Source organism: Carassius gibelio, chromosome A22, assembly GCF_023724105.1.
Source record: "Carassius gibelio isolate Cgi1373 ecotype wild population from Czech Republic chromosome A22, carGib1.2-hapl.c, whole genome shotgun sequence".
In the NCBI taxonomy this organism is placed as follows: Eukaryota; Metazoa; Chordata; class Actinopteri; order Cypriniformes; family Cyprinidae; genus Carassius; species Carassius gibelio.
In genome coordinates, this window is record NC_068392.1 from 10,379,692 (window position 1) to 10,660,453 (window position 280,762).

Here is a 280,762-nt window from a genome sequence, read left to right on the forward strand (position 1 = left end):
ACTTGCCATCATCTGAGAAAAGGACTTTGGACCAATGGCAACAGTCCATTTGTTCTCCTTAGCCCAGGTAAGATGTCATCAACTGGATCTCTATGCCAAAGAAAAATAAGGACATCAAAACCAAGGTAAAATGCAGTATTGCAGGAAGGAAACCACCAAATGTGCAGCAAGTGCTATGTTTATGAAAGTGGATGTCACCATCATTAATGTAAGTGAGTGAAGTTTGATTGAAGTGACCGATGGTGATTCATGGTGACCCATACTCAGAATTTGCGCACTGTACATGCACTCCCCCCACCTACCATTCCTGCCAGCTTGAGACTCGAACTCACAACCCTTGGATTGCAAGTCCAACTCTCTAACCATTAGGTCACGGCTTCCCACAAGAACATATTGTTCTTACTTCCCAAGTAAGAAGTACTGATGTGTGCAGGTTGCAGGGGGGGATTTTGTCAGGTGGAAAGAATGTTCTGGACAGATCAAAACATTTCATTCATAGCCTGTAACTTTTAGAACTTTTGTCAGGTAGATTCTGGAGGACCCTTGGTGTGCAATAATGTCGGTGTCATTTTAATTCAACAAGCTAAACAACTGTAACTTACCTAAACGACCAAATGTCTACACCAAGATTTCCACATTTCTAAGTTGGTTTAAAGCTATTCTTGAAGATGTGAAGCAAGAACTTGATTAATAAACATTTTATCTAAACTATGTAGTCTGTTGATCATATGTGTGGTTTCATTATGAATTTATTGAAAAGTTTAAGAAAGATGGTTTTGTTCCTTCTCTGCAGCCTTGGTTTCCTGTGGGGGCTGAGCTCATCACACGTGGTCAGAGACCTTGTGAGAAACGATCTGGTTTGCAGAGAAATTTTAAATAAAATTTTGATGCATATGCAAGGTTATGAGATTCATCACAGCCTCTCTTCATATGCCATTGGTCAGGCAGCTCTGCCCAAACTCACACCATTGGTTGAACCACTGTTGCTCTGCCCAGTTGGTCAGGGTTTTCAAAGCAAGTGAGCAATGTTTTAAAAAACAAAACAAAAGTGTGTGTACCTTCCAGGTAAATCCACCTAAAAGTGTACCATTTATAGAATTGAATGGAAAATTCACTAAATAAATGTAATTTACTGACCCTTGTGACTTTTTCTTTCTGTGGAAATTGTCTATACAATGGACAATGGGGGCAGTCATGGCCCAATGGTTAGAGAGCCGGATTTGTAACCCAAAGGTAAAAAAAATAACCCTTTTTTGTTACATAAAATAAAAAAGTTATACAGGTTTGGAACAACTTGAGGGATAGTAAAAGATGACCTTTATCATTTTAGGGTAAATGACTAGGAAACCACATTTTAATATAATAACGTTCACATTTTACATTTAATGAGCAGAAGAAACATCCAGAAAATGTTGTGGTTTTCTCTGAAGGGAGGCCTGCTCTTTTACTTTGAGTAGTTTAAAAGTCAGTGACACATTTTCAATGTTCCAGTAACACAATGACACACTTCACGATTCTGCTCACCACAGATGTGACCTCACTGCTCATCACAGGTAGCTTCTTTCATTAGCAATCCTTAATCCTTAATGCAATGAATTTGGAGGATTTCTGATATCTCCTCAATATGTTCTTACAGCTGTACATTTGACAAGGTAAGTTGTTATAAATAAAAAAGTAGCCATAGCCATCTTGTAGCCATATTCATCACTGAATGAAATATACAGGAGGACAAGCTAAATGGGCATTACCGCCGCGGCAGTGACAATGATGGTTTTTAAACGAAGATGAAAGGACAAGTAAAACATCAAACATCAATAGCATTATATTATAACATGTTAACATCCTTAAAAACCATTTTAAAATTTAGACCTTTACACAAAGTCTTACTCCATGCTATTGTCATTAAACAGTCATTACTAGGTGTATGTATATATATATATATATATATATATATATATATATAAACAACCCAGAAATTTTTTTTTACGTTCTAATCCGTGTGTGTGTGTGTGTGTGTGTGTGTGTGTGTGTGTGTTCCTATATATACATGAGCAGCGGTCTACTGTGGCATATTCTTACTCATTATAATATTTTTCCATCGATACTGAAACACATGTGAACCACAAAGCCTATTTTACCTAATAAATAATAGTGTAGCTGCTAATACGCAACATCACGAATATGGAAACGTTTGGATGTGTCCAGAATAAGAGAGGTAAACCCAAAAGGTAAGCTAAGTGGATATACTGTATATCAATTTATTTTATTTACTTATTTATTTCGTATTTATCCAATTTTTTTCATTGCATATGAAAATTTAAGAATAAAATAATCCTCCTACGGTGACGATCGTGCACCAGGAAAACACGAGGAGAGGGAGAGATCCAATAGCAGGTACGTTTATTTGACAAAAAGGGTAATCCAACATAAACAGTCCAAGGAGACAAACAAAACAAAAGAGGGAACCGGATGGAACGGAACGGGAACTCGGAGGACGAGAAGGCAAGGGTAAGTCTCGAGAGATGAGAACATTAGTAACACGAAGGGTAAGGACTCCATACAAACAACAGGGAAAGACAGGTATTTATAAGGAGACTAATGACAATAGATTGCCTGCACCTGGTGCAATTAATTGGAGTGCAATTACTGTGAAGACAGGAGCAGACTAGAGGAATTATAGTGCCTATGGTGAAGTGCCTAAGGAGAAGTGAGCTCACTAGTGGACACCCAGGAAAACAGAGACTGACAGCGTGGCATTACCCCCTCCTCCACGGAGCAGCTGCCAGATGCTCCACCTGAAACCAAGGGAAAACCAACAGATAAAGACACTAGGAGGGAGGTGGAGTGGCGGAGGACTAGGGGGAGGGACGGAGGGCCAGAAAACATGATACACAGAGACAGGAGAACCAGGTAGAATGGGGAAACAGAGACAAAACAACCAGGTAAAATGGGGAGCTTAGAGAAAATATAAGCACAGGCTCAGGCACAGGCTTGACATTTATCCTGCTTGAATTTGTTCTAAGAAATGCACATAACTTCCTAAATACCAAACTTTCATCTGTGGATATTAAATATACTTATGCTCTGATGCGCTTGTTTGATAACTTGTGTATAAAGCGCCACTCAGCGGTCAAAGGCTGCAAATGCACTTTATACGTTACGTGGTACGTGCGGCGGTAAAAAGGGCCTTTTGAATGTCTACCTGTTGTATAAGCTCTTGTTCCACCGGAGGAAAAAAAAAGTCTGACTGGAATGAGTAAATAATGATTGATGATTGAACAATTCAGGGAAATTAGTTCGACTCCCCTAAAAATCTAAAAAGATATGATGTGATTCACAAATTTATACTAAAACATAAAAAATGCGGCAATGACATAATGCTTCTAAAGGTAAAGAAACACCTGTTTAGTTGTGGAAAAAAAGCATCACAACACTTCCACCAGTGCTGGATGATATAAACTGAATGTAGGAGTGTGTTTGGTAATAAATGTACAAAAGAGACACGGGCAGGTTGTCACAATTTCTTAAGTGCATAAACTATAAGAGGTTTTATGACAATTGAGAAATATAGTGTGTGACAACTAGCTCCAGTCTCATCTTCATATAAACATAGTTTTGTTTATTTTTATTAGGGATGTTCCATTGTTCTATTAAACCTCATATTTACATATATTCTTGCAGGGTGATTCTGGAGGTCCGCTGGTGTGCGATTCAATAGCGTTGGGCATCATCTGCTTCAGCACAAAGTGGTGTAAATATCATGATGTACCAAATATAAGAGTTTTGTGTTCACAGCACTTGCAAATTATGCTTAAACATATTAAACATTAAACAATACGCACCAAATAAAATGGTTTTGCTGAAGACTTGTGTCTGTATTTTCACAATGACCATTTCTGGATGCATGCAGATTGTTGTTTTTGAGAAAAATTACCTCAAAATGTCCATGATTTTGTGTAAATTATGAGTTACAATAATAATGCATTAATACAAGGACACAATACAATATCAGTCCCTGGCTCGGTTGGAAGAGGTGAGCAAGAGCGGGGTTCAGTTATATATAGATCAGTGAGTGTGAGCGCTAACCGCTCCAGAGTGCAGATCCTAAACGTCCTATACGAGCTTATTGCATTCTTTTCTGTTAAAAATAACAGTGGACAGTGGTTTATGAATGCTGATGCCTAAATAATTTGTCTGTTTGTGTATTCAGAGCCAGTGAGCAACGGACTTTCATAATAATAATAATAATAACAATACACTGTGTTAAAATAATTATACGCATTAATTAATGCTTTAACGTGATAATAATGCATATATTTACATATACATCTATACACTTAACAAAATCGTAAAGGCAACACTTTTTTTATTCCCAATTTTTCATGTGCTCAACACAAAGATCTAAGACTTTTTGACCATATTAGCCCTGTTCTGTCCACAGTGCACTGGCTCCCTATTAAACATTGGATAAATTTTAAAATCTTGCTTATTACTTATAAAGCCAACCCTCTATGGACACCTTGGCAATTGAATCACCATTGGCTAGTAAATATTTTAGTTAGTTCGCCAGACTAATTTTTTAAATTCTCTTTTAACATCAGTCAGTCAAGCTTCATAATAATCAAGTATTATTTAACATAACTTAAGTTATTAGAAGTAAATTTGATAAGCATGTGTGAAGGCATATTAGTCATTTTAACTGAACATTTTAACTTGAGAAGTGGTTGTTTTTTCTGTGATTCAATGTTTCTGACAAAAAAAAAACTGAAAAAACTAACAAAAATTCTAATAATAATAACTATAAAACACACTAAGGATTACTAAGGATTAATGAGCTGCTGGATACATGAATATTAATCAGGTTTTGTGCGTACGCTTGAACTGATTTGCTGAAATCAACACACTGGCTGTTCTTAAAAGCCGAAGACTTCCATAGGAACGATGTTATTTTGACAGGAAAATACAACAAAGAATATTGTTTAAATGTAGCACGTCAATTCTCTCTCTCTCTCTCTCTGTGTGTGTGTGAGAAAGCAACGGCGATTTGTGCGCCTTCACACTAGAGTTTACGGTACATCAAATACAGGTGCGCTGCGCATCCACTGCATGAACTGAGAAATATCACAGATTGCTTGAGAGAGAATGAACTCTGAAGCGTTCAGTCAGAGAGTGTTTGTGAGTGAAAATATAGTGAAAATATATCTGTGCAAAAACTTACACTTAGCCTCCAATTAACACACTGGCGAGTAAAATCTACATCATTAGAAGAAGGACATCTACGTTAATATTAGTCTGTTTTACTCTCATTCCTTGCAGTCACCTGGATCCAGTATGTATCCAGACCAGATGGTGGATCAGCACCTAGAAAGGACCTCTACATCCCCGAAAGACGGCGGAGACCAGGACAACTAGAGCCCCAGATACAGATCCCCTGTAAAGACCTTGTCTCAGAGGACCACCAGGACAAGACCACAGGAAACAGATGATTCTTCTGCACAATCTGACTTTGCTGCAGCCTGGAATTGAACTGCTGGTTTCGTCTGGTCAGAAGAGAACTGGCCCCCCAACTGAGCTTGGTTTTTCCCACTCCCATTTTTTTCTCCATTCTGTCACCGATGGAGTTTTGGTTCCTTGCCGCTGTCACCTCTGGCTTGCTAAGTTGGGGTCACTTTACAGCAATATCATTGACTTGATTGCAAATGACTGCACAGATACTATTTAAACTGAATTCAATTATGGACTGCCTTTAACTGTCATTTTGCATTATTGACACACTGTTTTTTCTAATTAATGTTGTTCAGTTGCTTTGACGCAATCCTATGTTTGAAATTTGTTAAAACGCTATAAAAATAAAGGTGACTTGCCTTGACTTTTTCTATGTACATAAAAGACCTATTGCTCTCAAATATTGTTCACAAATCTGTCTAAATCTTTGTTAGTGAGCACTTCTTCTTGGCCGAGATAATTCTTCCACCTCACAGGTGTGACATATCAAGATGCTGATTACTATAAATATTGCTCTGGTGGACACTGGACATTCCTGCAGTCAGCATGCAAATTGCATTTCACAATTAAAAACACAGGATTTGACATCCTATTCATAAAAAGTGGCACATTTGTTTGTGGTACATGTTCTGTGCCGTATAAAATCTAACAAATTCACAGCCTATCCATTTATCTATGTATACTGAAAATAAGCCATGACATTGCTGCCAAAGAAATTAAACTGAACCTGAAAGATATCAGTTTTACCAATATATGCTGGAGAAGATCTTGTATTGAAAGAATATAGTGCTCCTGTAGCTCAACTGGTAGAGCACTGCGCTAGCAAGCAAGCAAGCGCAAGGTTGGGGGTTCGATTCCCCGGGAACACGATATGTAAAAATTCATAGCCTGAATGCACTGTAAGTCGCTTTGGATAAAAGCGTCTGCTAAATGCATAAAATTAAAGAAAGCAAAACATATTTGGAGTAAAGTAGCAAGTTCTGCATCTTGCGTCATCACTGAATGTCAGGATGTGTCTTGTGGTAGAGAGCTGTATAAATGACTGGTGGTCGTAACAGCAGCGCATTATGAAGATGAGTGCGGCGTATGGCCTGTTGCTCTCAGTTGCACTGACGAGCTTTATACTGACTGGTTAGTAAAATCATGCTTAACTAATTATAAAATGATAACTGAATTGATTTCTTGTTATCTCAAACATGCATCTTTATTTGCTTAGGCACATTTGGAGCTGATATCATCAATGGCAAAAAAGCCAAGAAGAACTCCATGCTGTACATGGCATCAGTGCAGATTAATGGAAAACACACATGTGGAGGATTCCTGATCAACCCCAGCTATGTGCTCACAGCCGCATACTGCGATGAAAGGTAAAGCCAACTCTTAACCTGGAATATGTTTGGTGTTCAACTAAATGGTTTACTAATATGCAATTATGTTCATAATATGAATAAAGTGGTAACATGACTGTGATCCTGGGCACCCACAACATCAGTCCACAAGGAGCAAATCTGAAAAGATATCCAGTGCAAAATAGACATAAGCACCCATCCTACAAAACTGCCAAAACTGGGAATGACATCATGCTTCTGAAGGTACAATGTTCATCCATAAATTTAGATATATTATAAAATATAACAATCTTATTATTACATATAAATGTGAGTAAATACTAACATTTTATTTTAAAATTTAATAATACATAGTTACATTTTAATTATAAATTAAGTAATTAGATTAAACAAACCATTAATGGTAAACACAAAAACAACACTTTTCATTTGTGAAATTTTAGTTGTCCAAGAAGCTGAAAACCGGCAAAGGTGTGAAAACCATCAAAATACCGAGCAAAGACAAACCCCTGAAGCCAAAGACCAAGTGCCAGGTTGCAGGATGGGGTCAAACTGAAAAGGAAAATGTGGTGAATGATCTGCTGGTGACAGATGTGTCACCTATCAACTCCTCCACCTGCCAGACAATGTGGAAAAAAGAGAACGTGGATCTTCCCCAAAACATCCTGTGTGCTGGGGGTTACAAGACCAAAAGTGGTGGTTGTCATGTACGTCTAAAGCAATATTTTAGAGAAAGTTCCTATTCTGTGAGTCTATATTGTTCTGAACTCAATAAAAATTGTGCCTGGAATCAATCTCAAATTGTTTGTCATTACAGGGTGATATGGGTGGACCGTTGGTGTGCAGTGGGACAGCAGTGGGAATTTTCTCTTTCGACAAAGGACGCTGTGACTACCCAAATGTTCCCAATGTTTACACTGAAATTTCTAAATTCAGACACTGGATCAAGGAGGTGATTAAAGGAGGTGCTTGATGCTATGAAAATGCATTGTTTTGTTGTGCAGTATGTCAAGCTCAGCTTTTAAGATGTCTTGTAAATGCTAGCTTTCAAACCTTTCAATAAAATGGAGAAAAGAAACACAAAAAACAATAAGCAATGGCATTTTTTTCTTTCTAAAGCGCCACTTCAGAGAGAGCGAAACCTGTTAGGGGGCAGTTTAATTCTCAACCAGTGCTAAAGTTCACCACCGCATCCTAAGTTGCACAATAAAATTATAAAAATCCAGAGCAAACACAAACCCCTGAAGACAAAAATCAAGTGCCAGTTTGCAGGATGGGGTCAAACTGAACACCACATCCTAAGTTACACAACAAAAATATAATAGCACTGCGTGAAAAAAAAAAAAAAATGAGAAGACACTTACAGGCTTTAACATTTTTTTACGTGAGAGCGAGAAGAAATACATTTCTTCAGAAAGAGCATCTGCCATCACATTAGTTACTCTACAATAAAAGTTCTCATTGTGGGTGACGATTTCATTGTGTCTCATTGTGGGTGAAGATCTCAATCGATCTTTAAGACGTCTACAACCTACTTTTCAGATGAATCATAGAGATTGTGACCTTTTATGTCCTATAAAGGTGTCCTGTTTATTTTTGAGTGTAAATATATCTGTGCAGCTTTCAAAGACACTTTTTAAGACCGCACAATCAAGAATCATAGATAAATAAGAAACTAAAGAGTTTCTTCTTTCTGTGCGCGAGCTCCGAGCAGAACTGGGACTTGCAAAGTACATTTTGGACTTCAGGTGCATCCGTAAATGGTCAAACACACAATAAAATATTTTAAAATATGTATTTTTGTCATCACAAGTCAGTTATGTCTTTGTGAATGTAAACTGTTGGGAGAAAATAAGAGAGGTGTCAGTATATTAGACAGGTGCATTAGCTCTTAAAGTGACAGTACCCTGCTGTTGTCTATATCATTAATGTTAATCAGACAACAAAAGAAAAGTGAAAATTGCTAATGCTCTTGACTGTATAACTTTTTGAGCTTTAATAGAAATCAGTGTATATCTCATTAATACAGTTTTTTTATTTTTTATTACTTTATTACATTGTGGAATTTCTTGCCTGAATACCATTGTTAGATATACTTATTAGAAAAATTGAAAGCAATATTTATATTTGTATCTCTTCTATTGATTTGTTCTATTGCTTGTCATTTGTGTCTTTGTTTTAAATATTTACTTGCCCTCTTGTAAGCTTGAGAAACTTTTTACTTGTAGCAGTTATGCTAGTGGGGCATACTAGATTTAGCTGCTCGGTAACTTGCAAAACGTTCTGCAAAACCAACAGGAAATGCACAAAACAAAATATGTTTCCAAGCACATACATGTTCTTTAATTAACATGTTCTGGTAAGATGACACGTGGCCACTGCAAAACTTTCAAAATGAGTCAAGGCATGCAGAAAAGTGTTTGGGGTCTATCTTGACATGAAAACAGCACTGCTCTGTGGTAAAGCTGAAAAGTGTTACTAAGTAATGCTTTCATGTGGTTAGACTGACTCCAAGCATTATCTAGTCTTAACAAGCTTTAAACAAATAGTAGTTGTTAGCAAACACATTCACGAAGAAGAACTTCATCAAATATTTGACATGATTTATTTTACATTATACAGAGCTACATGGGACTCTAAACTATACAAAACTCAGTTGCAGTCCTTTTGTGTCTATATAAAAAGGGTGAATTTTGGATGGATCGAGGGGAAGATCAATGACAAAACAGAACATTTCCAGAAAGAGATTTATCAGATAAATAACAATATACATATAGAACACACTTCTGTTATGATCTTCAAAATATTTTTGATTCATCTCAATGCTTTACAACTGTATTTTTCTGTTACCAAAAAAAAAAAAAAAATTGGTTTGCACCATCACTATCCTCATAATAATTCAATTTTTTGTTCCACAATGGAATTTAGTCTATGATATAAATGCAAGGGAAAAGTTTCTCCAAGTGTGTTAGTATTATCATCCACTGAAATATTTCGAGAGCATCTTGTACTAACTTTAAAGTTCTAAATGCTCATTTTGTGAGGTCTTTAACATATTGGAGGCCTTGTTTGGTGTAGTCACTAACTGTAGACGGGGCGATCGATAGGGCATGGATAGACTTCTGGACCCCTGAGTGAAACAAAAAAAAAAAAACGGAGCGATCACAAAACTACATTATATTCATACGATATATATATTTTATTCACATCATCAAACAGATAATATACAAGCATTTTCACCAAATATACTTTACCTGAGTTCCATGCATCCAGTGGTGAAAACTCAATTTTGGGTGTGGCAGGAAGCTAAAATATAGTACCAAACCACAACAAAAACACTTTATGATAAACTGACTTGAAACAACACAGGAAAATACTACACGGACACCACCATAAGAAGTATTCTGGTCAGCATTACACATCAGTCACAAAATTACACATTCAAAAGTTTGTGGTCGGTACGATTTTTATTACGCTTTTAAAGTCTATTTCGGTCACCAAGGCCGCATTTACAAAATACGGTAAGAATTATTGTGGATGTGTTTATAATTTAACTATATAATTATAATTTAACTGTTTTCCTATCTGTTTGTATTATAAAATGTCATTTATTCCTGTGATGCTAATATGCTGATTTGGTGCTCAAGAAACATTTCTGCTGCTACATTTTATTTATGTATTTTTTGTATGTTTTTTACACTGTCATATATTTTTCATGATTCCTTGATAAAAAGTTCAAAAGAATTTTGAAAAAGAAATCTTTTTTTATCATTTTAAATGATTTTCCTCTCAATTTTGATCAATTTAACACATCCTTGCTGAATAAAAGTATCAATTTATAATTTAATTGTAACTTTTGAATTGTAATGTACTCATTTCTCACAGCTTTTTAAATAAATGTAATGTATGGTTTGGTTGATGACTTAAGTGATGTCATCTATCTTTTTTTAAATAGCAGTCACAGGTTCTACTTTTGGTTATATTAATACTCCCAGTTTTAGGACTTTTCATACCTCAAAGCCAAAGTACTTCACCCACTCCTCCACAGCAGGTGGGATGGCAGCTTTAGCTCGACCCAGTGTGACAGATCCCTCTTTGCCATCTCCAAGAAGACCTGAATCATACGCGACATATATAGCGCCACCTGCGATGGTCACTTTTGTTGCAAGCCTGAAACACACATCAACACAAATACAGCCATTCAAAGTCAAAAGACCACATTGAGATAAACAGCAGTTATTTACAAAATACTTGGCTTATAATGACAAACGATTATCATTTTAATTAAACTTAGATTCGAAACACAAAGCCAATATTTCATATTTACGTTACACAGCTAGCAAATTAAGTTAGCTCCTCTTAATCTAGCATGAAGATAGCAATTCAAAAACATGATAATTTAATTTATAACTAATATAAAAATTATGAAGCTGCACAAATATGTCATTCAGCATAACTCCCAAGTCCAAACAGACAACTGTAAGCTAACTGCTAATTAGCTCCAACGCAAAAACATTTTACGTACTTCACTACAGGCAAAATCTTGGCAGCCATGGTCCTAAAAGCAATAGTATGCTATTAAGCACAAAACTGTGAAATAAAACCCTACTTTACAATAGGTTTTTGCCCTAACTTGACAGCGAACTTCACTGACAAGGGCATTAGCGCCTGCAGGACGAGCTGAAAGCAATAAAGCTCGTTTTGAATGCGGTAAGTTAATAGTTTCAGAATCCGCACTTTCGACAAATAAACGTCGGAAATATAAGGTTTTTTTATATGTGTTATATGTAGTTTAAAAATTCAGAATAATTAAAAGTAAACGATTGCAAGTGTTACTTTAATAGAAAGTTGGTATTATTTATTCGATGAATGTGCCGCCATAATTACTCATTGCTGTCAGTCGTTTGTGGTTTGTTTCAGTATCATCAAAGTCCATCTAAGTATTCTATAATCTTTGGTATTATTAATTGTATTCATCAATAAAAATACTAAATTTAATGTAACGTAATACTGAGTAAACAGGATATCTTTTTAACTAAAATAACAAGTCACTCACCCATTTGATCGTTTAAATTAATCTAATAACCATGACTTATTTATTTATTTATTTATTTTTCTAGCCATCATGTCATTGTGTGACACACATACACACACACGACAGAAAAATCCCAACCTTATTAAAACATAATTTGAAATAAAACAAAAACGACTGCTAATACCCAGGACAGAGCGTATTTATTGCTCCACATAAATCGGATTGTACTTTGATATGGCTCCGCCTTTTTCACACACATGATTCGGTTCTGCTGGTTCTGTAGTTGATCAGTTCAACTTCGTATTTCTGTAAGCTGTGCTTCTTCGTCTTCAACAGATTTCCTCAAATGAATCTTTTTGGCAAGTTCTTGTTGCTGTGCAGCATAAGCGTCGCTTTTATCGCGGTTCGATGGAGCGCTCCGTCATTTAATGAAGGTGAGTAAGACCTCCTTTCTGTTTATCCACGTGTGCTGTAATGAAAATCTATATTAATATTATCTATAATACCACATAAAGACACGTGCAATTCCGATGATTAGTCAAACCAGGATTTAGGGGAAGACTAAAATAAAATAAAATTATATATATATATATATATATATATATATATATATATATATGTATATATATATATATACACACACACACATACATATATATATATATATATATATATATATATGTATGTGTGTGTGTGTGTGTGTGTGTGTGTGTATGTGTGTGTCTTCAAATGCATAATACTACTTAAAATAGTTTTTGAAGTAAACTTTAAATTCTACGCTTATACATTTCATCACTTTAATAGGATCAATATATATATATATATATATATATATATATATATATATATATATATATATATATATATATAAAAAAAAAACACACAAACTGACCTCCATGAATTGGTCCATTCATAAGTCTTAAAATAGAGTTGATTTTTGCACTTCATCTCTCATTAAGGTCATTGGAAATTGATTTTCTGCATTTGGCAATGTGATCGAAAATCCTTGATGTCTAACATGAACTTGCAAGTTGCAAGATGATTATCACCACATATTTGTTCATGTACAGTATGTATAAATACTGAATATTGTTGCCAAAACCCCCACCAAGAATCAGTCAAGGTTTTAATTTATCACGCCACAATGGCATTTATGCAATTAAGTAAGTCTGACAAGCAAAAAGAGCATCTCTGCCCTGCAGTAGTTGTACTACAAACCTTGTTTTAACCTCAAATAATTACTGTCACCGCAGAGCCTTTGGTGGTGTACAGAGATACAGTTTAATATGACTTTCTACCCACAATGGGTGTGACTAATGGGAGAAGGCCATACATAAAATGTTTTTACAAACTGGTAACACTAGAAAGCTTAAAATACAGGATTTGTCATATGACCTTTATGAACATTAAAAACACCATTATAGCATTGTGAGACACTTTTATGCAATAACTAGGCTAGACTCCATTGCAGCTTTCAATGGCCAAGGATTGCCCAAGAGGCTACCTGAACCTTTTGTTCAGCATCATGTTAAGTGGCATGAAAATGTTAGTCGGTGTCCCTACAATGAACTTCACATACTTTTGAAAATCCAGCTTTAGTTGATCCTACTCATTGTTACAGTTGTAAACAGAATGGCTTTCTTCCTCCACAAGGAGGTTTGTAGTCACAACGACTTTGTTTCCAGGCCATTAAAGACACACACATCTCTTGGAAATCCTGTAGAATTCAACCAATAAGATGACTTTCGATTTTTGGGCATGATACTGCATTCTAAAAATGTGGTGCTCAACTTGAGACCTTTTTTCCCCCCGTTCTGGGTGAATGGCCTCATAGTCAACATCATACTATGAATTGTGTCTTTTTTTTAGAGTCCTTGAAAGGTGCCAGGGTGCTGGTGACCGGTGCCAGTACTGGCATAGGTGAGCAGTTGGCGTATCACTATGCCCGTTTAGGAGCCCAACTGGTTATCACAGCGAGGAGAGGAAATGTCCTAGAACAGGTTAGTTGGGTTTCTCTTCTTTCGTTCATCATTTACATGATCCGAGGATATATGAGTGCTTCACATGAGTCATCTCAATTCAGGTTGTGAGCAAGTGCTTGGAAATGGGGGCTCAAAGGACATTGTTCGTCCCTGCGGACATGGCAAGACCGTCCGATGCTGACCATGTGGTGCAGTACGCCATCGAACAGCTTGGGGGTCTGGATTACCTGGTTCTGAACCACATCGGGCCCAGTCCATACGGAATGTGGGATGGAAATGTGGAGCACACACGATGGCTGCTAGAGGTACCGAATCACAATGAAAACCATTTGTATTGACAATAGGATATTTGATCCAAAATCAACATTCTGTCGTCCTTTCAAAACTGTTATCTTTTAATTCAGTGAAAGTGAATACCACTTGTAGCCTATTTCCAAAAATGACACATCGAGATTTGACACATTTATTCAAATTTTTGGGTGAACTGTACCTGCTGGTTTTGATGCCATATGGTGTAAAACCAACAAATATATATATATATATATATATATATATATATATATATATATATATATATATATATATATATATATATATATATATATATATATATATATATATTATAACTGATGAGTCACTCATTCGTTTCTCCTATAGGTGAATTTTCTCAGTTATGCAGAGATGACGCAAAAAGCTTTGCCAGCCCTTGAAAAGAGTAAAGGGTCAATAGTTGTTGTTTCCTCCCTGCTGGGTGATTAAAATCTGACTCCTTCCACACAATTGTCACTGGTTTAACAAGCAAACAGATGCTGGAATAACACTTAACTGTTTTCCACAGGAAAAATATGTGGGCCTTTTGCTTTGCCGTATGCCGCAACTAAGTTTGCACTGAACGGTTTCTTTGGAGGCCTCCAGCATGAGCTAGCAATGCAAAAAAGCAATGTGTCCATAACCATCTGCACACTGGGCCTGATCGACACAGATAGCACCATGGAGAAAATCAAGTAAGAGCAAGCTAACATCAAGATCTTTGGTTGTTTATGCTGTAGAATGCCCTACAAATCAATTAAAAGTGGACTCGGTTTCTGCTAATGAAATGCTTTGACAGAAAGAAATGAACAGCAGGTCTGAGATCTATAGAGGAGGGGTCATTTAATGGGATTTAATAAAAAAATGTTATTTTATGAGTGACACAGTTGAAAAGGAATACAACGAGATAATGAAGCGACAGAAATTAATGAATAAACTTCATGCCTCCAGGCCTAAAGATGTCAGTAAGTGCATACATACCTACAAACAAACATGTGAAATGTGAACAAAAACAGACTGCATTATCAAATTTAGCAGTGTTTAAAACTGTAAAGTTTAAGTTTTTGTCTAGTGGAACTAGCTCAGCGCTAGTCTCTAAAGAGCATAATGTCAGACAAAGTCTAATTTGTGGTCATAAACAGCACTTATGCAACTCAAACATTCCATGTCACTCATGACCTCTCAAGTTGCAGATAAAAGGCTGTTTCTTCATATCTCTGATGTGCTTAATGCAGAGATTACATCAACATAACCGCCTACCCTGCACACGAAGCCGCCTGGCACATTATCAAAGCTGGAGCGTCTCGCCAGTCTGAGGCCTTTTACCCCTGGTACACATTCTACGCCTGTCTCTTCAGGGATTGGTTCCCATACTTCAGGGATCAAGCGATTCAAAACTCCTACACATATGATCCTCAAGTTAATAAGGATCTAGTTACTGGTAGCTGAAAGTTTCATGGATCTATGTGTTGAGCAGAGCATTAGCGGTTAAAGCATGTGCTCTGACACACCAAACCCTGGTGCTCGGGGTGAGAGTTCTCACCAAAAATAAAGCTTTATAATGAAACAGGTTAACATTCAACCTGCTGAGAAACATTTTATGGAGCACTTTATCAATACCATTTGCTGTTTAAAGAGTTTAAACACTTTGTATTTTATATCTGTTCACAAACAACAAGCACGTTTTTTGGCAGAAACGGTTTGCAAAGGGTGTTAAAACCATGGTTCATGTTATTATTCAGTATGTGAAACAGCAGATGTCTGTGTAGACTAAACTACCTCTGTAAAGCACTGTGAACTTACCTCATGTTTTCTTATCAGTGACTAGCGCTAACGATATTTCTACACGACCTGTTGTCAGACTCACTCAACAATAAAGATGTTCAGATAAAAGCTTGTCTCTTGAGTTTTATTGATGATAAAATCTAACATTTACAGCGTACAGCGTTAGATAATGTGAGGTTTCAAGACATTTTAATGATTTCAGACAGAGTTCTGTTTAGCATAAGTGTCTGAGTTGTAGCACTAAAGGAATTCTGCAAATCATGTACCTGAAGAACACAAAATCTGTGCTGATTAACAAACTACTATCACACTTCTTAGTGTATTATCACAATCCGTAAGTTAAGTTTAACCTCTAAAGAATATGACTATTTGCACCAAACTGAATACATTTGGATGTTGTAACACAACATGTCCGACAGAGGGCAGCAGTCTCTTGATAGTAGCGACAACAAACCCTTTCACCGTCTCAAAAGTTTGACCAGTAGGTGGTTTTGATAATATGACCGCCAAGATTAAGAATTTTCTCATCTGAGTGAGTCCTTCATTAGAGAGATAGTACTCCACATTAATTCCCTGCAATTATCATGGGTGGGTCATGACATACCAAATTCACTGAAGAGCTACATGAACTGAAATCACGCCAGGCTGTATCAATTCCCATGTACTTGACTGGATTTAAGAGGAGAAATCCAAGCCAGAACCTCCTCCTAATTAACATGGACTGCCTTACGCATTACACATACACTATCTCTTTTTACTCACACTTTCCCCTTCTCTCAGACACACACCCACACATACCCGCATACACTCTCGTGATGGGGCCTCCACGGGGAAGGAACGGGCCCGTCTGGCTGGGATAGCAGCCAGGAACACCTGCAACAGATTAGAGCTCCTAATGCCGAGCAATAAATCCCCCACACTCTCCAGCATCACCATGAACATGAACTGAACTATCTATCTATCTATCTATCTATCTATCTATCCAGCAATGACTGATTTGAGGAATAATTGTTCTTATGAGTCAGATCTTGTAATGAATCACTCGATCCAGGTCATGAAAACAATCTGAACAGTATAATGATTCATTCACAAATCATATTAAACCATTCTTGATTCAACACACCATCTAACTAGGCATCGATTTAGTTAGATTTGTTAGACAAAAACATTTCCATGTTATCCAAAAGTCTTCAAAATAAAATCGTAAGAAAAAACTTTGAAAGGGTGATACGTGCCCTTTTTTTCCAGACACATCCTGGCAAGGATTTCTATATTGACTAAAATACCCAGGTTTTGGCTTAGTTTGCACTGCACAGACCGATCAGTGTTATGACATCAAAGTACCATGATCACACCTTCTCACGTGCCACGATTGGCCGATCATGTACAATGGCTGCACGTTATTGGTCAAACTGCTTTTCGATCAGTATTCGAACATTAAGTATGAAAACTAGAAAAATAACCAGTGGGTCTGGACCCAGATTTCCTGTTCACTGCATGTGAGAAAGCACTAGTCAAGCGATTATATGCTGGAGGGTGTGTGTGCAGTTAGATGAAAAGGGTGTGTTAGCCCACCCTCTAGCCTCCTAACCTCCCTCTCTCCATGCTTTTCAAAAAGCACACAATGGTTGACACCTGTGTCCTTTCAGAGCGGCCACTGTTATTGTTTGCCCACACAGAGGGGAGGAAGAGGCCACAAGAGCTGTGAAGCGGACCAATGTCGCAGCCCTTTACCTCCCTCCTACTAATTAGGACAATTCACCCAGACCCACCCACACACACACACGGAGCAGTGGGCAGCCATTTATGCTGCGGCGCCCGGGGAGCAGTTGGGGATTCGGTGCCTTGCTCAAAGACACCTCAGTCAATGCATTGAAGGTGGAGAGAGAGTGCTGTACATTCCTTCGCCCCACCTACAATTCCCGCCAGCCTGAGACTCGAACTCATAACCCTTGGATTGCAAGTCCAACACTCTAACCGTTAAGCCACGACTTCCCCATCCACCCTATACAACAAAATTATTGTTGTAATGAGTCTTTACAAAGAATCATTTGAACCAGTTCACAAAAACATTCCGAATGAGGCATTAATTGTCTATTCATCCATCCATCTATTTACCTATCTATCTATGTGGACATAATATTTGGGTTTATTTGTTTTGTTTAGGTTTCCTGCTTGGTACATGAATCATTTGTTTGGCTGTCTGTTGGCTTGTATTTGTGGTGATGTATTGATTAAATAATTAGGGGGCATCTGCCTTGAGTCTGAATATGTTTGTGGGCATTATTTCGGCATGTTTTCTCCCTGTTTCTGAGCTTAATGAAGACCCATGAACAAAGACAAATCTTTTTGTACCCTAGCACCTTCTCTTTCCCCCCTGTTTTGGAGGTAAATGGGTGGCAGGGTGGGGGTTAGATGAATTCTTCTTTCTCTCCCCGTCTCTTTTTCTCTATAAAGGAGAAAGACCAATTAACAAAGGATAAGAAGTGAACCGTAAATACCCTCAACAAGGCCCAGCAAGAACAAGAACTGGCTTTCTCTCTTTATCTCTCTCTCTTTTCCCCCATCTCCTATCCCCTCCACCTTTCACAAAGGGAAGGCTCGGAGCTTACAAAGTGCCAATTAACACTGAATGTTTGGCCCTTGCGCTTCCCTTTCAAAGCCGCTGACAGCGATGGTGTCTGGGTTAATACCGAAGGCCTGCAAAGAATTATAATTCTCCTCCTTTGCCCCCCCAACCTGCCCTCTCCTCCCATCCTCAATCCTTTTATTTTGTTTCCAGTGGGGTGGTTTTACAGTTCAATGCACGTTCAAAAGGTGATATAAGATGACTTTTCAAAGAATTTTGTTTGGAGCAGAAGAGAGGGGAAGAGTAGGGGTTGACATTGCAGTGGGGTGATTGGTTAAATGATGCCATTCAAAATGTTTTCCAGTAAATGTTTTGCAGTAAATTACCATTAAGAGATCATGTGTAATCTGGACATTAAAAAAATAGAGGTAAATTTGTTGTAACATGACAAATGTTCCAGTGCACTGGTAGGATTTTGCGATGGAGAAAGGCCTTAAATTGGCCGACTACCTGATCAGCGCCCTGACTACAGAGCTAGGGAGCTGATTGAAACACACCCGAGATTACCGGTATGAGCACATGAGCTCAGAATGCTCTGACGTAAGACATTTAACATTTAACCATACCATTTAACAGACGTTTTACCATAACATTCTGATGCAGACGACGCATTTACATAGAGGTGTGCAGTTCGGTTTGAAGTCGTCTATGGCCCTGTCCAAAATGGTACACTTCATGTGCACTTTTCGGCCTTGAGGACTTACAATGGTGCACTTGTCTGTGAGTTGTGTTTTACTGGTAAAAAGATGGAACAACTTATATATATATATATATATATATATATATATATATATATATATATATATATATATATATATATATATATATATATCTTTTTACCAATGTATATATATATTCAGTAGCACATATCTAATGCAGGCTTCCATGGGCGTGACCCTGGTTTGGGTCATTTTGGTCTGGGTCGTATAGCAGTGGCAAGGCTGTTTCTCTTCTTTACCTGGTCTCATAAATCAACAGGCTAAATAAAAGAGAGGGCAAATGAGGTTAAACCCTGCCCACGTCTCCAGTCTGGACATCCTTCACAGTCAATGGGGGATCAGTTGATCATCAATGAAGATCACAGTATAAAAGGAAAGTGTGACCTTAGATCAACCTAGTCTAGTCTTGGTTCTAAACGCATTACGTTTTTGACACTGACAGTGAACTGCAGAGTCTGTAATTGTGGTGATCATGACCAAAATGAAAAGGCAATTGCTTTAGGTTATACTTTATCGGGTGAATACTTATAATGTAGAACACCTAAAATGATTTTTCAGAGAAACTCATACTTTTAAAATATTAAACTTGAAAGCTTGTGCTCAGTGAATAAATGTAAATATCTCATTATATACTCTATATTTTTAAAAGTATTCTTAACATATGACAAGGGCGACTAGGTCTTCAGTGCTGGCTTCAAAGAGACAAAATGTGCATTTTTCCCTCCTCTTGCATCTGTTTTTGTCCCAGGGTGGAATTTCCCAAGTGTGTGTTGTGTGAAGCGCTGTGTCTGCTTGTCTGGGGCCTAGCTGACCTCTTCAGGAAGGTGACGAGAAGACAGAAAGAGGCTGAGAGAAAGACAAAGCTACAGCCAGAGAAAGAGGTTGGCCGACAAGTGTAGTTTGATGTAGTGAATCATGAGACAGTATAAAAGGGTGATGTGAAGGTCAGGCAGGGAAGAAAGCTCATGAAGATTGTGAAGAATAGGTCGCTAATTTATTTACTCAATACATAACTAATCTATCAAAGTATTCTCATAGTTCTACATAGCTTTATCTTCACATATGATTTAGAGGCAGACAAAGAGATGGTCGGTTGAAGACAGCGTGTCAGATCACACAGCGCGAGAGGGGACCAATGGAAATGATTAATGGAAATATTCAACATCTGGGAGCGATTCCCCCCAGAAGACGAATTTCAAAGTCTATGCAAACGACAGCGTAAAAAGCAATTGCACAGGATCTATCAATTCGGTATCTTATTCACATCTTGTTCCATGACTTCTGACCGCATGTATTCATACATTTATGCATGAAAGCACTGTGACCCACACACACACTCAAACCTTTCACGGGCAACCTGTTGTTTTCCTAAAGATGAGCCTGAAATTGTTTAGACTGCAGTGGATCCACTGCCATTGGATTTGGACTTGTACAAAAGGCAGCTGTGAACTGATTTATGATGATGTGCGAGATAATTATGCGAACATTTTGGGAGTAAAACCTTAGACGAAAAACAGCAGAACATATGTAAGTTAAGCTCGAACATGTCGTTGATTACAACCTAAAAATAATCGAGGGAGAAAGGCATTGCAAAATTTTAGGCACATGACTTAAACATAATATTTTACCATGGAATAATCTCATAAATAAGCTTACTGACCTTATAAGTTCATGTTTCCATAAATATCCACTTTTTATCAAACATTTTAAGATTGCCTCCTACTGATGAGCATAACAAAACTTTAAAAAGCACTTCCATGCAGAGTCCACTTCTTATAGGGAAAGTGAACCAAAAATTGAAGATATTTCGAAAAACAACAAAAACTAATTTACACAACAATGATGTACTAAAAAGAGAAAGGATTTTCCATTGCGTTTTTGAAAAGTTTTGCTTACAGATGACAATGTTTCAAATGTTACGTGAAAATGTATAAAACGTAGTATTATGCATGACAGGACAGAAGTTAGCGATGTTACCTTATAAGGAAACACTACGCGAATACAAAACGTTATACACACAAATATTAGCAAATTTGCATTTTTTTTAGTCAACACAGAGATGATAACAGTATCGTTTTCAAAACCTTGCACTCTGAAATTTGTTCTCAAAAGTTTGCGCATTCTGGCCCCCAAAAGGTATAAAACCTTTTTTTTCATTTTTAGTTAAAAATGGTGTTGTGTAAATGCATCAATGTTGTTTGGTTACCAGTGTCCTTCAAAATATGGTAGAAAGAAAATCCTACGAGTTTGGAACGACATGTATGTTGTTTTCATTATAATTAGCATATTTGCTAATATATAACAATAGGAATTTCCAAAAATGGATTCTTCACGAAGAAAATTTAATGAGCATTTTAGAATTTCCAGTTCCATTGTCTAGCAAATAATTGGTCCTTTTTTATTTTTATTTATTTTTTTGAATGGGTTTGTAGTTAAATGTTCACACAAGCTCAAGATATTTTCATGTTTAATTCTATAACACAAAATACATCAGTAATACCCCCTTTTGAGTCAGAAGGGTTTCCTTTAATATGTGGAATCTGAAGTACTGCAAATAACTATTACAAAACAAAAACAATCTGATCACCAACTTCTTTACCAATGATATGACATATATACACTCCATCTCTGCTGTGGCTTTGATGGCGGCACAGTAGCAGGGTAATCTCTCTACACAGTAGCTACTGTTCCGCTCCATCCACCCCCTCTCAATGCCCCAATCTCCCCCACCTCTGGTCTCCCCTTCACAGCTTGCTGTGACCCATCTTGCACCTCCCGGAGTCCACAACAGACGCTTGGTGTGTGAAGAGGGTCAGGAGTTCAGTGCACGACTCCGTCTATCCCCCCTCTCTGTACAGTGAGCCCTCACAAGGTTTATAATTATCTGCTGCTGGCATCCAGGGCAGGTTCAAGCACAGTGCAGTGCTGGAGAGAGAAAGAGAAAGATGTGTCTTATTAAACAGTCACGGATTAGATGCAACTAATTGACAAGGCCTTGATTTTACTTTTTTTTCCCCCAGCTTTATCTTCCTTCCTTTCCAACAGACATAAACACACCTCCGTCTGTTCAGTGTGTCCTTGTTATTCATCCTCTCTTCCCAGAATATGACCATTCACATAGAGTTGCTGAACGCTCTATTTATACATTAATTAAGGTGTATCTTAAATGTTGGTTGTCAACTGGCTTGTCAAATTTAAATGTCCACCTGTAACCATCATCTAAATGAAGACTTCAGATGAAAAACCTCCAAGACCGTCTAAGACTTTTTCTTTTAAATGAGGATTTTTAGCAGGTTCCTAGGTTTAGGTTCAGTAATTTCACTTTCAAAGAAAAGAAAAGGTTATAAAACCTTTTAAGGTTAGAAAAATCTTAGATTGGCTTAAAGGGTTTTGCATCAGAAGTTTATATATATATATATATATATATATATATATATATATATATATATATATATATATATATATATATATATATATATATATGTAGCAAACATGATGATATTTGAGATTCTAAATTTAATGTAAATATTTTCATAAATTTATCTGAAGTATAAAAATGCATAACTTATTATTATTATTTTATTATTATTATTATTAGCATTATTATTTTATTTCAACATTCATTTTGTGATCACATTTATATATGGATATTTAACAAATAACATTTAAACATTTTATTTTCAATTAGTTTTTAAGGAGCAAACAATGACATTTTAAAGTTATCTGTTATCATTTAAAAATTAAACAAAACAATACAAAAATAATCATTTGAAATATTTAGGTAATTGAGGGTGCAAAAATTATGATATTTGAAATTCTACATTTAATGTCAATATTTTCATAAAGCTTTCTGAAAAAAATATGATGGATTTTTGTAATGTTGTATGTCGAAATTATTGGTCATATTACAGTGAATTATTATACATATTGTAGAGAAATATGCCAAATCAGTTGAGAAACAATTTCTTCTACATACAGCATCAGGAGAAATTTAACAATTAATTTTGCTATTTGTCAAAAAAAAAAAAAAAAGTCAAAATTAGTTAAATAATCATTTATGTTTTGTTGCAATGCATTTGACTTCCTGACATTTCAGTTGAACTTCCCATGGGGCGTGGCCAATTTGTTTTAAATTACAACATCTCTGGGTAAAATCTGGGCATTATTGAGATTATTGACATCGACATTAGAGAGAAGTTAAGAAAAGTGGAGTGGTTGCTGTTCTGAAATGTATAAAAAGTGTAAAGTAGTAGTGGCTTACAACTTCAAAGACAGAAATATAAGAAGTGAAAAAAAAAAACTAAATCCATAAGGCATTCTCAAACTTATTACGTGAACCATTTTTATCCTGCCATCTACCTAACTGAATCAGGAAATGAAAGAATGCCATGGTTCAATTCTAATCCATAGGCAACGTGTCATTAGTGTCTCGCAAGCCTGAAAAAGAGTGTGCACACGCTGCAAAAAACGAGAGCGGTAAGTGTAAAAATACAAGAGAGAGAAGTGTAACAGCAGTACAGCAGATGTGGCTGGAGTGCAGCCAAATTCATCCTCTCTGTAGTCCATAACCCTCATCTCAGGAGAACGCTGTGGAGACAATAAGAGCCAACCAAAGGATCAGAGAGAAAGCCCAAATCTTTCATCTCCTTCCATACTTGTTCCGTCACCCGAGCGTGTCCTGATGAACTCGTTGTTTATAAAACTCGCATATATTTCTTAGAGCAACCTTATTCACAGACAAAACTGTCGCTGTTGAGTCACTGACTTTCGGCATGACCTAGTTTTCCTGTGAGCAGTCGGTTCGGGCTGATTGCTAAATCAATAAATCAACCAAAGAATGAGTTTCCACATTTAACGCTTTCAGATGAACGGCAAGGAGATGACAAAATCATCTTTCTCAGGCGAGTGTTTGGTCTTTGGAGAGCGGCCGTGAACATCCATCTGCAGATGGCCAACACATTGCATTCCAGACAGGCCCTTGTGTCTGGACTGGACCAGGAATGGCGCATATCCGGCTTCATGGCTCTCTGGGGCCACATGGAGCGGTATCTCCCTCTTAAGCAACACTCGCAAGATCTTGTGTGTGTCACAGCGCAGTTTTTCCATCACTCTAGAACAGGGCCGTGAACATCAGGTCGCACCTTCTTGGTGCATGTGAGCACGTGCTTCATCATGTTGCCTAAAAAAACAACAGTCACATAGTCATAAAATATTGTAACATGAAAACGCCACTCAGCAAAATTCTGGTTTGGCATGTACTTGTTAAAAATGCGGTGATGGCTAGCAGACGACCTCTATGAGTAAGGCTCAGCTGTGCAACCAAGAGATCATAGTATATGTTTTGGCTAGTTAGACCTTGTCTAACCAAAATATGACCTTTCAAAAGTTGTCAGGAAGAGCTCCATCAGCCAAACCAATCCTTCAATGCTCCTCCTTGGTATAATTTTAATGAACAGATTGCACCAAAAGAATGGAGGCATATTGGATTTGAAGACATCTTGGATTTTTGCCATGTATATGCTGAGAACTTTCACAGCATTCCAGCCAGTTTACACGAAAAGACACTGGGAACTTGAGATTTGCCAGTCAGAGTCACAATTTGCTCGATTCGTTCCAGATTATATTCCTGTTGACACATCTCGGTCCAAATGCTCTGCCGATGAGACCATTTGAAGAAAAAGAGATCATTATTACATGCGCCATATTCTTTCGTTGAGATGGAGATGGTTCCAAGTAGCATCTGCACGGCTTAAACGGACCAGATGTGTCTCTGGCTCCACGGCCAAGTCTTTAAGCAGAAGGGAACCATGCCTGCTGCCTCCCTGGGGTGCGTGGAATAAAAGCACAACTGTTAACAGGTAGCCCCGTCCATGCCTGACGCCCCTTATAGACTGCACATGTGAACAGACGGAATTGTTGAGGTCTGCCGAAATAAACAAAGAAGCAGATGAGAAGAATCGTCAGCTTCCTGACAAAAAGATTCACTCAATCCTTCTACTCCAGACGTAGACTCCGCCAGCCCCCTCAACTTCGACGAGTTATTTTCATAACCTCTTTTTAATGCAAATAAAACTCCCGGGGAAAAGGATCTGGGCCAAATTTGTCTTTTACACCAAGAGAGATCGCCGGAGGGGGATCACAGGGATTGGAATGTTTGACTCCCATCCTCCCAAAGATCAAGGGGGGTCTTAAGCTACTCAACCAGAACTGTAAGGATTATTGGCTTTTTACGAGGAGGCCGCTTGTGTTATCTGAAAGACTGAGCTCGTTAGCTTCCCTTTCTGCTCTCAAGTCCAAAAAGTCACACTTTCCAAGCATTCTGAGAGAACTTGGGTCACTTATGTGATGTTTTATGATTTATAAAAAATGCATTTAAAAAGCATTCATACAAACGATGACTTGAATGCACTTCTTCTATAATAAACATTCTTTTAAAATTGGCATGACATTCAAATCCACTCTTCACCCATCTATTTTGTAAATGCAGGTTATCCATCTTATTGTGAACGATTCATCCATGTATATGTTTTGCTTCAGCAAACAGCTCCCCCCTTTTCGCCCATTTTCGATTATCATGACGTGCGCTGCCAAGATGGCGATGGCCCCCTCCGCCCACTTTGAGCTTCAAAACCGCTCTTCAGAAACCTATGTGTGACGTGACGGACATTATGTCTATGTTTTTATACGTGTATGACCCTCATGATTGTGTGTCAGTCTTAAAATATTAGATAGTTTGACCTTTTTATGACGAACCAAAGTTAGCTGTAAAATGTCAAGTGGTACATCCCCTCCAAAAAACAATACTAATTACGATTTATGCTAATTAATTCATGACATTAAATAATGTTTATATTTAAATACATACATATTTTTTAAATATTAAAATGTAAATGCATGTTTACTTGATGGTTACACCACATGACATTTTTAGAACTACTTTAAAACTATTCTTAGAATAAAGGTTTTTCAAAACCACAACTTGTCGCGATTTTTAAACTAGGTTTTCCTTAATTTTCGTTATCACAGACACTCTTTTACATCACTGACCTGCTAAACAAAAATTAACATTAAATACAGACCATTGTAACAAACATTACATACTCCATCATGACACTTTAATCCTTTGGTGGAGAACTAGCACTTACAAATACAGCAGCGCAAAGAGATAATTAGCAATTTAGTTCAAACGCATACCAGTTTGAGAACAAAAAGTGTCATGAAATCCAAGAGGTGAGAGGAAGCTCAGTTTAGCGTTGAAAGAACACAAGTCATCATTCAACTGCCCGTGTTTTCAAAGAAAAGGCATTTGAAAAACATGCTAGAAGCTAGTGAAAGACATGTCATACCGTTACAACACCAAACAGTGCTTAGGCTCCCCACCTTGGCTGCTGGCAGTCGGCCTTTTATCGACTATACACACCTGATGATGCGGAACATGTATTTTATAACTCAAAAGGAGATGACACAGCAGCTTAAAAACAAAAAGCGCAAAAACAACTGTATAGAAAGTGAACAGGCATGTAATGAATGTCTTTCACCTCTGATGGCCAGTCATGCATTTCTGTTTAAAAAAGCCAGGGCAGTGAGAGGCCAGTTTATATGTGTTGTTCTTTCTTTCCTTCCTTCTTTGTTTTGGTTTCCTCCTCCCAAGCTGCAAGTCTTTAGTCAAAGTCTTGCTTTGACAGGTGAAGATCAACCATCACTATTGGCAACCATGTGGGACTGAAGGGAAAAGGTCGGAGTGGGGTCACCGGAGGCTCAGTCATTCTATACCTATTCAATAATAGTACCCACCCCCACCAGGTCAAAGGTCCCACACAACATACCTTACCCAAAGTTCTCCAATTAGCCCTGGATCACAATGTTAGAGGGGATTGGAGAAATGCATGCTGGTCTTTTTTTGTTATTCATCCATCATTACTGAGAGAGAGATAAAGCTTATTGAGCTGATGTTTAAAATCCATTTAAGTGCTTAAGAAGTTATTTGTGATAATCCAGAAGATACAAAATGGAAAATACAGTAGATTGAAATGGATTCTGACACTATTCTAATAATATCAACAAATGGAAACTTTGAAAAGAAAAAACAACAAATCTGAGGCAATTTCCAGAGGAATTACAATGAGGCCCATTTCACCTGTCAAAGATGAAAAATTTCATTGGAAAAAGTAAAGTATACTTAACAAGGCTGTACTAAACACTGGCAATTTAGCAGCAATTAACATTTAATGCCTAGCACATGGGTTTTAGCAACTTTTTTTTTTTTTCAATTTACTCCTTTTCACAATGTACGCTTCACTACAGTCTGAATGAATTTTTAGTAACTGCATTTTGGATTCTATAAACTCTGGTGGAGACTTATTAAACGTGTATTATGTAAAGAATCACATACAAACCTGCCTAATCATTCAGTGCTTCTTTAAGAGTGATTGGTTGATTAATCAATATCGCAATCCCTAACTTAACTCACAAGATATAATATAATACAATAAAACATTAGAACACATTAAAATTGAACTGAATTTGGAAATCAACACCAACTATGATTTCAAGTATAAAGTCTTTACATTGTGAGAATTCATTCTACTTCAATATCGCAATTTTGACATTATTCTCGTAATAATATAACTTAATCTTTAAAATTCTACAATTTTATTCTCAAAAAAGGGTCTATTATGAGATTGTTTTAACGTTATGACTTTTAGTTGGCCCTAAAACATGGCCTTTATAAATTAGAGATTGTGTTTATGTCAAAAACTAGATTCAAGACATGGCAGCAGACAACTTGCATTCAAGTAAACCTGAATTCGACCAACGCAACAAACTTTCCATCAAGGCACAATATGGGAAAGGCGTTACAGAAAAGGGGGGCTTCACAACCCAAGAAATCCCACCATCTTTGCTTTCTTTATGCCAAACTCTTCACCTCCCCCAATCGTAGTGTTTTTCAAAAAGTGCCCTGGAATTCCACTTGAGGGACAGACACAGATAATTGGTCGCGATTTTTTATTGGCAGGATACAAAGGGACTCCTATCCTCCCCAACGCAGTTGTCCCATTCACACCCTGCAACCGACCTCTCATGCATCTTCTCCCCCACAGGGTCTACACAAACTAGGCCTCGAACACGACCCCTTTCATTGGCATAATGAAGGCCTCGGATGCATCCTGACCCTAACCCTCAGACCCTTCCTCTACCACCCCACAGATCTATCAACTCGAGCGAAATGCCCCAAGCTACTATTTGTCCAGCCTTTGATATTGTGAGAGCCATCAATTAGAGATCCCATGGTGCGCTTTGGAGATGCACCTGTTGGATGAGTTGCAATTCGATCTATGACTGTTGGTGACGAGGGTCGTGTTGACCTGATTATATTTGCAGTTGTAGCATGACTTCTTTGATGGAAAGAGACCTCCTGCGATTTTTGTAACCTTTGGAATGCTGCTGTCTGTTTTTCTCGAAGAACTCTGATCTAGATACTTGACATCAATTTTGAGGTCATCTAGAACACACCAAGAGCTGAGTGGCCATCTGTTGGATTAGTTGATTGATAGGACAAAGAAGACATCAAGAATCTGGTCATTTTTGTTTATCATATCTTGTTTATCGCAATTAATTCATACTGTAGGTACTGTTCTAACATGAGCTGTAATATATGACATTGCAATGCTTTTCCAGATTTTTTTTCTTAAGAATTTGAAAGAAAATATTAAATTACACAGTTACATGGTTTTGAGAGTTTAAAGTAGGAAAAAGGTCCAGTCACCTGTGAAATGTGCGCAAGGAATCTGCGCAATCAAGAATTTTGGTTAAGAGTGATACATTTCCTCACACAGATTTCACATCAAATGTGAAACACAGACCAAATGAATGCTGGTTGGTTTAAAAGTCACTTCTGTATGAGTGATGTTTCAAGAAATAGACCTTTTTGCCTGCAAAGTTGCGTTTAAAATTTGTTAAGGTGAACAGAATTTTTTCGAACATTTATCTTAACGTATTTACAATAGTACTTACGAATGTACTATTTACTAAACTTTTTAGTTACCATTGACACTACAAAAGCATACACTTCTTGTTATTTATATTAGAATCATTTAAGAAAATAGCGGACAACAACAAGAGTTGCTTTTAGGGTAGGGTTTAAGTAAATTCAATTGTAGTAACCCCTTTTATTTTTATGTAAGAGCAAAGACGGCCATTTGTAACTTTATGTGCAAGTCTTCCTGTGTCATCCAGTTGTTTTACTTGTACAAAAACAGTCTGTTATGCTGCTATATATTGCAAATTGGTATTTGCTATCATATTCTTTTAAATTATTATTTTATTTATAAACACACTGGTTTGTAGTGCAAATAGTTTTACCGCTTTTTTTCCGTATTGCGGCCAATAAATCAGAAATCTCACACATTTAGGGGGTGTTTAAACAGAAAACCTTTTATATGTTTTGGCCATTTTGACTAACAGTATTTTGGGGGCCTGAACGTGCAATTAAAAAAAGAAAGGTTTCAAAATTCAAGTTTTTGAAAGTCTTTATCGTCTCTGAGCAAACTACAAAACTGTGAATTTGTGAAAATGGAGACGTCATGCGCATGCGTAACCTGTTCAATCTATAGTGATGTGCACAGGCGCATAGTGTTTTGTTTTATTTACAAAGTGGCATCGCCAACTACTGGCCTGGCATGAATAATACAGCAATTTCAGTTGTTTTCACAGATCTGCATGAACGGGAATCGTTTTAACAAAGCTGTTGTCTGTACGCAAAACTTTTCAAAAACGTAAAGGATAAACTTTTCAGTTGTTTAGTACATCGCTGTTGTGTAAACATACCCTTAAAGAAAACAGATTACTTTGGGAATGGAAAATAAAATGAATAGAGAACAGGATTTCAATTCTTCACCCATTTGTTCACTATCAGAGGTTGACTGATGCAGTGCCTTATTCAAAATCCTATAACTGAAGTATGATTTGTATCACTAGGAAGTACAATCTAATCGACAGGCGATCTGATGGGACCACAAAAGATTCTAGTACAGCTAGAGCAATTTGAAATCACTGAATGCATGATGTGTTTATATGAAAATAAGAGCAGAAGCTCAAAAATCATACTGTGAGGAAGTAGTTGGGGTCAGTGGGGACACTCTGCCTCTGGAAACAGTTGAAAAGGGGGTAACACGTTTTCAGAAAGACTGTTTCCTGTGCTTTCTCTTGGCTCTACCTTAATGGATCACATGTGTTGAAATAATGTATTGCACATTAACAAAGCGTCGCAAAACTACACAGGGACTACAAATGGCAGAAAAGATCCCTCTTTGCGAAAGTCATGAAGACAATGGGTGGAATTTTCGGGGGAAATGTAAGATGGAAAGTGATTGTTATACCAGTCACAGAGAGTCTGGCTGTGTGCTGTGAAGTTAGATCTCTTTTGCAGCCTGACTTGGCCGTCTCAAGAGACTTTCGAGAGGCCAGAGGTCAACCACCCCTTTCCCGACGTGCCATATGTTAAAGGAATTTGCCAGTGCATTGTGGGAGTTAGACCCCCACAACTTTAAAATTACTAACACATACAGCCCCATGCCTTCCCAGCCAATCTCTCTTTTCTGCCAAAAATAAAAAATCCCTTCTTTATAGTCGTCCAGAGCTCAGCTGCTCTGAACAGCTTAATTATTACTGGCGGTGAATACTAATACCAGTACTAATATTAGTATCCATATTAATATAAGAGTGTTTCATTTATAATAGATACAATTTAGATAAAAGTGATTTATAAAATAAAATGAGAGGTTTAAAAATCAAAATTTATATATATATATATATATATATATATATATATATATATATATATATATATATATATATATATATATATATATATAATAAATACTAATATTAATAAACTAATATAATGAATAAACATAATATATTTTATACATATTTAAAATATATATTTGATACATATTTTATACAATATATAAATTATATTTAAATAATTCATGATGTTCAATATATTTACATATTTTATCTTAGGCCATTTCTAGGTACATATGTGCATGGCATATTCCCATAAATATGAATAGAATGTTTCCATTATTCAGAGACATGCAGAAAGTAAAGGAAAGTAAAGTGAAGGAATCCAGTGAAGTTAGATCCAGTAAAAGAGTAGAGAAGACTTCAGCCATAGTGGGTCTTTTGTTTCCTTGACTGTTCCCTCCCCCTTCCTGTTTTTCAGAGAAACTCTCTGACAAGCCTAATTAACTGTTATTAGTAATCATACCCTCTCGTTATAGGTGGCGGCTGTCGGTTACGCTAGTCAGCGTGAGAGGCGGAGGCCGGGAAGCTAATACAGACGAGGTGGTTGTGCTGCTAATAAGATAAATCACAGAGAAATTACATGGTAATATGTTGTTACTCAAGATAAGGCTAGTTTAGCAGTAAATTAGATAAACTGGAAAACAACATATAGGCTGCTCCCCTCAAAACATCTTTTTACAAATGGCCGTAAAATATTTTGAAATGACGTAAACCGGCTAAGATGATATATGTCTGTCAGCCAGCATGTGGAAACAAACCTTTGGAGGTTATAGACCAACCAATTCACGTTAAGATTCGGGACGTCTATTGACAAGGACATGCCAGGCCATAATTTAAAATCATTTGCCATTGCGACAGTGACGACAGCCTTGAAAACAGTCTAAGATGGGCGAAGTGGTGAATGGGATAAGTGGGCAATTAGACGGGCCTTGAAGCAACAGTGGCTAGCGGGAATCTCATGCCACAGATGGTACAAGTCATCTGCTCTCGGTCCTCATGGACACAGTGGTATGCAAACTCAAACAAATGAAGGTATGTTCTTCACATTCTGCCCAGTGTTTACCCGCACGGACGCATGACCACACACATCTTATGAAGTCATGCTTGGCCAACACCTACAGACACAAGTTCTTTTGTCTGTGAAACACAAAGCCTGTCTATGCATGTCCAGGATCAACAGTGCAAGGATGGCCAAAACAAAGTCGCTCAGTCAGAAGTGAGCTATGGACTCAAAGTACACCGAAAACATTCCTTATGGTATAAACATGAACAACTTTGTGGAAAAAGGTTGTAGGACTTATTATCACACTTACTCAATCCCTGGTACAACCTACTGCATTTACAGTGCAATAAATCCAGTGAAAGCACATATTATACAGAATATGAGGTGTAGCGCGGGGTATTTGCATGATCAGAAATTGCATTTAGTATGCATATTCAAACTGCATTTATAGCACATGACCACACAGCAAACAGTTACCCAGGACACAAAAATGAAACCTTGTTACTTTGAACTTGGAACTGCTTTGCCAAAAGATTTGATATTTTTTTTCAAATTACACATTTTTAACATTGATAACACCAATGACTTTAAAAAAGTTAATAATAATAATCTGTTAATAATTTATCAGTAATTTATTGTGGTTTTCTTTTTAACATACTAAAGTTTTTACAATAATAATAATAATAAAAATAAAAAGAATTAAATAACATAATTCATTTAAAAAATACAACAAATCATGAAACGAAATAAAAACACAATACAATGTTACGATTTCATTATTTATTTTTTTCACATACGTAAAGGCTTTATGATTATGATTCACCAGAAAAAAAGAAAAAACTATGAAACAACAAACAGGACAAAGTATTGCCTCTTTTTGCTCATTCACCTGACAATGTGGGAATTATAGACCAAAGTTACATTTCTTGAAAATAATTTTGTGGACTGATTATGTAAGCAGTGGAATATAGTGAGCGTGTGTGGCAAAAATCCTTTAAAGGCCAAAAATTTGAGGCTGGATTTACGACGTGCCAGCAGAGGGATTAACTCGCTGTCGCACATGTTTATTTATTCAAATGTTTGTTTTGGTTCAAGGCTTTTTTTTTTTCTTTTTTTTTTGCGCGAATGTGCCGTGTGATGGATTTAAAGCGTGTGAAGACTGTGCAGATTTCAACATCTTCACTCCACCGGGACACAGACCGAGGGAAAAGATGATGAATATTTCAGATTATGCAGGCTCAATGATTCACTTCATGGCCTTGTCTTGTCACTGAATGAGCAACTGGGCAGCAGATTGGCTCTCCGGGGGGTGCCGGAGTGTTTCAAATTATTGCATGGGCGTGGATTTTATTTGTCTATCAGGTGGTATTGGGGGTGAACCCTTAAATCTGACAAATTGCTGAAAATTGCAGACATGCACTCATTCCTGTTTGGACGCTCTTGGCACCATCTGGTTGTGATCTTGGCACAAAGGCTCTTCTGCAGAAGCCCCCATAAGCCCCACCTTCCTCCACAGCTCATTGCCATACTTTCCCCCCCACCCTTGAGAGAAGAAAGAAGATGCTCTCCGTTTTCTCACCATTTTGAGATGGGGGTTTCGTGCCCTCTCCGATGTGATGTTTGCAGATGTTCCACAGTGAGCATTCCTCTTCGTTCCTCTCAGCTTATGAGCAGTGGGTTTTAATTGAGAACTCGGGAGATGAATGAAGCACTGTGACACCGCGGCACATTTCAAAGGGTCTCCGAATCTGGCGGCTGTAAACAGAGCAGATAAAAAGATAAATTGTATTGTGCTGGGCCCATGCACAAATGATTAGTTGCCTACTTCAAAAGCGCCAAGTTGGGGGGCTCCAAATGCTTTGCATGGCCCATTGGGTATTAGGCTTTACCGAATGTGCTAGTTTACTTAATTTCCTGTGCTCCTACAGCTCGTATACTGTAGCTTTTAAGAGTGAACTACCCTTATGCATAGATAATGATTTTTTAAGTGCAGTTGGAATCAAACAAAGAGGCTTGAAAGCAGTTTCGTATGTTTTTTCTTAAGCCTCCATGGAGGCGGTTTAAGTTTAATAGACTGTTCTTTCTAGTAACTGAAAAAAAAACACCTAGCCACAGCAATTTATATGTGGTTCTTTATAGTACTTGTATTTTGGGGGGGACAAAACATGGAGTTTGACAAGATTCCAAGCAAATACACAATATTAAATGAGATGTGCAGGTCACTTCCAGCTCCACATTGTTCGCTAAATCTTTCGAACATAGCTGCTGAGTTCCTGAGCTCTCAAATTCCTTCTTTCTCGGTTTCCTGCCCTGGAACCAGCTGACCCCCTAACAGACCCCACCAACAACCCCCTCCCGAATGAGCCCGTTTGAAAAATGATGATGTCACCACTGCTCAGTTTTCCTTAATTCTTGCACTTCCATTGTTTTTAAATATTAACAGGTGCTTGCAGGGTCCTTTTTTCCCAGCCGCCTCGGATCCTATCACATCTGCTTCAGTTTGGACTGTCCCTTTGTGTATTTGTTAACATGCATTTGTGTTTCTTCTACCCACAGATTGAGACATAATTAGACATTAATGCCTTTGGCCCTTGCTTTGTTTCCTGAGCATTTAGACCAGTGTTTTTTTGCATTGGGGTAGGGGGGTTGGCTGGGTTCCTTTTAGACTCAAGCAGATCAGCCTATTAAATATTGAGTTTTCCCTTAAACGTTGCAATTTAATGTAGTTTCTGGATGGATGGATGATAAGTACGTAAATATAGATGGATGGATAACACAAAAAGAGTATGTTTTTGATTACTTTCCATTGAATGTTGTAAAATGCAACTGATAAACTTTGGAAACCATGTTGGGGGGGACTTGAATCACCCTGCTTTAACTTAAGAGCGCAGAATTCAACAAGTGTTGAAAAGACATGAAGCTCAAAACTGCTGGACGGGTCCCAATGGGGTTTAACAAGCCAGAGGAAACAAATAAGGCATTATCTAGAATTGTCATGAACGCTTTGTTTTGCAGCTGTGGCCTAGCATTACACAAAGCAGAAAGAACAAGATACAAATTTCCAGTCACATCGTAGGAGGGAGCACATAGCTCTAACAATAGCAATTCTGTTCTCTGAAAAAGCCACGCCCACTCCAACCCTGTCCCTCAAGGTCCACCCTACACCTGCTGCTTGCAGTGAGGGCAAAGAACAGCTGGGGGCACGTTGGGTGTGCATGCGTGCGAATGCATATGTTTGTGCTGAAGTATGTGCATGTGTTACGCTTTACGTGTACGTTTTTCTGTTATTGCATGTAGACATGCCCATGTGGAGATCGGCATGAAGCGCTTTCTGTCGCCACAGAGGCTTTGGCCGGATGGATTCTTCTCATACAGAGAGATATGGAAAAAATGTGTTGCGAGTGAGAGATTACATGGCTCCTAGAAGCTTCTCCGTCCAACAGCATCTCAAATCCAATGGTGCCATGATGCTGCTGTTTAGGCCCCTTTAGTCTGTAGAAGTGTGATGCATTGGCGCTATAACATGCATCAAATTTGGTCATTGGATTCATCAATGGATAAGACCGCTCGAGGCTGTTTTTGTGCACAGGAACATGTGCATGATACCAAGGATTACTTGTTGAAACAGCAATGGATCAACTCGAAGACAACACTGGTTTGATTTGTAATCACTGCCGTCTGAATGAAAGGCCTGAGCAGCTGTCTGTTAGAACAGCTGCTTGTGCAAAACATTTTTTTTTACAAAAATGAAAAAGTTAAATCCTTGGTAAAAGTTGGACAAAGTTAAAAACAGTGACGCAGTTTGACTTGTATGGTGTTAACCTACACGTTTATAGAAGCACATTGCATATAGTGGATATTCGAAAGCCATTAATAAGAACTTTGATTAAACTGATCAAATCTAATGTAATTTATAATATATATATATATATATATATATATATATATATATATATATATATAATTAAATAATATATAATATAAATAATATAATATAAAAAAATAACTGTATTTGATTGCAGATCCCATTTGGGTGGTATTTTTCATCTAATGAAAATCATTTTAAGTTGTGACTAAAATGTCCAAATAGTTTTTGGACCCGCTATACATTTGCTGTAAGCCTCTTGCCTTACTACAGACCGCACTTGTGTGAATGACCATTGTAGAATATGGGATACTGGCCAAAGACGACATATGTTGTCAAATCCATTGAATGCGTATAATTGTGTATGTGTGTGTGTGTGCGTGCTAGTGTGTTCTGGATTTTCTTGTCTTTTTTCCTACCCGCCCTTCTCTGATATGTAGGAATTAGCGATCATTGCTTAACTATAAACCAACCCTAATCAAAGTGCCGAATCCTTAAAAAGACAGCTGTTGTCATGTGCTTTAATTCACAGCTATCTCCCTTTGTCAAGCAAAGCTGGACACAGTTGTCTGGTAGAGACAGCTAGGGAACAGGGGTTAACAGACTTCTCTCAGTGAAATGGTCTTTTACACATCCATGCCACATGCCCATCAGTCACAAAAATCAGAGGTAAGTTCCATTTCATCTTTCTGCCATTCGCTTTGGGCCAAGCAATGCCATTACTCATGTCATTTGATACTTACTGACCCTTAAAGTGAACTCTCGGTTGTTAAAACTAAAAGTACTACAGTAAAGCCGGTTTGCCTGGTGCTGCTTTGTGGTTTTAAGCCTCAAATGTCTCTATTATGCATTTTTAAGTTTAGACAACAAACAGTTTGAATGTAATGTTAATTTTGATTGCTTGTAGAGGAGTTTATGCAGTTTTAAGAGTTTATGCAGTTAGAGTTTGGAGTTAATGTGGTTTCCTGCGATCTTACAGTCATAACCTTACTGATTTATGATCAGTAATGTGAAATTACAAGCGGATATTAAAAAATGTACTATAATAATGAATATTACTATAATTAAAGATTTAAAGTAAAAAAAAAAAAAAATGTACAAATCTTCAATAAACATTTAGAGTTATATCATGTTATAGTAATATGTTTACCCCCAAATTACAATTCTGTTTTTATCTTACATGGTCGCTCTTTTCAATATAATGAAATGAGGACTAAAGCTGTTAGGCTTCAAAACATCAAAAAGCATCATCAATGTATCACACGTAGTCTGCATGATGTGTGTGATATATTAACGCTTTTCTGAAGTCATATGATAACTCGTAAAACATATTGAATTTTTTACTAAAACTTGTATATGTTCATAAGAGCAGCTATGTCAGATTTGTGAACTAGATGTTCTCTTGTGTTCAAATTTTTCAATGAATCAGTTTTTTATGACTGATTCAATTCTTGAATTGACCTAACTGAATTGCTATTTGGTTGCAATGGTTAACAGCTCAATGGAGGAGACAATTATCGGTAAATAACTACTTAAACTGATTCTTACTGTCCACAGAACCACAGAAAACTTGGAATATAGAGTTGTACCACTTTTTAAAGTTTGAAAAAAAGTTGTTAGCAATGTTATTTTTAGGGTGAACTACAAAAATACATTTTGCAGCATCAAAGGCTACAAGTCTACAGTTATATGTCACAGAAGGGAAGTTTGTCCATTTTCAAACATTGTGAATGGAGGACACAGCTGGCATCCAAATGAGATGATGCTGATCAGGGTGTAAAACTGCATTTCAGGCTATTGAAAAATCATCGGTAGAGGCCAAAATTCTCAAAAGATTATTAGTCAGCTCAGGGCGATAGGCTTTGTTGCACTCTACTGAATGTATTGTTTTCCTGATGGCTTGAGCTCGGACTGGCTGGACTTGGAGGTCTGGGAGCGGTTGTCACGTTTGATTCCACAGATGTATTTGCTCGTAGAATGCTCCCACAGCTGAGAGGTTTGAAACGAGAGCCTGAGCAGGTGTTGTTGTGTGAGCGAGAGAGAGAGCGGGAGAACTTTGGGAGTTTTCATTGCTTCTCTCTCGCATTCTTCCCTTCTCACATCAGTTATTGTGCGGTGTATACTTCTGCAAAAATGTTTGAAAAGACAATATGCATCTCCTTTTTTTTTTAGTCATTTTCGCAATTCCAAATGAATCAAATAGGTGGACATTTTTAGAATGGTTACTACTTTTAGCGGTTATTTCAGTCATACGACTTGACCATGGTAACGTTATACAGTATATTATGAGACTACACTCTATGTTTACATGCACCCAAATAATCTGTTAGCAGCTGGATTGATAATCCTTCATGTAAACACCTGAATCCAAGTTAAATTTCAATAGGATAGACCTGAAGTAATCCAATCGTAGTCAAAAACTAAGCATGTAGTTTGAACACCTTAAACTATTTTCTCAATATTATGTAGTTTGAACACCTTAAACTATTTTCTCAATATCATTCAAAAATACTTTGCACAAAACATGCAGCTCATTTGACATAGTTGTCAGCTTTGACAGTCAGTGGGTTCTGATGACATTTTGGACCTTTCTGACTGTCATTGTACGGACAAAAATGGTTCTGCAAAATATTTTCTTTAAATCAAGAGACCTTACATTATATACGATTAAATACTGTTTGAAAATAGGACACATATCAGACCACACCTTCTAGTAAGTTGCTTGAACTTACTCCAAAACGTGTTTGAGTTAGATAAAACATCTTGATCGGAGTCACTTTGAAATGTTTTACGCTGTGTATGTTCCTGTTAATCGGAAACCTTAAGTTCAACAACAAAGTCTCTTGGATTCACCTTTTGTCAGGTATGGATGGCAGCAGCTCGACGTTGATCTCACGGATTGCTTTTGCTTAAGCTTAGCCTTTCTTAGTGAGGAGATCTAAGGCTTCTCCTCATTATGCCTTTGTTTACTTCCACTATCTTTCTTCACCAAACTGAGAAGACCCCATGACCCTGAATCTAAGGTTACTTGTGTGTTTATCTTTTTTAAAAGGACTGAGCTTGACACTATGTCAACGGCATCTCTTGAGTAGAAGGAAATAGATCTAAGGAGCAGTGAGGAAAAAAGCATTTTGTGTTTGCAAACCAATTACCTGAAGGAAGCAGACAATGCTAGTATCTAAAATTAGGCGTAAATGCTTAATATCTTCAGTCGATCAAATCTATTAAGTCCAACAATGTCAGTTCACAGAGTCTCTTTCCAAATGCAACTACTCTTTCCAATGCAATTTAACATTCCTCATGTGCAATCATTACAAATGAATACCTAACAACTCTCAAGATAGAAAGCAATCCACTTAGATCGTCTCTTTTTGTACCCTGAGTTCAGTTGGGCATCAATCAAGGTAGTTAAGTGGAATCCTTGAGCAGAGATGGTATCAGTGGCAGTCTCTTACAAGCACACACTTCTGTCCCTGTTATCTATGGTGATTGCTCTGAGTCTCTGTCACCAGGGAAGTAAATCTCTCATCTCTGACTCAAATGCACTACTAAGAAAAGTTTCGTTTTAGCTCGGTAGTGTGGGGGTAAACACATTTTAAGCCCTCATTTCTCACAGTTAAATTTAAGGACACCTTACTTAAATGCTGTGGATGGCTAGACTAGGGCTTGTAAAGAAGCAAAATCAGTGATATTTGTATACTATTATATTATTTATTAATATTTAGAAATAGTTTTTATTTTTACATTTTTTTTTTAAGTTTTAGTTTGTTTTTATTTTTATGTAGTTAAATTTTTTTTGTCTAGTTTTAGTTATTTTAGAACTTATAAAATAAGTTTAAGTTATATAAAGTTATATTAAGTTATAATAAATAATAATTATATTATTATTATATTAAGTGATATTATAAGTTTCTAAACTTTAGAACTTATTGCATATATATATATATATATATATATATATATATATATATATATATATATATATATATATATATATATATATATATACACACACATACAAAAACAGCACTGACTGAGAACCACTGGGCAAGACCTGTCAGAGGCCCAATATTCCAGTGCCCTCCATACCGAAATGTGATGGGCCTAATAACAAAAACAAGCAGCACGGTGTGGAGCTGCTCCCACAGAGTAAGCACCTTAATGAGGACCATATGGAGCTGCCCAGACATACAGTCAGTGGAAACCCAATTCCTCTTCCTTTTTTTTTTCTTCCCTCTCTTACTCTCCTTTAGTCACTTCCCTGCTTCTCTGTCTCTCACTCTTGCGTCCACCTTTGAATTTATAGCATGAATAAAACTTCAGGCGATTGTTTTCCTAAAGCTGAAGTGTGTGTCGTTTTTTTTCGCTGGTAACTTAATATGCAGAGACAACTGAAAGTTTCTAAGTTCATTCCCCCCCGAGGAGTGAAAACATTCTGTGGGATTACAAAAACATTGTTTGAGCATTCCGACCGGCCTGACAACAGCAACAGCAGCTCAACAAATGGCATGAGACTGAGGTGTCGTCAGATGAGAGGAGTCTTCAGGAAACCTGTTTGAAAACAATCATTATTCAAATATTCATTTCGTTTTTTTTTTTTCTTTCTTTACTTTTCTGGACTTTTAGCAAATGACTAAAACTTTTAGCAAATCTATTCTCTTCACTTCATCGCTGTCAAAAAAAAAAATGTAGGCTAGTCTCTTTATTTCTTGTTCCTCAAATGGCGACTCTGTCCCCTCTCACTGGCCTGGCATTCAGTCCTGCCATGAAGCGGATGGCTAATTTTACCAGACTGACCTCATTCCACTATTGTATAAGAACAAGCGAGTCAGTGTCGGGAGAAATGTACTGGCTTATCCCTTCGTTTCCGTTCTTTCTCTTCTCTCTTTTTATGAACCTGATTCTTCTCTGTAATTGACTCGCTCCCTTCTTGTTTCGACCAGAGTTATATGTATATTCACCGGGTCATGCAATGTAATATGCTCACAAATGTGGGGGAAATAAAGAACCCTTTCTGCGCCCATCAGCCTTGTCAAGTCGTCTCCTGCAGGAGGTGCTTGTAAGGGGCTCACTGACCCATCCACCTGAGTGAATGAAGTGTTTGCTCCAGTGGCCAGATTCTGAATGATGCCTCTGTGGTATCAGTACCACTATGGGGGCAGCCGGCTTTCCAATAGTATTTAGGTAATTACTATTACCATTGACTACATTAGTGCACATATTATTGTGCAGGAGAATGAAAAGTAGTTTTAAGTCAAGTGATCAACCAATGTGTGATGATACAAGGACACAATATGATCATATATCTATATATTAATAGTAATTATATAATATCTATGTTTTTTGTTATATATTGTATTATATACCAATGTGTGTGAGTGTGTGTGTGTGTATTATGTATTGAAATTAATGCATACATTTTGTGTTTACCCCAAGGATACAGTCTCCATGGATCCACAAAATAATTTTGATCGGTAAGCATTATCTTGTTCTTTTCCGCCAAAAAGATGCAATTTATGACAGTTTGTTCCCATGTTTGTTTTGGCACGTTCAATTTAGCACTTCATGTCGCTGTCAAAAATGCAAAAGTAGTTGGAATTTACGCAGAAAACTACTAAAAACGACTAAAGACTAATCAAATATGAACAAAACAACATTCATGCAACCTAAAAATGTCCCTTCATAGACAGAATCGTTTATTATTTATGTGCAATAATTTTGCTCTGTACAACTAAAGAAGTGACTGATCACTTGCCGTTATTCATGGGAAGGGCTGGCGAATAGAAGCTCCTCCCATGCAAAGCTTTTCAGCACTTTTGGTTTGAATGACAGTGGCTGGGGAAGGGAATGAAAAAGTTGTGTGATTTCTCTCAGCACCAACAGCGATGAGCAGCAGTTGGAGAACTGCAATCGAACTGAATGGATTGGCATGGGGAGAAGCGACACTCTCAACCTGGCTAAGCGGCAGCTTTGGAACTGGATCTGTCTTTTAGTGGTTTCTACGTGCCTTTTACTCCGACCAGGTAAATCGTTTTGCTCGTATTCATCGCTCGTATTTGCATGCACCCATCCCGGAGAGAGAGAGAGAGCTGCCTGGAAAACATTTACGTTAACGTTACCCTGTCGTTTGGAGAGAAGTTTTCAATCAAAATCTCTAAAAAGTGTTTTAAAACATTAAACGTACTACTTAAAGCAATTGCCAATCGCTCACATTAATGTGCTGTCAATTTAATAGGCATTTAGTTCTTCTGTAGGCCAGAGTTGTGCAGCTAGCTCGCTAGCAAATTAGCACCGTGTTTGCGAAAAGATTTAAACCCAGTAACGTTACGTTATATTCCTTTTAAAGGATTGTAGTGGTAACCATGTATTATACTTACATTCTGAAATGATGTTTGAAGTTAATACTCAATGTTTGCTGTTATTGCTTAGTTTAGTAAGGTATTTTATTAGTTTGGCAAAACTTTCTCTAACCTGACTAACGTTAGCTGTTCACTTCGAAAGCCCCTGACTGTTGAAGAAGAAAGTGGGACTTTAAATGTAACTCATCATTTGTGTTAACTAAATATAAATAAATAAACTTTTTTTTAGTTAAAATGCGTAAAGTCTTTGCTGCGTGTTCTGAATATGATTGAAAATGTTTTTTTGTGTTTTTTCAACAGATTGATAATTTTTATGTCATTATCCTATATCAGTGTGCATAGTGAATATTTTAATTTTGAAATTAATATTTAAACGTATTCATATATAAGTAAACTCCTAAACAAGTATCGTTAAAATCCATTTGAAACTCCTCTCGTTATTTGAACAGTTAAGGTATTGTTTATAATTCCGTATGATAACCCACAAATTCACTAAATACCCATACTTTGTGAGGAAAGCGACATCAAATACTCCAGCTGATCTGAACTATTAACGTTTTCATAACATGTCACTAATTGCATATTGGCAGGCCATTCTTTTACCATGTTTTTACCATGTGCAATGCATGTGTCCCACAAATATGTCTGTTAGGCTCTGTCTTATCACAGATGTCACATTCTGAGTTGTCATATAGAACGGTTTATGAAAAATAGTATGTTATTCTAAAAAAGTACATATTAATCCCATATTATTATTATTATCATCAACTAAGTATTAAATAACTTAATTTACCTTTGTACGCCGCTGCTTCCATGCTATTGTGCAATATTTTGAGTCATTACTCGTACAATACTCATGGAAATGCATTGGTCAGAATTTGTGGAAACCCTGTAAAATACAATTGCCATGTCCTGGCAACTGAGTTTTTTTTTTATATCTTGTGCTTGCCAAATTCAGTCACATTTGTTATTGTTGGGCCTGTGTTCAAAACAGTTAAAAGCCATCATATCCAATATCTCCTGTGTGAACTTTAATTTTGAACATCTCCATCACCAACTAACCAATAAATGTTGATTCCCTCACAGTTTTAAATGCATCTCAATAATGCCTGATTCTTCTTGATTCTAAACAGTGTGCTGCCAGAAATGTCGAATTCAGCGCTGTAATGCGGAGTACGTGGCCTCGTTCTCACCCTCCGGTGGCTTGCAAGAGGAGGTGCTTCCAGAAGTAGACTACTGCATCGCTCTGAGGGCCTACTCGTTGTGTACGCGCCGCACAGCTCATGGATGTAGAGGGGATTTGGTGTACCACTCCGCTGTATTCCGTATTAAAGAGCTCTTTGCACAACACAACTGCTCCAGTGATGGCCCAACATCATCGGCCAAAGCACCCAGCACTTCCAAGCCGCCAGTAGTGGACGTCTGCAACTATGAAAGCACGGTGCTCGCATTGGGCCCGGCGGCCCAACAGAAAAAGTACGGACATTGTGGATTATTCGGTGATCCTCACTTACGGACCTTTCGGGATGAGTTCCAGACATGTAGGGTTGAAGGGGCCTGGCCACTCATCCACAACCGATACATTTCAGTTCAAGTCACAAATGTACCAGTGGTCGAAGGATCCAGTGCTACAGCAACCAACAAGGTTAGTTGTACAAATTGCATATGTGTTAACTTAGTGTGATCTGTTCCAAACTGTACTGGTCCCTAGTAAAGCAGAGTAACCACTGTTTTGAAAAAAACTGTTTGGCAAAGTATATGGATTTCTATTATATAATATTAAAATAAACTACCACATAAATTTAACTGAAACTAAGGATTTGGGGGGGAAATGGACCATGTTTTATGTTCTCGCAAGAAACCAATCAAAACAAGGTCTTGAGAGACAGCAGTCAGCCCAAACACTGATGTCATTAGTGGTGACATATTTTTTCTGTTCTATTAAGGGATGTGGATATAAACTTTTGAGCCGTGGTAACAATGCAGGACCAAAAGACTATAATAGATTAATCCAGCTGTTTCACAAAGAGTGGGGGAGACACAAAAAGAAGGAATGGAAAATAAATTATTCAAACTATAGTTACGAACTGGTTGATTTCTGGAAGGTTACCGGACATGAAGTATGACTGAAACATGGAATAACAATGTCTGTGGAATTTTTTCAAAGGAGGGAAAGTAATATAATACCTGAGGACATAAAACTCAAGTATCAATGAGAATACTTGTTTAAAGATTTCTCATTAATTTCTCATTTTGTCCAAGAAGAGCTCGTGATAATGTTTCTAAATTCACACAAAACATTGCATCAGTGCTACATATTTAGCTTTAAATGTAGTGGATGTGCTTGGATTAATCATTAAGAATATGAGCTCATTTTACTGAAAGTTGATGGTTAACAGCTGCATGGTTTGATCAGAGTTTGATAAAAATGTGCCATTGGATGTTCCATTGATTAGTCATCGAGTTTGGTTTAGATTAGATATTAGTAGCTCCCAAGTGGTCCATTCTGGTTTTTCTCTGGTCCTCTTCTGCCATCATGTGGTGACAACTGTTTTTTTTCTTTTTTCTCAGGCTCGATGTTAGGGTTCCTCGAATCTTGTCCTGGAGGGCCAATGTGCTGCAGAGTTTAGCTCCAACCTGTGATTTTCTAATGATCCTGAAGACATTGATTAGCATGCTCAGGTGTGTTTGATTAGGGTTAGAGCTAAACTCTGCAGGAAAATGGATCTCGTGGGCCAGATTTGAGGATACCTGCCCTAGGTGTTTGGCCCTAGCATGCTCTCTTCCAGTGTTATTTTAGTATTAGTTTGTTTTTAATCATACTTTTAATTTGTTGTTATTTTTTGTCAATTGTCTTTTTTTGTTGTCGTTTTCCCTGTAGTTATTGTATTGATTCAAATTAAACTTATTTCAGTCATTTGCCAAAAATGTATTTAATCTTTTTTAATATATATATATTATATTATATGTTTTCAGTTATTTTCTTATCCACATTACATAATTTTCCTCATCATATTTAGTTAATATATTTGGCCTTTAAGAAAGAATTAATAAGAAATAATAATTAAAACTGAAATAATAATAATTAACAAATAATTTGTCTGTCCACCACTGATGGGTAAAAAGGTGCACGCTGTGAGACAACCACATCCAATCAGAACATTTTTGATGTTTAAAATGGTAATATTGCAAAATGTAATAATGTGGTGGAGGATTTTGTACCAGTGAGAATCTTGTTGATTTGGTTCAATGTTATTAATGTTGACCGGAAAAAATAAATAAAATAAAAATATTCGATAACTGAAATAAAATGTAAATAGTATGTACAAAACTAAAACAAAAATTTAATTTGTGCCTTGCCAGCTAACTGAAATACGTTTCAGTACTAAAACTGAAATGAAAATAAAGCAAAATAGAAATATTGCAAAGAAAACCCATGACAAAAGCACATAACAAAATGACTAAAACCTAACCTAAAATTCAAATAAAAGCAAAAAATATACATTAAATTAAAAAATTAAATTTAAGCATTTAGCAGACGCTTTTTATCCAAAGCATTCAGCCTAACATTTTTGACCTAACATATGATCCCTGGGAATCAAACCCACAACCTTCTGCGCTGCTAATGCAATGCTCTACCACTGAGCCACAGGAACACTATAAATATATAAAAACAGAAAATAAATATTATTACAGTATCTAAATGATACTAAAACACCACTGACCTGTTGGTTAAGACACGTTCCGACTTATAGTTTTTGAAGCAAAAATCAGGCTGCACAAAAACACAATGTTGAAACGATCCTCTAGTCAATTGAAAGCAATTTCACTTATTATTGATTTTCAGTGTGAGCTATTACTCACCGTTTCCCGTTTGATCTTCCCTGTAGATAACCGTCATCTTCAAGTCCTACCATGACTGCACCGAGCAGAAGGTGTACCAGGCCACCACCGAGGACCTGCCGTCGGCATTCCAGGACGGCACACGAAGCGGTGGGAAAGGAGAGAGCCTGTGGATCGTGGAGGGTAGTGGAGGTCTAGGTATACGGCAAGTGAAGATCCACGCTCGCTACCTAGGCACGTCCATCATCGTGCGACAAGTGGGTCGCTACCTTACGTTTGCCATCCGCATGCCTGAGGACTTAGCAGAGGAGAACGGGGGCCTGCAGCTGTGTCTGCACGGCTGCCCGAGCAGTGAGGTCATCAAAGCCCACGTGCTCAACCGGCAGCAGACCCTGCGTCCGCCTCGACTCGTGGCCGGCTGGTACGGGGAGAACGACGGCGGCGGCGGTGGCGAGCTGCAGCAAGGCCTCTCGTCACACGTGGACATGCTGGAACATGCGACCACAAAGTGTCGAGAGATGCTCCAGGTGGAGGACGTTTATTTCCAGTCGTGCGTGTTCGATCTCCTCACGACGGGAGATCCGGAGTTCTCCATGGCTGCGTATGGAGCCCTGGAGGACCTTAAGGCGCTACCGCCAAGCACTCTGAAACAAAGCTCACCCAGGACTCCACACACTTATAGCAGAGGAACAGTAGTTACACCGTCTGTTTTCACAGCTCTGGTTCTTATGCTGCTTTTGAACTGAAGGAGCTGGTCTAGACGCCAGCTTGAGAATGGATCCCCACCAGCCAGACTGTTCTTCAAGCATGAAACCCTCCTGGAAAAACAATCAAACTGACTTCAAACCGTCTGCAAGTGAGAGACGGATCCAAACGGACTCATTTCCATTGAAACCTGCAGTGTTTTACACTCCAGGCTCTCCGAACGTGAAATCGACAATCGCTCGAATCTGGAAACGATGAAGGCAGCTAATCGGCAGAGCTTCAAGGGTGTCACCGATTAAAGAATGGAGACTGTTGATACAGACGTGACATTATTGGATGAAATTAGCGTAAAAAGAAACATAGAATGTCCTCACTATTTCCTGAATCCCACAAGTTCAAACTTTCTACTCCCATGTCAGAAGATATGTTATCTACACAGGATCCAACAACTACATGAAATGCTACCTATCCATATTCATTTGATTCTGGGCCCATACATCCACACACTAAGCTGCTTATTAAGGAAAAAAGAAAACAAATTCTTTATATAATAATATATTGAAAGAGTGTATATATGTGTGTGTGTGTTTTATATGTGTACATTAATTTGTGTATAGATGTTTTAAATGTGATGTTTTGAAGCCGTTTCATCTAGTTTGATATCTTTTTTTAGTTTGTATATAACTAATATTTGCTGTATTGCGTAATCTGTTGTTTTCCATATTAAAAAAAAAGTTGACTATCTCAAGTAATTTTTTTTCCTGACTTCTAAAGCTTTGTCTCTCCATCGAGGGTGCTATAGAGTTGCAGGTTTGAGTAATTCGACATTTGTCTTTTGTCTCTATTTCATTATACCAGGTGATTTGCAGGAACGTAGTGGAGTAATACCAGACTGTGTTTTTAGCTGCAGTTATGTAAGTGTAGTACAGTCTACATACCTGACAAGGTGATTAGTGCCTTGCTTATTACACCGCTACTTACCAAATAAACAAATAACTTGGCATTATTTATTCATAAATTTCCTTACGTGAGAAGAAAATGGCAGCAGACTAATGCGAGAGACTACCCTATTTGCACACATACATCAAGAAGACATCTATTTGACGTCTGCATTTACACCTGCAAGAGATATTTTTTAGTGTTTGCTCATCATCAAATAGACTTTTAGAAAATCTAAATCTTAAAGACGTCTATTAGATGTTTGTACACAGCAGATGCTTTCGAGATGAAGCGATCTTTAGACATCTTGCAGATGTACCTGTTCTATTTAGAAACATTTTAGGAAATAAGTTGCTTATGAAGGTTATAATACAGACTGAATGCTTCAATTGACCAATCAGAATCAAGTAATAAATTGACTGACACATTGCCAACCAATCAGAAGGCACGATTTCAACAGTTGAGCAGTAAAAGCATAAATAGTACAAAAGTCAACCTCCAGTATAAAGTTTTTGGCCATTTTTAGGTGATAGACTGAATATTGTTTTTATTTATTTTTTTGTACACACAAAAAACCGAGTTCTGACCGCTTAGCCATGAAAGCAGTTGACGTTTGCCCTTCACTTTCTCCAGCAGTGTTGTTTGTACGTCCTCGGGTGGCAACTGCTCTGATATGACGGGTGTCGCGTGACAGAGATTAAAATGTCGCCAGTTTTACCACATTCATCATGCTAAACTGAGCATTTTCCAACACTGCCCTTCTCTTGCACTTTGCAGCTCTCGGCACTCCGTCACTCTCAAGTTTACACTGTGTCCGATGTGAAGGGAAGAAAAAAGGCAAGTTCATCATGCTAAGAGCTGTCAGAAATCATCTTGTACATATAGCGCAGGCCTGTAGTTAACCTGCTGACAGATATATGCTTCCGTTACTCCAGTACAGCGCCTGGTTTTATAGCACTTTTTTATGCGTTTTGTCTCGCTACCGTCTTTCCGCGTTCCAGACGTTTGGAGCTATTATGCTCTTGGCCAACTCTGTTCTAGATATGTAGCCTATATAATGAGGTATATAAACAAATTTGTAAAAAAGGACAATCCGCTTTGTTCCTTGTTCACTTTGATCTAATAAACAAGGACAATTATTAGGGTTATGAATTGAAATAAGCCTCTAGACTGATTAATATTCACAGTGGAAATCTTAATTTGACATTAATAGGATATTTGGGAAGATAAATAGACAGCGTTGGACATCTCCAGGCGTTGATTGATAAATTGATAGATGGATGGCTCTATTTAAACAAATGCCTTTTTAATTAATTAATCAATTAGAAACCATATCCACAAGCAGTTATAGTTTTACTGGATACATTAAAGCTGTTAATTGATTTTTATTTGGCATACCTTGCATAAAATGCCAAGATTAAATGACGTATATTGCTAAGGGAGGTGCCTGAGGTGTTAAAAGACTTTGCAAACAGCAAATAAGAATTTGACCGACCCGCTCGATTCAGCCAATCAGAAAATTCGGCTTGGGTTTGGGGCGGGGCTTCATTTATGTATTGTTTGGGAAACCATTTAAATAATTTTCAGTGCCTTTCAAGTCAACACAGAATAAAACTGACCATGTTAATAACTTTTTTTCTCGTTGAAATTGTAGCTTCATCTGGAAATATCTTTTTACTCAAATAAAATTTGCTACATAGGCCTATGCAGTTCCATATTGATTTATTCCTTTTTTTTCTTTATTGCATTAGCAAGTTCTTAACTATTTTACTCTGTAGACAAAATCTAGCATTCGCACAGGTCATGTGTACACTCTCAGATCTACAAACCTGCATCTTTCATACGCAATGCGCTGCATTTAGGTTCCGCATTGTATATTCGTTAATAAGTCTTGCGCTATAGAACTTTTTAACGAATGGCCCCTCTACACCTCCAAGCCTGGAAATTAGGCATCTGTATCATAAATCTTGGAAAGTTATGATAATTTGCAATTCACTCCCTAATCAAATGCAATATTACCCTAATTTATTATCTTCCTGCGTGTGAGGCGCTCAGAGGCCGTGGAGATAAGAGTCTATCAGGAGGAGGATTGATTTTCATTAACAGATTGTAATAAAGATGAACTGCTCGGCCCGCACACTGACCAAGAGCCACACTTTATTATAATTGGGCCAATTTATTTCATGAGCCACTGCCTCCACTTTTTTCGGCTCTCCCCTTTCTTTTCTCCCTCGGTACAGGACACAAACAGGCTGGATATTGTGAACTGGTATTTGTTATCATATTATTTTAATCAATTATCATAATCATAAAACACTGGTTGGATGTGCTAATAGTTTTACTATTTACTGCAGTTAGATTTTCGATGCGTCACTTATAGCAACTAGACGTTTTGCACATTTAAAGAAAATAGATTATTTCCATGTTTCAAAATAAGGTGGGTAAAACCCAAAGAATTCCACTGAAGGACTCAAATTGGGGAATCCTTTTTTACATATGAGAACCATTCAGGACTAGCCGATTGTTTAGATAAATCCAACATATTCAGCATCAATTTCAGTGTCATGTTAAAAAAAGAGCACTTTGTACTTACCTTTTCACAGCACCACAGGTTTCATGCTCACTACAGTTAGTTAAGAACCAAAGACAAACGGACTTCATATTTAAATGTAAAATTTTATTGTAAAATTGAAAAAAAGAGAGAGAAAGAGAGAAGCCCATTAAGCGTTTCTTTTCGATGCATACATTTCTCTAAACATAACCAATAAATAGGCGATTCATCAACAGATTTTTGTCAGGAATAAATAAATAAATAAATAAACATGTTCATAAATTAACGGGCAAATCATTAGATGAGTAGGCATAACCGTAAAACAATGTAAGCAGCAAGTATTTGAAAAATGTCAACAGGATGCTTGGTTTCTCAGGCATTTATCTTAGACATATCTTCTCTGTCTCAAAAAAGAAAGAAAGAAAGAAAGAAAGAAAGAAAGAAAATTAATTAACAGGAACACTGTCCATTTCAGTTGTTCATGCCAGACCAATCGCATCGCAGAGATAGATGTTGCACCTCTTGTCTTCTTTTCTCAGAAAATATCAAACGAAAAAAAAAAAAAAACAAGAAAACCAAAAAACAACTGTAAACAGCATTGTCTCATCCAGGCTTTAAGAACAGTGCAGGGAGTGCCTGGCTCTCCCACTGCACATTTCACACAGCAAAATCAATACTCTTGATATATATTTCCTTACGCTTTGTGCTGAGAAAACCAAAACTTAAACATGATCTTTATAAAGCAAAAAAAAAAAAAAACCCACCCCACCCTGAAACCCACCCGCCCACCGACTACTTTCCCCATAGAATCTGAGAAATGTGCTGCTGTTCCCTAATATACAGATTTCATATCTATAATAAGCTACTTTCCTTAGCATACAAACCATAGTTAAAGAATCATATTGTTAATATGAGTAGTACCTTTATAACACTTTAACCCCCCCGAAAGTTTCCCACCTTTTCCCCCCTTGAGCATGCTCACAGATCAAAGTTCGGCATGAAGATCTTGAGGAACGAAACGTGAACGTGGTGTGAATGAGAAGAAAGCAAGTATGAAATGCTGGTGGTCTGGTTTCTTTAGAAATACCTGTTGTGCAAAACACTCCTCCCCACCCCGCCATTTCTGATGCAAATGCAATTTGTATTAACGCCGTCGATTCATCTTTCAACACAACACGTTTCATTTTATATGCTTTTCCAATCATTTTTTTTTTCTTCTCAAGCTGTAATGATATCATCCTTCAAACTTATTAAACTTCAGGCACTAGTTGCCATTTTTAATTTGTATTACACTTGCTTTTACATGTAGGCCCAATTTAATTTGATTTGAATAATTCACATCTGGCATGGAGAGATTCTGTGAGGAAGGCCTCCTGCAACATGAGGTTATTAGAGCGCCGATGCCCGAGGGCTTGCGTGTCTGTATATCACCACGTTCTGATATGTCACCACAGGACAGGAGAGAGAAGATGAAATGGAGAGAGTTCCCGCAGAAAAAGGCCATTAGAACCTGTGAATCGAATGCGATCCGTTTCAGCACGACCTGAGGCTTATAAAACAGCTGTTATATACGTGTGACGTTTATGTTTTTCGTCGAAACTTATTTCTGACGTCTGCAAGATTAAACATCCACAGTGGAAATCAAATGAGGTCAAAACATGTGCTTTTCTTTCCTATCTAGTGTAGATTCTAGAGCTCTGTTTTTTTTTTACTATTTCTGTTTATTTGTGCACTCTGGAGGACCTGAACTTCTTGTACTTAGATGTGTAGTTTTGGTATTTCTATGAAGGCGGTGTGGAATTGGCATGTTGGTAAATGGCAAAAGGAGTGTAACGGAAATGTAGATAGAACGTAAAGTTACAAGCTCAATTGGTAGAGCATTGCGATATCAAGCGCAAGGTTAGGGGTTCGATTCCCCGGTAAAAATTGATAGCCTGAATGCACTGTAAGTCGCTTTGGATAAAAGCGTCTGCTAAATGCATAAATGTAATTTAATTTAATTTAACGTAAAAACGTTTGAAAAACTTTCACCGCAAACAACCTGTTTCAAGAATACTGTCCGTTTAACAGTTAAAGACCCTGCGGAATCATTTGATGAGTTTTGTGTTGATGCATTTCCTCTTGAAACAGGAATCTGGTGCATGACAACTTATTTTAAATAACAAAAAGCCTTTATATTATAATACTGCCTACTCTTAGCATTGTGTCTAGATTTCCATTTAAAATATCTAAAAATAAATATTTGATGAGACATAATATACATATTAAAGATACAATTTCTGAAAACAGGTCTTCATCTATATATTTTTAAGATATTTTTAGCTGGAAAATAAGTAAAAAAGGACCAAGCATTTTGCTGTGTAGTTAATTGAAGGTACAGCAGTATTAGCAAAAGGGACTTTCTAACTCCAGAGCATCTGATTGGACAAAAATTGGTAGTGCATGATAAGTAAGTATTTTTTGGTCCGTTGCAAGTAAAGAAAAACATACTGCTTTAAAAACTAGTACACTCGTGTACACTAGAACTGACATCAAAGCTAACAAATGTCCACCAGCTCTTACTTCATTCCAGAGCTTTTGATTGGACAAAAATTTGTAGTCATTAATATTTAGTTCGATTTTACAAATAGCCTGTACATTTCAGATTGTGGTGTTGTTTTGTCAGCTAGCAAACTAAGCACCACAAAACTCCAATTTTGATTTGATTTCATGGGGTCTTTAAGATTCTTGTCAAGCGCTTTAGAGTGGTGTATATTTGCGACTTTTCTGAGAGCAAAGCAACAGCTGTGGTTACGTACACCAAAATGTCAGACTCGGTGGCTTTTTTTAATTGATGGATCAGTTTGCTCCAACTGTAACCCCCATGGCTGCTATTTGCAAGCTGTTCATGAGCTCTTTACAGGCTGCTCATTAGACCCTTGCAAACAGTTAGCGTCAAGCTAATCCATACCAGCCTGAGAAGCGTATTCTTAGAAATATGGGTTGATCTGCAGATCCCACGATTCGTCCCCCGGCGTTTTCTATATCTTAAACTCATCTTTTAAACTCAACTCATTTTATTTGATGCTAGGTCCCTGAAAAAAAATTCTGATGTGCTTCAGAAGTTGTAAGCAAAAACAAGTTTGTCCCTTTGGAAGGTCTGTAAAGAACCTCATTTTGTGGCTTGTGTAAGGGTTTATTAAGGCTTGGTATCTTTGTAACTGCTTAGCTTACTTACCAATGTGCTTTGTCAGTTGATATTCAGCATTTGGCACAACTGTTAGATGAGTATGTTCTTGAAAGATGAATAAAATGGATGATATGAAAATGGTTAATGGTAAAGTTGAGCGTTACTTCGCGCTGCATGATCGTAGACCTGATGAATCAAACTAGAACCGCTTCAGTTGAAAAAGTGCACAAATAAATAAATAAATAAATCCCCGTCAAGCGTTAACTGTGTTTTCTGTGAATTATAGCTGTTATATTGCGGATAGTTTGAAGCCACAGGTACTTATTCTGCTTGATAAGTAAAGCTTTCATCGGATAAATATGGTTGTTTATGTGTACTGAATAACTGCCCAAGGCTTCACTAAACCAGCATCGCTTCGCACATGCATATATAGTAATACTTAGCATTTGTTCTTTGGAATGTGGGCCTATTTTTGACATCCAAGGAACCTCAGAGCAAAAAAAAAAATAAATAAATAAATAAACAATGGAAGATGGACAGCCCCCCCCCCCCTCTTTTTTTTCTTCATGGATAAAAATGGCTGAACATGCTCCTAACAATCTCTAATCCACATATTCTACTCCATTAAAATAGTATAGCTTTTAAAATACTGTTTTTTCTTCTCCTTTTTTTTCTATTTTGTTTAAATATTCTGAAACCCAGTAGCTATAAATGTAAAAGGAAAAGAACTCAAAATCCCTTTCCTCTTCCGACCTGAAGCAAATATTTATGCTTTTTTTATGCTCTTTTCTTTAAACTTATGTTGTTAGTAGTAGTTTGCAGTATTAGTATTGTTATTAATACCATATATTTCTGTTGAGGAATAAAAATGTTTGGTCCTTTGGTCCCTTTGGGGTGAAAGATTTATCAGTTTCACTGAAGGCATGGAAGCCTCTGTGAACACAGAAAGTCCTGCGTTTGCTGAAAGACGACGACAGAAGAAAAGGTAAGAGGAAAAGAGAAAGAAAGTCCACTAGCGGGACAAGAAGAGCTTCTTTTTTTCCACTGCATTTTTCCTCGGTGTTCAAGTTTAACCCTCATTTGTCCAGTGTAATAAAAGCCATAAGCGCCTCTTCCTTTAAATAGCATATGTGTGTATAATATGTATACAGAAATTGAAGTTGTTCTCACTCGTTTTTTTCTTTTTTCTTTTTGTTTGTTGCTTGACTGATGGTGCTTTGCCCAGAGAGAGACAGGTCATGTCGAGTTCTCTGTCTTTAGAGAGATCTTCCACTTGTCTTTCGTGCACTGTGCCGAGTGTGGTTTGTCCACGGGTGCCGGTTCACCTGCAACCCCTCTTCTGTACCGAACATCTTCCGAAAATAAACACCGAAATGTCTTCAAAAAAATCCCTTCATGTTGTTCTTGTTTGTTTTGAAAGAAAAAGTTAAATTCCTTTTGAGATTTCACTCTTCTAATCCTGTAAAAGAAAATGAAACAACAAATAATATCATATAAAAGTTATTTACAATTAAATTATATACTGTAAATTAATATAAAACAATTATTACAATTGTATTTGATATATCAAATAAAATGTTTATTGAAGTACTATAACACATACAACAATACAATAATAATATCTAAAACAATCCATTTAAATTAATATTAAATATATTGAATATTTATTTTCTATCACAAAATATACTAATAATATATTGAATTAGTTTTTATGAATATCAGTTTTATATATATAGTTATTATGAAGAAAAATAACAATAAGAATAAAATAAATAATGCATTTAAATGTATTTTATGAATATTAAATATATTAAATATTTATTTTCTATCAAAAATATTTACTAATAATATGCTGAAATGTATTTTTATGAATATCAGTAATTTTATATATATTTTATATAAATATATATATAACTAAGAATGAAATAAATAATGCATTTAAATTATTTTTATGAATATTAAATATATTGAATTTTAAATTTAGATTAAATGTATTTAATAATAAAAGCATAAATACTTGTAAATGTTTTACTATAAATACTACATATTTTGAATATTTAATAAATGAAAGAAACAATTCTCAAGTTTTTAGGTTAATTGTCTTGTGTCTTGTTGTTAAAAATCGTGTCTGTTGTCCAAAAGTGCTACCTGTGCGGTTGCTGAGAGCCGTGTGTGGGTCGGGCCCTGTCAGTACGGGCGGCTCGCATCCTTTGGCCGTTTTAACTGCACTTTCAACCTCTTCATGCCGATCTGAAAGCCGTTCATGGACTGGATAGCGGCCTGTGCACTTGCTGGGTTGTCGAAGCTCACAAAGCCTGCAAGAGAGCACGAGAACAGACGTGAACCAAGTCCTCCGGGTACTAAAATTGATTACATGGCTTCATATTAAAGCAAGGTGTCCAACAAGTCAAAAATGGCTCTTTTATGAACTTATTTCCACTTCGATCTCTGGAAAATCACCATATATGCATCCGTGCGGGCTACTTTTGAGCATATATAAGCCACTGGTGGTATAGAACAGGGACAAATCGCTCCACAGGACTCCCACAGCATGCAAACCACATTCATGCATGACAACCCCAGCTTCCTGTCCAAACCCATAGGCTTTTAAAAGCCAGCGACCAAAAAACTCAAATATAGTGAGGATGCACTTTCGCCAGCATTGCGAGTGTCATCAGGAACCGGCAGTGAACTGTGAAAAACAGCGGGCGCTTTCATCGGCTATCAACCACCTGGGAGCAGAGTGGCCTTGGCGCCTAACCGTCCCTGGAACTAACCCCCATTTCAAGGCTTGTATCTACAAGACGAGAGGGTCCGCATGAAGGTGACGTGGGGGATAAAGCCACAAGGCTGCTTAAGCGAATCTATATGTATGTCAGTGCTCCCAGCCAAATCCCATCGGCCCATCTCAAGTCGCGGCCCCCACCGCAGATTAATTACTCTTCCGAGCGCCTGTTACCCAGACCTGACATTATGCAGTAAATGCATAGTGTATAAGTCAATACCGCAAATAGGCCCTACTTCACAAATGTATATCTTATTAACCTCCTCCAGGAGACTGGAGATGCTATTAATTGAGGCTTGGGAAATGTCTCCCCCTGGAGCGGGAACAGATGTTGATCCATAATGGGCCTTTTTGCTTCACTTAGGACTTTTTTTTTCTGGCTCAGGGGTTTTTAAAAGGCAGCGCTCCGGTTCGTGGCTTGACACAGAATACAGAATGGAGTTCACATTGTGAAACGGACAGAGATCGATTGTAGGTTGTTTTGGGGTGGGCTGTAATTCACTTACTCAATACTTGTTCTACAGTTATCCACATTTATCATGTTGCAATCCAATATTTTTACTTTTTTGTGACTTTTTACTGATATTTAAGTTTAAAACTGATGCTGGAATCAGGCTAATTTAGGTTAATTGGCTGCTAATTAGCTATTTTGAGATCACTGTCATCTAGTACTGTTACCAAAACGTCTAAATTAATATGCATGCTGATTTGTCTCACCAAAACATTTGCTCTGGTTGGTGGCTCTGTCCATGAAGACCTTGGAGGAGATGACTGTACCAAATGGAAGGAACATCTGCATGAGCTCGTTGTCGCCAAATTCCTGCGGTAGATGGTAGATGAAGAGGTTGCAGCCCTCTGGTCCTGCAACACAAATACGTCGTTATTCAATATAATTATATTTAAATAATATGTTTAACTTCATGCCTTGGTGCCCCTTAGTTTTAGAATGCAATGTTGTTACAAGTTCTTTTTATCATAATGCTAACACGTGCTTAAAAAAATTGCCTAACATTTAGAGAAATGAAAGAAACACTTTACTTATAACAAATATTTTACGGCGTAAAAAGAGTTACAGGGATAATTTACCCAAAAATTTAAATGTACGCATCCTCAGGCAATCCAAGATGTAGATGAGTTTGTTTAGGCCCAATCCCAATTCTACCCCTAAGCCTTTCCTGTTTACCCTACCCCCTCCGTTTCGTGCATTCACGTGAAGGGGTAGGGGTGTCTCGATTCTCTTTTGGTTGGAGGGGAAAAGGTAAGGGGAAGGGCCAGATAGCCCTTCAAACTAAGATTTTTTGGGACCACACTTCAAACGAAGAGGTATGAATTATCTCGGAAACATGGCTGCCACAGCGAACAAAAAGACACATAAATGTAAGCTTTTTTGGCATAAATAAAGATTTTAACGAAAAAGTAATCATTTGTTTTATGTTACATTCAATTTGTGAGTTCATATTAACGGTCATGTTACTCAAAGACATGTTTGCAAAAAATCGCGAATATTTGCTAACGTCATATCATTAAAGACTGCGTGATGGTGCCACAGCATATGTCTGATCAGGGCTATAACTGTCATAGACAATTATTAGAATATTGAATATTATTAATTAGAAATTGCTAAACCATGTTCTCAAATATTTCCTATTCGAGAGAGAGAGAGAGAGAGAGAGAGAATTGGAAGTTGCGTGTTTTCGCGTCTGTGCATTTATCTTTTTAGAGTGAGTTTACTTAAAACCAGCGATTGTATTCTCTCGAAGCTGGAAAATATAATGTAGCGATTCAGTATTTAAACTGTATTTAATAAAAGTCGTGGGGCAGCGTTGACCAGTTTATTTTCTCCTGGATGTGTGAGCTGCGTGATTTCTAATATGTGTGTCTGCAGCTCATTAATACAGAACGATAATTAAAGGCTCTAATGCACACCAGCACACCAGTATATGTGTGTATTGTAAGAGCTAGACGACGAATGATGGCGTGTGACGGCATAGTAGTGGTGTCCCAATCCTTAGGGGAATATTTTCTCAGGGGAATATATAAAAAAGGAATTGGGATTGGGCCTTAATAAACTGATTTGGAGAAGTTTAGCAACTTTCTCGTCAGTTGATCTGTCAGAATATCCAATAGTCTAAACAGCTGATAGAAACATCACAATAATCCACATGACTCCAGTCTATCAATTAACGTCTTGTGAAATAAAAAGCTGTGTGTTTGTAAGGTGAAAAAAAAAGAAATGTTAATTTTAAGCCATCACTTCTGGTCAAAATATGAGTCAATAATATATGAGAAACGATGCCTCCAGTGGAAATGTCCGTTCCCTGTTGTCCTCTTAAGTCAGAAATCAACTTGTTTAGAACTGTTCTGAATTGTTTTTGCTTGTCTGTGGATATTTCTCTCCTGATTCACACAAGGTGACATTTTCACAGAAGAAAGCAATATTATGCATAGAGGACTCGTATTTAAGCCGGAAGCAATATTTATGTTAAAATGCCTTGATGGATTTATTTCTTACAAACACTTTTCAGTTTCTTGATACGTTAATTTATCGACGGAAGTGGTGTGGATTATTGTGATGTTTTTATCAGCTGTTTGGACTCTCATTCTGATGGCACCAATTCACTAGAGAGCATCCATTGGTGAGCCAGTGATGTAATGCTACATTTCTCCAAATCTGTTCCAACAAAGAAACAAACATTTCTGCATCTTGGATGCCCTGCGGGTGCATAAATCAGCAAATTTTCATTTATTTGACTGAACTATAACTTTAATGGAAGATGCTATTTGCAATTATTTCAGCATAATGAACTATTCACTCATCATCATGCACGTAGTATTGATCCTTATGCCAAAACAAATGAAAAATCTCTCACCCTCACCTTCTCTCTGCTGCTGCTGTTGAATGACTTGTGGTGGCTGTGGCAGGCTTTGGCCGATAGGGGTCAGTGTGGTCGCTGGGTAGATGGCTGTGCGTGCAAAGAGAAATTTGTGTGATAACAGCTTGGATTTATGCGATACAGCATTGAACAAGGGTACTCAAAAAAAAAGAAGAAGAAAATACAAACTGGCACACGGTTGGTCAAAAACAGCCATCCAATTTTAAGTAAGCAGCACAAAAGTTTCAATGGTTTATATGTATATATATATATATATATATATATATATATATATATATATATATATATATATATATATATATATATATATATATATATATATAGGAGGCGGATTGAGGTAATGAACCTGTATATTGCTGCACCCCTGTGAAGGCCTGTTGTAGGGTGTCTGCAGCCGTGGGGCTTTGGGTAGAATAAGGGGGCAGTCCGTTGGTGTACATGGCCTCGACCGTAGGGTGTCCGTTAGGCTGGTGAGGGATGCTGGTAAAGCCGTTGACGATAGGAGTGACAATGCTGGGGACGGCTGATGTGGTGATGTTGGCAGGCGGTGAGCTGAGGCCTGCCGAGCCAGGAAAACAAACACAGACAGCACATTGTACATTGGGACAGTTTCCAAAAACAAAGTGTGCAAAAAGTCTGCAATTTCATATCAGAGCATAGAACATGTATATGCTTACATATAAAGAGAATGCTGTTGATAACTAGCTAAAATCTATCTATCTATCTGTCTATCTACTAGAAAAATGTTTTGTGAACATCTGTAAGTGAATCGTTTAATTGGCCCTTGCTAGCATAAGTCGTTGTTCGATCCCAAGCCTTGATCATTTCTGAGCCGCGGCTGTTCATCGGTACAAACTAGAAAACGGTTCCCATAGGATACCTTTTCAATCTATACCCATGAAAACAATGCTGGACATAGAGGCCGGTCGTCATGGAAACCCCCAGCATGCCTCAATTACAATGTGGCAAAAGACCATATAGAAAAGTCTTTTTAGAATCATGACTGAGCCGATGGATTCAAACCGGCTACAGTGCTGTCTGCCCAGCGGAACCAGGCTCGTATCGAACCTAAAGGTTCCCAAAACTTGCACTCAAGCCTCGCACTGCTGTAACCTGGGGGAATTCCAGTGGGCCAAACTCTCGTTTGTGCTATTTCCTGTTCCTAAGCATTTTCGCGATTGTTTGCTTCCCACGCGGAACATTGATGAATTAGTTAAAGCCTGTGTCCCATTCTTCTCAGAGCCCAGGAGACCGGGTGCGTTCGGGGATGTCCGACAGGCAGCCTCAGCCGAACCGACCACACGTGCGGGGCCGAGCGACAGCTGCATGCTGTTCTAATGTTGAGAATCTATCATTGTGATGTGATTCCACCATACTGCTTTTCCATCGTTCTCTACAATAAACATTAGGGGTGTAACAGTTCACAAAATTCACGGTTCGGTTCGATATGATACACTGATGTCACGGTTCGGTATGGTACGGTACAGTACGTTTTAGATAAAGCAAAATGTAAAAACATCTCAACTTTTCAGAATGCCGCAAGTGCATCGCGGGTCATGTGACAAGAACTAACCAATCAGCTTCATCCTTTCCCATAACAACGTTGAAAGCTCAGCCAAAATGAAGGAACAGCTGATCATAGTTGTATATGGATTGCAATTTTGAAATAAATTTAGTAGCAGAGCTAGCCTACTGCAAGCGATTTTTAGAGCTGCAAATCCATTTATCCTTTGCTGAAATTTCCGCGTCTTCATGGAGAGAGTACGTCATTGTAGCTTAGCAAAGGCAGACGCCTCAGGGGCGCTTCTGCCCGAACGCTTTGGAAAGGAGGCGAAAGATGCGCCTAGCGTTTTCCACACATTTTTAGCCGCGATGTGAGTGGCCCCTAAGGCGCTCGCTCACTCAGCACACGCAGAAGGCTCGTTGCAAAATGTCTAATGCATTTAACAGACCAGAAATAGAAGATCCTCCGATAACCAACAGGTCTGGTGTTTGGGTGCTCTTTGGATTCCCTGTAAGCTATAATGGTGATGATAGAATGAATGGTAAATAGTAAGGTCTCATACGGCTCCCACGGCTATAATGTAAATGTAACGTAAATGAAGCCTACCAATCGCCGCGGTGATGTCTTTTGCCCTGTTTGAGTCCGTCGGAAATGTCTGTCTAAATGCTGTGGGCATAGTTTGTTGCGTGTATGTTTCTCCTTTTTTCGTCTTTTCCCAGATTCTGACACACTAAGGTGATGTCGCCGTAAATGAGTTGACATGTTTCAAGTATTCCCGCTTACAGGGAATCCAAAGTGCACCCAAACACCAGGCTACCTGGTTGAACGCATCATTATATTTCACTTTTTTTTTTTTTCAAATATAATTAATTAGTCCAACGAACCGTTCGATACATAATGCGTACCGCGTACCAAACCAAAAGCCTCGTACCGAACGGTTCAATACGAATACGCGTATCGTTACACCCCTAATAAACATGCATTAAAGTGAAGTAAAGTAACATGACATGTAGCAAAGTATGGTGTCCCATGCTCAGAATTTGTTCTCTGCATTTTTCCTATCCAAGTGCACACACACACAGCAGTTAGCAGAGAGCAGTGAACACACACACACACACGGAGCAGTGGGCAGCCATATTGCAGCAGTGCCCAGGGAGCAGTTGGGGGTTTGGTGCCTTGCTCAAGGGATCATCTCCGTCATGGTACTGAGGGTGGAAGAGAGGGCTGGCCATTCACCCCACGACCTTTGGGTCACAAGTTCGACTCTCTAACCATTAGGCCACAACTGCCCATGGACATGTCACTGCATTCGAGTTTTGCGCATGGAGGGCGTTCTAAAAACCCAACTCTCTAGTAAAATGATCTAGACATTTTTCACTTCACGTGAAAATAGTCCCCAGCAACTCTGTTATTGCTGCAACTACACAAACTAGCTGGAAACTATTTTTAGGTGCGGAGTAATATCACTGAGCCTGCTGCACCCATTATATGGCAGCAAAGTTCCTTGATTATTACGCCGGAATGAGAGTATAGTTTCTAGCCATATTGGCATAGAAAATTGCAACTTGAAATTTTCCGTTATTCTTAGTACACGATGTAACTACAGAAGAGTCAAGTTTTAAATAGGAAAAATATAAAAACTCTTTGGTCTTTTTTGAACAAGATGCTAACAGTCTAATCTGATTCAATGATCTATGCTAAGCTAAGCTAAAAGTGTCGGCTGAATGGATTCGAAAACGGTAAAACTCAACTGTATATCAAAAAGTGTAGTGTTCCTTTAAGAGTTTTGTTTTTTGTAAACTGCTGTCGTGTTAACATACCCTTGTTACTCATTAATGTAACTTGTTTTGATGAACAAATGGCTTTGTGACTTGATTTCAATAGGATTTGATGTTAGTGTGTTGCTAAGATAACAATGGAATTAAATGTGATTTAGCCGTTTTTAATGTTTCGTTTTGGTACTGAATGAAATATATAAGTTCAACAAGTCATCAATAAAATGTTTTCCTTATGTTGGGAGAATGGTCCAATAACGTTCCTCTACCATCTTTATTCCAAAATCTTTCTACCCTGCTATAAGTCATGCTGTTTTCATAGACAAATAATGCACTTCACGTAAAACTCTCGTCACTTCATTTCAGTAGATCTTGATTTCATCATGTTGCCAAGCTAATGATCAGTCTGTCAGGCATAAATTTGAGACGCCTGCCTTAAATGAGGCAATGCCTATAAAAAGATGACAAAAATAATTTATCAGCAGTTTCTTGAACTGGATAAAATACTAATTATACGCATATCGCTGACATGACTCTATGTCCAAGACTTTGGATTTATCTTTTCTCTGGTCATTGCATGGAAATCTGCTGTTACATTCTATATAAAAATTTACATAATGACTAGGTTTAACAGCTAATCTTCATAAATCTTAAAAACCATGTTGTGAAAATAAAGCAATATGTCTATAAGTTTACTATGGCTTGCAGTGGTCCCATACTGACATATGCCATGCAGTTCACATCAGAAGAATCAATAGATGGTTATTAGTGTAAATCCAAGTGTGCACTGTTTCATCCTTCCCTTTGTGGTTCTGTGTGGTCCATATCACAGAAATATGTTTCAGACGGAGTCTATTTTGGCATCCACTTCCAAAAGTCCAGAATGAATCCATCTGTTATTAAACAAATCTTTTATCTGTCAACCCTGTTAGTATGTTGAGCACTACGAGATGTCGAGGATTTTGCAAATACTGTTATTTCAAGAGGGAAGTGTAATTGGATTTACATTACTGCAATCTGCCCTCTGTGCATCATGGTGATTTGCACCCAATGGTGACTACAATGAGGAACCGCTTACCATATGCACCAAAAGGATTTATTATGCAAATTATACACTGAAATCAACAAGGAGCACTGGAACTGTATCGGTTGGCACTGCAGCCCAACCAATCACAATGACTAACTCCCATTACATCCATATTTTAATGCAGAGCCTGGCTTATGTTTATTTACACTTGAATTCATAAAGAGGTTTGCAATGGAATTATGTAAAGCAATGAGATTCTTTATGCTAGTCCACAAATGCACAGCTATGAATACTTTTATGACAAAATTTGGTTATACTAAATTGTCCATCTGGCCACTACACATTTGATCACAATTCACTCTTAATGCTAATTCAGTAATTTTTCACTCATTTTCAGGTCTTTCCAAACCTGTATGACTGACTTTCTTCCATCAAACACAACATCATGGAGCTTCTATGGTCATTTGTGGAGCTGCAGTCCTCATTCACTTGCAAAGGTTCAGAATAACAAGGTAAAATATGACAGAAATGTAAGTTTTGAACAAACTATTCCTTTAATCACAGAGACCAACTTTAGACACTCTAACGCTATATGTCATAGCAATACGTCTGGCATGAAATAATTTACTATCTCCCAGCATGCCACAAAACACAATTTCTGCCTGCTGACACCACTTGGGACTGTTTTGCAAGTTTGGAGACAGAAAAACGGCACCACACCAGAAGAAATGTAAATCAGTGTGAATATGAGACTATTTTGTGTTTGAAATGCAACAGCAGGTCTTAGCGTTCAAACATTTTTAAAGTTATTATATCAGTAAATGACAGATAAATGGCTCCAGATGATCTTTAGTGCAGTCTAATGAAACTTTCAACAGCATTTTAATATCTTAAACAGACGTCAATGCAGCTCTAGCCCTCTAAATATGCATTATCAAGTACTTAACAAAACATAATATCCATAAACACCATGATTTTTTACAACCAGTGATTTCCTAAAACAGAAAAACAGCATCTCTGAGGGCACTGGCATGCGACACAACTTGTGCGTACGAGAGCAATCTCTATTTTTCAGCCCCGTGAGACCGAGAACAAAGTCAATGGGTTTTATGACCCTGACGGCACACAAGGTGAACTCAACCGTCCCCATCATGTTCCGCGCCTCCTGGATGGCTCGCAAATGCTGCGCCTGACACCTCATTAACTTCATCCGGTGCTTGAAACACAACAGAAACATCCAACATATGCAGCCTCTCATCTGTCTGTGGCACATCTCCATTTAAACAGGAAAAGAGCAGGACGGTGGCTTTGCAAAACCTATCAAGTCTGTGTCAGGGTATGAACTTTAGGGCAGAGACGAATAACGCAACAAGCCTGGCTGCACAGTTTCAAGCCATTTAATCCCGCCGCTGACTATTAGACTGCCATGCCGTTGACTTTGATCTGTTTGTAGCTCAAGAGCTTGCACCTGCTATACATTACTCTTATAAAAAAGAAATAAAATAGTGGTAAACATCACCATGCATCATGGTATCGATACATCCTCTAATAGAGGGCGCCATCTGGCTGAGAGTGCATGCACCATCGCGCTTAAGTACTTTACATCTGTTAATAGAGGGCCGTGCCATTGTTTTCAGCAAGCACTCTTAACCCCTCTGTTGCTCTCCCAAACGCTGAGTGCACCGCAGAATGTGGATGCCTCTGGATGATGACGTCCAGGTTTCCTAGGTTACTCCTGATGATGAAACCACACATAACAGTACATGCTGTTGCACTAGTGTGGCATTAAATCTTCTTAGCTGTAAGTAAGTTTACTATCTGTTATTTTCTTTTTTCTTTTTCGGACAGAGTGCCATGGTAATGCTTTATTTCTGAAATCCTTGGGAGACGAGGTAAATAACATGTTTATGAATATGCAAGTCATTTACCGTGGTATTCAGTGGGTATGGCAAATTATCAGATGTTGTCTATTTTGTAATCCAATTTTGCCCATCCTTTCTCTGTTGCTCCACTTAAGCACAATGAGATGTTCAGCTATTACTCTGGAACCTCACGTTATTTCTAACGCTAGGGATATTTGGCTTTAATAATACTCTGCGCTTGTGCATTAACTAAAAGATGGAGATCTGAAAGCAGCCTCAGATGATGTGACAGCTGTTCTGCCGTTCAACTGTGGTCTTGCCAGATGTCTTCAAATTGCAGCCCAATTCCCTAAAAAACACTTTATGATGAATTGAAGATAGAAGGCTTTTTTTTTTCCCGTCACAATTAGGTTACCATCTAAAAACACAGAAATTGAAATATTTTTCTGAAAACATTAGCACTTAATATCCAATCAGATTCCAGTATCCCTCTTATTTTTCCCATAAGAGCATAACATGGTTCCACAATGCTCTACACACACGTCATAACCAATAAGAATATGTGTGTGTGTGTGTGTACGCGCGCACAGGCAGATGTATTGAATAAACCAGAGGTGCTGTGCCTCCCAGGGAGATGCAAATGATAGAATGAACTAGAAATAAAAAATAGAAAAAAGTATGAATATCTTATTTATTGTAGTCCTCTGAATATTTTTAACGCCATCCGTTCTACCTTGCCCAGGATTAATAATGCAACAGATTCCAATAGGTTCAATAATGGAAGGCAATCAGTAGAGCAGAGCTCACCCGCGCACAAAGGAGCGTGTCCAACGCTGTGCATATTTCAGCACCTCCCGCGTCCACAGGAGATCCGCGCAGCTCCGCCAGTCTCTTTCAATTAAGTCAGTGTAAGAGAGGCCGATATTCACCCCAGCAGCTGCACTGCATGTTAATATGACACTGATCCCAGTCAAAGAGGATAAAACGCAAACATATGAGCGCGGTTGTTTTACACAGAGATGGATCATTTTTGCACGTCCAAAAAAAAAAGGAAAAAAAAAACAAAAACTTAGCACCAGTACAATATGTTATTACATATATAAAATGCCATGCTTTTATAGATCTTTGCCATGGTCACACTATGAGTTGTGACATTTACCATGGCAATATTGTGGTTTCATGAACAATTACCATGGTGTATCTACGGTTTAATGAAAATTTACTATGTGTTGTGACTGCTAATACAATGGGTGCTGCTAAAACAAACATGCGGTGAGTGATGGATGATCCCGGGTGGAAAAAAGTGTATGTTTTGCATTGTCTTGACAAAACATTTGACTAACCGTCCTGTCTGTCTGCCTTAATATTTGAAGTAGCAAGTAAGTACATTTGCATGTAATGCCACACATGGATAACCTCAGCCTCAAAGAAGAGGAATGTGGCTTGACAGCTCTGGAGCTTTAATTGGATGAGGCTTTTATAGGACTGGATGGCGGCTTGTAAAAGATGGAACCGTATTAAATCTATACTGTATGTGATGCCAGGGGGGCGTCTTCTTGTTCCAGCCCCTCAGGTAATCAAGCTTGTGTTTTAACTTTGCATAAGAACACAAATGTTTTGTCATTCTACGGTAAGTCAATTAGCCAGGAAACTAAAAATGTGCTTTGAAATGAGCCGGCCAGTTCGCTGCAAGTTACTCAATGACAAATGATATTGTCCGGTGTCGTGGTGTATAGTGTAAATTGGTACAGCAGTGCTGTTGACAAAAGAGGAATGAGCTTTGTTAAAGCTGAGCATGATTCACTCGATGGCATGTTTTCAGAAGGGGTTGGAAAAGTGCAATACCGCTGCATAAGCAAATGCTGTAAGGTGGCCATTATCCAAAAAGATCTCCTGTTTGTTTAGATTGTGTGATAACGGGGGGGTTGGGAATGACAATCAGACCAATCGTGTCCTGATTATCAAAGCTGCATGAGGATGCAATTTTGTCATGCCATTTAGGAAATGTCAGCATGAGCGTTTTTGTAACTTCAAATGTGACACGAGATGAGCTGATTTGAGAAATGGGCTTGTTTTGGAATGTCATAGTATATTCCAACAAATCTCCCATGTGAAACTGCAATTCCATGTCTGCCCATGCGACGGTCATCTCGCGTAGGTCGATTTTTTTTGACTATCGGCAGCTCAATTATGGACGAGCTCAAACACAGCACATTTGGTTTAGGTTACATGATCTAGAAGCAATTTTGCATCAATTATCGAAATAGTTAATATCACATAAAAAAACTTCATTATTATTATTATTATTATTTTTATTGTGGTATCAGAACAAATCCTCAAAAACTATTTACACATCTGTTTAACAATAATAATAAAAAACATTCTGCGAAATTCGTTTTTGTGCTTTCATTCTATTAATCCAAAAGTAAAAAGTAATGCATGCTAATTTTTTAATAACAGAATTTGCTATTCACACGCTAATTATTATTATTATTTGGTTTCAAACATAGTTGTAAAAATAAAGAAATTCATGCAGATGTAAACCGTTTTGTGCTTTGCTACTACCCATAAACCTACGTGTACTGACTTTTTTAATTACAGAAAACTACACTATTCATACTCCTGCTAATGTTTCTGCAGTTTAACGTAACTGATTGGACAAGATTGGACAACTATTTTTGTGCTTTTGTTCTGTCCAAAAGTATTGCGCACTGACTTTTTAACACTATGTAAATGTACGTTTACATGTGCAGTTACAATGCAGGTTTTTATTGTAGTATCAATCATTCAGAAGAAAATCGCAAATACTATTCACATTTGCGCTAACTTTTTCAGTGTTTTTAGTGTTTAAAAGAAAACTATCTTTTTAAAAAATTACGTTACTGTGTACATTTTTGTGCTTTTTGTATACAATTACACTTGCAGTACATGCACAGTTACAATCAAGCTAAAGTGGGGTTTTGCGTAGTCAAACTACAGTCCATCCAAGTATACATAATAAGTGTGCACTCGAACACTTAATACATTAAATAAACATCTCGCTTCACCAATTTTTAGAGTTGACACACAACGTATGGCCAATTTATGTGTGATTAACAGGCTGGGTGAAGCAATTGTGTTATCTAGATCGTCTAGAATGTTCATTTTCTGTTCATGTTCCATAGCTTTAGTCCGACTGAAATCTAACTTATAAAGTACATTTGAGTTCGAGACTGACTATGTCAGTCTGACTAATGCAACGGTAACACTCAGACCCCACCCCGAAAGAGAGGAAATGAAGCACTGTTGCTCACCCAGTGTCTGATGAAACTCACCCGACACCGGGGTCATGGGGGTGGGTGGCAGGCTGTTGATATTGAGCGCCCCCATCTGGTGGATCTGGGTGGTGGGGAAGGCCACGCTGGGTGCCAGGTAGCCACCGTGACTAGCAGCCATGAGGGCCGCTTGCTGCTGCATCAGCTGCCGGATAGATACAGAGAAAAAACAGAAAGCAGAGAGGGAGAAAAAGAGAGAAAGGTTACTAAAAGCACACAGGCTACATGGGGGCATGATGGATAGGAAGTGCTTCACAGAGTAGAGGAGAAAGTAGAGCGGAAAAGAGAAAAAATGTGTCAACCTATGTTTAGTGAAAGCGTCCATCTTCCCAGTCAGAGGGCTGTCACAAGCCCCCTCGAAACATTTCAATAGCTGTCGGTCTGGCTCATTCTAATGGAGGGATAGACGCACATATTATTGTAGTCCTTAAGGGACCTGGGAGTTCAGAGTAAAATAAAAAAAAATGGAATTGTATTCATTTTTTCCCTTTCAAACTTTAAGGTGATGCTTTCTTCATGATGCTTGACAGTGCAACTTCTTTTCCCTCCCCCACTTTCTTTAACAGTGTGACAGTTATCAAGGCTGAATTTATCACCGTTATTCTGAAGCAGATATTCTTAGATCCAGAATTTACCTCATGCATACATGCTAGCTTACATGTACCCTAGACGTTTTTCTAATAATGTCACTTGTGCAATCCACTTTTGTCAGAATAGATGCCATATTCAGTTTGTTGGGAATGAAATTAGCTATTAAGGAATATACAAATACAACGATGAAATATGTATATATATATATATACATATGTACACAAGAACAATGCTTCTATAAATCGTGGTCGGCATCAAAATATTCTCGTCCAGTTAAACAATAATGCAACTAATGAAACAACATTCCTGTACATGACAGCATGCAGTCCCCAAAGAGGAAAAAAAGGCCAAAAGTAATATGCTACATCATGCAATAATCATCGAGCTGCCACCCTTCATTTGAATACTGAAGATGATATTGTTCAGGTAGACTTTGCTCTCTGCCGCTCTTTCATCTCTGAATAGTAGAAAGGCAATCATATTTTCTATCTGGCCTTGTCACTGATCCTGAAATATGCCGTACACCCACAAAACTAATCTATAAGCTTTGCAAGCATTACTATCTATAAACTCCTCCTTTCATTTGCATAATTCCATCAACAAACTGCTGAGGACCATCTATTATCCTACAGGCAAAATCCACAGTTTTAGGAAAACAAGGAGCATAAATATGTTAAATGAATATAAATAATATCTCAGCACAAATATGCTGAGTAAGTAAACTAAAAAGCTCAACATTGCTTAATTGTACAGTGGGAACATTTGAAGAGAAATATTTAATTCAGAGGTAATTCTTAGGGCACTATTTTAACGATCTAAATGCAAAGTGTAAAGCGCACAGAGCAGTTACACTCAGGGGGCCCTATCTTGCACCCAGCGCAATTGACTTTGTACACCGACGCATGTGTCATTCCTATTTTGCACCCGCGCAAAGCGCGCTTTTCCCTCCACAGAAGCACGTCGCTAAACTAGTGAATGAACTTGCGCTCCCTGGGCGGTTCAGCGCAAAAAAGGAGGCGTGTTCCGGCGCAAACAATCCCTGGTGCTATTTTGCTGTTCCATTAAACAATTGCGCCACTGACCAGAAAAAACCTAGTCTAAAGTCAGTGGCGCGTTGCGCGTTGTTCATTATGCTATTTTAAGGGCGCATGCTTGACCATAATGTATAGCGTTCACAACGCGCATACACTTTGCTCATGTAATCTACACAGATGCAACAGTTGCAAATCATAAATTGTTACACTAAAAAATATTAACACGTGAGATGACGGAAATCATTGTGGTGTGCCACGAAGATGTGAAAAAATAGGCATAAATCTAGCTTACAAATTATTCAGGCTAATTTTAATAGGCTAATTAAGGATCAGACCTGTTGGCCAAATAGTGGCAAGACATGTGTATATAAGGACATCTGACAAATTGTGGCTATTTCCTCCCACGCCTGTTTAACCGACGCTATTTTGGGTGGGTTTCTCCCATCCACATACAACACAACTTCTCTGTCTTTCACTGCTCTTACAAGAACATCAGTCTCCTCGGCTGTGAACCACTCCTGGCGTGCGCCTGGTAAATACACCATAATAATAGCAATCCATAATGGAACTTGCGCACCTGCTTTTAAAGGGAATGTTGGATGAAGTTCTGATTGGTTTATTTCACGTTACGCCCAAACCACACCTATGAATAATGAAGCTACTTCAGACCAACCCATTTTAGATTGCAATTTACATTTTAGAGCCATTTATCCCGCCGGGAAAATAGCAACAGCGCCGAGACCCGCCCACAAAGTTACTTGCGCTTCGCGCTTTGACACTTGCGTTTCAGATCGTTAAAATAGGGCCCAGGGTGTGTTCAAATCCACTTTTGCTATTTTAACGACGGAAAAACGGTTGTCCCTATTCTCTTAATGAGTGATGGGCGTAACGTTCAATAAACCAATCAGAGTGTCATCTCCCATTTCCTTTAAGAGCGAGATGCGCTCATGGCGCCAGGGCAGATGGATATTTACATGGCGGAATTTGTTGGTGGAAAAGCTGAATGCTTCTCAAGTGAAAAAACCGTTCTGCTCGTATGCGAAGTAAAAGCGCGCGAGCAGATCATCTACGGGATAAGCAGAAATCCACCAAAGCTCCGTGCGATGAGTCAGTTAATATATATGTGTGTGTATTGGCACGAATGTTCAATTAATTCGCCAATTTCATTCATAATTATAAGTAGTAATAGGCGGAATTGCAAATAGGTATAGTCTAATTCTAATACATGCAATGACTATCCATCATTACATTTTTATATTTATGTAGCCTACACAATAATATTATTTTACACTGTAATCCTTTTATTTTTAATATTTGGCATGTTTGTGTGATGCACATCCCTGTTTGTATTAAGCAAAGTCAACGCGCACTGTGGATCCGCCCAGAGGCGCATTTTCCACCATGCTCTTTAGACCAGGTTTGAGTTGGTCTATGGTGCAGTCTATTTTCAGCTCCTTAAAATAGCAATGCGCCTGAACACACCTCTTTTTTAGACCAGAACACCCATGGGCGCACAAATGGGCACAAATGCATTTGCTAATTAAATGACGTGGTGCTGGGCGGAAAATGCGAACGGTGCTGGACTTAAACTAGCAAACACACTTGCGCTGCGCCTTGCGTCGCATTGCACCGGGTGTATGATAGGGCCCTTATTATTGAATGGGTTTTCAGAGAATCTTCCTTTAACAGAAATGTCTTACTGCAATGTCAGATAAGTTTTATTTGTATTTTTAATTTTTTACGTATAGCTAAATTGTTACTTGGGTGAGTTTGCAAGTATTTGGAAACTTAAAAATGGGTCACAGGCCACTGGTTTAATGCATTTGTCAACCTTCACGTAAGGGTGGGACGAGACAGTCTAGCCTCTCTCCGCCTTGTAATAGCCACGCCACAGTAATCAGGCGCTTTTGTGCCAATCTCGCGACCTCTTCCTTCCTGCTGAATGGGACATCAGAGTTAAGCTGGCTGGCTCTCACCGGGTGACAGTTTGCTAATGCCCTTTAAAAGCCAGAGGGACAGGCTTTGGGCAGAGCATAGTGCGGTGAGTTGAAGACTTCCATATTGTAATTTCCCTCCATGAACGGCTCAGATAATGTCGCCTTTCATGGCTGCCACCAGATTGCCTCAGATAACGATGTGGCATTCAGTTCTGCTCTTTAGGAATTAAAACAGAAAATTGGAGGCCCAAGCATGTAATTATGTTGGGGAGAAGTGAGCAACATCAATTTGTTCTTGAAAGGGGGTGGAGGGGAGACAAGGAGGGGGGGGGGGGGGAAGAAAAGAAAAAACAAGGTCCTTTGGCTGTCGACTGCAAATGAGACAATTAAAAAAACATCTTGTGTTTCTCTGTTATTCTTATTCAAAGAGATAGTTCAGCAAAAAAATATATATATATTTTACCCTCCCATTTGTCATTGCAAATGCTTCTGACTTTATTTCTTGCTTAGAATATAAAAGGACAAGTTTAGCAGAATGTCCAAGCTGCTCTTTTCCATCCCATCAAAGTGAATGGTGACCAAGATTTTAGGTGTTTAAACTGATTTTATTATTATTATTATTATTTTTACTGACATAAACAAACTGCATGACTTCCAAAGACTTGGAATAAAGAGCAAGAGTTGAATTGCGGACTTATGTTGATGTTATGGCAATTTTGTGCTGTTTTAAGAAATTGTGGTCACTACAAGCTACTGGAATGAGATGCATAAGAAAATCTTCAATAGATAAAAACATTATACCCAATTACTAACACTGTGTTATTATTTACTCATGCATTTGCGATTCCAAACCCTTGCATAGAATATAAAAGGAGATATTCAGTGGAATTTCCAAGCAGCTCTTTTCCATAAAATAAAAGTGAATGGTGACCAAGATTTTATAAATAAATAAAATGTGTACAATTTACCAACATAAAAGTATCATTCAGCTTCCGAAAACTTGGGCTACTGTCCAAGAGTTGTGTGTGACCAGCTTTTAAGTTGATTTTATTATATTTTTGCATAGACTTGACAGCTGTCTTCTCAGACAGATTATTAAGAAGTGCTGTGTAAGTAATCTGGAATAAAACAGTTCACCCAAAAATGTATTCTGTTGTGTTTTCTGTTTAATGTTTTCTCATTAATTACTCACACATTTGTCATTCCAAACCTAATTGATTTATTTATTTTGCGCAGAATATAAAAAAAGATGTTTAGTGGAATGTCCAAGCTGCTCTTTCTCATTTAATGACAATTAAATGAAAGATTTTCAGTGTTTAAACTGAATAATTTAAAAGAAATGGTTATGAAAGAGTCACATGACTTTTGATTTTAAGTGATTTTTAGATATTTTGATGTCGTTTTAAGATCTGAGATGAGGCATTGGGAAAACAGGAACTGTGTAAAAAATCAAAAAAGAAAATTGCCCCCAAAAAACTTGGCATAGATGTTTGTAATGACATGAGAGTGAAATAATAATTACAAATAATTACAATTAAACAGGGAAAACTGTTCCTGAACATTTCTAAACCAAAACTTTACCCAGCATCTTGAATAGACAGGTAGCATTCAGGTGCAGGCAAAAGGAACCACATTGCCTTCAGCGAAGTCTTCATCACTGAGGTCATAACCTTTTCTTCCTTCAAAATGGGAAAAAAACGGCCACGGGAAGAAGTTGCCCTGGCGACGGCATTCGTTTAGTGTCAGGCATGTGGTTTTTTTTATGGCTTGCCGATGGCATTAGTCTCCCTTGGAGCCATCAGGCAATCACCTCTTTATCACTTGGCAATTATCTATCCAGAGCTGCCCTGTGTCTCTGCCTACCTCTGCCTGCATCACACATGACCTCTAATAGTCGGTCTGGCCCTGCTGCAGCACAGGGAGAATGGCGTGATGAGTGGAGAGATATTTATAGAGAGAAGAGAAATGGAGTGAGCTGAATGCGAGGACCCCGGTTATTAAGGTCCCTGGCCCTGTAAGATTGCCTGAAACGGCCTCGCTCCTTTTTCTTCTGTTTGCTAAAGCACATCTTCAGGACTAAGCACAGAGACGGTGCAAACGTAGTTTTGGCTCTTCCAGAACTTGATTTAAGCCCTAAACAATATGAAAGAATGTAAGCCCAGACATTAATGCTTGGGACTAATTAACATTTTCTAAAGTAGTATTTTGTCTTGTTTAAGTTAAAAGAAATATATGGGATATCCAAAAACGTCCAAACAATATACTGTATCATAATATATATATATATATACAATTTAACTAACTTTAGCAACCTCACTCAAAACGCATTTTAAACTGTTGCTCCACCATGACAGTACTTGACCCTGAATAAGAAACATGTAAGCAGACAGAGTCATTTTACACTAACGCCCACTATAGAGAATGAAACATGCGTTTGTATTGCTTTATGAATTACATTTCACAATGCAACCAAAATCAAACTTGCTTAGCTTGCATGGCATTTGAACTCGCATACCTGCGTAAAATATAAAATATGTTTTGGGTCTGAGTGCGCTTCAATTTGGATGTTTCTGTGTCATGTTTCATATGTACAGTATATAGTTATCATGTTTCTATAAAGTGTCCATTTATGACTAGAAAGACATTTTGAGAAAATCATACAACACTATATTTCTATAAAATACATCAATCTTGTTGTCTATTTATAAATGCTCCATAAGAAAGCGTGCTTTCAAACAATGCTTATAAGATTTTTGCGAATAGCCGACACTTATATTTTTCAACAATAGGGGGCAATGTAGGTCAAAAGCAGAACGGGTGCCCCCCTCCTCAGAGCCCTCCGCCCAAAAATACCCAGACAAACATTCCCCTCATTAATGTTGGCTTCAGAACATTCTAAAGTGCTTTCAAGCAATTTGTGCGTCATATTAATCTAATGCACCATCTCTGGTGATTGGCATCAAGTAAAAGAGATCTCTCTGGCTTTCCATCAACAGCCGCGCTTTTATTCATCTTCCAAAAGTTGAAAATGAAGATGACTCCGCTCAGAAAATTGAAAAAAAAGATCAAACACGAGGCAACGGGAGAAAAAGACAGATAAAAGATGTTCGGCTTGTATTGACAAGAGCGTCTGAAAGAAAATTAATGTTTCTCGCTTTCTTCGCGTGTTTTGTGTCACACCCCTCCATTCCACCCCAGAGACGAAGACAAGGCCGCATCGGATATTTCCAGCATCTTCATGTTTATTTAGGAGATTAAGGAGTTAGATGTACCTTTTTTTAAAACAACGCATCTGTCTTTTGCCACGATGTTGTCAGCACTATTACCCCTCCAATTTGCGCTCAGATGCCCCCCTCCTCTACTCTGACTAAAATCCAATTTACTGGCTGTCAGCTCAACCCAGTAATCCTCTGCACAGCTGTGTTTGTGGAAAGAGCCTCTTAATTTGCTCGTCCTCCACATTTCTAAATGTACCATTGCCATATCTGAAGCGAAACGTTAGCTTAATGTGTTTTTTTTTTTTTTTTGACTGTTTATGAAGGTGCTATGAATGCCTATTGGAGACCCTTTCAGGTTCTGCTCAGCTGAGGAGGTGAGTAAACAGTAGAACATGGGAAATAAGCTAGCTGCTATGCTAGTTCATTGCTAGGTGGTTCTGGCTGTTTGCTGGATGGCTACTTACTAGCCCAGGCTGAAGAGGGTTTAGCATTTGTTTCAGCATTATGAGGCAATGTGAAATGTGACTGACATGACCCATAAATTATATAAATAAACAAATAATAATAATGCACTGTTTTATCTGCCGCCAGGTGAAAAGTCAAATCTAACCTCTACTGAACATGCTGCACAATTTGAGGTAGGCTATCATTTGTGCTAGCATTTAACACTTAGCATTAGGCGACTGCTCAGAGTAAATAAACAAACCTAGCAGAAAATCATGTACTGGGTGAAAAAATACTCTGAGTATCTTTTTAAAAGGCCCACTCTTTTTTTCTGGTTATGTAGACAATATCATCCCTGCATTATATTGACACCTAGTGGTGTGGAAGTATTACACAAAAAGTTGCAACAGTGACAATGTCTTAACGTTAGTGAACTCAAAATATTAATTAATAATGTAACATTCCATAAGTAATTCTAAAATAATAATAACACATTAAAACATATATAGAGTTAATATAGGCATGATTAAGTTATTCCACTATCAACAGTGTTCAATAATAATCGATTTAGGATTGCATTATAGTGGCTGGTCATGTGATCTTAATATGGTGGCTCTCATGAGGTGACAAACGCTACGTAAAATGAAACAGCTTCATTAGGCTACTAATATGACCCGGAATCATCATCTCATGTGATGCACATATAACTTTTTATTTTTTTATTCCTATTAATTTCTTCATGTATAAAAAAAAAATTACAAATTAAAAAATAGTGAGTGCCCCTTTAAATGGGTTTCTGTATCTGGTTTAAAATAACACTTCCCTTGATTAGTCAAAAAGATGACCTAATAAAAAGTCACAAACTTTGCCACATGCTGCATGCACTATAAAGCAGTCGGTTTCGGCATGTGTGGGATGTGGCTTGGTCTTGAACAGTGAATTATAGAGACTGTGTCATTGCCAGCGAGCGGCACGCTGCACCATCTCTGACACAGGAGATAAAAGTCACTGCCAACCTGTGGGAGCAACGGCAGCCGCCCTGCCTGCCTTCCCGCACGCCGCTCTCGGACCATTTGCATTTCCTGCGGACGCTCCGCATCTCATGAATGCCAATGAGGGCGTATTTTTCCTGCGTACTGGCCTGGCAGTTACTGTGAGATTGTCCGTACGCACATCTTCCGCTGTCCCCCGCACGTCTGTGATATGAAAATGAGTGTGAATGATAAGCCCCGAGGGGCCGGGTCGACTCTAACAATTAATCCTGGCATTTACGAGAAATATTCGCCTATGCCTATCAGTACATGAATATATGTATATCTGTCTACTCCATATGGAGGAACTAACTAGAAACTAACTGTTTTTTTAGTGTCTCTCATGAATGAATATTAGGCACCAACTCAGCCTCTCGACTGCCTTTCAACCTCCCCGAGGTACCGAAGCACCCGATGCAAGCTATTAATAACCAAGTGAAGATTTTCCTATGGAATATTCTGAGTCACTCTGGGCACATGAGTGAGGATGTTTGGGCATGCAGGAATGAGGCAATGAGATCATCGAAATTGGAAAGTGTTGGGTCCAGAGTCGCCAAGTCCCCCAGAGGGGAGGAAGGGTACTCACCGCGTGCGCGTAGGTGCTGTAGGTGCTAAAGGGCAGGGCAATGGCAGGGTTGAAGATGCCAAACTGGCCCACCATCTGCTGCATGCGGCGGACGGTGCGCTCCTTGTCCGTGTCGGCAAACTTGACCACCAGACTGGACGACGCGCCCTGAGGGAGGAGAGAATCGGAGCCAGTCTGAGGAGAGAGGGCAGGCTGCGTTTAACCTCCCGCTTTGCAAGCGAGAACGTCAACAACCACAGGAAATACAATTCAAAATGTTCTCGATTTAAAAGTTTGAGCTCTTCAATGCCAGGTGGATTATGATCGTCAATGTTTTTAGCATTCAAAATGGTTCTGAAAATGATTCCAACCACATAATTACTTGTTATAGTTGTGGTGTGGACATTGCTATTCCCATAAAATTAGAAAGATTATCAAAACTCTATAGTTATAGTCATTGTCCTTGGTGTATACAGACCTTTACTAATTGTCATGTTCTATTAAACCTGTAAGACTCCATGTAACACAAATTAATATCCCTAATGACTCAAAGAGGCACAAAATAACCACCAAATATAAATAGATAGACAGACAGACAGACAAACAGACAGACAATTAAATAGTTAATACATACAAACTGGTCAATACTATAGCGTTCTATATTAGTCATTCTTTTGTGAAGGATTCAGTCCTTTGACTTTTGAATCGGATCTTTGGAATGGAATCCAGTTCACAAAACCTACCTGAGAGATTCGTTCATCAGTTGGACTGAACCAATTCTCAACTCACTGATTCAGTGATCTGGTTGCAGCTCACTGGAGATGGTTTTTAGAAATTTTCACCCAGTCATGACTTATATTTTGGACTGTCAAATCACATCATATAACACCAAACAACTTGAAATATGAGTCGAATGAATTACATTTATGATGCTTTGTGGACTTTTTATGCAAAAGAGCATTTCAGACACTCCTTAATTGTGTTCAAACAGAAGACAGTATGCCACCCAGGATTGGAACAACATTAGAGTGAATACAATGACTGAGTTATTTTGGGGTGAACTGTCCCTTTAAGAATGATCAAAACCTTAAAGTGCTCCTATTATTCCATTTGGAATATTGCCTTTCATGCAGTGTGTAATGTACCAATTTGTGAATGTAAACAGTCTACAAAGTTTGCAAAGCCAAAAGTGCATGCTAAATAAAGTTATTGTCTCTCAAAAGAAAGATCTGAGTCTGAACAGCCTAAATGAGTCATCAGTACTTTCGTGAAGTGGTAACACATTTGTATAATATCACCATAATACTCTGGCCAGCCATGAACAACTTGACCTGCCCTCAAAAACCCTGTCGCTTCTTCCTGTGGTTAACATCATGTCAAGAAGACAATATGAAAGTTAATTTGTTTTCACTTCCAAATGAAGAGGTTGCAGAGATGCAGTGGTTCAAATTCTTCTTCTTTGTTTTTTATTTATTTTTTTTTTTTTTTCACTTTACCACAGCAACCCCAATCTTTTTTTGTGTTCCCCTCACTGACAACTTCTTCTCTAATCTCAGGGAGTTCAATGTGCGATTCACAAAACACTTGCTCTTGAAAGACGGATCAGTGCCCCGTTTATTTGGATCAGCTTCTCCACTGAATCACAAGCTGTAAGTAAGATAAATAAAAGATGTTTATATTTTACATTTAGCATTCAAAATATGGAACTATGGCAATGGGCATATTGTTTCTGACATGCGCTGTACGTGGTAGACCAATCACAACAGACTGGGCCATCTGACCAATCAGAGCAGAGTAGGCTCATGGAAGGGAGGGATTTAGAGAGACTGAATCGTAGGAATGCTTCAAATGAATCGTTTGAGAATTGCTGTAAAATGAGGTGACATTAAATGTGTATTTTGAGGAAACAAAAGCGTTTTCTGACCTTGGATTAAGGTAAACCCATTGTAGGAGACTACCAAAACAATATTAGAAACTAAAAAAAAATAATAATAATAGGGGCACTTTAAGTTCCTATGTGAATGGCATATGTGAATCTATCATGACTTTTTCACTTCAACTTTGCACCAAACACAAGGTGGTTGGATGCATATTCAAAACAACAATTCAGCTTTTTGCCCAAGAAGAAGAAAAAGAAAGCATTATGAGTTTCTACAAACTCTCAAAATCAACCCTCATGCAGTCAAACAAATACATCTACAAAACTGTTAGTGGCATCAGTAGATTGACATGAGCCTTGGCAGCTTGACCATTACATAACAAAATCTATCTCGGATTTCGCTATTTGATAGGTTATGAAATATCAAAAGGATTAGATGGAAAAACCTGGGTTTGAGATTGACAAGGCCACCAATGATTATGGTCTGACCTTGGGTGTGTGGGTTTCTAAGTCTGGCTCACTCATTCTCTCCCGTACCGTGGTAATGAAACACCTGCCGTGAGAGCCGCGCTCACATTCATTATGAATCTCTCAATGATTCGATGCTACACTTGACCTTTATCAGCCCATAACATCCCCCTGTTACAGTACTATACGGTTCGGACAAAAAAATAAAAATAAACCTACTGAATCGATTTCGTGAAAAAGGCCAAAATATGACTGTGATCTGACAGTAGAGAAAGGTTGTGCATCAGCCAAGATAAGAGGCTAGCTGAAATTGACATGAAAATGTTGATAAGCAGCCACAATATGGGGTGAAATCAGGTGAGGCCACAAGCCAACGGGGGAGTGTGTTTTAGGTCCACAACTGGTGGGTCTTGTTCCAAAATGGGTTGTACTGTAGGTCTACATCTCAGCAGAAGGGAAAAACAATGCTAAATGGCAACATGAAGCAACTAATCACATAATCGTTCATATTTTGTGCAGAAAGCAATGTGCATTGTGCAGTGCATTATTCACTTCAAGAGGCATTTAGTCACTAAACATATAACAATAAATACATAATAAGGTTTGATTATCAGAACATTTTTATTTAAAAATATTTCAAAAGTATTTATTTATTTATTAATTATTCATTTTTAATTAATGACTGATTAAAACATGTTCAAAAAATGAACTAAATCTTAATTTCAGAATTAATTTTGGAAAAAAAAATGGCTCAAAAGAGATCGCATCCATGCCTCCCATGAAGCCCTGCAAAGTTTACTTATATACTGCAATATCATTTTGCAGATGCAAAAGCCTCAAGTGCTGTCTGAAGGTTTCTTCTAAAATGAATCACTCTCGTATATTTATGTTCAGTTATTTCACTTTAATTGCATAGGAAAATTACCCATTCATTGCCATTAGAGTAAAAATTACAGAACCTAAACATAGGAGCTTGATAAAAATTGTTATTTTAGATGAAAATTTCAGACGCCACTTTGAGGCTTTTGTTTGCATCTGAACTCTTCATATATTATATATATCCAAACATTTTACACATCATTTTCTAATTTTTTTTTTTTTTTACTTTAAATCAAATGTTTTAATTTGCATCAGAAATGTTTGATACCAAATACAACTCTTTATCAAATAACTTTTCAAAAAGCCTATGGTGAATGAAAAAATAAATCAAATAAATAATAATAATAATAATAATAAATCAAATCCAGAACCAATGCTTTTGAAAAAAAAAAATGTGTGGTCACTATTGTTCTCTGTATTGCTGTCGGAATGCTTAGAGAGGGCCAAGTTCAAAGCAATCAGTTTGCACATTCAAGCTCGACAACTCTGGTTCTAGGCATACGGCACTCATGTAGGCGTCTGAAGGAGTGGCCAGAAAAACAACCAAAACAGTCACTGGGGAAGAAAAATGTAGATTTGATTTTCGATTTCACTCTGTTTGAACCTTCATGCCCTTATCCTTTTCAGAACTGTTTTATTGTTTTGTTTGCTCAACTGCTTAGTAAGGATATCATTACCGAAGGCATTATCAGTGCATTCAGTCACTGCTCATTAGTTGTGCTGCACGACTATACATAATGCACTTTTGCAGGTCAAGAGAAGTGCCACAAAATGCACAAGCGGAAGACGGCACAAAGCTGCAATCTTAAAAAAAAGGGCCTTATCTTGTATCCCTTCAGGGTTTTTATCACCAAAGTAGTTAAAATTATTTCTGGGTAAAACATCAAGGGAGTTACAGACATCTATGGACTGGAATAAAAACATTTGGTGTTTACTAAAGATTGTTGAGATACGCTAAAAGTTTGCAGCATCATTTTTTCCATTGATTAAAGCGTTAGTTCGGCCAAAAATGACAATTTAGTTATTTGTTATTTGTTCCAAACCTCTAGCGCTTTTGTTTCTTTTGTGGAACTCAAAAGGAGATATTTTTCAGAATGTCCAAGCTGCTCTTTTTCAAACAATGAAAGGGAACGGTGGCAATGTAAAAATGTACATATTACTACTATATATAACTTAATGGATGAATTCAGAAGATTTCACTAAAATAAATGAAAAAAAATAAAACAGTATTGGATTTACATTAAACAATTTTCACTGTCAGAAAATTTCACAAATAATTACAAAGTAATAATGAATTAAGAAATTGAATTATATGTGAAATAGAAAAACTGAAATGGTATATATATATATATAGAGAGAGAGAGAGAGAGAGAGAGAGAGAGAGAGAGAGAGCGAGAGAGAGAGAGAGAGAGAGAGAGAGAGAGAGAGAGAGAGTATAGTAATATAGAGTGTAAGCCATTTTTACTGTTTTTTTTTTTTTTTTTTAATGTTTTTATAGTGCTTAATTGCAGTTTTGGTCACTTGGTCACCTTCCTACAGAAACCCGTTTCTAAAAAATTAAAAAAACCTTTTATCTCAGAATCACAAATCTAATTTATGAACTCTGAAAATATTTGAATCCTCAGATAAACATCAGAATTGCAAGATATAACTTGGAATTTCCTTCAGAGTTCTGACTATACATCGTGTGATTCAGACTTTTATTTAATTATTCTTATTTTTTCTTTTCTTTTTTTAATCATGAGATAAAAAGCTGCAGTAACCTTTTTAAATGTTTTCATTGGTAGCAAAAACAGGCTTCCGTACCATCCACTTTTATTAAAGATAACTTTTTTTGTCTTCCCTAGAAGAAAGTAGGAGTAAGTGATTAAAGAACATTCATTTTTGTGTTGAACTAAACCTTTAACTTCTTGAACTCGTCTTATTAAGTTGTATGCAGACTGTCGGCCTACACTGGCATTTTAATCTTAACCTCAAATGCGATTATCTGCAGTGCTCAGAGTCTTTCTTGAAAACCTAGACGTTCTGCACACCACCTTGAGCTATTACGAAGGAGAACAAAAATATTTACTGTGCGTTATGAAAGTTCTTCGGCGAAGCTAATAAAAGAAGAAATCCAATGTTCCTTTAGTGCTAAATTTTGGAGCGTTCCGAATTCTCCGAATGTGTTGATGGTATTTGTCCAATCTTTTCTTGACTGTTTGTTTGCTTCAGCTCGGAGACATTCAGCGAATTATCAGAGCCGAGGGCTTGTTGGTCCAGGAAGATATAGGCTATGCATTTGTAAGAGAAAGTGATGGGAGAGAGAGAGAGAAAGAGCGGTGGTTGATCTGTGAAGTAAAACTCTCATTAAATTTTAAGCCGCCAAGCACCCGGAGGAATTCCCATAGGTCCAGTACCCAGTGAAATGGATTCAGGAGAGAGAGTAAAACTGTGGGAATAAAAAGTGCTGCTGTTCTACAGAGGAAAAAGAAGAGGAAAACGAGGCCCTGGAATCAAAGTGAAGGCTGCATCTTTACAGGAAGCTTTACAGGAACTTGGTGCTTTCCCGATTCGTGAGGTTTCTGTTGGAACGTGGACCATGAAGACACTAACTAAGCTATACTGTACATCTGATGTAACTCTAACCCTACACATCTGTCTTTGTCCATTAACTGTGAATAAGATAATATAAATGAATTATCTTGCACAAAGACCAGCTGAGCCTGTTGCTACTTCTTGTAGCTTTCAGCTGTGAAAAAAAGGGGTTTACCAATTTTAATTATCTTTTTTAATGTTTAATGCCTTTTAATCACTGCATATCACTACATGTCTGAATATAACTGCACTCTCTATTATATTCCTATTATCTGTAATATATATTGGAATCATATCCATATATATATATATGAATGTATGGACTTAGAATATAATTTATAAAGAATATATGTATATATATATTCATATATTCATATTCATTAGAATCAGAAATTCCAAGAAATAACTAGAATTTTATATTGCTAATACTTATATTGCTAAATACAGTTAAAACTGTAAATGATAAATATTTTTTTCATTATGCATGCAAACTTTTGGGTCAATGCATTTTAATCAATCCATTTTCCAAAAAAAAAAAAAAAAACTTGAAAATACACACACACACACACACACACACACACACACACACACACAAAGAATGTATAAAATATGTATGTTTAAACTTTTCTTACTGAATTTGTAGTATTACAGCTCTACATCTAAATATATAAATGTAAATAGTAATATGCACTTTATTTATTTCAATTTATTAAGATATTTCAAATATAATTATGTGTATAGTAACAAATTGAAATATATAAATATATAAAATAGAGTAGTAAACTATAGAATATATAGTTCTAAATCCAAATATACAGTATAATAATAAATTGTGCTAATATATTCAAATATATTCTACAAATAACTATTTTCGAGTAGCTAATATTTCAAATAAGATAATAAGAGATATTATATAAAAGAGAGATAAAAATGCATGTAAACCGCTAGCATCACGTTTAAAGGCTGTTTGCAGTCAAACATTACGGTTTGACTACGGCTGCAGTTTTGGGCCAGTATTTCTTCCGTAGTTGTTGCTCAGATATCCACACAGTCATGAGGAAATGAAAACCCAGCTGTACGCATTGCCGTTCAACCATAGACAGTGGCAATCGGTCGGTGGCACAAACTCTCCTAAACCAAGGAGATTGTAATATCAGATAGCAGCGGCAGTTTCATTTCCCTGTGTTGGTTGAAATACGCTCAATCCCTGGCATACACATTCGGGTGGAAATGAGACGGAAGTGGAGGGGCTAGAGTTCCTTGACCCCTCCCAACCTTCGGCGGGTGTGATTTCATCCCTGGTTTTCCATAGTACAATGTCTTACTGAAGTCTGCTTTACCACACAACGGTGTACATTTTTAATTGCCACACGACCAAAACCCTTCTTCAAACCTGCATGCACTAATTTGATGTGTGTACATGTGCTCTTCGTATTTATGTATTGTTCAGACAGGAAAATGCATTCAGTCCGAGCTTCTGGAGCTGTAAAATTAGATCAGAGTATGTAGCTGTGACCTCATGGTTATGCTATGTATACATGCATGCATATGCGTGCATGAAGATAATGCACTGACTGCCATGAGCGGGGCCGATTTGAGTCTAATATAAGATTGGATCGATTATAAGCATTGAGCAGTTCTGCAGTAAGGCCAGTTTCTTGCTGCCCGTTTTATGCATGCGTATTGAAAATGAACGAACACTCGTTTCTTTACTGGACTCCTTACTGTAGTAACTATAAGCTGCGTTTGGTTCTTTGAGAGCGAACTGATGTTGTAAGAGGGGCTGGTTGGTGTATTTGTGCGACCCAATAAAGAAAAATGATGCGTTTGTGAGTTTTGGTCTTAAACAGCCAAAAATGCGACACAAAATTAAACATTTTGTCAGTTTATTGGTTTCTATTTCTGTACACTAAAATCTCATCGGTCCCAAAAAATTATTTTTGTAGTAACTATTATTAACTATACTGTACACTAATATTTCACCGGTCCAAATTATTATTATTTTTTAAATGGCTGTCTACTTGCTGTAGCAAGCATAAAGAACATTTGGATGTGATTTTATTACCTAAATAATTTTTTAAAAACATATTTGTTAAGTTTCATAACACTAAATCATCAAGCAGCTACACAGTTTTCCCACCTGCCCTAAAATCTCATTTGTCGAAAACACAATTTGAGTTACATATTTTACTAAGAAAGACTGACTTTGAATTAGAATTGTATTTATGCACAGTATTTAACTTTAATTAATTTCGAAAGTTGCTTTTGTTGTTACCTTTCCCAAATCAGGCGAAACACAAAGCAAGTGATATTTTTCTATTTTTCAGTCTCATCCACAGTTATAATTTTATTTTATTTTATTTTATTTTCAAATAGCTGTATATTAAATATCAAATATTTTCTTATAGGTTATTTCGTTTAGCAATGTACTTTTAGTCTGGACAAACAAATGACTACATCACACCACACTTTCTTCTGCCATGTTTTTTATTAGAATCCCCGTATTTATTAGGTAGTATTTATAGGCTAATAAATTATAATTTTATTCTTAAGGCATTATAATGAATGCATATTCATAACAGTTTTAATATATTAAAATAGTTACTTATTTGTGGTTAAAGCTTTTAAGAGTATGATGATTTATAACGCAATGAACACGTTGCATCCACTTTTACAACAGATTATATTTCTCATAGTTATAATGTATTATAAGTCTCATACCTTGCCATTTTTCTGATGCTACTTTACTTAAAGCGGTCAAAGACCACTTATAAGTAGTAGTAGTAGTAGTAGTAATAATAAAAATAATAACTTTTTTCTCTATCAGATCAGATGAATGTGTAATATGACACATTTGCTTTGAACTATTTGTATTGTAATATTAGTTTGATTATTTTGATGGTACCCTTTAGACAGCTGTTGATAAGTAAATCTGCAACTACATGTCAACTAGCAGTCTTAAACTTATAAGCACAAATACGTAAGTACTATGATGTATCATAATTGTGTTATGATTATTCATGAATTAATATGACATATTATACGTTTTTTAAATGCATTATGCATTCATTATAATCCCTCGAGAATACCCTTATAATGTTTTATAAATACGGGCTTTATAGAAAATGTTACCGAATCCCCTCACGCATTGTAGCCCCGCCCACACAGAAATCTAATTTTTTATAAATGAAACATCAAAAATGTTCTGATTGGTTGTCATTTTGATTAGCATTGTGCATTAGTCCAGGCAAACAAATTACTTAACGCTGTAAATTTGTTGCATCACACCTATTTCTGACACGATTTCTATTTCAATCACCTCATGCTAAATAGCCCCGCCCACACGGAAATCGCATCACATGATTTAGCTCCTCCTACAGTGACATTTTATTAATTTAAAGTCTTGTTTTTCCATAAATTTTAACCCAAATATTCTCTAATTGTTTGTCATTTTGTTTGGTATTGTACTTCAGTCCAGACAAATAAATAACTTGTCAAATCACAAATGCTTATGTTATCTATTCCAGTCACTTCACACAATGTAGAAGTCCTATTTGTCGTTAAATGAAAGATCAAATATGTTCTGACTGGTTGTAACTTCGCGTTTGCTTTGATGGCAGAATAAAAGTGTATCACTTATACAATGATATATTTGTCATATCATGTCTGGTGTTAGTGTTACTTTTATAACTGTGAACTGCTGGTGGCCCGAGGGCGTGAGAGGCTTGTGGGTGTTCGGCAAGTTCACCATCACTTCTTTTGAAGAGTCTGTAGATGGATGAGTGCTTCACCAAGCTCTGCCTTGAGAAGAGCTCCATTATCTCAGCGAAACATCTCACTTTGGCACCAGGGAGCCAAGCGAGTCATGACCCCTCCCTCTACAACTTCAGACTCAAGAGATTGGAGGCCGGTAAGGTTTTCCATAATCAATTTACCTACCGAGATGACTATAAACCTTTTCCATCCCTCCCCCATGAGCTTCCTCCACTCTTCCCCTGTCTCTCGACCTCTCTCTTTCTACTTTTCTATCTTGCGTTCCTTCCTGCTCTCTCTCTCTTTCTCTCCTCCACTCCCACCTCAGTACATGCCAATGAATAATTCACCAGTCAATGTGGTGAAAGGTGAGGTAAACAAGTCTATTGCCTAATGTCCCGCGAGGATGGCGGGAAGGAGAGAGGAAAGGATGTCTGAGCGCGTGTGTGAGGTGAAGATTTTAAGACTGTGGTTTACATTTCACTGTGTCTGAATCATTTGCACCTCGGTTGACCCTAAAGGTTATACAGAGAGCGGATCACAACACAGATCCATCTCGTCGTGCTTCATCTCTACGCATTTATTTCTCTTAAAGTGATAGTTCACCAAAAAAGTATTTGTACTGAATAATATGTCTAGAACATTCCTCAAAACATCTCCTTTTGTGTTCCACAGAAGAAAGTTATATAGGTTTGGAATCACTGTAAAAAAAAAAAAAAAGTATATATATATATTACTGTTTCTTTAAAAATGTCACTGCACTGTGAAAAACACACACACACACACACATGCACACACGCACACAATGCATATTGACAGTCTATAACTTCTCTTTTAGCAAATAAAACATCAATATGACTACTTCTGAGAGCCGAGTTATGCATGTGTGAATTAATAACTGTGTGATTCAGACAGATTGTGCTACATAGGTGGCTCTTTATGGCTCAGCATCCAGTCATCGAGAAAAAATGCAGCTATTCAACAAAACAATATGGCCAAATATGCAGTTCATAAGTTGAAGTGACTTATTTGTTATTTGTTTGAAATTGAGTTGATTGCCTGGTTCACTACAACTACTAAAACAAAACAACAACAATGACAACAACAACAACAACAAAACATCTGCTTATTGATTGTTTACATTTGAAAAACCTTTGTCTGACAAGAATTCATGTGGTTCGACCAACGAAACAAACAAACAACACAAAATCATTGTTGGTCACACCGCATGACTTTAGTTTGGCGAGAAAATGAGTAAATGTTACATATATACATCCCTGCAATTTCACTAATAACTATTTGTAAAAAATAAAAAATAAAAAATATGCATTGATAACAAGGCAAGATTAGTTCAGGTTATAAATTGTCATGTGGTGCAACTCCCCAACAAAAATAATGATATTTATAAAATAATTCATGATATTTGTTAAAAAAATACTATAATTTAGAAAATATATTCAAAAACATTTAAAGAAAAACTTTAAGATGTAAGAAAAACGTATTTAATTTTTAATTGATAGTTACTCCTCATGACATTTTAAATAAACATAAGCTTTTAAATACAACTTTTTTGTTTGGAGAAACCACATATTACCTAAAGAATAATAAGGATACATTTTTAAGAACTAAAAACAAGATTAAAAGATCTTAATTATACAGTGACCTCAGAATGTACAGAACATACAACCTCTGATTGCAGGAGGAACATCAAAGTAGAAAGTACAAAGCATAAATGCAACACTGAAAATAAGAGGTTTATGTGTGTGTGTGTGTGTGTGTGTGTGTGTGTGTGTGTGTTATAGAGGAGTGTGTACTCACTGGCATGGTTTGACTGCCATGCAGGGCGCTGATTGCAGACTGTGCTTCAGCGTGTGTGGAGAACTTTACAAAGGCACAGCCTGAGAGAAAAAAGACACACATACAAAGGCACACAAATGCTTTAACCACAGTGTAGAGAGGCACGTTAAAACACTCTCCAAGTTGAGCCTCCAACAGTAAGCAAGCGGCTCCTCTAGAGACTGTTCTGATGTGAAAAGCGTGCTATTTACTGCCACATGCCCATCTATGCAAACAAAACACCAAATACAGGATAACTGATATCTTTTTAAACACTGTCACAGATATTCATCACGAGAATTCAAACCCATTTAAGATTCAAGAGTAGTCGTATTGCAAGCCGTTGAAGAAGCTGTCAAAATATTAAGGATAGGTCTTAATGTGCCTTATACAAGCGTAACATATTTAATTCCGTTTTTATTTAAGAATTAAGCTCATTTTTGGCAGGAGCGGAGTTTGAAATAAAACACATTAAGAGCTAAATTAAATGTAGCTTCCTTGTCTCATCATACAGGGAGTGTTTTGACATCTATTCTTTTCTTCCATAAGACAGGATATATTCAGAGATCCACCCCCTAAGTAGCAGAAATAATCCTACAGCAAATTTCGTAACACTGGCAAGGGGAAAACTTGCACTCCCACAGTGCTTTTCCAAATGCCAGGCTGTATTAGCGTCTTACAATGTCCCTAAAGCCTCGGTGGGCAAGCAATGAAGTCTATAAAAAGTTTCAAGCCCAAATATGTGCTTTTTCTCCGTCTCTCTCTTAAACTTTACATTTGAACATTATATTTAACAAAACCCAAAGAGAGAATAAGAAAAAAAAAACACATAGGGAAGGGTTTGATATGATCTTCCGAAATTTATTGGATTTCTTGCTGACTGATAATAAAATGTCATATATAAAAAAGTAACATCATTTCACCTTTACTATTTCCATCCGGACCTCTTAGCACCGTACACTCCTCGATGACTCCATAGGGCTCGAAAAGACGGTACACGTCCTCCTCCGTCTGCTGTTTGTTCAGCATCCCGACGAACAGCTTCCTGTCTTCTGAAGCAAAGAAAAACAGAGCGAATGCAATGACTGGCGTAACCTCTCACCTTCCAATTACCCACATACATTACTATTGTAAGCACAGCCCAAATACTACTCAGACTTTTGGTCCTTGGCCAGCATGGGCAAACAGGGACTGCTTTTGCTTGGCCCATTTAGCATGTGGAATGGAGTCGCAGCAGTAATTGTTCCCCATGCCAAGTCTGTTCATTTTAATTTGGGGGATAATTGGGTTCAACCCCATGTTGGAAATGGTGGGTAGGCCTGAGGTGATAGCACTAAGCTGTCGTGCGTAGAGGCCTGGTTTAATAGGAAGTAGCAGACTGCGAAGAGATGCCGCTTTCTACGAAATTTCTGGAGGGTGTAGATAGACTGAGAGTGCCGCTACCGCTGACCTGGAATTCAAATGAATGCGAGCTGTTTGTGTTCTGTTCTGTGTTTGGTTTATGGCAACTGGGTGTATTCACAGATAATACTTTCTTTGACTGAGCTGAAATCTTGAATGTTTTATAAATATGATTCTCCCAAATCATTTTTAAAACCTGATGACTTTTGCGAGAGAATCGCAGTGGCATATTCTATTGAATATTATAAGGGTTAAAAGCATCGTGCCTATTCAAATTTATTATCATTTACCATTAAAAATGGTAACCATGAAAACCCAATTTGGATGGATGGATGGATGGATGGATGGGTGATAGGTAAGATAAACAGAGAACACGCAGTTGCATTTTGTCCCTGAATCAAGCAGTGTTTCGAACGAATCGACTGACTAAATGATACTAAAGGAACACTTGGCTCTGTTGCTGAATGAATAAGTGTGTTTGAATGAATCTGCTGATGAAATGAAATGATTTAATGCCTCACTTGTTCAGCTCCTAAATGTATCCGTGCTCGCTTGACTAAATGATTCAATGTTCAATTCAATGTTTTGTTCATAAACAGAGTTACTTCTCACTATTTAACAGAAAGAATCACTTAAATTAAGGCGAGACACCCTTGGTGAAACGTAAGGTTTGGTTTATATAAGTGCACTGCAAACAAAGTAGAGATGTATTGCTTAAAAAAACTCATTTTGATAAAACAGCCTTTAAAGATATGAAACAAAATTTTATTCTAGAGTCACAAATGGATAAATTAGCATTTCGGTATTTCGGATGTTTTCTTTACACCAATCTGAAATAACATTATGAAAAGCCGAAATCTCTAAATTGACCAATGAATTAGGAAGCACTTAAGTATTATACTGTCAGTTTTTTCTTCTCCCCAAAAACTAAGGTTGTGGGGAAAACAGGAAGTGAAGTGTCTTGAGGCGTCAACAGATGAAGTGCAAGCCAACTAAATGTACAACTTTATCATTGCATCGATCTTTCTTAATATATGTCAGTCAACGGAATGGCTGTGTCTATGGAGTCTCCTTCAGTCCGCGGATGCCACAGTGACTCCGACACGCACGTATTGATATTCCTTGATTCGCTCTGGAACATGGCCGGCTTCGTGTCTCGCCACGGTCGTGACGCGCTCTAAAATAATCACAAGTGTCAGCACGTTGTCTGGGCCCCGTGCGCTCTTTATCGTTTGTGGCAGGATCAGAGGGTATGTATCAAAACAGAGGCGATGCATTGTGACATCTGTCACGTTACATCGGAGAGCATTTATCTGCAAAAAAAGAAGGCCCTGAACTGGAAAATAAAAGGGCAGGATGGGCCTTTGACAACGCCTGAGGGGGATCTCGCAATCCGGAGGTGGGCTGGTAACGTTCCTGGACGAATTCGCATAGATGTGGCCTTAAGGTCTCGCCGTGCTTCTAGTGATGTCTCATCTCATGCAAACGGGTGATGGGACTCTGTTCGGGCTGGATTGATGTATGAAGCTGACCTGTATGAATTTAATACCGCGTGTGCTTCACCTCAATATTTATGCCACAAGCGCTGCTGTGTAACATGCTTTAAAATACACCCTTGCGACTGTCGACGTCTGACAGCTGAATGGAATGATACTTATGTGCGGAAAAAGTCTAACAGTAACACACACTGTAAATCAGATTATTGCATGGAGACAATGCAGCTTCAAAGAATAGTTCATCCAAAATGTAAATTCTCATGTCATTTCAAACATCTGTGACTGTGCTGGTCGATCTCGTCTACGCAGTTACAATAAATGAAGACTGGAAGCTTTAAGCTCTCAGAAATGACACAAAAGCACCATGAAATGATCATAAATGTTATGAAAAATGTAAGCTTCTATTCACTGAAAATCTTGACATCTGCACTATATTGTGGTCAATCGCAATAAAAGTATTCAAACTTTTCATTCAAACACAAAACTTTGTAAACAAATAATTATTTTGAGTACTGGTAAAATCTTTTAATTAAACCACAAAATGACTTTTCTGATTTGCAAACTGTTCGTTTTTTTTCACCAAATCTTTTCATTGACCCACAACACTGGTCTAAATGAGTCACATCTTTTTATTGAACCATAAAAATGAATCAAATGAATCAAATCTTTTCATTCAATCACAAAACCGGTCTGAATGATTTCTCTGATTTGTCAACAATTCATTCTTCCGAGTCAAATCTTTTCACTGAATCGCAGAAGAACAGGCCTACATTTTTTTTTTGATTTTGACAAATCATTCTTTTGAGTCAGATCTTTTCATTGAATCACAAAAACAGCATGAACGATTTTGTCTAATTTGTGAACAAATCATTCCTTTGACTCAATTTTTTTTATTAATCACACATCCTCTAAATCTTCAGATATTTTCTTTAGCAATTTAGCTGTACTGCTGTTTTTCCATGATTCAATAAGGTGCAAAAGCTCCAAGCGATTTATAAAATAAATCAGCCAGAGAATGTTTTCATCACTCTTTCTGACAAGGATGAGGGATAAAGCATCACCACGGGGCCGCCGTAAAAAATAAAAACAGACGCTGTGACTGACAACACACATTATGAGAAAAGTAAACCACACACACATTTCTTTCTAAAACACACACGATCCATTATAGAAAATATTGGAATACAATACAGACTGCATTGCTTTATACTACCTACATATAAAGGAACGTATGAAATAGCATCACAATCTAGCATTATTCAACTTTCTCTGTCTACTCAGACGACAAAAGCTCATGAGAATCGACTGCAGTCAATAATGCAGTTGCAGTCCATAAATAAACAGGCAAAGTGAGTTTAACGACAGTATGACCGCAACAGATTCATTAAAAGGCATCAGACTAGAACACATGCTGTACAGTATCTTACAGTATTTATTTGTAATATAATGTGGACTTTGATAGACTGTTCAATCACTACAGTGCTATTAAGGTGCTTCTCATCGCACGTTTAATTGACTAGCGCACTTGATATTTGCATAGTTTACTCCCCCCGTGTCCTTCACACCGGGTCCGGCCCCAACAGCTGTGATGCTGCCTCAAAAAATGACTTCCTATCAAGCTTCATCAACTTCAGCGGCTGGAAAGAGTTTTGTTTTGTTCATCACAAATTAAGCCGCACAACGACAAGCGGAAAACAAGATTGCTAGCTCCACGTCTAAGGGAATTTATGTCCTTGTGATATGACTGAAGTTCTTATTTGTGTCATATCATGACTGATATTTGTTATCTTTATTATGAAAGGGAGAGTCAATGCTCTTATGCCTTGAATATAACCGGGTGTTTGTTTGTAAAAAATCTCGTGCATTAAGTAAAGAGGATACTTAATTTTAGTTTAATTTAAGCAATTTTATCATAGATTTTATATATTATACAATGTGTGTATATAATTATTAAACACGAAATAATACATATATATAAATAAAAGTTTATATTTCTATTTCTTACTGTTAAAAAACTATGGTTTTTCAATTGAGTAAAATAATCAAAATTGATCTCCATCCACTTGCTCTCTAGCATACTGTTTTTGGCCATATGAGTGTCCCACAGTTTGTGAACCCCTAGTATATTCCATCTACTGAGGCCCAAAAATTAACTGGACACTTGAGGCCTACAAAAACAATTATTATATTTGACAAAAATTCATTATATAGATACTAATCATCTTGAATAGGAGATATGAATGCTACACTGACAACAGGTTATTATCCTAATGCAAATGATCTCCCACTAAACCCTAAAAGCGATAAGCCTGATGCTGAATTACAATTGCGTTTTTACAATGTGGATCCTAGTTGTTGTTTTGTCCGCAAAAGGCATCCTCGGAGGGGTCTCTAAACATGCAAACGGTGTCCTGGCTCGCAGGAGGAGATCCTGCAGCCTCCGATAAGCCGGGATGAATGCGAGAGTGAGCGGTCGAGTTTGTAAATCATTGTCCTGAGAGAGCCGGACGATAGTGAATCATCACTTTTGGAGCTCTTTTGCTTCCGTGCAGGAACGAGAGCCTGTGGAAGTTGCCATGACAACCGTCTGTCAATCAAGCCTAAATGAGGCTGGGGGAAAGCGGAGGGTCATTCCTTAATCTGCTGCCGGGTGCGCAGTGTAAATTCCATTGTCTGAGGCGGCGATAAGGAGAAATGATGAACAATATTAGCATCTTGATAAAAAGCAACATACGAATGAACAAACACATTAACAGGGAATTACCGGGTGGGTGATTATTCAACCGGAGACCGAGCAAACCAAGAGAAAAGTGTTCAGGTTTACCATGCAGATAAGTGATGCAGACAGATAGGATGGGCTGAGATAGATTTTGCTGCGATTTCCACTCGGGACACCAGAATCGAGTCTTTGAAAGCGGTGCGCGGCCCCCGAACACTAATTAAAAACAACACAACAATTACCGCATGAATCAAAACACAACCTCAACAAACAGACAGAGAGGGTTCAAGTAATTAACCTACAGAACAAACCCGGTAGATTTTGATCCAATTCATTATATATAACATATCTTGTTTCGTACGAATGCCGATGGAGTATCCACATCCGTCGGGATCTCGATTTGCCAGCGATGATCGGGGCCTTCGAGGTCTATATGCTGCTGTCAAACTTGAGACAGTTCTAGGAGGTCTACATACCTCCCGTGAGTTAATCTAAAACAATCGGCCTCTAATTAGTTCACCGAGGGTTTGGGCAAATAGATTATTCTACAGTAGATACAGCCACAGACGTTTGGCAGATTCTAGAAAACAGGCGTCAAAATTTGATCAAGGGAAGTAAAAAAGAAGTCAACAACTTCATTTCCATAACATCGTGTGCCAGAGTTACATAAACCTAAACCGTTTATGTAACTTTGGCACAGAAATCATTGCAAAGAATTAGTTTATGCCGCCAAGCAGGCCTGCTTGTACAGTTTATGACAAAGTTGACAAAATATTGAGTTTTTTCCTTCATGTAAATGTATTCAAAAAAACTTTTGTTTTGATTACAAAAGTGTTGTAAATGTTAATCGGCATTTCGAAATCGAATTTAGTATATATACAAATTACCCCATAAAGTGTGACAACATGCCCCAAAATATAAATATTTTTATTTGTTTATTTTATTCATTTATTAATTGAAAGTGTTTTACGGTACGTGTCTACGCAGAAAATGAAACCTAAATACGTAAACAAGAACAAATAATGTTTAATGATTTAATAATAATATGTAATTAAATAAACAATGTTTGAACCAACTGTTTACCAATTTTTTAACTCAAAGCTGCACTAAATCCTTCTAGCGGTGAACCAAAAGGCAACATGGCGTAAAATAAATAGATTTGCGGTATTCCAGTTTCTCCTGCAGTTAACTGTTAGGTCAACACATAAAATAAAAACAGCCAGCTGCAGAGGTGGCCTTCAGACAGCATTTAAAAATCACTGGGAGACCTGAAGCAAATTTACAACACATTTTCCATTTCACCATTCACAAATGATGTTAAAAAGAAGAAAAGATATCTGTGTGCGCTAATAGCGCTCTCTGATGGCTTATGGCTCTCCTGTAAGCATCTATTTTAACTCCGAAACAGAGAAGCGAGGGAGGTATAAATGCAGAAAATTCTAAAAAGGTGTAATCAGTTTTTCCCTGGTTGACGCGTCATTCCCATCCAGCTACGGTGGGAGACCTTGAACATATTATAACTGACCGCGTACATACAAAACCTCTTGTGTGTAGGAGTTTCAAAGATAATATTTGTTCTCAAATGAGGACATGGGGGAGGAGACAGTAGAAGAAACGGCCTAAAATATTTTATCTCCACTGTATAGTTCACAGAAAATTTACACTCGATATGATAAAACATGTGAAATATGACCTGCTACCTTGCGTCGGCTTCAACGTATTACAGCGGCGCCCATAAATCTCCAGCCGTACAGCATGATGTCCACGAGAGCTATAGTAAATAAACATTTACAATATCGCAGGGCCATTTATACTGTCTGCCTCCATAATGCCATTCTCTGGGCTCTTTGGAGTCAGTTATGATATGGATTTTGTTTTGTTTCTTTACATTTATGGGTGTTTCCATTACATATACACATACAGTTTCTTACAGTAGCAGTTGGTTAACGGTAGGCTACATAACACGGTTCCCAGCCGGATTTTAATTATTTTCTCATTGGCAAACGGACATTGATTCATAAGCTTCACATGGCACAAATCATTTCACGAGGCTGAAACCCAACCACACACACACTCACAAGCCCCTCATCCACTTTATTTTCGGTTGGCTAATGATGGAGCCACATGCTGTAGTGCACTCAAATCATTAACCTGTCCTTTCTTTTAACTTTTCGGAGGATGCAATAGACTACAGGCATGGGACAACAAACTCCATTAAGAGGTTAAAAGCAAGCAGGCATGAGTCTCACCATCACTCATAAAAGCGACAGAGTGAAGAGGTCGCTCTGGCCTTCTGGGATTCTTCAAGGAGCAAAGTGAAACTGAAGAGGAGAACAAGAGGTGAGTGAATGAGACTGCTAACTGATAAATAATGGGGAAAGACAGCATGGAAACAGATGCTGGACAACCTTAAAGCGATTAGTAAATTACCTTTCATTTATTAATTTTTCTGACCAAAATCTGTCATTATTTTTGAAACTGCAAAAAATATACACTCCCCCTTATATATATATATATATATATATATATATATATATATATATATATATATATATATATATATATATATATATATATACACATATATTTTACACTTCCCAACATTGAATTTAAAACCTCTCAGAATATGCCTACTACTTTACCATATGCGAAAACTGGTCAAATGAGATGTCCAAATACTTGTCCCAATACCAACAAATACCTGTGTCCAATTAAGTCTTCTTCCCTATCATATAGTAGGTGAAAAGTATGAAATGAGTAGTATGTCGGAATTCGGAAAGTACTTGAACGACCTTCTACTTTTGTGGAGTTGTGAGTAGCAGTGAAGTGACGCAACTAATGCTGGTAATAAGCAGTTTCGGCCACAAAGGTTTTTGTTTTTTCTCATTAAATGTAGTAGCTACTCAGACAGTGTGCGATTTTGTTTGCGAAGTTTGTTCTTCATCAAATGTACTAGCTACTCAGAAAGTATGCAATTGTGTTGCGAAGTTTGTTCATAATCAGATGTAATACATATGTAGACAGTATACGATTTCGATTACGAAGTTCTTTCCCCATTAGTAGCTACTCAGAAAGTATATGATTTTGGTCATGAAGTTCGTTCCTCATTGAATGTAGTAGCTACTCAGAAAGTCTGTGATTGTGTTGCGAAGTTCATTTTTCATCAAACTTAATAGCTTCTCAGACAGTATGCAATTTTGTTTGCGAAGTTTGTTCTTCATCAAATGTACTAGCTACTCAGAAAGTATAAAATTGTGTTGCGAAGTTTGTTCATAATCAGATGTGATACCTATATAAACAGTATTCGATTTCGATCACAAAGTCTTTCCCCTATAGTAGCTACTCAGAAAGTATACGAATTTGATCATGAAATTTGTTGCTCATTAAATGTAGCAGCTACTAAAAAGTATACGATTTTGGTTACAAAGATTGTTCCTTATCAAACATAGCACCTACTCTGACAGTATGTGATTTTGATTGAGAAGTTTGTTCCTCATCAAATGTAGTACAGTACCTGCACAGACAGAATGCAATTTCAGACGCACTGTATAACTGAAAAATACAGCATCAAATGAAATATGCTCTCATGTCATACTTTGAACTGTATCCACTCAGACATTCTGACTCATTCCTATGTCTTTGTAGACAGATTTTATTTATACATAATAGAGATTATTTCTATGGACTAGTCAGGTTAGGGGTGAGACTGTATTTTCACAATCATCATTACATGCAAGGTCAGAGCATCCTAGGTGCATCTTTTAATCCATATTCATTTTGAAATCCCGGTGTGTGTTTGTGAGATGCTCTGTGCAGTGCTTTGACTTCCAAATCTGCAGAGTTACCAGTTTACAGATGGGAAAAATGCTGGATAAGGTAAAGTGGAAAGTACATAAATAAAAACATTAGCCCCGAAAGCTAGTCTCATATCTCGGTGATTTCATAATAATGCTAGTTGATTTCCCCTGTACAGTATACAGGCAAAAATTACAGTGTGCTGCAAACTGATAAACCTTGAACTCCTCGCCTCCTCTCTCATTGCCATGCTGTTTAATGCAGTCTGGAGGAAACTAGGATATTGGCTTAGGATAGTGCAGTAGCTGAGAGACCCGTAGGCCTGCCATTGACTTTGAGCAGATACATCTTCACTCTCCATGTGGGGTGTGTAATATAGAAGTAAATGGGAAAACTCAGCTTGACAGAAACATCCTGACTCAGTCATGCCATTTAAAGCTTATTAGGATCAAGTCCAAAATAAAAATAAATCATAAATAACATATATGTGTGGTCAGAAAGAGATCTAACATAACCTGAGGGAATTTCAACCATATTAGATTATTCAAGCACTGCATTTTTAGTGGATGAGCCAATTACAGGTGACTTCATCTCAATCTGCATAAGATTCATATTTGTAATTTAAACCTGAAATTTTTTGGGCAAAATGTGTATTGCAGTGTCCAATGTGCATACTTAATAAAATAATACATTTCTGATATATATGCATTAAGAAATGTCTCAAAAGCAAGATTTTGTTCTGACAAGATGATTTATTCAGATTTATACAGCAGTTTGATATAGCCTAGTTATAATTCAGTAAATTACTTTTTTTTTTTTTTAATGTTCAAAGCCAAAGCAGAACCATTGAGCAGCAAAACACAACAGAATTCCTGAGTGAATCTATGTTTTTGTACGAATCATCTGAATAAATGATTTGCTGACACATTCATGGAGAGAGACACTCCTGAAAGAATCAGTTTTTAATGAATTAGTTGATTGAATGTTTCAATGACTTTCTTAAAAAAGGTTTGTTTTGTTTCTGATTGAATCAGCTGATTTAATGATTCATCCACTCACTCACTCACTCAATAAAAAAGCCAACTGTTTAGTTCCTGAATGAATCAGTGTTTTTCTAACAAGTAAGTTAAGTGAATTATTCAATGACTCACTCAAAAATACTTTTTGAATGAATCAGCTGAATTAATGACTCAATGACTCATTCATACTTGCGCCACATAGCAACAATATATCACCCCTTTATTTCTGTATTCATTTGGTTTAATATTTAATGTAATGCAAAGACTTTTCTATATTTTTATACTTTGACTTAAGCGTCCAAATATTTTTGGTCCATGACAATGCAGTACTGGCCATCATTGTTGAGTTAAGTAACATAATCTGTGCATTTCCCTCAAAATTTGTGCCACACATTATAACTATGGACTTCAAACAGCTGGACTCTGGCCTTACACACACACACACACACACATTTTCAACCACTGGACTTTACAGCAGCTAGGTTATGGTAGAGAGATTCTTTGCTACCTCAGTCTTGTGGGGGTTTTAACTAGCAAGAGTGGAACTTCAATCCCAGTGCTCCAGGGTTGCCCTTCCCCTAAAACTTATTAAAAATAGATTTGAGAGAGAGAGAATCTTTCTCCCCCTTTTCATCCTAGGCTTTATCTGCAAGCTTTGACAGACCCATTTGTTTGGATTTTTAAGATGCTGTGCTTGATGCTTAATCAAATACTGTAACTATCTTTACATTGACCGAGATGTTGGTTAAAGTGGCTATAATCTGTCATTGGCTGTCATTTCTCACCACTGCTTTGCCTGTGGTAGTTTAATGACATCTGTAGTCCCAGTATGGGAAACTATTTTCTCATAAGCAACTGTCATTACGATTTTCAGTGTAGTCCTACCTGAAAGTTTTATAATAATTAAATAAAAGAGTATGTATTTCTTCTTTATGGTAAAAACAGGATTTTTGTTATTTTTGCTCATGAGGATAAATGCGGGATTACATCGAAATATGTGATCCAACACAATCCACAGCCTACAGTCTAATGATCCTTCAGAAATGTGTATGTTATGCTGATTTGCTGCTGTATTATTTTGTGCAACAAAACTGAATAAAAAAAGGAACAGAATAGAAATCTTTTGTAACAATACAAGTCTTTACTGTCACTTTTGATCAATGTAATGCATCCTTGCTTAAAGTATTAATAATAATAATAATAATAATAATAAAAACTAATCCACTTCAACAGACCAAAAACACCATCATTTTTGTCCAATCAAATGCTGTCTAGAGATGCCCTATAAATACAGAATCAAAATTCATGTGTGATGAAACTAAACATTAGCGATTAGCAAAAATTCTGAATAAGAACAATTTTACCCAGCAGAAGTTCTTTAGCCTCATCTAACCTTAACATAGCAAGATTTGCTATTGCTCATGGCAAGCTCAGCCGATTCTCATGATAGCACTCTGCAGGTCATTATGAGTAGCCCACAATAAGCGTATGATGAAATAACAGGGAAATTCTCAGAATGTAGCATATTTCAGACTGAGAAACAGTGATTATGTATCTGCCTAGTGGATAAAAGTCATCGAATTTTACATATTTGCTTGAGATTTTCAACCGCTGAGCCTCCAGGGGCTCTTTTTTATTGATATTGTCCTTCAATGTTCCCAGAAATTCTGATTAAAGTCTTAATATCCCATTAAAGTCAGATATTCAACATCTCTGCACCGTGAAGCTGGCTAAATTGGACAAGAAGAACCTCTCTGTCCAATAGTTCATTGCCCATTAGCCTCTGGGAAGAAAAAATTCACATTATTAGTGCTGTTGGATTTAAAAATGCTAAACTGCGGTAAAAATACAAATGATTATGTGGATAGGATAAAGTAAAACAAAAAAACAAAAAAAAAACACAACCTTTAACAATGATCTATTATTTTCTAAGTGTGTGCGAATGTGTGGAGGTTTGTTGCATGGTAATAGATTGGGGAAAGTTTTAATCTTTGCAGCGCACAGTCAGCGCCTCATTATGAATTGCACCTCTTTAGCTGCAGAAGGGATACTGAGATGACTGACAGGGAGCAGAACGAGGGGCGTCTTGTATTTCAAATATCAATTGGCGGCGTCAGCGTTGCCGGGTAACATGAGGGATTATCTGAAATTAGTTCAGTCAATTCATCATTACAAAGAGCAGTCCCTCCACTGCTGATTAGTTATTGTAAACACTTGTCAATTAAAGCTCTCTGGAGAGCACCACACAGAACAGGCTGTCATACAGCACAGAGAAAGGAAGGAAACAGAGAGAAAAGGTAAAGAACAGGGAGAACGATGGGGAATTCTTCTCATTTACATTCTTTTTTTTTAAGGTGGGGAGAAACTCTTTTGGCAACATGTAAACATATTAAAAAATACTGCTGGAGAGAATGTATTTATATACACATACTGTACTCTATCAGATTCTAACCAGTGCATGTTTAACATCCACAGGTGACAGCTTAAACTGACATTTCTATAGCATGACAGCTAATGTAATCAACATCATGCAACAATAATGATAACAAGCTATGTGTGTGGCACAAAAAGTCACATCACTGTTTCTAATGTCACATTGCAAAACCGATTAAATAATAAAACATTCAATATTTAAAAGATATTACCTCCTTGCATAGCGTCAATGTAGTTAGCTAGGCTAGTAGTAAAAAGAAGCTAACTACGTTGAAGCTACTAAAGGGGGAGATATCTTTTTCAATATTTAACTATGCAATGATACAATCTGCAACTCAAACAGAGCCTAAAAACATTCTATAAAAAGGTATTGCCCCCTTACATAGATTTAATGTAGTTAGCTACACAACTAACTAGTAACAGCTAAGGGCTAAGAGCAGTGTAAGGTATAATTAACTTGTAGCTTAGCAAGTTACAAATTTAAAAATAGCACCCAAGGAACTTGTACCCACCATATTGGATGAGTTAAAATTGTGCACCATATAACATATCAACGAAAATCTGGGGTTCTATGGTCATTTATTCTTGCATTCTATGCTCTCACCTTCTTGGTAAGCAATGGATGCCCTTTCTCTATATTTGCTCTAAAACTCAGCAAGCCGCTCAGCAAGCCGCTCAACTCAATATCACCAATATTTTTTTCCCCTTTCACTCAGAAGTGGTGATGCTCCCATGAGTGGGAGAGGGGAGAGAAGCTAGACTTCTATAAAGGCATAATGATGTGCTCTAAAACCGCAGGGGTGAGCGTAACCTTTCGCTTCGGAGGACGGCATTATTAGAGGAGGCAAAGTCAGCGCAGTCGTTTAAGTGTGTCCTGACGGTAACTGCTATTCCCATTAGTTCCTCTGCTGTCTGTTGAAATGCCGGTACTGGGACTTGTGGGGGGGGGGGGGGGGGGGGGTTTAAGGGTGTGGGGAGGGAGGGGTGATGAAAAAAAAAATGCCAACAGAACAAGAAATAATAGACCTCTGTTTCCTACTATTTCCAATTCAATTTCCAGCCAGTGACCTGAGGTAAGGATAGGAAATCAATGTGAGTTGGAGGGGGGTGAAAGATTGGGCATAAAGGGGAAGAGGCAGGCCCTTCTCTTTACCTCACAGCACATCCATCAGCCTGCAATGTCAAAGTGACAATCCTGCTTGTCTGATCCCAATGCACCACATCCTCTTTCAACGTAAATTAAACCTTTGAACCGTGGAGTTACCTGTGATTAATATATGCTCCATGAGAGCAAGAGGTGTGAAAGCCTTGATTGATCCCATACTGCTGCAGTTCGGATGGGAACAAAAGGGTGGGGTGATTCCCGACTGACCCTTCTTGACAGGGGCTAGAAGAGCAGGTCTTCCAGCCCTTCAGAAGAAAACGAAGACTGACTAGCAGGACTCCAATCCACACTTTAATCAGTTCATTAAATGCCTCTGTCTGACGAGTAGCCTGGTTTATGTGCCACGAGAGTGCAGACTGGCTAGAGTCGTAGCAATTAACTGAAAGTATGAGTTAAGAAAGCAAGATGTTGCTCTAAAATCTACATACTCTGGGTTGATGAGATGAATCTTGAAGCCAAGGGCGTCTGCGAATCAGTGCAGGTGATGGTTGAGGTACATTGGCTAATGATGAGAGCATCTACAGAGTTAGCTAGCCTAATGGGGCCTTGTTCATGGAAACGTAGACGAATGTTTTTAATGAGCGAAAGCAGTCTGCGGGATGCATGCGGCAAGACTCCAAAAGCTTCCGAGTACTGTGCTTACCTTGAAAAGTTTCAAACTATCCAATATTGCCGATATATGAAGGTTGTCACTGCATCTTCATGCTCAAACTCTCAGTGTATATGCATTCATCACTGGGGCAGGTGACAGAGGCATTAAAACCCTCGGGGGCATTTGAGGGGCCTCAGCGGTAGAAAAGAAAAAAGACATGGCTTGGAGGCTGAGTAGCATGGCAGCAGTGGCTCAGTCTAAATATGGATTCTTCTGTCTGTCGCTTTTATCTTCAAACAAGGCTTTCAAATGTCTATTGTTTGAGGCGGTCAAAGCCAAGAGACCCCTGGCTCTAAAGTGGCAGTAAAGAAAAATGGAGGGAAATTCACAAGAAGGCACGAGATTGGGAAAGAACAGCAGAAGGGCCAAACATCTAAAGGATAAAAGGCTTGGGATTTGCTTCCTTGTGTATATATATCCTTTTAAAAAAGAAAGTAAATAAAAGGCTCTGGATTGTGCAATGATATTTGTTGTGTTTTTATTACTCGTTCTTTCTCAAGTTGCCGGGAACTTTACTAGAGTAACCCGACCTTCTCTAGTCTGAGGTTTGTATAGTTGTCTGCTCTGACTAAAGACCTAGAAAGAGTGTAACTTGCCATTGGCTGCAGAATGTCTTTGTTGTTCTCTCCCACTGTACAACTATTATAGATCTTGAAAACTAACTTTGAGGAGTTTGTATTCCCCTAGATGCCCTTTCTGCATAACAGAGAGCAAGAATGTCCCTAAGTAGACTTGAGATTGAGCACATGTGTGTGCATGCTTGGATTAGGTGGATCCCTGCTGTTACTAATCGGCGGCATCTTGGCTTTGAGAGGCACACCACTGTCTCGGAAACCAGAGAAACAGTAAAGAATAACAGTTGCTGGGATACGGCAGCAGACTGCAGCTGAGAACACACTCTAAGACCAAAACCAAATGGCCCATAGAGACAGCTGTAAGAGCCATCTCCTGATTGGTTTTGATACTCTTTCCACGGCGTCAACCCTGTTAAGCAAGTTGAGAATGCTCAAGTTGTTGCTTCCCTGTAAGTCTAATAATCCCTGTTCCTGATATGAATCCTGCTGTGCTTGCTCATCAGTGAACAGTCACAGACCTTTTGCCAATTAAGACAACATCTATTACTCATGTGCATATTTAAGATCTCAGACCAGATGTGAGACGCTTCTTATACTGGCCAAAAGAAGAGATATTTGATATTTAAATAAAAGGCTCTGACGTGGTATTCCTCCTTACCATGAGACAATTTAGGCTTGTCCTTGACTCATGGGCAGCAATACTTTAAACATATTTAGATTTGGCGCTAACATCAAAGAGACCCACTGCTTACTTTCAAGTAGTTTGCACCCAGAGGCGAAAACACGGGTTGTGAGGCTGCTACGCCCTGTAAAGAGTTTTGCTTTCAGGGCTCAGGCACCATGTGAATTTCATTCCAGCCTTCTCCTCTCCTGCCTGCTCGCTGCGATCACCCAGAGGTGCCATGGGAAAATCGCCTCACGTAATAGACCTGACGATTACATTGTAATGGCTTCGATCAGTAGCCAGGAATCCAAAGTGTTGCTGCATCAAAGCACAGCAGAGCTCGGGCTGAAACAGATGAAGACTCTGGACAACAAGTGAACAGAATGTGTATGTATTTGATTTTACGAAGTCTTTGTATTTGATTAGTAATAATATCAAAACAATTCCTTTTTATGGCTAGAGATATGGAAGCGTAAGCGTAAGTTCTATTAGGAAGACTAAATGGCACGTCACATTCCAATTAAGGTCTAAACCAATCGGATCTCAACACGAGGTATATAAAAACGCACTACTTGCATCTCATTGTGTCTGCAGATACTGCCGCTGTCGTTCCCCTCCATCCTCCCCACCACCATCAGGTCGTCCCTGTCCATGCGGGGTGTAGGCTCCGCCATGCCTTCGTCTTTGGCAGGATTAGCTTGTATCTACAATCTTCAGATTCACGCTACGGATGGGGCCTACGCCAAATTAATTCTGTTTTTTGTATGTTTTGTAAATAAATACTTCAGTCTCATCTACACCTCCTGAGTCTTTCTGGTAGAACTGTGTAGCTACAACTACCACTTGAATTGTCATTCTATTACTAGTCCACTCTCAAATAAATACTCATTTAATTTGTGCCGAAAGCACCAATCATAACGCAAATAGCACAATATTACCGAGCCGTAAATAGAATTACTTCTTCTGCATCTGAACAATAACAAACTGTCCTAACATATTAATATTGACTTGGGGCTTCTAAATTAAGTTATTCTGTTCATCTATTTAGAATAGGGTCCATTTAGCTTTCATGTCATTAAAGATAATTCAAAATTAAATAAATACCAACATGAAGGAGTAGCTAATTCCTCCCACAGGCATGCACACACAGACCCGGTCCATGAATAAGCGTGCCCTTTCAAGGAAGTGTTTTTACTCTTCATATTCCCACATATCACACTGCATTAGTGTTGAACAAATTTCAGTTAATTACAAAGCAAAATGTTCAAAATGCTCCCTAAATATTTTCAATTCCCGTTTAGCATGCTCAGCAGGAACCTGAATATTTACTAGAGTAGCACAACTACATCATCACGGTTTCATGCATTTATGTCCCACAAACCTTAAGCAACACTTGTTTCTCCTATCTTAACTTTGACCAATACCAAGGCGGCATACTGGAACTTTAATGAAAGATTTTGCAACGATGCATCCTCTGCTTGGTTGGTCTAATGAGATCCCTAACTGTTCCTGCCATCTGCCAAGCTGAAGTCATGACATTAGCGATGCAGCCAGTCTGGATTCATCCATTTTTATACACTCTTTTCTCTTAAGTCAACAAAAGCCAAGGAACAGACTTAGCAGTCTGTGTGCCAAACAAAAGACCAGCATTTTTCCTTATTTATCATTGCAACATAAGGTCATCAGTTCTGTAGACAAATGCACATTCTTTCCTCCCCAACGTTGACTTTTTTACATTTCCAAAAGGTTTGTACCTCCCAAAAAATATCCTAGTGTACAAGATGAAGATGTATTTCTGTGTTTAGCAAGTGTGTGGATATACATAGAGCTAGACATTTCAGCTTTATGGGGTCACATTATTTCATAATTTTCAACTATAAGACACAACCCTAACTAGCTCTTAAAAAGTAGTGATTTAGAAACATTAGTGGTTGTGTTTCTTTACACCAAAATCTTAGATAACCTCATCTAACCACGGTCTCCCATTGAAGATGGGAAGCCAAAAAGAAGCTATTTTTCAGTAGCATGTAGCCAGGATGTTCCTCCTATAACTCTAAATAAACATGCATCCTTCATAAGAATAGAGCTGACAAAGGCCATGTAGGCCATCAGATATTGTTTAGCCATTAGCATTAGCATACGCATAGCATTGCACCTTCCATATTGCTTACCTCATACACTTTTATGGCGTCCCTTAGCTCGGGATTACCTGTTTCTTTTGTCTCTGTTTATTCATTTGTTTGGTTGGTTGCCATTTTGGATTGGCACTCTCAAAATCCTCTTATCAAAGAGCACTCAAATGAAAGCTTAAGGTAGCACATGCTAAAGTTTCGACTCGTCCCTCATAAGACTTCGATCCCTTTTCCCACTGGAGAGAATATTGAGGAAAAACAAAAGCAAAAAAAAAAAAAAATTCAGTGCGCCCATCAGAGATGGGATTAGGCCCTTTTCTCCCAACATGCTTAAATTGCTGTAATCTCCTATGCAGATCACATCTGCAGCTAATTGATGGATTTGCTAGAGGATCTGAGAGCGGCTCATTCCAGTGTGTACTCGTGTTTATTTAGTCCCTAGAGAGGTGGTTTGATAGTGGGGAGTGTTCTTCGTCTGTAGACCGCTCTTTTGTTGAAAGGGGCTGATCAGCGGTGACCTGCTTGTCAAAGTATCTCCAGACACTTCCCCAGGCCTGTACATAATTACAATGTTTGTGTGTGCTCTTCTGTGTGCATGTTGGTTTTGCATGAATAATGCAATGGATGCTTGAGTACAGCGGGCATATTGTTGTCACCCGTACAAAGCGGATTGCCGGCCACCTTAGAGTGCACCCATAGGTGAAATGCAGAACGAGGCATGGCAGCCAGTGAAATGGGTCCGATATACTTATCTTATGTATATATATGAATCTTATGAAATAGTTACTAGCTGACAACTGCATTTTCTACATGTGCTGTGTTTGCTATTATAAGGTGATATGGGTTTGTGGTTCAAAATGGAGTGATTGGGTATAACATTTTCCTTAAAGCAGAACACTCTCAACATAAAGAGGCTTTTAGGCATCAGAGCTTGTGCTTATTGAGCCAGTTGGTGGGAGAAATTTTGAGCAAGTAATACATTTTATATAGTTTTCATGGGATCGTGGATTTGAGGTTGGCTTGGGTATGTCCCAATCCCATTCCCAGTCTCTCTTCTTGAACTTCTCTGTCGGTTCTGTATAATTTGTATTCAATATTATTGACTTGTTTTGCAGAAGAAAAAATATATATATATTTAAAAATCCTTAAATCAAGATGAATTTTCTTGGAAATATATATAAAACTGCATAGACTTTACTTGTCCATAAATGGCAAATATGTACACCAAGAGGGTTGGGGTTTGTGTACAAGGAGTATATGTTGAAAAAGTACAAATGAAAGTTGGGGAGGTGCTTGTGTTTGTGGGCAATGATCTATTTTTTCCCCATTATCCGGGCTGCATACGTGGGGCTCATTTACATTCATGGTTATCCAGATAATGAAGCTTTCAATCCAGGGGATCCTGTGGTGAGAACAATGAACCCAATTACCTCCTGCCGCCTGCGAGATGGGATGGCAGACTCTGAGACAGATGGGAGAGGCTGCGGTCGGACAGGTATCCAATCACATTTATCTCACTCTCCTGTTTCTCCCCCATCCCCCATAACTGCCCCTGCCCAACCTTCCTCCATCCGTGCTCACATCGCAACTTATCAACCGGCCAAGGCCAAAGCCCCAGGATCAGTATGCAGAACTAGCCACCTCCCCAATGCCAAAAACCTACAGCCTTGAGGAAATGCCCAGGTCAAGCCTCCATACGGTTCACTACTACCTCCGGGACAATTTTTAGACTTCAAATACTTGTTGATATACAGAAAGTCAACTTCATATAAAATGACTTGCATTCTACTACTTACTAAAAGTCTACTTACATTCATAATAAACATTCCTGGGCATATTGTGAATAATTTATTGTTGCACATTACTTAAATTATAAAACTCGCCCCAAACTCATTTTTGTATAAAACACGAAAGATGGTGTTTTGTGTTACTTTTGTTTTATGAATAAGGGAAAAACTATGCACTGCATTAAATCAATAAAAGTAAATGTATCTTATTTTAAGCACTTTTTAGTTACAAAAAAAATGCTAATTAATAAATTAATGCTTATAGAAAAATGCTATGATGCTTTTTCTATACTAATAAAACATGAAAGCTCGTGCTCCCATATTCTCCATCGGTAACTTCTAGCCATTTTTGACAAACCGTTTATAGCACTGACCAATACTGGCACCAAAAAGCAACAAATCATGTTACAACACAAATATTTCATAACAAACGCCACCTATTTACGTTAAACACTCCATTACACCTTCCAAGTGGATCGTTAAAACCTCTTAAGTCTCCTCCGTATTATTGCAGCGTCCCATGTGAGCTCCTAATGTTTGGCTAGAACTGTTACCGGCTTCACCTGTTATTTCATCACAAAAGCATTGTTTATTACATTACACTTATTCTCCACGGCTGATGACAGCTGACTGGAACAAAGAATAAATATAGCCGAGAGAGTGGATGGAAAAGGGCCCAAACAGCAGTTTCCTGGCAGCACCAGTAGGCAGCCGAGACTTGGAGGAGATGACAGAAGCCAGAGGATTAATGGTCCCATGGGAAGCCAAGGTAAAGCACGCCGCTCCATCCTGACATCTTTGTACTTGTAAGAGCACACAAATTAACCAGGCGACATGGTGAATAATGGCCAGGCCGCTTCCATCAGTCCTATTTAACAATGCATGCAAAAGCTCTAAATGCGTTTTAGGAGAATGCTGGTTGGGGGGCGACGCAGGACAAGAAATATAGAACAGTGAGAGGTTGAAAAGATCACATTGATGTATGTGAGTCCCATGTCGAGTTGTAAAATCATTGAGCCTATAAATACTGAGCACTCTCTATATGACCCATTAGTGACTGCAAAAAATTTGCTCTGTTGGTTGGTTGATTAAAAAGATTTAAAAAATTGTTTTAAATAACTAAATCTTGCTTTTTTTTATGTGTCTGTAAACACAGCAAATGATCATGGCCGTAAGAATATTTTTAATCTGAGTACTCTGAATGCATGCCATTAGTGAGAGAGGCAGTTTACCGTAAAGAAAACACATCAGATGTGCGATGTGCTCCGCTGTCTGATGCATTTAAGCAATATATGAACTGTGCTAAAGTGAAAAAGACAGCTAGGATAGGTTAATTTAGCTTCTAGCCCATGTAAAAGCCTCGGGTCTTCTGGGGGGTTGCCAGACACTCTTCTCCTGGTAGACACTAGGCTGATTTGCATATTCTCTGTCTTTAAATTTGAGGTTAGGTCTCTCTTGTTCTTTAGTTTCTGATTATTATAATTGTCTGATAATATGAACTCTAAATACCAAAGAATGGCCAACCAAATCATACAAGTTTATCCAAAAAAGTCCAGCCAAAAAAAAAAAAAAAAAAAAAAATCAGTTGACAATTTCTATGAATAGGATACAAAATGGGGCCTGTACAAATATTTATATTAGGTGTTATATGTAAAAAAAAAAATATATAAGAATAATTAAAATTTTCAATGCAGGCTCAGGGAAAAGAGGAATTCAACCTTTAGAAAATATTGAATATCAAGATTTTAATTCATTTTGTGAATTTATTTTATATTAAGATTATATTAGTGTTTATTTTAAGTTTCAACACAGTTACTAAAATATCTTTAGCTATATATATATATATATATATATATATATATATATATATATATATATATATATATATATAATAGACTTCAAACGCAGGTATTAACAGGTATTTTGGTTTTAAATAAATTAATAAATGGATAGAAATCCTTTAAAATGACATTTTCAGAAGCAACAGTGCATAAGAAACCTCTTTTTATATATTTTATAACTATAATAAAATGATCATTCAAATAAAAGGGAATATCATTTGTCTTACAATTAACAAAGTTGACTGTGTAAAAAAACAAATAGAAGATGAGATTAGTTTTTGTTTTTAATTTTGAGATGAATTAAATGTTGGTGGTTATTTGAATATTTTACATTATATTTTTAGCTTTAACATTTTTTACAACACTGAATATGAATTTAACAGAATATATAACAATTATGGCATTGCAAACTTTCAAATGGTGGATACAGGTTAAAATCCACTGAGTAGTTTATCAAACATATTAGTAACTAACTAAATAAATAGTACTTCTTGTTCAATTAAAAAAAGTCATGAGATTGTAGAAAGTGGCAGATCTCCGAATCTTTCTCTAGTTTCTGTGGTTTTCTCTCTTCAGCTAGTGACCCAAACAACATGGCTAACTACCAGCACTCGAAGTAGCATCTGGCTAGGTGCAAACAATTGGAAGAGAAACTTTACCCAGGGTTTGCAGCTGTTTGCAGATGTGTCATTCTTCCGGAGCATGTTGCTTCACTCACTGCGTCTCCCACTAATGACCAGGAGGTCTGAATCCACCTGGTCCCTATGGGGAGACAGCTGCCGCCCCACACCATTCCTCTCCGGGACGTCTGTCGAGCTGCGTCGCTAGATGTGATCCTGCCTGAACGAACTGACGATCTGCTGTATTGTGCCAGCATGGTGGCTAAACCCATCGAAAGCCTGTCCAACCAATTTATTCCTCCCAGAATACCTAGCAGTCTGTAATGGGGACACTGGGGACCAGAAGCACTGAGATCTTCTCACAGACAGGGGGCTATGCATTACAGAAAGAGCACTGCCCACCCCCGAGAGACAGCACTTCAGCTTTATTAGGCTACAATACGGACTGTATGAAACTTGGACAAACACATTGATGGCAATTTTGTTGTTGGAAGTTGCCAGGCCACTGAACTTTTGGTCACAATCTTGCCGCTAGATTCACCCATCTTAGGGTGTGTGTCCACCAAAAAACACCTAGCTGTGAGCACTTGAGAGAGAACGCTTCTGCGGCGCAGTGGATGATATGGCATATCCGCTAAAGTGATATGACAGATGCATAATGGATAAAATGTTTCTCCAAGCATTGTTTTTCATAACAAAATTGTGGTAGTCTGGGAATTCCATCTGGTGAAGACATGAATACTCTGAGACAAGCAAAATGAATTTCTCCTAGGCTGTTTGTTCAGTTGTAGTACAAGCAGGGTGTGACGGTTGGTCTGTGTGATATTAGTCCCGTCCATCTTCTACTCTGATTGGTTAGCTGTCTAAAAAGTGACAGTGATGAGTTAAACATTGAACATTGAACATTGAACACGCAGTGCTTAGAGTGTTATAAATGCTCAGGGCCTCGTAATGCTCCTTGCGTTTTAAAAACTGCTGTGCTCCCATTGAAAACAAATGAAAAAATATGCCTCGGGAAAAAACACTGTGGTGAACACAGGCCTTAATGTTGAGGCAAACCTGTTTTACTTTCTTGTTTGTTTGTTTGTTTGTTTTTTGTCCATATAATTATGGGTATGACAATTTGCTTAACTTACGATGTGTAATATGATTAACAATACGATTTCACAATTATTATTTTTTATAATTTTTTTACTAAATGAAATTTAAGACTAATTATAAATGGAAAGGTGTCCTTCTATTACTTATAAAATGCTGCACATTTCTTTGTGAAATTGAAATATGTCAAATAAAACTAAATAAATAATCCAAAATCAAATAAATAATACAAATAAACGAAATCTCTTCATATAAACAAATGCTTTGTCTGTGCTTTTTCCATGTACAATTCGAGATAATCAGCAGACGGGCTGAATGAGAACGCAAGTTCACTCTCTGACAGTAGGTGGCACTAATGGAACAGCAGCAATAAATCATTTCCTTGGTTACTGCCGAAAACAAAGCAGTGCTATGCTTATAAACACTACTTTAAAATACATTATACAAAGGTGATATGAAAATAAAAAATACCATCTAAACTTTTCTGATCATATAAACCCCCACAACAGCCAATTATATCGCGATTCCTTAAATATCTGGACCGACTTCAATCGTCACATAATTTTATTGATTTTCTACAGGCTCAGGGTTAATTGTTACATCCCTCCATATAATGGAGGTCAGTAGGGTCCAAAACTAAAACACTTGGACCACACTGACTTTCATTGTATTGACAAAATCAGACATTTTTCAAAATATCTTCTTTTTTCTTCCAAAGAAGAAAGTCAATAATACTGGTTTGGAACAACATGAGAGAGTAAATGATGGCAAAATGAACATTTTTGAGGGGTCACTTCCTACCATTAATGGTTGCAGCTATTGCAAAATTAATCATATCGAAATTATACTGCACAAAAGGATTCGTTTCAGATGAGGAAATGCGATCTAGACTAAAACTGGAAGAGTTTTTTGACAGTAAAGCTCTTATTTTACATTTGCAGCGCAGCTACTACTGAACTTCTTTTGTTGAACTACCGAATCATGCAAGTCACGTACAGGCTTCTGATAAGCAAAGTGCCTTCAGAAATGTTTAGACTAATAGTGAACACTCTCTAACTGTGCTAATTTGCAGCAGACTGGCAGTGCTTTCACACCAGTTAGAGACGCACTTTAGATTTCAGCAAGGTGAGTATGTTTTTTATTGGCTTCATATTTTGCCTGATGATTTTTTTATTTGCTTAAATAAATCGCCGGGGAACAGAAAATATAAGGAAGTCATAATTAATGCCAGCCTGATAAATTTATACAAATAAGCTCACCTTACAAAATAAAAGTTGTTTTTAGGATGCATTTATCATCGCAAGTGTTTTTGAATTCATCTCCTGCACACTTTCAAAACATAGAAAAGGCTAAAAAAACATCATCTGACCTTTGCTTATGACCCCATTTGACATCTCAACACTGCAGATGGTCTTAAAGGCTCTTCATCTGTGTTAACACGCGACTTGTAAGTGTATCTGCACCAGTGCCAATCTCAGGTTGGCACAGGTTTGTGCCAGAAAGCTGTTTTGTGGCATGTCTGGCACACCTAATCCAGCTGGTTTCTTCCAGAGCATGCCAACATCTCCTGTTTCCAAACACGCCTCTTCTGATAGGTGGAGAAAACCCCAGGCAACACCTGGCTAGTGTACATACTGGTGCAATATGCATGTGAAGTTACTGTTGTATTTAAATGTATGGCCATATTAGCTTTGCATGGCATATACAATTATCAATTTAGAAAACTGAAAATTGTGCTTTTTAATTATAATTTACAATTCATTATACATAATAGTATTGTAAATTATAATTTAAAAGTACAATATATATCATATTTGTTTAGATATTAAAATCCATTGTAATTAAATATATATAATAAATTTATATATTAGATTTTTTGTGATCATATACAGTATTTCGGATAATGTAATACTTTGTATTATACAGGTAAAACTGTTTTATTCTTTAAATGTACTCTTGGTAAAACAAAATATTGTTATTTTACACATATATATATACATTATATACATATAATTTGTAAAAGATAAGGAATTATAATTATACTAAAACATTAATAGACACTTAATAAATAATATATACATAATAAAAGTTTTTATGATTATAATGTATAATGTATATTTACAATGCATTTGATTAATTTGTAATCATATATTTCTAATAATAGTTATGCTAATTTATATGAAATATTCATAATTTATAATACATATTCAACTCTACAAAAGATTCTTTAAATGCTCTGATTTAATACTCTTTTTTCGGTTCATCATGCAAAATAAGATTCAAAGATTGTTCTGAAAAACAAACTGTTAACAAATACAGTATAAAACACATGATATTTTAAAAAAGAGAAAAAAAAGAAATTATCAAAATGTAATTTGGATAAAATATTAAAACAACTTCCATTTTTTATGATTTGACATTAAAAAAATATATATTTCTTATTTTTCATCATAATATGTAATAACCAAATTTCACAACCTATAAAAATAATTTTATTAAATATATTTTTTAATTTCCCATTCGGTATTGCATTGGAATTTAGAAATATTGACAATATGTCAGATTACAGACATTAAATTGGTTTGGAGTCGCTGCATGTTGCTTAAACAAGGTCACATAGTGGCTTATCGTTTATTAAAGGAAGGTGGATCTTCTTCTTAAAATTTTTTTTTCTGTAGCTACATGTCTTATTTAGCTATAGAGGAGAATAAATTCAGTGGTATGGAAGTGAGACGAATGTAGACCTGAACGCTGTCGACAGAACATCGGCGACTGAGGAAGGTCCCGTTTGGAGGATGCATCCGCAGCAAGTGCAAAATATTGTGATCTGTGACTACCTCCCTTTCACATTTCATTACTGTCATCCAGATAGGGGCCGAACAGAGAGCCACATCCCCCCTGCAGTGTGAACGGGACACAGTTCTGCTGTGAAACACCTCAGATGATCCTTTGCATTATCAGAGAGTGAGGCAAATCAAGAAATACTAAAAAATAAATTCACACAATGGAGAAGCCGTTGGACACCTGACTCGTCTGCCAACTAGCAGACCTCTTTTCTGTGTCTGCACAGTTAAACCCAATAGTAGAGATGAAGATCAAAATCAAGAATGCAGATTGTACCAAAACTACCTCTAGAAAAGCAGTGGACACATGACCTGACAGCTGCCAAAGGGAACTGCCATTAGATTTTAGGGTGGCAACTAGCAAGACACTGGCGTTTCACAGCTAGGAGTTTCCACTCAGCCTGGGACAGGAACAGTCCCACTAAAGCTTTTAGCATTGCCTCAGAGTTTTAAAGCAGCCAGGACGTTTCAGTCCTTGGAGCTTGATTTGATAGATCACAGTTTGATGCTTGTTGTCAGTAGCTGTGAGTTACAGCAGGCGTGCGGTGTGGATTAAAAAGCCTCTCCAGATTGCATTGGCCTTGCCCATTACTGCTCCAGCAGAGACTTCAAGGTTTTGTGTTAACATTCTGAATCAGTCCCTGCATTCCCCTAAATTAATTCTCCTTTAAGCATATTTTGCTTCTCCCTTAGTCCCTCACAACATTAATAGGAGACAGATGTCCATAATGGAGTCCATGCAATGCATTAAAGAGATTTTTTGGGCTTTTTTCCCCCTTCAGAATCTCAGGTGAAAATAAAACAAAATACTACCGAACTACTCTATCCATGTGGGTGATAGACATGAAGAACGTCTCGGTTACGTACGTAACCCTCGTTCCCTGATGGAGGGAACGGAGACGTTATGTCGACCGACAAATGGGGTCTCACTTGGGAGGCCAATCATCTCTGATTTTAAGAGAAAACGCCAATGAAATTGGCAAGTGGATTAACACACCTGAGCCACTCCCCGTGCCAGCGGGTATAAATAGGGCGACAGGTGCATCCACTCATTAGGTTTTACGCTGAGGAGCCGAGAACGTGTCCCGGCAACAGCGAATGGTTCAAGGTTGTGGCATGGGGACATAACGTCTCCGTTCCCTCCATCAGGGAACGAGGGTTACGTACGTAACCGAGACGTTCCCTATCTGTCGGTCACTACGAGTTATGTCGACCGACAAATGGGGTCCTATGGAAAACGCCATAACCTGAACCTAGTCACAACCCTGAGGCGCTGCAATTGTTGACAAGCCTTGGCGTGCCACAAAAGCTACGCTTAAGGTCGTAACCTTCCCAAAGCCCCAGCGCAAATTCACTGACCTTGGTACCGAAGGGGCCAAAGGGTGAGTACATCGCTACTGGAGAAGGCCATGCTGCTGTTCCGCCCACATAAAGTAAATGGAAGGGATTTCAACCTTCAGTGAAAGATTGCTTCAAATCTTCCCTATTTGTTCTTTCAGCTGGCAAGACAATGGGGAAGCGAGCCTTTAGGAAAGGTCGCTACGGAGACCACATCCTACCCGTAGGGAGGTGACATGTGGATATACCGATATGGACTGACCCAGGGGGCAGTACTACATATGGAAAGAGTCTCTGAGGCAGGTCCTACCTTGGAGTAGGGAAGGAACGGCTGCCAGAAGAGACCGACAGAGCGATCTGTCAAGGGAAGACACGGGTTTGCCAAGAGGGAAACCTTACCGTGGAAGAATACACATATGGGATTACCCGCAGGGAACCCAGCCATATGGACACCTAGCCCAGTACAGGGGCTGACCTGCTCCGGGCATGCTAAAGCCAGTACTGGGCCTGGCGACAGACTGCTCCGCCAAGTCTGACGCCGAGGGTGCTGGAGGATGCTCGACCAGGGTACGCCAACCGGGGAACTCTACTGGGAGAAGAAGGCGCTCACATCCCCGTGTTAGGGGGAATGGCGCAGCAAGCGAGACACCCAGCCAGCCCTTCCCGCCAATTACCTGTTACCCAACACACGGGAGGAAACTGGCTCTACACGGAGGTTGTAAAACCTCGCAAAGGTGTTAGGTGTCGCCCAGCCCGCAGCTCGACAAACGTCTGCCAGAGAGGCGCCGTGCGCCAACGCATAGGAGGAGGCCACACTCCGTGTGGAGTGGGCCCTCACCCCCAGGGGGCACGGCTCGCCTTGGGAATGGTAAGCCAAGGCGATGGCGTCCACTATCCAGTGGGCCAAACTCTGCTTAGAGACAGCCTTCCCCTTCTGCTGACCTCCAAAGCAGACCAGGAGCTGCTCAGAGCTTCTGAAGCTCTGGGTGCGGTCCACGTATATGCGAAGCGCTCTTACGGGACACAGCAACGACAAGGCTGGATCTGCCTCCTCCAGAGGCAGCGCTTGCAGGTTCACCACCTGGTCTCGGAAGGGAGTGGTGGGAACCTTGGGCACGTATCCAGGCCGGGGTCTCAGGACAACGTGAGAGTAGGCCGGCCCGAACACAAGGCACTCTTCACTTACCGAAAATGCTTGGAGGTCCCCGACCCTCTTGATGGAAGTGAGCGCGATCAGGAGCGCTGTCTTGAGAGACAGGAACTTCAGCTCAACCGAATCCAGCGGCTCAAAGGGACCCCTCGGAAGTCCCGCCAGGACAATAGAGAGGTCCCAGGAGGGAATCAGGGGTGTCCTAGGAGGATGTAACCTTCTGGCACCCCTCAGGAACCTAACGATCAGGTCATGCCTCCCCAGGGACCGGCCGTCCACTGCATCGTGATGTGCTGCAATGGCAGCCACATACACCTTCAGGGTGGAGGGTGACAGCCCACGCTCCAGCCTACCTTGCAGGAAAGAAAGCACGACTCTGACCGGGCACCTCCGGGGGTCTTCTCGGTGAGAAGAACACCAATTCGTGAACAGACTCCACTTCAGAGCATAGGCCTGCCTCGTAGAAGGGGCTCTAGCCTGAGTGATAGTGTCTACCACCGCTGGGGGCAGATCACTTAGGTCTGCCGCGTCCCGTCTAGAAGCCACACGTGGAGGTTCCAGAGATCTGGACGCGGGTGCCAAATGGTGCCAAGCCCCTGAGAGAGAAGGTCTCTCCTCAGGGGGATGCGCCAGGGAGGGGCTGTCACGAGGAGCATGAGTTCCGAAAACCAGGTCCGGGTGGGCCAGTAAGGCGCAACCAACAGGACCTGTTCCTCGTCCTCCCTGACCTTGCACAGTGTCTGTGCGAGCAGGCTCACTGGGGGAAACGCATACTTGCGTAAAGCCCGAGGCCAGCTGTGTGCCAGTGCATCTGTGCCCAGGGGGGCCTGGGACAGGGAATAGTACAGCTGGCAGTGGGAGGACTCGTGGGAAGCAAACAGGTCTACCTGGGCTTCCCCGAATCGACTCCAGATCAGCTGGACCGTCTGGGGATGGAGTCGCCATTCCCCGGGGAAAGTGAGCTGTCGTGAGAGCACGTCGGCTGCACGATTGAGCTCCCCCGGGATGTGGACAGCGCGCAGCGACTTGAGCCACGTCTGACTCCAGAGGAGGAGATGACGGGCGAGTTGAGACATGCGACGTGATCGTAACCCGCCTTGTCGGTTGATGTACGAAACAGCCGCAGTGTTGTCCGTGCGGACCAACACGTGCTTGTCCAGCACTAGCGGACGAAACCGTCGCAAAGCTAGATGCACTGCCAGCAACTCCAGGCAGTTGATGTGCCAAAGCAGTCGAGGTCCTGTCCAGGACCCTGAGGCTGCCTGCCCGTTGCATGTCGCGCCCCAGCCCGAGTTGGAGGCATCTGTTGTGACAACAACGTGCCGGGACACTTGTTCTAAGGGCACGCCGGCCCGTAGAAAGGCAAGGTCCGACCAAGGACTGAATAGGCGGCGACACATCAGTGTGATGGTGACACGATGTGTACCGCGGCGCCATGCCCATCTCGGGACTCGGGAGTGTAACCAGTGCTGAAGTGGTCTCATATGAAGCAACCCGAGCGGCGTGACTGCGGCTGCGGATGCCATATGCCCCAGGAGCCTCTGAAAGTGTTTCAGCGGTACCACTGTCCTGCCTCTGAAGGAACTCAGGCAGTTCAGCACTGAGTGGGCACACTCGCTGGTGAGGCGTGCCGTCATACTCACCGAGTCTAACTCCATACCGAGATAAGAGATTCTCTGCACAGGGGAGAGCTTGCTCTTCTCTCGGTTGACCTGAAGCCCCAACCGACTGAGGTGCCGAAGCACGAAGTCCCTGTGATCGCACAACTCTTCTCGGGACCGGGCCATAATGAGCCAGTCGTCGAGATAGTTGAGGATCCTGATGCCCACTTCCCAAAGTGGGGCAAGGGCGCCCTCCGCGACCTTCGTGAAGACACGGGGGGACAGGGAGAGCCCGAAGGGGAGGACCTTGTACTGCCATGCCTGACCCTCGAAAGCAAAGCGCAGGAACGGTCTGTGACGAGGGAGGATAGAGACATGAAAGTACGCGTCTTTCAGGTCGATCGCTGCAAACCAGTCCTGGGGCTGGACGCATTTGATAATGCGTTTCTGCGTCAACATCCTGAACGGGAGCTTGTGTAGGGCCCGATTCAAGACTCGCAGATCCAGGATAGGTCGAAGGCCACCGCTCTTCTTGGGCACGATGAAGTAAGGGCTGTAAAACCCCGTCCTCATCTCGGCTGGAGGGACCGGCTCGATTGCATCCTTCGCCAGGAGGACAGCAATCTCCTCGCGCAAGACAGGGGCGTCCTTGACTGCCACCGAAGTCTCGAGTACGCCATTGAACTTGGGGGGTCGCCGGGCGAATTGAATCGCATAGCCGAGTCGAACCGTCCGGATGAGCCAGCGTGACGGGTTGGGCAGCGCAAGCCACGCTCCCAGATACCGTACAAGTGGCACCAAAGGGACAGTCAACATACCCGCAGTGGTGCAGCGATGGGGAGTCGTGCCGGAAGACCCAGAAGGCACTGCGTCCTGGGTCATCGCAACCACACTCCTCGTGTTCCCGGAGGAACTGGCCAGAGACGCGTGGCGGAACAAAACAAAACAGAAACTGAAGATTCTCCGCCCGGCCCTCCTCCGGGGGAAGGAGTGGCGCTGTCTTCGCCATCTCCTGAAGAGCAGTTCTCCGCATCTCCGAGTTGCCCGTGTCAGGGCCGCTTGGTCGACTTCTTGGAGGACTTCGCAGCCGGGAGTGACACGGGGGGCGCCGCTCTCCTGCGCGGGGCTCGATGCGCCGGCCTCGAAGAACTCTCAGCACGGGGCGGAGCTGGCGTAGAGGACGCAGGGGGGCGCCCACGGCGACGAGCAGGCTGAGGTGCTACCCGCGACGGAACGGTGGCAGCCGGAGAGACACGTCGGGGCAGGATGTGCTGGATGACCTCAGTCTGCTTCTGTACCGCCGAGAACTGCTGGGCAAAGTCCTCGACAGTGTCGCCGAACAGGCCTGCCTGGGAGATGGGGGCGTCGAGAAAGCGCGCTTTGTCCATGTCCCTCATCTCAGCCAGGTTCAGCCAGAGATGCCGCTCCTGGACCACCAGCGTGGACATCGCCTTCCCGAGGGACCGCGCCGTGACCTTCGTTGCCCGTAAGGCGAAGTCGGTCGCCGTGCGCAGCTCCTGCATCAACCCCGGGTCGGTACCACCCTCGTGCATGGCTTTGAGTGCCTTGGCTTGGTGTACCTGCAGGATAGCCATGGCATGCAGGGCAGAGGCAGCTTGGCCCGCAGCACTGTAGGCCTTGGCAGCGAGTGCGGCCGTCAGCTTACAGGCCTTGGACGGGAGGCGCGGACGATTCCTCCAAGTGGCGGCGTTTTGTGGGCACAAGTGCACCGCAACCGCCCTCTCCACCTGGGGAACCCCTACGTACCCCCTGGCTGCCCCGCCATCGAGGGTGGTGAGGATGGAAGAGGGAGAAGAGCGGCTTCTGGCCGTGAAAGGGGCCGTCCACAACTTCGTCACCTCTTCATGCACCTCCGGGAAGAAAGGCACCGGAGCAGAACGAGGTTGTGAGCCGCGTCCCGCGCCGAGAAACCAATCATCCAGCCGTGAGGGCTCGGGGCTGGGCGGTGTAGTCACCTCCAGTCCGATACTCACGGCTGCCCGGGCAAGCATGGCCGACAACTCCAAGTCCGATTCGGCAGCAGCGACAACACCCGAGGGGGGCAGCCCCGCCGAACCTTCATCCTCAGAGGTCGATAACCCATCCCCCGATGCAGCAATCGACATCTGGTCTTCGGGCGGCGCACCGAAAGACACGCTGGGACCGCTGTGAGACGGCCCAGCAGAATCAATCGGCAGCTGCACGGGACAGTCGCTGCGTGAGGAGTGAGAGGTCCGTGGGGCGTGGCCCGGCGGAGAAGCTCTCACTGTGATCCTCAGATCTCCCAGAGCGCCAGCCGGCGGCCCTCTGCTCGAGCCAGAGAGACCGGGACGGGTGGCGACAGAGGGGTCTGCTGCACTCCCCTTGAGGAGTGAGAGACGCGATCGCAGCGCTGCCATGTTCATACGCCCACAGTAGACGCATGAATCATCCACGAGCGCAGCCTCAGCGTGTTGGACGCCCAGACACTGCAGACAACGCTCGTGACCGTCAACCGAAGACAGGAAACGACCGCATCCAGAAGGACACGGACGAAACGGCATCTTGAAAAAGACGCGAATCATCCGTGATTTGCTCTTTTAGAACTGTCTCTTTTAGCCGAAGCGCCCAGGGGAATCGCCGACTCGCAGGGACACCGCTGTAATGCGCCGTCACACCGACCAGGAACAGTTAGAACAAAACAAAGATGATGGCTTTGTAGAGGTTTCTTCATCCACTACTCGGCTCCGAAGCAAAAATCTAATGAGTGGATGCACCTGTCGCCCTATTTATACCCGCTGGCACGGGGAGTGGCTCAGGTGTGTTAATCCACTTGCCAATTTCATTGGCGTTTTCTCTTAAAATCAGAGATGATTGGCCTCCCAAGTGAGACCCCATTTGTCGGTCGACATAACTCGTAGTGACCGACAGATAGGGAACTGGCAAATGCAATTCTGTTTCTCTTAAATGAACTGGAGAAGAAAAGAAAAAAAGATTGTTCAAAAAACTTTCAAACCAATTTATTACAGAATAATGTTATGCCATCTGTTGAAAACATGTTTTAATTTATGGATATTTACTTAATCCGTAACCCTCTTAATTATGCAACAATATGGAGTTTTTTATTTTTTTTGTTTTTTTTTTAACTAGGGCTGGGAATTGGTTCCATTTTTAAATAATCAGAATCGGTTCCATTTTTAAATAAATACTTAAACAGATGAAAAAAAATATTTTAGCATGAAATCAAAGTTAACTGTGTTTATCTTCTAGACGCTTATTTACAGTCATTTTGTGTTTTACAGTGATTTGAATGTGCAAAACTTCTCACAATTCTGAGTGTGTGCCCCACAATTGTGACTTCTGAGTTCATATTTTGCCATTTTTATTTTTCGGTCAGAAATGCAAGAAATAAAGTACGAATTGTGAGATAACTATTTATTTCATGAAAGAAACAAAAACACAATTGAGAGGCATAAACTTTATAGAAAGAAAAAACAGAAAGTTTTTTGAGAAAGTCAGAATTCTGAGTGCAAGTCCAAATTGAGAGACATAAACACATAAGGTGTACAGATAAAAGTCTGAATTGCGAGATAAAGTCACAATTACCACAATTTTTAGCATGTGACAGAAATATTTTCCTTTATGAATGACTCTTTTGAGTCAGTTGTATCAATGAATCATTTTAAATGACCTCTTAAATGATTCATAAACCTTAAAAATAAAATCTCAAATGCGGTGTTCCTATAGCATACTGTGCTACTATTTCTGTCGAAACTACACATAAGAATAGGATTTTTGGTACCACGGACCATTGGCATACGTCTCTAATGCATACGAAACACAAAAGTGGAAACAGTTTCAAAGTCATTATTATTTTTTGGACTATAAGTCGCACCTGAGTATAAGTCGCATCAGTCCAAAAATACGTCATGATGAGGAAAAAAACATATATAAGTCGCACTGGACTATAAGTCACATTTATTTAAAACCAAGAGAAAACGTTACCGTCTACAGCCGCAAGAGGGCGCTCTATGTCTTCAGTGTAGACTACAGGAGCACTGAGCATCATAGAGCGCCCTCTCGCGGCTGGAGGTGGTAATGTTTTCTCTTGATTCATTTTTAGTTCATTTCTCTTGGTTTATGTCAAATTAATTTTGTCGCACCTGACTATAAGTCGCAGGACCAGCCAAACTATGAAAAAAAGTGAGACTTATAGTCTGGAAAATACAGTATACAGGATTTCCGCGTGTGTTTGTGTTCTTTAACGTCCCGCCAAAGATTCCACCAAAGATGCCATGCCGCCAAACCCCCTTACGAAAGAATAAAGCCTTCGTGTTTACAACTGCGACAACGAGCGCTTATCAGGATCAACTAAACGATGGATTCTCAACAGTATGTAAAATACTGAAAGTCAGCAGGATCCTTAAAATACGTCCAAGAGTTTTACACACTGGTCTGTTATTGTGGCGACATTTCCTCATCCCTAAACGTTACGCTGAATGAAACAAACTGTGATTGGTTGTTTGACATGCCGGTCAAACAGCCTCATGGGAGGGCCTTGGGCAATGAAAGCTGCATGTGGCCGTAAGCATTGATTCTTCAACCGATCACATATGCTAAGTCCTTTCCAAGACTGAGATCCCTGGTACCTTTTTATGCCAGTGCATCTCTGTTATTAGTCATGAGCTCACATCAGAGAAGCTAATCTGAAGTGAAAAGCCATTACCAATCAGCCTTCCCTGCCATCAAGTGCCCTTTGAAGTTCATGCTCTCCAGACAGATTGGTTCAGGTGTCAGGTCAGAGTTCCTGTAGCCAAAGGTAACTGCAAGCATTTGAAGCCTTATTCCAATACCTTCATGTTCTTCCCTGTCCCATCATGTTTATTAGAAGGAGAACGAGCTTAGTTCTGGGACAAGATGTTTCTTCAAGATTTTGAGAGACCTTGATATCGGAACAATTAAAAACACATTAGCTTGGATTAGACGATGTTTTAAATCACAAAGTGAACCTTATGCAACTTTTGTCTTTTGAAATGTCAAAAAAATAGAATAATATAAATGGACAATAAGCTTCTGAACTTAAGCTTGTATAGGCACTGATTAGCATTAACACTTTATTGCTGTTACTTAATGTTTCATGTTATGGACATATCTTTTTATGCTTTGCAAATGTGAAATGATGGCTTTCTGTTATGCACTGAACATTAAAATGTTATCAAGTCACTGAAATAGGAACTATCAGAAAATAATAATAATGATAGTGATATGGATTTGGAGTATATCTGTATAATTTTCAGCTACTGTTGCATAAAAAAGTATTAATGAAATACATACGAATATGAATGTAATTATAATACAAAGAATTTATAAATGAATAATAAAACATAAAATAATAATAGCTGTTGTAAATGTATTTAATTAATTGATTGATTGAAAAATTAAGAATTTATAGAATTTAGTAATTATACTAAATTATATCATAATGATATTATTATTCATATAATTTAAATGTATTAATAAATAAATGAATAAATAAAAGTTTGTATGCACTGTTAGTGAATAAATTATTTAAAAACCTCATTAATTATTGTGGTAATAATAATTTGCACATATATATTTTTTTTATTAAATATAAAATTAAAACATACATGTTATATATAGAGAAATTAGTCTTTTGATACAAATTAATATTAAAAAGATAAAAAAACTAATAAAAAAAATCTGTTGCTAAAAAAACACATGCCTTTAAATGCCATATTACAACAAAATAGAACCATAGAACCATAGACAAAAAAAAGAGTATAATAAAAATAGGATACTTAAAATAATTATATATATATATATATATATATATATATATATATATATATATATATATATATATATATATATATATATATGTATGTATCATTTTGTTTATTTATTTATTTATTTTTTCAATGAAAATACTGGCAGAACAAGTAATAAATCTGAATTGCTGGCCCAACCGTATCAACGATAAAAATCCTAATTGTTGAGCACTAGTAAGTGTGACAAACTCTCTTCACAGCATGCCAGTATGAGAAAATCCACAGGTACATAACGCGAGAGCACAGTTATCGATGCTAATGTGCTGGACGTTTTGTTCACGCTTCACAGCAAAGGTTACAGATCTTCTAACTGCGAGGCTTTTACAACCAACTAGTGAGCACTTCTTTCTCCATTACCTGCACTCTCATTTGCCTTGCCTGGCGGGGTAATCAGCAGCCCATGCCGGACAACATGACACGCACACACACACATACTCAGACTCACACACACACGGTTCTAGCGAGCAGGCGTTGTTTAAAGGCTTTTTGCTCTGCCTTCTGAAACAGCATGGGCTCTCTTTAATGGTGCATGAGAGTCCCCGCCGTACCCATGTGTATCTGCCAAGGTCTGGTGTCTGTCTGCTGCTGGGGTATTTTAGGAGGTGTGGTGAGCATCATAAATAATGTACCTGTAAATGATACGCGTCTGGTCTAGCTGACAAATAGAGCAAAAAGGAGTGGGGGGAAAGCTATTTGAAAGGGCAAACACCATCAAGACATTTTCGCCCTTTAGGAAGAAGAATTGCGCTGAATTTTGTATTTGCGGCACAAAGCTGCACAGAACCGCGGCGAGCATCTTTTCTCTAGTAGTCATGAATCACATTATAGCAGCGAACCGGTGCCAATTTCAGAAATGATGGGGGATGAACTAACAAATTACATATATATACATATATATGTATATTAGTGCTGGGCAACGATAATTATTTTCTTAATCGCGATTAATCACATTGTTATGCATAAAATTAATAATGCATTCAAAAGTAGTGTATTGTGCACTTTTTTCATTTAAAAGTACTGCTATATGAACAAAAGTGCAATAACATTTGGTTCGCACACACTTTAAACAATTATTTAAATTGTTTATTTTCTTATTTAAACAAATAAGGTGCTTTTTCACAGCAGTATTCCTTTTTACATAGTAGCAATTAAAATATTTATTGTAAATCTTAACTTAATGCAATTAAATTAACAAATAATTTAGCAGTCCCTGGCTCGGTTGAAAGAGGTGGGCAAGAGCGCAGTTCAGTTAGGGGAATCTAGTTAGGGGAAGTCGTGGCCAAGTGGTTAGAGATTTTGACTCCTAACCATTGGGTTGTGGGTTCGAATCTTGGGCCGGCAATACCGTGACTTAGGTGCCCTTGAGCAAGGCACAAACCCCCAACTGCTCCCCGGACGCCACAGAATAAATGATGCCCACTGCTCCAGGTGTGTGTGTGTGTGTGTGTGTTCACTGCTGTGTGTGTGCACTTAAATGCAGAGCACGAATTCTGAATATAGGTCAACATACTTGGCTGAATGTCACGTCACTTTTTATTCACTTTTAGTTTCTTTACATTGTGACATCAATCCAAGGTGCAAGAAAATAGAGTTGAAAATAGTGTACAAATTCAAGGCAAATACAGAAAAAATAAACAGGGGTTTTAAATGCAACACGCCGACTAAATCTGAATTCTGACTCGTATTATGTCTAAGGATGGCTGTGCTGTAATCCATCCCTGGATTTTGCATGTAATATTCATCAGGCTGAGTATGCTCACTTGCCTAGGAAAAGGTATATTCAGGCCTGCCAAAAAGTGTGTCTGCGTGTGTGATGTAAGACTCGCAAGCAGTGTGTAAGGATGAGCTGTGTCTCAAAGCAGTTCTGTCCTAATCTCCTCCCATCTGCTAAAGGAGCTGCTCTCCCCACACAGCGCCCGGCTCTGGCCCGCCCCATCTGGACTTTTCGGACACTCCAACGCACTACCCTGTACTGTGTGGACACTGCAGTACTTCTGTTTGTGTTTGTCGGCATTACTGTGTCTGTTATATTGTTTTATAAAGAACATTTCTCAATTTTATGAGGGTGTCTAGGTCAGGTTTTACCTACGTTGTGGGGATCAAATACACCCACAATGATCTTAAAACTTACATGGGGCAAAGCTGAGAAATTGTTAAATAAACATTATAAATATACCTTAATGACAATAAAAAAGCAGAAAGGTTTGAATAATTTTGAATTGTATATACAATTAACTACATATTGATAATATTACAATATTGCAAATCTCATTTATTTATACATATTTCAAAATAATAATAATATAAGACTATTTGTGTGTGTATATATATTTACACACACACGCACACACACACACACACACACACACACACACACACACACACATATATCTAATAAATAATATATTGCAATTAAACTAATAATTTCATTCTGGCAGATAAAACATTGACTAGACGTTATTGTTTATTACAACAGAACATTATTTTCTTCTAAATTAAGAGCACTATATGAAATATTTAACAATTTAATAATGTATCTATCAAAAAAAAAAAAAACGAATAATAAGTCCTCATATGGAAGCCAAGTAAACATGCATGCATGTATATCTGTGTGTGTGTGTGTGTGTGTGTGTGTGTGTGTGTGTGTGTGTGTGTGTGCGTGTGTGTGTGTGTGTAAAGTGGATCCCCAAATCTATCTTGCCCTTCATGTGTAAGAAGGTGAAACTGACCGTTTTTTTATTTTTTTATTTTTTTGTGGCATGCTTTTGACATTTAAGATGAAATATGTCCTCATGTGTCCTAAATATGCCAGACGTATTGTGTGCGTGCATGAGTGTGTGTGGCGCTGGAGAACATGATAGCTTTAATGAGATGGCCACATATGAAGGACTGTCATTAGTGTTGAGAGAGGCAGCAGCCTGGTGATTGCAGTGATTTGGCCTCGCTTTTTTTTGGCCTGTCTGACCAATCAGAACACCTCAAGAGCTCGCTTCAGATCCCATGCAATCAACCACCACATTGGCCCACTTAGCAACCGCCGCCCGATAACACTGAGTATACATGTAAGAACAATGTTCTCAAGCAATCATATGCAACAGATGCTTCATATGATGATAAGTAATCATGACAGAATCTTCTTTTTTTTCCACACGGATGGGTGAACTGTCGCTTTAAACAACCTAGAAGCAATACCAGTGATTCTATGTAGTGTTAATGGTTGGTGTGAAAAGAGAAAACACAAATAGCAACATCCACGCTATTCAGTCTGACTTGTGTTTTCCAAACTCTTTAGTCTGAGATAGAGGAAAACAAGTTCCATCAACCTATCTTCATTCTTCCCGCTTGATCCAGGCAGATAAACCATTATAAGAATGGCAGGCTGAAACCCTGTCACCTCTTTGTCCATGCCTTTCTCTAAGGAAAAAGCAAGAAGAGTTTGTTTCTCAAGGTGATTGTAGCAGTGATAAGGGAGCAGTTCTTATTAGGGGTGACAGCAAAGGGGCTGTGGTGGCATTACTGACTGGATAACCTTGTGCCTGCTCGCCCTTCTGCGCCAGGCTCCTCTGCCTTGCCTCGGCGGGGACACAATCTGCTGGTTGGAATTACCTCGCAGCTGGAGGAAAACTAAACATGATTTCTGACCTTTACTTCTTGTGTTCAACAGTAACCTTTGGTGGTCCGCGTGCACAGGCGGGCTGAAATGAATTTCCGACCATCGCGCGTGCGATTAAGTGCATGTTGAGACAGAGTATGACGAGAAAATCAGCAGTTGAAAGATGTTCCTTGAGGTGCCCGTCCTCTTTCTGGGAACCTGCCGGCTTGAAATGTTAATTGAAGTCAAATTGCTTCTACAATGTTTGGAAACCTTAAGATACAAAGTACCTTGTTTCTGATCCCCCAAATGTAGACGCTAAAGCTAATGCTAACTAAAAATACAGATTATAATTTATTAAGTTATAAATATGGATATTTTTCTACATAAATGCCTTTATTTCCCCAACGGAGCTGTGTGGAGCATTTTTTATGATGGATGGATGGATGGATGAATGCATTTTTTGGGCTTCAAAATCTCAACAACCATTCACTGCCGTTATAAAGCTTGAAGAGCCAGAACTCAGATTGTATTCGTCTGAAAGAAGAAAGTCATACACACCTCTAGAATGGCTTGAGGGTGAGTAAATCTTTGGGTCATTTCCATGTTTGGGTGAAAACTATATATTTACAGAGCACATGCCATTACTGTATCCATCTTGAGCTACTTTATTTCTGCTGTGCCAAATGTAGCTGTTACTGCTACTGCAAACATTGATACTCTGATAGAAATGCTATGTGAATATATCTTGAAGCTAACCTTTATTCTTAGTCCAGGTGTATAGATGACTCATAGAATACTCACAGCTATGTGGATGGGGTTTTAAACATGCAACGTAGCCAATGTTTGTGTGTGAAGATGATTAGCATATATTTGTCAGAAATATGAACCAGCAAACTGTAATTGAAAGAAGTAATCTGGAACCCTTTTTTCTCTTTTCTGAGAAAAAGCTATAATTACTTCTGCCGTTATTGTCCTTTTGTGCTTATTACAATCTTATTCCACCAACAACTTCTTTTAGCATGCAAGCTAGCACACATGTGCATGTTGAAAGAGAGGTCCTTCCGATGAACTCATTATTCCGCAGAGCTCACCCCACTCATTGACACACTCCACATCTACCCCTGACTGACACATTCGAGCAAATTTATGCAATCATGCCCACTATCCCTCAGACTGAAGATAATGCAGGCATGGTGAAGTGCAGCTAAATCTTAACCACGAGTGGAACCTAGCAGTTAGTCAAGGTGCTGAGGGGAAAATTGACCTGTTCCATTTTATTTGAGAGGTTGAGCATGTGCATGTTTTTCCATATGTGTTGAAGCACAAGACTGTGGCAAAATGTTCATTTGACATTGAATTGGAATTTAATTCCAAATGTAAGGCAGGATTCTAAATATGTCAGTTATATGCACAAGAACATGCACAGAATACATGTGATTAAGGGGAAATGGAGGATTACCCGCACGTATCAAAAACTTTTTCCATGAACTGAGTTTTGGAAAATCCATATACTGTACTGACTGGCCTATGTGGAGTAATTATATGTTATTTCTAGGCTAGGAGGGAAAATTAAGACATGAAACCCATCAATGAGATGATCCCATTAAAAAAAAGGCAAAATGGTTGGTGTAGGGGTATCTACTCAAATGGGTGGGACTATGGGGGGTAGAAGATCAAAGTGACTAAAGCTAATTTATCCTGTGTTAGGGCTCAAATGCCTCTGAGAGGCATTGAACAGCCCTTCAAAAAGCAATAGCAGCCACCTTTATATCCAGCCTGTGCCAGTCATCAGGCCTGCATGTGAAGCAAAATCAATCTGTTTCATATCAGAGATACCAGGGGAGAGGGAGAGCGAGTGTGTATGTGAGCGTACAATCTGTCCCCAAAGCTCTTTTTAATGACACATGCTGCATAACAGAGCAAGGATAGAAAAGTGTTCAATAAGGCAAACATGCTGTTATCTGGAGATGAGGACTAATATAAAAAGGCTCAGATGGTACAGAGGGAGTTGTCAATCAAACCCACTTTAATTTCTATTTTCAAACTCCCTTCCTTTTCTGCTCAGCATGGACACACTTGCTTGGGCAGAAGTCCTTTAAATTTTTGCTAACAATACAGCCTTAGTACAAGAACCACCCAAACAGCAAGGCATGAAATATTAGCTCATGGCCAAAAGCATGTGGTTTGCATTGGTTATAACCACTCAAGACATCCTCATAAAATCAAAAATACTCACTTTTATCAGGCAGTACACTGTTCTTTTAATGATAACCCACAATATTATTTTAACTAGGCAGCATGTCAAGTAACCCATCCAGGGGATTCCTTCTAAACCATACAGATTGTATTGATTTATAAAAAAAAATAAAAACATCTAGAAGAACAATTTAATCACATTAGCTCTATAGCCTTAATAACCACTGAGAGAAAGCCCTTGTGGGGAAGGTTCCATGAGGTTTAGAAGGTCTTTCCTTTGTTTTTCTTTGAACAGGTGTGGTGACCTTTCAACCACTTAATGAGATTATGAGCATAATTAGAACTGGAGCCACTGAGGGTCCCAAAAGTCAACCCACTTGAACCCGAGGGAATAACCAGTGTCCATCCGGGTGCCACCTCGAATTAGAGAAAGTAACATAATTAAGTTCTAACGCATGGATCCTCCTCTACCTTAGGGACTAGAGGCCATGAAGAAAAAGGCAGCATTGGTGCATATAGCTACAGTAGCAAGCACTGCCTAAAGCAGTAGCAAGTCTTCAAAGCAGGACCCTCTAGGATTGGCCTAGGGTTGGGAAAGAAATCCCTGGCAACCATTAAAGTCACAATGGTGTTGGATTGGTCCTGGGGTGCTACTCTGAACTGTTCATTTAGGATGATGTGCAACTATTGGGCCTGACCTAAGCACATTCTCCATCTCCAGCATGGCCACTGAGAGGAAGACAATAAGGGACCCAAGGAAACCCAGTGGGTGTCTAGGGAGCGCTAAGACTGGCCACTCACAGGGAAGTCCAAAGACAGCAAAGTGCCAGAGTCAATACGAGCACACACCTCTTTAATGGCAAAATCGATGGGGTTTTATGATGCATCAATCTCCTCTACAAAGGCCTGCTTGTCTACTGCTGGGATGGACCATTTGGATGTGGGACTTTGACATTTAACATTTTCCAAAAATTGCAAGTGAAAACTTTTTGAGAATTTGTTGACCCATGCCTGATGATTTACGTCATTCCCTTAAATATTCTTTTGTCTGCAACTCTATTTTCAGAGGGCCGCTGCCTTGCAGATTTTAGTTCCAAATCGAATCAAGCACACCTAATTTTTTACTAATCCTGAAGGGATTGTTCTGCTGTGTTTGATTAGGGCTTGAACTAAAATCTGCGGGAGAGTGGTCCCACAGGTGAAGAGTTGTCAATGCATGGTTTAGACCATCAGAATAAGAATAAAAAACGTTCAAGTTCAGTAAATCCTCCACCACAGGATGTTTGTGTGAGTTATAGATGGATCTATTTACAGTAAACAGCAGATCACATGCTAGAGACCCAGAGTTAAGGGTCTTGGCAAGTGTCCTGCAATATAATTGATTGTTAGGCAAGTTGTGCATCCTTGGCCAACCTTTCTTTACCTTCCCCCCAACATCTATCCCTATGGCATTTACACCTTTTGTTTACAATATGCCCCTTTATTTGACCATACATCGAGTTGGGGGTCTGGGGCTCAGGGCTCCCATTTCAATATCTAAGCTAATTACTTTTTAATTTACGGTGTGTCGGTAATGGGTTTGGCAGGGGGAGCAAGGTTAGATAGGCAGCAGAAGCCACTTCCCTTCCGTTTACTAGCACTACGGCCTCCTTAATTAAACTAAATAATCTGGGCATCCATCAGATAGATGGAGAGAGAGCCAGAGAAAGAGAATTGTAAAGATAGGAAGGTAGGTGAGTAAAGGCCCTGCTGAAAAGACCCCATGCAAAGTTTTCGACCAACACGATCCTTTTGGAACTAATAAAAGTCTAAATGCCTGGTGGGTTCATCAGTACACAAAGATCTCATATTGGGGACCAGCATCCAAAACACAACACAACACAACATTGGTGGGCAGATTTGCTGATATATTCAGCAGGGAGAAAGGTGAGTAAAGTTCATGAACGTTCATACAAAAGATACATCAAGAAAAAAAATAAAAGAACAAGACAACCTACCTCCACGGCTCTCGCTGTCAGCTGGCTTCACCTGGATGGGGCGAGTCATCTAGAAGAAGAAAAACAGTACAGAAAAGACAAGGGGTTAGTTCAGGCACAGGCAACCACTGTCACCACAATAAGACAACAACCTCAAACTATTGAGCCCATGTCCGTCACAAAACTTACTAAGTTTTGATCAAATACAAATATCTACATGTCGGTTTGCAGGGTACATGGCATCCCTTAAACATACAAAATACAAGAGTGGTGAATTGTACCATCAACTTCAGTTTACCTGCGCACTGTTTCTATTTCTGACATGCTACTTCAGGTACAACTCTTGTTTTCTCTGTCTGAAATAGAAGCATTTACAAATATACTGTGTTTGCACTGAGTACCATTTTATTTAAGCATTCAATCAGTGCCAAGGCCTATGGGGACATGGGCAGGTTTCTAACTGTACCTCCAGACAAAACCCTAAAGGCGCCCCTGATTTCTATTACCTGGTCTCTTGTCAGGTAAATTAGTTCACTCAGAAACCATATTGCTAATAATATGTCCAGCTACAGTAAGTGCAGCTCTCTTCTAGTTCCATAGGTAAAAACTTAAATCTCTAAAACCTTTGGCCAAAATTACACTTCCATGAGCAGGAATCTAAAATGACAGTCATAAAATTAGCTTCTTTAGTTTAAAGTACATCTGCCCTTAAAAAAAATCTATGGCCTAATCAGCAAGCCTTTTTGTGTTAACTTGGTTCCAGTCTCTAGTGATGGTGGCAATGAGGAAGTGAAATGCAACAACAATTAAAGTGGAGGCAGTCGTGCGACCACGCGAGAGAGAGAGAGAGAAAGAGAGAGAGATCAATGAAGCCCTATTGATCCCTGCCCCTTAGGCTGTGGAGAGTGTCTGGCAAGGAGGGATTCTGTGGGTAGAAGGCTCACGGTAATCTACTAAAGCCTGATAAGAATGGCATTTGTTGGATTAGATGCCTCTGTCATCACAGTTTTTGTGCTCTGTATTTCGCTCAACAATTTTTCCCCATTCTCGACTGGTTCTTATTCTACGAACTTGAGCAAAACACAAAAGAAATACATCTATTTTTTGTTTGTTTGTTTTTCTTCTTTTGCCCATCGTTCAAGGATTCAAACGGATTTTGCTGCAGGATCATGCTCAAACGGTTTTTCTATTCTCCCATTTATTCCTACCTGAGGATGTAATGTAGAAAGAAATGTTGTAAATGTGGACTATTGGAGCATTACAGCAACTTTATGAGGTGACTAATATTTGATGTCCTTTCCATTAGGGTTTGTGATAATATTCGTAAATGCTGATTAAAATAGAGCTTTAAACATATGTTTTCATTAAAGTGTACTTTCTTTAATTGTTGGAAAACAGGACAGATTCTGTATTAAAGGCCTATTTTACCCTATGACATCCATTCCCATGCATTGTAATCCAATGGGAGCTTTATATCGATCCAAAACAAACTGCTAATAGCAACACAGCAGGCCCAGTTTGCATGAAAAAGGGCCAAGAGCTGTGCCAAGATTTGTGACGAGATTACCCAAATTTTGCGAAGTGCCCTTTGCAGGCTCCCCAACCATCTGTAACCTGAAATTAAGCCTTTTGGAAATCTGCAGCAACTTTCATCTCGTGCCGATGCCAACTCAAGGGCCAGAGAAACGTTTGAGAGACGACAGGATCAACATTTTCTCTTTCTCCTCAACATATTTTCTTTTACTGTCCAATTGTGTCTGTGGGTGGGGGTGATTAAACTGAAAAAAAGGTCAGTTTTAAAGACAGGCCAGTCCCATAAAAGCATGACTTGTTCAAGGAGAAACACCATAATGGGATTTTAAAACGCCTTAATAACATGCTGATATATGAGGAAGAGGGCCAGGCCAGATTCATTAAGTGTTAAATGTATCCATTTTCACCTTGAGGAACTGAATAACCTTCCTCTGAGAAATTATTCCATAAATGTATCCATCGTAAATAATGACTAGGGTCTTTGTGCGAAGGGGAAAAAGGCAAAAGATGTAATTCTTCTGAAGGTCGGAGTTCAGTAGCTTTGTCTTACACTTCGGTTAAAGGAAAAGTTCAAAAATAAATAAAATTGTCTATTTGAAATACATTAACACACTACGATGGTGCTGCACTGCAAGTGTTTTCTCCATTGCAATCAACAGACATTCTCAAGCATAAAGACACGAACAATCCAGTAGACGTAATTGTGAGATATAACCATTCCAAACAAATCATCTAACAAACACAAACAGTGGCCCACATTAGACAAAACAGATGTTTTTAAAGATGCATTGCAATATGCATGCAACTCTGTAGATGCAATGACTGGTAATAAAGGAGATTCTGTTTTGTAAGTGAATGCATTTAGAACTACCTCATATCTGTAAACGCCATCAGTAAGATGTTTTTCTAGCACATTGGACTTCCGTGTATGGTTTATGGATTCACCTTTCTAACTAGTCACTGTCCTGGTCATAAAATGCTGGTGTAATGGTCCATTTGTTTTCCTAAGAGCAATGTGTTTCTCCCTTGTACATTTAGTATTGATGGAACTCAGTTTGTTGCATTTTTCTCACCTCTAATGGGATGGCATACACTTCAGGTACACACATTTAAACAGACACACAAGCACACACACATGCATGCACACACACACACAAAGAATACTTTAATGTCATAGGTATAAATTATCAAGCTGTCAAATAAAATAAATATAATATATTATAATATAATATAATTAATCCAAAATAAAACTTTAACTTGAACATGAAAACTGAAAATATGAAAATATGAAAATAAAAATCTAATTCAAACTATTAATTCATACTATAATATTTAACTTTTATTTATTTTTGTTTATTTTCATTTAAAAAAAAACAAAAAAAAACGTGGAATTTTTTTTATTTTTTAGTTAAATTTGTCCTCTGCTCAGCTTCCTAACTATTTGAGACAACATTTATTTCTGTCCAAGTATAAATAAATAAATAAGATTACAAAATCAAGGATTTTTTTAAATCACATTTGGACTATGGATATGCATCACTTCAGCAAACAATTTCATAAAGTGGTGGGGACATAATCGACAAAGGCCATCCTATCCAAAAATGCCCTCTACGCTGTAAACACGCTCTTTTCACACACATTTACATGCACCAGAAACAAAACGACCGGCAGCTGACAAACTCGTGCTGTCGACAGGAAAAGCATTCATTTAGCTTCGGTCCTGAGAGAGTTTTCTGCACCTCTCTGCTGCTTTTGTGCCTTTATTGCCCAAGTGTTCTTTACTCTTAAGATAAAAACAATGAGTTCGCCTTATGCTGCATGCCTTGCAAAACAATAACAACAACAACAACACTTGTTCTAATTGTGATAGATTCGAGAAGGTTTCCACACTCGGAATGCTTAATGCACCGAGGTCCAAGACAAAAACAGAGGGATGGAGGGGGCTGTAGAGGATAGAAGGCCAAGAAGAACTGCCTGCAACTGCCAGATAAGATTGCTTCTCAGTTGAGTGGCATTTCCAGAGCCGTGACTCCACCCTAGTGCTCCCTCACATATCCTGATAGACTTGTGCTGGTGGAAACGCACACTTATACGTTTCCCACCCGCAGCAAAAGCACCGGCATCCCTGTGTTTGCCAATCTGTTTTTTAAACTCGGCGGAACAATTCAAATCCCCACGTCCCAACAGGAGTGTGTCAGTTGCATCTCGTTCGGGATGATGCACGCGCTCCTCCGGTCCCCAGCAATCCCGACCGGGCGCGTTCAGGAATGCATTCTTCGGGATTTCTGATGTAGCTACGGGACCAACCGTCTCTTTGTCCTTGTCATCTGTTTCTTCAAGCACACAATACTCGATAATCATGTTGTTTGCCGTGCTGCCGTCTTTCAAAAGGGGGAGCTATCAAACAGGGTAAACAAAATACAGTGGGGGATATGAAACAGCCATTCTCCTGAGAGACAGTCTGTTCTCCTGTAGCGATGTTTGATTAGGCACCGCTGTGCTGGGGTAGATAGAAATTCAGAACAAGCTGCTCCGAGAAAATTGGGACTGTGCCTTGTTGCTTCCGCCTATGATGAATGTGAAATGATTCCCATATTTGTTTTACGCCGTTCTGTCATAAACTGCGTGCAGGACAAACATCAACATGGATCAAATGTATGGTTTGCTGTGGTTTTACAAACTGTGAATGAGAAAAATATTTTTTTTTTCCATAGCAGCCAAACAAGGATGTTTATAGTACACTATTTTTTTTTCCAGGTCAGTGGTGTCCTGAGAATCCTTGCAATTTCATGTTCAAAAGGCGTTTCACACCACATCACTTTTTTCATTCACATGCATTATTAAAATGGTTCACATCTTATAACAGTTTGGTGCTGTGGCTGAAAAAAAAAATGTATTGAACCCAAACTTTACATATAGCTGACAAAAAGCTGCTGTGAATAATTTTTGGAAAAAATCTATATTTTTGTTAACTCAAATAAAAATTATAGCTTGCAAAAAATGGAACTAAATGCTTCATATTTTCTCTAAAAGACCCTAACACGATAATAGACGATGCTAATATCTGACTAATTAATTTAAAACAACAACTATAAACAATTATTAAACAACAAATAGATAAATAAAAAAATATAGCAACCCTGCTGTGAACCAGCGTGTCTGATTAAGAGTCGGGTGTCTTATGCGCGCGTGAGTGTGTGAGTGTGTGTGTGTGTGTGTGAGGGAGAGAGTTTGGCTGGAGTTTAACAATGAGATAACAGCCTATTCCCTGATCATTATTTAGCATTAGCAGGCCATCACAGCCCCTTCTCCTCTATTATTCCTAATAGTGAAATAAACACCTTTTGATTGGAGCGTCCCAGCTGCGATAATTAATATTTCCAATTATTGATTTGAAAGTGCGCTGTGTGGTAACAGCCTTGGGCTTCGGAACAACTAATAAATCTACAATACCGGAAGGTGAGAGCGGAAGAGATAGGAATGGTGAGAGGGAGAGTAATTCTTCCATCTCCAGCAGTTAGTCTGCTACTAACACAAAGCTACAAAGTAAGAGCTGTAATATAGCATACAAATAATATTGGCTACTTTTATGAAGCATTTAGAAGCTTGATAGGCCGATTGCTCATTCGATTTAGTTATATGGAAAAGAGCGGTTAAGATATCCTTCAAAACAATTTTGTTTTATTCCTCCACAGAAATAGTTTCAAACAGCACAAGGGTAAATAAAAGACAAAATATGCATTTTCGTCATAAACTACTCCTTTAAAATGGAAGTCATTCTTCCTCCGAGTCTCTCAGAGGAAGAAAATGAGACAGAAAATGGATGAGGGAGAACGAGGTGAAGTAGTATCTGCCAGCATTTGTGCGTGAGAGGTATTCTGCTCCCAGCACTTCTGTAGAAGCCCTGATAAGAGTATCGACTGCAGTGACCTGTCAATCGCAAGCATCTGAAGTCGAAACTCCAATAGCTTCTCTCCGATTCGCACAATCCTGGAGGTCGGATGTAGCTCCAGTACTTCGACCACTGACACCACACTTTCTGAGCAATCTGGAATGTCTACAGCGCTCTGAAAATGTCTAACACTGTGGTCCAGCTAGCGTCGAGTTATCTCAAGCCACATCAAGCGTGAACTTTCAGTCTGACGTCCCTCAAAAGGTCAGTGGTCTAGATTAAATCTTTTCCACCTTAACGTTCCTCTGCCTCCTTAGTTTGCGCCACAAGAAGTAGCTGCTGACCTTTCACAGCACCACGACCAGGATCCCACTGAAGACCATCAGAAACAACGGTTCCTGGAGCGAACCTAGTTTTAACACAGGTTTACCTAGAAGTGGATGAAAGGTCTGGACTGAAAAACTCAACAAGAACATAACATTTTTTTTTAATAAAATAACATAAAAAGGCTGTAATCCTACAAATGCTCAAAAGCCAGTCACCGGAGTGTCAAAGTGAGATAAAGACAGAAAGGTAGTGCACAAGAGAGATTCCCTGACTTCACAGCAGCCGTGGTCTTTTATCAGGGGAAGGGCATCTTTCCCAGACATCTCAGGTAAAGGCGTTTGCAGCTCAAAGACAGTCATCACTTTCTGGAAAGAGACGTGGGGTTTGTTGGAGGAAGAAAATCTCCGTCAACAAATTCCTAAGAAGTACCTTGATGTTTGTTTTGATCTCTTTTCATTCTCAATTTTGTTTCCGACCCTGTTTTGTAGAACCTATCTGAAGAGCAATTGGTGCCGTTTCATGTCAAAATGCTGGCAATCATGTTAAGCTACTCTTATGCCTTCAAAGTTTCATAATGACAGCTTTAAAAACAGGGGATGACAAACGAAACACTTCCAAATAATGCTTCTGAATACAATAGCTGGAAAAGCTAACCCTCTGATGATTAGGCCACGCCTTCTCATTAATTATTAATTACCCTAAATAATATTGATCTAATATACGCACATCTAAGGAAAGCACAGGAGATTGTTTTTTTGTTTGTTTGTTTTGTCATCTGTTATATATATTATATTTTCTTGTGATCTCGATCTAACAAAAGGTTTTGTTGTCCAGATGTTAAGTGATCTCAACATAAACGATTTTCTTGAGATCTGGACATAAAAGACTATTTTGAGTTCTTGACTTTATTTTCTTGTGATCTCAACAAAACAAGCTGATTTTCTAGAAAAAAACTAAAACATAAGATTGTTTATTGAGCTCTTGACTTAAATTTCTTGTAATCTTTTGATAACATTTGTTATTTTCTCCTGTTTTTGCTTTGTTCTGGGATATTGCCACATCAAAAGTTTTATCAAGACCTTGCCTTATTTTTCTATTTCAGATTAACAAGATTGCTTTATCCCGATTTGCTTTTGTTTCATGACATCTCAGCAAAACAAAAGTTGTTTTCTTGAGATCCTGCCTCAACTTTTATGTCGGAATGGAAAAAGGTCGAGATCTAGCGTAAATTGTTTTCTTGAGATACTGACCTACATTTCTTGAGATCTCCACCTAAATGTCTCATGATCTTGACATAACAAAAGTCTTTTTTTCAAGATCTCAACTGGACTTTGATGATCTTCACATAAAAGCTATTTTCTTGATTTCTTGTTTTTAATTGGCTAGAAAATATGAGAGGATCATGAGAAAACAATAAAAACAAATAATAATATATGACCTTGTAGGACTTCAAAACACCTCCAAAGACAGTCACTCAATATCTGTTTCTAACTTGAAAGAATTTAGTCCTCAATATCCCAATAAACCACTCATAATTAAAAACTGTGTGCGTTCATTGCCTTCAATCACGTAAAACATGTGCATACAGTATCAGTAACTTCTTAACAAAAATTTGAAGTATTTCATTTGCGCATTCAAATACTTTTGCTTTGTTTATCATGGCTAAATCCATTTTGAAAAAAACATGTCAGGCCAGATTAAATAAAGTATCATAAATATGCAAAACTACACACTGGTCACCTTAGCATTTTGATTGCCAGATCTCTTTAGGATGTGTTAATACAGTATCCACTGGGGTTGATGGTTTTGAGCTCTGTGTATGCTTTGCCCTGCCGTGGTGGAACAAGGGGGAAGCTCCCCTTGCTATCACTGCCACTGCAGGATTGTTACAGTTTACAGGGAACTCCTCTAACCAATGGGAGGCCAGCACCGCTTCCCGGTCAGTGACCCATAATTTCCAGAATACCAATGCCAAGTTTACGTTTCTTTAATGGGTTACAGACCTCCGGTGAGCCAACGCCTTCTCAGCGCTATGATAGCATATTAGCAATTCACCACAGCTTGTAGTGTTATTATTATTATTTTTACCTTTTTAAGCCACCTTACACCCTTCCATGCCACATCTAACCTGTTTCAACCTCGTGGTCCTAAAGGGATGACAACGGCAGAACTGAAAGGAACGAGGCAGAGGAGAGAGGGAGGCAGTGATGCAAGTCGACCAAGTGTCAGGTGTGGACAGAAGAAAAAAGCCGGGGGGAACAACTAGGAGATGGGAGAATAGACAGATGGAAAGGGGAAGAGAGAAAGACCTGAAGCCAGAAGTGGCATTTGCTCAAAGTCATTCACCTATCTGCCATGAAAGATGATGCAATAATGGTAATGTGCCCGCCTGCAGCAGTTCTCAACTGGTGGGTGGCAACTCAAAAATGGGTCGCTGGTCTCTTCTGGCAGGGTTTGGACAGTATGAAAAGAATGAAAAAAAAACTATGCTAAATGCAAATAGTAAATTGCATTTAACCAAATAATCTTGCTAAATAAATAGGTTTAAAATTGAGGACTTTTATTGTTGACCTCAAAGGCTGTGTCCAATTAAACCAGTCTTATTTTTCAACCCATTGTCCATTTCTTGATCTAAATCGCTGTTGCCTTGACCATCGATAGTGAAACAACAGATCTTTGTGTGTTCAGTGTTTTACAGACGAGGCTATGTGGCATTGTGAGTGTGTTTGTACAGACTAGAACTCAACGAGGATCCAGCATGCTTAGTCCATCTGTCTACAGTTGCAGTCCAAGTCAACTCCAATAACAACTCCACTCTGGCATAGATAAAGAGTATACGATTTAAATAAGACCCTCATTATCTGCTTCTATTACCAATCCAATCAGACAGACACAGATGACTAAATAAATAAATAAATAACAATTTAGGGCTTGTATTCATTTGATCACTAATGTATAGTACATCCACAAATGTTTTTTTTTTTTTTTGTAAATGGTGAAAAAAAAAAAAATTAAAATAAGTTTGTTACATAAATAAAACGAAATATATAATCTATCAAGTCTGTTTTTCCTTATTTGAAAGTAACTTATTTATGTGTATATTTGTATATGTGTGTGCCTGTTTGTACATATACATACACACACACATCAACTGCATTTGCTTTCAGCTTTGTCAGTTTTTCGGTTACAAGAACTGTTTTATTAGAACCAGAAATGAAATGAAAACCGCCTTCTTTTTTTAGCTTTCACTGTTTTGTTGAATAATAAAGAGTTATTAAACTGGATGAACTTTTGTGCCTACATTTTGTGTTATCTTATCTATAAATACATACAGTAACAGAACATTTTTATTGCAAAATATGTGCTTTAAAACAATAAATACAGAAAAAAGAATTACATATGTTACAACCCCAGAAACACGTTAAATTCAGCAAAACAAGCCACAAGCTAAATTCCTTCTTATGCCATAAATAGATTTAAATCCTTCATGAAACAACTTCCCCGCATCCTCCTGTACATCGAGTATACAAACAAGCCAAATAAAACACACGCAGCAGTTTAGACCTTGAACTAGCGTGACCTCGGTGCTGACAGGCAGATGAACTCCAGCATTTTCCATATCCTGCCCCGGAGGACTCCAACTACGTGAAAACACAGTGCAGTTATTGAGAAAACATGATGTAAGTGTCTGTCCATCTCAGAGTACATCTATTTTGCTTTTAATAGAAGGGTACATGAGTTTACAAGCGATTGACAAGATGCTCATAGCGTTTTAATCTCTAAATTGCAATGAAAAGGCAATAATTAAACCTTTTTAAAGAATATTTGTACACCCAAGGGAAGTGGGTTGATTTTTCCTCTCTCGAATTCCTTCCTTTCTTTAAGCTGTATCCCACTGAGAGACAAGGCCCTTCCATAAACATTTCCATAATCATTTCCGCCACCTGTGTCCATCCCACCACGCTGACAGATGCTTGCTTCCCGTCATCCTATGCGTACAACCATCCAGGGACATTTATTTTGCCCCGGTATTAATTCAACAGGGAGCATCGCATTTAAAGGTGTCAACGTTGATGTCCGTGACGCTGGGAGAAATACGGCAAGACCGAATGAAAGAGAGATGAAGCGACTCCCTCGAATGCCCTGCACTCTGCGTGAACTCTGGCCTTCTGGCACGAGGAGGTTTGCTTTCTTTAATAATGCATTCATTTTTTACAAATTCACGCACTCTTCATATTCCATTTGTAAAGCTATGGAAACCTGCTAAATCATGCAGCATTTACATTTGAGGAAATCAACCCTCTGCTAGGCTTCTAGTTAATGCTTGAGCAATCTTAAACATGCACATAGCGCTTGATATTTTAACCCACCGCCTGTGAAGGCCTGTTTACACATGCTAGTAATTCACATAGACCAACTCAAATGTGACAGATGATGTATCCATCTTGGTGTTAAGACGTTAAGTGCAAAAAAAATGTCTTCTTCTGAAACTCCGCGTGGGCTGCACTCCACTGGAAACATGACCGAAGAGAATTATGGGAAAAGGTGCGGGGGGGTTCAAGCGAAAGGTAGGACGAGCTAAAAAAGAGACCAAAGAAAAGTGATTTAGCCTCCTAGTTCATCTTCATCTGTGTCTTGTCCCAAAGACCTGGTTCATGAAATAAGTCCTGCTGAAAATCAATTCAGGGCCCGAGACTTATAAAGGTGACCCATTCAGAACAGGTGGCTTTTGTGGAGTGCTAAACTCCAGGCTTGTACCGTTAAAACCAAGCTAAGAAGAATTAATGGGGGGCATTGATTAGGTAGAGCACAACTTAGGATTCACTAAGCAGGGAGTCATTTTATTGGGGTAACTGTGGCGTGTCACAGATGCCCATTTTTGCCAATTCTGTGCTCGGAGACCATTAAGAAACCACTGAAATGGAGGAAAATAAAAATGATTTTTAAATAAAGTTAATGTCTTTTCCTCCCTCGCTCTCAACAACCCATTTTTTTTCAAGTGTAGTTAGGGTTCTGTACAAGCATTCACAGATACTGCCTCACTATTTTTTTCAATTATTGTATCCTTTTTGTTAAATTTCTATTATTTAGACTAAAAAGTGCATAAAAACAAGAACTGAGGTGTTTCGCTAAAGTGGGCGGTTCTTGGCTAGAAAAAGATGCAACAAAGCCAGATTTATGCGATAGTCCTGTGATGTGATTGCTATATGTCTGGCCAGATTCAGAATGGAATCTGAAAAGATGGTTGTGATTTTATAATTAGAAAAATTAGAGCTAATTTCAAAATTTTAAATCACTTTTTTTTATGTGTCAAAATATTCATAAAATGCCACAAAAAGTTGTTAGATCTAGTCTTTTAAAAAGAAAATGTTTATATTTTTTCTAACTTCCTCCATCATTTTTTGTCACCTCAAGCTTCTCATTTCTCAAGTATTTTTTTCCACCTTGTTTAAAATAAATCAATAAAAAGTCCAAGGTACTGCAGACGAATCAACAACACATGTGGCCAGGGGGCATGTGGTCCAACATATTCTTACCATGAACACTTGACATCGCAATTGTGTGTGTGTGTGTGTGTGCTCTTGTTTTTGTGACATATCAGGACACAACTCTGTATAATGACATGGGTATGACACAGGTATTACAAGGAGAGGGTGACTTATGAGGACATAACCCATGTCCCCATTTTTCAAAATGCTTATAAATCATACAGAATGGCCTTTTTTGAGAAAGTAAAAATGCACAAAGTTTCCTGTGAGGGTTAGGGTTAAGTGTAGGGTTGGTGTAGGGCCATAGAAGAGTGATTTTCCATGCATAATAAAGTGTCAAAACAAAAACAAAAACGTGAGGCATGGACAAGAATGAGTAATTGCCTACAGGGGCCAATTTCAATATTTTGTGTCATTTGTACTTCCACACTAGTACGTCATGCGTTCAAGTGAGTGCCCCTTATAGTGTGAGTCACAGGGATTAGGCATCTCACCACATATAAACAGTTAAGATTATTCAAATTGGGATCAGACTTAGCGGCTTTAACATGGTCATGTTTTCAAGTTAGGCCAGGATGAGTTTTCAGCGGATTTGCAGCATTTTACTGACACCGGCAGGTAATCTAATGACGACTTATCAGGATTACGCTGCTGTGCGTATGGCAACACCTTCACCTGTTCTTTATCCTTTAGCTGTTTAAAACTGTGGTTTCTCAACTTGTGGGTCGTGAAAAATATCCGCAGGTCTGTTCTGATAGGGTTGTGGACAACCGGTAAAAACAATGCTAAATACAACAACAATGCTAAACTAGTCATTTAGCAAAATAAAAAAGTTTTTCAGCTTTCAAAAGACAGGATAAAATACTTCTTGTATCTTTAGTATTGGTGTCGACAACTAAAGTTGTGTATCCAATCAAATGGATTTTGGCGCTAATTTATTTCTCATTTAGGAAAAGGAAACCAGATTAGCAAGATGCTAACACAGAAGTTTGGCGCTAATTCATTTCTCACTTAGGAAAAGGAAGTCAAATTAGAAAGATGCTAACACAGATAGATTGCGTGACTTGTAATTCTCAAACACCTGACAAGGTAAAAGAAAATAAATACTGATGGTAAAATTATGGGCAATACCAATAAACAGATCATCTTTAATGAATAAAGGGAAAATATTGAAAATTAATACTATTTAGTTTTTCAATTTATAGTAAAATTCTAGCTGATGCCAATAATCATTGAATTAACATCCAATATCAAAAGTATGTTCTATTTTGTCTATAATAAACTAAATTAAATATTACTTTAAAATGTAATAAGTAAACATAAACAACACAACATTACTGTGTGAAAAATGTATTTTGAGATTTTGTTTTTTAAAGATTACATTTAACAGTGTAACTAAATTATTTGTATTTTTAAAGATTTTAAGTGAGTGATAGATGAAGGCAAAAGGCAGACAGTGATGCATTTAAAGGAAAAAATCTCTCTATTTGCCGATAATTGATATGGTTGAGACACATTGTATTACATGAAATACGGGTTCCAACAATGCCAAACTCTTTCTGTGTTAGAACACCACTTGTAAGAGCAAAACCGGTTGAGGATTGCTGGTTTAAACAACCTAGACAGCCACCATCAGCTTTGCAATCCTGAATTACAAAATACAAAAAGAAAAAAGAAAAAAGAAAAAAGAATGAAATAAATAAACATGACAAGCGGACACTTAACCGCAGACTCCCAGGCGGAAACCTGATGAGGCCCACACCCCGGCGAAACTTCAACAAATGCTAAGTGACACGCTTAAGTGGGTTCAGGTTGTGCAACCAGAATAATTCACTAAAAATACAAATGAGGTCACACAACGGCTGCAGAGAAGAGAGAACCAATAACAATTCGCCCATTCAAATAAGCCTCGGGATGGAGGGTCTCCTCGGGTTCCCAGGTGCCGCACAGCGGTATTGACTGGCATACAGTCATCGAGCAGACACGTAAATGCCCTGCATAGACATCATGAATTCCCCTCATTGAGAATCAATATCAAATAACCCCACTGTTCACTGGCAATTATGGTCAGTATCCAACATCTCGGGCCTCTTTATTTTCCATCTCAATCATTAAATGTGACCTTCAGGCCACTTTATGGCTTCATTCTCCAGGTGGAGATGGAGACACGGGGAGCAGGCTTTTGGGGGATTCAGCTGGGGCCACAAGGGAGGTTGCAGGGGCATCTTCTATGACAGATCAATTATGGCTGTACCTCTGGGCTTTGGGCCAGCTCCTCTTCCAAGGCCACTAATCGAATCCCAAAGTCACCAATGACATTACTGACTGGACAGGTTAGCCTCAGGTTCTAGAGGTCTCAAGTCACAATCCTGGTCTTGTCATGCAGTGACCGCTTGACCTATTCCTACTAGGGACAGGTAACCATCGTTTCACCGGCTGCATCATGATAGCACGGACATACACGTCCTGTTAACCTCCACGCTCACTCATAATTGTCCTTGCCATTGATTTCATGGTGCTACTGATTGCTTCTTGCTCTGAAGCAACCCAAGATTATAGATACGCTAGGTGGATGGAATATCAAATAAATGATATTTGGGAGGTCTTGCTGCAGAGATTTCTCTTCATCATGGTTTGACAAGGTAAGGGAGCAACTTCAATATTTCTGTATCACAGCTTCTCAGCTCCCAGAGTCAGGATGGATTATTCCAGAATAGCACTCTCGGGAATAACAATTGGGAGAAATCCACAATTTTAGCTAGACCGATCGCCTCACAGGGAGAGTTGCATAATTATCTAGTATTTGGCGTACCTAGTCTGCGATTAGTAATGTAAAGTGTGCACCCACACCAAATTAAAGAAAGACTGTTGTGACTGTTAATACTTCACAAATGAAAGAGAGCTACAAATTCTCATTTAGAAAGAAGCCATCTAACGAGATGTTAGCTGGATGAAGAATCGTGACAGCTAAATTACAAAACAGCCTTCCGCTATTCCAATTCTACATCCCTGATGATCTATTATCTCTGAGGTTTTTACCACACTGTCTCAGTTTCGCACCCAACACAAAACATCTCTCTAATTCAGTATGGTGGGTTGCTGCCCGGGTGCCTAGCACAGGCAGTGACAGCCCTTTTAAATTCTCCATTACCAATTAGACTTATTCCTTATGGTGGAGAAAGGGTTGGGGGGAGGAGGTTGCAAGAGGAAAAAAGGAAGAGAAAATGTGGCGACAATGAGCACTTGTTTGACAGGGCTGATGTGGTGATGGAAATGTGGTAATTTGGAGTAATTCGGCAGTGTGTCGATGCTAGCCAAGCCTGCCTGTCCGTCCGCCAGAATAAATGGGGTCAGCCGTGTGTGATCGGCAACTTTCATTTATATGTAAATGACCCCGTCACCGTAAAGCTGGCATGCAGCCGCACAAACACACACACACACACACATATACTCAAACAGCACGTTAGCTACCACCCAGCCTGCCATAGCTCTCTGCGCTACTCTTGTTAAGAATAAATATACCTCATATACAGTATAGTCAGTATGTCACACGATACTTTCGCATATCTTTCATATTCATCAATGCTAAGCTACAAGAAAAAAAAAATCAGAAGCTTGTCAATGTCAATGCCTTTAGCTTAGCATTCTTTCTTGCATATTTGACATGACATGTTTCTCAAAGTTTACTTGAGTTTTCTGAAAGTTTAGTTAAGTTTACAATACATTTTGCTGAAAGTACTATATAATCATGTGTTGTTCCCGGACATTCTGAAGTTAAAGCTCCAATATGGAGGAATTTTGTAATAAAATTTCTGAAAATAACTCGCACAGTGTGATAAATTTTCTTCCAGCTGTGTACTTACAATATCTCAAAAGTCTCCAAAGATTTTTTATTTCAGAGAAGTTCCGATTTTAAATAACTGGCCGTCCCGGAAAAGAAATGTCGCCTTTCAGTGAAGCAATGTCCGCTCTATACTTTTTTTCCGGTGTAGACCATGTGATGTTCCACCACACCGGAATATCACATGGTCAAATGCAGAAGTGGTGGTTATGTTATAGCCGCACGTATGGTTTGGTTGTCGTTGTTATGGATCACGATTACTCTTTGGCGAGTATTGAAGTGCCAGTAAAACGTAAGAATCCATATTCGGATACACGCAGACTGTGTGACAAACAGAGGAATAAAACCAGGATAAATATCGGCCAGGTGTTTACGAGATGGAGAGAGCTGCGCGAAAATCTTGGACTTGACAGAGACTCTGCTCTCGTGAGTGTATTGATAGACAGGAAAGCAAATCAATTATTTATTTTGTTATTGTACAAGTAACGCAATAGTTACAGTAAAGATGGTCCAGGTCTCATCTGGATTTGATAATTCCAGTGAGGATGTATCTGTGTTTCCCTGCAACACATGCAACTGTCAATAATAGCACTTATAAACAAAGTTAAATTGCTCTTTGTACTAAGGTAAGGATTTTTATCACGTGTGGTGACCGAGATTATGGCAGTACAATTAAATACGATTGGATATGTGTTGCTAAAAATATATTTAGTCATTACTTGCAAATGTTCGTTCAAATGTACTTTTAGAACGATTGGTTTGAGCACGTTAAACAACACGGCATTAAACACGTAACACTGGACAACATTAACCCAACAAATCATTTAACAAATAGCTGTAAGTTGTAATGTGGTAATATAGTATAACATTTCACGTTCCTTGCAGTTCATTAATTATGATGACATAAAATAATATGATCAGATATACAGGTAATACAAAAACGAATAAATTACCTCATCCGTGATCATGATTCGTTTATCCAATTAAGATACATTGCTATGGTGAAAACGCATTAAAAAAGACATCTCCCATCGTCACCTGCTTCATAGCGTCATCAAGCTTCGCCTTTGTTATTGTTGGAAATGCGCCCTCTTGTGGTCATAAATCGCATACTGGAGCTTTAACGTATTAAAAACACTAGATTAACTATTTTTATCAGATATGCTACACATGACACACAGTTGAAGCCAAGGAATAGTTTTTAACGTCAACGTGCCAGATAGACATTCAATGATACATGGTTCCGTAAGAACTACAACTTCCCATACGTTTTGCATGCTGACATATTGTGTTTATTTACTGTGACTTATTAATGAGCCTGGGCCCTTGAAGATGTATCGAATTCATTTTCAAATCTTTCGACGATTTTAGTATCAATTAATTCATGTCCAGCCTATCACTGGAATATGTAAAAAATTTCATAATTCAGCTCTCTGGGTCATGATATTTTTGGAGGGATTTAGACATAGTAAATTATTTATAGTCCTGAGATAAATCTGTCTGCTGTATATCTGGCCAAACATGGCAGCAAAATAGACTTTCCTTACCAATAAAAGGTCCCTGTTTTGAATATGAATGACATTTTAATAGCGGCAGTTTTTCTTACAATCATGTCTGTGTTATTTCTCCTTTCATTTAATATTAAGCATTTCCTGTTCATCTGGAGCATTGCATAATGTGGAAGGATATAGAAACACATTCCTTTCAAAGTTCTCCAATGCATTCTCGTCTTAATTTTTCAGACGCTTCCGGTATAGCTCAGCGTTCTAAATCCCTGCTGCAGCTGATAAGGTGGAAAGCTGCATCCACACTGCATGCTGGGAATGCATGGCTAAAGAGATGCTTTCCTGCTGAGCTCAGGCCCTAAATAACAGAAGCTGACTCAATGTCTGTCACATCATATTGCAGCCCACTTCCCAGCATAACACTAACTTAACGCTATAGTTCTTCCTGAACTTTGCTACTTTTGCTTCTCTACCCAGAATCCTCTTAAAATACACACTTCTTGTCAACAAGGTTATATGTGTGCCTTTCATTTTAGGCCATTAAAGGTTAATATTGTATTTTTCCTAACCCATGAAAGCAGAAGATTCGTGAGAGCACCTCATTCATGAAGCTAATTCACCCTCTGTCTCATAAATTCTTCAATAAAGTCTTTGGACTTGGTATAGGGCGGTTGAAAACACAAGATATTTCAAGTTTTGACATCTGCATATGACTCAAAAGCAAATCAGAGTAAATCAAATTAAAGAACTAGCACATTCAAAAATGTCAGTTTCTCAAACAAACCTTCATGAAGCTTCAGAAGACTTATAATACAGTGTATAAATCATACTGACGACATTAACAAAATGTGTATGGTGCTTGTATGGGGTGGGGGGGCTATTCCTTTAAAGATTCAACAGCAACTACTTACTTAACTTTAACTTTATAAATTTAGCAGATGCTTTTATCCAAAGCAACTTACAGTGCATTCAGGCTATCAATTTTTACTTACCATGTGTTCCCGGGGAATCGAACCCTCAACCTTGCACTAGCTTACTTGCTAACGCAACGCTCTTCCAGTTGAGCTACAGGAACACTACAGTGAAAGTCTCTTTAAAGTCATTTTCAATTCACACAGGATGATGTGGGTGTACCCAAATCATTTGCATTATTAACAAACCTGCTATGTCAAGAAACTATGCATAAGAAACATGCAAAAAGATTTTTTTTAATCATTTGAAAGTCATGTTGCTGTCTAAACGTCTGTTATTTTGACGTTTTCCTCTGTCAAAACTAAACGCTTAATTCCAAACAAGCAGTTATTTCAATATTATCCCAGTCATCAGAAATTGTTCCACAAAGATGCTGTACCACACTGTATTTTGTATAACCTTGTGCTACGATACTACCTTTTAAAATCATTGTATAAAGGGTCTACTGCCACTGCTTTAATATACTCTTATGTTTTTATTACCATGTGTTTACCAGGTATTTTGGAGCATTATGTAAGTACTACGTCTTGGCATATAAACACGTAAATAACTCAATGCCACATATCAAACAATTTATATCACTACAGTACCTTTGTATATAAAGGAATATTTAAAGAAACAAGTATTTGACTCTGGAAACAGTCAAACCAAAAATTAAATCACAATAAAACCACAAAATAACTTTTAGCTGAAGTTTGATGTCATCTAATTTGTAGCCTCTGGTCAATACCATAAGTTATATAGAAAGACTTTTGAATGTGTAAATGGGGTTTAGCAACAAAAACAAGAATAGTGCACTAGATAGCCCCACCCACACTGAAATCTCATCCACATTCCTATTGTATTAATTTTAAGTGTGAAAAGAGGGGTAAATCACTATATATCGCATTGTGGCTGATTAGGAGACAGTGTAACTGTCAAAGTGGCTTAAATCCCTTGAAGTCGGGTTTTGCTGACTGTCTCTTCATTTGCATCTCAATCCCACGGCCCCCAAGCCCCTCCTCTCCTTCACTCTCCCCACCTCCAGCCTCTCTCTCACTCTCGTTCCATCAGGGTGGGGGTATGAAGACTTCAGGGCCAAGCAAACAAATTCTAATAAATTGCTGTACCGTGACTGGAAAACTCAAGTTCTAATCCTCCTGGTTTCTCCCGCCTCTCTGCATATCGGCTGCTGAATTAATTCTCATCAATGGGCTGTGGTGATGCTACGGGGGAGTCTGGTCGCGTCCGTCCTGCCTGTTGCACCTTCACTTAAGCCCCCACGTTCATGACTAGTACTTTTAATAAAAACGTCAGCCACCGTATCGGAGGCCAAACATTGAAGAAAAACATCCTGTAATCTGTCAGGACAAGGGGAAGGCGAGAAGGTTGGAGAGAGAGCGAGAAAGAGATAATGCGATATAGAGGTGAAAACAAGTCGGAAACTAAAAGGAAGCTGACACAGATTGGTTGGTTTGAAAGGGGTGCAACTGTCACCATGGCAACAATTGACCTTTAAAGGTGAAGCAAAGTTGGGCAAAGTTGTCTCTCTTTCTCAGGGGAGTGACATTTAATAGTCCCCACAGGTCAAAGGAGGGTAACAAACACCAAATAAATGCTGCCAGTTGATTAAATAAGGGACCACTATATCATCAAAATCGCCTAGGCTTTGGTCAGCCAGCCTATCTTTAGGAAGCAGGGTCATATCTTCAAGGACTGGGCTATAGGGAAGGTCCCACGATGCATGTTAGCAACATCCAATGATCCTTTCAGACTTACGAGTCATCTGACATCCCACTAGTGATTCTAGCTGGTGCACTTTTCGTTTTATGGTTTGACTTCTCATGCATAAAAGTTACTACAGATGTAAAAGGTTGGAGACAGGTGGGGCAATCACCCCAACCCCAATTGACTACTCCTTCAGTACCAGTAAACCTGGCACGATAAGGATCAGTCATCCAAATACCATCCATCTTTATCGCTCCTATCTATATATCCCTGTCTATCTCCATGTCTCTGGACTCTCAGTCTTCTGTCTGTTAATTAAGCGGCACTGCAGGTCATTGCCCGCATTCATTTCCAGCATGCCATTGGGCACTGGAATAGATCCGGTTCCCTTGAGTTTTAAATGATTCAAACATTTGCCCTTCAGTGTTCCTGTGGCGAAGTGTGTGCGTGTGTATGTGTGTGAGGGGATTAGACCCTTGCCTCCATCTGCCTCAGCCCACGCGCTCCTCTACAGAAACCCTAGCTCCTCTCTCATGGAAATTTCCACTGCTATTTCAATCACTTCTTTTCCTGACTCATTTGCTCCAAATGTGTTTCACTTAGCCGATCAGACAAATGACTCAGCACTTTTAACATTCTCCATCACGATTTCGAAACGGCGCCATGAAGATGAAAGAAGCGAGAGAGAAACTGTGCAGGACGATCTACACATTGCAAGATGCAATCAGCACAAACAAAGATAAGTTTACGCTATTTGGCTTTCAAACAGACCAACTCTAATGGTGTAGCTGTTGTGACAGTGGAGAGAGCGAGGGCCAGGAAAACTGGAGCAGCTGTAACCTTGTGCCCCTGTTAGCTCCCAGTTGTAAATGCCCTCTAACTGAAGAGGAGCCAAACAGGCCAGCAGTACATACAGTAAATGCATTAATTACACACTCAATGTGGCTCTGAACACCACTGTGGCAGCCATCAAGTTGAGTGGGGGTAGCACGCAGAAGACTCTCTGGGGAGCATTGTCCACAATCCCCTTAGCTAATTACAGATGCTGCAAGGATCCATTTCCCATCACCTTTCACGCCTTTTATTTTGAGCATAATCTCTTAGTAGATATTTCTCACATCCCATAATGAGCCGGTTATTGCTTTAGACAACAAAGAGGGCAGCAGGAAGAAGGGAGGGGGAAAGGGGTGTGGGTTGTTAACAACTGGTTACGACCCTGCCAAAATCAAATAACTTGTCAAGTTGGCTGTCGGTCTGTAGCGCAACCTTCCCCGGAGGTAGACTGGGAGATATGACCGCTGAGCAACCACATGTAATAAATAGATAAATAAACGCATACATAAATAGCTCATCAGAGTAGGCCGACACATCTGAGGCAGTACCTGAGGCAGAAGAGCAAGAGAGAGAGAGAGGGCAAACTACATCTTAAGGAGATGCCTGCCTCCAATGGTCGATCAGGAGAAGAAAGATCAAACAGTAGCATTTCTCCCAGACAATGAGCGGAAGAGGGGATTCAGTCTGTCAGTAAAGCTAGAAATGACCGTCTGCACCAGGGACAGACTTTAAACTCATGCCTTCATAACTGCATCTGGATTCCTTGAATCCTGCAGAATAGTGCAGCTTATCTAAGCTCTGTTAAGCGCCTGTCTTAATGTGGTACAGTTACAAATTACAGAAGGAAAATCTGCAAAATGAACTTTTCTGTGAGCTAGAATCACCCTTAATACCTACCCGTACATGCTCTCAAAGACTTAAAGAAGGTAAAAGGAGAAATGGGGTTGAGGTGGCTCGGAACATTGGCAATGTGAAATATTTCCTGTTATCAAGTTGCTGGTCAGGGACAAGCTTGGATTCCTGTATTGGGAAGATAAGTGGCTCTGATAAAGTAAGTTAGCATTGATTAATCCATGAAAACTTGGAACTGCAGAGTTGGGAGTTAATGAGTAGGGTTTTCAATTGCTCCTTAACACGTGCTCAAACACACACACACCAAAGCTCACTCCTTTTTTACTAGAGCAACTGCTTCCATGTTATTTCGGCGTGTTGCTGTCGATTGATGCATCTGACATTTGTTAGCAAAGAAGATTCACAATGCAATTGGACCTTAACAGTCCATTTGGACACCTCATGTACATCTGCACAAGAACAAAAAGGTCAGAACAAATATGGGACCTGGTTATTTATCTACAAATGCATAAAAGAACAAAGAGCTTGGAGGGGCGATGAAACCCTCAATGAGCACAGGCAGTAGTGGAGAGTAATGCTGGCACATCTTTTCAACACTCTGGGGTCGGGTCGTTTGCTCTCTGTTGGCAAACTGGTATCGGCAATACAGGGGGCCAAGCACGAGACGGAATACATGAGCCGTGGAAGCAGTCAAGCTCAGGAGCTTGTGTTAACAACAAATGAGGCGGGAAACTGAATTAAGGTACATGGGGGAAAAAGGTTACTGCTTGCTCCTGAAAATACGATGATGATGATGACACCTTCTCTGGTTCAGACTTTCCTACTTGATTGTGTTACTACGTGAAGACTTGATGAAAAGATTCTGAAGCAAAGCGGGTTTATGCTACACATTTCTAGCACAGTTCATGCGACAAGCAGACTTCTTCTTCTGAGTGGTGACCAGAGTAGTGTAACAACTGCATGAATTAATCACATTCGTCATAGCCATGAAACATAACCATGAGACTAAGCCAGCTGAGTCCTTGGCAATAAAACCAGTGAGAGAAAAGAAGGTTTTATTTCCTGCCTTGATTTCTTGATTTTCTTTTTTTTTAGCTGCACATTTCCCTGCACATTTTCACATCCATCTGCTTAATATATATATATATACTCCTTGAAACTCCTTGAAAACTGGCACAAAACACACTAGTTGAACTAGGCTGGGAGACCAGCAAACCAGTTTAGGCTGGTTTATGCTGCATTTTCCATGAAGGCCATTCAATATTTTGGCGGGAAGCTAATGCTAACTACACAGCAATTCAGTATTCGCGGTTTTGGATAAGACAGAATGTGCTGCAGCATGCTTAGTAGTATAAGCACTTCATTATCAAAGAGCGAGGGCAGGGAAAGTTAATCTCAGCACAGTGGAAAGGCTCCATTAGACTAACATAAAAAAAACACATGCCCTTAAGTCAGGCACAACACTGCTAAGTCTCCCTGTGCCAGTGATGGGGGGTTTCTCCACAGCTAGTTTCCTAATTCCCCCTTGGCTTTCCTTAGAGTGTAAATCAAATGAGATTCAAGACCCTGCTCTCACCCCTTTTTTCCTCTCCTCTTCCTCATCCCTTCATACAGTCTTTTGTTTTAAAGCCGTTTTCCAGAAGGGGCCCTGGTTATTCTGAGAAAAAGATGGCACTACGAAAAAATAAATAAAGCCTCGTCCCATGGCAGGGAGTGTAAATCAGCACCCGATGAGCAATGTAATAGTGCTGCATGGACCTTATAAACTACAGGACTCTGCCAGTCGTGCATGGCTATTGTGCACATGTGCAGATGTGGCAGATCTTCTAAAAGTAAAGGCCACTTTGTTTACCTCATGTAAAGTCAATGAAGAGCAATGAATAAAGACCCCATAAGATCAAACTCATTGGCCCGAGAAGTCGTAAAAAAGAGTCCAGTCGAGATTCTAAATGGCTTTGGTCATTATCTCTCACAAAACCCGCCATTTTATCCATTCCAACAGTCTTTTCAGAACGTTTCCAGCTTTGGTTGGTGTTGATGATATGACACAATATCAGCGGGCTGGCAGAGTGAGGGGTGGGCAGGGGAGGGGCAAAGATTGGGCTCGCAGTATGTGGCCCTCAATCCGTCAGACTGCCATCCAACCAGCTCGTCACATCAGGGTGTGTTGGAGATATGCCATCGGCACGCTGCGAGTCTCCGAGCCTAGGAAAGAGATCGAGAGATTTCTCTGCACAGCCCGGGAGCCTCAGATAGCAGAATGGCGGACAGGCATGAAAGCCCCTGAATGGGAGTTATTTGCTTCGTCAAACTCGTTCCAACAGTGTGTGTCAATGTTTCTTCTGCTGCTGCTATGTGTTTGTGTGTGTATGTGTGTGCGCAGCCTTTTTTTATTCTAGTAACAATGGCAGGTAGGGGGATTGCTTTCAGATTACATGGCAAGCATTGGCTTTCTCCAAAATTTGATAGAAAATGAAATTCCATTTATAAATGATATATCTACATGCAAAAATGGTATGATGCTATTGAAACGAAACGTGTTAAACAGTGTACTCACAAAGATGGAATAATGTGGGAAATAATCTTTAATCCAAATAGCAGGGACATACAGAGAAACAGGCTAGCAACACGTCCAAACACGATGTTAAGACAAGACACCAAACTCAGGAAACATGGGAATATAAGTACTAAACCAAATGAGAACTAATAGGTTAATTAATAGACAACAGGAGAACTTAGTACAGTAATCACACGCACACACTAAACTGGGTCAAACAACAAGGCACTAAAGACAAAACAAAAAATATCCGATTATTTATTTGATCTATTTTCAGTTAACATTTATTTATTACTTATTTATTCACTTATTATTTATCATACATTTATATCATCCATCCCAAATAAATAAAATATTTAGTCATTACAATATCTTTGCAAATATATAATGCAACCTGCTCCACATAAATATGTGCATAGGATTGAACACATGCATGTGTCATAACACAGTATGCAGACATATTTCATGAAACATTTAGATCACATTCATAATCTTATCTCCAAGCTGCCACTTAAGTCACTGCAGGAGAGCATGTGTAGATAGTAGCACGTAAGGGTGAAAGTGCTTCCTATGGAGCAGAGCTTTACTGAGAAACCCATGATTCATAGACCCGTATACGTGACTCATAGTCCTATTACTGACTCACCCCGGAGCGAGGTGTGTGTGTGTGTGTGTGTGTGTGCTTGTGTCACGCATGTGTGCGTATCTGCGGGAGATCCTCGGCCTTCAGTTCATCAGCTGAAATGACAGCGAGGGTCAGTGCTGATGCTGAAACATACTAGCAGTCCTCTGGCTCTGAGCACTTCCCCTCTGGCAGGAGGTCAACACTGTCACTCCCTCTCTGACTCAATAACACACACACACACACAACACAACATATATCCCAAATAGGGTTGGGCGGAACAGCATATTAAATATTCAAGATATATTCACGGTGAATGGCAGATGTAAAATTAAGGAACGTTGTGAATATTGCAATGACTTTAACATACATTTAGGCCCTAAATCTATCTATCTATCTATATATCTATCTATAACAGTGTATAACTTATCCTAAATAAAAAAAACAGGCACATATGCAATAAATGAAGACAATTCACAATATATATATATATATATATATATATATATATATATATATATATATATATATATATATATATATATATAGAATGTATAAATATCAAGTCTTTTAGCTATTTCCCACACACAGGTTTGCACCCTAACATGCATATATTAACACATAAACCTTAACACACTTCTATAAATGCCTGCGGGCAGCTTGCCCTAAAATTAGTCACCCACAGACACATCTCCAACGCATCCATAAGATCTATAAATCACTCAAGAACCTTGTGACCTTGCTCTGGTTCACCAATGGCTCCCACACACAGATTTTCTTGTCCTAAAAACCACAGACTCCTTGTTCCTGTGCCTCATCTATATTGGTGCAGGCACTGGACGATTAATGCAGAATTATCAGGGTGATATTTTATCCGAACGGCACCGGCTGCCATAGACCCAGAGTCGTTTGGCACCGTTGGCACCCTGGCTGCCACCCAGTGGGAATTTTTTATCAATTTACCAAGTCTACAATGACTGATTTTGGGGGGAGAGAGAGAGAGGGGGGAATTGGGGTGAGGAGAGGGAGGTGTAAAAAGAAAAAAGAAAGGAAGAAAAAACTTTGCTGGCGTAAACTCGCACCAACAAACAACCACAATCCGTAGCTTTGTGTGTAATTAAATTCAATAAATAAGCAAAGGTGAAGAAATAAATCAAGTGGAAACTGATGAACAACAGGAGATTAAATGCCATTGAGGCGTGCAAACAAATATTTCAATAGCGTTTTTAATAGAGGACACGCACACACATGCGCGCACACACTCCGCCCTCTCGCCACAGCTGCTGAGCACTGCTGTGATGCACATTCACCCAAAATAATAATCACCATCATCATCGTCATCCATAGCACCAGAGGCACAACACACAGTCAGCCTTCCATAGTGAGTGCGTCATCTCCTCCAAAGGAGGAACACAAGTCTTTATTAATGACTATCGAAGTTGCAATTAACAATGAATAATACATGAACTACAGCTGTGCAAAGCTGAATAAAGCTGGTAATTAGGCGCTAAAGAGGAGGGGGGAAATGGCTCCAGTGAATATTAATGAGCTCATTAAAAGCAACAGGAATTAGTAAACTAAAGTAGAGACCGCCCTCTTGCACGGTCCGCCGCTCGCAGCTCTTTCTACTTATATTCTGGGGACGGATTCATTAGATGTCTTAGGACAGAGTTTGTAAGAAATGTACAATTCTTTGAAAAATTCTTAAAATGTGTTTATAAGAATAAAATGACAGGCTTATCTGATAATATGGCAGTTCTTTTTTCTTTCTTTTTTTTCCTTTTTTGTTTTCATCACAACTGGCTTGGTGGCAGTTCTAGCTAGTGTTATGTTGTAATGCTTAATATTTGAAACAACCCAATAAATTAATTAAAGATACCATAAGCGGTTATATATGATGATTTTTGAAGTTTTGTCTTTAAAACAAGACCTTAAAAAAGATAAACATTCTTACAAGACGTTTTTAGAAATACAAAATATTCTTAAGTTATAAAATAATAAAATGCCAGTTTATCAGTTAAGAATGTTATTATTAAGAATTCTTCATTAATCTGGACTCTTGATTCATAACAAGTCAAGATTTGCAAAGCAAAAAAAAAAGTCACTTTTGAAGCTTGAAAGTTTTGGTTTCATTCAAGGTTTAAAGAGCCACACAGATGCGAACTCAAAAATTACCTGTATTACAGTGTATGATGTAACTGTCCATCAGTGTAAACAATATGTAATAAGTAATTAAACCAAAAAGTACACGATTTATAAAGTTATTGGCTTCTAAAGTAAGGAGTCGACTCTGAATCGCTGAAACGAGTCGTTATAGATTTCAAATCTTTTGCCCATCTCTATGTACATCACTAAAACACTTTGTATAATAATCTCCGCCTACCGTCTTGGGAGAAAAAAAACTCAAAGGGTCTAACTTTTTTTTGGATACAGACATAACTTTGTGCACTTATAAAATAAAGATAACAAACAAGGTGTGCTGTCTGCAGCCTTTGTCTGCGCTGATCTTCATTTACAAACACGTCATTAAAATGAAGTGTAACTCCGTGAATACTCAACGAAGAGACATGAGAGAGATATCTATAGAAAGCTGGACATGTCTACTTTAAAACTAAACAATCGCTGCTGAAAACAGATATTCTGTTATAAAGTAATCCATATGAAAACAACGTGATGTCCAATCTTTCAAGTCTCCCTTCATTATATCCAATGTGACCACGCCCCCGCGCTGAACGCGCTATTGAGATTCAAACTAAAGCGCGCGGCTTGAATACACCCACACAGAAGAAAAAGCAGCGAGACTGTTCTTCAAGTTTTTTATTTTACTGTTTGCTTTGCGATGAGAGGAATAAGACATAATTCACCCCAAAAAGATGCTAACTCATTGTTTACTGTGAAGTTGTGTGCGGAACAATCAATCTAAACTATGTCAGTTGACCAATCAGAACACAATATGCTACCGAAAGGTGGGGTTTAAGGAAATCTTTTGAACAGCTTCGTGCGAACCGTTTGGGGATCTCTGAGAATTGAGGTAATTTTAAAATGATATTTTGACAAAATGACAATGTTTTTTTAACCTTTGATGGATTTAAACCTATTGTACAGGACTTATAAACAGTGATAGGAAGCTTAGAATTTTCATCTTACTGTCTCTTTAACTGAAATTACAAAAGGGTGAACTATCCCTTTATGAAAATGAATGGGGTATATTTTGAATTCATGTTGTCTACAAGTAAATCTAAAATAAAAATAATTAAAACATAAAAAAGGCTGACCTTTAGTTTTGGATAGCACACTGCATGTAGGAAGCTTTATTCATGTCAACCTCTGGTGGGTTTATACTGAATGACTTTTGACACTGACAAAATGTTCTTCTAAGGCTTAGAAAAGCTTTTGCTGTGCGCTGTATCTTTCATAAAACAGATATGTCCTCCTACATGCATGTTTGGAACCATTTAAAGGTTCCTAGTGAAAGGTTTTCAAAGATAAATAAAAGAAAATAAAATGTCATCGTGGGCTGCTTCCAAAGTTAATTCATACAAGGCTTGATGATTATTGGTTTTTGGTTACTTTTGTAAGATGGACCTCCAATAACCATTATAACTGTATAAGGTCGACAGAAATTTTTGAAATGACTTTAAATGGCTAGTTGAAGCTTAAGTGTGTATTTTCAATGAAGGGAATTTCAAACAGCTTTCTCAGATCTGATTGGTCAACAGTCCCGTCCTCAAACCCAAGCTATTGACTGAGACACTGTTGCTCTGTCAGGTGGATTGGTATACACAAAGAAACAGAGCAATACCTGTTCATTATAACAGTATTTTTAAAAGCATAAGAAAAACATAAATTATTAAAGATTTGTTTTCAAAATGGTTTCCCAAACTCCCCTGTTCTTCTATTAGTTGGTCAAATTGAAAGTTCCACCCCTAAACTCACATGATTGGCTGTGCTGCTGTTGCTATGTCAGGATGATCAGAATACAGAAACAAACAGAATAATAATAACAATTATTTTAAAGGTATAAATAGTATTCAATATATATATAATGATTAGTTGAAGTTGAAATGTGAAATTGCACTGAATATAATTGAAAGAAACAATGACTGCTTTCAAACAGGTTGCCCAAACTCCCCTGTTCTTCTATTGGTTGGTCAAAAACAAAAGTCCCATCCCCAGATGCACATGATTGGCTGAATCTCTCTTGCTATGTCAGGCTGGCCGGAATACAGACACAAACAGAAATGTTTTGATAACAGTTACTCTGAGTCACAGCGTTTACACTTTTCGAATAAACCTAAATGACTTACATACAGTGGTTTCCAAAAACGGAGAAAGGAGAAAGTGTTAAAGGCCAACGTGAAATCAAAAAATGTACTTGTATAACAAAAAAATTGCCGAAACCATGAAATGAAAATTCACCCTATCTATTATAGAAATGTTTTTTGTATTGTGAATTATCTTTTATAATAATTTAACTGTGATCTTACTGTGAATGATTCAATAATGCATATGACTTCTCTGGTGGTGTATGTCGGACTACTTTTTGTACGCTTAAACTCACTTTTTTACAATCCACTTCAAGCTCGCATTCAGATATTTCTCCATCCAATCAAAACCCACTGGACTGAACCAAGAACCTGCCTCAATGTATTTTATCGATAATTAATTTCACTCAATTTGTCTTCGTAATCTTCGTAAAATACATTCAATTGCTTTTCTCCTTAATGTTTTTTTTTCTGATTTGATTTAGTTGGCGTGGACTATTGAATAATGTTAAGCAATAGCTAAATAGCTAAATTATGTCTTTGATTAACCAAAATTTCTTTGTGCACTTCATCTTCCAGTGAGTTTTGACTGCTTGATAAATAGCATTTAACCTAAAGCAGTAACCTCTTACTTAGACTGCAGGCTGCTTATTGCAGACCTCTACAATAAAAAAATTCCCTCACGTGCAAAAGTGCCAATGCACAACTGCACTGAGGTCTTCCTCAGCAACAAACTTGGACTCTGACACTTTTCTGTGTGACTGCTGCAAAACTTCCCATTCATTTATTACTTTCTATTGCTTCCGATAGTGTCTGCCAGGGTCTGGGATTGAAACTGCAAGGACGAAATCACTTTCCCTTGGCCTTCGGCTCCCAGCGGAGAACAGAGATCCCTTACTCCCTCTCTTATCCCCTTTTTCTTTCTTTCTGGTCTCACAACAGCTGCTCTCTCCACACTATCAATCCCCCCTTCGTTTGCCTGCCCTTTTCTTCTAATCCTCATTCCCGCATGTTATAAGTTTCCCTTAGAAGCTCCGCCCACTTTGGCAGCTCCCCAGTTGTTGTTTTGCTGCTGGCTGGCATCCATCTATTGTTCCACTAAGTTTTCAAACTCCCTCAATACATAAAGATGGATTTTGACTTTGCGTGCCAGTTTGCTCAAAAAAAGGCTGAAGAGTTTGGATTGGTAATTGGTTTTTCCTTTAAACTGTGCCATTTGAAGCCACATTCCAGCATTGAATGCTTAAAGAAAATCAATAATAGTACATTAATGATACAAAAAGTCATCGTTTACTTACTTATTTCAAACCATACCACTAACTTTCATCCTTTTCAAGAACATTCTAGGATACATTTTATGAAGTCGAATCAAGTGAAAGCAATGTAGAACGTGACATGAAAGCTACAGCTAGCATGTTCCTCCCACTTATTGCATTAATGGAGTGCACTCTGATCTCTAACACAATGGCCCAGAGTCTGGTAGTCTATCAGATTTTATTGGACTGTGGTAAATCATGTCTTGCCCTGGGCCCTTGGCTGATCTAAATCATTGTAATGAAATGCATGATGTCAGCCGAAGGTTAAAGTTCACATGGACAGTCAATGCGCTGGCCGGAACTAGGTATGAAGTAGCCAAACTAATGCCAAATCAATTGGAAAGTGCCAAAATCATTTCCAGAAGAAATCAGTGTTAAGGTGGAAATCAGTCAATTGCCATTTTGTTCCATTACTTGAAAGCAATTAATACCAGCACATATTTAGACTGTTCACAATTGAAGTTATCAAGCTAGGTAGTATTTTATTTTATTTTTTCAAACATGACCATGTCTGCAAAGCCAATGACCAGTGAACTGAAGAAGTCTGTTATCCTTTCCAGCTAATAAGTTACAAGTAAATGGAAACCACATTTTAAGCCACCAAAGTTCCTGCTTGCGAATTCTTTGTTTACTGATTAAGCATTAGAATTAGCTGACCTTCAAAACCCAGCAAAAAAAGTTAAAACCCTGCAAAAATGAAAGAATACGAATCTAAATACTTGAAAATATGAAACTATACATTCGTATCCCACTATGTGTGCATGTTTTTGGCAGAAAATGTTAATTTACAGTTTTCTTGTGTGTGAATTTCTCACGTGTAAATCAACCCAGTGCCACTCTTCACTCTGAAACATGCAGTGCATATATTTACTGAATTAAAATAACCTCAGTTTCAGCAACATGGCCGCAAAAGAACATACTTCTCAAGGTCTTATTTATATGATTATGGTATAAAAACAAAGCGAGGCTTATCCAATCTACTCAAGCTGCCACAGTCAGCAACCTCTGGAAATGCCGTGAACCAACACAACATACTTTGTTTGGTTTTGCCTTTGTTTAACAACCCTGATCAGTTCACGCATCGGTCACGGTGGGCTCCAGGCTCATCCAAGGTTTTTCCCACAGGGAGTTCTTCACCTGCTTCTAGACTTCCATGCAGGAGTTTCCCGCTGCTGCATCATGGCACTAATTTGCCTGATTAGCTAAAACAAACTCCACGCTTCTCCACTGATTTATCATGGTCAATCTCCATGTCATGTACTTTATATGAGTAATCCAACATGAAAAATGTGATGGAATCGTTCCATACTGCACATCGGCAAGAAACAAGATACATCTGCAATAGAGGAGCCTATAAGAAATCATTTGATCATGTCTGTACAAAATGTCTCTAATGACATTTTTATCTTTAAGAGGAGTATTTCAGGTTAAAAAGTGAAAATAAAATGAAATAAAAATAAACCATTTTGAACATAATAAAAAAAGTTTACTCAACAAGATAACATAAAATAGCATTTTAAATATCCAGTTACATTCTGAAAGAAGTTAGAAGTTAAAAAGTAAAAGATTACTACCACAGAAATAAGTGACAAGTGACCAAAAAAATAAAATAATAATAATAATAATAATAATAATTATTATTATTATTATTATTGTTATTATTATTATTATTCAGTTTGTAAAAACAAATGGTCAATACTATTTTAAACAATTATTAAACCTAATGATATAACAATAATAATAATAATATGTTTGTCAACACTTTTTTTTTTTACAATTATTAAATATAGTAATAACAGTAATGTTGATTATGGTGATCATTAATAATAACCATAATAATAATAATAATATTTTTTTGCATATGAGACAAGTTAAAATTATTTTCCATTGTAGCACTAAAGTTGCATGTAAACCTGTAATATTACTTTTAAAAAATAAAGAAAGAAAAAGGGGAAAAAGCATGAATAAAAATGTCAGTGAGCAAGATGTATAAATGTGACTAAATACTGATAACAAGAACAGACTGGCTGTATTATTATCTGAGACAACATAAAGATTTCAAACACAAAGCCCGATTACAAGACACATGTAAACTGCCTTTGACGAACAAAGGCCAAAATCGTTCTTTGGCTTGCTGATTTGCATTATAGTTGTCATAAGTCATTATGAGTTTATAAAAGACACGTGACAGAACAAGAACTGCGTTTCTACTGTGTTCAGGAAGATGGGGAATAAACAAAAGATAGAGGCCAGACACCTTAAATAGCATGTCACATTCTTCACAAGAAGAAACAGCGCTATAGTATTCAATGGAGAGTCTCGCTGCAAAATATCATCAAAACAAAGAGATTCAGAGAATCCCTCGCTAGCCCTCTTTGAGGAGGGAGAGAAATCGCACATCTCTGACAGCCTTTGTGAGGGCAGCCTGTCTGTTTGTCGAACGCAGGGGGTTGGGGGAGGTGGGCTGATTTACGTCAGCCGGCACGTGCGCGCTGCTGCTGCTAGCGTCTCTGAACTCGGCTTCAAAGCATGTTTTGGCAGCAGCTTTCATACCGTTACACGTTGGCCCACTGCTGCTCTCCGGAGAGGAAAGACAGGCAAGGAGCAGAGAGACAGGCTCTAACGGCTCATCTATGCAATAGTTTGAAAGTGCCAGCATCTTGAGTTGAAATAAATATTAGTTTATTGCTGTCTGTTTGCAAAGAACCTACATTCATCTTCGAACATCATGGGAATCATAACCGTTCTGGTTCTTATTCGGCTTAATTATATCAACGACTCAAGTAATGATTATTTTAGTACTGGAAGAATAACTGTATGCTTTCAAACTGCTGCTGAATCTTCAATGTGCCACAACCAATGAAGTCGTATTTCATCTTAGCTCACAGCATGATGCAATACAAATATTGTTTAGAGTAAAATGATGAAAGAGTCATTTGTCTGTAGATTGGAGTACATTGGTTGTGCTGCATGTATTTTAATTAAGATTACTCAATTAAGATTCAGTAGTGGCATGGTCAGTATTTTAGTTTGTTTATTTAATTTCATGAAAAAAGAAAAATCACAAATTCTCAGTATGTTTTTACAAAATGGAACTGGTTCTAAATAAGAAACATCTCTCTGATCTGAAACCTATTAAGCATAGTTCTCAAATTCTCAATATTAACCTATAAGCCCATACAAGTTGTTACGAAATCATACTTTGTGAAATGCTTAGCTGTGACTTTGAAAAACTCACCCTTTTTTTAGATCACGGCACTCAAGAAATTTTTCTGCACAGCTCCCTGAGAAAAGCTGCAGGTTTGCGTGGTTGGGCGGATGTTTAAGGGGGTCACGTAGGAGTGATGGATTAAAATATCTGTACCAAATGAACCCTGTGTGGACACAGCTGTCTCAGCCAGAATGAAAGTCATAGCTCAGAGGGCTGGTGATTGGGCAGCACAGTGCTGAAAAGTCTAAATGAAACCAGCAATCCCTTTGGAACCAGCAAGCTGCCCTTTGGCCTCCTTTTCTTCTCTGACCACTCAACTGTTAATCATCATGCAAGTTCCCACAAGATAGAATCAATGATGAAAAGAACATTAAAAAACTGAGAGGTAAATTTGGTGACTCAATCATCTTGTCTGAATATTTCAGAGATTTAAATAGGCTAAATCACAAAAAAATGAACTGGTCCTGCTGATAAAGCGTTATGTTTCTGAATAATAATTTTTTTTTAATAATTTTTATTTTCTTTTTTTTTGCACAAGCTGTCTTATGCACTCAATTTGCAGTTCATATGCTACTTATGAAGTAAAAACAAAACAAAATCAAACTAAATTTAACCCAAAAAAAAGATTATACAAAGAAAAAGAAAAACAAGCACAAAATATAATCAACAAATCAAAATCAATAAACAAATCAAACAAAGAAACAAACAAAACAAGTTCAACAAAACAAACAAAAAAATCTACAAAGCACAATAAAAACAGACAAAAATGTAAATATATATATATATATATATATATATATATATATTAGGGGTGTAACGATACGCGTATTCGTATTGAACCGTTCGGTACGACGCTTTCGGTTCGGTACGCGGTACGCATTATGTATACCGAACGGTTCGTTGGAGTAATTAATTATATTTGAAAAAAAAAAAAAAAGAGAGAGAGAGAAATATAATGATATGCGTTCAACAAGGTAGCCCAATAACCCAAACAACGTAACAGGCAACGCCCCTGACACTCCCGAAGAAGAAAAAAACACCATCTTATATGTTTATGTTAGGCTACTCAGCAGGCGCTCGCTCACTCAGTACGCGCTGAAGGCTCGTTGCAAAATAGCCAATGCGTTTAACAGACTAGAAATGAGAAGATCCTCCGATAACCAACAGGTCTGGTGTTTGGGTGCACTTTGGATTCCCTTTAAGCTATAATGGTGATGGCAAGAGAGTGGTGGATAAAAAAACAACGGTATGTCGCATCTGCAACATGACAGGGTACACCAGCGGGAATAAAAAAAAAAAAAAAAAACACCAGCGTGAATATCTGGGATATATGCGTCAGTACTATCTGGGAAAAGACGAAAAAAAGGAGAAACATGCACGCAGCAAACTATCCCTGCAGCATTTAGAAACTATAGCTTACAGGGAATCCAACCCAAACACCAGACCTGTTGGTTATTTTAGGATCTTATATTTCTGGTCTGTTAAAGGCATTCGACATTTTGCAACGAGCCTTCAGCGCGTGCTGAGTGAGCGAGCGCCTTAGGGGCCGTTCACATATCGTGCCTAAAAACGCATGGAAAACGCTAAGCGCGTCTTTCTCCTCCTTTCCAAAGCGCTCGGGCAGAAGCGCTCATGAGGCGTCTGTCTTTGCTAAGCAACAATGACGTGCTCTCTCCATGAGACGCGGAAATTTCAGCGAAGGATAAATGGATTTGCAGCTCTAAAAATCGCTTGCAGTAGCTCTACTACTAAATTTATTTCAAAATTGCAATCCATATACAACTATGATCAGCTGATCCTTCATCTTGGCTGAGCTCTCAACGTTGTTACGGGAAAGGATGAAGCTGATTGGTTAGTTCTTGTCACATGACCCGCGGTGCGCTTGCGGCATTCTGAAAAGTTGAGATGTTTTTACATTTTGCTGTATCTAAAACGTATCGAACCGAACCGAACCGTGACATCAGTGTATCGTATCGAACCGAACCGTGAATTTTGTGAACCGTTACACCCCTAATATATATATATATATATATATATATATACATTAACAAAGCAATATTAAACACTAAACAAGTTCAACAAAAAAATTAACCTACAACACAAATCTAAATCAATAAAGCAAATAAAAAGAACAACAAAAATCAACAAAAATAAAACCTAAACAAAATCAGGCAAAACAAAGTCAAATCCAAAACAACTAAACACAAAACAAAACAAAACAAAACTTAAAGGACGAGTTCACCAGAGAATGAAAATTTTGCCGATCTTCTATTCACTCTCTAAGCATTCTAGGTGTATGTGGCGTTCTTCTTTCAAAATAATCCAATCGAAGTTATATTAAAAATTGTCCTTGCTCTTCCAAGCCTTTCAATGGGGGTAAGTGAGTGTTTGTTGTCAACTGTTCAGAAGACGTGAAATGAAGTGCATGTAACCAGTGTTGGGCAGTAGCATCTTTATGATGCATTGCCGCCACCTTCTGCTCCGGATGGTACCACTCCTTGGCCAGTCACGCAAAAAATTATTTGATGAAATGATGGCATAGGATGAGGTCGGAGAACAGTTAATCCCGAGGAGTTAGTCGCTGTGGCCGTACCATGACAAGTACATGACACTGACCGAGATAACAGAGAGAAAATATGTTTTCAGATGTTGCTTGTAAAAATTATCAGGGTCACCCTTACGAAAGGAAAATATATTTACCAATATATTTCTTAAAATATATTGTGATATATTGTAATATATTATTTTCCCTTTTTATTTCTAATATTTTATATATTTTAATACATTTAATAATATATTGATGACACATATATTATATAATATATTGCAAAATATACAAATGATTGCCACTTTCAATATATTGGAAAAAATAAATATATGTAAGAATATATGCCTAATATATTACATGATATTTTCCAATATACTGCAATATATTTTTGTTTCATAAGGGCCAGCCTGGCCATTTTTTTTGTACTGTTTGGAGGTCTTGCATTTTGTTCTGCAAAGTCCTACAGTATATTAAGCATGCCCATGCAATAAGTGCATACACTTACTTGTGCGCACATTGTTAATTACATGTATTTTGATTGTTTTTGTTGCCAAATTGATAAGGAACACAAAAAACTATTAAACTAAACAATTACACCTGCCTATCTGTTTGACTAACAGTTTTGAGCACTGAGATAGCATTGACTTGTAATAAAACGTGTTCAACATAAAAATGTAATTTTAAAAGTAGCTTAGATGTAGCAAGCTACTGTTGATGTAGCTTAGCTTGCTACATTTCCCAGGGGGGTAGCTTCAGTGTAGTGAAGCTTCATTTACTGTAGAGTAACTGGTAGCTTAGCTCACTACATTTTCCAAGTAGCTTGCCCAACACTGGATGTAACTGTAATAAAACATCTCTCACATGACACATTGTCATTCTCGGCTGAACTAAATAGAAAATAAGTTAATAAAATAAAAAACTAAATTATGTACTCTCCAAAGGGGCAGGAGCCATGGGTGCGTCCCATTCACCAATAAAGGTTAGTGAATAAGATACCAGTAGTTTTCTTTTTTTTTTTTTTGCACTCAAATGTCGTCAAAAGTAGCACAGCTGTTTAGTGAATTTATCCCTAAAGATGTTATTATAAAATACAACTAGCAAAGCAGATACAAAACACTGGAAGACCCCCGTGCATCTTCCATTGCTTTCACTGCCAGTTGGAAGCCACAACATTAGAAAAACAGACCCAGCTGAGTCTTCATCTCGCATATTTTCTTTTCCTTCTCTTTCTCTCCTTCGAGATGCACATGATGCCGTCCTCCCCCTCCTAATTTGTCCCTGTTTCGTTCCTTCTTCCACATCCCTTCTCTTTCAAGCTTTCTCTTCCCCTCGCTCAACCTCTCTATTTCTTTTTTATTTGTCTCCTTGCTCTCAGCTTTTCTTTTCCCTCTTTATCTCCGCTTCATACGGAATAACTGTGCGCTGGGGTGAGGATAATGAGGTTGTTCATCCAGAACTTCAAACCCGAGTCTCTCTGCCTGATTCTAAAACAAACCTAATCCCGGAACAAATATTTTGACATACAGACGCAGAGGCGAGAAAAGGTGTGTCCATTCCTTGTGTCACATTTTCCAATTCACGCATCAAAAACAAAAAACCTAAAAAAGGTAGAAAACGGTGAATGATGTATTTTGTGACAGATGTTGCGTATTTGATTGTCAATTCACTCAAAAATGAAAATACTGTCATAATTTTGCTCACCCACATCCCGTTTAAAACAGTTCATAGTGACCATGTTCGAATATGCATATCAATTTCTGGAAAGGGGTTTGGCAAAGGGGAAAGTTTACTTGTATTAATGCCTTAGTATGTACACATGATTAAAGAACTTGTATATTTGGTTGAACTCTTCATTAGGAGTGAGCAGATGTTAATATCTATACATAAGAAAGAAAGGTAATTAAAAAGATGGAGATAGACTGAAATAGAGGGATTTCCTATCATGTTAAATTGTCCAGCCAACATATTGTACACACAGGCCTGTTAATAGTGGCAGGTTTGTAATTGTATTTACAGTCAGTGGGGGGGGGGGGCTGCCATATTTACTATAAAGCAGATTAATATGGGGTAATTATCATAGCTTGGCCTGTATAAACAGTATGCATGAGATCTATCATAACAAGGAGGTCTAATACGCCTGAAGAGGGCCTTCCATCACCATTCCCTTCCGAAATGAAACTTGCAGCTCTATTGCATTCCTTTATCAGCTCATCAAAAATCTAATGCTGCAACAACAACAAAATTATATTGTATGTTAAATCAATATAAATGATTATAAGCTATGTATATATTTATAAATAAACATTAATATACAGTATACTGTTTATGTGCCTATACCTTTATATGCATTACAAATTTTATCTTTTTCATTATATAATATCTGTTATTATTTTATACATAACGTGTGTGTTTGTGTGTGTACTTTTTATACACAATACTTTTTTATTATTATTATTATTAATCTTAATCTATCTATCTATCTATCTATCTGTCTGTCTGTCTGTCTGTCTGTCAGTCTGCGTTTATTTATAAATATATAATTTATATTGTTATTATAAATAGTATTATTACCTATAATAAAATCACACACACAGAGATATACACATACTGTAGTTCTACTGTATCAATATATGACTGTGTGCCTATATAACTCACAAGTCATATTAAACAATACATAATGTGTATCAAAAAATTAATCATTAAATGATTGTACTGCATGCAAAACAATTAATTTGTTGCAACAATTAAAAAAGAATAATAATTTGGTCATAACCGCCCACTTTAACACCCAGACTCTTCTTTATATAAAATCAGTAGGCGATTTTGGATGGCGATAGTTTAAGACAGTGAGGATCAGGAGGGTGAAATGAAACGGACAGCTCTCTCTCTCCTTGTCATCACGTCCATAATCACAACTCTTGTTTGGCTATCGACCGCGGGGACCTCTGTAATTCTGCCGCGTGTTTGCCGTGCGTGTCCAGGGCAGGTGGAGGCAAGCGTAAGCCTTCTGCGGTAATGGGGAAGCTGTAGAAATGAGCCTGTGTGCTGTTGTACTTCAGGGCAGTTCATCTCTGCAATGAATAGTCCCCTATGGGCCGGATGCTTAATGGCATTTATTAATAGAAGCATGAAGCCAGTAGTTTGGGCCAGAGCCCTCCGAGAGCCCTTTATTAAAGTGTCTGGACATAAAGGGAGGTACAGAAAGACAGAGAGAGAGAGAGACTGCAAATGTGCAAGTATATTGATTGTTCAGCAGAGAGAGAGTGTAGATAGCTGTGTGTGTATCGGTGTGTAAAACAGCAAGAAAAAGAGACAGTAAGGACAGCCCCAAGCATTGGTAGTGACATAGATTAAGGTAAACTAAAGCCTGACTGTCATTCTCACTGCTTTTACTAAATGCCTTTGGGCTAAAAAGTTCAAATGTTAAAGGTTTATGTAATTCCAGCCTTAAATAAACAATTCAGACAAAACGTAAAATTCTGTCATAGTTCACTCACCCTCGTGTCTTCTGAAACCAGTATGAAGGGCTCAATAATATGACTGCCCTTGCTAATTAAAAAATTCTAAGTGATTTTAAAGCATTCAAACAAGATGCAAAAGACAACTACATTCAGTACTCGCATGCTGAACTGAGCCCCTAAAGGGACACGGTGGTGGGAAAAATACGAAAATGTTTTAAAAAATCTTTTGTGTTCGCTTGCAAAACTTTTCTCTTGCGAAACTGAGCATACTATTTACAGACCAGCAGAATAACCCAGAATATGAACACAATGCGAAAATTATTTTTAAATCTGGTAAATCACCATTGAAGTCGATAATAAACGTGATATTGCATAGCTTGTCAGTGATCTACAGCTCTGTCAATTAAATGCCACTCCATTTGAAAGCAGGTGATGGTGATTAAGCGGTATTCATGGAACCAGATTTACTGACTAGATGCACATGATCATATAGTTAGATATGTCCCCTTGAGACAGATATTTTGTTATATACTACTGTATGTTGATATAATAAAATATCCTACTTACAGTATATATATATATATATATATATATATTAGGGGTGTAACGATACGCGTATTCGTATTGAACCGTTCGGTACGACGCTTTCGGTTCGGTACGCGGTACGCATTATGTATACCGAACGGTTCGTTGGAGTAATTAATTATATTTGGAAAAAAAAAAAAAAGAGAGAGATAGAAATATAATGATATGCGTTCAACAAGGTAGCCCAATAACCCAAACAACGTAACAGGCAACGCCCCTGACACTCCCGAAGAAGAAAAAAACACCATCTTATATGTTTATGTTAGGCTACTCAGCAGGCGCTCGCTCACTCAGTACGCGCTGAAGGCTCGTTGCAAAATAGCCAATGCGTTTAACAGACTAGAAATGAGAAGATCCCCCAATAACCAACAGGTCTGGTGTTTGGGTGCACTTTGGATTCCCTTTAAGCTATAATGGTGATGGCAAGAGAGTGGTGGATAAAAAAAACAACGGTATGTCGCATCTGCAACATGACAGGGTACACCAGCGGGAATACAAAAAAAAAAAAAAAAAAAAAAAAAACACCAGCGGGAATATCTGGGATATATGCGTCAGTACTATCTGGGAAAAGACGAAAAAAAGGAGAAACATGCACGCAGCAAACTATCCCTGCAGCATTTAGACACTATAGCTTACAGGGAATCCAACCCAAACACCAGACCTGTTGGTTATTTTAGGATCTTAAATTTCTGGTCTGTTAAATGCATTCGACATTTTGCAACGAGCCTTCAGCGCGTGCTGAGTGAGCGAGCGCCTTAGGGGCCGTTCACATATCGCTCCTAAAAACGCGTGGAAAACGCTAAGCGCGTCTTTCTCCTCCTTTCCAAAGCGCTCGGGCAGAAGCGCTCATGAGGCGTCTGTCTTTGCTAAGCAACAATGACGTGCTCTCTCCATGAGACACGGAAATTTCAGCGAAGGATAAATGGATTTGCAGCTCTAAAAATCGCTTGCAGTAGCTCTGCTACTAAATTTATTTCAAAATTGCAATCCATATACAACTATGATCAGCTGTTCCTTCATCTTGGCTGAGCTCTCAACGTTGTTACGGGAAAGGATGAAGCTGATTGGTTGGTTCTTGTCACATGACCCGCGTTGCGCTTGCGGCATTCTGAAAAGTTGAGATGTTTTTACATTTTGCTGTATCTAAAACGTATCGAACCGAACCGAACCGAACCGTGACATCAGTGTATCGTATCGAACCGAACCGTGAATTTTGTGAACCGTTACACCCCTAATATATATATATATATATATATATATATATATATATATATATATATATATATATATATATATATATATACTGTATATATAATTTGTACAGCAAATTGCTAATCCATTAAGCCACATAGAGTTTTCTTTATAATGTTTTTAGGAGGGAGTAAATGTGAAATTGCTTGTTCTGTTCATATTCTGGGCTCATCTGCTTTCTTGTGCATCTGCTTTCTTTGTTTTGTTTTTTTTTAAGCTTGCCATCTCCAGTCCCCATCCACTTTCATTCCTAAAGGATGTACTTTTTGGTTAGAAGTTTGTACTTCTTGGAAGTCCAAGGGCATTGAACATAATTTCTATTCATTTTCTACTGATTTACTGATGAGCATTAGCTGCTTCTAGCGCTTTCTGCCTGTGTTTCCTCTTCCGCATTCGCTGTTCTGACTCAGAGGAAGCTCATTCGCTGCTCATATGTCAATCATATTACGCATTCATAACCCTCCCTGTCTCCAATGACTAATGTCCATTACACTACCACGTTCGGTTCTGTATATATTCATAAGAAACCCAGGAAAACATTGGCGAAAACATGAGAAATGCTAAGCCGTGTAGCAATTACAGTAGCTTGAAATAAGAGGCTATAAATACCATATTTCAGCAACATTATACGGCGATTATATGGTCAAAACACAAGGCGCATTTAGGCACATGAAGCATGCTGCATGTTTATTGTCTCAATGACAATGACGAGATTAACCCCTTAGTTAAAGAAATTTGGTGCCAAATGACAAGACATTTTTCAATACTCTATGGTATTGAACTCGAAACCCAGCTAAGTGAAAAATGGTATGTGCAAATTCATTGCATTCATAAAACAGCTGGGGAAAATACCCAGATGACCAACATAACAACATGGTGGATGTATTACATCTGGATGTCCTTTTCTAAATGGTCGGTCACAAAGTGCATACTTGTGCAAAAGAAGTAGCAACTCAGATATTATACAATGTCAGACAAAGCATGTAGTGACGCAAATGCAAATCTTTGGTCTACACATCCAACAATGTACATATTTAACAATGATTCCGTTGATGCAGTGGTAACAAACCTCCATATTTATAGGGGGCGATAGAGTTACAGTCAGATGTCTGTGCCATTTAAAATGTAAGTAGCTGTTAATAGTGGAACAACTTTCTGATAAAGATTATCTTTCAGCTGTTGCTCCAATATAACAGTAGTCGACCTGAAAGAGAAAACATTGACCTAACATTCGTTGGGGTCATTCATATACTATTGTAAACTGAAAATGTATCTTACCTGATTTGAAGAACACGGGAGTGATTTTGTTGAAAACATGGAAAAGAGAGAAAGAGAGAGGGAGAGAGAAAGAGAGAAAAGAGGAGTTAAGGATAATCTCTAAAACAGTTCAAAGCATTTGAAGACCGTTTCATACCTCTGGCAAGAAATCACAGAGCAAAAAACAGTATTTACACGGAGGATGAATCCTCATTAGTAATGCTGGCAGTGACAAAACTTTGCATTTCTTTCATAGGTGCCAAATTCGATGCCTCTGTTGGTTGCGAAGATCTAAGCGTGAAACACAGTAAGCCCTGGAACAGATAACTGTTTGATGTACGGACTCCAAATAGACACTCTATACTGGAATGAGATTAAATTAGACAACTTGCTCTTGTATTTTCTTGATTTACTTGCTGATATTGCTTTCAAATGATGCCCGATGCTCCTGACCTTTAATCAGGGGCATTCAGGTTCAATTGGTGCACTTGAAACAATAAATATTCATGGGCGCTTTGCTTGACCCTCCCACCCACATAAGCCCCACCCACCCACCTGCGTTTATATAATCCGAGGCCATCTGCTTTAGACCGAGTCAAGCTGTGCGCTCTCTCTCACCTCCTTCAAACCCTTCCATACTTCCAGCATGGAGCCAGGTCCCCATACTCTCGTCCAAGGCAACCTACACTTGGCACGCCAGGCGGAGAAAACACACAGCTTGCGTCTCGGTGCTCAATCTCGCTCTCTCCCACCACCAGTGCAGAAAATAATGCACGCCAGAGATAATTTCCATACCCCTTGCCCATGCTTAATGTTATGGAAACTGAGAGGAGATTGTATAAAACTGGGTAATACACTGGGACATTTATAAAAAATATAATAGACACAGTGAAAGAGTTTTTGATGTATGCTATTGCAGTCAAAGTATAGCAGAGCTGTTAAAATATTCCTGGCATTCTAAAACTATATTTTAAAAAATTATATTATTTATTATTATTTTTCATCAAACTAACAAACTTATGCCAATCATCAAGTAAGTAAGAAAAACAAATAACATCAACAATAAAATGTATTATTATTATTATTAATTATTATGACTTAAAATATTATTGGTATCATGTTAAATAAACAACATAACCTACACCAATCATCAAATAAAACTATTCTATTATTATTATTATTATTATTATTATTATTATTATTATCATTATTATACACCAGATCATTTTTAATAATCATAACATTTTAGTCTGTCTCGTTTATTAACCGAATTAATTTGCAGGTTATATATAACTTCAAATTAAACAGGTCTAATATCTGCAAACGATTTGAAATACCCCAAGTTAAATGAGTTTCAGCACTGGACAGCAGCCTGTATTCCATTTTCATAAAGTGCACCAATAATCTGAATTATCCCCAAACACTCCCGATTTCTGCCATTGGTTGGCTAAACACAACCCCCAATTTGATCCAGTAGTTAAGCCAGTGTTGCTCTGTTGGGCTCGTTGAGATGTTCAAACAAACACAGTTCTGAAAGCACCACAGAACCGCAACCTTCACACTCTCTGGGGGAATCAACCTAGAAAGGGCTTATTTATTATAGTTGTCTCTGCATATTAAGCCAGGATACAAAAAATATATACATATATATTTTAACAGAGTGCAAAATTAAACAAACCACCTTGAAAGAATAAAGCAGAGTTTGCATTTCAGCACCGGACAGCTCCCAAAGAGCATCAACTGGGAAATGCAAGGGAGTGGAAACTGGGATGAGCTTACCGAAAAAAATAAATGGTTTAGCCAACAGCGCTTCACTCAACTCGACCGTGCTGCAACCTGCCATGCCTGGAGCGAGAGTGTGCGGGAATGATAAACAAACAAGCATTTTCTATTTTTTCCAAAGGGTGAAGGAAGTAAAGCTTGGGAGGAGGGGGGGTTAAGAAAATAAGACTCAGGGGCATTGGAACATGATTTCAGCTGTGCGCAAAATGGGCGTCAGAGCGCAAAGCGTCAGATGTTTGAAGAGGGCTGACGCAAGAGAGGGAGGATGAAGCCGCTACTGGCGACGTGACGTCTCTGGAAAGTTCCATTTGAGACTAGAGGAACACATGCAGGCAAGAGCAGAAGCTGGAAAAGCTTATATCAAAGGATTAGTTTGTCCAAAAAATGAGAACTCAGTTGTCATTTACACCCCCTCATGTCATTTCAAACTCTAATAGGTTTAGTTTGCTGTGGGGTATAAAATGAAACATTTTTAATAATGAACTGGCCAGTAGTTTCCATACAATGAAAAGGGACTGAAGCTTTCGAGCTTAAAAAGAAGACAAAAAAGCCCAAAAAGTATCATAAAGATATCCTAAAATTAGACCATATGACTTTTTATTTCAAGTCTTGAAACCTATGTCAAAATTAGCTGAAAACCTTCCCCTTCAAAGCTGTTAACTGTCACGATGAGACCAATGAGAATCAGATCACTAAAGGTGCGTTCACATAAGCGAAATTTGAAGAATCCGCACTTGAACCTGTTGTGAAACCTGAATGGGGAAATCTTTCACCCTCAGGTGAAATTTCAAATCCTGTGGATATGACCACACCTTTAAATTTATTGACAAATCATTCAGACTGGATTTATTAAATAATAATTATAAATAATAATTCATTGGAAATATGCAGTTCAAAAGAAAATTCTGTTCACATATCCTTCATTTCTACCCAGGTTTTTTGGTGAATAACGACTTAATGACTCCATTTAGGGTTTACACATTAAAAAGTTATGTTAAAATCTTTAAGTATTGTCTCATGGGACTCTGAGGTAAAAAAAAAAAAAAAAGGAAAATGACCGAACACTTAAGTGTTTCCCATTAATCCTGATCTCTCAATGGCTATACAAACATTTGGGGCAATTGTTGTCCTTTGTCTTGTCTCTTCAAGCTATTTAATATTCATCCTCTGCTCGAAAAACAGGGATATACACTCCTCACACAAATAGGGATTCACACACACACCTCTGACATTTTAATCACAGACAGGAGCACTCAGCGTTCAAGACAAAGCCCAATCACTCGCAAGATAATTTGGGTCTCCACTTCAATCAGTGGCCTTGGTAATCGCATCAGCCCCTCTTACAGTCTCTTTTCTCTTTCTCTCGCCATCTATACCCCTCACTTTTGTCTCAAGCTTGCAGTAAAGACAATGGGCTCTTTCATTCTGAAGACATGTTTTTAAAACGCTGCATTGTCTACAAGACCAAGCATCAAATCAGGGCCATCAGGAACACCTGTAATTAGTGTTATTGCATTCAGTCTTAATCAAGCCTGCTCGGCTTGTATAAACTATATTCATAAAAATTAACACCTTTTCAAATGTCAGCATATTTGCTATAAGAGACAACCTATTGCATGCAATAATAACAATAATAACAAAAAATAACCAGGTTACTTGACAAACTTTGGTTGGAATGTCATTATTAGAGGTATTAGTTTAAAGAAATCTGTTACAGTATTTAAGTATTTTTAAGAATATTTCTTATTTATTTGTTTATACATTCATTCAATCATTCAATAATTTAATCTTGCTAAAATAATAAAGTATTAAATGGAAGCAGGTCAATCTGTGAACATTTTTTATGAATTGTTCTGTTAAACTATTTATTTGTATCTTATCCTAAACATTCATTCATCTTTTTATTGTAAATACATTTTGAAACGCTTTAATTTTTCAAGAATAATAACAATATATATATTTTTAATTCTAATTAAAAATGTTATGATTCTAATGTTCTCTTTTATTTAAAGGATAACAATACAAATTACACACACACACACACACACACACATCTAAGTCATTTTAATTATATTTTAATTTAAATGTTTATTTTAAATTATTTGTTACATATTACATATGCATGCATATAAAAACATGTTAATCTAATAGCTTTTAATTACATTTAAAAAAAATGTAATCATGTTAATTATTTTATTCATTTTCAATGTGTAATATATAATCAAAAATACTCATTAATATAATAAAATATGTTTTTATTCTAAAGTGCATGCAGTATGTTATTTTAAAACTATTAAAAAAATTCTGAAGTGGAAGAAAAATGGAGTGATGAAGAAGGAAGGAGTGGAAGGGAGGGATGCGATAAAGTGATAAGTAACTTTTTTGACAGGCAGGAGCAGAGGGATAGAAGTCTTCTGTGATGCCTCGTGAAGTGACACCTTGCTGACACCCCTGCTGCACGTGTGTAATAAACACACACACCTAAACACTCCCCCACATCTCTCCCACACATCCGAGTGGGGCGACAGGGGATATCAGTAGACAGAAGGATCAATTTAAATGATCTATGAACTATATTAGTAATGACATTTATGAATACTTTATGGAACCTAGAGAATGTCATCATGAATTTTTATATAGGGAAATGAGTCAAGAATATAAAACAAACAGCATTAAATTTTGAGCGAGACATCCGTGTCAGACTAAGCGTGGCTGGAGAATGGGAGAAATGTGGCATAGGGAAGAAAAAAAAACAGAAAGACAGAAGTAAGGAGATGGCACTTTGTCATCCACCAGCTATTCTGGGCCTCTGAGACTGGCGATGGACGATACTGAGGCTCCATCGGGCTCATGGCAGCCTGTGGGGAAGGAAGCTCCAAGAAAACACTCATCAGCCTATTGATTACACTCTGCGGGCATAAGCTAAGCTGAGTTTAGACAAAAACCAAGGAATCTAATAAATACAAAATCAGCAACCACCCTTTTAAATGTTCCTGACCCGTCAAATCTAATTGCCATCTTTCCGGACTCAAAATAGCGGAAGCACCCAATATATATATATATATATATATATATATATATATATATATATATATATATATATATATATATATATATATATATATATATATATATAAAAGGAGGGAAGAACAACAAATGGAAAACAGCAACAAAAAAAAAGGTTCAATTTTTTTATTTGAAGTTTCATATATATATATATATATATATTAGGGGTGTAACGGTTCACAAAATTCACGGTTCGGTTCGATACGATACACTGATGTCATGGTTCGGTTCGGTTCGGTTCGATACGTTTTAGATACAGCAAAATGTAAAAACATCTCAACTTTTCAGAATGCCGCAAGCGCACCGCGGGTCATGTGACAAGAACTAACCAATCAGCTTCATCCTTTCCCGTAACAACGTTGAGAGCTCAGCCAAGATGAAGGAACAGCTGATCATAGTTGTATATGGATTGCAATTTTGAAATAAATTTAGTAGCAGAGCTACTGCAAGCGATTTTTAGAGCTGCAAATCCATTTATCCTTCGCCAGGGCCGCGGGAAGTAATTTTGAACAGGGGGTGCTGTGAATTTTTTTTTTTTTTTTTTGACAAAAAACCTATGAGCCTATAGGCTTATTTAAAATACATTTAAAAAATAAATACATTGAGATTTACTACTTTATTGTCATATACACTCCAGTGCACAGCCAGCCAGGGTCTGAAACACACAGACATCAGTTCTCAGATATGCGCAATGCGTTATTAATCTGAAGCAGAAGCAGAATCAGAAATAATAGTTTAATAATCGAAAGAAAACGAAATAATTACTTTCATTACAATTTCAGATAGCCTATACATACATGCAACTTATTTAGATACAACAAATAATATTACAACAAAATATAATATTAATCAAACTTCACAATAACGCTAAAACAATGCAATCGATTTGGTCAGCTGGCTTGAGTCACTGCACGTTTATGTCACACGCAACTCTATTAACTCCAAAATCTTTTGACGCACACCACAAGGAAATAATCTCTGACTATTTAAGCAATTTGTTTATTGAACAGTTCCCCACATCCATTACGCAAAGAACACACGCACAGTATAAAGCTTTCTGTCTCCATCTCCAACCTTTTTACACAAACCACAAGGAAATAATCTCAGACTATTTAAACGTTATTTAACAGTTCTCCACAACCATTACGCAAAGAACACACGAACGAAATAATACTCTCCATCTCCATCCCCACCACCTTACAAAAATACTATAGTGTACTACTTACAATTGCTTCGCTAGTCAAAGCTGATCCCACACTTGTTGCCAAAAAAATAAATGTTACAAGCGCAGCAGCACAATGCTCTCACCTGAGCTACATGCAGGCGGGGTGCCCTGGTTACAGGTGTCCAAATGTCGAGGTGCGCTGTATTATATAAAGATGGATGTATTCTGCATGGAACGAGCGGGAAACCTCGTTACTCGGCGACCAAACCTGCCTGCCTGACGTTGACAACGTAACTTCCGAACCTGTGTTGATTAGGCCTCAAAATATGAAATTAAAATCCAAAATATATACGTAATAGCCTACGTGTGTCAAAATCATTTTCTAAAATATTCATAAGGAATTTATAAATTGTGCAAAATATTTTAATAGGCCTACATTTTTTTTATCTCCCTCTCGTCACTAGGGGGTGCTGCAGCACCCCCAGCACCCCCACTTCCCGCGGCCATGTCCTTCGCTGAAATTTCCGCGTCTCATGGAGAGAGCACGTCATTGTTGCTTAGCAAAGACAGACGCCTCATGAGCGCTTCTGCCCGAGCGCTTTGGAAAGGAGGAGAAAGACGCGCTTAGCGTTTTCCATGCGTTTTTAGGCACGGTATGTGAACGGCCCCTAAGGCGCTCGCTCACTCAGCACGCGCTGAAGGCTCGTTGCAAAATGTCGAATGCATTTAACAGACCAGAAATTTAAGATCCTAAAATAACCAACAGGTCTGGTGTTTGGGTTGGATTCCCTGTAAGCTATAGTGTCTAAATGCTGCAGGGATAGTTTGCTGCGTGCATGTTTCTCCTTTTTTTCGTCTTTTCCCAGATAGTACTGACGCATATATCCCAGATATTCCCGCGGGTTTTTTTTTTTTTTTTTTTTTTGTAATCCCGCTGGTGTACCCTGTCATGTTGCAGATGCGACATACCGTTGTTTTTTTTATCCACCACTCTCTTGACATCACCATTATAGCTTAAAGGGAATCCAAAGTGCACCCAAACACCAGACCTGTTGGTTATTGGGGGATCTTCTCATTTCTAGTCTGTTAAACGCATTGGCTATTTTGCAACGAGCCTTCAGCGCGTACTGAGTGAGCGAGCGCCTGCTGAGTAGCCTAACATAAACATATAAGATGGTGTTTTTTTCTTCTTCGGGAGTGTCAGGGGCGTTGCCTGTTACGTTGTTTGGGTTATTGGGCTACCTTGTTGAACGCATATCATTATATTTCTTTCTCTCTCTTTTTTTTTTTTTTTTCAAATATAATTAATTACTCCAACGAACCGTTCGGTATACATAATGCGTACCGCGTACCAAACCGAAAGCGTCGTACCGAACGGTTCAATACGAATACGCGTATCGTTACACCCCTAATATATATATATATATATATATATATATATATATATATATATATATATATATATATATATTATTATAAATAATTAAAATAAAACGTAAATGTAACAACAAAAAAAACATAAATTATAGAAAGGTTCCCATATATATATATATATATATAAAATTTAAATATATATTTACAATAAAAATTTTAATTAAAAAAATAGTTTCAAGCATAAACCTTACGTAAGTACCCAAGACGAAAAATGAAAAGTAAACAATTCTTTAAAGAATTTCCTAGTAAAAATAATACAACTAAATTTAAAAAAGAAAATGTATTAATTACAGAGAAGCTGAAATGTCAAAATATATTTAAAAATATATATATATTTATTTATTTATTTATTTTTTCTGTCAAAATAAATAAATAAATACATGTATTTCTTTTTACATTTACTTATGAGGCAAAAGACAAAGATCATTAAAATGTATACTTTCAATCATAAACCTTACAAACATTTTCTTAAATGTAATTTTATCAAAGTTTACTGGAAAACAACAAAATGCTGATTAATAAAATATTTGTTTTGGCAGTTATAAAACTTCACATGCACACATAACACAAAACATTAAAATGTGACTATATTTGTGAGGAATACTCAATGCTGTGAGTTCCGACAGTTTGTGTGTTCTATATGCTTCCAAACATCTCATGCACCTCTAATTTTACAAACAGTTTGGCACAAAGTCACTCTCTTTCTTCACTATTCACTAGGAAACCGAATGGGCAAAAAAGTTCCTCATCTCTGAAAGCTGTTATTTTTTAGCTTTTCCCATTTACATACCAGTGAAAATCCCTGTTTTTCTACACACTGATGGCATGACAGGTGAGGAGATATATAAAGCCCAACTGAACCCTGCACAGATGGCTCAGCAGAAACTAAAATCACAGAGAGACAGAGTTTGATACCATCCTAATTAAAGGTATCAATTGGATTTGTTAGGTTTGTGGTTTTCACAAGTGCTAAATCTCAGGTTTTTGAGTCAAATGTTTATTTTCTGTAGAACTGGTTCAAATATCAGTTTCGAAAGTTTTTAATAAGAGTATATTAATCTAAACTAGATGTTAGTTAAATGCAGTCTGGCTGGATTCCTGGAGTTTTAAAACTAAACACAAAGTGAAAAAAACTCAACGCAACTATCCCCAATAACTATCCTCCTCCAGGTCAGGAGGAGCTTTGTATTCAAATAGCACCTGTTGGAAATAAGCACATCCAAACGGAGAATAATTACAGTGATTTGCGTGAACGGGAGGAGCGTGCAGTAATTGCAGTGTATTGCGCGAGCAGCAACAGCCCGAGCTTACAGAGCACCGGAGCCACGGCCAGACCGAGCTCCATCAAAAGAGGGCACGGATAGCAGCAGTAATTAAGTCTCTGTTTCCACTGGAACACATAACCCAAACGAGAGTGTGCGTTTGACACGGGCCTGATTCTGCTGCTTATTAGCTCCGGATAAGATATCATTAATAATAAATAATGCATATTATTATAAAACAAACATAAAAGATCTCGGCACGTTAAGCTGTAGTTTTGACAGCTTGTAGTGTAGCTAACTACTTTTCCAAATGTGCAACTTGACAGAAACGTAGATTGTTACGCCCCCGGTTATGCTTTTGAAAATCATCTTTCATAGATTTCAAACTGACCCAGCCCATCCCAGACCGTCCAATGCACCCATTAAACAGCTCTATCCGTAAACCACTCAGTGCTTTCTCTAGTGTGTTGTACAGCATCTTCGTCTCACGCACTCTCGCTTTGCCTATTACAAATGATGTTATTTAGCAAACGTCTAAACCGACACCCGCGGGACGCTGCGGTTGATGAGAGAGAATGTATAATATTGCATAAGGCATTAGCACGGTGTAAAGGCCCCAATGATCGGTGTTAAGGTTTTCATTACATGAAGTGAGTAATTGCTTGTCACTCGGAGCTGGCACGTCCCACAATCATCCTCACTTCTGTGTCATCAATCAGTCGTTAAACAGCTGACGAGCCGGGCTCCCTGTTTAAGAGCAGTGGTGCAGACCCTTTGCTCGCTTTGAGGGAGAATGCGAAAGAAACACGCTGTTGTTTAGCGGACGCTTTCACCCAAAGCAACTTACATTGCATTCGGGCTAACAATTTTCGACTATCATGTGTTCCCTGGGATTCGAACCCCCAACATTGCGCTTGTTACGGCAGTGCTCTACCACTTGAGCTACAGGAACACTGTTGTCTATCCATTCATTTTCTGTCTGTCTATATATATCCACCCATCTGTCTGTCTCTGTCTGTCTATCTGTTGGAAAATGATGTTGAGGACAAGATGTAGCTTTGATCTGTTAGTCCAACCAACGAAAGACAAAATGAGCGGGAAATCGGATGCCAGTGACACGTTTCAACTTTCAAGATGTCTAATGTGCTTGTCTAAGGCACAAAGAAGCGCTAAACCGAAGTCTCTTGGCAACTCTGAATTGCAATAAAGTAAAACACAGGCCTGTCTAAGATCATAATCTTCAACGAAAGTGACTATCCACCCATCTTTTCAATTTCTCCGGCAGTGTTTTCTTAGAAAACGAGGTATGAATCCCAATGCCTCCTTGTTGCACGTGGCCAGTCGCCTAGATCTCTTGCACATCAAACTGAAAGTTGAGGCAGAGACAGAGCTTTTTCATTCCTTTTTCCTTATTATTAATCTCTATTGTATGTAATGAAGTCTCCCGTGTGAGCACGGAGGGTCATGTACACACTATTACTGATGTAAATGCAATCAGGATAAAATGCCAGAGTGCCGCAAATGATGATGGCTGGGAGAAAGGGTGCGTACTCTTGCATGTGATGTATGAGTGCAGGCGTGCGTGACATTAGTATTAACCTACATGTTTGATCTGGAGACTGACTACTAACACAACCTCCAATCATTCTATCTATTCGTCAACCTGTCTGTCTGTCAATCTATCCATTCATCTAACTAGCCGCATCTCTCCGCATCTATATTTTATGAAGTCAGCTAAATCTTACGGTTGGTTTGTTGACTGACTCTGCATTGGCATAACACTCTGAAAACGTAATATCTATGATGAAAGAACCAACAGGGTTCGGAGGCGGGGCTCAGTCTGCCGCTCAGGCTGAAGTAAACACTGGTCGGGCAGGCAGGCAGAGAGAAGGGCAGCAGCAAGGAGCGATGGGAGATCAATAGCTTAATGGAATTAGCCCGGCTTTGAAAACACCTCTGCCAATCATATTCACAGAGGCTTGCTCTTCAGCACCAAGCCTGCTCAATATTTAAAGCCAGATCCTATGAATCGCTATCAGTACCTTAACACGGCAGCTGCTGTCCAGGGTAGTTTACCTCTAAGGTTGAAAAATGCTAATCAAGGTCTTGTTGAAGTTGGGAAGCGTCTACAGGAGGCTGAACTCTTTTCACTTTTTAATATGGGCCCGGATGCATTGTTGCTAATGCACAGAGGTACTTGGAAGAAAAATGCTATTTGCAGCACCCATGTACATATACTGTTTACTCATACCCAATGCACACACATAACTTAATTCACTATGAAGCTCCTTGGCTTGACATTTTAAGCCATTCTACTAAATTGTCTCTGCATGGCACATGCTCAAATCAATTTCCTGTCTGTTTAGTGTGAAAGAGTTGTTTACCTTCCATCTTTCACCCAAACCTGACCTCCCCTCTAAGTAAGGGGACCACCTTTCTTGTTCAGTCCGGGTGTGGGGTCAAAACCATCAAAGTCCTTGGAGATCAAGTAAGTCCAAATGCCCGGGCAGGCCAAACACACAGCCTAAGAGTCATGTGGCTGGGCCTGATTACGGACGCAGAACTGATGCCCACCTGCTCCTGCTGAACCTGGCCTACGACAGGCACCCAGGGTCGCCATGGGGCACCATAATACGCCCGCTCCATCTGTCACCTCCAAAAATGAAGGGTAGAAGCAACCAAGAGCACCAGCATTCCTCCACATTCCACGCTATTCCATCCCATCCCAAGTCTGGCCAGGTTGGAGGATGGAGGTATGGTTAAACTACCGTTCTTCTGTAGTTACTCCATTATCACCCACACGCAGTGGGTCTTTCGGTCTTGGCTGACAAACTTGACATTGAACTCACTCATGTAAAAAGGGAACGAGAGTGGCGAGGGAAAGTTGACAAAGCCTTCTTGTCTACCCCGATACAGCTCACTCTTTCTATTAAACAAAGACAGCTCATTGTGAAATGCTGTTTCCTGCAACCACAAATACATAGTACAACAGAAAAGGTAGGATGAAAGAAGTCAGCAGGGTGTATGAGGTTTGCAGAGTAAATAACACAAGAAGCCATGTCTACACACACACACATATATATATATATATATATATATATATATATAGATAGATAGATAGATAGATAGATAGATAGATAGATAGATAGATAGATAGATAGATAGATATAATGTAGCTACAGACATGGCTCTGTGAGGCCACAGTTCTCTCATCTCTCACTCCTGGTCATAGATGATTATTATCAGTTCAAAGGCTCCCTTTATTCTAATTGCCTTGTAAATAAACTTGCTTGTCATTATTTCTCAAGCCAATTACATGCTGTCTAATAGCAATGCTTAATTAGCACACACTCTGCCGGAAAAGATTGCGGGCGAGAAAGACAAAGAGAAGAAATGAATGGAAGCACAAGACGAATGTTGGTGGGGAGGGAGGGAAGCATTCTGCACCTAATTATATAGTCGTCAGTTTCTCTCAGCAAGCACAATGCCTGCTAGTCATTCCCTCCCCTCCCCTGCCTCTCTCGGGTACCGTTCAATGGCCCCATACAATGGCCCTCTCCATGGGGTCTGACCCACAGGCCTTAACAGCAGGTTGGCAAGCCTGGCATTACAGAAAAGAGGGGAAAACGACAGTTTGTATAGGAATTACTCTCCTTTTCCTTTCTGTAAAGGACAGAGATTGACACTGGTAATTTGGCCTCTTCTCACTGCACTTCAAGTGATTTTCCACTGAAGCACAAATGTTTTATATGTGATGACATCATAACTGCCCCTTGCTTCTTCTATAGCTATATAGTGATCAAAGTATGGTGACTTTGTGGACAATAATGAACTATAATGTTAAAGGGGTCACAAACTGCAACAAAAACAAGTTCTTACTGAAACATTATGGGTCTTCATTAAAAATGTTTTTTATGTTTAAAAGTTCATCCACTCTTTCCTAACATTGGGAATAGAAGGAAAGCAATGCAGAGACTCAGCTTGGCACTGCACAGCATCACAGTGTCGTTGGAGCATCTTTATCATTTGATTTCTGCGTAGACCTGTGTTTTCCTCTTTCGTTATTTACATCACGTGCATGAATCGGTGGGCGGGGCCAAACAGACAGTGATGTAGAAGCAGGTGTTGATCTTCAGCGGAGGCGGGGTTCACCGACACTATATTATATCATAAAGTGGCACATTCCACATCCTGTTGTTTTGGCAGATTGGCTTGATTATAAGCTGTTTTAAGACTAACGAGAAAGTTTAGAGTTCTGAAACTTACAGGATGTTTTTATAGTGCAATGAGATCAAAAGATCAATGGAATTTTGATTTCTCAATTCATGACTCCTTTAACTGAACTAAAATGTCATATAATATTATATACTTGAAGTCATATGAAGACAATAAATATTTGTACAATATATTTTAAAACAAAAAAAATGTACAATGTCTGGCTGTTATCTTAATAATATGTACGTACATACATATTGCTGATTCAGACTGTGATTATAATAAAAATAAGTATTAAAAAGTATCAGATTTCATCTTTTTTTTTTTTTTAATGACAAACAATCTCTAAATCAGAGACATAATAAGTATAATAACTTAAAATGAAAGGTATATATATATATATATATATATATATATATATATATATATATATATATATATATATATATATATATATATATATATATATATATATATAATATAAAACTGAATGACAAACAACTCTAAATCACAGCCATAATTATAATAATAGTAACTGCGTAATACTTAATAATAACTAAAACAGGAAGAAAATATTTTAAATATTACAGAATTTTTTTTTTTTCCAAATGAATACAATTAAAACAACCTCTAAATCTGAGACAATAATACAAAATTATTAGAATTGTTGTTGCTTTTGTTGTTGTTGTTCTTATAGAAATCATCATCATCATCATCATCATCATCATCATAATAATAATAATAATAATAATAATAATAATAATAAATAATAATACAATATTTTTTAATAAAACAAAATCATAAATTAGAAAATCATAAATCATAAACAAAGACCCTCTAAATCAGAAATAGAATTAATAATTAAGACAAAAATGATATATTTTTTATAAATGTATTTTTGTCAACTGAACACAATAACATTTAATATTTAAAAAATAATATTTAATAATATTTAAATCAGAAAAATATTAATAATAAAACAATAATTAAAATAATTTATTATAATTATTATTATATACATGTTCTCACTCAGAGCACAGAAAGGCAGTACTGTGCCTGTCTCTAGTCCCTGTTATCAAGGCATTTGAAGCAATCTGTGGTGGAGGTGTGGTGATTACCACTGTGTTAAGAGCCGACACAGATCTGTACACACCAAGATTAGACTCTGGCCATTTACAGGCTCCGTGAGCATGTGTGTGTGTGAGTGTGTGTTTGTATACATGCGCATGGCTTAATACAAGACACCTCCTGCTGTAATCGTGCCTCTCTTATCCTCATTCTGCATCAGTCCATTGCTACACCTTCACCCCATTATCAGCTGCCACTCTCTCTCTATCACAGCCAATCAAATTTGTCATGGCGAGGCCGGCGGTATGGAGGCGAGGAACACACTGGGCTGATAAGAGCCAGACTTTCACAGACAAATTTACTTATTTTTATTTGGTATTTCACGCTTTATGCGCTTTTTTATTATTCAATTATTTATTTATTTGCTCCAGTCTGAAATGTCTTGCTTTGTTTGATTATCAGTTTGGCATTAGACGTGTAGGGGGCGGATCAGGTGCAGATAATATTGGCCGCTGTACAGCTCGCCGATTGGAAACAAGGTTACGGTGACTGTTTACAAGAGACTCTGTATAAAGACAGTAATTCATCAAGACTTTAAGCCAGAATGAGTGTGGATATTAACAGGTTTATATACAGTGTCAGCTGTGATCCTGACAACATCCTCAAGAATATTATAAACACATATGCGGTCCTTTAGCTGGAAAACCCAGCTAAAGTCATTTACTGTTTTCTATATAAAATCAGCCTTCATAAGGTAAAGAACATTTTGTGAAAATGAAACGTTGGTATCTTTAGTACTGACTGAGTAAGACCATGTCACAGATTGAAATCATAGTGAAATTAATGATTGAAATCAAACTTTGATTCTAGTTATCTCATAATTAGATTTTGAGACTTTATCCTGGATTTCACAGAGAGGTTCACATATTTGGAATTCATTCATTATTCATAAAAGTTTTAGTTCTATAATTTAAATATAATTACTACATGATGTGGATTGTGTTTAAGAGGTCTAGACTGAATGAATGAAATAAAAGCAAATACTTTATTTCTTCTCAGTCTGAAGTTTAAGGCCTGAAGGCATATTATATTTGTCCGAATTTATGTTCATGCTAATTCTTAGTAAACATCAATCTAACCTGTTTGTCAGGGAAATAAATGTAAATAAAATAACATAATAATAATAATAAGTTATGCAGACACTGAATAAGCATATATTGTTAAATTATACATACCGAAAAATCCAAGATATAAATGTAAATTTAGATGGCAAATGTTTCCATTGAATTACAGTGTTGTTACTGTTAACTAAAACTAAAATAGCTTTTAAAATCTGAAATAAAGCTTGAATAAATGTAAATATAATTATAAGATCAAAAACCTAAGAAACTTAAAAATGTTAAAATGTAAGCGAAAAAAGTTTCAAATAAAAAATACTAAAATTACTGAAACTAAAACTGAAGTAAACAGAAGCAGGAATACACAATATATCGGACATCATATCGGTAGCGTTTGCGAACCGATAAGAACATTCTGCCGATATATTAAAGCCAATAAATAATGCAATATTAATAATGAAATAAGCCAATAAATAATGAAATATTATTGGAATCACTTCCAAAAGTTAAAGTGCAACATGTGCAGGGCAAGTCTGTCATAATATAATGAGAACATTACTGTTAAATAATGTTATGGAATCTTTGTGCGCCATGTTTAAGAGCCTTGTTATGAGAAGAGCGCATTCACAATGCCCCTTCATGACCAGCACAGTTAAGTTTGCTTGTGCATTTGCAGCCTTTTGTGCAATTGTGCATTATATTATTGTGTTATTTTATGCATATAGGTCTGATTTATCACATACAGAATGCGTTTGGTTAATAGAGCGCTTCAGTTTACTGGTGATCATCTTAGCTCAGCACACGCAGCTCAAACAGCAGAACACAACATTAATAACTAACACTTTCATTTATAAGACCAGTGTTCATTCAGCTCTTCAGCTCCAACATTCCAAGTTGGAATTCTACATTAGAATCTTCATTTTAATATCTCAACTTACACTCTCTACATTTACTTTCCAAAGGGAAGCAGGAAAACAACCCTCCTGCTTGACCATTTCAAACCCTTCCTTTCTTCCTTCTGACCAGTGTCCACTACTACAATATACAGCTATATTCACAGTGAGATACTTAGGTTGTGAGAAGGGGAACAGGGATATCTACAGCACAGAGAGTGTTTGCTGAAACAGATGTAAAATAACAAGCTGCCTTGTTTGTTTTCCTTCCAGCTCCAAATAAATTATAGAGAAAAATGTATCTTTTTAAAAGCAAAAGTCCTTTTAGGGACGTCTATTCAAAAAAGGAAGCACAAATTAAATCAGCCATGATCCAACACCATCCAAATAAATAAACAAACAAACAGATAAATAAACAACTTTATCCACAATAAAATATCTATAATTTCTTTTTTTTTATTCTAATAATGTCTAATAAGTGAAATACTCTCTAAATATTGTGCATCCCTAGTATGGTGGAGGGGTGTTAGGAGAGGGAATCAAATTGCTTGTTTATTTCCACATGGGCAAAGAAACCAGATAACTTCACACATGGCAACATAAGAAGCTTTGTGCCTGCCAATCCAGCTATGCCTCAAAATATTTACCGACAACGCCTCTGGGGGCATGCACAGCAATTTGTTAGGAAAATAAATGACAAGATGGGTTACAGTAAATGAGGAGGAAAGGAGGACATGGAACATCAATTCTGGCAGATATAAAAGGAAATTGTTTTTTCAGTTGCAGGTTGAGAATACATAACTCCTCAAGGTAGTAGCTGTTAAAACAGAAAATGAGTAGAGCCTGCATACGAAGAACGAGGGATAAGGTTCAATTTTGACATGATTTGCACTTTTTGTCAGGGTTCTTGCAATGACTTGCAGTGGTTAACATTCAAGCTAAATCTGAACATTAGATGCAACCTAGTCGTGGCACAAATGGGCGCAAGTTACAACTTATGCACTACAACATACCACAATCAACAACAAAAACAAAATTAATTAAGTATTATATAATTAAGTAAATTAATAATACAATAAAATATATATCAATATTTTAGTCCAGACTTCAACAACCGCAGAATAATAATAATTATTATTATTATTATTATTACACATAAATATTGTTTTTAATTTATTATAACATTAAAAACATTGTTTGACATATGTAATTCTATTATATTTATTGTAGTTAACTTATTTTATTTAAAACATATATTATGAAATTACAATGGTCCAATAATAAAGCCTTGTGGGATGCCATAGTTAAAAGTCTGAGTAGGGAATTCTGTCTGGTTTTTTTTAAGATTTTTGAGTGAATGAATAGAGCAGCCCTTCTTAAAGTCTGGACTCCGGAGTGAATTCGATCCAGACTCGCCACTTCGTATTTCAAGAGCATGTATTTCACAGTCTCACTCCGTGACCTCAGTGGCACACTAACAGGGGCACATGTGTTGCAGTGTTTACAGACCTTTGTTTTTGTAAGACAAAGCACATAGCAACAAAGTAGCAACGTTTTGTATAAACCTTTTAGGTTTCATTCAAGAGAATAATATCACCCGTTTCACAAGGTTTTTCTCGACCAACAGAGTTAGCAGCACATTCAACAAACCGAACCGCTACAGACAAAACAGCGTTTCCAAAAGCCTATCACTGTTGACTGTCTGGGCATATGAACATCAATGGAGTTAGCATATTTGAATTGTTATATAAAGTTATAAGCATGTTTATTAAAATCAATAACAACTATTACAGGCCTTTTGAAATTGGTGAGAATTCAGATTCGGACCTTTGAATGTAAACTTTGAGAACCCTTGGTGTATAGAGTGACAATCAAAATCAAGAAAGAATAGCATTATAAACATTTAAGATCCTGCAATATTTCTAGGCTAATCAAAAACCAAATATTTCTATATAAATAGCACACATTCACAGTTACTTGAAAACGGAGTAGCTTTTCATTATTTGCATTCTATGAATGGCCCTTTCCGAACAGACCTGCAACCAATTTTTGGGTCACAACCCACCAGTTTGAGAGCCACAGGTCTACACATTCCTAAATTAAAAGGCACAAAGCATAAAAAAACCACCCGAAAACACAAAATCTCTTTCAACATTGCTGCAGTTCATCTGTAATCTTCTTCAATGGACATCAAACTAGCAGTATTCAGGCCAGTGCCTGCATCAACACACAGATTCTTTTTTGGCCTTAAATTCTGGCAAGCACTTTCCATCACACATTTTCCAGCATGAAGGAGAAACGGGCAAGATCTCCTACACTGAGCCTCCTTCTTTCCTATGCCTTTCATCAGCCGCCAATGTTCTCCACACTTGAAACAAACACAAAGGACGAGTGAGAGAGAGAGAGAGAGAGAGAAAGAGAGAGAGGGAGAGAGAGAGAGAGTAGGGTGGGTAGGGGGGTGTGGAGCGGGAGATACAGCTGATGCTGTAATCACCCTGGATATATGCAATACATTTTTCTGCTGGAGGGAAGCTGCCATCTTTCCTGAGACCAGATGGCGACATTACAACACTAAGGTTGAGTGATTACACCTTACAAACCGAGAGGTTCAGGAATGGGGGTGAAAGCAAGATACTACTACAGTGAATTATTTTCTACACTCAGTTTTAGGTATGTTTAGGTAATGTTTTGTATTTTAGTTTGATTCTGAACTAAATTCTTTTCTTGGCCATTCAATAATACCATGATTTATTGGGCATGATATTCTGGAGTACCTTACAGTAAAATTATTTAAATTTCACGCGCACACACACACAGCTCTGAAAATATATATATTATAAAATATTCTATTTCAGTAATTAAATATTTATGAGTATAATTAATTACTTTAAAAAGTTAACAAATAAAAAATTATTATAACATTATATAATAACCGTTCATATAACATAATATCATAATATCAACTTCTATGATTTTATGATTAAAAAATTATATTTACATTCTCCTGCTTTAAGATATTCTTCTAAAACTCTAACATTTGTGAAGGCGGATTATTCTTAGTGGTTAATTGTACTGGCATTTCTAAAAGCAGTGTCCAAAAGTCTCTTTTTTTTTTTTTTTTTTTTCTTTTTTTTTTTTTAATTTAATTCCTAATTATCGGCCTAACAATTTTAAGTTAAATTTTGATTTTGAGTCCCCCATTTTTTTCCAGTGTGATCTCAGATCCCCATTGTTTATGAATATGGTAATCGAAAATACTAATCAAACAGTGCATTGTATTACCATCTGATACCGTCACTGAACCATGGTACATCTTTTGTAAGGCACAGTAAGAAGCCATCTGTCCCGTCGCAATCTAAAAACAACTCATCTGGAATTGTGATCATGTTTGTGCTCTCAGACCCATCCCCATATAAGAGATACACATGGGATGCATCGATAGACAAGTGTAAGCTAACCTGGGTGGCGTGGTCACACCAGAGAAATATATCCTTTCAGAGCCAGGCAATCTTGTTGCTCTGTGGTGGGAACCGAAGATCCGTGAGCCAGACTAATCTTGGAGACAGAGGTCAACAAGTTTGGAGAGTGATGTGGAGTAGCCTGACACACCTGTCACATGCAGCTCCACTGTGAAATCCAGGCATTACCCATTCAGTGGAATGAAATGGAAGTGGAATGAAAGGAAGCGTTACCAAGACTACGGCTGGAGATGGAGAGTGGTGAGGTGAAAATCGGATGTGAAAAAAGAAGAAAAAAGAGAGGGAGATTGCAAGGACATGTCGCAGTTAGAAGAACAAAGGGCTGGGAAGAGGAAAGAGCATGTACATGAGCAACAGCCACTTCTTATGGGAACATGACCAATATTTAATTTAATATTTGCTTTCCTTCATATTATTCTCAATGTGCTTTGAATACATTTATGGACAGCTAAAAAGAAACATTCATACATTTAAAGACAGACAATCACATCATTAAAGAATATACGATCTGGAAAAATGCATTTAATAGCGATGATTCTAGTGAAGAACTTTGTAAGTTGAATTACATAATAGTTTCTGCTGACTCTCAAACTACTTTTATTTTCAATGTATTTAGTACTTAACAATAATTTTTTAAAAGTAATTTAGTATTTCACAATCACAATAATTTACGAAAACTGTATTTAAAAAATGTATTCATTTTTTTCTGTTAAAATTGATTTTAAAAGTATCAAAATATATATATTTTAAATATATACTATGAAATTCTAAGGGTACAAGAATAAAGCCCTGTGGGACTCCATAATTAAAAGTGTCAAAAATTAATGAAAAATGTAAATAAAAAATTGAATTAATAAATTGTTTTAATAAATATTTTAAAATGTAAAAATGTATAATTTACAAACATATATTTAATCAACAATGTGGTAGTTATGCATTGCACAATAGTTTATAATTAAAATCACATAATTCAAATTTTTTGACATTTCATACAGATAAAATGGAGAGAAAAAATAAATCCTGAAAGACAGCAAAACAAGCTGGCATTCACTCACTGTTGTGCTATATTAAAATTAGAGTACCACTAACTGAAGATAACCCAACCTCACGGCAACATCACTTCAGTGAGGCAAGCATGCAATGAACCAAAAATTCACAACAATTATCTAAAAAAAAACAAGCTTTCAAAGAATCGGGTCATCCTGACAAGTAATAAGAGCTGCAACTTTAAATTCACAACCAGGAACTCTCATTGGGCAAGCTTTAGATGATTAAGAACCGCAGGGAAGGGGCAAGTACATATTTGCCTAACAGTGCGCCACAGCAAATACAACGACACACATGCAAGACACATCTCTGGAGTCTCTCACTGGAATCATTATTTTCGCTTTCTTTATCCTTACATCCCTCTCTCCCTTTCTGAATTTCTTAAAGTAATTCACTCACTTCCTCCCCTCTCTAACATTCACCATCTTTCTCTCCGCTCTCAGCCACCCCTGGCAGGCTGACAGCCACAACCCCTCCCTGTCTCCCCAAACCCCTCAGGCACTCTCTCTCGCACACACACACACACTCTCCCTTTCTTTCTATCTCTCCCTTCCCCCCTTCAACCTAGTGACAGGGAGCCTTACTCATCTCCAGCCATAGCCTACAGCGCTCCGCCAACATCTGCTTATATAACTTGGTTTGATTTGAAGTATCTATGCCTGAACTGTCAGGCATCTCTCTCTACTCTCCTTTTGTCCATCAACATCTCTCCTGTCCTTTAGTTCTGTTCAGATGGGATCCAATAATAATACGTTCCGGATACGTCCCTAACATTGTGCTAGAAATGGCAAGGTTATGTGTTAGGATACTACCAGAGAGCATAAAAATTAATATGGCTTTAAAATTGGCTTTAGATGTCAACAGAGCAATATCACGGGAACATGTGTGTTACGTCAAGTTCATCTGAGTAATTTACTTTTTAATATTACCAGTTACTTTGACTGTTTTTGTCGATGAAAGCAGAACCAAAGATAAAACAGAACCATAGCATGTCTCTGAGCAACACATGTTGTGTTGCATTCCTGAATTAACTGTTTTTTTGTTTTGTTTTGTTTTGTTTTTTTGTTATTTTGTTTTTGAAAGAACTGATTGATTGAGTTATTCAATGGCTCATTTAAATATGTTTCGTTTCTGATAAAAATTGTTTTTGAATGAATTGAGTGAATATTGGAATCAATTGCTCATAAAGAGTCACATGAGTTCCTGAATGGATCACTTAACAAATCGATTAACTGAATGATTCAGTGACTCACTCAGGGAAGTTTCGCTTCTGAGCATATCACTTAATTTCTGAACAAAACAATGGAGTGAATGACTCAGTGAATCAATCATAGAGTCACTTGTTTGGTTCCTGAATGAATCAGTGTTTTTTAATAAATCGTTTAAGCAAATAATTCAGGAACTCACTCATTCAAAACAGACAATCACTTGTCGCCACCTACAGGCATACCAATGTAATCTGCAGAAAGAGTCACGGGAAAATCTTTACAAATTTGGGCCTTACTGATTTTAATTCGTTTTGTTCCCAAGCACTAAATTATAAAAATTAAAAAATTAAAATAAAAAAATAAAAACCATACCTAAATAAACTTCATATAAAATTGTTTAAACAGTTCAAATGGACTGAATTGAAACTATGATTGACACAGATACTACGATAATTACGACAATCAGAATAGAACTTGGTAAAGAAAAGTCCAATAAATCCAATAAATTCACACACTGGTTTTTAAGGGGGGGGGGAAGGGTACTAACTCATTGCAATCCAACCTCCACAGAGTGCTCTACTTGAGTTAATGTGGAATCTTGGTCCTCCAGTGTCATGGCAGGATACCAAGGGTCCTCTGGCTGGATTTGGGCAGGCAGTGTCGACTTCCCCCGGAGAGTATGTGAACACATGCAGCGGGAAGATAAGACCTGCCTGGCTCCCTACTGATGCTGCTCCAGTGATTTTCCTCGCACAGGGTGCCAAGAAGCCTCCCTGACAATCTATCGCCAAGTGATGCCTCTATTACAATGGCTGCCCCACAGCTACAAGAGGCCCTGCACCAGCTGCAGCAGATTATAATTAGAGGAACCATGAAGTGCCCCGGACACTGGCAATTGATCTGCCTCTGACAGTCCAATATTTCCACCAGGGAAATAAAACCTTGCATCGCATCCCAGACTGAAGCTGGGAGAAAAAAAATGTATGTGTGTGTGTATGTGTGTGTGAGAAAAAATGTTAAGATTCGGCATGTTTCTCGCGACTTGTCTGTGCAAAACCCACTGTTTTGTTTAGTGTGCAGTTCAGCCGTCACTCTTTATCACACTGATGTTCAGATGGGCGGCTCTCGAGCAATAAGCACAAGCCCTTTTGTGTCTGACATGGAAGCTGAATGGAATCGCGGCTTAACTTCGTCAATTCAAGTCCTGTTTTTATTTCTCAAATGAGCTGTGTGGGATCTTTTGTTCGCCGCTTGAGTGTGTCGCTGTTTAAGAGTAAAAGTAATTTTGTGTCAATTCAACAAATAAATTAGATTTTTTTTTTTCTTCATCCCGGCATGTTAAAGCCGTTGAAATGTTTCCCGGTCTTTTGTCTCCATCCTGTTTTTCCATCAGGCTAAGCCGCAGATAAGTCGAAAACTCAAAGCCTATCAATGCTGAGCCACTAAAGAGGCTAAGAAACTATAAGCAAACCACTCAGCAAAGACCAAAAAGTCTCTGTATGGTGAAACAACATGTGATACGGAGTTCGCCAGTCAAAAATAAGCAACATTTTAATTCAGCCGAATCAATCCTCTCAAATCAAGACAATACTGATGTTGGAGCCATGGCTTAGTGTGCTTGTTGAGCCATGGTGCTTGTATGGGTAATCAGGGTTTGAAACTCGCTTGCAACATCTCCTTATCCAATTTTATACGGACAAAAAGGTCAGAAATAAAACAAAAAATATATATTATTAAACAATAATCATATCCTTTTGGTTTGTGTGAATATTACTTTGATTATCTATCAATAGCAACTTCTTAAACATCCTTAGAAATATCCTTATAGTGCCACGTCTAAATTGACCAATTCTTTCTCTCTCCATTAAAGCAATAAAATGTGACTAATGTTGGATTCATCTCACTTCATTGTTCTCCAGCATTGTTCCATCAATTATTTGCCAATTACACACTAAATACCCCCAATTAAATATGAACTCATCTAACCTACACATTCAGACAGTCCATTATTAAATAATATGAATTTTGCATTATGACATCACAAATGAATAAACCATGAGCGGGTTTGAGGGGTAACAGATTGAACTGCACAACTGTCCTCTTAATAGTGATGAAGCCGTCAGTCGGACCAGCCCAGTTGAGCCGAACAATCAGAAAAGAAGCTTCGTCATAAATACTTGAAGACTCTGTAAAATGGACAGATACGAATGAGCGAGAAAGGAGAAATGAGAGGACTTTTAATGGTGGCTATAAGGTTTTACCGGATCCCTTTTTCGTCTAAACTCCTCATGAGACCTTTGAGGACAATGAACTCTGCTGCTGTTATCCTTCATTATAAAAGAAAGTCAACAGAAAGCATTTCATCTGTAGAAGGATGATCGGCAGTAGTGGACAATTAGATTAGATGTGTTTTGCACTTTAGGGGGCTGACACATCTTACCCTCAAATGCGGTCACATTTGAGCATGCAGAAGTCAGGATATTAGAGATGTGTCAGCCTGTGAAACAGTGTATCTTGCAGCCAAACATGGAATATATCAAGGCTCTATGCTTACACTCATGTCTCATCTCTCTGACAGAAAGTAATGGGCACTCTTTTCATCTGGGGGCCATGCCTGTATTATCGGTCTATTAGATGTATGGCGAGGCAAGACAATATTAATGGTCTTTCTCTTCTGCAAAATGAAATAGGACTCTTGGAAAAAGAAACCACTCTTGGCTTCACTCTCAAGGCCGATGATGGTGTGGCAGATGAAAGAAGATTCGAAATGACCACTCTTTTGCATGAGTAGCTGCTTTGACATATTGTAGTGAGTCCCTGCTTAGTAAAGGTCTGGGTAATTATGGGGAAAAAATAGCATTTGTGCTGTGCACCGTCGCAGATTGTATCGGCTGCAACTTAGCAGTGGTTCCGTGGAAAAGCTTTGGCTGTCAAGATGGTGGTTTATGACTGCAGTGGGTCGCTCATTTTGATATGTTGGAGTCAGAGAATTCATATTGGAATGCTGAGGACAGGAAAAGATATATAAATAATGCTCTCTCCGCAAGTTTTTTTTTGCTTTCTTTTAAGCTTGTACTGGACTTTCTACTGCCACTTTTTACAGAATACTCCGCTTCGTCTTGAGTCTTGTCTTGTTTGTTTGCTTAGAATCAATCAATCTTTGGCAAAAAAATTAATTAATTAATCAATTAAAATAAAAAATTATATTATTGTTGTTGTTATAGTATATAGTATATATTATTGGCTGTTTCTTTTAATTAGTTCATTAGTTATTATTATTATAATTATTATTATTACTAGTAGTGCTAGTAAGAATAATACTAAATCCCCAACCTTTGAAAAAAAAAAAATTTTGTTATTGTTACAGTATTAGAAGTAGTATATGCAATTTGTCTTGTGTTTTGCATATTTTTTAATATTTGTTTGTTTAAAAAATTATAATACGGTATTGTGTATACTACTACTACTAAAAAAAAAAAAATAGGAACCTTAATCAATCTTTGGCAGTGAAAATCTAAAAAATAACATTTTATGATTATTATAATTAGTAGTAGTAGTACATACTGTCAGCTTGGTCTTGTGTTTTGTTCCTTTTTATATATATACTTAATCTTTGATTGTAAAAAAATATATATTATGATGATTATGATGACAAAAATTATAATAATGATTATTGTTTTATAATAATATTGCAATACTTTCACATTCAATCTTCAAATTAATTTAGAAACAACATAAAGACAGTATATTTATGTAATCTCTTTTTTTTTTAATGACTGAAGGCAAGTATCACTGATACCAATAATATTTTGAATAAATATCTTTATGAAATTGTTTTTTTTTTCTACTTTTAATATTTAACCATTAACTATAGCCATTAAGGATGTCAGTATAACAGAGAGTTATTAATTTTAAAAGTAAAGTATTTTTTTTAGTAGTATTTAGCCACCTATACCCTTCAGCAAGTATGAAATATACAGAAATTGCATAATTAATTGCATAAATCAAAAACGAAATTCTAAATTAGATAAAGATGAATCTTTAAAGTAATAAAAGTTACTGATTTCCTCTTTTTTCTTTTGTTCTTTGATTAACAGACATCAAAGCAGCTGGGTTATCAGGTTATTTGCTTGCTTGAAGAGCTGCCGCTGATAGACATGTTGTGGATCTGACATGCATCTTATTTTCTTACACTTTCCCTTTTCTGACCCACATCAGGTCTTAAAGTCTCTACTAATGAGATGAGTTGGATCGGGTCTGTTAGATGAGGGAGACAGTCCTCCAGGACAGAGAGAAGACAGAGACATCTTCTTAAATGTGACTCATATATAACAAATATTTACATGCATGCAGTTTTAAAGCAGCTTTGATCACCCTTTTGGTAACTTCATTACTAAAACTGTTGTTATAACTATAACATGCTCTTAGTTTCACTCGTGCTTTAATATAAAGTTATATACAGCACACACCAATGCATTTATGAGCACAGTATAATGGCTGGCAGGATAGGAAAATTAGTTTTTACTACATTTGGTCCTAATGAATGCAATTCTTGTAAAAAAAAAAAAAAAAAAAGAGAGAGACAGAAGCAGCAGTTGTGAGCGGGGTGGCCCTAGCTTCGCCCCTGCGTTAATTGGGTAAAATATTTTTAACTAGTACATAAATAAGTGAATTAATAACAACAACAACTATTCTAACTCCTAACAACAGTAGATGCTCAGAAGAGTTATTAGAAATAGGCATGGATGATTGAACTTCGAACATCTACTGCATGTAAAGTCAACACTGACTTCACTGTCTGACTGCATTAAAGCAGAAATCGTGAGCTTTCTGCATGAATGCATGGGCTAGTGATCTAATTTCTCCTGCTGTGCAGCACATTGGGAAAAATGGTGTGTGTGCATGTGTGTGTGTTGTGGGCAGTGAGGGGGGTGGAGTTGGGGGGGATTATAAAGCGGAGGCTGAAGCAAAAGGGGTCGAAGGAGCCTTTCGGCTAATTATAAAGTGAACGCTTAATTGGAAACCAAAGCAGTTATTTCCTATCATAAGCCCAAGAACGCGTTTTTATCTTTTTTATCTGCTCCATTTATGCAGATAGTTTATAATGAGACCCCATTACAATTGTGCACAAACCGAGAACAAAGGCTAAAGCTTGCTAGCGACTTCAAAATTAAAATATCGTGGTTGGAGCTACACAATCAATATGCAGGTTACATGTACAAGATATACAAAACGATATATAGTTAAAGGTTCACAAATACAGGAAACAGGAGTTCACACCTCCCACTAGCAGTAAAAGCTATTTTGAAAGGCATTAATGCAGGCGAGGCCTGTTGGGTCACGCAGGGAGGCTGTTTGGAGGCTGCAACTGGCTGTAGGGAAGATTTAGGCCTCCAATCCCTGGAGAAAAAGCATTGCCGCTGAGCGAAAAAGAGAAAAAATGGCTTTGATGGGGACGGGATTGCCAGACACAAGTAAATATGTAGAGCGAGGGGGGCACAGCATTAAAGAGAGAGAGCAGCCACTCAGGCGAGTATATCTTGTGAGTATTTTTGTCATATGGATGAACAGATTAGTACGGGCAAAGCAGTCATTAAATAGCCTAAAGGATGTGTGTTCAGGTAAGCGGTCGCTTCGGCATTGAACAGAATGATTTGCTCCTGATTTGCATCCGTTGTTAATTGTATTGTGATGCACTGATGTGGGAACAATCGAGGAAGTGAATGCTTTCAACAAGATGAGTTTGTTTTCACATGCAGCACGCACAGGCTTTGGCAAGCCATCAAACGTTGGAATAACATTCAGACCGAACCTTTTTTCCCCACTTAGCCAGCTGACAATAGGATGTGAAAGCAATTATTTGTTTTCCTCTGAAACTCAAATTTGTCAAAAAGAAACGCATTTACACTCATCCGAACTGCCAAAGCAGTTGACTGGGAGCCATAATGACAGGTATGCTGTCTTTCTGAAGCCCACGGACAGATTTCTTGACTGGAACAAACTCAATTGAATCCAGCGCATGAAATGCAAAAGCTAGGCCAATTTAAGACATCACTATTTAACACAATCACTATTCTCATCTGCTCCTGACAGTCCCTTTGGCAAGCACAATTATGTTAGTGTAAAAGACTAGGTCCAAATGGCTGAACCCATTTCAGAACCTTGGACAGCAACACTGACAGCCTGAAGACATAGGAAATAACAATGTGGCAATTAGACAATATGTGCAAGCGTAATAGCCCGTATTAATATTTGACATAAAATTCTAATGATTCAACCCAACTTTAATTGTATTTTTATTGTAAAAAATATATATATATTTAAATATTATAAATAAATATTTATATATAATTTGTAATTTTTATATAATTTGTGATATGTATATACTTATAATAGCAAATAATTGTATAAATTATAAAATAAAACTAAAGTATAAACAACAACTAATATTACTGTTATTATTTTTATTGTTTATTTAAAAACTATTATTAGTATTATTAATAAAAAATATAATAATAGAAGAAAAAATAAATATAATCGGAAACAACAATAAAATTAAATAGTATTCTTACTTTAATAATTTATTATAAAAATAACAAAAATAACTACTAACATTATTATTATTTTTGTTGTTGTTACTATATTTATAATAAATTATATCATAAAAATATCATTATTTTTACTAGTACTATTATAACTTTTATAATAATAATAAATAAATAAACAATTAAATTAAAAGATCAAATGAAAGCAGATGTGTTACCACAGAAATGATATATTAAAAGTGGTATAACACAAATGACAACTTGTTAAAGCCTATTACCAGTACCCATAATTAATTTTGTCAAAACTTCCTATTGAGCACAAACTCCATGAGGAGAACAAAGGCAGACATCTCTAAGCCCTCCTGCACTTCTCATGGAGAGATGAAAAAGAGGAAAGCTTCCCTTGTTAAATATGTGGCCTCGTCATACGGGAGTGCGTAGGTAGGTGTGGCTAAAAGCAACACTTTACAACAGGATTTGTAATCTTCAGGATATTGCTCCCAGAGAGCTACTGAATGCTGACTACTCACTACTGACTTACCAATCCTGTGGGCGATGGTCTTACTAAAACCCTGTAATTCCTCATTTCAAAATAATGCATAGCTTGTGTCTGAGTAAAAATACGTATGTACTCTTGCACATCTATTAGGTCACAACAGCCTTATTAAATCAAATATACAAGGAGCTGTGGCTGAACTTCACTCAATTTGTTTGCTGCATGTCCAGTTTAGCTAATTAAAATGAGCTAATGCAACACAGCTCCTTGACATTTTGTCCAATTAATTTTGTTACATGCAGTGAAATTAAATTTGTAAATTGTAAATTTGATTAATACATTTGCAATGCATTAGTTATTTTCCGGATCCAGTCCAACCAAGATATATTATTAATACTTAGTTATTTTAATTGATTTATTCTTGAACTTTTTGTATAGTAAAAGGCTGTCTCATTCACTGCTCTCTCACCAGAAAATGTGTTTCCAACTCCGCCCTTACTTAAAGTACTGCAGAGAGATTCATGGAGCACTTGTCTATTTTTAGCCCAGGCAAAGCCATTTAAATCTGTGCCATGATCTTAATTCGATACCTGAACTTAATTAAACTCATCCCCAGGACCAAAGGGGCTTGAATGTAGCCAATTAGTCTCATAGTGCAAATGACGACAGACTGCTTCATTTATTCTAGTGTAACTTCTCGGTAATGAATAATGCATAGTCAGTTTTCAGATGCTGCCCTCAAAGATAAGAATAAGGAGATCTGACAGAGATGGCTTTTTGTTAGGTTTGGATAACGTAATGATTTAAATGTATGATTAAAAATAAATCAATAGAAATAATAATAAATCATTTAGTCCCCCTCATGTCTTTCCAAAACCAACTTTTTGTCATTGTAGACCATAAAAGGAAAAAGGAGGAGGAGACTTTGTGGCATTTTTTTTTTTTTTTAAAGGAACAGTTCACCCAAAAATTTCTAAAAAAAATATTCACTCACCCTCAGGCTATCAAAGATAGATAAGGTACATCTTAAGTAGTTTGTTTCTTCAGCGGAACAGGTTTGGAGATATTTATCATTACATCACTTGCTCTCCAATGAATCCTCTGCAGTGAATGGGTGCCGTCAGAATGAGAGTCCAAACAGCTGATAAAAACATCACAATAATCCACAAGTTATCCACACAACTTCAGTCCATCAGTTAACTTCTTGTTAAGTGAAAAGCTATATGTTTGTATGAAACAAATCCATTATTAAGTTTAACTTTAAATCGTCACTACTTGTTAAATACAAGTCCATAATCCGCTTCCTCTAGTGAAAATGTTGTGTATTCTCACAACATAATCCACTGATATATATGCAAAACAAGAACTGTTTCCGACTGTGTTTCACGTAGAAATGGTACTTGATTTCTCTCCTGATTCAGATTAGATTTGTTTCCACTGGAAGAACTGGTTTGAAGTCAAAAACTTCTTGATGCATTTGTTTCAAATATACATGTTTTTCACTTCATTTCACTACAGGCATTAACTGATGGACTGAAGTTGTGTGGATAACTTGTGGATTATTGTGATGTTTTTATGAGCTGTTTGGACTCTCATTCTGACGGCACCCATTCACTGCAGAGGATCCACTGGTGAGCAAGTGATGTAATGCTACATCTCTCCAAATCTCTTCTGATGTAGCCTGAGGACAGCCTGAGGGTGATTCATTTTTCTTGAAATTTTCCTTTAATTTAATTTAATTTCCTTTAGTCCAGCACAACATGGGGATTAACAAATTGATTGATAATTATTACAAGCATTTGATTATTTCAAGAGTCCAGTAAAACATTTAACAATACATTTGATTACTATTATTTGTGTGTATTGTCTATTTGCTTGTTCATTAGTTGATTAATGATGGATCATAAATCTAAAATGTTATCCTAAGCACGATTAGCTTCATCAATAAATGAGCTCTATTCAGCTTTGTTCAGATTCCACAGAAATACATACAATCCCATTTTATTCCTACACTTATATTGCCAAAGTGATAAAGCATTTCATATGCTGCACACTTTGTGTTGTTTTGCCTAATGGGATACAATCTGGTCGCCATCACATTAATGAGGGACATCTTTAGCGTGATGCACTAACAGACCCTGTCCTCCCTGACAGCATATAGTCTTTCAGAAAAGAAAACAAGGAACATGGCAAATTTCTGTAGAGATAATTTCCTTCAAAAACACACTGTGGGATAAACAGCTATGTTGTGTAAAATAAAACTGAGAGAGCACGAGTGTGATGTGAGAGGAAAATAAAATACCGCCTGATTCATGTAAGTTGTGGTCACATTTATGGTTGTTTGACGAATTTAAAATAATTCTTACTAAATTGTGTTTTCGTTGTTTTAATGCATCGATATTTGCTCAACTACAGAACATCTTGTCATCACCATTCCTTTCGCCTACATGGAAAAACGGCGCTCTGGCATGCAAATGAGTTTCCACTCCCTCTCTGCCATTTTTCCATAGCAGAATCCTGGGAAAGTGCCAAACGGCATGGACGAACCTTGAACTAGGCTGTTGCTCTTCCTAATGCCATGATGGAGCTGCGCTGAAGCATGGATGGTCCCAGGATGGATGACCACAGGAGCTGGCAAGCTGGTGAATTTAGAGTCTATCATGCCTCTTTATGGAGAACCCAAAAATAAAACCTCGGAGGAAGCTGACCCTTAGGAGCCACTACTGCGCATCCACCCACGTACAATGAATGTGGTGTTATTAGACACCAGGTGGCCCTTAAACACAGACGAGAGCTGCAGGATGCATGAACTGTGGGGTTCATGCCATAAGTGGCCTTTTTAAAGTGAAATATATTAAGCTGACAGCATATATCCAGTGTGCATTGTGTGGGTCTGTAGATATTTATCTTTACCTGTTTATGTCTGAAATGCGTGTGTTTAACAACCAATTGGATGTCTAACAGGAAGTCATTCTACCCAAAATAAGCACTGTGGCAGTACCAAGGTACAGAGATGGTATCTTATGGTAAAACTATGATAATGAAATGCTTATTCCAAGAATACCATTGTAGTGGTGTGTAAGTATCATGGAGGTGTACTATAAAATAATACCTTGTTAATAAAGGGGTACATACCAAAAAATAACATAGTAATACCATGGTACTTTGTGTGTTGTATGTTATATAACTATTTAATATTCATACACCATGGAATTTACATGTCACTTTAAGGAAGTTAAAATAATACTATGGTATATGTTCAAAATAAGTATGTAAGTTTTGGTACCTCTTTTGTGTTATTTGCTTGCCATAAGTATATACCATAATGTTTAAATGATACATATATGTATGTAAGTATGAATCTTTTTGGCTACAATATTTATATACCATGGTAATTTTATAATAACCTAAGATACTTCAATGGAATACCATAGTGTGTGTGTGTGTGTGTGTGTGTGTGTGTGTGTGTGTGTGTGTGTGTGTGTATATATCAGCACTCATAATTATGTGACACATACCATGGTATTTAAATGGTACTTAAGGTTTTGGTACTTAAGAATACTGTACCATGTACAAAAAGCATGGTATTTTTATTTAGTGCATATAATGCTTTAATGATTACCACATTCATAAATCTCTGTAATTATATGATATAGCAAAGCAACACTTTATTGTCATCAGTTGTTATGGCTAACTAAAACTAGCCTTAAGCTAAAAATCGTTTTATTATATATTGTTATATTAATAAATACAATAAATTATACAAATTGACAATTATACAAATGCGAATTATACAAATATAAAATACCAAATACTAATAAAAACAAAATACTAAAACAAACATTCAAATCTGAAATGAAATAATAAATGAAAAATAAAAATAATAAATATAAATAATATCAGAAAACACAGACTGACACTGATCCCTTCATGGTAGTATCCAAAAAAACATGCCACATCCATAGTACAGAGTGTCCAATAAATCTGCCTGTAATGCCACAAAAAAGCAGGGTACAAAGAGGACACAGGCCTTCAAAGATGCCCCTCTGTTTGGTGATGTCTTGCTGACATATGCCTAAAAGTCTGACTGAATCTCCCTTTTTTTTATCGAAGGAAACAAAGGCTAGTATATCCTTGTGGAAGCCTGCCTTCTGCCCGACAGTAACACAGATCGATACATCATAAATTATAAATAAGGAAAAAATAGGGTAAATAAACCCAGTAAATAAATGTGTGTTGTCTTGTCTCCCTCCTCCCATTCTCTCTCCTAATGGATCGTGGATTGTGCATCGGTCTGGTATGTAGTGTTCCACTGTTGCCATGACGACTGGCCAGCCAGCCCTGGAGGCAGGAGGTGACGGCAAGCTACAACTCAATTCAGCTCACAAACACATGCACACACAGCTCAGAAATGGGCCTAGAGCGAACACACTAAATATATATATACACACTCATGCATACAACAAACAGCTTGTTTAACCCCAAAGGGGCTAAATATAATAGAAGTATTACTTCAAAAGGGTGTGTTTCAGCTCCTGGCGATTTTATTGGCCCCTTTACAATTCAAAATGAATGTATTGACCCTATTCGCCGGACAATGTGCTTCTATTATATGAGAAACATGTATCACCGTAACTTTGTGTGCTATCTGGAGGCGCTGGGGCAGCATGATTGCTTTCTTTTTCTTTTCCCCTCAAAGAACACAGCAATATGCAGTGTGCGCCATATAGTGCCATGCTGACATCTTAATGATTATCCCCGGGAGGCGTTTGGTGTTCATCACGGTGCTCCATAATGAATCGGTCGCTGTTGTGTGCCGCAGTTCATGACCAGAAGCCGTGAAGTTTTTTTTCTTCCTTCAGACAAAGACGATGTGACCAGTGTGTTATTAGCGGTGTTTCATTTTTATCTGACTTTGGGAGGCAGACTTTCCTTGATGAGAGTGGACAACATGGCGAGCGGCTTTCAAAGATGCTGATCGGCTCGTCACACAGAACGCTTCGGCTCTAAATTGCCTCCCCGACGCACCGCGGGCGGATTTGCCCCAGCTGTGAGGCATCGGCACAAACGCTCCAAAGAGGAGATCTCTAGATGGCGAGGCCGCTTCCCTGCCAGCAGCGAGGCAAACAAATGACATTTGTGTCACTTGAAGTCTCCTCGCAATGTATCTTATGCAGTTAGATCAGAATTTAAATCTGTTTGAAAACAGTTTGGGCAATGATGCTCTAAACTTTAGTCAAAGTTTACTTCGTGAATGACATAGACAGTTGTGATTCAGTGCTGCATTTCAGCACTGGACAGCGACCCTGGCGATCTATAGATGTGCAGCATATTTTGCTGGGTCTTTAAATTGAGAGTTTACACACAATTTTTTTTATTTGTTATTACTCTCACGTTATTACAAAGCTGAATGAGTTCTTTCTTCTGTGGACCACAAGATAGATATTTTGAGAAATGTCTCAACTGTTCTGGCATACAATGAAAGCCAAAACACCACTGGACCCCACTGACTTTCATTGATATTTACCATAAAAGTCTTCGGTAACAATTTACAATAAGATTCATTAGTCAACACAAGTTAACTACTTTAGTTAACATGACTTAAGAATGAACAATACTTCTACAGCATTTATGAATTTTAGTTAATGTTCATTTCAACATTTAATAATTCATTATTAAAATCAAAAGTTGAATTTGTTAACATTAGTTATTGCACTGTGAATTAACATGAACAAAAACTTAATGACTGTATTTTCATTAAATAACAAGAACAACGATAAATAAATACTTTAATAAATGTATTATTCATTGTTTGTTCATAGTAGTTAATACATTTACATTAACTAATGAAACCTTATTGTAAAGGGTTAACATATTTTCTTGTATGTTTTAAGTTACATTCTCAATATAAGCAACTTTAGTTTATCTTAATTTGTGAATTTATATGGTTTTTATTCCTTTTTCAGAACTGAACAGCAGGTTAATAATTTTTTTTTTTTTTTTTGGGTTCACAAAACCTTTTTTGAAAGGTGTTTTATTGTTGTTGTTGTTTTTTTTTTTTTTTTTAGCTTTGAAGCTTTGCTGTTTGAAGGTTTATACTTGCAAGCTCTTATAAACAAAGAAAATGATACAATCGATAGATTGATATAATGTTAGAATGCTAGAAATAACAATAGAAATAATTATATAAAATAACATTAGAATGATAGAAAGAATAAAAGAAAGAATGTATATAATTGTTTAAATGAATATAATTGTATCAGAACACATGAACGTAGCCAAGTTAAACACTGCTCTGGGTCAATAATGTGTTTCAGCACTGGACAGCGACCTCCAGCATAGGCTTTAACTACATACAGATACTGGATTTGAACTTCCTTTCCAGAGACATAGACACATTTTCCTTACCTCCATATGGCATACACTCCAAACCTGCTCAACATGATCAACAAGAATCCGTTCTCCAGGGAACTGGGATTTGATAATATCCATCCAAACAGCAATCACACACACACTGTGATTCTCACTTTATAATAATCAACAGGCGTCCACTAATGTTGAAGATGTTTTATTATGCGTCATTTCCTTTTCCAAAATACCCTTCTTCCCCACAGTGGGGATATTCTGGGCTCAGTACAACTTGAGCTCAATCTGGGTTTGAGAGACACTTGCAATGGAAGTGAACAGGGCCAATTTGTAAACATTAAAATACTCAAGGCTTCAATTGTAAAGCCACAATGATTTTAGTGTGGAAAAATAGCTAACTTGTATACAATTTTACAACCTTTTTTGTTTGTTTGTTTGTTTGTTGTTGATTTAAAACAACTAAAGAATGATTTAAACAGCGATGCGATTATCAGATCATTGTGTGCTTCAGAGTGAAGCACAGGCCCGTTCTTTTACATCCGAGATGATAATGACAAAAAAAATTGTAAACATTAATATATTACATTTATATTACATTTTTTTCTACTTTTACATTTTACAATAGTAATTTGCTATAATAACAACTTTAAAATGTGTTATTATTAGTTATAATAATGATATTAAAAAATATTATTTTTATTGAACACTGTTCATTATTATTATATTTTGTTAAATAAAGTCATAATACTGCAATAGTAATTTTATATTTTATAAAAAAAATATAATAATGTTTCTGAAATAACATTTTTGTTGTTCTGTGAAATTTGTTTTATTGTGTGATTTTAATATTTTTTCACCAGTAAGAATAATAATAATAATGATGATAAAATAAATATAAAGTACTAAGACATTATTATTATTATAATCATTGAAACATTACAATAGCAATATTTGTTTTAACATTTTAACAATAACACATATATTATTCATGTTGTTATTATTATTAATTAATCTTTTTTTATTGTACTGTGAAATTACAATAGATTTATGTCATATTTCCTCAGTAAGAATAATAAAATATGAAATACTAATCATTATTGTTATTAAATAATATGAAACATTTCAATAGCAATATATCATATTTCTATATAAGATTCATAAATAAATCACAATATTTCTGGCCAGTCCTACAAACAAGCCCATCAAACCTAGAGCTTGAAAAAAAAAACATTTTAACACTTTAAATATAGCCAGTTATCAGAGAATACAAAAAAATGCATTTAGATTCATGCAGCCCTACCAGGAATATCCCTTTAAACACTGGACCAGCATTCAATGCAAATGACCTCTACCACCTGCTACGCTCTTTCCCCGTCCACCCATGTTCAGGGTCACCGCCTCACATGCTCTACGTGTGAGTGTTGAAAGTCTCGCAAGCCTATTCTAACCTCCGGGGAAGACAAGAGGGGGATCACGAACAGTCCCTCATCACGGCTCCTGTCAATCAAACACAATGACACAACCCACAGCTAATCCGACGAGGGCCTTGTCTCCGCAGACAAACATGCGTGGAGCCCTACCTTCTGTGTCCAGGGCAGATCTGCCTTTTAAATGAGGGATGGAGACAGACAGAGATATAATGAGAGAGAGGGGGATATCTCTCTGGTTTTAACATGAACTACTGCTCTCACACCCCGCTGAAAGTATGGCTTCAAGCTGTCGGCATGACCCCGTGTCCTCGCCTCCTCCTGATTTCTCTCTCCTTCCTCTTAGTCGTTCCCTCCAGCTAGCGCTAATCTCCCTCTCCTTATTGCTCGATCTGTCTTCACTGGATCCATTGCCTCAGAGACCCCCGCTTCTTTTTGTTTTGTCATTCTTTATCTCTCTCATTTTAAACAATCTTTCCAGCTCCGCAGCGCCGGGTGTCGTTCATTTTCTCTCCGTCGAGGTCGGAAGCAATTAGTAGCTGCTGCGAGATGTCGTTTAAAATGTTTGATTCTCCCGAACCAGAGGTGACCATCACCTTGATACCTCGGGTCATATCATGTCATGAGTAATTGTATATCAGAGTGTTTAATCATAAAAAAAATTTATATATAAGAAGCAATCAAAAGTCATAACTTCAACACAGTACAAAGTACTTCATCTCATGTTTCTTTTTTCCCATATTTGTAAAAAAAAATATATATTTTATTTTTATCTTCCACAATATAAACTGATGCATTTCAGCAGTCACACAGTAACTTCATACTCAAACCTAACCCCAAAAAATGACTCTTCATCATTCCAGCATCCTGTCTCCAGCCGCTAAAAACCTTTAGAAACGACTTGACCAGCTCATGACACAGAAGATAGACTGGCAGGAGGAAGATGTGGGTCTTCACTGGGGCCCTCGTTCAGCCCTCATTCCTCCTGTCCTGAAGCCAGACTCCTTCAGACAAGACCCGAGAGAGAGAGAGTGTGAGAGCGTTGTGCCAAAAGTACAACCACTACAACTCCGGCTCATGTACACACACACATACACACTGGTTTCACACCGCTAACCCAGATCACATCGTCACATGACTCAATCCCACAGACGGCTGCTTCCCGGTCCAGCTACAACTTGAAATAGACTAAAATTACAAAATATGAACACATTTTTAATTATTTTTTATGAAGTAAAAAAGCCAGAAGAGCGCCTAAATAATAACCCGTTTTGGAGGATTATTTTGTTTTCAAGGCATTTTTCCATTGCTATGAGGGTCATATTTAAAATGGAAGACAGAAACTGGCAACGTTCCCGGTTATCAAGAGAACAGAGCTTGAATGAGCAGCTGAACTCCACTTGGATCTGAAGCGTAAATTGTGCTTAAAAGTGAAACAGAGGGTAAGAACAAAAACCAGGCAAACACTTGTGGGAATGGGACGCTTCCCAAATCTGAACCAATTAAGAAAAGCCTTGTCGCCAGTGCAGATAAGGAAGCCATTAGCTTGTTCATGTGTTGTTTTTGTTGTTCTTTCTCACAGGAATGTGCCAAAGTGCACCGCCAGCTTTTCACTAAATACCTTGAAATAAGCAAATGGCTCATGGGACGTGAGGTCTGGCGAAACATCTGGCAAATCTAATGGAAGAAAAGAAAAGAAAAGAAAAGAAAAGAAAAGAAAAGAAAATCAATATGGTATTTTTACGGCACTCAAAAGTATTCCAAGGAATTAAGGAAGCTCAATTATGCAACATAAGAAATAAATCAAAATCATGGCAAAAACATCTAATTATGACTTAACGCTGAAACTGAGATAATCATCGAGAAAACTGAGACAAAACTGAGGCAAAACAAAAAAAACTAAATTATGACAAAGTTTAAATCACAAGATACTAAGTGATAATTATGAGATAAAAAGGTGAAATTACGAGATATAAACAATTATGACAAAGTCAAAACTGTGATACAAAGTCAAAAATGTCATTAAAAGAATTATCAAAAAGTCACAGATGAATGTTGAAATTATAAAATAATCATTCGAAAATACAGACAAAAAATAAAAATAAACTTATGGCATAAAAAGATTAAATCATGAGATGCCACGTGATAAATTAAATAAATATTAAATAAATTATTTAATTAAGAGATAAAAATTGTGACAACATTTACGAACTGACATACAAATTCAATAAAATCTAATTGACAAAGTGATGAATTAGAGACAAAAATTCTGAATGATGGGATACAAATTTGGAATTAAGAGCAAAAAATGACGTTATGGGGTCAAAATTGGCATTAAAACATAATTATGACAAATATTATGAGCGAAAAAGACATTTATGAGACATAAAGTCATAATTATGAGATATACAGGTCATATTTAACAAGAGTCGTAATTTGAAAATTTCAACTTCTTTAATATCATAATTTTGAGTTGGTACAGTACTTCAGTTATGATTCACCACAGCATGAATTTATTTCCCTTTATGTGGTGGAAATGAGCTTACTCTTACTCTTACTCTTACTACTTAGAGAAGTAACATTGTACATTCAATATCATGCTGTTCTTAAATAATGTAAATGTAAAAAATAATACAGCACTTTAAGAAAGAAAGACTGTGATAATTCTCTCGTCTCAGGGTCGTGGGGAGTGAAATCCTTGAGGATCACTCTAGTGCATTAGCTTTTTACTATGTACATTACACCCCTGTGCCATTATACACACACAGACACACACCCCGTGTAACGCTGCAGTCATACGTCTGCATCTCTCCATAACAGCGGAAGCGGCACTATAAAACTTCATGAAGTGAGAGGCAGAGTCTCCACTGTGATTTCTCATATGACAGCACTGGAGACTTTCTATTCATCACACACTGCCGGCCATGTAACTGCATTACCACAAACATATCCAGCCATCAGAGAGCACCACAATCCACCAGCTCACTCCATTGTCAAGTCAGTGAATCAGCGTATCTGAGAGAGAAACAGACTAATAGAGAGAGACGGGCAGACAGCAGGAAATATGCTCAAATGTACCCAAAATTCAAATGCAAACAAATGCTGAAAATCATATTAGAGAATCACTGTTTGCCTTGAAGATAAAAAGCAACGGCTAGACAATAAAGGCGATTTGCTCTGCTATTGTTTGTGCATGGTACTTTATAGCCATTTTTAGTCTGGTCACACAGTATTCATCAAAAACTGCTGTATTTATATTCTGAACACATGTTGCCTGTGACCTTGTGTTCACTCGAAATGATTGTTGATTTGCTAGCATATATTTATCTAACGTTGAGTCAGAAATACATATAAAAATAACACAATCCTGAGATCAAAATTGAAAATAAATTGTATTTTAATACAAAGTAACCTATTTTTAATTTACAGTAAATATAAAATGGGATTTTTTAAAGCATTGATACCATTAACAAAAGAAAATCAGATGTGATTATAAATATAATACAAAAGATAAATGTAAGAATTAAAAGATTTTTAAAATAATTATGTTTATGTTTATTTACTTTTTAGTCAGTAGTATATATTACTGTTACAACTACTCATTAAACTATAACAATAACATTATTAAATCAAAAAAATTTATCATTAAAACATACAAATATTAATAAAACTAAATACAATTATACATATGATATATGATAACAATATATATTATAAACCATAGAAAAAAAATGAAATATGCTTTTTCACTAATGTATACTATTTCTTTCAGTTGAAATAGACTTACATTTGAGTCTGGGACTATGCTTAAGCCTTGTCTGTGAATAACTTCTCGAGGTATTTTTCAGAACTGGAGTGGTTCGGATTACTTGCGTACTATTGTGATGTTTTTATCAGCTGTTTGGACTCTCATTTTGACGGCACCCATTCACTGCAGAGGATCCAATGGTGAGCAAGTGATGTAATGCTACATTTCTCCAAATCTCTTCCCATTAAAGAAACAAACTCATCTTCACCGTGTTGGGTAAAGTACTCATTTAATATAACCATATCTGAAAACACGGAAAAGCATATTTGTATATATATTTAGAGAGAGAGAGAGAGAGAGAGAGAGAGAGAGAGAGAGAGAGAGAGAGAGTAAAAAAATAGATAATTTCAAGAATGTTTTCCAGGATAGGGTATTTTTTCTGGCAAAAACGCAATTTGGCCAGTTCACACATCTTCCATAGACGGATGTGAGAACAAGCAACGGATCTGGGCATAAAACACACACCTTAAATTACACCGGATTTGCAGCGGGGCAGAGCCAATTCCGGAGGAGCAGGTGAATTTGCAATTCCAGCAGGGGTGTGGAGCCCCGCGGACAGCATGAGATCATACACGCCGAAATGTGGCAAAACCGCTTTCATTTTCTCCAAGCGTGGCTGGCCTTCCTGCACAGACACAGTGAGCGTGCCTGATTTCTCACGGATGCAGTTGGAAAAATATACCTTTTATGAAGTTATATACGTATGGCATCCCAAACTAGAGTTTAAAATGCACAGCAGGCTTGACAGAGCTGTTGTGTGCATGTCAAAACAAATAGGTTTCTTTGCTTTCACATTGTTTTGACTCAGTGTGATATGTCCTGTTCCAGTCTTGATGGATGTATATGCTGGCGTACAGCATCTATTTAAAACAGTTTGGCAGGCGTGACATACATATCTTAACATATTTTTTTAATAGATTTCACATCTTCACTATAACCTCATTTTCAACTTAAATCGGTGGATTAAAAGCAATTTAGATCGATTCTAAAAATGGTTAGCTGCTATATTGCAACAAATTCAATTTGCAGTTATGAATCATCTTTTTCACCAGCTGCTTGGAAACAGGGGAGCATGCTTTATATAAATACACTTAAAATACTGCTGAGATTAATTTATGTAGTAGTTCCAGTGTTCTTGTTACAATTTTACATTAATACGTTGAGTGACCTCAATAAAAAAAAAAATTCCATGAAATCGAATTTTGATTTGTAATGGTACGTTTGGTTCTTGTTAGAGTCAGAAATCCTTTAAATAGACAATATATTATAAGTAAGAATATGTTTAATAATGTGCTTGAATTATTATTATTGCTGTTTTGTTGTTGTTGTTAATTAAAAAAAAATTTAATCATATATTTTTATTCTAATAACAACAATAACACAAGTATTTTATGTATCCATAATAAATATTATTATTATTGTTGTTGTTGTTGCTATTAATAATAAACAACTTAATAATATTATTGTATTTTAAAAAGTATTGTAATTTAATAATAATAATATAATAAAACAATAATATAATAAATAAGAATAAAATAATAATAACATTAATAAAATTATTTTTATTTTGAATGATTTTGAATGAACAACAACAATCAATAAATAAAATTATTTATTATTATTATTATTATTATAACATTCACTTAAAAGTGAACCATTAACAACAGGCACAGATGGAACTTACATTTAAATTACATTTAAATAAACCTATATACGTTAATCTTTCTACTTCTAGTGCTCACTTGCCAAATCAGTTGGCCGAAGATTACATCACCTAACAAATATTCATTCATTCAAGCTTTATAATATTTCTCCACACATTTTAGATCATTTCTATTCCCGTTTTAAAGTACTCAACTACAAAATGACTCAAAATGGCTTTCTGGACACTGACCACACATACACACGAACAAAATCAAGCACCCATCCCACTACGCACAAACATACACAGATCACCGCCGTTAGCCCTGGATGATCCTGACAAGCTGCCATGTATACATGGTGATGTTTTCACCACATCTCGCACATTGTGGAGCTGATGTTCCTCAGAGGTCACTGATGGGGAAGTGTGGTATCGAGGCGGACAGCTGTCAGAACGCCTTCTTCGCCCTCACCCAGCTTCCTCCTCCTGCTCCTCCTCTGCCTTAGGGTGTCCTCCGACTCCTATTATGGGGCGCATATGTGCCCCCTTGTCAAAGCGATTCTTAGCAGTGCGTTGATCTTGAAGGCTCGGCGAAATCCCAGCTGGAGTTAAACTAGGAGGATCTACGCTGTCTGATCGATCTTGGCAGTTGCTGCGTGTGAGAATGCACTCTGGGGATGATCCGTCCAAGAAAAAGTGGCCGTTTACGTACAAGTTGAACAGCTAAAATTGCTAACTGGAAAGTTATAAAAACATAACAAACATGAACATAAATGAAACATAACTAGTAATAATTATGTGACAAAAGAACATAAAACGACACAAATATGGTATATGGTATATAAATAACACTAGAGCCTAACTGATCACCTCCTGATCATCTCACATCAAGGATTTTGCTAAGAGGGACTCAAGGTCAGTCAAGAGTTAAGGACAAAACACAAGCATAAATAACTTCCAGATCTTCTCCGAGAGAAGCTTAGTTTACATGAATTACTCTGTAGCCTCTGGCATCTGCATATCAAGCAGGATTTAGCAAACAAACAACTGGCATATCTGCTTACCATCAACGTATTGAGGCGGGGATGTTGGGGGAAGATTCAGGGATAGGCTGTTTGGCCAAGACTTACTTCAGGCCACTTCAGCAGATATACACGGAGGAGAGAGCGTGTTTGCAAAACAGTTTTAAAATGGACTAGTCATGGGTTTACCTGAGCGACTAATATTACAGGTTTAGTTCACCAAAAAATTCTAGCATCATTCACCCTTCATGTCCTATCTGTATGAAGTTATTCTTTCTGCAGAACATGAAAAAAATTATTCTGGAGAATATTTCCACCCAAACAGTTCCGGTTGCCATTGACTTCCATTTCATTTTCTTTCTTTTTTTTTCTTTTTTTTTTTTTTGTCCATACAATAGAAGTCAATGGGTTTGATTGCAAACATTTTCTTAATGTATCTTGTGCAAAAGAAAGAAAGAAATTCAGATTTGGAAAAACACGAGGGTGAGAAAATAAAAGACTCGGTAATGAAAATTGTGTCATTATATTATATTTATGCATTTAGGAGACACTTTTATCCAAAGCAATTTACAGTGCATTCAGTCTAACAATGTTTTACCTTACATGTGCTCCATGGGAATTGAACCAACAACCTTGCGCTGCTTATGCAATGGCCTACCATTTGAGCCACAGGAACACTATGTTCTTGGCACTATGTTATATGTTCACCGTCATGTCAGTTGGGTCCAAAACAACATTGGGTTCCACTGTCTTTTATTTTATGGACAAAAAAAAAAAAAAAAAAACATTACGGAGAGAAAACAATGTCAATTTAAATTTTGGGGTGAACTGTCCCTTTAAGAAAATGCCCTGAATAATTAGACTGGTTTCAGGGGTACTTATTATCTGGGTATCAGGGATAGTTGTATGGCTACAGACGCAGTGTTTGGAGTGTGTTAAATTTAGAAGACGCACCTTTTCCTGAGAGGATTTTACAGAGCAAACTGTAAAAGCTAACGTGCATCGCACTGTCAGCGTGCTAATTAGAGCACCACAGCTAAAATATTAAAACTAAGATATGCATATACAAGAGTCAACCAACATGTCCTATTCCTAGCAGGCAAACACATGCACATAAAAAAACACTCAGACTCTTCAGCAAACACCTGCTAGCTTATTCTGGTAAGTAAAGCTGATGCAATGATGTCACACATGCAGCAAGTCTGTGTACATGTGTGCGTTTCTCTCACCCCACAGTGCGATGGGGAAGTTGTGATATTCAAAATAGACTGGGATGACATGTGTCACATTCTGATTTCCACCTCCTTCATCTTTTTTTTTCCTCCTTTCGGGCTCAAATGTTCTCCTGGGGGTAAAAGGGTGTGTGGGTGTGTGTTTGACATAGTGGCAACTAAATTGATTGTAGGATACCACTGCTTCTTTAAAACCTTCTTCTTACGTAAAGGTTTCAATGGTCTGCAACCTTAAGACATCTCTGAACGCATAGATATTTTTACTTTAAATCTCTAGAACCTCTGTAATACCAATCGATGACAAACATGAACCAGAGCCATAAAAGAGAAATTGTATAAATAAAAGACAAATTCTGAAAATTATCCAACGTTTGATTTAAATTGCTCATGATATTATTATTATGATGATAAATATATATATATATATATATATATATATATATATATATATATATATATATATATATATATATATATATATATATATATATATATATATATATATATATATATAAGTTAAAAAAAGAATAAAGAATCAACTTGGGCTGTTTAGGATATTGGTACAAATAATCACAAACAATTATCTAAAGCTGCAGAATGTAGAATGTAAAGTAAAAACAAATAATAATAATAATAATAATAATAAAAATGTAATTTCAAAATAAAAAAATAGAATAACACTTTATAATATGTATTCATGAAGCAAAATTGATGAACAAGATAAAGCAAAAATTCAAGCAAAGCCATATTTGCATCTGTGATGCTAAATTACTGAAAAAACAAACAAATAGTAATAATATTAACTGTCATGTCAAAATGAAAAAATCAAACATAAATATTTAATCATTTAATAATAAAGCAAACCAAAGCAATGCAAAACAAAACAAAAAACACATGGTCAACCAACAAATTTCCTGGCACACACATATAGACATTGTCTTTTTTTTTAAAGGTCACAAAAAAATAAAAAATAAAAGCAATGTTGCTGGTGCTATATTACCATCTATGATGTCAAGTTTATAAACAAACAAATAAATAACAATAATATAAAATATAATGTCAAATAAAATAAAAAAATGCTACAGTAAAACATATAGAATAGAAACAAAACAAAAATCAAAGCAAAGTGAAAAGCAAAACAGAATTAAACAAAGCAAAGCAAAAACAAAACAAACAAATGCTGTAAACAAATAATGTAAATATTTAGAGGTCCAAAAGGGAGGGGGGCAATTATGCAATACTGCCGGTGCCATATTTAAATCTACATTGCTCTCTGTGCATCCAAGTTTCCAGCAGGTTACTTCAGAAGATATGTTTGCCAGCATAACAACATGTCATGGTTATACCATTCACTATGGCTGTGTACGGCCGCAAAGACTACTGTCAGACCTCCGAGTGTGTTTTGTGCTTTGAATGCAGCTGCAATTGCCAGGTATCCTGAGAAGCACATATCACTCAATGGAAACACTCTCGATACACCCCACTATGTTTATTTTTGTGCGTCTGGAATACTTTTGTGCAACTGGGCAACAATGACTCACTGGCTTTTTGCGTAAATGGAGCAGTTTGGAAAAATTGAGAGAACAAATGAATTGACATTTGCTATCCCTGCATCCCCAAACCCTGCGCTGAAAGCATCGGATCAATGCCTGCAAATGTCCCCAGGGAGAAGTACCATGAAATGGCTCAAAGCCTGATCTTAAAAGGCTGGGTTATCGACTGATTTCTGCTCCAAAGCATTTAGCTCTCTGTCTAAAACATATGGCTTTAGCTTTGACTGGCATGGTGGCCCTCTTAAAGAGGTGAGGCAAAAGGCTGGCAGTGGACTTACCCCCGGCAGTGTCTTCTGTTCGTGGAGGGCGTTCTGGGCTTTGATGGCCGACTCGCGGGCACAGTAGGTGAGGAACGCGCAGCCTGTGTGACAAAAAGGAACAGAGACTTTCAATGACTTCGATAGACAGTGGTCTTGAACTCAATACTGCATGATATCGACGGGAGGCCAAAGTCATTTCAAGTAACTAAACAGCTTTTGTAGCAAATAACAGTGGCCAGACAATCAGCACAAAAGCATTTACATGTATTTATTTAGAGCAGGAACTAACATGCATAGTTGCTTTCAAATGAGTACTATTAGGGTAGTAAGGAAGAACACCATACAAATAGTGCTAATTTTGCTTAAAATGTAAAAAATAAATAACACCTGCTGTTGGTCTTCCAGCCTGACCAAATAAAAATATTCAACGGATCAACCTGATCAGGTTTGGAGACCAACTAAAACCAGCTTAGTCCAGTGTAAGATGACTTTTCCCAGCAGGGAACTTGCCAAATTTTAGCTAGAGCAAATGATTAAAGGGTTAGTTCATCGAAAAATAAAAAAAAATTTGGTGAACTATCCCTTTAAGTGCAGAAAACTACAGAAAAGTAGCATCCACCACAAGACTGAAGTTAGTCACACATTCCACAAGTTCTTGTTTCCACCACTGAGGAACAGTGAAAGTGAAGGTTTCTGAAAGTTACCTTGATTAATTAATTCACTTACCACACAGAGCGGGAAGGGACGTGGATCTGGGAGAGAGAGTTTTGGTAAAAGGCTACAGACCCAAGATGGTCTTGTGTGTTAGCATCAAAGCTTTGACTCAGAAACCAAAAGGAAGAACAGATGCGCCGGCCTTCATTTAATTCAAGATTCAAGTCCACCCACAACACTGTGTTCCTATCGAGTATCACCACTCGCCAGCACAGTGCCTCCGCGTCCCTTACAATGACAAGGCCAGAGGTGCCATGAGGTGTCCCTGCAGACAAGCTAAATACAGACAGTCTATTTTCTAACATGGGGGAGCCTGTCCAGTCCGCTTTACAATGGATGTGCCTGTGTGTGTTTCTGTGTACGTGTGTGTGTGTTTAAGTCCAGATGAGCCAGCCATCCCTGTCCGAGATTCTTGGCCATCTAGAAAGCCCTGACTACCCTTGACATCCTGACAGGGAGGCAAACAGTGGCAGAGAACAAGAAAGAGAACCTTCGAGCCTCTTGGGTCCCAAAGACAGAAATGTGACTTCATAAAAACATGCACATTTGCACACCGAATTATATAACCCTTGTGCCACAGGTATCAGGGAACAGGAGACTTTGCAGGAAGAAGACCACTGGCAGACTCACTGGCAACAATCAAACTGCAAAATGCATTTATCTCATAATTATTTATCCCTGACAGGCTATATATATATATATATATATATATATATATATATATATATATATATATATATATATATATATATATATATATATTTATGAGCACAAATATTCAAATATAAATCTCTAAGCTTGACTCCATTCATCTGCTCTGCTGTTGGTCCCACTATATGAGGACTCTGAGAATGTGACTTGGGGTCATGAACAGTTCAAATCCAAATAAGACTTGGCCAAAACATTGTCCTCTCAAAACGACTTGCTGAGACAGACAAACAAACAAGTCACCTGCGTTCTTTTATATTTGTTATTGTATCAGTCCCACTAACCCTGTAGTGCTTTCAAACAGATCAAAGCTTTGTTATGTCTCAAATCCTCCCGCCAAGACAGGCTCTTTTCAATCTGTGCCGAGCACCTGATCTTGCAATTTCTCTTGAACCAAACTGGATACATTTACAATGCATTCACAAAGGATACTCCGAGTAAATGAGTTACCCTACTAATATTAGGCAAAAAAAAAATACTAATTGTGTGAGTGTGTCCATGAGAGAGAGAAAGTGACAGTAAAACAAGATAGCAAAAGAATCATTTAAATTCTAAACCTCTCACTTTGATGCATAGTGCAATCGCAGCCCATAGGCACCATCAAATTCCTAATTGGAATCCAAACACGTACAGATTACTGCTCTGCTGTTGCATACTAGGCACGCAATTTTGGGCTGCATGATGAAATTATCTGAAACTCGATATAAAAAGATCACGCATGGAAACGGCTGACGCTGCACCCTAAGGACAGAGTGTGGAAATGATCTACCTCATTGTTTGATAACCATCTCTACTGTTTGATCAGATGCGATTAAAAAATTAACAAAGGGAGATGCACAGTTAAAAGGGAATGGATTTTACTTCAAAATTATAGCTGATATAATACTTTTTCTATATGTAGGTGAATATATTCTGGTGAAACGCTTCACTGAATAGGAATATAAATAGAGTGATGTACAAAAACCTGACATCACACTGAAAATCCGTGATTTTTTTTATTTGTTTTTTTTACCTTTAAACCTTAAAAAAAAATGTTAAATGATAAATAACTAAAAACATTGTGAACTAAATTGATTGTGTATTAATCAATTGTTCTAATTAAATTTCTCGATATGTTATATGATATATCTAAAAAAAAAAAGCAAAAACAATACTTATTTCTATAAAATATGAATCTAAAATATAATTAATTAGAATTCAAATGTTAGTTTTTAATAATAGGAACTGAGGAGCATTTCGATTAGAGGTCTCTATTGAATGGTTTTGTGTTTTGAAGTAATCTCTCTTTTGTTTCATGGTCTTTTATTGTATTGTTGACTGTTTATAACATTGATATTTGTATTATTTTATGTGTGTTCAGCACTTTGATAAACATTCGCTGTTTTTTTTTATGCTTTATAAATACATTTTGACTTTTACTTTACTTTGAATCACATTTTATATATATATATATATATATATATATATATATATATATATATATATATATATATATATATATATATATATATATATATATATATATATATATATAAAGAAATAAATAACAAAATAATAAAGTCAAATGTAGCTACTGCTATCAAAACTATACCTCAGTCTTTTGAACATCTGGGATTTTATTCCCATTTAATTCTGGAAATAAATATAATTTTCAAATTTTGGACATTTAAAAAAATACATAATAAATAAAAATCATTATGATACAATGAAGATGAAATATTCTGCACTATTTCTAGTTAATTTATGAACCATTTTTAATAACATCTCTTATTGTGTTATGCAGATATTTAAAAAATGCAAAAACAATATTTGTTTATATAAAAACATGTCCTTAAAATGTAATAAATTAATTAAAATTACATTTACATTTTGAAATACATTTTAAATTCAAACTGAGGAGCATTTTCACTAGTGGTCTCAGACTTTCAGATGTCTTGCGAAATAGTTTTTCCTGAATCACAGAAGTCAAATGTAGTCACCCCCAGCAAAAACGTGCCTCTCTCTTCCAGGAAAGTAATGGCATCTAACCCCTGTGCTAATAAGCAATCACACAGACAGAGGCCCATGAGGCCTGCGGGTCTGAGGAATGGCGTAAAGCTTCATGGGGAGGTAGAGAGGCATAGCAGTAATTAAGCAAGCTGAATTGAAAGTGCCGCTCCTGACAGCCCCCATTTGCTGTGTTTTTTTTTTTATAGTAAAAGCCGAGCCATTGCACCACCATACTGCCCCCCACCCCCCATCTAAATTGTGAGCAAGCCTTGAACTGTGAGGTGCCTGTTAAGTGCAAAGGTCTTGGCGCTAAATCTGCTTTCATGCCCTCATTCTCCAGTTCTCGCCTGAGCACTTTGCAACTTTGCGAGCAGTCCCATCATTCACACCTCCTACTCTTTCCCAACACGTTCAAGTTTAGCTCAGAGAACAAAGGACTGAACTGAACTGTTGTGCAGTTACTTCAAAAATATTGATTTTCTGTGCTGATTCGATCACGAATTGACCTACTGCACATACACATTTATTAACTTTCTCTCACTATATTGTATCAATACATTAGATCATTGTATCTATATATTTTAAATTAACATCATGTCCTACAACTCAGTGATGAAGAAGATAATCTAAATAAGCACAACAAAACAGATGCACTTAAAATACTGATGCAATTAAAATACTTCTTAAGAAGACTTGTCAGTCTTGTAAAAAATTATGTAATTTTACCTTCACTGATTTTGCTTTTAGTTACCAAAAGCCATTTCTAAGCACATTTTAGTTAAATGCAATATTTGATCACACTTGAAACTGAACTGAACATGAAGAAATGGTGTCATTATGTTTAACAGGTCACACAGATTAAATAGTTAATGGCTGACCAGAGAAGTAGTGAAAAACTGTTTGGATGCTCATGTCTTTCTGTCTTCAGTCGCAATGAAATTAAGGGTTTTGAGGAACACATTCCAGCATTTTTCTCCATGTAATGGACTTAAATGGTGGCCAACACGTTGAAGGTCCAAATTTCAATGCAGTTTCAAATGGCTCTACCTGATCCCAGCCAAGGAATAATGGCCGTATCTAGCAAAACGATCAGTCATTTTCAAAAAAAAACCAAGGTCACAACTATTGCAACTAGAGATATTTTAAAAAGCGCCTACGCTCAATGAACAGTGGCTTCCTAATACATATGCAAGACTTGTTTGTCATGGCAAGCCTCAAATAGGTCTAGATCCACGATTGTGTTGTGAATTTGAAATATCACGGGGTGACAAAGTGTCTTGCAGCATGCTGGGAAGTCCTCAGCCAAAAACTCTGATGGCACTGAGTGCAAGAAGGGAACAACGGAACAAAGGCACTTCCTCAGTAGGCTACATCTGTTTCTCCTCCTCTCTCTCTCTTTCTGTCTTCAGAGGATGGCTGGCATGTGAGCAGTGATGCCAGCAGTGGCAGCTTAACCTATTTTCGGAAATACCACAGATTTCTATTAATAGCCCTGTTGAGCAGAAGGCCTCTCCACACATCCCCGACGGGTCCAACAAACTCACTAATAACATCCTCTCCCAGATCACCTTTCAGCCACGATCATGTCGTAGCATCACTTTTCAATATTAAAATAAACACAAAAACCATATTCAATAACATTCTGGACTGTAAAAGGATATTGCGATGAAGCAATCTGGGAGAGATTCTGGAGAAATTCGTCTACAACGTAGTTCCACTACAAAGTGCATGTGATGTCACAGAAATAAGATAGTTAAGCAAGTTACTATAATGACATCTTGAACATCTTAATACACTATACGGACATCTAAATTTAAACTCAAATCTTTACCAATCCTATATTGCACGTTTTTCAACCAGTGGGTTGCACACTATTCTTATGATTGCGTATAGTTGACAATACAAATTTTTGAAAGTGTAGAGAAAACTCTTTCCATATTTATTGTTGTTGCAATCAAAATATCAAATCATGCATCTAATTAAACTTTAGTATATTCTGTGAAAAAATAATAACAATAATCTGCCATTGGCGATTATATCAAATTCACATGGACAGGTTATGCAACACTCTAGAAAAAGAAAAAAAACAACAACAACAAAGTCACGCTAATAATAATAATAATAATAATAATAATAAATACAACCAAACTGGGCTAAATAGCTAGTTTTAAAAGTGTGGGGAAATTTTTTTTTTGCTAATATAAAGGCATAAAATCATTGCGCATCTAATAAAATTTTACATCATTCTGCAAAAAAATTATTTGCAATTTGCAAAACTAAAAAAGCTTGAACAAAATTATGCTCAATAAAAGAAAATACACCCCACTGGTCTCATTGCCAACTTCTGAAAGCATGAAAAAATGCTTTCTTTATTTTGTGCTGTTGACATCAAAGCATCAAATCATCATGCAACTGAAAGGAAAATTTCCTTTTCATGTTAATAATGTTAATACATATTGTTCGGGATATTCAATAATAAAACGACTAGGCCTATTACGATAAACAATTTTGGTACTCTATTAGCTCGTCACTTGATGTTCAGCCAAACCACTTCAGAACTACTGATGTAGAATGCCCTTTGAACACCCTTACAAATACTAATGCGAATCTGATGTTTATGCACAGTCTTATTCTGTCGTACTCTCAACATAGTGACAGTGTCCCACATCTGCCCTGCCACACCTCCCCTTTCATATTAAATCCTTTTGTTTCCACCCTCTCCTGTCTGCCGGTTGGATCTGGCTCTCCCATCCTGTCAGAAGGGCCCCTCACTCTGCCAGTGCCTCCGGATTAAAGGCACCATTTGTTTTCAGTGTATCTGACAATCACTCCATCTCTCTCAGCCTGTTCATCTATTTTGCTTAGCCTTCTGCCTTACTGTCATTTTTCCCTGTCCACTCCAGCTCTGTGTGTGCATGTGCATGCTATTTGTCACAGCTCTCTGACTGCTATAATGGCCATGCCCTCCTTCCTGAGATCAAAGGAAGTGGAAAAAGGCTTTTCTGCTCAAATTCCAATGAGGCATTTACATATTTCCAAGCCGTTCTCATCAACGGCAGCAGAGTCCTTCTTTCTGTTCATTAGTCAACCGTGCTGAGTGTTGATTTATTTTCCGCTCGACAATAAATCTTTAGTTCAGGAATCTCAAAAAACCAGAACAACAGTTTGACTGCAGGAGATGTCGGAGAGAATAGTCGTGTCAGTGTATCAAACATTTCATTCTCTGTCGTCATTCTCCCTTTCCCTCCATAAAAACATGAAAAAAAGAAAAAAGCTACCTCTTGACTGACCTTGTAAAGGTTTACTGAGAAAAACAGTAAACAGAAAAGAGTAACTAATAAGCTTTATCCCTGTAACATGGAGTCAAAGACGTTCGGATCCATATGCAGTGGATAAAGAGAATGGTCAAACAGGCAATGATCAGAGAAAACAGCGTCAGGTATGTCAGGGATATCCAGAATCAGCAACAGTAACAAGCAGAGGTCGGGGCAGGCAGCAGAGAATCAAAGTCGGTATAAACAATCCAAAGTCAGACATGGGAGGAACAAACACAAGGAGAAACGCCATCGGAATTGACAGACTAGGCTAGAACAAGATTTCGCACACAGTTTGTGTGAATGTGAATTAGAAGATGCCAGAGTCCTGAGTGGAGTGCCCCTTATAGGAGTTCATAAGCACTCCAGTTGATGATCGTGACAATCCCTGAGAATTGACCTCCGTTTTGAAAAGGTCCAAGAAAATCTAGCATCTTTAAAGATAAAGTCAGTAATTTCTACACCACAAGCATCATTAAAAAATAACTTGCTGAATAAAACTTCTTTAACCAGCTGGTGTAGCCTGGTTTCCACAAATCACAAATGTACAACTGATTTTTCAGTCTAACCAGCTGAATAATAACCAAAATCCTTCTGCGACTAGTCTGGAAGACAAGCAAAGCAGCTAAGACTGGATTTTTTTTTTTTCCGGCAGGTAATGAATGTTTTCTAAACAGGTTTTTTAATAACTTCCCCCTTGGTCAGCCTAAGAGACTTTAACTTACTCCATTGGTTGTGCTAAAGTTACTATGGCAGGCTGGGGTGTGTTTCGCAAAAGCACTTGTTGGTATGGTCGCAGGTTCTATCTTTAGCAATACTGTTGAAAAACGCAGTTCCACCAAACATTTCACAAACAGCGAGCTGTGAGGTTGGAATTAAGCTTTGAAGCATAGTTTGATAAACAGAGCAAAGTAGTCTTCAAATGCGATGTTTGTTATTTACAACAATAATTTGACATTAATCTGATATCAAACGGAGTAATTAGCAGAAGTTATTGATAACATAACATTTTCAGTTCTCAGCCAAAAAAGGATTTAACTGAACAGTTATTGTGTTTATCAATTAAGCTTAATTTTAAAATACAATAATAATTTTGTCGAATCCTACAGCGGTGTTTTCGAAATACGGAACAATCTGGTTAAGCAGCACAAAGCAGAAAGAATCGGGTGGGCTTTTCTATTAGCGAACACAGCGGACATTATGACACATCTGAAGACCAGCTTATTATCCACCGTAAAAATGGTCACAAGAGAGAGATTCACAGCATCTTATAATAGCGCATCAATAATTTTGCTTTTGTGTTTTATGCTCGGTCCACAAAACGGACATGTTATGAAAGGTCACTGAACCTCTTTCCACAGAGGGTTGTCTAGAATACTCAACTGTAAGTGCCATCTCCTGATAAATTGTAATGCCTTAAAAAAAAAAAAAAAAAAAAACATTTTCCAGCTAAAAAGAAAAATAACCTTCTCCGCATAGGGGAGAGTCCGTCTAAAAGCAGGTAAAGGGGAGATAAGTGGCCAGTTCACATGAAAAGACAAGTAGCTAAAAGTAAAGCTCGCTGGCAGAGGAGGGAACATCTCATCCTGACATTCAGAGCAACAGTTCCTGCCAGGAGAGCTGCTGAAGCATTGCATTTTTTATGAATCAGCCTTGTAGCATGTTTGGGTCTTTGGACTGTCAGACTACTTTTAAAGAAGCCATTGGATATATTTGAGCCAATGACCTAATCTTATTAAAGACCCAATGAAAATCACTCAACAAGTGCAGTTTTTATTAATTGGTTGACAAGTTTCCTATTGAAACTTTAAGTCGGGATGAAACAGCAGGCATATTTATTTATTTTTTGCAAGGCCTTGGAACAATCTCACTCCTAACTTAACTCTTTGTAATATTGGAAATAGCAACTACTTTCAAATCACTGTCCAACAAGGCTTTACAGTTATAAGCACTGAACCTTTCTGCAGCCTGGCTTTCAGCTTTCGAAAAAGACCCCTACTGTTAAACCTATCCACATGAGAAAAGACGCAAATGAACGCTGTTTAATACTTCAAAAGAATATATCTATGACGTCAATCTTATTTCTCAATCCCTCATTCTAAATGCATTAGAAACAATAGGTCCCTTGAAAGCAGTTAAGTATTGCTCTTTATAGTGGCAGATGTGAATTGAGCAGCATTATGCACAGACAATCATACAGCATCAGTTTTAGGTCTAAAGAATCTTGTATATGTTTGTGTATAGTGTTCGAAAGTTCTCCATGTCTTTTGTATTGTGAGCTTAAGCAAGCTTATCCTTAGACATCTTCACCTGCAGAGTGCAAAATGTGCGTAAGAGGCTTTCAAAGCAATGCAACAATAGTCTATTTATGCTAAATGCAGCAAGAGATCTATATACCACGCTCACGTATGCTTACAAATAAAGCATAGCAAGTGTCTCAAGCTTTGCAGGCAAATCTGTGAGAGTAAAACCAATTTCCAACTCCATAAAAAAAAGCTGAGCTCAATTGATCACAGGTGAAAAACCTAAACGGGAAAAGCTCACCTGTTAATACAAATCAAGAGAAAGCATTTGTTAGGCCAGTTGAACAGACCTCATAATAGTTGTTCATACTGAACATTGCAGGCTACGATGACTACAGCGTGCTTTAATTGCAAAAAGAAGCAGCCACTGTAAAGGGACAAACCAAGAGATCTGAACGACTGCAACCTCAGACAATAACTACAGTTGCTAATCCTGCTCCGTCATTATGGTCATGGTTTATTACCGCGCTTAGCAAACTAATGCTGTGTTTTCCTGTGTGGATTAGCAAGCTGACTTGGCGCCGAAACATGTTCCCCACTCTGAAACCTTCATTTGATCCCTTTAGTCCGGAGAACCCTCTAAACCAGAAATTAATGATGAAACAGATGCACAAATGTTGTGTTTTGCCAAACTAAAATGTTGATCTAGTGAAATTTAATGAATTGTGTAAATATACAAACAGTAGCCCAATGAGCACTGACACTACATGCTCCTCTGTCACGTTTTTGACAAAAAAAAATTAAATTAAATTATTACATTAGCATCCTCAGCGACATTTTAGCCAAATATTTAAACAACCTTGGGGTCTACATCACCAATGCAGTCCATATTGAGACTTCTCGCAAGACTGCACAATCTCTATAAACTGAAAAAAAGTGTATGTAAATATTTGCTGACATGTTCTTACCTTCACATCCCCTTAGAATAATACATAAGATGAAAATAAATTCCATCCTGAAGAACCAATTCTCTGTATGATCCTTTAGAACTCATATTCAGTTCCTGTCCCAGAGGCATATAATCTACAAGTACAATCTGGTAGGTAAAATGGGCCTATGATGTTGTAATCTGGCACTGATAGGACTTTCAACAAATATGTATGCAACCAGCCGTAATAAACACACACACAAATTTGTTAATAGTGGTTTTCTTTTCTGTTTTTTTAAACTCACATCCACATCTGAATTACATATGTGCTAATTTATGCAATAAAAAATGCAAATGTCTCAAGTATTATTAACTATAGACCTTATTTTACTTAGAAATGGAAAATCACAATTTTCCCAGTGGCTTGAAAATGCTTAATTCTCTTCTGGGTTCGGCACTTCAAATGGAAAAGCTCTACATTTTATTGTTCTAATTGATGGGACAAGTAATGCACTAGATAAGGTGTATCCATAGACTTGACATCCATCAATGCCCAAGAGGACCATTATTATTGAGCAACAGTCAACTCTGATTGGATCTTCCCTGGTGTTTCTGTCTTGTATTTGGCTATTTGCTAAGTTAAACGGTTAAAAAGTTAAAATACCAAATAATATAACAACTTGCATGTCACCACTGATGCCATTTGATCAAAGAATGAGAGACACGTGTGGTTCATTTCTGGTCAGAATTGGCGCGCTTTTCTAACGGTCCACTTGTGGTAAGTAGCTACAGTACTTTCTTAGTTTCCTCTGAAAGGCATATTTTGTCATGCATATCCTCTCTAGCGCTTTACCATTTGTCATAGAAACCTAAAATTAAGAATACATTTTCTAGAAAATCGTTTTCTATAACTGTTTTAGTTTGGTTTAATGTAGCCAAATGAAAAAGCACAAGTCGCTCCCACGAAATCAATATTCTCATTACTCTGGCATGTTCAACACAGTTAAACCCCATATGAAGCCAGCTTCTCACTGGCTAAATATCGTGGATGAACGCTTAAGCAAATAGAGCCTTATTAGCATAATAAACACACCACTGATGTGAAGCCTAATAGTAACTGACACTAACAAAGACAAATGTGAATATTCTATTTCCGACTCACATCGCTTGAGGGGAATAAATGACAAGAACGAGGTTGTACCAAAATAGAGGTTTAATTTGATTCTTTGTCTTCTTGTTTGAGTGGGATATATGACGTAGGCTATTCGATGTGAAGTAGAACGCGCAGTAGTTCGTTATGACGCACAACCGAACGTGTTTGAAGTGCAAATATTATTAGATAAGTGAACCTGCACGTTTTTCTGTTCTTTTAACATCGGTTTGGAGCATTTAACAGCTTTTAAAGCTTGTAAAGCTTTGAACTATAGTAGGCTAGAATAGAAATAATATAGCCTAATCATTATGAAAACGCCTGGTCATATGTCAGATTGCACAAGGGTGCTCTGGGGTGGTGGGAGTATTTCCCCATTTTAAAAAAAAATGATGGCAAAAGAAAGACTCTTTGAACATGAATTTTCCTGTAAGCCTCTTTGCCCCAGTTACAAAATAATAGCCGTTGAAAAAAAAAAGCTAGATTCCCAGCCATGTTAGCCTATATGAAATACATATTCATAGCCTACAAGCAACAATACAGGTTCAGACAGAGAAAATAAGTTCTCTCTAGACGATTCAAGTGCAAAATAGTGGTTAAAGGGGCCTGGTATTACAGTTTCACCAGACTGTTATCTAGGCTATATGTATTTAATGTTAAAAATAATAAAAAAAAAATAAAAAAATAACGTATTGCTAATATATCATAAATATTACAATAACGCACGCGTCACTAAGGGATGATGTGCAGGAGACAAAATACATATATAGCTACAGCAACTATGTATATATATATATATATATATATATATATATATATATATATATATATATATATATATTATATAAATTAAATTGTATTTATTTTTTACATTATTAAGTTATTAAATCACATAGCTACTCTTATTGAGGGAATCACGCGTTTACCTTTGTGCATGCCGGTGTATCGGTCCTTTAATACTGTCAATTCGTGGATTTTCCCAAACTGTTCGAATAATGGTTTCAGGTCTTTTTCCTCGAGGTTCCGCGGTATTTGCCCGATAAAGAGTTTTATGGCATCTTGGTCTTTCATGGTGCCGTTCTCCGGATGAATGGAGATGGATTCTGACCCGTTCATGGGTTTAGGATATGGGATCTGAGCGTACTGGTGCTGGTGCGGGATTAGGAGGAGTGGATGTTGGGTCGGTGCTGCCCCGGGTCCAGTGAGAAGCAGGCTGGAGTGAGCGGGATGGGGCGGCTGTGGGTGCTGCTCCCTTCTTGTCTCAGTCTGAGTGAATCTGGCCATTCTGAGCTGGGAGCAGACTGGATAATAATAATGACAACACACACACATACACACACACACTGAGAGAGCGCGAGCGAGCAGTCAGCTGGAAACACAGACGTACTTTCTCGGCGCTACACATTCACACACATGCACACACTCAGAGATGTTTAGGGGAGGGGGAGAAGCAGCGCCATTTCTTGCTCCAGAGCGACACCCAGTGGCCTTCTATCTGGCCTCCAGTCGGCGTGCATTGACGAGAAACATTTACATACTAGTGTTTTGAACAAAACGGACGTTCAAGTTCGAACAGCTGCGCGCGATACAACCGGAATATACTATTAGGTTTTGAAACACATCCGCATTTAACGAAAATATATTAGTGATTTTTTTCACGTGGTTTGACAGTCTTTTAGTTAAAAGTGAGGTCATCTCTTATTTAATTTGATCACCAATGGTAGTTGTTATTTTATTTTTTTATGTAGAAATGTCTCATTGTAGCATCCAAATGTGCAAGACCATTAAAGTCATAAACGATGACAAATAAATGAATAGATGAATAGAAAAATATAATGCATAACATCAAATTTAACATGTAGACAATATAGCTTTAAAAAAATAAGAACCAACGTGAAATATAAGTAAATATAATAAAATCACGTTCCCCAGGTACTTTTACTGGTTTTACTGTAGAGGAATTTTTCTAAATACAATATATGTTTTCACTGTTAATTATAACCTTTACTTTTTAGTTCCATTAAAAATATAATTTTGAATATAAAAAATATAAAAAGAAAATATATACATATATATATATATATATATATATATATATATATATATATATATATATATATTCACTGTAGCATATTTGCTGTGTTAACTTACAGTTAACTAACTGATGGGTTTAAGCGTACAATATTTAACTAACTTTTTTAAAGTGTAATAGCATGATATTGTTTATAACTTTTAATATGTTAATATCATTGTTAATATCATTGAACATGAAAAAAGGAACTAAAAAACAAACCGAAAACTGCTTTACAGTTGGCCATTGATTGTATGGAAAGGAGCCAGAATTGGTCAGCCCTAAAATGATATACTCATCCATAGAAAAAAAAAGCTACTAGTACATTTTTGTAAGGTAAGCCATCAGAGAATTAGTCTGATTTGCAGACATTATCTGTCACAATGGTTAAAGTGTTATTCAAGACTGTTCTGTTCTGAGAAGACAGGTGGGAATTGATCTTAGCTACCTAATTGATGTAAGAAGACAGCTTTTGTCTGCTATTAGATATTAACACAACTCGAAAGATTCAAGTCAAATCATCTGTCAGTCCCAAACTCTGACTGTGTGAATGTAGTCAGTTGCTGTCATCCATCAGAACAGCAGCATCTTTACATGAATCTGATGTTTAGAGTTGCTGAACAAGGCCTGCATCGAGCTTTCAGCATTGACAAAACACAACAAGAATCACTTAAAACTTCACTTACAATATCATACTAGGAGTTTGTTTAATTAAGCCAGAATTACTGCAAAATATGCATCCATGTCCATGCATATTTCATGTAACCATTCATGCAAACATTTGCTTAATTAAAAGAAATTAGTATTTTTTTATGCTGTTCTCTAAAATAGCTGTCACATTGCTACTCTTGTGTGAATGTTGAATTTGTGAAAAGATCACGAAACACAGTGGGTTTCAGTAAACTGACAGTATAGATGTTTTTAGGAACTCTGTTTTGAGACAAAGCAATTTCATAACTATAAGTGATGGAGCAATATCTACACTTCATCCTCGTGGCATTGAGCTTTGATATAACAGATCAATACTTCACTCAAAAGAGGCCTTTCAGAAAGATATGTGACAAAAAAAAAAGGCTGCAATATCTCTAGACGAATCAGTTTTGTAATTGTGTGTGTTTTTGTTGTTGTTGTTGTTTTTCATTTGGTATGTAATGCTCTTTTTATGATCCAATCAATTACTGATAAATAAAATCAAGTACAGCCCTATTTATTTTTGTTATGAAAGTAAAACGATCAGTGAACAACATTTCATGCTGACTTTAATTTTAAACTTGCATTTGTGCTAACAATCAAATAAATGTTGAAAAGAAAACAAAAAGAAAAATAAGAATTGTGTATGTAATGTTGCAATGTCACAGAAGTAGCGACAGATCATTTATAGAATCACAGTAATTCACAAATATATGTCACAAGTAAGTAAGCTGTGTGTTTGTAAGAAACAAATTAATCATGAAGATGTTTTTAACACTAAACTGTTGCTTTATAAAGCATTAATCGTGATGTTTTTAGCAGCTGTTTGGACCCTCATTCTGACGGCACCCATTCACTGCAGAGGATCCATTGTTGAGCAGATGATGGAATGCTACATTTCTGATCAAGAAACTCATCTACGTCTTGGACGACCTGTGGGTGAGCACATTTTCATTTTGGGGTGAACTATTCCTTTAAGGAAGCTGGTGGTGATGCAGAATGTGGCGGCTATTTTTAGGGCTGAGTTTGATAGAAGTAAAGAGTGAGAACGTCCAGTTCATGTGCTTTATTGACCACCACCATAAGTATTTCGCCCGGCTGAGGGGGCGCGACAAGAAATCAATGACACCAGTGCTATTAGGACGAACTGAAGAAGCATTACAATTTAACATACTGTACGAGCGTTTTTTTAGCCGTGGTTGTTAAGCACTCAGTGGGTGTGGAGAGGCAGTCAAGCTTGGCCTCCCCAGTCTCCCGTAAGTGACTGGGGCTCAGGGGAGAGTCGTAGACAGCTGAAGGGGGCACTTCACACACTGTGCATCTGCTAACATGTACAAAGATCAGACACAGCTGCAAAAGCAAGATCATCTATGATCTCAAACCCACACGGATGCAGCCACACACATAGAAACACTAATGTATAGACATGTACTTTTATCCCTACATGGCAAAAATAAATATGATATCAGATATATTTTAGGTACATTTTGGTTACTTATAAATACAAATATATTGTTCAGCATGTGTTTTTGATGATCTATGTCAACCTAATTGTGATGCATATTTTGAATTAGTGTTTTAAAGTCTCTTATGCTCACCAAAGCAGAATTTATTTGATCAAAATACAAGCAAAAACTGTAATACTGAGAAAAAGTCTTCAGCTTCCATCAACAGTAACTCGTGAGGTTTGTTTCAAAAGATTAATGTGATTGGCATTGAAGACCTAGTATAAACTTATGTAAAGACATATACATACCTGATATATATATTTATTTATTTATTTATTTCAGCCTGGAAAGCCTTTGTTGAACATTAGGGGGAGCCGTATGTTCATTTTGAGTCCTGGTGTGAGTCAGTCTGGACTTGAATTCACCAAATGCAGTTTTCTAAATGGTTGATACTACCTTAGATTATATATTTTTGTCATCTGTAGTTTTATTAATGTTGCTCTGTTATCAAAGCTTGACTAATCATTCCACCATGACACAAACAAAGTCCGGCTTAATGACTTCCGGTAGAGTACTTTGAGGTGCTGTTTTATTAATTTATTTAATGTGGCTATCCTGAAGGTTAATCGTCTAAAAGCTGTGTGGGCAGTAATCACTTTAGCAGAAATTTCCAGCTAAGCAAACAATGGCTGAAATTATGCCCACATTATGCCCACACTGTTGCCTTATTTGTCTCTTGGATGCGGATCAGACATTTGGGTGCTGATGGATCTGCTGACATCGGTCTATCATTTTCCGACTGCGATGAAAGGCAGTTTAAAACGCGGAAGTGTCGAAATGTCAGATGTCAGACTTTCAAAACCACCATTTATAATGGATGGAAAGGCATCTCACAAGATTAAGGAAACAAACTTTGAGCTTTGGGAGTATAAGACAGATACTGTATGATGGTGTTGCTACTCCAAGCCGCTCCATTTGAAGTACAGTATAAACGAGTGAAAAACAAAACAAGATGAATAATAAAAAATAATAATAATAATCTTCCAGTGCAGTAACACAAAATATACTTATATTCAATGCACATTCTGTGAAAACAAGTTTTAATATTCAATGCAATGTTGTTTACTGAGAAAATCTGCTCTTGTGCTCTTGTCAAGGATTTTCAGATATTTTCCTGGAGAACATGCCAAAGGAGACTAATTGAAATCATCAGGAAGTGTTATTTTGTAAAGTGTTAGGACGAGAAGAGACACATCTGTGTATGTCAGTAGTCAGTCGAGACTTCACCTGGAGTGACAGACAGTAACTTTCCTCTAACAGTGGAACAAACTGTTGCAGTCAAGATTTTGGGGCTCCCAGTGTTGATTATTGATTCATTACAAAACGTAGTTTTGGCACATCCTGAAAACGAGGTTTCCCCAGGAAAAAAACTTGGGAAATGTAGTCACTGGCTGTTGCATTAATGGTGCATATATGAAAATGATGCAAAATCTGAAACTGTAGTCTAATTAAAAATAATAATGCATGCTATTGATCAATGCATTAGATCAATTGAATGTGTCCTTGCTGAATAAATGTATTTATTTTTGTAAAAAAAAAACTGACTCATACTTATTTGAATGCTAGTGTATATATGTCTTAGTATCAACATAAAAAGCAGTTTTCTCTAAAAGGTTAATGTAGAATTGTGAGCATACATACTTCCTTCATTTATTCACAATTTCAGTTGAATAGTGTCTGTAATATTGTATTTTGTGCTATGAAACCATAACTTTTATTTCAGCTGTTGTTCTTCCAGTTCTTCCAGAAATGAAAACAATATTGATGTGTACATTATAAATCTCACAGTCTTGGTTGGAGTATTATCATTTTATATTAGTTTGCAGTGTAAACATGGGTGAGTGTAAATGTCGAATGGCGTATAGAGCACTCTTTTTCATCACTTTGCAAGTCCACGTTTCTCCCCTTGAAAACATCTGTCAGATTAGCACAAGCACTCGCTCCAAGAATGTCATCTAGGTCATTTCTAGAAGGGACATGAATCTTTAATTTCATCGGGCTCATAGCTTTGTTGCATTTTATCTCATGTTCCTCTACTGTAACTTTTTAACTTTAGCATGGCATTGCATCTTTTATGTTTTAAAAACTCAAAAGATAAACTTTTGTATGTGCTGAGGACAGTTAGGCTACTGTTTAATTTCCTACCCCACAGTAAGAGGATTCTTAGGGGTCTTCTTTCCCCTGATTGCAGCTTCGGAAGCAGCTTTACTTCTATCATGCACTGGTAAATCTTTGCTTTTACATTGCAGAAATCAATAAAACAACAAAGGGAATCACAGATGGATAAAAAAAGAATGACATTTAAAGAAAAAGTTGAAGTGAGATTTCCAAAACTGATTTGGAGAAATGTAGCATTAAATAACTTGCTCAACAGTGGATCCTCTGCAGTGAATGGGTGCCGTCAGAATGAGAGTTCAAACAGCTGATAAAAACATCACAGCGATCCACAATATACATGAATCTAGTCCATCAATCAATGTCTTGTGAAGTTAAAAGCTGGATGTTTATTCAAATCTGTTTTGATGAAGAAACATTGGAGCTGGTTTATATCTTGGATGGTATGAAATTGAGTACATTTTCAGCAGATTTAAATTTTGGGGGCAACTATTCCTTTGAAACGCAAATTGTTGTGCCACTAGAAACACAGTTTAGATCTTGGCCACTTGCGGTGCTTGATGTAACCCTGAATTGAAAGTTTCCATTTTTTGCTGTCATTATAACCTTTCAGATGCTTTCAGGCTGCGAAAGATCCTTCTACATCTCCAGGCTTCAGTTATACGCACCGTGGGAGGCACAGATGCAACTTTGATAAGTGAACTGGTCATGAAAATTACACAAGTTTGTTTAATTAAATCTTAAGTGGAAGAGAAGCGAATTTGAACATCTGCAGCAAAAGTATGTGAACCTACATTAGACTGGTCATTATGTTTAAGCTAATCTTCAGCAAGAGAAAAAAACACTGATTTGTTATTTCAAATGAGCCTGTAAACATTTTGAAATGCATAGCGGAAAAGAAGGATTTTATAACTGGATGACCTGCTTCAGTAGCAGCAAAATTAATTGAACTTCTTTGGAAAAAGTATGTGAACCCTTTGGATTGGCTGTTACATTTGATCTGATCTTCAGCAAGAGAAAACATTGATACTTTTTCTTGTCTGTACTGACCGCACCATGTACACATTTGCAGTGCACTGTGGAAAAAGTATGTGATCCCTTGGATTATATACTTGCTTGACCTCCTTCGGTAGCAGCAATAACCTCCACCACCAAGCGATTCCTGTAATTGCACATCAGACCTGCGCAACAGGTCAAAACATCTCAATCGCGTTGAGGTCAGGACTCTGACTGGGACACTCCAGAAAACATATTTTCTTCTGATTATGGAGTTTTTCTGTTGCTGTGTTGTGCCTTTTTTCCAAACATATTTGGTTTCTTCTGACCACACAATATTTTGCAAGTAGCTTTGTGGAACCAACAAGTGCTCTCTTATGAATTTACTGCAGGTTAGACGAGCACAATCCCCATCTCAGTTGGTTTCATCATAACTGATTTGTTTTTGTTTTTTTGCTTCACAAATGGATACAGATTTTACAAATTTAGAAGCCAGCTGAGACTTCATTCAACTAAAATGGAGATCAGAATCCTGCACACCCCATTGCGATTGAAAGAAAAATGCCCAATCAGTTCCCACCAAAGGGCCCTTGGTATAAGCAGGAACATATCCATGTTGTTCAGAACTGACTATCAGGGGTCTTATTAAAATAGTCAAACTGTGAGAAACTTTTTTTATTTTTTATTAAATACATACACACGTCTCTATCCTCAATCTGAACGTGAGCAAATAACAGCATTTCAGACAGGAGTGTGGCATGACATCTGAAGAGCAGCGATAACATCAGGGGAAATTAAATTTTCATGAAGTGGATTACTTAGTATACTGCACCAATGTATTAATGTATTCAAACCAGCTACACACAGATCTCGCTGTCATTTTAATATAGCAGAACTAGTTCAAACAGTTTGACGGAACCGCAAATGCCTTGTTTTTTCAGCTCCAGCTTTTCTTTTCTTTGTCTTTTTTTTTAATATGGCAAAAAAAAAGAATTTATGTAAGGGAATAAGGGAAGTTGAGCCACCCCTTGTTTCTAGACAAATTAAAAAAATTTCATGACCACACAAAATATTATTGTAGATTTAAGCATTCTACTCACTCTTTGATAGAGAAGGGCCCATGGAGGGTACAAGTTTGTTAAAATGGAAAGAGTGGGGTAAATTGAGCCAGTGGCTCACTCCTTCTTATGATTATTAAGTATTATTTTACTATAAATCTACATAATATTTCAGTAATTACACCAAACAATGAGTTTGTTCTTTGTATTGTAATTGTATTTCCCTGCAACATTTAAAAGTGGGGTGTTGAATACTACTAGCCCATTTCTGTAAGGTCAGTTGCAGTCTAGTCTCAGCCTCAGAAGTAACGCCCACAGACCGTTGGCTAAACGTTTGACACATATTGGACACAAAATTGGAAACACTTCAGGAGTGTCAAAGTCTACAGGATTTCCGGGAGACGTGTGTGTCTTGATCTTTAACATTCGGCCTGGAAAAAAAGATGCCGTGACTCCAAACCCCCTCACGAAAGAAAAAAGCCATCATGTACAACACACAACTGTGACGACGAGCGCTTATCAGGATCAACTAAACACTGGAGTTTCAAAAATATGTGAAATATTTAAAGTTTGAGGCATATAATCTTTAAAATGCATCTGAGAGTTTGTTATTGTGGCGACATTTCCTCACCCCGAAATGTGACGCTGAACGAAACAAACTGTGATTGGTTGTTTGATATGTCTGTCAAACGCCCTCATGGGCGGGTCTTAGCCAATGAAAGCTGCCATGGACTTTTAAGAAGCCATCCATCAATCCATTCTATTATCCAAACCCATTTCCTTATTAGGGTTGTGGGGTGCTGGATCCTAACCCAACTCCCTGGATGAACGGCCAGTCCACACATAGAATTCCTTTGATATAGCATGAGGTGAAAATGTTTACTTCTGCATAATCAGTGGCACAGTTTAACTCCATGTTGCTCAACTTATCCTCCCTCTAGCCTCAACTTACTCCTCACTGGGGGCAAGTTGAGCCAAGAGACCACTTTTTTTATGGAAAGCCATATTTTTGAAATCAGTTTATTTTAGACCAAAAGTGATTATTCCCAAGAATGCAGCATATCCTGAAAGTTTATGCACATATTTAAGTTGGGCCCATTACTGTCATCTGCTCGCTTTAAACACGGCATCAGTAAAAACTGGCTCAACTCTATATAAGCTATATACGTTTTAGTTACTTTGATTTCCTCATATAAATTTTACACACTGGAAATTTGCATATTTTAGATTTTGTTTTTTTTTTCTGAAAAAAAGCATTTTTGCCAAATAGGTTGAATAGGACTATTATTGTGATTTTATTGTTATTTCATACTTAATTTGCCAAGTTCTTCTTTTAGCCTTGAAAACATATAAACATTCTCAAGAGGTTGGCTTTATTGATATCATTAAAGAGGAGATAAATAAACAAATAAGTGCATCCGTACATAAATAAAAGCAACAACCTGTCTAAAATATTCAGCCTTGTAGACTGAACAGACTTGTCCCAAGACGGAGCACATATCTCGCTCTGCAAAACAACAGCAAATGCTCAGATGCTATTAGTATCACTGAAACCCTTTTTTATTCTATTATATTTTTTTATTCAGCATGCACACAAAACATACTTATTTCCTCTCTTGCCTCTTCCCAACTGAGGCAATACCTCATTACTGCCTCTAATTGGGTTTTAAACCTCTTCGGGGCACAATCTTGAGGGCCATGCATTAGGTATTCTCTCTTGTATGGCCCATGAGTCATTTATCATTTCTGAAACTTACTGTCATGTTAATGCGTCCACTGCCTTACAGCCTGATTGTCTCACCGTGTTGCATGCTGTCTATTTACCAAGCAGGAGTTATACAGTACCCAAGAAATTCATTTTGGGCGGGATGCTTGGTCAGCATCCTATGGGGTGATTGAGTCTCGGCCCCATTCCCAACTGCCTCTGATTAATATTTCATATGTATTTTTACTTGTCAAGGCTTGAGTGACCCTGATTTATAGTCCAGGAGGCTACCTATACATACACACACTTCTACACATTGCAGACTTTAGTCACACAGTTTCTTCAATGACTTTCACAAACTTTTAAGCAGTGGCACAAACACAATCCTTAACTATTAAAACCAAAAAATCTAAACAAAAATGGTAATGAGCTTACATGAGTCAGTCGTTCCGGAATCAGACCACACTGATCGTGCTGTATATATTTGATTCACTAAAAAAAATCCAGCTAATATATTTGTTCTACACAGGGTACGCTATATTTTCGAATCACTAAAATGAACCAACACATGAAAATCTTTCATTTGAGAATTCGAGTTCTAGTTACATTATATATTTTGGAAATAAAAGAAAAACTCAGATAGTCATTCTTTTGGGAGTTAGGCTGTTTGCTCAGGAATCAAACTACACTGGGTGCACTGTAGTGTAAAAACCACCCATTGGCCCAATGATGGAATCCACTGGCGTGGGTGAAGGTATAATGCGTGTAGGTCTTTCCCTTGTGCTTTTACAAAATTCACTTAATTTCAGTTGTAGCTCTGTGCATAATCTTACTCCAGTTTTCGAGTGTTTAAGATCAGATTTCTAATTAAGAATTGACCAGGATTATTGTTTATGTTTTAATTTAGATATTCTGTTATTCTGGACATCCCATACTTTCAATTATTTGTTCATTAGTGACCCAGTTTTTCTTAGAGCCTCACGCCAGCTGGGGGTCACGGGTCTCACAATCACAGACCTGCCAGACAGCAGAGAATACCTGACATACCTGAGAGCAGAAAAACACACAGCAGCATGTGAATGCTCTGGATGCAGAGCTGGTTACAGAATCCCAAAATACTGTGTTGCCACTTCACTTATATATCCAGAACAGCTTAGTTGTAAAAACATAAAAGACCATTTGGTTGGTCAGGATCTATGACCCAAGGGTCACACCTGGCGGGAGATGGGAAAACATACTCACCTCTGCAGAAACTGCAGTGAATTGTACAGGTATGTTTTTGGAGTTTAGCAAAAATGTAGGTAGAGGCATGTGTTCCAGTGAGCCATAGGTTTACTTTTGGAGCAGTTCAGATCCATGAATGCACTGATCAGATAGTGAGATTGCTTCAGTTCAGTCATATTAGAAAGATCTCAAACTGTGCCGTATGACACCCACTCTTATTTAATAGGCTGCTGACGCATTTATGCAATTGAAGCCTTGTTTTTCATAACCCAAAGTGATTTTAGACTCAGCAGGTTACGCAGAATTTCTCCTTCAGACTGCATGACTGCCCAATAAAGATGGGTTTGGGGAATTCAAACACATCCTGCCTTTCATGACAGGATCTTCATTCTGAAAGCAAACTGAATTCCGACTAAATCCACAGCAGAGTAAAAAAAAAAAGAAATCCAACTACAGAATGAATGGTTGTCATGACTTTAAAATCTTTGTAAATCCAACAAAAAGCAGTGAGTCGCAAAAGTATATTGAGCTATTTTGGAGTTTTGAACACAAGATGCGTAATTGGACTCAGAAATTGGATGCAGCTGTTCCCAGTGCCACTGTATCAGGTTGTAGAGCTTCAGGAAATGCAGAAAAGCATCTCTCAACGGTTCACGCATCTCTCAGCGGTTCAGCGCAAAATCTCAGCACTGGGATCTCATTGTCTTGTGGCTCGACAGCTATTCTGAGATACCACCGCATCTCTCTGTTTGCCTCGGAGGGCAGATAAATGCAACTGAGAAAAGCAAACACAAAGTCTGTTTCATCCCCAGCAGACTTTTTCGTCTGCAAATTTGGTTGGAGAGTTTGTATTGCGCATTGGAATTCCCCTGAGGTGCAACTTAAGTTGGTTTCCTCTTAATATAAAAGAAAAATCAGCTGGCTTTAAACATAATCCTGTTTTTGTCAATCAACAATGGCCTTAAATGCCTTCAGATTTTACTTTATAGTGTGTACGACAGCTTTTACCATTATGACACAATGTTAATGGGTTCATTTACAAGCTATAAATGCAAGTTGGCCCATTTCCTGAATTTACTCAAAAGTTCAAACCTTATTAACATATTGTCTAAATATAGTAATAATGTGCTGTTACCTTTCAGGTCACAAGAGATTTGTAGCACGATACAGGCTCTCTAGTGCACATGTTTAGTGTTACACGGATGCTTACCAACATCCTTCCACATGTTAGATCCCAAAAAAATGGCTTTGTTTTTGGCTTTCAGGGTTTATTTGCATATGCATGAGGTAAGTTGAGAAGTAGGGCAAAAAATCGGAAATTTTGAACGTCTTTCTGGCAAACACCTCTCTTTCTGGTCTCTGTCAGCCCATCCAGACAATCCTCAAGCTTGATTGACAGTCCTCAAAGGAATTTGACAGCCATCCGGTGACTATTGACAGGACCGACGCGACTTTCAATTGACATTGAAAGTTGTTTGAACTTTCAGAACTCTAATTTATTGCTCTACCTTTAGTGGAATTAAATGCTAGAGGGTGAAAACAAACCAGACATATTGATATATTATTTATGTATATTAATTTGCTTTATTTAATTGAATTTGTTAAAAGGGTGAAGAGCACTCGCTTCTAAAAAGCTCCGTGAGCGGCAACTTAATCAAGCTTACATCTGTTGAGTTAAAATTCCCAAATTTACTTAAGCCATTCTACATTAATTCCAGATATAAACTGTGGTTTTCAGAATGTTGTGGCCTTTGACCCATAATTACATAGTGAATTTGAATGACACCTAGATATTTCAGACATGGCAACTGACTTCAAGCTGTTTTAAAAGATTTTGTGTTGCGTAACATCTTATTGCGCTGTAACATTGTTTCTACTTCAGAAATAAAGTTGTAGTTTGTCAGTGTGGCAAACTGTTGAGAAAACTTTTGAACGGCACAAGTGCGATGCAATTATCGAAGCATGCAATCTGTTCCAGCCACTGTTCCTGTTAAAGTTCCCCGGCTCGCTGACAAATAACATGCAGACTATTTTTGACACATTAGATAAAAAGAGACATATACATTTCCGCTTCTCTCTCTGTCACTCGCTGTGTCTCTCTGTCTCAGGCACAGCCAAAACTTCAGTATCCCGCATAATCTAACCCCCTGTGTGGATTACAACAGTTACATCACCAAAAAACTAGTTTATAAAATACAAAACAATGGTGCTTTCAGATTTACATTGCATTAATGCACTAAAATAGGACTTTATAATTAACATAAATAGTTTAATAACAATTTATATTATATGATCCTATATTATATTTGATTATACTATTAATTAGCAATATACATTTTATTTAAAAAAATACAATTTAGTTATAATTGATATTTTTATAGTATTTTTTCTATTTAATCTAAACAAATTAAAAGCAAAACTCTCTATGTGCACTGAAAAACATATGCAAACCATTTCTCACTCAGATATTGCTAGTAAATTTCACAAAGGATTACAAAGAATCAGTTAACACATTGAATTAAACATGAAATTCTGAAGCAGAAAGAGTAAAATTGTATGTACTCCAATAATCCAATCCTTTTTTATGTAAAACAATCCGTATTTACAGTGTAGATTACGAGGGGTAGATCACCAAAAAAAGGACTTTATATCTTTATTTCAAAATAATGGTTAAAAATGAAAGCCAGCTGTTTTAATTGTTACAAGTACATTAAGGCGTCACAACATTATAATGTACAGTATTTTAATTTTGAGATTTGGCATCCTCTGCTGTGTATGAGTCTATCAGAAAGCCGTCAGTGGATCTATATGTTGGGCCTCGTGCAGCCGCTGTAACACTGATAACTCGCCTGATATGACAAAAAAAGAGGGAGGCTTTCCAGATATCCCTTTACTGTAGATGTGAGACAGTTTTATCGGTGCCAGATGGTCTGCAGGCTGCTCTGCCTAAACGTACTTCATTATCTTTTGTCATTTCCTTTGGATTCAGTAAAAAGCAAAGTTGTTTTTATTGTAGACTGATATTTCATTGTCTTGGGTTACACATCCCCGTGTGAACAGGCCTTTAAGTCAAAAGTGTAGGCCTACTTTTTGAAGTTCCACTCTGCAGCAAGCACATCACATTCTATTGCTCATTCACTCATGCTTCTTTTTCCACTCGTTCCAGCGGTCCAAATATTCCTGCTCATTAAAGGCTGCTTGGATATGTTTGCTTACCCCGATAGGCCTATCTATGTAAACGATTTAGAAAAAGCTAAGCGGATTCACTCTTTATATCACTGTCATGATATGTATTGTCATATCCCCTAGGCCTCAGATGCAGTAATGCTTTAAACACATTTGACAAACTAGTTGATAAAAAACAACTGCTGATTAACTATCAAATCTGTTTGACTAACACTATTCAGTGCTCTTTTTTTCTTTCATGTTAACCGAAGGCTGAATGATGATCTGGATGATGCACTATTTTATCTTATCTTATTCCAGAAAAGTCGTTATTTTTTGTTTTGTTTTAGATAACAATAATTAAAATTCTCTTGTACCACTAGCTTTAGTGTATTTTTTTGTCATTAAAACTGTCCCAGAGTTACTATGAAAGCCATAAAGACATTTTTTGGGTCGGAGGTATGGCATTTTAAATGACTGAAGTAGATCGGAGCTGAAGTGCTATCATAAGAGACTAGATTCTTTTGCCAGTCAGATCAGACTCATAAATTCATCGGAGTGCAGCGAGGGAGTGTTGCATGCCCCTCAGAGCATTCGATTTCAGTTTACAAGTGCCAACTGGCTTACGATTGTTTATCATGGATTTCCTGGCTGTTAATCCAAGTTTTGTGTGATGCATCAGTCTTGAAACTGTGTGTGGTTATTGGCAGACCTCAGCTGACAGGTGGCACAAGGAGACAAAATCCTACACCCTCATCCTCAAAATTGTGAAAATTAATTGTTGCCGAAAGGCATGAGCAGTCACATGAAGATTCTTGTGGATTCTTGTGGAGGGGCGGAGCCCAGCAGAGTTTACTGACAACTCACATACCATCTCATTTTCAAATAGGCCTGAAGGACTTGATTTGTTGGATAAGGTGTGTTTAATTAGGGTTGAATCTAAATTTCCTTAGGGCTCTGGCCATCCAGGAATTGAGTTAGAGATTTTTTTGTTTGTTTGTTTGTTTGTTTGACTAACAATAGAAAATAAAAACTGCAGAGCAACATAATAAATTCCTGTAATGTACAATAAATGCTCATTATCTATTAAGTCTATTAAGCCTTGATAGATAAAGCACAGTAGCAAAACTCCCAAACACGGCATGAAATTACATTTCACACTATCTATTTTATGAAGAATCACAACGGTACTGGGTTACTCCGCTGCGGTACCCCCGAAGCAATCTAAAATAGTCCGAATATAAACACTTATTATAGGTGCACCCTAGTGATCCAGGACAGGCTAAAAACAAGGTTTGGAAAATGGATTCATGGTGTACTCGCTTATTATATACATTTTGTATACTTTGGACACAAAAAAAAGTTACGGGCCGCAGCTCTGATTGGTTGTTTCTCTTACCGCTCCCGATTGCATCGGGGGTACCGCGGCGGAGTAACCCAGTACCGTTGTGATTCTTCATAGACATAAACAGAGAGAAGTAGTTCCGGCTACAATGTCCGTCCGCAAGACGCAAGCAGTTCTGTTTATTAACTGCTAGAGCGTCAAAAGTTACCGACTGCAGCTTTAATCTGATTGTACATGATGTACATCACAAGAATCACGAAGAAAAAAAGCATTTTTTTTTTTATTTTAGCATTTCTAAAATCAAGCGTTTCTTCCATGAAGAACCTTTAACATCAATAAAACTTTTCTATCGGACAAAAGAACTGTTCACTTAAAGGTTCTTTGTGGAACCTAAAATGGTTCTTCTATGGTATCACTGCAAAAAAAAAAAAATCCTTATTTGGAACCTCAGCAAAGTCATGAAGTCAGATTCCTATATAAAACAAATGTTTTGTACACCTAAACTTTGTTCAAATGCTTTAGGAAGCCTTATCTGTAGGCATGCTTGTCCTTGAAGAAGGCGAATCAATATTAAATGATGTTTGTTTCCACTGAATACTTTTCTTTGTTGAAACTCCTGCTCAGCAGTATATTTTTCAGAAGTCCATTCGAGCCATTTTATCCTCCGGTCACAAACTAGTGTGTCAGGTAAACTTCAAAGGCACATTTCATCAGGAAAAGGGACACAGCCAAAGTGCATCATGCCCGCTCCATCGCTAATCGTTGCCAGCAGATTCAATTTGCACCCGTTCTGTTGGAGCGAAATCCTCATCCTCAGCGCTGCCCTCTGGGAGCTCAACTGCAATCTCTTAAGAGGGCTGTCAAGGACAAGGCACTACATTACAATGAATAGCAATCATCACTCTCACAGGTACATGCACACATAAATCTGGCGAGTTACAGCACACTTTCGAGCATCCTTTTCTCTGGCTAATGCAATCAGTGCGCCATCCATGGGCCTCCATTGTGTTATCAGAGCAGATGAGATGTCGTTTACTCAGCAAACATGAATGACAGCTTGTTGGCACACTTAGTTTCATTGTGCCGCTGGAATCCATTATCCGTAATAACCCCAGTTTTTTTGTTGCTTTTTTTTGGAGGGGACTGTGTGTGTGGAACCGAGGGGGTCCGATGGTTCCATGCAGGTCTGACCTGTGGGGAGGCCATGTGCTGCTGTTGATAAATTGCCGTGTCTTTGATCCACAAGCTCCCTGACAGCTGCTGATTAAGTATCGAAGGTTAAGGAGGCAACGAGCGAACGCCATCGTGGCAGTAAGACTCCCATTTAATCAGGCCATAATTAAAGTCTTCTGTCTGCATCCGTCCTGAGCTTCAACCTCTGCTGCCTTTAGACACGCCGAAAAGGTTAACTGCCACCGCTGATGTGATGTCCTGCCAAAGTGACAAGGGAAGGATGGGGTACATCAGCATTGGTTCCCCTGAAACCCCCAACAGCTTTGCCCTGGGTCAGATGCTCAGGCACCATTAAGAAAATGAATGCAGCTCTGTTGTTGTTGCTTTTTTATCCTTTTTGCTCTAATCTTTTTTCTTTGCTAAGCATCCATCCAGACGCTATACATCTCTGCCCCCTTTTCTTTTCCCAAGAGACCCGGCGTTCTCACCAGCACACTTTTAACTTTCTCTTTTTACTTCCTCGCCATGTCTTTTCATGTTCCTTCTAAATCCACATTGAAAACTAACACATGGGACCAGAGATGAGAGTTTTTCCTTTTTTTTTCATGAGGTGTGAAATTATTAATTGTTATTGTTAATTATTAACGGTAAAATGGAGTGTGTATATATATATATATATATATATATATATATATATATATATATATTTGTAGGAGGCTCTACATGTCATGTTTTTTTTTAAATGACATCAAATCGAATTATTTAAATAATTAAAATTAATACATTATTATTACTTTATTATCTAAATTATAAAAACTATTAATACTTTTATATATGTAAACTTTCAATAAAAATATATAATTTATATTATATATTTATTTAAATAAAATATATACAAATCAATTATGATTTTATAAAGAAGTTTATGTGAATATTTAATGTAAAATGTCTAATATAAAACCCCTCGCTGCATGTGCAACCACAAAACAAATCATCATTTATTTAATTCATATATGAGATCATATAAATATGCATGTATTGAATGCTCCCCTCATCACCTCAATGGTAAACCAACATATCAACATTCAACATTATTAAGTTTCCAGGTCCCTTTTTGCATCTAGTTTAAAAACACATCAAATAACATTTAATTTCCACATTTACCCTTCCCATCCTTTTACGTGCAAAGCATTCTGGGAGCTGGCAATGCCCTGCTGAGTTGCAGTTTGTGCCAACAGAAATTACTAATGCAGTTCCATTACAACTGGATTAAGTAAGCTTTTATTTTACAAATTTAAGTGGATTGCATGAAATGCAATTATGCTGTTTCTAAATGTTAGATTATGTTTATGTTTCTAAATGTTCCACAAAAAAAGGTTACTTTTATTAAGTAACCTGAACAAGCAGCAAGATTTTTTAGTTTTTGCGTACTAAAACATCATCTCAAGCATCTCTATTCCATTGAACAAGATAATGGGAGTATTCGTTTTGGCTAAGTTACTATTTAGCCATACAGTATGATATTCCATTTAAGTTTGTTTTCCATAGACCATTAATTGAAATTTGACATTCCTCTACACTTAAACTATACACTTATTACCTTATATACTCCTTTCGTGATGATGGAATTTATTCTCTCCAATGGATGGTAAAATGGCTAGATTGAATGACTATGTCGCAACAATTTCAGTCTTATGAAATTCTTATTCTGTTGTCACCAGCAGAACCTCAACCATGTTATTCTCTATCAAGCATGAGATGGTCCTTTACTCTATATATTTGTTTATCTTATGTTAGTTTCAGTACACTAGATTGTGTCCTACATTTATGCATATCATGAATCATCTGACAGACACAATTTAGGACATTCTGAGCATGGGCCATGCATAATTCATAAATGATTCACTGTGATAAAATATTAACAACACATTGACTGAAAACATCTTTTCATATCTTGATCAATGGATAGTGGACTTACACCAGAAAAGCAGATCATCTGAAGATGGTAGATGTCAAAGTAAAAATATCATTTCTAAAACAGCCCTAACCCTAGCCATAATGTGAAGCAGAGACTTGTACATATAAGTTACACTAAGAAACGTAAACATGAAAGCTCAAGATCACTAAGGACGGATTCACGCAGGATGTGTTTTTGCATTTAAAAACCATGAGATGTAGAGCAGGTACGAAAAAAAGGAAGGTCCACAGATGCATTTTTTAAAAATTGAATCTTATTTAACTTGAGGACCGTGTTTTTACGATGTTTTTAGTGTCATGCGCGAGACACTTTAAGAGACATGTGTCATAGATGAGAGGCTGCAAAATACGCAAGATGTTAACACAATGTCCAATCGTCGATCTAGTGCTTGTTTACATAGAAAAACAATAGAAATGCAACAGAGTTTAAGGTATAGATACCAAGTTTTTATACCTGTTCATCAACATGTTCATCAAGCTAGCGCATGTTTATGTAGAAAAACAATGGAAATGCATCAAAGTTGAAAGGAAAAACATGTTCAGTGTGAACAGCCCATAGGACTGTAAGTGAAGTGAACTCAAGATACAGAACATTGCAAGTTGTGAATGAATCATTTAGACTGTAACAAGGAGTCAGAGGCATTCGGATCCATGTGCAGAAACTTTATTAAGAGAATGGTCATACAGGCAGAAATCAGGAACGGCGTCAGGTATGTTAGGGATATCCATAATCATAAACGGTAACGAGCAGAGATCAGGGCAGGCAGCAGAGAATCAGAGTCAGTTTAAACAATCCAAGATCATACACAGGAAGAAAAAACACTAGAAAAAAAAACTCGGAAATGTCAGACAGGCTAAACAAGACTTCGCCGTGAGTGAGAGTGAGTGTGCAGGTGTGGCAAGGAAATTGGCTGATGAATAAGGTGCAGGTGTGGCAAGGTGATTGTAATGCAGTGACTCATGGGGAATGTAGTTCGGTTGTGGTGCAACAGTATGAGAGGTGCTAGTGTTCAAGTGATCTGGTGGTTGATGGGTGGAATGGTCCTGAGTGGAGTGCTCTCTGCTGAAGTTCATGGGCACTCCATCTAATTATCGTGACATAGACAAGTTTTATAAACTGAACTGAATAATTATGTTCAGTGCAAGCCATATAGACCAATTTTATGACACTTTTTCGATCTGTTTTGAGCATCAAGCACATTCTTTTCTTTGTGTCTTGTTGGTTTGAAACTTCATTAGGGGAGTAATTAATAATAGAATTTCATTTTTAGGGGAATTATCCCTTTAAAAGACCATAAAAAAGTACAGTTAAAACAGTTCATCCCACAGAGAAGCTCTTTTGCTAGCAGTGGATCCTCTGACTCTGGACTTTGAAATACAATTGAGCAATCAATTGCACCATCAGGAGATAAAAACATTAAATGATGGGGTCTCATGTATGTGTTACATTTTCACAACTTAGATAAGCATTAGATTACAGGGCTAACAAAGCTTATTGAAATAAGTCATTTATTGAAGATGGCAAAGAGGAGATAGAAATTTCAGACATTGTGATTTCAGGCAAAGACCAAACATACTCATCATTCTAAATGAACAGTCTCTTTAACCTTCTTTTTTTTTTTATTAAGTAAAGATATGATAAAGTGATGGGAATGAGATGGTTGGGTTTGCAGACTTCTGTAGGTCAAAGAGGATCTGGCACTCAATTTGACGTTGGTGCAAGCATAGTAGATTAAACTTGGGGGTCATGCTGTCTTGGCCATGCCTGATCAAATATATGGAAATGCATTCCTCTGACAGCTCGAGCTTCTGCTTCTGCTTGCGTCTTCTAGCCGTTCAAGGCAGAGATGTCATTTCCTAATTTTTCCACTCATTTTCAGTACAGTATTTCATATCATATAAGACTGCAGGGATTTAAAAAAGAAATAAATGAAACATGGGGCTAATTTAACAACAGGGAGAGACAGTTTTAAATTTTATACTTACAGGTGTCCAAACTAAATAAAAAATGTGGTGTGCACTCTCCACGCCTTTTTATATATTCTCAAGTCAAGTCAAGTCTGCTTTATTGTCAATTCTTCCACATGTACAGTACATACATACAGAGTTGTCTGATCGCAACACTCTATCAACACCGATTACATTCCCATTGTTTGCATGGGGGCAGCTATGGATAATGAGTACCAGATGAGCAGTACTTTGGTTTTTATGCATACGCAAGGATCTGCGTACAGTGAGTGTGATACAACTTTTGTCACCAGAATAGTACACGTACCATCCTATTTTGTAAAAGCCCTTTTATACCTCGGCGTCGAGTGAACACCGTAGCCTATGCCGTTGTGCACATTTATACTTCTGTGTTCTGTCTGCGTTGCTCTCCAACTACACCACTGAAAAATTTACAATTACATTTAATAATTTAGCCGATGCTTTTATCCAAAGCTACTTACAAATGAGGACAACAATCAAGCAATCGAACTAACAAAGGAGTAACAATATATAAGTGCTGTGTCGCTATGTACACATAGCAAGGGGTTTTTGTTTTGGGTTTTTTTAGTTGGCTGCGGGGTTTCCATATTCCCGTGTTGAGTTTCTTCACCGCTGTTTTGACAGGAACTGAAAGTGAGCAGAATATGTTAGAGTTGGAGCCATGTTCTTCATTGAACTTCTTAATTTAAAAAAAGGCAGTGTAGTTACATTTTTGGGGTGGTGTCCTTCCTACTAGAGAGTATTAGAGCAGACACTGGACAAAGATAAAAACTTTCTAGATTGCATGTGTTGACCTCCTGTGTTCAGGTATGCAATCAATTGAAGTACACTTTGAAAGGGTACACATTTGACTGTACGCACACGTTTGCATATGCATCAAAAAACTGAAGTATACTTTGAGCTTAAGTGATTTAAAATGCACAGCTTGACCAGTGAAGTCTGATTCGTGAGGGGATTGACTCTTGCCAAATCTGTTGAGCAGTTTCTCAATTAAATAACTAGTTTCCTTCCTTATTTTCATTTTGTCAGCTCCATAAATCAAGAACTAATGCTGTGTGAGACTTAGTTACTGACTGCTTGCTCTTTATGACAGTATAGGTGAATGAGAAACATAGGTTTAAAAAAAAGTAGGTAAAATATATATATTTAGATTTAGATGACAGAAGTTTCTACAGGTATTTTTCCCCATTTCAGTGTGGAGGCATAAATAAATACAGAACATTACTCATACAGTAAGTACTTAAACAGTACTTATATTCAGTGTGATGTTGACACAGCATCCTGCATGCTAGTCGCTAGTGTGTTATATGTTATTCAAGCTCCACTCCTCCAGTCTATAAATTCATTGATTCACCATATTGTACTATGTGATTATACCAGCTGAACACTTCAGCACCGCAAAACGTTCTCAACAAGTCAAATTTAATCAACCTGATGTGTACCAACTTTCCACCCACTGTCGTTTCCGCCGGATTGTTCGCGCTAACATAATAAGATTCGCTCCCTGCTGGCATGAGCCCAGAGGTCAAGTAATCACACAAAGCACCAGACTAGCCATTTACAACTTGAATACTGCAGAGAGATACGAGGTCGCCACAGGAGTGCCAGCTTTGCTTGGGTTTGTATTCTCTCTCCTGACTTAAACAGGCCTGATATCCTTCGTGCAGGCTGAAGGCAATGCTGTCGCTGCTGATGGTGACTTTTGCTTTTGACTCATAGCATGGTGAGAGACGAAGATAAGGCAGGGACGCTGGGTGATATTTCAGCCCCATTATTGTCTTTCTGCTGGACACGATCATTATCGACGCCGGGGGCAGACAAAAAAGGTCACCTTCCCACTGCTTGGCCAAACAGGCTAGAGTTAATACATTAATTATGAACCTAATGACGCTAAAGTAATTTCGCAGATGTCTTTTACACACACAACTGTAATGTCTCATTGTTGACTCTTGTGGATGGTCTAATGACAATTTGACAATGGAAAGGTACTAAATATATATATATAATATATATACATCCCCAAATTAAATGCCATGTTCTATCACAAAACTTCAGATGGCGCAGACTGATGGGTCCTTAATGCAAACTCATGATATTCACAGCATTAAACTACTTATCACACGCTGATTGGTTCATAATGCATGCACACCAATGTGCTCGCTGCTTTACATTTAAATGGCGGGTTAGTATTCGCTAGAGCAGTTCACAGCCCTCAACCTTCCCCAGCTCCACCTGTATAAATCTGCTATGGGTTATTAACACCCCTCACATCCAGCACACTCCCTCTTTGAACTGTTGCCATCTGGTCGACGCTACAGAGCACTGAGCACCAGAACGACCAGACACAGGAACAGTTTCTTCCCTCAGGCAATTCATCTAATGAACAATTGATAAAAACTGTGGAACACACAATATACACTATTTATATTTATGTATACATACACTTATTTATCTAACACACATACTTAGCGTACACTTAAATTTTTTGCACATAATATACCTGTACATACATAATGCTAATTGTAATATACCTGCCATACATTGTCAATTTGTATATTTTCGTTCCTTATCTACCTATTTTTATTTTTTATTTTTATTTATTCCATTTTGTGTTTTTTGTTCTGTCACTATCATTATGTTGCACTGCGGAGCTTCTGTCACAAAAACAAATTCCTCGTATGTGTGAACATACCTGGCAATAAAGCTCATTCTGATTCTGATTCTGATTAGGTGGTTTTAAGGCTGGGTATCATTAAAAAATGTTTGATACCGATATCAATACTGTTACCTTGACTTCGATACCAGTTCCTGAACAATACTTTTTTCGATACCAATTTTATGAAATCAATTTGATTACTTACATTATATGAACTTATTTTTTTATACAAACTCGAAAACTCTTCTCCTGAGCCACTGAACAAAGGAACAAAATGTAACATACACAATAAATCAGTGCAAATAGTTTTAATAAAGCTCAAATAGTCTTGCTCAAATAGTCTAGCAAATGCATTGCTCAGACATCAGAATCATGATTTCTATTTATTTTCCACTGATTTACTGATGAACATTAGCCGCTTCCAGCTCTGTCTGCCTGTGTTCTCTCTTCCATGATCACTGCTCTGACTCAGAGGTAATAACATATTTATTTTAAGCAGCATTACATGGCCCAAAGAGACATTCGACTGCATTCTGAAGTTATTACAAAAACACCAAATGTTGGTTTAAAAGTGAGCTTTAAGTAAAAGCGAAATATAAATTTTATTTATTGTCTTATGTAGCATGATGCTACAGTTTGCATGAAGGGTCACATAACAAATGATTTCATTAATGTAGTATGAATAAACAGACATCTCTCCATTGGAAATGAATGTCTTCCAGTCTGTTGCTTGTCACTTGTTGGAGAAAGTGGAAAGATGGCTTGAAACCCATGGAATTGTCAGTATAACGAGGATTGTTTTCATATTAAAACAAAAATCCACCAGTGTAAATGTAGCCTTACATCAAGGGGGGCAGGGATGCATTCACACTACAACCTTACATGTGCATCATATCTCTGAGTGTAACCGGTGTAAACTAGTTGGTGTGTTCGACTTGACGCGGACAGACTGTGCAGACCAACTGGTGTATTACAGTACCACAAGAGCTATAGAGAGCAGACTCAGATTGATGAGATGTTTTTCAATACTCTACGTTATCGAGGCAATTCGCTCAAAACTCACATTTGAATCATCAGTGGCAAATTTTTTAAATATAAAAACGTACTTACAGGCTGTGAGTCAGAAGCGAAAGACTGTCCTTGCAAAGTTAGAACTGCCCCAATTCATAAGATATAGCATTTGTGCCTCAAATGCATTGTGGGTTACTAGTTCAGGAAACAGTCCTTATCTTCCATAAATTGCATTGCATACAAACAAATATTTGGGTTGAACTGTTCTGGAACAGAGTTGTAAATACAACTTAACAACTGATTTCTAGTTGTGTCCTCTTTTGGAAGACCAAACAAAGTTGTTTCACTTTCACAACAAAATACACTGCGTCTCCACAACATGGCAACAGTGAGAATAAAAGTTACGCCTTCTTTCTTGGGCGGTGTTATGCAAATCCTCCCAGATCGTGACGTAGACATGTGGGGGGGTGTTAGAAGGAGCAGTTTTAGGTAGGAGTGGTTTACTCAACTTTTATAAAGAATATATCTTTGGATACAAGACTTAAGTCTTTGCAACTTTACAGATCTTCTTTATGCACCAATTAAGAGCTTGTAACACTCCAAAAAGAATGGAAAAATTTACATCGCCTCATATGACTCCTTTAAATGCTCACAGCACTGTATTGGCAGTAGCAAGTTCATGTACTTGCTTTGCAGCAGCAGCAGTATGTATATAAGGCTACCCATAGCATCTTGTTTTGGGGATTTTTGGACTGTTTGTTGGAGTGGTGATTGATTGAACGAGGCTTCCTGGACATGCCTTACTGACACATTGCCATTGTGAGCCTACATCTCGAAAAAAAGCAAAAATATATAGAGCTGAGGAATATCACTCCATCCTCCTCCTCCATTCGTTATTTCACCATTTTATATCATCAGACTATCAGACGCACTCTGATGAAAGCTTGTTTTTAGATACGGATGTATTCAGGAGAATAAAGCTGCCCGAAATCATTGGCACTAGAAAAGCTTTCTGAGTCACAGTGCCCTCATGTTTTGGTTGATCATGGCTTCTCTCCCACTCAGCCAGAATAAGTTGGAGTGTGTGGGAGAAAGGAGCTTCTTGCTATACTTATTTGAAATCCGTTGAGGTTTTCATTTCAAGCCACATCAAAGTTCCTATCAGTGCCCTTGAGAAATCTAGGGAGGGAATAGCGACTGCCGTGCATTTGTGTTACATTGGAAATAAAAAGAGTTTATGGGAACATATTTGAGAATAATACACATAATTGAATGCCGAGGTCTTCGCTTGGTCAGTATCCTAATAAATATGGAGATGAGCTCATTATTTGAGCTGAGAGTAAGTGATTCAATTTCTTCCTCGACTTCTGGTGGTTTTGGACTTCACTTGTGCATGTGCGACAGCCGAGGGAGAGATACAGCATTCAAGATACTTTACGGTAATATCTACCACCTCGCCAAATAATCAAGACTGTGAAAAGGCTGCCATGGAGTGCATTAGGCTGGGTCACGGCAGATAGCATTTATCATTGACACCTCTTGGTTGGAAAGCTAAGTAGCACCAAGTTGCATCTTGATTTTTGAGTGACTTTGAGTATCTGTGAAAAGGGCAGTCCTGCTGAGCTTCACCTGACAGATCTCTTTCATGTGATCCACTTATGTCAAAGCCATCTGGGTCTCTGAAGAGAATGGCTCTATCTTCTTGAATAGATCCCACTGGGATCTATTTATTTGTCTGGGGGTTGAGATGGATCTCTCTCTCTATAGTTTAGTTTCAAGTTTTATTTGTCATATAGCGTCAGTGACAGAATGTACATTGAAATGCTTTTTGCAAGGCTTAGGCAATCTATAGCAGTACAAGAATAACAACAGAAACAAATGATAAAGGGGGAAGCAAGACAAAAGTTTAAGTTATGTAAATGTAGAATAATGAGGTGGAGACTTTGCTTTGAGGTATATAATGTAGTTGTGCAAAGTATGCAAGATTCAAATGACATGATGTTTTTATTTTCTTTGATATGATATGAAGGGGGATAACAGTGCAGTTTTAGAGACAGCTTTGCAGTTTATTAAGGGTTGTGATAACCTGCAGGTAGAAGCTGTTTTTCAGCCTGCTGGTTCTAGATTGAATGCTCCAGTATTGCCTGCCTGATGGCAGTTTGATAACAGTTTGAAAAACAGTGTGCTCGGTGACTAGGGTAGGTTGTGATTTTTCGGGCCTTCCTCAAATATCGCCAATGAAAAATGTCCTGTAGGGATGGAAGTTTGTTGATGACTTCAGCTGCTTTCACAGCTCTCTGAAGGGGCTTGCGGTTGAGCAGTGAGCAGCTGCTATTCCATACAACAGGGGTGTCCAAACTCGGTCCTGGAGGGCCGGTGTCCTGCAGAGTTTAGCTCCAACTTGTCTCAACATACCAGCCTGGAAGTTTCTAGTATGCCAAGTAAGAGCTCGATTAGCTTGTTCATGTGTGTTTAATTAGGGTTGAAGCTAAACTCTTCATGACAGTGGCCCTCCAGGACTGAGTTTGGGCACCCCGGCCATACAGTAAGGCACCCCTTCAGGATGATCTCAATGGTACATCTGTAAAAGTTTGATGTAGATGTTGATTTAACTACAGATGTGGTGTGCAGAGACCAGGAAAGGTCATCAGCGAGGTGCACACCAAGGAACGCTCTCACCTCATCTCTGTAGGCTCTTATCTCCATTTGTGATGAGACCTAGGATTGATGTGTCATCAGCAAATTTAAAGATGATATTGGAACTGTGTTTGGGAGTAGAGTTGTGTGAAAACAGAGAGTATAGGAGGGGGCTGAGAACACAGCCCTGTGGGACTCCTATGCTCAGGGTCAGTGTGGATTAGAAATGGTTACCAATTCTCACCACTTGGGGTCTGCAAGACAGAAAGTCCATTCTCCAGCTGCAGATATGAGTTCAGTCCTCAATCTCTGAGCTTTGTGATAAGTTTTGATGGGATGACGTTGTTAAACACAGAGCTGTAATCAATAAACAGTATCTGCACACGTGTTAGGGCATTGTGAACAGTTAGAGCAGTGGTGTAATCAGTTTCCTATGTGCAAACTGGAGAGAGTACATGGTGTCTGGCAAGAAAAAACAGATGTGGTCTTTAATGAGCCACTCAAAACACTTCATGATGATAGAGGTCACTACCACAGGTTCTTTTTTCTATTTTTGGGGACAGGGACAATGTGTATATATGTTATATTTCTTCGCTTTTTTATTATTCTGATATTCTGTTCAGTTTAGCTGAATAAATTGGAAACAAATTGGACAAAACGACAAAACTGCAATTCAGACAGATTCATTTCTGTTTACAGAGCATTATTAAACTAAACATGTGCCACCTAGTGTTCTGACAAATCCAACAGGAAAATGGAGCAGACAAACGTTTGATGATTGAGTGCTATTTTTATCTCCCTCGGCAGGAAAGCAAAATGGATTAAAAAAACTAAAATATGAAATATGAAAGGCGTACATACCATGTTTAGGAGCTTGTGTGACAAAAACTACAATGAAACATATTGACAATAACACAAAAGAGAAAAATGTATCAATCATTTATTTTACGTCCAGCAGGCAAAATTCAATTACAAAAAGGAGGGGGATTTACCCTCAAACAAGGGGCTGGTGCTGATTTTTTTCTCCAGCTGAAAAATTTAAATGCCCATTGCTAGGGAACTGTGCCACCAATCCATCCCATAATAACACACTATGCAATTAGCCATGCCTGGAGTGTGTAGCCCCTGTCAAAATAATAGAAAGCCATTATCTCCAACCTCATATCCGGGTTTTGCTTTGGGGAGCTAGTGTTCATTATTTTTGAGTCTTCTTCAAAGTTAAGTGCATGTTTTTTTGTAGGATTGTTTTGCTCAAATGTTAATGATTACAATGGGACTGTAAGTCCGTCTTTCACATTTTATCTGGTAGTGGGGCTTGATGTTGTAGGGCAGGGCTGTGATGGAGAACAAAATCCTAATATTAAAAAGCCTAAACACTTACAGATGAACATACAAATTAATGAAGACAGCGTTAAATAAGAATTAATATATAATTGTGCTTTTGTAATTGTAGCTCAATAATATATTTTTTTCTTTAATATTTGTATTATTTTAATGGGATTTTACTAAATATTAACCTGTAAATGATGTACCATTTATCTTCTGCAATATCAGGGTGTAACCTCTAGTAGGCTGTATAGCCCTATATATAAATACATATGAACAGTTTGCTGCACAGTGAGAACTTAAGACATAAAGCATGTTACTTGTATCAGGTTATTCACTGATATATTTTCAGACATTATTAAAGACTACATTTAAATGTTGATTTGAAGTGTCAGTTATTATTAAATCTGTACAGAGAAATCACTTTGTTAGGCTACTCATACTAGCTACAGCGTGATCAGTCACACGAAAGTCATCAGAATAAATATTGGCTCAGTGTGACCATCGCAATATTTAAAAAAACATAGAATTGAGTGTTTATATACCATGAACAGAGACATTCTGTGGTTGAGATGTTTATCTTATTTGACAAAATCTGTATCGCAATCAGCAATTGGTAAATTGAGACTCCAGTAGCTTTACTGGCATGATAAAATGCTTTACCAAGCATTGACAGCGCTTCGAACCAATGGTGCTGAGCATCAAAACATTTAGGGTGTACTCACACTAGGCACGGTTGCCATGAACCGGGCCCGAGTACGATTGTCCCCCCTCCCCACTCCCCCTCTGGCCTGCACTCACATATAGGGTTCAGCATTCGTGCCGGAGCACGCTTACGTCATTATGGTGCGACGGTTTCGGGATAAACAGGAAGAGCGGCGCTCTATGAACACAATGGAGTGCATCGCTCTGTTTTCTTTGTGGATAATTTTGTGTTGTTTGGTCCACAGCCTGTTGTTAAACAGATGTGTCGCCTTAGTGGCGCGAACATTTTCACGTAATCGTGCTGCTCGTATGAGGATGTTTGCAAGATACCAGCTGAAGTGCAGCAAGGACTTTGCAGTTTTTTTATGCGTTTTGCACCTCTGCCGTAGACCAAAAAGACCCTTTCCCTGCCATGTTGGTATTGGAGCGTCGCAAAACCGTTATGCAAAGCGTCCTTTTCCGTGCCCCGGCACGGTTAGCGCTCACACTGCATGTGAACCGTGCCCGAGTCCAACTGAACCGTGCCCTGGCCCACCTCTTCCAAGCGGGCCAGGGCCGGCCAATCGAGCCGCGCCCGGGCACGATTCGGAGCACTCACACTAGTCAAACGAACCGCGCTTTGGTGGTCAAACGCACTCGGGCACGGTTCAAACTGGCAGTGTGAGTACACCCTTAGAGGCTAGCCGGGCCGTACCATGCAGTGGAAAAGCACCAATAGTTTTCAGTCATATGAGTGACTCGAAGGCCTGTTCGGGCTAAATATCCATAAAAGCTTGTCAATTAATTATTTTTTTTAATTATTCACAAATATTTGGTTTTTTTGATGGCTGGATTTATATCTTCGTCAAAGACATCTCTAATTTAAAAGGTTTACCATCTGATGTCACTCAGTGACTCTTGGGACAGACCCATGCAGTGAATGGAGGTGGGGAGGGGCTTAATTTAGCCAGAACTTAGAAATAAGCTATAACTTTGTTTTATTTGTAACTCTTTGGTAGATGCATTTATAATTTATATTGCATTACTACTGTTACTGCTAATAAACAGATCTCTGGGGGCTCCAAAAGTGCGTGAGCCCTTAGAATCATCCTAACTAACCCCCTTAGTGGCGCCCCTGGACGTAATCAACAAAATATTTGTTTTATTAGATTGATTTAAATGATATGACTTTCTTGGCTGCACTGTCTACTAAAGTTGACTTGAACTGATAGTGACACCTAGTGGTGTGGATGCAGTTTACAGTTACCAGTGTCATTTTAGAGATAGTAGTCATCTACACAGAAAATTGTTATTAGGCTGATATGACTGCAGTTTTGTGTTTATAAAAATATTTTTCAAAAAGTTTATTTGATTACTTTTTGGTGTGTAAACTGACATAAATTACACCTCAAAACATAATTTCAACCTTGTTTTTGTGAAATGTGGTTATTTTTGTCCAAAACAGCTTTTTGCAAAATGTTCAAAATCGAATATATATTTTACGCATTACATAATATTATAACACTTATAAAAACACACCCACAGGGCTTCAACACACTCACAACAAAGCATACTGACTCTGACATTGGGCCAAAATGTCACCTCAAGTAATTCTAGAGCACAGTTGAGTTCATTTACAGATCTTTAGTTTTGCTCTTTAATGGTCTCTCACACCAGCTCATCTGCATGCCCTCAACACCTAGAAAGAAAACTAACAGCTGGGGTGATTCTCTTTTCCACATATGAACTCTTTATATAATAATTTATAGTTAACAAGTTATAGATTAATATTTGAACATGTAGCAGTTTCCATCGGTCACAGGAGTGTTTTCACAACAAAGAGGGTCAACTCATAAAGATTGGTGCAAGCTGTCACATCTAAGTGGTATGAATGTATACAATTTAGTATTAATATTTGTTGCCAATGACAATAGTTATTTTGATTTTATTTCTGTGTGTTAAGTAACTGTTTATGTATATATCAGAATGTAATTAGTATATATTTATCTGAAAATCTTGTTTGTTTACCCAATGTGATTGAAATATTAATTAAAAGGTCAGTATGTGTTTGATAAACTGTATCTTTTTTCCTGTACAATAATGATAAAAATATCCAATGTAAAAAAGTGTGACAACTTGTCCCAGTATCCCTAAATCATGATCTGCTATTTTCATCGGGGAGATAAACCATTGAAAGTAGCTTAATTTGTCCAGATCTGTCTCATCTGAAAATGTTCAGTCAGAGGAGCAATGTCCTTGAAAGAGTTTCAGAAGATTCCAGGACTAATGATTAATGATGCCATGCAGCCTAAAATCCATTTACTCTAAGATATTCTCCCTGCGTTCAAGGAATGTGCAAGTGTGTGTATTAGATGGTCCTTAATCACTAAAGCCTACAACAGCATTGGAAGTATTGACTGTGAAACGATGCAAGAATAAATTTAGGATGAAGGAATAACTGACAAATGTAAAAAAAAATGATGTCATTATTGAGCTAACCCTCTTACTTTGCCTTATATTTTGTTGTCAATTAACCTATATAACTAATCTCAGCTTAAATTTTTTGGTTTAGGAATGGAGAGTCCAAAAATGATTTATTGCACAGTATATACTTTCAAATATATTTAATGCCAAAGCTGTATTTTATTGATTAAGTCCCTAAGGATATATTCAACATAAGAAAGCTTTCAGCAAGCACTTTCTGTTATTATTTACTCCACCTCATGTCTTTCAAAATCTGTTTGACTTTTTTCATCAAAGTAACACAAAAGGAGTGGTTTATAGTAAAATGCCCAAGCTGCTGTTTTTCATACAATGAAAGTGAATGGTGACTACTGCTCTCAGGTGCGATTTTAAATGTGTACTGACTTAAATTTCACGCCGTTCCTCACATAAGTTTCGTATTAGTTAAAAATACTTTGAAAATAGTGTTGAGTCCTGTGGTTTATAATGCTTCATGTTGCTTTTCCCCTTTTTAAAAACTGGTCTCCATCCGCTTACAGTGTGAATAAGAGAGCAGCTTGAACATTCTGCTAAACATCTCATTTAATGTTTTATGGAAATTTTAATTCATAAATTGAAAAGTTAATTTGAAAAGATTGGAGGGTGAGGAAAATTGACAAAATGCTATTTTTTAAGTGAACTATCCCATAATGGCTCAAATATAGTATTCTATCGTGGTGTATCTCGAATAAATTCTAATAAAATATGGTTTTATATTAATTTAAATGATTTAGAAACACAGATTTATGTGAAATTGAATCTTTCAAAACAAAACTGAAATGATCACAATTATCACATGCACAGTTTGACTGGTCCATGGCAATTCACAAAATTGTCATTTTGTTAGTTAGCGACATGGTTAGGTATTTTATTAGTTTAGTTTTTTGTACAATATAAGATTTAAATACAATGAAAGACAACTCAAAGTGTGAAACTTCATCAAATTCTACAAAACTGCAAGTAAAATCATGACTGACAGTGTATTGATTGATGGTTTAACCAGTGATCCCCTACACATATTTTTGTTTAATATCTCATAAAATAAGAGAAGACTAGACCCTTAACATCTACATCTCAACATTTTATTTTCTTCTTCTTTCAAAGCCTGAAAAACATACATGGAACACGTTCCCTTGAAGGATGTCTCAGGAAAAAATCCTTAAGCAATGCTACCAATATGCAGCAAAGCAAACAAGGGTGAATGGGTCCTGAAGTCCCCGGTGGCTCTGATGGCCAGAGGTGCATGTGAAAGCAGTCGGTACGTGGGTACGTGGAAGTTGAGAAAGACAAGTGCGCAAGTGTTTCTGAACGAGCGGAAGGGAAAGTGGGGCAGCTCCCAAAGGACGCTCCTCACACCTGCTTCATCCTGTCAATCAAAAACAAGGATTAATTTGAAAGATCTGCTTTTTCAAACATCCATCTGCACGAGGACCAGTACAGGAGGTGCCTCGGCTACTTTGGCCTTGCGTGGGAGCAGCCGGGAGAGGCTTCGGTAGGACGGCGTGGCCCTCAGCAGGAGCTCTTTGAGTCCGGCCCGGAATTCACGGCGGATCAGGCAGTAAAGCACTGGGTTGAGGCAACTGTTTGTGTGGGCCAAGCACACAGTTAGTGGAAAAGCATATGCCTGGGCATTGTAGAAGGCCTTGCTGAAGGGCACCAGGTCAAACTTAATAAGGACGCCCCACAGAGTCAGGGCCTGATTGGGCAACCAACACAAAAAGAATGACAGGACGACGATCACAACTGATTTGGTAACCTTCGAGCGTCGCTTGTGCCGCCCCTGCTCACTTTCAGAGCCAGCCACACCGCTAATCCTACGGCTTAATACAATTCTTAGAAGTAAGAGATAGCAAACGGTGATCACCACCAGTGGGATCAGAAACCCAAGCAGGACCTTTTGCAACTGGTACAATCCTAGCAGCAACTGCGGGTCCCAGCTTCCTGTTTCAGGGAAGCGGACTATGCACAGCTCCTCATCTGTCGAAACTTGGGCTATTGTGGAATAAACTGCATGTGGGAGGGTTGCTATCAGGGACACGATCCAAATGCCCAAGCTGATCCACTTGGCCGCGGCCACCGCTGCTCGGCGACTGTGCATCTTCAGCGAGGACACGATGGAATAGTACCTGGCCACGCTCATGGCGGTCAGGAAAAATACACTGGCGTACATGTTCATCGTGGTGACCGAGCTGATGATTTTGCACATAACTTTGCCGAATGGCCAGCGGAAGTCCAACGCCGTGTCTACAGCCCAGAATGGTAGGGTTAGGACGAACTGCACATCAGTTAGAGCCAGACCCATCACAAAGCAGTTTATAGAAGACTGCTTCTGCCGGTAACGTGAGTGCAGCAGGTAGAGCGCCAGAGAGTTGCCTACAAGCCCCAGAGCGCACACCACTGAATAAATGAGAGCGATCATCACACGCACAGCCAAACTAGACCCATCACCTTGTAATGTTGAACTAGACTCCTTTGTCAACAAATGCAGCCAGCAACGTAAAGAGAGGTTCCCGCTTGCAGAATCCGTACAATTGTCCAGTGCTGCACTGGTGTCCAGTGTGTGCTCACATTCTCCCAAGTTCAGAGTTTGTGTGGTATTATTCCTCTCCATGGCAGGCTTCCACTCAGTCCGTTGTAATAGTGAAATGATGCAAAGGGAGAAAGGTATCCATTGATGTAATTTATCTCAATTTCACCACACTTTGTATGCCTAATTACTTCACTGGCAGCGAGAGCGCGGTCTCATCAGTCCCTCTGTCTCGCGCACCTCTGAGCGATGTGCAGCGCGCGCACATTCTTTTATACTCCGGTAAGCATGATGCGCGTCCGCGCGCTGCTGAGGCACGCGCCACTTTTATGTCAGACACATACACGCGGTGCGTAATAATAACCTAGTTTTTACGTGTTGTGGTTCATAATACAAAATTATTGTCAAAGTTTTTTTCTCTGTGTGCTGAGGCCACCTCTAATTTCATTTGTTCCAATTCAATTGCGCCAATTTATTTCATATTTCCCTTCAATCCATGATATGCTTTTTTCACATTCACAGACTTTTAATTACAACCCACAAATCTTAAAAATAACTCCATACAATGAAAGTGATAACTTTTGATTTCAGGCTATGGAGCCTTTCGTCTTAGTTGTTGGGTTAATTTAGAAGATTGCTGAGCCAAGAACTGCACAGTTTTTGCCTTGAGGAGCTGAGAGTCTGAAATGTATTTGTACAAACGCTGTGCATCAAATCAGCAGCAGATTAATCTAGTAAAAATGCAGCTCTCTGACAGGTGCAATAGACGTGCAAACCTGGAGGCCAGGGACCCAAGGGAGAAACGTCAAAGCAAAGAGACAGACCACAGTCCTGTGGATGAAAGATGCAAGTTTATCCGTATGATTAAAGAGGCACTGAGTAAGATGGAAACCTTCCTGAAAAATAGGTTGTTCTTTGTCGAAACCTGCTGAACCTGTTCACTCAATTACATTTGAATATTATTGCTGAGCACAAGAGAAAGATTATGCATAATCTAAAAAAAAGTTATCTGAAAGTGACTTGAAGTACCTCCTGCACTGTTTTCCCATTCCTGATCATTGAAGGTTTTTCACTTTACACAGTCCCTGAAATGTCAAAGAAAATTAAAATGAAGATGACATTTACATTTTGATTCATTCATATATTTATAGAAATCTACACAAACTACTGCTTTCATATCTAATTATTTGCGCATCTCTTATAGATTATAGCATTAGTTTTCTTTATGTTGGCAATGGGTCAAATCACATAAAAAGTGTATTTGTTAAGGATGCTATTTGTTTTTACTGAGATAGGTTGTCCACTTGTTCTTCTCATCTGCATTGGCCTCATTCTGTTTCTCGTGACATCCAAATTGTGCTGAAAGGCATTTCTGTGTTGACATGGACCAGAGTTGAAGACAGAGCGCTGTCTATTTCATAAGACGCATTTTAAAACATTGATTGGAAAAAGTAACAACAAAGCAACTCCATAAAATAGGCTGAAAGGCAATTCTACACCGTGTTTTATTGAAAAAGCAAATATTTTATCAAAAGCAATTTATGCACACTTAACACTTTAAACTGCACTTAAAAATGCAAAATAACTTCAGCATTCAGATTTATACCCATAAAGCAAAACTGTCTTCAAAGAAAAGACAAACAAAGGACAGACTTGTTGAAAGATTCAAAATGTTAAATTCATGAATTTGAATGAGCTGATTTGTATTATTATTCACCTCAGCAGTAGTGCAAGTAATAGGTTATTCTGGCAAAGCTGATGGTTCAAACATCTAGTGATCACAGCAATAATTCTGTATATACTCTTTAAATAAACATTAAATGTTTAACATTTTAAAATTGACCATGTTAATTAATCTATACAAACGGTCAGATTTCATTGCTTTCATTAAACTTTGAAGAAAATCACATTACATTTTTGTCACATTTTTTATTTCAACATCACTCAAAGTTTTTTTTTTTTTTTTACATTTTATTACACGACGCTCTGAATACTTGATTCTAATTGGTCAATCGCGTCATCCAGCGGCCTGAGATTTTCCATGACAGCACTGTGTATCATTCCACAAATAAAACTGGCGCTACTTTCTCACACACTCCCTTGTTTTATACAAACCATTGTGCGTCTCTAATCGATTGTACTGAAAATTACCAGAGCAGTATTAATAGCCTATCACATTAATATTTTTTCAGCATCTGTCTAGGTGCTATTCTTTCATTTTGTACGTTTTAGTGGACTATTTTTTGTATAGTGGAGACATGAAGATAATTTACAGCTACGTATTTATTTAGGGTTTAGCCTTGTAACAAGCGAAATACATTTAGTAAGCCAGTTAATTTTGCAAAAATAATTATTCTGTGCTTAAAAAACAGCGTTTGGACCCCACTGCATTTTAACGAAAACGAAATCTGCTTCTGGCAAGCTTAAAACGAGAGAAAATCAATTTCCCGCATTGGACTTGTTATTTAATCCAAAGTTTGATAATATAAATAAGCAGCTATATACTAGGCTATCTCTTAAAAATTACTTCAGTAGAAAGAAGAAGGAAAAAAGAGCTTCACGCATCTGTTAGCTGACTCCCGCCTTCAGAAGCGCTGTTAGAGGAGTTTTGACGAATCCGCGGGTAACTGAAATCCCCTTCTGCCCTTCACATATCATCAGCATGAGGACTCCGCCTCGAGCCACGTCGTGGATTCAAGGTCACTGTCGCTACATGACCAGTGATGGGGTCTCCGTGGTGATGGTCGTCGTGCAGGTCTAAACTGTGGTTGTGAGATTCAGGGTCGTAATTGGTGAAGTCTGGTCTCCTGTGAAGTCTTCCCAGCAGCGACGCGATCTCCGCCATACTTTTATCCTCCGAGAAGCGCGGGAGTATTTTGGAGTCGTCTGACACAGAGAACGGGTGCTCGAGGGCGCGCAGCACGCGGGAAGGCTGAAGGTTGTGCAGTGACCTTGACTGAACTGAAAGGGGTTAAAGAAAATGTAAAGTTACTTCAAACTCCTTGTGAAAACGGTGTCTGTGGTATCCTTCTTTAAAACTAACGCCACTTGATATCTGCCTCAAAAGTTTAGAAAATAACTCTCAATAGTTTTAAGTAATGAATACTTACAATTAACATCAGTGTCTATATGCCTTTAAGATGTTTAGCATCAGTAAGATGTTTAATGTTTTTTTTTTTTCAAATTAGTGATGCTGAAAAATCAGATTTGCATTGCAGAAATAAATTATATTTTAAAGTAGCCTATACTGAAATAGAAAACCATTAATTTAAATCGAAATAATAGTTAACAATATTACATTTTTTTCTGTATTTTTGGTCAAATAAATGCAACCATGATGAACAGGAGAGACTTCTTTAAAACACATTGGAAATCTTACTGATACCAAACTTTTGAACAGCTGTGTAGATCACGAGAGAATTCTGTTATTGTGAAAATCCCTGCCACAGTGACATTTCCAACATATCACCAAACCATGTTTTGCGTTTAATATGGCGTTTTGTAATGTAAATTACTTTGTAAACTTTTTGCTTTTGTGAAAAAAAAAATGGTTGACTCCTTTTAAGGCTCATTTCTGAGCTGGCATTTTGTATCATAAAAACACAAAAATAGTATTTTCACACATGGATAATTAGCTTATTGGAAATGACACACACTGAAACTATGTTCACAAATGATATCTGCCTTAACTTCTATTTAATTTCTTTACACATAATGACTCATATTTCTTCTTAAGTTTTTACTGACACTATTGTATCCTTCACTCTAAAAAACGCTGGGTTGTTTTTTCAAACCAACTGCTGGGTTGAGTCCGTTGGATAGGACTTTGGGATGTTTTAACCCAAGTTTAGGTTGAAAATAGGTCTCTGCTTTAACCCAGCGGGGCTGGGTTGAGGACGCGGACGTGAAGGAGAGCACGCACGTCACGTCAAAATAGTACGTCTCCAGTGCGAGCAGCCGCCATTTTCTCAGCGTGAAAGAAGCGAGAAGCGAGTGAAAGACTATGGTAAGTAAATATTCAAAACGTAAAGTTATCTTTTATTGTTTACCCGGTTGTATGAAATGCGGAAGGTTTTATGAAAGGCGGAAACAAAGGAGCTTAACGTTATATATATAAAAAAACGGACGCGGTTTTCGCCTCAGACACGGAGGTCTTAACTGCCTCATGTACCGTTACTGAACGGAAGATGTAACGTTACTTTTAATATAACGTCCGTGAATGTATTTTGTCATATTTACATAAGATTTTACATTATCTGTACTTTTTGATGCGTTAATAGACGGTTATGGTCACGGTTACGCTCATGTTAATTTGTCTTTTTTTTCGCGGTTAAACTGAATGTATGCTTGTCTCCTAAAGGAAACGGCATTGTGTAGCAAAGACTAGCATAATTATTTTGAGGCTGTTGAAGTGGTAACTGTTAAAATTGGTAATCAAGTACACTAACTTTTGAAAAGATTTGAAAAAAAAAGCAAAATTGGGGTGAGGCATTTAAAAAAATAAATAATAAAAATTTAAAACGGATTGATTAAACTTGATTAAGACTTTCTACGTTTTTGTGATCATCATAGGCCAAAAAGTTTAAATCAATTTTTTTAATAAACCTTTATGACATAAAAGTGCCCTAAGTTGAAGGACCAACCATAATGCAAAGATATTCATATGCTTTTTATATATATTGTCAATCCCTCACTCATAATCAAACTCATGACCTTGGTTTTGACTATAGCTAATTTACAGGAAGAAGAAAGTGAAATTTTAGTTATTGTCTATGGAGGAAATTCAGTCAAGTCACACTGTGACATGTTTTCCCTTGTTCTTTTATTCCTGAACTTCAACCATCCACTTCAAAAGAGTCGTGGTGCTCAACAGGACGCTAACTGAACAAAACTGTGAACTGTGATCCCCTTCAGAAACACTGACAGCAGTTTGATGAGGACAAATTACAGCTTTTCTTCCACTCCGTTGATTCAGCGTGTGGGAAACATGACTAAGCTGTTTGCCATTTTTCCAGTCGGCGTCACTTCTCTCAGTACTTCCAATAACTGTCAAAAGTTTTCAGTCTAAGCCTAATAGATTGTCAACCAAATGATACATTACACAGATTCAAGAGCCCCTTGTTCTTCAAACATGACATTTTCCTCTCAAGTTAGTGGCTAGAGGATATAAGGTAGCTGTAATGGGTTTTTCCCCTTAAGGACTGGATGGAGAGTTGTTTCGGCCAGAAAACTCACCTCTCAATGGGCTGAAGTCTCCGTGCTGGCTGACCTTGGTATCTGCGAAGGGCTTAAGATTGGGCAGCAGAATCAAGGTGAAAGACAAAAGTAGCACCTGAGGGACAGAGGCAAATGGGAGGCTTGAGGGAAGCAGCAAGAACGGCAATTAGTGAAGCACAACTTTGATGTAACATTCATTTTTGTCATCAAGTAGCTGTAGATTGGAGATGTGATTACTTAATTGCCTGGCCTCCTTCTTGTTGAGGAATGCTGATTATTGCTTTAAGAGCATTTCCTTAAGAGCAAGTCTTGTGCCACCTCATAAAATACAACAATATTTACCACAGTGTGAGACTTCAGATGATAGGTTTTTTACATTTACTGAATTGAAGTCAACCACAAATAGCATTTTCAATTAATATGACTTGTGTAATGGGAAAGCTTAATTTTCATCTGTCATTACACCCATCTTCAGTGTCACACGATCCTTCAGAAATGGTGCTCAAGAAACATTATCTTATTACTATTGTCATAATGAAAACAGTGCTACTTAAAGATGCTGTATGTAGGATGGACACAGAGTGGTTGAACTAGGTATTGCAGTCCAAATTCAAAATATTGGACAGGGTTTTTTTCACCTCAGACTTGCAGACGCAGGTTGCCAGATTGACGACACAAACAAGAACAAGCGCACTTGAAGATGAATTAAAATAAATACGCGGGGTTTTCCGCCAACCCGGGGTGCCGAAATACAATTGTGGAAACGAAATAGTAATCATGTGCTTGTTTTAATACATCGAGGGAACTAAATACTTCCCAGTTTCTTTGGAATAACATGTACTGATAAATCATTTAAAATAAGCCCAAGAATGTGTTTTGAAAATGTGTTTGTGGTGAAAAAACATTGACTTGCACTGAGAGAAATCAGGAGCAAGTGCCAGAGAAAATGCTGTGTGTTATGTGAGTAGTGTGTGATTTTAACTTGATTATTGTATGACTTCATCTTTCATGTACTAATATTGCTTCTTTTAACCCCTACCAGAATGCAGGTCCCAGTCTGGACCGGTTTGTTGGATCCATTCATGACCAACGCCTGCAGCCGACGCAGTTGTTCCATCAGTGAGCTAAAATGGAGAGATCGGGGTAAAAAGTTCAATTTCAGGAGCCTATATGGAGTGTGAAGATTACCAAGTAAATGATTTCCTCACATGTTGCATTTCTCCAGCTGGAAGACTTTCCTCTGCAGCTGCTGGTTGTGCGCACTGCATGCGGCCATCCTACGGAAATAAATTTCCCATAAGTAGCATGTAAAAGAAAAAAGGTTGTAAGCAAATCCACTCTCAAGTTCATTCTCAAAACACAGCAGTGGACTTCCACCTGGTATTTTGCCAGGTGGGGGTTGTGTTCAGTAGCTGCAAATTCCATCAACTCGTATAATTATTTTTACTCTGTGATTCGAAACGCATAGCTTCCGTTTTTGCTTCATTTGTTTGAGCACAACAGTCGATACCTGCTCTCCAGGCCGTCGATGTATTCTTTCTTCTTCTTCCTGCTCTCTTGGGCCGACTGCTTGTTGCGGATCTTTCGCCGGATTTTCTTCAGAATCCTTTCCTCGTACTTGATCATGGGAGGGAAGCAGAAACATTGAGCTACAAAGACTATCAGCTATCAGACTATCTACTATTATGGTGTAATTGCCAACAGACAGAACCTTGGTGAGCGGAAACTGATTTGGCAGAGTCGCTCCTTCCTTGGCAAGTAGTCGTTTCTCATCCTCTGTGAGAACCAGCTCCTGGTAGGACTGCTGGGACACCTTTGTGGTCTGGAATATCAAACAGACATAAAAGTAACAAATCCAATCAACGTCTCTTTGTGCCTGGACAGTCAGAAACCTATCGAGTTCACCTTTCATCTGCACTCCAGTTCACCTTTTCCCTATTCTGCCTTGTGTATTTTACCTAGCTTCATGCCTGAGTGCAAACTCACAGGCTCTGGTGTGCCAGATAGCAGCAGGTCCTTGACAGTTAGGGGGAATCCAGTGGTTGGTTGTGCCTGTGGCGTTTCAGATGCATGCTGCATCCCTTCAGCCCTGTCTGGTAAGAAACCAGTCTCCCAGCCATCTGCCGCAACAGATAATACAATTTATCTTTCATTCTTTCCATGTGGAGAGATTTACAAAGCTCAGAAATAGGGGCTTATCTTCAGAACACCGCATAATGCAGTGAATCAATAAGTGGGAGGCTAATTATCTATGTTTATACAGTCTTGAGTCACCAGGAAAGTTCACTTCACAAATATTTGATACTCACTGAAATTAATTGGGAAGTTGGTGTCAAGATTGTTTTGCGCCTGGGATATGACAATACAAGGTTCCAAAGGAGGGCTTGCGGTTTGCAGTGGACTGTCGATGTGATCCGAATGAGGATCTTCGCTTATTCCACTGTCGCTAGGAGAGGGCGACCAAACTGGAGAACCAGAAACAGAGTCATACCCACCTAAAAGTGCGTTGAAGAAGTCCTCATTACCCTGGGCGGGCATCATCATCTGGCAAACAAAAATACAGGAAGGTGAATGATGAGATATTGCATTCTTTCTTCTCTAGAACATGAATCAAGATAAAAACTGTTTTTGTCCATTCAATGCAAGTCAGCGGAGTCCAAATTTTGGACCCCATTTGAGTGTCATTGTATGCACATGAACATTCTTCAGAATATCTTCTTTTGTGTTCTGCACAAGGAATAATGTCAAAAAGATTTGGAATGACATGAGGATAAGTAAACGATCATTGTCATTTTGGGGTGAATTTTACCTCTTATTTGTTAAAATCTGATGAATTGAAGAAACTTGAGACTTCAGACTTACATGAGGATCTTGAACTGGCCAAAGCTGATCATATTGTGGTCCCATAGCCTCATGCCGTAAGATGCCGTCATTCTTATCAAAGAGCAAATCGAGCAGTTCTAACCCTTCACCGCCCTGAGATATAGTGAATATATTTGCTGTATATATCGTTTGTTGTCAGTGGGATTCAATGGAAGATACAATATAGAAAATAGACCAAAGTGCCAAAAGTAAAATCTAATAAATGATCTAAAATCTAAAACAATAAGACAAAACAAAGAACTTAAAATGTTTTCTGAACTTTGCTCTGTATGAGAAATTACACAGGCAGGCTAGATAAGACGCTACATTTAATATAATTTTTCATGCAAATCTAGTAAAAATTAGAAACATTGGAACTTACCTGGTCTGAATAGTGCTCCATTACTGTGTCCCAGAGTGTAACGCAGTCTAAAATATCCTTGAAAAAAGGCCAATAATGGGACAAAACCAAAATATTTATCAGTCTATGCTCTGTCTGTGTCCCTCTGCTCACCCAGGACAAAGTTCGAACTCCAACGCAACAATCAGGTCATAATCCTCAGGTCTGTGTTTGATTGGCTGTTCTTTGTTGGGATGTAAGATAAAAAAATAATAATGTGGGAACACCCTGGAGAAATTGTGCAGTTTGTATTTCAACCAAACATATTACCACTTTTGTGGTTGACTGTATCAGGTAAAAATCTACAACATTTACATAATTGACCAATAGTATTTAATATCAGGTATAAAGTGCATCAAAAGGGCAACCTGACATCTAAAAAATAATGATGAAACCTTGTTTTTTTGTTTTTCATATACTACCAGAAGTTGTTTAAATGTTTTGCAAAATTTTTTCCTAAACATCATACCACACTTCCCTTCTCATTCCCTGAAAAATAATTCCTCAAGAGTTACTTCAATGTTTCAGTGCACTTGCAAGTAAGAGTTACAGGCATTTGTTATGGGAAAACACCTGATGCCAAACCATTTCAAAGGTCATATTTTCCTTTCTGTCTGAGGTAATTTGACCTTTCACACATTTCTGATAATCCTGATATGCATAATGAACTATAATGTATTATTACTAGTTTTAGAATGTAATCATTTTATATTTGTTTGTTTTTTTGTTTATTTATTGTTTTTGAGTGGTAAAGACCTGTTTCTTGACATCTACGCTGTTTTGAATCATGCATATATGGGCCATTCTACAGAATTGGTCCAAAGACAGAGTTGGAAAAATTTTGGAAACAAAACAAAAAAAAATTCCAAAACAAAAAGTATATAAGCAAATTGTATAATAACCATGTAAACATTTCTAGTAATTATGCAGGTAATTCTCATATTGTATTTTCATAAAATTTGGGATTATTTCTCCACACAGCAAATTTGTCACTACCGCAATAATAATTTAATTAGAAGGGTTATATTGACCTATAAAGATTTATCTTACATCTACATTGTAAATACATATTTTTTTGCAATATTATAAAAAAAATAATCAGAGGAAACTCAATAGTAATTACATTTTTAACAGTATTTCAAGTGTAATTTATGAGATTAGTTTTTAATCCAGGTTTTTTTTTTTTTTTGAAAAAGGCAAAATGTTGATCATAATGAATTGAAAGTTAAGGATTCATTAGTTTGAATATACATTGAACCAAAAACTCTCATAACATCTTAGTTGATAATTCAGTATCCTTTATTTTTGACAAAAGATCCCATGTTTCGGTTGTGACTGCGCATTTTCAGTTGTGACATAATTCTTTGATAGAGATCACATCACATTACAGAATTTTAACTTGCATACAAAAACACAACTAAAACATACTAAATTATAAAAAAAAAATTGCATAACCGTACAAAAATTTTGTTAATTTCCCGCAAATATGAAGATTATGTATTCCCTTTTGTCACTTCCGAAACAATGATGACATGTTTCGGTCATGACATGTTTCGGTAGTGTCTCAAAAATGCTAATCAGCACATGGTTATCTAGCACAGTTTTAACAGTTGTACACACAAAAAAATTTAATGATATGGAACAACTTAATTGCAAAAAAAAAAAGGTGTTCGGTAGTGACGTTCTTTTGAGTTACACACAGATTTTTCAGACTTTTAAAAACATTTACCTCAAAATGATGAGACCTATCTACTCATCTATCAAAAAGTGAAGCATGAATATTTTCATAAATGTAGGTGTCTAGTTAATTTCAGTCTCAGCCAATGGACTAAAACATGTACTGTATTACAGAGACATGATTTTAATAATTAATTATAATTTTAGTATTAATTATACTTTTCCAACTTCACCAGAATATTTTGTTTTGTTTTAATTTATTAATTATATGCCTTAATTATAAAACTATCATCTCATCAGGCAAGCTATTGTGATTTGCGAGGAATCATATTGTGTAGGCTGTAGCTTTAAAAAAGAATTTCTCATTCTCAGAGGAGATCTATTGTGTGTTAGATGGGCTTTGTTGAAACAGTCACCAGACATTTCTTAGCTTACTCTTAGTTAGCAAACACAGATTCAGGCACAATGTCACATGTATTCAGGAAAACTCAAAGTAAGCAGAGTCATGCACACGGTTCAAAGCATCAGATGCTATTTTACAAAGCACTCACGTACCTCTTCACATGAGACTAATTCGACGGTGGAATTCCTACATGGAGTGTCAATTTCAGGGAAAGTTTGTAGGAAAACTCAAGGACAGACAGTTTTCCTGGATGTTTCCCCTCCTCCTTGTCCCCTTCTACAATACATCAATGTTTTCTCCTTATGAAAGCATTGCTTACTAAGACAAAAGCCCTTTTGAAGCATCACAGATGACTCGTGCAAGGAATCCTTCACTGCTCTACAACGAGCAGAAAACACCGGCCACATTTTGAGCAACATTTTAAGTTGAACTGAACTTAAATTTACTAAATAAAAGATGTATATTTCATTAACTGAAATAATTACTAAAATCTGTTTTTACCTTGACATACTGACATCCAACCTAAAAACACAGATGGTAAAGAGAAAGGCACAGGAAGATCATCACAAGCAGCTTTTCCACAAGCTGAGGTAAATACTAACAGATTGAAGATGCACATGTGATATTATTATTATAGTAACACACAACTAAACATTCATTTAACAAGATCCGAAATAACAAGGAATGCTCAGAAATTTCTCTCAAAGTTATGACCTTTCTTCCAATGACGTATTTGTTCGAATGTATCTGGTCTTTAATACTGTTCTCAAAACATTAGCATGATAACATTATTTATACATTGTTCATGGAATTTTTTTTTCTGCCGAAATGTTTTAGTTGGATGTTAATCTAACATTTTTTAAATGTTGCTACTTGTTTCAGAAAACATTCAAAACTAACATTCAATGTTTGTAAAATGATCAAACGAACTGTTCTCTTTTCGTTTGCATAACTGAAAAAAAAAAACTTATAACAAAAAAAAAGAAGAAGAATTATAACTTAATGGGAATGTTAGCAAAAAGTTCTTAAAAAAACTTTCTTTTATGTAATATAAAACCCTAACTGCTAAGAAAATGAAGCAGAAACTAAATGTGAGCGGTCACAGAGAATTCTGGGAATGTCAATTTGTTTTTGTTTTTTTGTTTTTTTCTGTCACTGTAAATTATTAGGTTATTATTTTTCACTTACAAAGACTATATTTAACAGTATTTTCCTATAATATTACATGAAATGACCCATTTAAGATTTAAGGGAACTTACCGCTAACCAGGGGCGTAGCAGCCATTTTAAAAGTGGGGGGGACAGCTGTATGGTGATTTGACCCAAAGCTGATGTTCATAATAAATTCTAAATAGAATACCAATTGGCATTTTACTTTTTCAAATTTGGGAACATGACATGATAGCTTACAGGAACCTATTTTTTTAAATCATACTCAAAATTAAAAAATACTGCAGGACTTTGAGACCAATGGGAGACCATCTATATTTTTTTTTTTATTTTTTATGAAATAAAGATATTTTATGATATTTACAATATTTCAGTTGCACTACATTTGAACAATAACTTTTTTTTTTAACAGTTGGACAAAAACAGGTGTTAAATGAGTATACAGATTACATCTACAGTAATTTTATACAAACATACATTTTATGAAAAATATGAGACAGATGATCTGTGAAAAAATCAAGCTCCTCTGGCTCCTCCCAGTGGTCCTATTGCCATTTGCAGAAATACATCACTCCCGGTAAAAAACCAAAACAACCAATCAGAGCTGCGGTCCGTAACTTTGTGTGTTTTCAAAATGTAGAAAAATGGATATAATAAGCGAGTACACCATGAATCCATTTTCCAAACCGTGTTTTTGGCTTGTCCTGAATCACTAGGGTGCACCTATAATAAGTGTTTATATTCGGACTATTTTAGATTGCTTCGGGGTACCGCGGCGGAGTAACCCAGTACCTTTGTGATTCTTCATAGACATAAACAGAGAGAAGTAGTTCCGGCTAAGATGTTCTTCCGCAAGACGCAAGCAGTTCTGTTTATTAACCGCTAGAGTGTCAAAAGTTCCCTACCGCAGATTTAAGATAGTCAATCTGCTTTTTTTATACAAATCTCACCTGTACACATTCTGGAGAGGTTGAGCAACTGACCCCTCTCTCTGCCAGTGACGTCACAGCCTGCCTTTCCTACAGACTAGTTAGGACATAAAGTAACAGTTATGAATTAAAAGAATAAAATTTGATAAAGTATTTTAAGATATTCGTTGGAAAACAAATATGATTTATTGTGAAATTATAATTTTACTCCGCGAGCAGCACGTAGACAAACAAAAGACAGCAGAAACCAATAACATTGTTACGTCTTATTTAGCAGACGCTTTTATCCAAAGTGACAATTAGGAGAGCATTTAACACACTGAATCCGGCGCGACGTGACGAGGTCCATACGGGTTCAATAGGTTAAATCATAACATGAAAACTTTATCGCGCGATTCGTGTCATCGCGACATACTGTAACATACTTACAGTGTGTGTTTGAAAAAAGGATGTAATCGTCCTTTGCTTTTTTCTGGGGTGCATTTTATCCCAGACGGCCTAATAGCAAAGTGAACAAACGAACGAACGAAAATTCAGAAGAGCAACAAGAGATTTGAAGCTCATAGCAGACGCGCCCAGGAGATGATTCAGTCTGTGATTGGCTGAATGTTACTTCACTCAAATCTAAGTAACAAATCAGAGAACACTACAGGAAATATTCACGCTGGATCCTAAAAAAAAAAAAAAAAAAATTAGCAGGGGTCAGAATCACCTGTTTCTAAAAGTGCGGGGGACGTGTCCCCCCCGTCCCCCCCGGTTGCTACGCCCCTGCCGCTAACCAATTGACAGATTTTTACCATACCATATTTTACAGCTTTTTTTTACTTAGCCAGTGACACTGAAAAGTACTTAACTAAGCATAAGCAGCAGTAACTAACATGTCATGAATGCGCCGACTGAAAAAAAAAAAATATATTTTCTGCTTATTTCATTTATTGACTGGAAGTTTTTTGCCAGTCAGACAGTTTGAAGGCTCATGCGCCTGACCAGGTTGCTCTTTTCTGTCACTTTGATTTCACCTCAAGACAGACTGATGGTGTCCTATTGTGTCATTGTCAAAACAAAAAATAATACCCCGTTCTCGGTTCAGTTAAAATAGTCATATTCAATGAACTCATGTCCTTGACTTGGTTGCAGTCTCTTCTTCCTCCCGTACACCTCTCAACAATAGTGAAGACTCTTGTTGCATAGACAGTAAGAGCTCAAATTCAGTTGTATATTTTTATTCTCTACTTCACATGCAATCTGCGTGGGTGCTGTAGCCATCAGCATGCTCCAGCCCCTTGAACCTGTAGAACAGTCTGCAAGACAAACAAAAATAGAGCACAAAGTGTTTAGAAATGAAACTTTCTCGTTCTGAAGTGCAAAATCTCTCATTATTGAGTGCATACATCAAGCTGCTCTTATGCCCTTTGCTTCAAAGCAAATGCATGACCTGAGCCAAAGCATGCAATGTGCTGAATCACATATTCAACCCAGATGTAACTTACTGTTTATTCTGCAGTTTGGAGGGTAACAGTACTGCCATTGAATGTGAATCTTACAGGTAAGTCCAGTTCTACAAGGATGTTTGAGGGCGTTAAACATCCCGAGTTTAATTTATAATACAAAGGCGAAAACTTTTTTTTAAAATCTTATTTAAAAAATTGAATAGGAAAAAAAACAGTCAAGTTCTTAGATGTGATTTTATAAAAAATTGTATGCGTTTGCCTGAAGTTTAAAAAAACATTTTAT

The 280,762-nt window shown here is 37.8% G+C and overlaps 7 protein-coding genes and 1 long non-coding RNA gene across 14 annotated transcripts; 3 read left to right on the forward strand and 5 right to left on the reverse strand.

Moving 5' to 3' along the window:
* The first annotated feature begins 6,497 nt into the window (after nt 1–6,497).
* Nucleotides 6,498–8,130, forward strand: LOC127942671 (granzyme-like protein 1). Its single transcript, XM_052538540.1, has 5 exons — nt 6,498–6,636; nt 6,722–6,872; nt 6,959–7,097; nt 7,298–7,561; nt 7,672–8,130. The coding sequence occupies exons 1-5, from the start codon at nt 6,573–6,575 to the stop codon at nt 7,825–7,827; spliced, it is 774 nt and encodes a 257-aa protein (XP_052394500.1). The 5' UTR covers nt 6,498–6,572; the 3' UTR covers nt 7,828–8,130.
* A 1,310-nt stretch (nt 8,131–9,440) lies between these two features.
* On the reverse strand, nt 9,441–11,548 carry LOC127942681 (MICOS complex subunit MIC13). Its single transcript, XM_052538554.1, has 4 exons — nt 11,380–11,548; nt 10,868–11,024; nt 10,109–10,160; nt 9,441–9,984 (listed from the first exon to the last, which is right to left on the reverse strand). The coding sequence occupies exons 1-4, from the start codon at nt 11,406–11,408 to the stop codon at nt 9,887–9,889; spliced, it is 336 nt and encodes a 111-aa protein (XP_052394514.1). The 5' UTR covers nt 11,409–11,548; the 3' UTR covers nt 9,441–9,886.
* A 584-nt stretch (nt 11,549–12,132) lies between these two features.
* Nucleotides 12,133–16,073, forward strand: LOC127943212 (hydroxysteroid 11-beta-dehydrogenase 1-like protein). Its single transcript, XM_052539452.1, has 6 exons — nt 12,133–12,323; nt 13,759–13,889; nt 13,973–14,176; nt 14,529–14,622; nt 14,710–14,875; nt 15,416–16,073. The coding sequence occupies exons 1-6, from the start codon at nt 12,236–12,238 to the stop codon at nt 15,627–15,629; spliced, it is 897 nt and encodes a 298-aa protein (XP_052395412.1). The 5' UTR covers nt 12,133–12,235; the 3' UTR covers nt 15,630–16,073.
* Nucleotides 16,074–21,638: 5,565 nt separating this feature from the next.
* Nucleotides 21,639–33,874, reverse strand: LOC127943068 (uncharacterized). Its single transcript, XR_008149539.1, has 2 exons — nt 33,704–33,874; nt 21,639–22,238 (listed from the first exon to the last, which is right to left on the reverse strand). It is a non-coding gene; the product is annotated as an uncharacterized LOC127943068 (long non-coding RNA).
* Nucleotides 33,875–36,252: 2,378 nt separating this feature from the next.
* Nucleotides 36,253–47,644, forward strand: LOC127943067 (repulsive guidance molecule B). The gene is made up of 5 exons (XM_052539200.1): nt 36,253–36,658; nt 41,426–41,463; nt 41,864–42,012; nt 43,482–43,993; nt 46,239–47,644. Exons 1-5 carry the CDS (start codon nt 36,608–36,610, stop codon nt 46,935–46,937), a joined length of 1,449 nt encoding a protein of 482 aa, XP_052395160.1. The 5' UTR covers nt 36,253–36,607; the 3' UTR covers nt 46,938–47,644.
* A 3,528-nt stretch (nt 47,645–51,172) lies between these two features.
* LOC127943066 (CUGBP Elav-like family member 5) lies at nt 51,173–233,434 on the reverse strand. Of its 7 annotated transcripts, none has more exons than XM_052539197.1 (12): nt 232,938–233,434; nt 220,984–221,066; nt 132,874–132,922; nt 89,852–89,980; nt 88,911–88,990; nt 77,558–77,704; nt 68,717–68,861; nt 59,581–59,793; nt 59,211–59,303; nt 57,058–57,201; nt 55,704–55,870; nt 51,173–55,014 (listed from the first exon to the last, which is right to left on the reverse strand). In XM_052539197.1, the coding sequence occupies exons 1-11, from the start codon at nt 233,341–233,343 to the stop codon at nt 55,743–55,745; spliced, it is 1,617 nt and encodes a 538-aa protein (XP_052395157.1). In that variant the 5' UTR covers nt 233,344–233,434; the 3' UTR covers nt 51,173–55,014; nt 55,704–55,742. The 7 variants fall into 7 exon arrangements, with proteins under 7 accessions (XP_052395157.1, XP_052395156.1, XP_052395155.1 ...); XM_052539196.1 differs by having other exon boundaries at nt 68,696–68,861; XM_052539195.1 differs by having other exon boundaries at nt 77,558–77,731.
* Nucleotides 233,435–264,648: 31,214 nt separating this feature from the next.
* On the reverse strand, nt 264,649–267,724 carry LOC127942501 (relaxin-3 receptor 1-like). The gene has a single exon (XM_052538219.1). It carries the CDS (start codon nt 266,452–266,454, stop codon nt 265,252–265,254), a length of 1,203 nt encoding a protein of 400 aa, XP_052394179.1. The 5' UTR covers nt 266,455–267,724; the 3' UTR covers nt 264,649–265,251.
* A 133-nt stretch (nt 267,725–267,857) lies between these two features.
* On the reverse strand, nt 267,858–275,066 carry LOC127942500 (cyclic AMP-responsive element-binding protein 3-like protein 3-A). The gene is made up of 10 exons (XM_052538218.1): nt 274,832–275,066; nt 274,450–274,563; nt 273,897–274,131; nt 273,574–273,707; nt 273,299–273,409; nt 273,098–273,204; nt 272,796–272,864; nt 272,627–272,711; nt 271,606–271,702; nt 267,858–269,331 (listed from the first exon to the last, which is right to left on the reverse strand). The coding sequence occupies exons 1-10, from the start codon at nt 274,850–274,852 to the stop codon at nt 269,018–269,020; spliced, it is 1,287 nt and encodes a 428-aa protein (XP_052394178.1). The 5' UTR covers nt 274,853–275,066; the 3' UTR covers nt 267,858–269,017.
* Between the last annotated feature and the right edge of the window lie 5,696 nt (nt 275,067–280,762).

Excerpts from the sequence above, each read along its gene's own strand:
- LOC127942500 (XM_052538218.1), bottom strand. The coding sequence starts at position 274,852 with ATGGAGCACTATTCAGACCAG. Across the intron at positions 274,564-274,831 it reads TGGAGCACTATTCAGACCAG|GGCGGTGAAGGGTTAGAACT; the intron begins GTAAGTTCCAAT and ends ACTATATCTCAG. Across the intron at positions 273,708-273,896 it reads CAACTTCCCAATTAATTTCA|ATGGCTGGGAGACTGGTTTC; the intron begins GTGAGTATCAAA and ends CTGTTGCGGCAG.
- LOC127943212 (XM_052539452.1), top strand. The coding sequence starts at position 12,236 with ATGAATCTTTTTGGCAAGTTCTTGTTGCTGTGCAGCATAAGCGTCGCT. Across the intron at positions 14,623-14,709 it reads TGTTGTTTCCTCCCTGCTGG|GAAAAATATGTGGGCCTTTT; the intron begins GTGATTAAAATC and ends TGTTTTCCACAG. Across the intron at positions 14,876-15,415 it reads AGCACCATGGAGAAAATCAA|AGATTACATCAACATAACCG; the intron begins GTAAGAGCAAGC and ends TGCTTAATGCAG.
- LOC127943066 (XM_052539193.1), bottom strand. The coding sequence starts at position 233,343 with ATGTGTGTGTGTTGTCATTATTATTATCCAGTCTGCTCCCAGCTCAGA. Across the intron at positions 132,923-220,983 it reads AACAGAAGACACTGCCGGGG|ATGACTCGCCCCATCCAGGT; the intron begins GTAAGTCCACTG and ends TTCTTCTTCTAG. Across the intron at positions 57,202-59,210 it reads GCAGCAGAGAGAAGGTGAGG|GACCAGAGGGCTGCAACCTC; the intron begins GTGAGAGATTTT and ends TTTGTGTTGCAG.
- LOC127942671 (XM_052538540.1), top strand. The coding sequence starts at position 6,573 with ATGAAGATGAGTGCGGCGTATGGCCTGTTGCTCTCAGTTGCACTGACG. Across the intron at positions 6,873-6,958 it reads GCCGCATACTGCGATGAAAG|TGGTAACATGACTGTGATCC; the intron begins GTAAAGCCAACT and ends ATATGAATAAAG. Across the intron at positions 7,562-7,671 it reads CCAAAAGTGGTGGTTGTCAT|GGTGATATGGGTGGACCGTT; the intron begins GTACGTCTAAAG and ends TTGTCATTACAG.
- LOC127942501 (XM_052538219.1), bottom strand. The coding sequence starts at position 266,454 with ATGGAGAGGAATAATACCACACAAACTCTGAACTTGGGAGAATGTGAG.
- LOC127943067 (XM_052539200.1), top strand. The coding sequence starts at position 36,608 with ATGGTCTTTTACACATCCATGCCACATGCCCATCAGTCACAAAAATCA. Across the intron at positions 41,464-41,863 it reads CCACAAAATAATTTTGATCG|CACCAACAGCGATGAGCAGC; the intron begins GTAAGCATTATC and ends GATTTCTCTCAG. Across the intron at positions 43,994-46,238 it reads GTGCTACAGCAACCAACAAG|ATAACCGTCATCTTCAAGTC; the intron begins GTTAGTTGTACA and ends TCTTCCCTGTAG.
- LOC127942681 (XM_052538554.1), bottom strand. The coding sequence starts at position 11,408 with ATGGCTGCCAAGATTTTGCCTGTAGTGAA. Across the intron at positions 11,025-11,379 it reads AAGATTTTGCCTGTAGTGAA|GCTTGCAACAAAAGTGACCA; the intron begins GTACGTAAAATG and ends TGTGTGTTTCAG. Across the intron at positions 10,161-10,867 it reads TGAAGTACTTTGGCTTTGAG|CTTCCTGCCACACCCAAAAT; the intron begins GTATGAAAAGTC and ends ACTATATTTTAG.